This window comes from Grampus griseus, assembly GCF_964374135.1.
Source record: "Grampus griseus genome assembly, chromosome: 15".
Taxonomy (NCBI): domain Eukaryota; kingdom Metazoa; phylum Chordata; class Mammalia; order Artiodactyla; family Delphinidae; genus Grampus; species Grampus griseus.
Genome location: NC_139009.1, coordinates 30,578,917 through 30,867,274, shown reverse-complemented (window position 1 = coordinate 30,867,274; position 288,358 = coordinate 30,578,917). Strand labels below are relative to the sequence as shown.

The following is a 288,358-nucleotide window of genomic DNA, read 5'->3' as shown; positions in this document are numbered from 1 at the left end:
AGTTTGGGTCCTGATGGGTGTTTTTGAAGCAGTGCGCCTCACTCGTCTTCCCACTCACTAGACATCACCTGGATCATCTTCTGGCTCTTAGGGGAAAGACTAATCACACTGAAAGAGCTCCTCCTCGTAACCAAAGATCTCTAGCACTTTTGACTATTCAAGATAGCTGGTGCCATTGTCTTTCCACATTTCCCCTCTTTCTCTTTTAACTGCAAAGACATCCAACCAGAGGTGACTATGGCTTTGCCACTTATAGGTCATGACCTTTGATAATCAGTGTCTTCAACTCTAAAATGAGAATTTTAACACCTGAAGTTGTTAAAAGTATTAACTGAAACAATTATGTTAATATACTTTGTAACATAAAGAGCTATGTAAATACCAATTATTATTTTTAATACCTTCTAGAACTTTTGAATACATTTACTTCTACAGTTAATATGTAATCCCTTGAAATAAATCTACAGAGTTTTTTAAAATACCGTAGTTGCCATGTTCCCTCCCAAAGAAGTGTGAGAACTCATCCTATTCAACGGCTCCTGTCTTCCATTTGGTGGCTCTTGCATTTCCAACATGAAAGGATCTTACCTTCCAGCAAACAAAAATGTCAAGTTTTTCTTTGTATACAATTTAGTTTATTGGCACTATTTTAAATGTCTGCTTATTGCCTAGCAAACACTACCAAGTACTAGGAAGAAACAGAAGTAAAGCCCTCAGTGGAATATGTAGCCACCAAGAAGAATCAGCTTAATGGGATTTAACCAGAAAGGCACAAATGAAAATCTCACCAGAAAACCTAAAGACACCAACACCAGCATCATGAAATAATCTGACCACAACTCCAAGAGATTTCCTAAAGAGTTGGAATCATCAGAGATAGGAGAGTTGGCTGGGGATGTACAACTAAATTTTGAAGAAAAAGCACTTTAGGTATGGGAATACACAAAACAAATTTAATATTGTGTTTTGTTAAACAGCCCAGGATGGTTAGTTATAGGAAACTCAACTAGAGAAAAAGCAAGAGATCCAGGCTAGAGACACGAATCTTAATTTAATCTCTGTATTCTAGCAACTGAAGTTGTATAAACAATTTTTATTCCTGAGGCAGTGAGGAAGTGCCGTGAACGAGAAGGAAAGTCAGGCCTAATCTTTGAGAAATACTTGCACTGAGAGGAAAAAGGACAGGAGGGAGAATTGTCAGAGGCACCAGGCAGAGGAAGAATCAGTATTCGTCACTGGTCCGGCAGCAGTCCCCATCTGAAGATCTCCTTTCCACCATTCCTCCCGTCCTCTTTCCTAATTATCCTCCTGTCTAGCCACACCCCTACTTTTCTTGGATTTGAATCCCTATCCTATGTCTTCAGTTTCTTCCTTTACCAAATATCCATCACTCCACTCTACTCTGGCAAAGACAGGCTCCATTATCCAATTAACTTCCTCCTGGATTTGCTAATCTCCTACTACCAGTACCTGTAATTTTCAGGTCAGAGAAAAACATCCTGAATTTAATTTTCTCTAATATAAGAACCCCCTGTAAAACACCAGCACTATCTTATATAAACTAAATTTGGAAGTAGTCTTAGATTGGATTCAAATAGATCTATAAGATATATTTGTTTTAAAGACTGACATCTCATTGGATGTCATACACTCTGTTATTTCTTCAGTGTAATCCCCTTTAGGGGGGAAAAAAAAACCCTCACCAAAATTGACTCCATCAATGTTCCCTCTAAATCATGGGTTTTTAGCCATGAGTTGGCTTCAAGGGATCCATTGGAAGTCCCCTCCTCCGTTCCCAAATCCAGATTGCAAGTGTAACCGAGGGCTATTATTGCCTCAAACTCCAGAGAGCTTTGCTGGGTTAATACCTGGACAGCTCACAGTACCTCTAATCTAGGGCAAAGGACCTCTTCCCCTTTGCCCTGCTACTTACCAGCTTGCCTTTCCCTGCATCTCGAGCTCTTTATGACTTGAAATAGGGCAAAACCATGACTAATTCCACCTTACAGGCTGACTGGCCTAGAAGAGATAAAAATCCCTTCCTCATTCTGTCTTAAATAGTTAACATTTAGAAATGCATCTAGGTTCCAAAATAACCCCACTGAGAAGCTATTAGGGAGATAAAGTACCAGTTAGAATTTTTGTGTGAATTTGTTTAAAGGAATAGCTTTCACAAGAGCTGTTTGTCATCAGAATGTTGAGAAAATAGAGGTGTGGGCTAAGGTAGGTGGGACTGTCGGGTGGCTGGAAGGCAACATGAGGGCAAGGGGTCTTTCTTTAGGGATTGGGAGTGAAGGGCAACACAAGGGGTGAGAAATGGAGGTGGAAATATGCCTACCACAAACTGTGTCCGCTTTGAAACTTTATCAGTGCCATCTCTGGACATCATTTCTTACAAAGAACATGCATCAAAGCAGCATGCGGAGGTGGACATACCTTGGGTTCTAGAGCCAGATCTGCTACTAACTACATTGTTTTGAAGTGTTCCCTTCTCTCTCTGGCTGTAATAAGGAGTAGTCAAGCTCAGTGTTTTTAAGGATCCCTCCGGCTAAGATATTTTGTGAAGTGACATGGACAAAAGGCTGTCATCTATCTCTTGTCTTTTTCCTGTGTCCTCTTCCACTCTGCTTTTCTCAGGTCTGTGGACAGAGTAATGGCCTAGCTAAGGATCACACTCTATCTGCTTCACAAAGAAAGAACTCATCCTGTGTCCTTCCACTTTCCTGATCTACTCTGGGGTCTCCTTTCTCCCTTCTGTCTGCTGCGGAGAGCTAGCTCCTTATAGGCAAATGCAAAGTCCTGGGGGTGCACTTGCTTTGCAGGAGCCCGGCTTTCGTTTTGTAAGCAAACCAAAGATATCTGAGGTATTAGATGGTTTATGTTATTCAGCACTGAGCTTGGGTTTTGTTTTGTTTCGCCTTGGAAAGCACTTCAAACTCCTTGTTGCCATAGATGATGGCAACACCATAAATAGATGAGCTGGACGCCACTCTGAATTGGAAGAATACCATTCTTGCCCATAAGTGCACAACATGCCCTTTGATCAATAACATCGACAAAGAAGACTACACATGGCTGAGAGAATAGCTGTTAAGCACAAGTGAAATTGAAACTTCAATTTTCAAATTGCACAATTCCTAAGGATTAAAGTAAATCCTTGGCCAGGATCCCAAGAAGACTCCATCTAGCAGCATTGCCAGGGGATTTTCCGGCACTCTCAGTATGTAAAATCCCAGAACATGATTTACAGTACTTTTATTTTACCTCAACTTGCTAACCACATTACCTTATCTTGCACAAATTTACAACGTGTTTTTTGTTGGTTTTTTTTTTTAATTTTTCAGAATTTTTAAACCCATAAGGGAGTGGTAATAACCAATGCAGTTGAATATTTTAAGAAATTTGACAGGATCAAAGCTAGAGAGAAGCATTAAATAATGATAGAAATCTCAAGCCTTATGTAGTATAAAGGAAAGAAATATTTTAAATCAATATTCAGAATATAATGCAGCGATCATATGTTGATATACAAATCATTGACGAATTATGGGGGCAAATTATGGCTTTTTCGATTCATCCTTAATTTCACCAATTTATGCATTTACACATGTGTATTATTACTTCTTTTCTGTTGGCTTTTATGTTCTTGATAGATTAACTGGTCCAAGGGAATTAAATTACAGTCAGCTCTTATCGGATGTCAGGCATCGTACTGGATGCTTTATATCAATATAAATACTCCCTAATATACTCTACCAAACACCATAGGAAGTAGGTATTGTTAGCCACATTTTACAAGAAATCTCAGGTTCAAATACGTAGCCAGAAAGTAGCAGAGCCAGAAGGTAGCGATCTAAAAACTTCAGAAAACTTCCACCAAACTTTTCACTTATTTTTGCATTTAAAGGTGGTAAGTGTTTAAAGGTCTGAAGCTAACCCTAACCGTAGCCCTAACCCTAACTCTAACCCTAACCCTAACCCTAACCCTTGTTTTGGGGCATTTTCAATTTTTGCTGCATTCTTATATCCTGATATTTGTAATTTCCCTAAGGCCAACCTTAACTAAAATAACTATGTAAAAACACTGTGTCCTTACCTAAATAGCTAGTCCCAAACTATAACAGGGTGTTTGGTCTCTTTGCCAGTAGATCTCATCACATTTGTAAACGAAGGCATCTGCATATTCTTCTTCTGTATATGCAGGGTCTAGCTCTCACCAAAGTGATGGTACTGAAATTATCATGAAACGTGAGCAGTCTGAACACTACATAAAAAGGTATAATTTAAAACAGAGTCCTTTGTGAGATTACACCAATCTTCTGATTTTTACAGATAAGGAAGCCAGAACCTTGAAAAAGGTAAAGGACCCAAAGAAATATCAAACATAGATTAAATATGTGGTCAAAACTTTGTTTTATTTAACTACTTGTGTCTCTTCATTGCCTTATTTGATCATGGATTTGAGGCAGTTTCTATTTATAATAATTATAAAATAAAATGAGAGAATAATTTCCTAAAGCAAGAATGATGAAATGTTCTAAAATTAGAAAGTGGTGATGGTTGCACAGGCCATGAAAATACTGAATGACACCGAATTGTGTACCTAAAGAGTAAATTTTATGGTATATGAGTCATATATCAGTAAAACTTACTTTTTTCAAAAGAGCAAGACTTTATTTCTTTTAATAGGTTAGAGGATAAAACAAAGGATGGGTGACTTTTAAATTTTTATTTATTTTTATTATTTACAGTCTCTCTTCTCTATTCCATATTAGAATATCACCAGTGCATTGGCCCATCATACTAGCTTAATGAATCAAGAACATTGATCTATTGCCACTAATTCTCAGTTGTGGAGTATTAGGCCAGGTTTCAGAGTTTCTACTGGCGTTGAAAAATTGTTTTTGAACAAGATTCTGGAATATATTTCCAAAGAGAATGCATTTTTCCCATGAGAAATCTCTGAGTAAATTAAAAGCCATAAACTAAGGGGTCTTGTTGATTTCTATTAAGAAATAGAAAGTTAAATCTGTTGCCCTTATTATACAGGCATACATTTGTATACAAGCATACATTTCAAACAAAATCTTTTAAGATTAGTACGCAGAAATTGATCTAGGAATCCTCCTTCAAAATTTTTTTTGAATATTTTTTAACATCTTTATTGGAGTATAATTGCTTTACCATGGTGTGTTAGTTTCTGCTTTATAACAAAGTGAATCAGCTATACATATACATATATCTCCATATCTCCTCCCTCTTGCGTCTCCCTGTCCTTCTTCAAATTTATCATAGAATATAACGAGCTCAGAGAAAGACTTGAAAACAGAGATATTCATCCTAGCATTATCATTATTCGTAGTAACGAAAAAGCTAAAACAAATCTAAATGTCCAACAACAGGAGAATTTTAGGTATAGTGGAATATTGTACAGTCCTTTAAAATGGTGTTTTTATGTATTTTAAAATCTATATTAATTTTCTGATTACAGAGATAATAACAATATACATATTATTTTAAAAATTTAAACTGCCAAACATTTCCACACAACTCCTTCTCTTAAGACATAAACAAAATTAAATGCTTGGTGAATATTTTATATGACTATCCTATAATACTGCTTTGCAACTTGCTTTGTTCACTTCATAATGAATCTTTGCACATCACTTTCTGCACATCTCCCTCACTAGCTTGTTTTTGTTTTTGTTTTAACATTGTTAAAAATTATTCAGGACTCAGGGAGATGTTCATGATATAATGTTAAGCGAAAGAAAAAGCAGACTATAAAACATTAAATATGGTATGGTCCTAAATTGGGTAGGAGGGGGAGTGACAAAGATTATACACAAATTCATATAAAGACTGAAAGAAATACAACAAATTGTTAATTATGGTTAATTCTAAGTGGTAGAATTGTGAGCAACTTTATTTTCTTCTATCTAATATTTTATATTTTCCAAATTATCTATGATGAGCATGTTAAAAATAGCACTGGCTTTTTCTGTTTCCAAAAATAATTTTGGTTTCTTGTAGGCAATCTGGAAAACGCAGATAAACCCAAATAAGAAAATAAGTCACTCACAATCCAACTGCCCTGAGATAATAATCGTTGTCTTTTAGATACATTTTTTTAAATTGGGCTCTACAATGTTGTGTTAGTTTATGCTATACAACAAAGTGAATCAGCTATATGTATACATATATCCCCTCCCTCTTGGACCTCCCTCACACCCCCCATCTTACCCCTCTAGGTCATCACAGAGCACCAAGCTGAGCTCCCTGTGCTATACAGCAGGTTCCCACCAGCTATCTGTTTTACACATTAAGTAGTGTATATATGTCAATCCCGATCTCCCAATTAATCCACCCCCCGCAAACAACTTTGTGTGTGTTTGTATTTTACAAAGGTAAAATTACGCTGGCCATAATTTTTGTAACTGACCTTTGTCCCTTTGTCACTTAAATGTAGTGTGAACGTTTAAAAAATTTCACTAAACAATCTTCTACAAAATGTTCTTTTGGCTCCACAGGACCATAATTTATACATAGGATTCAGTTATTACCATTTTTGCTTTTATAATTGATGTAGTGAACACTTGTATGAATAGATCTTTGTGCATATATGCTGTACAATATTTTCACCTGGATAAATAGCTAGAAATGGAATTGCTGAGTCAGATGGTCTGCAAAATTTTAATACTTCTGATACTTATTGCCAAGACATTCTTCAGAAAAGATTTAGCAAGTTTTCCTCCCAACAGTGGAATGAAAAAGTGGTCATTTTCCACACCTTCAGCACTGCCAGGTGTTAGTAATCTGGAAACTGACTTTTATTATTTTTTCTCTTAGAAGGAAAATGATAAATTTTTTTTACAGAAAACTTAGAATGTACAAATAAGCGAAGAAAATAAAAATCATAAGGATATCATCAACCACTGATTCTTCCTCTGTCTATATATATGTGTGTATATGCACATATGCATATGTACTTTTTTTTTTGGCGGTACTCGGGCCTCTCACTGTTGTGGCCTCTCCTGTTGCGGAGCACAGGCTCCGGACGCGCAGGCTCAGCGGCCATGGCTCATGGGCCCAGCCGCTCCACGGCATGTGGGATCTTCCCAGACCGGGACACGAACCCGTGTCCCCTGCATCGGCAGGCGGACTCTCAACCACTGCGCCACCAGGGAAGCCCCATATTTACTTCTTAATAAAAGTAAATCATGTAATAAATGGCAGCTAATACTTATTAAGCATTAACTATTAGACTCTGTGCTATGTGTTTAAAGTGAATTATCTCATTGACTCCTTATGCCTTTATATAAGAGTACTTTTAGTAGTTAATATGTCTATATTTTAAAAAGGAAATCTGAGTAGAGGGATTAAGAAACTTGTCTTAGGTTATATGGTTAATATGTGGCAGAGCTGAGATTAAACTTTTAGTTTTTTTAAAGTTTCCTTGTTCTTATGTCCATTATGAACCCCTAAAAGGTTTCATATTCCCTGTCATGGGGGATGGCCAACTTTGCTAAAAGCATAAGTACTGACCTAACCCTTTTACTGAAATAAGAGTATTTATTATTTTGAATTTAAAAGATGCTTGTGTATAAATGAGTGGATGAACAAAAAAACAAATAAGGAGGGAGGTACGTAGATACTGTACCCTCCAAGAGATGGAGCTCAGTTCCCCTCCCCTTGAGTGTAGGTTGCACTTAGTGACTCTGTTCCAAAGAATAGAGCATGAAAAGGGAACATATAGTGACTTCAGAGAAAAGGGACCTGGCAGAGCCCACCTACCCGTGTGATCCATGTTTACATCACCAGGGATCAGTCTTCATGGTGATGACATGGACCCCCTGATCTGGTGCAAAGAGAAGGGTCCTTCCCCTCTGGTATTCTTCCTGCAACCCCAGTAGAGTCATGAGAAAAAAACATCAGAGAAACCCAAACTGAGGGACAGTCTACAAAATACCTGACCTATACTCCTCAGAACTGTCATAGTCGTGAGAGACAAAAACTAAGAAATTGTCTCAGATCAGAGGAGACCAAGGAGATATGACAACCAAATGCAATGTGGGATACCAGACGGGATACTGGAACAGAAAAAGGACATTTGTGGAAAAACTAGTGAAATCCAAATAAAACCTGGAATTTAATTTAGAGTAATGTACCAATGTTGGTTTCTGAGTTTTCACAAATGTAATATGGTAATGTAAGTGTTAACATTAGGGGAAACATCAGCCGTATCTCTGCAACTCTTCGTAAATCTAGAATTATTCCAAAATAAAAATTTTTTTTTTTTAAGGAATGGATGCTTGTTTCAATACAAACACCACTTGTGCGTAGCAGAAATAAGATTCCAGCTCTGGCAGGCTGTTCAAACTATCAGGGTCTGAACCAGTCTCCTCTCTTTCTTTTTTTTTTAAAAATTATTATTATTATTACTATTTTGGCTGCACCACGCAGCATGTGGAATCTTAGTTCCCTACCAGGGATCAAGCCCATGCCCCCTGCAGTGGAAGCATGGAGTCTTAACCACTGGACCTCCACAAAAGTCCCAGTCTCCTCTTTTTCTGTTCTTTCTTCCCAGTTAAGGATCCAGTGTCCAGCCAGAGTGTGACCAAAAGGAAAAACTCAGATGAGGCAGGGCAGGCTGATCTCTAGGGCTTGCTCCCAGGGACACAACTAGTTTTCCTGTTAGGGTTTTTTTTTTTTTTAATATTTAAGAATTTATTTATTTATTTGGCTGTGCTGGGTCTTAGTTGCGGCATGCGGGATCTTTAGTTGCAGCATGTGAACTCTTAGTTGCAGCATGAAGGATCTAGTTCCCTGACCAGGGATCAAACCTGGGCCCCCTGCATTGGGAGCTCAGAGTCTTAGCCACTGGACAGCCAGGGAGGTCCCAGGGTTGTTTTTTTTAGTTTCTGCAGAACTGAAAGGCCTCTGGTCACTCTTATTGATTAGTCCATTTCTCTGATATATTTCTAACTCAATTATTAGTGAGCAAAAGGAGGTGGTGGTGAGGTCCACTCCTGGGTTGACTTCAAGCAGCAGGGGCTGGGGTACTCCTACTTCAGTGCTGGCTGACATCACAAATGAGCATGGAAAAGAAAACTGTGTTAAGATTATCAAGCAGTTCCAACCTGGTCTCAGCAAAATGGCTCCCACAGAGAAGGGTGGAGAGGATAAGAAGGGCTGTTCTGCCATTAACAAGGTGGTGACCAGAGAATACACCATCAATGTTCACAGGTACATCGTGGGGTGGGCTTCAAGAAGAGTGCCCCTCAGACACTCCAAGAGATTAGGAAATTGCCTCGAAAGAGGTGGGAAATCCAGGTGTGCACATTGACACCAGGCTCAGCAAAGCTGTCTGGACCAAAGGAATAAGAAATGTTCCATACGGTATCTGTGTTTGGTTGTCCAGAAAATGTAATGAGGATGAAGATACACCAAACAAGCTCTATATGGTGGTTACCTGTGTACCTGTCACCACTTTCAAAAACCTACAGACAACATGGATGAGAACCAATTGCTGATTGTCAAAATCATAAAACTGGGAAAAAAGAGAGAGAGATCACCAAGTACCCAGAGGACAATATAACCCTGTTTGTTATCTTTAGCTGGACTATCTCTCCAATATTTCTTTAGATCATGAACCAGGGCTGTTTCCCTGGTAACAAAGGCCAACTCAGTAGGACAAAGGGCACAATGGTTGTGTTATTCCAGGAATTTGTAATGGCAAATGCCAAGCTTTCACGTGAATATGTGTATGTGTCCTGAGCATTCGGAAGAGACTATTTGTAGACTTGTAGATTACTACAGCTCTCAACCACTTTGTAAACTGCTGCCTTATTTTTTCCCCTTAATAAATCATGAACATCTGTTCATGTTATTAGATGTTCTTCTACAAATCTTCCACAAATGTGATCTTCTCAAAATGACTAAATAAATTAAGAGGTGCACATCAAAGGAATACTCTGCGTATTTGAAAGAATGAGGTAGTTCTCCATGTGCTAATATTGAACAATCATATTCAAGAATTAAGTATAAAAAGCCAAGGGCAGAGCAGTGTGGATAGTAAGCTACCATAAAAGAAAAAATGTATATGCATATATATTATTATATGTAATGTATATATGGAAGACTGTCTCTGGAAGGATTGAAAGGGAAACTGATATCAGTTGCCTTCAAGAAGGAAACTCAGTGGCTAGAAGACATGGGTGGAAAAAGGTTAATTTTTTTTTTTTACTGTATAGCCTTATATATCTTTTTAAAAAATTTTGTAAGACACTCATGAATTATTTAAAGGACTAATTTTTAAAAATTACAACGTTATAGTTAGTGCCTGCCTAGTACATACATTAGGTTATTTCCAATTATCACTATTATATATAACGCTTCATGCCACACACCTTAGTAGCTAAATCTTTGCCTATATTCTAATTTCCTTCCAATAAATTACTGTAAGTGAACTTGCTGAGTCCAAAGGTGGGAACAGTTTTAGGCTTTTGGATATGTTTTGCTAAACTCTCCAGAAATGAGTGAACTTACATATTTTATTTTGCTACACCCTCACACTAACAAGAAAAAGGTTCTATTTCTTTTTACCTTGATAGGATAAAATATAATATAGATGTGTATATTTATTTATTCCATTATATTTTATACTATATATATATATACACACACACATATATGTATAATTATATGGTTTGTTTTGCTTCGTAAGGAGCGCATGGATGGTAAGATTTAAGTGCTTTCATATGGGAGTACATCTTCATAGTTTTTATCAATTATAGATTCTAGAGTCAGAATAATTTCCTCTCACAACTGTGAAGACAGGGCTCCATTACCTTGCTGGTCTTAAGTCTGACACTGTCTGACTTGGACCCTTTGTAAGTTACCAGATTTCTTTCTTCCCCTCTGGAAGCTTTTAGAGTTTGGGCTTCATATTAATCGGCTTTCACTAGATTAGGCTGCATGACAACCTCAAAATCTTAGTAGCTGACAACACCAAATATTTATTTCCTGCTCCTGTTCCTGGTCCGTGGCTGCAGTGTGGCTGCCGCAGCTCTTCTCCAGGTGGTGGATTGAGAATGGGCTCGTGTGTCTTCTCGTTCAGGGATCGAGGCTAAAGGAGTGGCTCCCATAGGGACTATGCCCTTCTCATGGCTGAGAGCCCAGGAACAAAACGCCTGGGGGAAACTTGCAGTGCCTCTAGAATCTTCTGCTCAGAAATGGTACAGGTCACGTGTGCTCACCATGTGATGCTTAAGGCAGATCTCTGAGCCAAGCAAATCACAGGAAAGGGGGTGGTGAATAAGCCTTCTCCTTGGAATTCTCAGGTTTCTTCTAGGAAGTGTCCAGACATAAGTTCAGCTCCTTAAGTTTTGCAAAACTTTGACTCATCTAAAGCAATTTGTGGGTAATAGTCTTTACTAAGCATTGGAAGAAAATGAGAAGGCAGAGGTGGGGTATTTATAGCAGTGGCACAAAAAAGAAGTTCAAATTTGAATCTGGACATTCACGGGCATAAAAGTCCTTTGACTCCCCTCCCGCAAAGGTCTTTTTTCTCCCACTCACCCCATGCAGCAACCGTACATCTTGCTCTCCCCTCTGTCCTCCTATCTCTCCTCCTCACCCCCGCCCTCTCTTCAGTTCTTGGAATTTGGGGATTGATATTCTGGAACTTGAGCAGGAAGCAGGTGACCTGACAGAGGAAGATTAAATGTGTCTGTCTCAGTTATCTTTTGCTGCCTAACAAACCACCCCAAAACTTAGTGGCTGAAAACAACCCTTTTATTATCTCCCAATTCTGTGGGTAAGCTGGAGCCCCGCAGGATGGTGATTTCCGCTGGTCTCAAGTGGGGTTCTGATGCTGCTGCAGTCAGATAGCTGTGGGGCTGGAACCTCCAAATGGCTCCACTCACATGTCTGGCTGGGAGGCTGGGCCCAGGTGGGCCTCTCTCTCCTGGTGATCTCTCCACAGAACGCCTCCAGCAGGGCAGCAGGCCTTCTACACGTTTCTCAGGCCTCCAAAATATGCAAGAGCAGAAGCTACCAGGCCTGCCTAAAGCCTAGGCCCAGAACAGGTAGGCTGTCACTTCTGCCACTTTCTGCTGGTTAAAGTGAGTCCCAGGGCCAGCCCAGGTTCAGGGTGGCAGGGAAAGCACAGAAGCATGGCTGGGGGCCACCTGTGGAGAAGAACACCACAACGCCTGAACACAGCAGCTAATAGGATTCATGCCCTTGTTAAGTGTGCTTATAAAGTAGTAATAAAAGTTAATAGCATCTGGCATTATTAAATATTAAAGTATTGATATTAAGCTGAATATTATTACTTTGTTTTTGTTTGTTGACTGAAGATTTTGATCCCTTTTATCCCTCATTTCCACCATCCTTCCCTTCCAAATAGATACAACACGATTTAGTTCCTCTGCTGGATACCTTCATACCTTTAATTGATTTTTTTAATCAATCAACTACACTCAGTTCATAAGGTGAGAGATGTTTATTGCAACATCATCTCGCCTCTCTTTACCTAACTTCTGTCTGCTGTAATTTGTAACGTTGAGGTTGATAACATTTACCATGTTCTGCAATCAGACTTGTTTTCCATGCCTCTCTGTAGACTGATTCTAAAAGTTCAAAAACAGTAGGCAGTCAGGGCAGGTCTTGGGGACCACTGCCAGAACTCGTACTTGGACTTTGGGATGAGGAATCCTTCAAGTCCTCTTCTGCTGTGTCCTCAGCCCTGACTCTGCTGGCCACCTGCAGTCAATGTTTTCTAAATGAAAGAAAGGAGGGGAAGGAAAGATGGGGGGGGAAGGGGGGAAATCTGTGGCAATTTTAATCCACCACACCTGCTGCGGAGAGGGTGGGAGTTCAAGGTGGGGCGATCTGACCAGGAGTACCATGGAGGACCATACCGTACTGCTCACTGTACATCTGAATAGAATGGTATGACTACATTTCCTTTTTCCCTAAGTGTTGCATGCAAAAAAAAAAAATAAAAGAGTTTTACTTTCATTTGATTAATAGCTAAGTATGCATAGGATTCTGTATTAGAAATACCTTCCCCCATAACTTTATAGGCATTGTTTCATAGTATTCTAGCATCCAGTCATGCTGACAAATTGATCAATTTGATTTTCACTTCTCTACAGATTACCTGTTTTTGCTTTTGTTTGTGAGTCTGTTTCCTCTGTTTTCTCCAAGTTTTTAGTGCTCCTCTCTTTACCTTTAGTCTTCAGAATTTTTACAATGCTGAATCTAGGTGCAGACTTGTATCCTCCCCTCCTCCCTTTCTCCCCTCCCTCCCTCCCTCCCTCCCTCCCTTCCTTCCTTGTTCTTTCATGTCTTTCCATATGTGGGCAAAGCGTGTTGATTGACAGGTTTCCTTGAAGGCGAGCAGCTGAGGAACAGGCTGGAGTTCCTAAATGCCGACATGCGGGGCTTTGTTCCATTGCATTAGAGGGACCCCCTGTGCTTTGTGTCAGGGTTGGGTGGGAGTGATAAACGCTTGTTGCCAGGTGTTTCTGCGAGGCTTCAGGGAGGCAGGTGGGCGGGGCTGGCTGCCCCACGTGCAGACGGGAATGAATACCAGTCTCTCCGGTTCCCCATCTTGCTGCCTCTTTGTACCTGGCATTTCCAAGCCACTTTGCCTAGGTTCTTCAAGGCATATCCGCTTTCTCCAGAGCTGCATCCCTTCGTCCATACTCCACGCTGTAACTCTTTCCACATTTCATCATTTAGCCTCTCCTTATACGTTAGCCATCTTCTGTAGACCTGTTGAAATCTCTCATCTGCTGTGGCTTCCCCTCCAGTTCTCTTTGTTATTTCAGGTTTCTTTGAAGCTACTCAAGCAGAAAGCCTGAAGTCTATCAGTTTCTCTGCTTCGAAAGCACAATGTCATATAAAAGATAAAAGGGGGACAATATCCACTATTCAAGAAACCTTTTTCTTTCTCTCCCTGTGTTCCTTTCTTGATCCCTCAAATAGCATCTATGATCTTTTGAGAGAGTGGAGGATGAGCCTGCACCTTTTCTTCCACCTTAGCTCACCCACTCTTTCTAAAGAGGAGTAATCGTCTGATGGGTGAGGTCAAGAAAAGGGTCTTGCGGCTGGACCCCTTCTCGTCTTTCTAGGGTCAGCCTGTCCTCAGCAGACCTGAATTCTCTCTCTTTAGGCTATTCTGTCAATAAGTCCAATGTTAACGGAGAGCAGTGAAACAGCCCTGGGGTTTGTCTCCTGAGGTGTTTTCTCCATCTAGAAAAGAAAGTGATATCATTACCCATTTCTGATGGCATTACCCTTCAATTTTTATTAAACCTGTATTAAAATATTATTAAATATTTTTTATCCATTCAGAACTTAAGTGCAGAGTGCTTACAAGGAGTGTATTAGAATGATGGATGGATTTCTTGGTTTGGGGTGGGCTTGAGCCAAAAGAAGTGTGATAACTTACAAAAAAACAGAACACAAGAGTTATGCAGAGTTATCTCCAAGTGGCTCTGGGTATATTTTATTATCCACAAAATGGAAATAAATATTTTCTGAATTCAGAAAAAGCAAAATGTCAAAACACAGTGTAACAAGGTAACTTGATGTGAGATGAACCTCAGAATGTTTTGAACTCTTAGGGGAGAGAGACTGGAAAAGAATAGATGGAACTTGGTTTAGGCTAACAAGGGCTTTTGGTGCCTCAGTGTAATTTATGACTAAATAACTCAGACATTGAGAAATATGCTGACATCACATTTATTTGCCATTGGCTTTTGCTCTCTGTTTGGGGGGGAAGAAGATTTCCCATAGAGGAAATTGATATTCCACTATTGACCATCTTTACATCAGATAAAGAAAGGCCCAAAGTGCTTTCATTATAGGGTGGAGCCATAGAAGGGGTAAAGCAGGCCAGCAATAAAGCAAAGCAAAGTGGGCCTGGTATGGGCACTGCAGACTTATCTGCTAGGCTGCTGCCTCAGAGCAATTTCCTTCCTTTGTCCCCAGATTGTAATGTTTCATTAAAGATTGTAGCGTGGTATTGATGTACAGTGAAAAATTAGAGAACTTTCATATAGATGTGATGGAGCAGCTAAGGAAAGAACAGTCAAGGGACAATAGCCAAAGTGACTGTACTGGAGTAAAAACCTAACATCTGTAAAGAGAGACTCCAAAATCCAGTGGTTCAAACTACATTTAAGTTGACCTCTCTGTCACATAACAGTCCAAGGTGGCAGTTCCAGATTAGCGGACATCTCTGCTCCACACAGACACTCAGGGACCCGTGTTGGTGGGGGCTCTGCCATCCTTTACATGTAGCTTTCAAGGTCAGTCTAGTCATCACCAATTAAGCCAAAAGGAATGGTGAGAAGGGAAAGTCCAGTGCCAGGAATTTCCTCCTAAGTAAGGGAGATGGAACTTCCCCACATCACCCTTACTCTTGTTCTATTGGTTGGAGCTTTGTCAGCACACCTAGGAGCAAGGGAGGCTGGGCAGTGTGCTCTCTGGGCAGGGATGTCCAGGCTACATCTCTTTTCTGTGGAAAAGAGGGTACTTAGATCTTGATGGGCAACCAGCGTGCTCTGCTACTGTGGTCACAGCAGAGACCAGATGATGCCTGTGGAGTAATGAGCTCAGCAAGGGGGCTGTGATGCCAAAGGGGCAGGGTGGTTGCTTGAAGATTTGACTAGAGCAGAAGACGACAAGAGAAACCTATTCAGGTACTTGCCTGAGGCAGTAAGAGCTGGGAAACACTTTAAAGGGGGTTAATTTCATGCAACGAAGTTGGTAGGGATTCATCATCCTCATTGGAATGACAAATGATTTTTTTTTCCTTTGCTTTTATTGAGAGGCAATGTGAGAGAGTGGAAGGAACAAGGGGCTTGGGATCAGAGGCTGGGCTTAAACCTTAGTTCTACCTGCCACTTAGCAACTTCGAGGTTCGAAGTTGCTCATTTTCAGTTTCCTCATCTGCCAACTGATAAGACCCTTCCTCCTTAGCTTGCAAGATTGTTGGGAGAGTCAAGTGAAACAGGATTTTAAAGTCCTTTGTAAACAATAAAATATCATGCAAACATAAAAGGGCTTATAATAGTAACAAACTTAGTTGGTTTATCCTGCTGTGAAATGACATAATGCAAGAATCTAAGCATCAAAACCCATAGACCTTTGGCAAACTCTACTCCGCAAGTGAGTGTCCTGGATTGAATTTAGTAGTTAGTAGTTTTCATGCTGCCTCAGACCCATTTTGGAATGAGGCAAGGTTTATATAAAAATATTAACCAAGGATCATAAATCTGAAGGAACTGAGCGATAAGCCTTTTTGCTTCCCATTTTTTGCCATTTGGATATGTGACCAGAAGGTACCCAATATCTAGCAGCATTGTCTTGAGCCTACCAGAGTTTTCCTTTCGCAGGTCTTGGGTAAGGAAGGAACTTTAGAAGTGATAGCTTCACCGTTCATCTTCAGCTTCTAGTGGTCATCTCTAAGAAACAGAACCTCTCTGTATATTCAATAAAAAAAAGGCAAAAGAAAGAAGGCTCCCAAATAAACCCCAAACCAAAATGCCAGCCATAAAGAGTGAAAGAAAGAGATCAAACATTTTTCTTGAGGGGAGTTTTTCTTCAAGGGACTCTAACATCTTGAACCTGTCCCCTCAGGGACTCAAATCCTTATCAGAGGCAGCCATCAGTAAACTGTGAGAAAGGCCATTTGCCTCTGTCTCTAGACCTTTTGCACACAGTCAGGTTCGCACTCATAAGGCAGGGGCCCATGGCATTTTGCTTTCCCATTTACCCTAATGAAATCCTGTTCCCAGGAAAGGAGCCGAAGCAGTCATTCTTCTTGGGATGTCACTGATTAGTAAAGCATATATTTTACTTCTTTTTAATGTTTAACAAGGCAAAACTTTAAGCCGAAGGAACAGATCTCTACTTGTGAAATTTCAGGCATCCGGCAGGTGAGTGCATATGTCCATTTCCCAAAAGTCTCAAAAACACTTGTTATAAATTTGTATCTTTACCAATTTGTTAAATGAAAAATGATATCCTATGTTTTTTGAAAATATTTATTTATTTTGGCTGTGCCGGGTCTTAGTTGCGGCACTCAGGATCTTCATAGTTGCGGCACTCAGGATCTTCACTGCGGCATGCAGACTTCTTAGTTGTGGCATGCATGCAGGATCTAGTTCCCCGTCCAGGGATCGAAACCGGACCCCCTGCATTGGGAGTGTGAAGTCTTACCCGCTGGACCACCAGGGAAGTCCCGATATCTTATGTTTTTAATGTGTATTTCCTTTAATTATGAGCTTTTCATATATGTTATTGCCACTTGTGTGTCTTCCTTTGAATGTTGCTCATTCCTGTCCTTTGGTAGCTGGGTGGGAAGAGTACAGGGCAGGGAGCCAAAACACCAGGGAGTCAGCCCCAAACCACACACCTCAGACCTCAGTTTCTTCAGCTGTAAAATGTGGAAGACTGTCCAGGTGACCATGATGTTCTTGAAGAGCTCTAAAATGCACAACTTACCACAGAATGACCAGTTTCTATAATTTTTGCTTAACAATAACCAATCTCATAGACAAACGTAAAACCAGAGCCAAAATCTTCTATTGCCTTTCCAGGTTTAATAAACAAATAGGGATGATTCACCTGGAGTCTGTATTTGCATCAACCAAGCCAATTTGCATCAGCCACTCAGGCCTACACCTCTTGTGGCTAATTTCAAGGTGAGTTTTTACCTGAGGCCTTTATTTGTTTGAGTTATGTTTATAGAAATTAGCTTAATAATTGCCTTTCTTAGGACTTCCCTGGTGGCGCAGTGGTTAGGAATCCGCCTGCCAATACAGGGGACACGGGTTCGATCCCTGGTCTGGGAAGATCCCACATGCCGCGGAGCAACTAAGCCCGCGCGCCACAACTACTGAGCCTGCGCTCTAGAGCACACGAGCCACAACTACTGAGCCTGCATGCCACAACTACTGAAGCCCGTGTGCCTAGAGCCCGTGCTCTGCAACAAGAGAAGCCACCACAGTAAGCCCACACAACGCAACAAAGAGGAGTCCCCGCTTGCTCCGCAACTAGAGAAAGCCCGTGCTCAGCAAAGACCCAAAGCAGCCAAAAATTAAATAAATAAATAAATTTATTTTTTAATTGCTTTTCTTAGACATTATCTACTACATTTTCCTTAACCGTGAGAATAAGGCTACACTAGATTGTATCTGCGTTGTTTAAATACTATATACAACCTTAACAGGCACAATGTGGTTCAGATGATGAATTGTTAAAATAAAACAAGTACCTGCCACTCACCTGATTCAATCCAGACACATTAATAGAAATAAGTGGTGGCTAAAATACCACAATTCTGGTTAAAAACATAATTACCTAAAGTCCTACTTTCTTTTCTTTTCCATTGTGGTTTATTACAGGATATTGAATATAGTTCCCTGTGCTATATACAGTAGGACCTTGTTGTTTATCCATCCTATATATAATAGTTTGCATCTGCTAGTCAGTCCCAAACTCCCAATCCATCTCTCCCCTGCCTACCTCCTCCTTGGCAACCACAAGTCTGTTCTCTATGTTTCTGTTTCGTAGATATGTTCATTTGTGTCATATTTTAGATTCCACATATAAGCAATATCATATTTGTCTTTCTCTTCCTGACTTACTTCACTCAGTATGATAATCTCTAGGTCCATTCCTGTAGCTGCAAATGACATTATTTCATTCTTTTTTACAGTTGAGTAATATTCCATTTTATATATATATATATATATATATATATATATATATATATATATGCCACACATCTTCTTTATTCATTCATCTGTCAATGGACATTTAGGTTGTTTCCATGTGGCTATTGTAAATAGTGCTGCTGTGAACATAAGTGTGCATGTACCTTTCCGACTTATAGTTTTGTCCAGATATATGCCCAAGCGTAGGATTGCTGGATCATAAGGCAACTGTAGTTTTTTGAGGAACCTCCATGCTGTTTTCCATAGTGGCTGCCCCAATTTACATTCCCACCAACAGTGTAGGAGGGTTCCCTCTAAAATCCTACTTTGGAGACAGGCAAATAGAAGTTCTGCACCTACATTGAGATTTTCCTAGTGTAGATTCTACCTGGTAAAGAAGTAGAGATGAAATTCTAGATGCAAAGGTCCAAAAACTCTAGACTTTTTCCAATAAACCCACACATACATAGGCATATACTATTCTCGACAGATTTTTTGCTTCCTGATTTTTGTTGTTTCTTTTGAAAGATTGCTGGAAAAATATATTACACTTGCCTGTTTTCCACAGCCTAGTCCAGAATATAACAGCCAGAGTTAGGAATGACATTAAAAATAAGGAAGTTAAATGATAATTAAAGCTCTCCAGAGCTGTGCTGTCCAGTAAAGTAGCCATAATGTGAGCCCTTGAGATGTGGCTGGTTCTAACTGAAAGGTACATAAGTGTAAAATATGCTCTGGATTTCAAATACGGTATGAAAAAAGAGAATGTAAATATCTCATGATTAATTTTTGATCAATTGCATGTTAAAATAGTATTTTGGATATATTGGGTTAAAAAAAGTTTTAACATGTACTCCTAATATACATATACATATATACCAACTTTTAATAATACACATATAAACACCAAGCTAAATCATGTGCATTAGAAAATATTTATTTTAGTTATTATTGGTAGAAAAATTTTGCTCTTATGAAAAATATCATTATTAGTGATAACAATATAATTAATACGAGCAATATAATTGAATATGCCACAATTTTTTTTTTTTTTTTCAGTACGCGGGCCTCTCACTGTTGTGGCCTCTCCCGTTGCAGAGCACAGGCTCCGGACGCACAGACTCAGTGGCCATGGGGTCATGGGCCTAGGCGCTCCGCGGCATGTGGAATCGTCCCGGACCGGGGCACGAACCTGCGTCCCCTGCATCGGCAGGCGGACTCTCAACCACTGCGCCACCAGGGAAGCCCGTAATTTTTTTTTAAATTTATTTTATTATTTATTTTTGGCTGCGTTGGGTCTTTGTTGCTGTGCATGGGCTTTCTTTAGTTGCGATGAGCAGGGGGCTACTCTTCGTTGTGGTGTGTGGGCTTCTCGTTGCAGTGGTTTCACTTGTTGCAGAGCACTGGCTCTAGGAGCACGGGCTTCAGTAGTTGTGGCACATGGGCTCATTAGTTGTGGCTCGTGGGCTCTAGAGCGCAGGCTCAGTAGTTGTGGCGCACGGGCTTAGTTGCTCTGCGGCCTGTGGGATCTTCCCAGACCAGGGCTCGAACCTGTGTCCCCTGCATCGGCAGGCGGACTCTCAACTACTGTGCCACCAGGGAAGCCCACAATTGTAATTTTTGATTTAGGACTTTGCAATGAAACAGTCAGAGGTCTGGTTCTCTGTTCAGTTTTTTTAAGTTTACTTAAATTCTGTCAAAGCTAAAAAAATACTTCAAAACAATATGTAGAAATATATTATTGGCTAAGTTTACTAAATCATAATACTTATTTTTCAACCCTGTATAATAATTATATAAATGTTTTATTGAAATTTGGTTAAGAAAGTTTTCCATTTTCCCTAAGGTCAATCAGTTATTCTTAGAAATTAATTGGATATTGTCAAATTCTTATTTTTCACAAGTAAGTTAAAAAACCTATTGAAACTCTTCCTTTTTAAGATTTTTAAACATGTTAGAAAATTATGTTTCCAATTTTTCCATGTGTGTACATATGCAGGTTTTTATTTAAAGGTATAATATTGTTTGAGGTATTTAAAAAGCCATAAAATGACTGGGACCCACTTAAATGAGGTACCTATAATAGACAAATTAATACAGAAGGTAGAATAGTGGTTACCAGAGGCTGGGGGAGAGGGGAATAGGGAGTTATTATTTAATGGGTACAGAGTTTCAGCTTGGGATGTTGAACAAGTTCTGGAAATAGAGAGTGGTGATGGTTGCACCACACTGTGAATGTACTTAGTGCCACTGAATTGCACGCTTAAAAATGCTTAAATGGTAAATTTTATCTTTTACCACAATAAAAAACAAAAAAGGAACAAACTACTGATACGTGAACAACGCAAACAAGAGACTTGTCATCTCAATGACATTATACATTATGTTGAGCAAAAGAATCCAGACACAGAAAGGAAAGTGCATATTGCACGATTCCATTTACATAGGTTCAAAACAAGTCTACCTATCTAACCTATGGTAATAGAAATCCTAACAGTGGTTACTTGGAGTTAGGCTGGGGTGAGTAAGATTGATTGGAAAGAGGCACAAAGGAACTTTCCAGAGGGATGAAAATGCTCTATACCTTAATTGGGTTTACACAGGTGTCAACTTAAAAACAACACACAACCAAAAAGTTGAGAGTTATGTTTTATTATTTGGGGACATTACTGAGGACTATATAGCCTGAGAATCAGCCTCTCAGATAGTTCTGAGGAACTGTTCCAAAGAGGTAAGGGAGGAGCCAGGCTATATAGGAGTTTTTGCTGGAAAAAACAAAAGGAATGTGTAGTAGTCCAACATCAAAAGATTACTGCTAATCACAAAAAACAGACATCTCAAGTTAATGATTTTAGTGTTTTTCTATGTATAGAAAGATGCAAGAGTCTGGGCTGTCAATTATTCCTTTGATATGCATCTCAACTATCTAGAGCCCGTGTTCAGTTTATCTCCATCCTGAAATCCCCTCAGGATTCTGATTGGGGGGGTGGGGGGGTTGGGGGGCCTGCAGTGGCTGATGGCTTGATGGAGGGCATAATTCATTGTTTACCTGAATGGCAGGCAACAGTCTTTGTTTACTGAAATGACAGACAGCATTACTTGTCCACACAGGTGTATGCAATTGTCAAAACTCATGGAACTGCGCATCTAGTATTCATGCATTGCGTTCTATGAAACAATATGACGAAATAAAATAAAACCAAATTAAAATGTTTTAAACTGAAAATTTTAAAAATTTTAAAAATTTAAAAATAGGGTCTTCCCTGGTGGCGCAGTGGTTGAGAGTCCGCCTGCCGATGCAGGGGACACGGGTTCGTGCCCCGTCTGGGAAGATCCCACATGCCGCGGAGCGGCTGAGCCCGTGAGCCATGGCTGCTGAGCCTGCGTGTCCGGAGCCTGTGCTCCGCAACAGGAGAGGCCACAACAGTGAGAGGCCTGCGTAATGCAAAAAAAAAAAAAAATTTTAAAAATAGAGTTGTGAGACATTACAAAATAAAATGGTACTGAAACAGGAGGGAAGGGGGCAGGGCACAACCTTTAAAAGAATGACATTGCCCAAGGACATGACATAAACTGATTAGAACCAAATAGGTCCATGATGGCAGACAAGTCGACTTAAGCCTCAGGATACATTCATTGTAACACACCAGCATGATAAATGACACACCCACCTGCACCATGACAGTTCCAGGGCCGACCATAAATGTCAAAAAGTGGGCAGTGGCCCAATTCCTGAAAATCCCCACCCCTTCCCCAAAATAGCTGGAATACTCCTCTTACTCATTAGCCTATGAAATTACCCACCTCTATAAACACTGACATCCCCATACCCTGGAGCCGCTCTCTCCTCCTGAGATGGCCCACTCTGTGTCCGTGGAGTGTTTCTCTCTAAATAAATCCACTTCTTACCTATCACTTTGTCCCTCACTGAATTCTTTCTGTGATGAGACATCAAGAACCTGAGCTTCATTAAGTCCTGAGACCATGTGTGTGATCTCAGTTAAAAGACCATGGGTTCATGTTCCAATCTGGGTTTTGGCCAGGCTCAAGTCCTGGCCTGTGGGTTCAAGCCCCAGTCTGAGATGCATGGTTTCAGTACAATAAAATAACTGCTTCAAGAATTTAGGTTTTTTTAAGTAGCTAGAGCTCATCTCAGTGCTCAGGGGATGTCAACATGAAAAATCCAGAGATCTCAAGAAGAACTTAAAATATTTTCCATTGTTCTTTGTTTGTTTGCTTTAGGTATTGAGATGACTTAACATTCATCAGGAAAAAACTGAAGTAGTAGAGAATGTTAATCTCAACTCCAGAGTACGGTATTCCCCCATTATCCACGGTTTTGCTTTCTGAGGTTTGTCCCCAGAGGTCAACAGTGATCTGAAAATATGAAATGGAAAATCCCAGAAATAAACAATTCATAGGTTTTAAATTGTCGGCTATTCTGAGTAGTGGGATGAAATCTCGTGCCCACCTGCTCCATCCCATCCAGGACATGAATCATCCCTTTGTCCAGTCTATCCCTGCCTGTTAGTAGCCATCTTGGTTATCAGATTGGCTGTGCGGCATCACAGTGCTTGAGTTCAAGTCACCCTTATTTTACTTAGTAATGGCCTCAAAGCACAAGAGTAGTGATGCTGGCAATTTGGATATACCATAGAGAAGCTGTGGAGTGCTTTCTTTAAGTGAAAAGATGAAAGTTCTCCAAATAATAAGGAAAGAAAAAAAAAAACTTATCCTGGTGTTTCTAAGATCTGCAGTAAGAACTAATCTTCTATCCGTGAAATTGTGAAAAAAGAAAAGGAAAAAGGAATTCGTGCTAGTTTTGCTGTCGCACCTCAGACTTGCAAAAGTTATGGCCACAGTGCATGGTAAGTGTTTAGTTAAGAAGGAAAAGGCATTAAATTTGTACAATAAGATATTTTGAGAGAGAGACCACATTCACCTAACTTTTATTACAATGTATTATTATAATTGTTCTTTTATTATTACTTATTGTTGTTCCTCTCTTACTGTGCCTAATTTATAAATTAAACTTTATCATAGGTGTGTATGTATAGGCAAAAACATAGTCTATTTAGGGTTCTGTACTACCGCAGTTTCAGGCGTCCATTGGGGGTCTTGGAACATATCCCCCACAGTTAAGGGGGGGCTACTGTATTGCTTTCCCAAGTTATCTCCCTTATGGTCCATGGATTCTTGAGAATTTTCTGATTTTAGAAAAATACTCCCTTACACACTAGTTTTACTCTGTGGCATTCTATTTAGTGGAGTTTTAATTTCAAGAAAAAGAAATTTAGTCAGAAAAATATCCTGCTTGGGTTTCTCCTGAAAAAGGCCTAAAGGATAGATTAACTCATCAATGCAAACTAAAATGTAAATCCCAAGCAAACCTTCTGGGAACCACACCCAACTTCCTGGGTAGCAGGGCAGAGCCTGGGGAAATGGGGCAGCCAGGACTGCAGGGGGTAGGAAAAGAGAAGGGGGAAGGGGATCGCATTTGTTGAACCCTTTTTCAGGACATACAGTATTTTAGGAACTTTACTGTAATTGTGTCATTTAAAGAATATAGACAAGAGTATGGAAAAGGGATTCAAAAAGAGGTTAAAAAAAAAAATTCCTTGGCTATCTTTACCTACCAAGTAGAGTCATATCTTAGCAGAAGCCAACAATGACAGATTCCAGGAAGGACTGGGTGGAAGTGGTTGCCAAGAAGAGTCACCTGCTAGGAACTCTAGCACCTCCTCACCATGCCCCACCCTCACCCCTCCAAACAGGGGGCTGAGCTTTTGCAAGACTTGTCTAAACAGCCAATAAAAGAAAATGTGTGTTTAATTTTGGAGAAAAGGCCTGCTGTTTTACACGATTATTTTTAATTAGCTATTTTCTGGAGGTTGATTAAATTTGGAAATAATTGAATCTTGGGAACTATTGAAGAACCTCAGATTGTAAACCCAGGGCTGCCTCGGGAATCTGGGATGCATTGTCACCCTGTGACCAATTGCCAGTCGTGAAAACAAGCATCTTTTGTCTACAGAAGAGATGGTGGTCATGCAAATTTTTCTAGTTCTTCTCCGCTTAGAAAGAGAATCCCATCTGGCTGACTTCTCTTTTTTCTCCGGTTCTCCTGTATGAAATATGCAAAACACAAATGCCTGAGCTACCAGAGCAGCAGATTACGTCGCCTGTATATTGAAGATAAAATTGAAACATGGCAAAAATTTAAAACCTGCCCTTGGGAGAAGCATGTAAAAGATACTTTATTTGCATAATGATATAAAAATTTTAGTAAGTCCAGGATAGAAATAATTACGGAGAAGAGAAGAAAATTATCAGTTTGAAAAATTCAGTCATAACTATAAGAGAAATAGTTGAAGAATCTAGAATATTTAAAACTGGGATGTGAACTCATTTTAAATTTTAAAAAGTTAAGATTTTTTTATATTATATATCTAATCCAATTTTCAAAGCATTTTCATGCCTAATAATTTTCATATTATCTAGACTTATTTTATAGATGAAGAAACTGAAGCTCAGAACAGTTTTGCCCAAGGTTATACCTGAGTTGTAGTTGGAACCTACATGCAGGTCTTGACATTCAAAATCCCTGGGCCCTTGTCACAGTATCCCACTGCTTCTGTTGTCTTCCTAAAAATATTATGAAACTAAATAATAAGTTAATCATAGAGCAAGCTCTTTAGTTAATTATAACAGCAACAACAACAAAAATCCCATCTACACGGGCAGAGGAACTGAATAGACATTTTCCCAAAGAAGACATACAAATATCCAACAAGTACAAGATGAAATGCTGAACATCACTAATCATCGGGGAAATGCAAAACAAAAACCACAGTGAGCTATCACCTCACACCTGTTAGAGTGGCTATCATCAAAAAGACAAGAAGTAAGTGCTGGTGAGGATGTGGGGAAAATGGAACTTTTGTGCACTGTTCATGGGAATGTAAATTGGTGCAGCCATTATGACAAACTGTGAAAGTTCTTCAAAAAATTAAAAACAGAACTACCATATGATCCGGCAATTCCACATCTGGGTATATATTTGAAAGAAATGAAAACAGGATATCAAAAAGATATTTGTGCTCCCATGTTTATTGCATCATTGTTCACAACAGCCAAGGTATGAAAACAACCTAAGTGTCTATCAATGGATGAATGGATAAAGAAGATGTGGTATATACACAAATGAAATATTATTCAGCCATGAGAAAGAAGGAAATCCTGCCATTTGTGACAACATGTAAAGACCCTGAAGGAATTATGCTAAGTGACATAAGTCAGAGAAAGACAAATACTATATGATATCATTATATTTGGAATCGAAAAATGCTGAACTTGTACAAACAGAGTAGAATGGTAGTTATGAGGTGCTGGGAGTGGGCGAATTGGGGAGATGTTGGTCAAAGGGTACAAACTTGCAGTTAGAAGATACGTTCTGAAGATCTGATGTACAGCATTATGACTATAGTCAACAACACTGTGTTATATACTTCAAAGCTTCTAAGAGACTATACCTTAAATGTTCTTACCACAAACAAGAAATAATTATGTGACCTGATGGAGATGTTAGCTAACACTATATTGCAATATTAAGTGTATCTAATCATATTGCAATGTATCAGATCAACATGTTGTATACCGTACATTTATACAATGTTATTTGTCAATTATATCTCAATAAAAAAAGAAGAAGAATGCCAGCTAATAAATGTTCAATAGATGATGGAAATTTACCATATTGCAACCCCAGTGTTATAATTCATCCAAGCAGGGATTATCTAAATCAGTTCTCAAATGTCACTGTGCTGCAGAATCACCTAGACACTTGTTAAAACACAGATTACTGGATGCCATCCCCAGAATTTAGAAGGTCTCGGGTGGGGCCCAAGAACTGGTTTTTCTATCAAGCTCTCAAGTGATGCTGGTTCCAGAAATATACTTTGAGAACTACTGATGTAAACGATTGGGGGATGGGTTGTTGAGAAACAGGTTATTCACACAAACAAGGGTTATTTAAAACAGAAAACACTTAAAAGGGAAAAAAAAAGAAATGAATCAGAGTGGGAGAAATTACCAACATCTTTTTCTGACTAAATTCAGATACTGTTCACGTTATCTGATCCTGGAATCTCGAGATCTGAAGAGGGCAGGCCTTCCCTAAAAAGCCAGGCAAGATCACATCTAAACTTTAAGAGCTTTTTAGGACCAAGGATTCTATTTCTATTTCCACTATTAACAGACTTGTTTGACCTTGGGCAAGAACTTGGCTTTTCTTTAGGCTCTATCTAGTTTAGTTACAAAATTAGGATCTTGAACTAAGTGTTTTCCGTGGGCTTACTGGCAGAGTGTTACAAAGCCTGAAGAAATTAGGCTGGAAAAAATGACTGCATCCTGCAGCTCTGAAATCAGAAAATAGCAATAGAGAGACACCATCTCTAGTGAAAATTATTTTTATAACATTGCATCAGGGATTTCTTTTTCTAAGAAAGATGCTTATCTTAGCATCTTAGCAATATAGATTTTAAAGGAATGTGAACAAGAAATATTGTTAGACAAGTTTTAAAAATCAATGTTGCTGCAGCCAGTCTGCATTATATAGGAGGTTAGAAATCACTTTACTCTGCAGAAATAAATAAGTAAATAAATAAATTGCCACTTTCTTGCTAGATGTAAAACCATAAACCACTCTTGTAAAGTTTTGTGCAGTAGTGAGGTAGCTTAAGGGAGACCTGATCAGGAAACAAATATGTTTCTTTGCTACCAACTCTCTGTAAAAAGCAGCTCATTTATAATCATTGCAGTTTAGACAGGTCCCAGGTTTATCTCCTTTATAGACTCTCCATTCCAGTCTTGAGGCCATTCTGAGGAATAAATGGAGTTGGAGCTACGATGGGCATCATTTGAAGGGTCCTCAAAGACCATCTTCTCTTGACCACAACAAGGAAAACACCTCAAGGACCACCAGAAATACACAGTGACGCACAGTTCCCATCCCTGAAGTGTAGTGCCAAGCGTGTAGACAGCTGGAAATACTGAGACTTGGTAAGGCTGACTATCTCAGATTTGCTGTGCTCATTGTGGACTGCATGTGAATCACAGCTTCTGTATAAGAAGGTTATAGCTATTAAGTGTTGATGTGAAACTTGAAAGCAGCTCTGCTGGATTTCTATCAGAATCCTGCAGAAAGTCAGCCACCTGGGTTCTAATCTGCTGTAAAAGATGAAGATTTAGTTGACCTTAATAAACCTGTCCTGTGTCCCATCCATGAGGAACGCTCCTAGTGGGCTGTGGCTGTTTCAGACTTCTGGAACACGCTGCTCTCAAAAGAGCTGATGTGTTCAGATAATCTGTGTAGGGCTATGATTTATCATTTAAACTTTCAGTTGTATTCTGAGGTAACCACAAATTAAATTCAACCAAACTCGGGTCCACCAAGTGGGAAAAGGGGTGGAGGAGGGAATAATCTTGTTTCTTTTAGTAATTTTTTATTTGGGTTGTGGTTTTTTTCTGTGTTCCATATTAAGGCCTTTTTTTTTTTTTGCTTTGACTTGGAATAACTTCTCAGAGCATATTGCTTGGTTAAGTAACTTGAAATAGACATTAGAATTGCAAAGTGTCTCATGAATTTGCCAATCCCTAGATCCTAGAGTGGAACCAAATAGCCTTAATGTAAAGGGCAGTGAATGCATGGGGCTCTACTTAGGAACTGCTAAAGCCTCCTCTAAATCAGGTCTAAATTGTGTAGAAAACTGCGGTGGAAAGAGTATGGTTTCTGCTCAGGCCAAGGGATTCACTGACCTGTCCTTACAAAGTCAAAGCAATGTGAGCAGAACCTCAACTAAAACCCACTTACGTTTCATGGGTCTTGCATGATCTTTGACAAGAATTCCAGACACACTTGTGCCCAAATGTTTAAGGTATTAGACATTCTGTAGACGCAGTGATTGACTAGCGTAGCTCTCTAACCAACCCTCTGGTGTGTCTTTATGTTGTTCATTTGGAGAGTCAGGGGCAAAAGAAACAGATGTAGCACTTCTGTTTTTAATAATTACACCTTAAACTATCCAGTAATTTTTAGTCCTGAAAAGGCACATGAGGAAGCTATCCAGAATTACTGAAAAGTCTTTGCATTATAATGAGAGAGTCTGGTAATTTCCTAGTTTTGTATCTTTGGTTCAACAAAAATATTTCAAAGTGGCATGGGACCACTTCATGCAGAGTCTGGGTTTCTCTATAATAAATTCTTTTGCCAAATGTAGGAGTTGCAGGCTTGCTCCTGGCAAGAGTGAAGCAAACGGGTGAGTCGAACTATCCTGATGTGGGAACATTTTCCTCTAGGAGTTCAGTCTTGATAAAAGTGTCAGTGCAGGAATCACACTCCTTGGGAGGGTTACAGTATCACCTGACAGGACCTGCCAACCATATCTGGGCAACAGTGTTGGCATTATTTGAAGTGGCAGGCAGGATGCCTACATCCTGATGTGTTTGTGTGAGTAGCTGAGCCAGCCAAGGAGAGGTCGGATGATTGAGAAACAAGGGATTCTTGGTTAAACAGAAGACTTCATTTGGGAACCAAAAATCTTAATAAATAATCTTTTGGACCTTGAGCCATATATTTCCCCTGAAAAGTATGCATTTTTTTTCTGCAAAATTTTCTTGAGGGTTATGTTATTGAGGGATGAACTGAGAAGAATATGTGGAACTGTTATTTCATGGCATACTGTCCTAGAAATCTGAAGACCTGCAGGAGATTTAAAAATTCCAACCCTTGTTATAACTTTTTAAAAGATTGAAATTATCAAAATGCACATGAGTCAAGTTTTAATATACTGTATAATGGGTGGATGAGGCTGTCCATTGTACCATTTTTTTCTTTGAATTCTCAGGCATGGTTTGGCAGTGCAAGAACTCTGTAACATTTACAAATTCAATAAAAAGTAAATATATGGGAAAAAAATACCATCATCTCTCTAACTCCTAGGTTTTTACAGGAATTTCATCAATAAAGATACTTTCAGCCAGGAAAGGGCAGCTCATCTTGATGAACATGCAATGGGGGAACGGTGGTTCCCAAAGGAAAACTTTCACCGGAAGAAGCTGGGAAAGAGACTGGACAGGCAAAAGTAAGATTGCATGGTTCAGTGAAATTAGAGTCTCTGAGGAAACAGGAGTTTGGAGTTAGGCCGTAAGGCACTTGGGAAGTAAGACTTGGGTAAGGAATAGGGAGGTAGATCATGGAGAAAGCCAGAGTGGAGTGAAGTTATGGGCAGCTTGAAGGCAGAGCCTGTCTGTAGGATGACCCAGAGAAACTGGGCTTGCTTTCATTTTTCCTTATGTTGCAAGTGGATTATAAATATCACTTTCAGAAAAGCTGATAAGGCCGAAATGATGCAGTTCTGGGAAACACTTTTGTGAATTTTTACCACATGTTCCATGAATTTTTACCACAAACAATTTCATGAATTTTTACTTCCACCTTCCGCTACTTCACACTCTTCTACCCCAGCAAGATACCCTTTTGTCACCCTCTGTCATAGCCATATGTTATAGAGCTAGGAAAGGAGGGCAAAGGAAAGCCCTCAACTGTAGACCCTCTTCTCGGTCTGCAGTATCCTTAGCTTTCATCTCTAAGGGGCCTTGGAATTTCCAAAGTCTAGTTGGGCTGCTGCCTTTGAAATAAAAGCTCGGACCAGATGTGCCCGATTGAGAGCCCAGGGGGAGAAGTGTGTCTAGTTTTTGGCTCACCTGCATTCCATGATAATTATATTACAACAGAAACACATAATTACAGACATTCCAGAGTGCACTGACACATACACATTTATTTCTTTGATTTTAAGAGAATGTCCTAATATTTCAAAATCGAAAAGATTTGTAAAATTGTAGAAGACAGCGTTTTTTTCCTCCTTCTGATGGTGTTATACCATGCTAAATTGACTTAGCACGGCTCTCATTGTTGTGAGACTCAGTGCTGGTCTCATTTTTTAGAGCATATAAGGTGCCCCAGTACAGAGTGGTACCTGCATAAATCACAAACATGGAAATGTGGTGTTGGTTTCATGAACTTAGGCCAAGGATCCATTTTTCTAGTACTGAGTTTTAAAGGTAGGAGTTGAATTGTGACTAATGATCCTATTTACCGCCCACAAACAAAATGCTGAAGAACAAGAATGGGATTGAGCAAGGGGACCTCTTCAAGTCAGAGCCTGCCGGCAGCCCAGCTGGACCTGACAACAGCCTTTCACACCAGTGTCCTTCGGAAGATTAAAGAATTAAGCTATTGGAACTTTCGCTTCTTGAACAGTCTCATTTTTCAGAAAGATAAATCTGAAACAGCAGTGTACACCCAGTCCTTGGCATGAGGAAACCGGGACGGAGTGAAACAAGTATTGACCTTGGAGTCAGCTGACCACTTTGCACTGGGTGATGGAGAGGAGTGCACTCACGCTAGCTAAGCCTCAGTTTTCTCCTCAGAAAAGTGGGGATACTAACACCCACTTCATAAGCTAAAATATAAGTAAGAAAGCTAGGAAGTTGGAAATGCTCTAAAAGTGTTAGTTTCCTTTTGCCTTAGCCAAACCAGTTCTTTAAGAGTGGAAGCTCAGGGTGATAGAGCATGGTCTGAACATTCAGAATGAAGGAGAAGGATATAGCAGAATGAAGGAGCTCCAGGTTGATGGTTTTGATTTTCTTAATAAAAGTCAAAATTAAGAGCAAAAGGGAAGTGGAAATGGGTGAGGGAAATAAGGTATAAGAAAAGAGGGAAAGGTGTAAGTTAGGTGTTCTGCAGATCGATGTATAGAGTTTACCAGAGATTTGGTAGACTTCCCAGTGACAGTGAATGCCCTTTGGAGGCTTGTGATCCTGAAATTAAGGTGACGCCTGCTATACAATTGTATGGTTCTGTAGCACAGCTCAAGTGCACATGTGCAGACACAAACTAGTGGATGCTTGGGGTTATCTGAAGCCAGACTTTTTGCAAGGCAAGGTAAAAGGAGAGAGGCAAGACAATGCAGAGTATTTTCAAGGGAGTAATCATAGTGGTAATCATGGAATTTAAGCTAAATAAGGAGAGAAGGAAAGACAGTAGGAGACTTCCCTGAAAATGCAATGGAGCAGTATGGATATTTATTCCACTTCTGGTATGAATTATGTTGCCTTTACCCTTAGAAGGCCAATTTTATTTTAAAATAATTTTTTTAAATCTCCCTCACATTAGCAAACTAAATCCGGAAGTTTATTAACAGAATAATACAACATGAGCAAGAACCGTTTATTCTAGGAATATGTGAGTACTTAAATATTACATCAACAAATGAAAGAAAAATAACCAAATGACCACATCATTAGATATGGTATCAGTTATCTACTGCTGTGTAACAAACCACCCCAAACTTTGTAGCATGAAACCATTTTGTTACACTCATGGATTCTAAGGGTCAATAATCAGGACAGAGCACAGCAGGGACCATTTATCTCTGCTCCACAATGTCCAGGCCCTGACTGGGGAGGCTCAAAGCCTGAGATCACTTGATGACCGAGGGACAGAATCATCTGGAGGTGTCCTTACTTGTTTGGCACTTGATGCTGGCTGTTGGCTGGGACCTCAGCTGGGCTGTCAGGTGGAAAATTTACATGCCTCTCTGGGTACTTTCTCCATGGATTAATCAGCTTTCTCATAGCATGGCTGATGGGTTCCAAAAGTGAGCATCCCAAGAGAAGAATATAGAAGCATGGAATTTTTGTGATCCAGTTTCAAAAGTAACATAGTATCACTTCTTCCATACTCTATTTGTCCACGCAATCACAAAGATCTTTCCAGGTTCAAGGAGAGATGATATAAACCCGACAACTCAATGGAAAAAGTGTCAAGCATGTGGGATGGGAGATAATGTGTGACATCTTAAAAAACATAATCTGCTACAGATATTAAAAAATTGTTTTCTCAAATTCAGCATCCCTTGCCTTTTTAAAGCTCTTATCAAAGGAAATAGAAGGATGGTTCTATATCCAAAATAATTGAAAGAAGGATCTCAAAAAAGATATTTCCACACCCTTGTTCATAGTAGCATTATTCATGATAGCCAACAGTTAGAAGGAACCCAAGTGTCCACTGACAGATGAATAAACAAAATGCAGTATATACATACAAAGGAATACTATTCAGCTTTAAAAAGGAAGGAACTTCTGACACGCTACAATACGGATGAACCTTGAATTCACTGTGCTACGTGAAATAAGCCAGTCACAAAAAGACAAATACTGTATGATTCCACTTCTATAACATGACTAGAGAAGTCAACCTCATAGAAACAGAAAGTAGAATGATGGTTGCCAGGGGCTGAGGGAAAGGGGAAATGGAGAGCAGTTATTTAATGGGTACAGAGTTTCTGTTTTGCAAAATGAAGACTTGTGGACATTGATTTCACAATAATGTGAAGATACTTAACACTACTGAACTGTACACTTAAAAATGTAAATTTTATGTATGTGTATTTTATCACAATTAAAAAAAAAGAACTAGAAGGGGACTTTCTGGCTATGCTAAAGAATACTGTGGGAGATATTGCATACTGGTACGCTCTAGGATGAGTGCACAGATGGAAGATAAACAGCTGTTTCCCAGGCGCTCTTGTGGTGAGGGCTCAAGATGTGATTTGGGTCCCATCAAACAGAAGCACTCACGTGAGGCTTTGGTTTGGAACTGAGTCCTCTGTGGAGAAAGGTGGTGTGCAGAGCATCTGCTTTGTTGGTGTTGACTGCAGTAGAGGTGGCAAGGGTCTGGGGCCAGCTGCTATAGCAGGAGCTTATTAATTTGGCAGACAACTTCTTGATTCAGCAGCTTTCAACATTGGTGGTGGAAGCATTCCCAATTTTGGTCAAAGCAGAGTGGTTATGGGGTCCAGGAGTTGCCTGGATCCTGTTCCTCCCACCTTTATGAAAAGCCTGGAGGCAAAATCATCATGGTTTGCCTATAAAATGATTGTAAACAGAATGAAAGACACTGAGTTAAAAAGAAAAGTATTGGAACTAATGAAAGAGTTTAAATAAGGTAGCCAGATTGAAGTCAACTATATTAAAAAGAAAAAACAGCTTTTTCTTTAACTCAGCAATAATCAAGTAGAAATGTAATGTTAAAATCCCATTCCAAATGGCAATAAAAGTTAACAAGAACAAGGAATAGACGTACAAGAAATGCGCTAGATCTGTTCAGGACATGGGTTCCATTTTGGTCCTTTTTTCTCTGTTTCACCTTCAGAATATGTTCCACATTCTCCTAACTAAAATTAATAAACAACTAAAGGAATATTATAACAAAATACTTCATGAGGACTGTTCCCCCTGAAGTCTCAGTCATAAGAAAACCTATTTTTCCATGATCAGCTGAGCAAATTAAAATTCAATTCTTCTTTAGTTGTTATTGTTGTTTCCTATCCCTAGGTTTTATTGCTTTGTTTTAACTTCTACGTTAGAGTTAAGAAAACAAAAACTATACACACCGTAAATCAAGGCTAACTTTTTCATGTTTAGACAAGGGAGGTTAAGAGGAAAACAGTTCTGAAGCAGCAGTGCTTCTGCCTCAGGGAGAGAAAGTTTTAATATAATCCTTATGAACCTGTGGTCCTGGCATTCTCTTCATAAGTCATGCATGTATAAGTAATTTTCAAAGATTTAGGGAAATCAACCGTTGCACAAAGGATGATGGGATGTGTTATTTTGTTTTTGTGTTTTTTTTCCTCTTTCTTTTTTCAGAGTTGCTCGTAGTTTATTGGACAAAAAAATGAAGAGATTTTTCTCGTTATTTCTTCTCTGTCAGAAGCAGTCAAAGAAGAAGGATAGATCTGAGGAAGTTTGGAAACTTTAGCTATATTTTTCAAAAACTCTGTTTAAGGAACAAAATTAGGGTAAACTGCAAGCTCTTAGAGATTCAGATTTCTGCACATATTATGAGAAATAAATCAGTTTTGAAAATTATTGATGTATTTCTAAAATCAGTGAATTTCAACAGCTTCTATGGATGCATCATGATTTAAGATATCAGTTGATGTCCTGCAAAACAACTTCATATACAAATGTATCAGTTGGGTCTGCTGGGAAGCAGAAACTGAGATGATGTTAAGAGTGCAGGAGGCTTATTGAGAAGTAACATCTGTGAAAGGAAAAAGAAGGAAGCTGGACTGGGCAGAGACGCCATCAGACCACAATACAGATCTGCCAACAACTCATCCATTGCAATGGGGAGCGCCAGAGCAAAGACTGCCCATTAGAGGAGTTCTGCCTTGGGTGGAAATTGCCAGTCTTTTGTTCCACTATCTTGCTGTGTCATTGATTGGGGCCACCTCAAGCAGAGTAAGACCTTGGCCTAAAAGCTGAAGGAGACTTGAAGGAGTTAACTGCTAGATGCTGTCAGCTAACTGCACAGTCCTTAAAGATGGACAAGGAGTCCTTTATTTATTTATTTATTTTTGGCCACACCATAGGGCATGTGAGATCTTAGTTCCCTGACCAGAGGTTGAACCTGCATCCCCTGGAGTGGAAGCACGGAGCTTTAACCACTGGACCACCAGGGAAGTCCAAAGGAGTCCTTTCTTGAAGGGACATCTGAGCTACACAACATCTCCATGTCTGCCACAACAAGTTAGCATCAGTGTTACATACAAAACAAATTAGGTGCTGCATCCTTACAATTTTTTTTTTTTGCGGTATGCGGGCCTCTCACTGTTGTGGCCTCTCCCGTTGCGGAGCACAGGCTCCGGACGCACAGGCTCAGCGGCCATGGCTCACAGGCCCAGCCGCTCCGCGGCATGTGGGATCTTCCCGGACCAGGGCACGAACCCGTGTCCCCTGCATCGGTAGGCGGACTCTCAACCACTGCGCCACCAGGGAAGCCCCAATTTTTTATTTTTAAAAAATGATATGGATGTAAAACCTATAAACAACATCAGTTTTTAAGAAATGCCAACTGACCAATTGACCTGATTTATTCTAACATTTGCTTTATACACATTCTTGGAAGAAAACAGGGCTTTTGTAGGTCATGTGTGTTTAATAAAATCTAGGGTAACTCCACTAGTATGGCAGATCATTAAGCTCTCAATGGGGTAACAACCCTGATATACAGAGAATTGACAGCAGATTTATTTGTGCAATAAATTTATCTGTTGTAATTAAACTACATGCTTTACAAAATGAACATGGAATAAGACAATAGTATTTTAAAAATCACTTGTCTTATATAGTTCATAAGGCACTACCACCTCAAGGCATGAGGTATGACTTCAGAGAAACTCAAAACATTGATTCATAGTCCTTATAGATATTAATATAATAGGAATAGTCACTATTAGGTAACTAACTAAAATTTTTTCCTTTGTCTTATTATTACTATACCACTCCTAATGAGCACCCCTAAAGACATTAAGAACATTAAATAATTAGCCCTCTAGTTTGTCAATAGTTATCAAAATTGCAAAATACTTTCCCATTGGCCCAGCAGTCCTTCTTCAGGGAATTTATCCTCAGATATACTTGAATACAAGCAAAATAATTTTACTTATTCCATCACTGTTTATAATCAAAGGTTAGGGAAAAAAACCCAGATGTCCCTCAGAAGAAAATTAATAAAATAAATTATTGTATATCCATTTAATAGAATTATATACTATAAAAACATGAGAGTGTTCTCATGTATGGATTTGGAGAAATTTTTAAGATAAATCATTAAGTGTAGAAAAAAGGTGCAAAAAAGTGTTTGCTACAATTTGTTAATAAAATGGGAATATAAGAGTGTATACTTTTAGAGATAATAAATGAGTTTAGCAGTGTTGCAAGATATAAGATAAATTTTAAAAAATCAGTTGTATTTCTATATACTACCAATAAACAATCTGACAATAATATAAGAAAACAACCATTTACAATAGGATCACAGAGAATAAAATATTTAGGAATACATTTAACAAAAGAAGTACAAAACTTGTACTGCGAAAACTGCAAAACATTACTGAAAGAAATTTAAAATTGTACAAATGGAAAGCCCATGTTCATGAATCAGGAGAGTCAATATATTTTTAAAATTAATTATATATTTATTTAGGCTGCGCCGGGTCTTAGTTTCGGCACACAGGATCTTCGTTGCAGCATCAGGTCTTAGTTGAGGCATGCATGTGGAATCTAGTTCCCCGACCAGGGTCGAATCCGGGCCCCCTGCATTGGGAGCATGGAGTCTTACCCACTGGACCACCAGGGAAGTCCCTCAATAGTAAGATGGCAATACTTGCCGAATTGATCTGTAGATTCAACGCAATCTCTATCAATATCCAAGCTCTCTTTTTTGCAGAAATTGACAAGCTGATCATAAAATTCATATAGAATTACAAGGAACCCAGAATAGCCAAAGCAATCTTGAAAAAGAACAAAGTTGAAGGACTCACACTTCCTTATTTCAAAACTTACTACAAAGTACAGTAATCAAGACACGGTAGCACTGGCATAAGCTTAGATAAATAGATTGATGGAGTAGAATTCAGAGTCCAAAAATGAACCCTGACATTTATGTCAATTAATTTTCAGTAATGCCATCAAGACAGTTCAATGGGAAAAGAATAGTCTTTTCAGCGAATGGTGGTGGGGAAACCAGATACCCATCTGCAAAAGAATGAAACTGGACCCCTTCTTCACACCATACACAAAAATTTACTCAAAATGGATCATAAACCTAAATCTAAGAGCTGAAGCTATAAGACTCAGGAGAAATTATAGGGATAAATCTTCACGACCTTGGGTTAGGCAAAGCCTTTTTAGCTATTTCACCAAAAATCACAAGCAGCAACAACAAAAATAGATAAATTAGTCTTAATCAAATTAAAAACTTTTGTTCTTCAAAGGACACATCAATAAAGTAAAAAGACAAACCATAGAACGGGAGAAAATATTTGCAAATCATGTATCTGTTAAGAGACTTGTATCCAGAATATATAGAGAACACAACTCAATAAAAACAGACAAATAATCCAATTAAAGAATAAGCAGAGGCTCTGAATAGACATCTCTCCAAAGAAGGTATACAAAAGGTGAATAAGTACATGAAAAGATACTCAACATCATTAGCCATCAGGGAAATGGAAATCAAAAGAAAAATGACATACCACTTCATATCTACTAGGATGCTTATAGTAAAAAAGATATACAATAACAAGGTGCTGGTAAGGATATGGAGAAATTGTAATCTTCATACATTACTGGTTGAAATGTAAAATGATGTAACCACTTTGAAAAACAGTCTGGCAGTTCTTCAAAAGATTAAACATAGGGGTACCATATGCCCCAGCAATTCTATTCCTAGATACAAACCCAGGAGAAATGAAAACATATGTTTGTACAAAAACTTGTACACGAATGTTTGTAATAACATTACAACCAAAAAGTATAGTATAACCAAAAAGTATAGCCAAAAAGTGGAAATAACCCAAATGTACATCAACTGATGAATGGATAAATAAAATGTGGTATAGCCATACCATGGAATGTTATTCAATACTAAAAAGAAATGAAATACTGATATATGCTGTAACATGAAGGAACCTTGATATTATGCTAAGTAAAAGAAGCCAATCACAAAAGACCACACTTTGTATGATTACATTTATTTGAACTCTATGGAATGGGCAAATCTATGGAGGCTGAAAGTAGATTATTGGTTGCCTGGAGCTGTGGGAGTTTGGAGAGAAATGGGGAATGACCGCTAGTGGATATGAAGTTTCTCTTGAGGTGATAAAAATATTCCAGAATTGATTGTGGTAATGGCTGAATAAATTTGTGTCTATATAAAAAAAGCATCGATTTGAATGCTTTCAATTGTGAATTGTATAGTATGTGAATTATATCTCAATAAAGCTGTTTTTAAAAATAACTTATGTTTGTACAAGTTAGTACTATTACAAAGAGTGAAAATAACTTTATATTGGAGAAACTTGGTTGACTCCCCCTTAACCAAGTAATCAAAATTAGCATCACTACTGACGGGATAAACTGTCATCATGTCCCCCGTGATGTGATGCACTCAGGATACCATACATTTGCTATTCGTATCCAAAATACAAAAACCTGAATCTTATCATTGGAGAATTTCAAACAAACCCAAATTGAGGGACATTATAAGAAAAAATGGCCTGTCATCTTAAAAAAATGGCAATACCATGAAAGACGAAGAAAGTCTGAGGCACTGTTCCAGATTAGAGGAAACTAAAGAGACACAAAAACTAAATGCAGTATATGATCCTGCACTGGATCCTAGACCAGAAAAAGCAATCTCTGTAAAGAACATTGTAGGGACAATTAGTGAAATTTCAATAAGGTCTGTAGATCGGATGATAGTATTGTATCCATGTTAGCTTTCTGAATTTAATAACTGTATTCCAGTTAGGTAAATATAAGTCCTTGTTTTTAGGAAATGCACACTGACTCACTGAAATGCTTGGGGTAGAGAGGGATGATGTGTGCAAATTGGTCTCAAATGATTCTGAAGAAATATTAGACACACACATTTATGTATGTGTGTATATATGTATGTGCGTATGTATGTATGTATTCATGAAGAGACAAGGACAGAGATAGAGACAGAGACAGAGGAAATGATATAGCAAATGGGGTAAAATATTAAAAATTGGTAAGTCTGCATGAAAGTTATATGGGAAACTTTGTCCTGTTTTTTTTTTTTAAAATAAATTTATTTATTTATTTTTGGCTGTGTTGGGTCTTCGTTGCTGTGCGCGGGCTTTCTCTAGTTGCGGCAAGTGGGGGCTACTGTTCGGTGTGGTGCACGGGCTTCTCCTTGCGGTGGCTTCTCTTATTGTGGAGCACGGGCTCTAGGCGTGTGGGCTTCAGTAGTTGTGGAGCGCGGGCTCAGTAGTTGTGGTGCACGGGTTTAGTTGCTCCGTGTCATGTGGGATATTCCCGGACCAGGGCTCGAACCCATGTCCCCTGCATTGGCAGGTGGATTTCTAACCACTGTGCCACCAGGGAAATCCCTCTGTCCTGTTTTTGAAACTTTTCTGTTAAAATATTATATTTGTGTTTGCAGCAACAAACTCTGGAGGAATATATAAGAAACTAACAAAAAATGGTTACCTGCTAGGGAATTGGAGGGAAGCACTATAGCTGATGGGCAGGGTGAAAAAGACACTTCATGAATCACGTGGATGTATTACTTACTTGAATTTTTAAATGCCAAGTTATTTTTTAAAATTAACCTTTGAATATCTTTGAATTACATACCATGGTTACTCATATTCAGATATTGAACTCCTTATACAGTGGGTGCTTACCTGATGAGGTTACTTCCTCTGGACTCACATTATGCAAGTTGTTTTAATAGATATTAAGTAACTTGCTTAAGGCAACAAAGAGCAATAAAGGACTTGAGTTGGTTGACCTGAGTTCAAACCAAAATGTAGCCCTTATTCTCACTCTTCAGTTGCCTTTCCAACCCTTAGTATCTGAGACTGAGAATCTTTGGAGATGTTAGCCTTTTGCTGCTGCGGAGAGGAGGAGAAAAGAGAAACTGGCAGTCAGTACAGATGCTTCATGTGATTTGTCCTTAAACTACTGCCTACTTGTGTCTACTTCTAGCCTCTTCCAACTCTGATCTATAATTAACAGAAGGTAGATTTTATTTCTTAAGTGCATTACTGAGATTGTAACAGTCAATTCAGAATTGGCTATGAAGCCACTGTGCTCTCTCTCTATTGGCCCGTTGTAGCCATCACCCCCCCTCCTCTGTGTGTAGTGTGTGTTTGTAACATATTATGCATACAACAAAGAGTGTATGTGTTTAAATTTTAAAATAATAAGATGAACAGTTGTGTACCTACTACTCAGGTTAGTAATAGACCATTACCAGTATCTCATTAGAACCTTGTATAAAACCTCCCCAGTTGCGAACACTTTCTACACTATTTTTTTCCTACAATTTACAATATATCTTAAAGATCTCTCCATATGCATACAACCTTCACAACCACCATTATGAATTCAGTATTATTTTAATGTTTTGTTATAATTTGACTGCTTATGTATGTATCCGTAAAAATATTAGTTTTCTAATGTTGCATAACCCATTACCCCAAAACTTAGTGGCTTAAAACAACACACATTTATTATCTCATAGTTTCTGAGAGTTAAAGATTTTGAAATGGATCATCTGAGTACTTCTGGCTCAGAATCCCTAAAAAAGTTGCAGTCAAAATATTAACCAGATTTCAATTATCTGAAGCCTTTACTGGAGCTGAGGGATCTATTTCCAAGACTGTCAGTGAGGGCTTCCCCTAGAGGGTTGCTTGGGTGTCCTCAGAAAATGGCAGTGATTTCTCCCAGAATGAGAGATGAGAGAGAGAGACAGTAAAGTGACCATGTCTTTTAAGACTTAGGCTCAGAAGCCACATACATAACTTCTGCAAAATCCTATTTTTGCAGGTGAGTATTGCCTAGGATTGTCTATTCAACATGGGAGTGTTATCTATACTGGGGAAGGAATACCAGGAAGTAAGGCTCATAGGGCCATCTTAGAGGTTGAGTATCACAATAAATAACATACAACTCAGTTCTACTTTTTTTTTTTTTGCACCTTATACAGTGAATCATATAGTGTGTAGTTTCCTGTGTGTCTTGCTTAGTGGTTTTTTTGTTTGTTTTCTCTTTTTTCCTTTGGAGGTTCACAGGCACATTTATATATTATCAGTGTTATTTTTAAAGGGTTTACCTATGTTGATGTGTGTCTTAGGTCTTTTGGGCTGTTATAACAAAATACCATAGACTGAGTACCTTATAAACAATAGAAATTTATTTTTCACAGTTTTTGAGGCTGGGAAGTCCAAGATCAAGACACCTTCAGATTCAGTGTCTGGTGAAAGCCTACTTCCTGGTTCATAGATAACAGTCTTCTCTCTTGTCCTTACATGGTGGAAGGGGAGAGGCTCTCTCTGCAGTCTCTTTTATGTTGGTACTAACCTCATTCATGAGGGCGCCACCTGCATGTCCTTACCACTTCCCCAAACCCAATCTCCACATACCTTCACATTGGAGATTGGGATTCAACATATGAATTTTGGAGGGAACGTAAACATAAACTGTGATTCATCCATTTTTGCTGCTCTATAGTATTCCACAATTTATTTACCCATTCTACTATTTATGCTATAACAAACAATGCAGTGAGGAATTTTCCTTGGGATATATATGCTATGGGAATAAATCTATGCCAGTTTGTATAGGACATGCCCATATTCATATTTCAAGAAAAGAAATAGTTATCTAAAGTGGTTTTAATCATTTACATTCCCATGGCAGTGGATGAGAATTTTAATAGCTTTACATCCTTGCCAAAGCTTAGCATTGTTCAACTTCTAAGTTTTTGCTAATTCAATGGGCAAGAAATAATATCTCATTGTGATTTTAACTTGCTTTTCCCTGATTACTAGTGAGGTGAACATCTAACCATCATTATCTCCTTTAAAGTAAACCACCTGGGGACTTCCTTGGTGGCACAGTGGTTAAGAATCCACCTGCCAATGCAGGGGACATGGGTTCGTAGCCCTGGTCCAGGAAGATCCCATCCCACATGCCGTGGAGCAACTAAGCCCGAGCACCACAACTACTGAGCCTGCGCTCTAGAGCCTGTGAGACACAACTACTGAGCCTGCATGCCGCAACTACTGAAGCCCGTGTGCCTAGAGCCTGTGCTCCTCAACAAGAGAAGCCACCGCAATGAGAAGCCCGTGCACAGGAACAAAGAGTAGCCCCCACTCGCCGCAACTAGAGAAAGCCTGTGTGCAGCAACGAAGACCCAATGCAGCCAAAAATCAATCAATCAATCAATTAATTAATTAATTAATTAAAAATAAAGTAAACCACTTGTCCTGGATACTAATTCTTTTTCGGTTGAGTTGCAACTACTTTCTCCTACTTAATGGCTTGTGCTTTCACTTTTTGTATGCCTTATTTTGATTTACAGAGGTTCTTAGTTTTAATAAAATCAAATTTATCAATCTTTCCCTTTATGGTTTGTGTTTTTTTGTGTATTATTTGAGAAATATTTTCCTACTTTGAGCTCATAAAGATATTCTCTTTTTTTCTTCTTTTTTTTTTCTTTTTTTTTTTCTTTTTGCGGTACGCGGGCCTCTCACTGCTGTGGCCTCTCCCTTTGCGGAGCACAGGCTCCGGACGCGCAGGCTCAGCGGCCATGGCTCACAGGCCCAGCCACTCCGCGGCATGTGGGATCTTCCCGGACTGGGGCACGAACCCGTGTCCCCTGCATTGGCAGGCAGACTCTCAACCACTGCGCCACCAGGGAAGCCTCATAAAGATATTCTTTATTTTCCTTTCACAATTTTATAATTTTGTTTTTTACATTTAAGTCTTTTATCCACATGCGGTTGTTTTGTGTCAGGTGTGAGTTAGGGATGTAATTTCACTTTTCTATATGTATTTATCAACTGTGCATATTTCATTTATTGAGCACTATACCCGTTCCTCACTCATCTGCAATGCTTGCTGTGTCATGAATTGTTTCTGTGTATTTGGTCCTCCACAACAAGAGAAGCCACCGCAATGAGATGGGTCCACTGGTATGTCTGTCTGTTCCTTTTCTGATACCACGTTGTTTTAATTACTCTAGCTGTGTAATGTCTTCATATCTGGCAAGTCAAGTTCCCCTACCTTGCTCTTTAACAGAAGAACTTTTTTTTTTAATTCCATATACATTTTAGAACCAGTTTATCAAGTTCCATGACAAACTTGGGAATTCAATGAAAGTTGAATTGGATTGGGGTGCAATCAGTTTGAGGAGCCATTACCACTTGAATCAACTGGAAAAAGACTTTTGCCAAAAACTGGACTCTGCCGGGATCCTGAAAAAAAAAAATTCCAGGAATAGTCCTAAATATCTTGGAGAGCTTTTGATCATGTCTTCTAATTGTACCTACCTTGCTCCCCACCATCTTTGCCCGAGAGAGAGAGAGAGAGAGAGAGAGAGAAAGAGAAGGGAGGATCAAAGTATTAACTAAAGGTGATAAAGGATGGCTATCCAGTGGTTTTATCAGCCACTGTTTTCTCTGGTGTATTTTTCTGGGGACATAATTGGAGAAATGGAATTGAAAGTGGGGATTGGGAAGAAAGGGTGAGGGGAAGCATTGAGAGGATATGCTGCTGGTAGAGAAGACCTTAACTTTATTGATGGCTGAAACCGCTGTTTCTTATGCCTATTGGACTCTAAAGTTTAAGGGGAGGAATCCTAAATGCGGGCTGAAAAAGACTTCAGAAAGAAGGCGGCATATGTGCTGGCGGCGACAGCGTGGATAAGAGTTTCACGGTGAGCGTGTATATGGGAGGTGGGGTGAAGCTGTGGAGGGATTGGAGGAAGATGATGAAGGGCATTCTAGGCAGATGGAACAGAATAGGCAAGAAACAAGAGACAGAAATAATGGGTTTATAGGAGGCAATAGTAGTTCATTTTGAGTGAGTGATATAGCTGGAAAGATAAGTAGTGGCCCCATTGTACAAGGCCATGAATACAAAACTAAGGACTTTGGACTTTATTCTGGTATGACAGTGGAGACTCGAACTGGAGAGTAACTGCATCTGAAGTTTGCTTCAGGAAGATCGTTGCGGCTGCACCCAGGCAGGGAACCCTGTGACTGCGTCCGGTTGCGGCGCGAGGCAAAGCGCTTAGTGCTGCACTCCCACCTGCAGGGGGCGCGCCGCCAGCCCAAAAGTCCTCCCCGCCTCCTTTCCCGCTGCCCGTGTTCTGACTCGACGCGCTCAGAACTCGGCTAGCCTGCCTGGACGCTCCCCCTTCGGGCCTCGGCTAGCCTGCCTGGACGCGCCCCCGTGCGTCACGTCCGCTCAGGCTCCTGGCTCTTTAGAGTCGAAGGTGGGGCGCGAAAGGAACCTCTGCGCCTGCGCCGCGGCGCCACAGTCCGCGGTTGCAGCTGAGGGGTCACAGGGCTTTCATGTCTCCACTAGCAAGTTTCTGAGTCCGCCACGGTCGTTTTCTCTCGCAGCACGCCCATAGATTTTGATTTGGCTCAAGAGATACAAGCGAACGATGTAGAGGCGCTCGATTGCTCCCTGACCTTAGCGACGCCGAACCCAACACCACTCCCCTTAGGTCTCTCAGCTGCGAAGAGCCGAGTCTCTTCTCTGCAGTTTCCCTCCAGCTGCTTGCTGTCAGTCTGCAGCTAAAACGTTCATACTAGTGAAAACCTGCCGCGGCCGCTAAGCATGCCCAGCCGGGCTTTAATACATGTTTCTAGGGCTTGTTTACCTCTGCAGTCAAATCAGAGACTCGGAGTTGAAGGGGACCTTGGAGGTCATCAAGTCCCACCTCTTAACCCTCCCCGTCGTCCCGAGAGAGCGAATGTACGGTTTTTACTTGAACACCCCAGAAGATCACCCGTTTCTTAGGACAACTCTGATTACGTAGTCTTCCTGAAAGTTTCCGCCATTCAACTTTTATACCTTCAACAGTATTTATTGAGAACCTACTATGTGCCAAGTGCTGTAGTTCCTGGGGATAAAATGATGAGCTAGAGTGAACACATAAGATTGTTGATCTTGGAGTTTACATTCCAGATGGTGGGAGCGGCGGGGGGTGGGGGAGACCAACAACGAAAAATAATTAAAGGCCGTGGTTTATGCTTGCGAAGAAAGAAGCCAAAGCTTATGGGAGAAAAGTTTAGGTGGAAACTACTTAGCGTGATCACCGAAGGCCTCTTGGAGGCGGTGACGTTTATAACCAGCCAAGTGAACAGGAGCAGAATGAGTTACAGGCTCAGAGAAGAGCAAAGCCCTTGAGGCAGGAAAGAGGATGGTGTTTTCTAGGAATAGACAGAAGGCCAGTGTGACTGGAATGTGGTGAGCCAACGTTGAGAATGGTGAGAAAAAGTTGAGAATGTAAACAGTAGCTAGATGCATGTTTTGTGGGTCATGGTAGGAAGTTTGAAAAGTATTCTAAGAGCAGTAGGAAGCCCAGGAATAATTTGGGGCAGAGGCTTGATCTTAATTAAATCGTTTAGAATCACACAAAACCCTATCACATATATATTTTTTTCATATCATTACTTTAGAGATTTGAAAATGGCTGTCATATTTTCCTCTGAGACCCCTTCTCCTACCCCCAACCCCTCTCTAAGCTATGGTTACTTTACCTCTTTTTACCCAGAGGATTTATGGATGATTTTCAAAATGTCATTCTGAACACTTTGAAAGTGTGGAGAACTTTTAAATGTAAATCATATGTGTACATCTTTAAAGGAAAGGAACCAAGACTTTTATGAGATTCTCAAAGAGGTCCCGTAGAGATTAAGAACCGCTGCTTAAACATTTCTCATCTATGTGATTCTGGTTATTGTTCTCTGAAATAGCAGGGTACAGTATCAATTTCAACTCAGGCTGGTTCTTTAAACTGTGATGTAAAAACAATAGGATTGCTCCGAGGATTAAATGAGATTATGCTCAAAAAGTGGTAATGGTAAACCATGAGGCGCCAGCCACCCATTGCTACTGTTAAGCAAACACCTGCATCCCTGGGATGGAGGAACAATTTACAGATAATGCTCCTTTAGCATTCCACAAACATTCACTAAGTGCCTATTCTGTGTAGAGCCCCTAACCCTGGTGAAAAAGATCTACCTTCCAGGAGTTTGTTATCTAGTTGAACGAGCCTTGTAGAGATACAAAAACACGTTAAGCTAAATGCCCGGAGAGGGGACTGAGTAAAGTGTTCCTGGGATCTGCAGGAGAGGTGTCAATTTCCACTGGAGGTAAGTGGTTATTGGAGTTCATATTTGAAACGGGTTTCAAAGATGAACATATTGCATTTAAAAACACACAAAATCAACGTTACGCGTACACATTTTATTCTTGGTGATGTGGAAAGACCGTTTGGAGACATTGCAATCACTTCTATTATGCTGTAGGTTTCGTGAGAAAGGCACCTATCTTTTGTCCAGCCTGTTTACTATACATTGCATGCTCTGGGCAGTCCTTATCTTCACGCTCGGGAACAAAGTACACAGACACACACCCCTTTCCGAAACGAAAGGCCCAGGGACTCCGAGAGAGGGGTGGGATCCTTCTCGGCCCAACCACACAATGGGGGCCGCTTCACCGTAGCTCGCACCGCACCCCGCACCGCACCCCGCAGGCCCCACTCGGCCGGGGGTTCGACCGCTCGGGGCCCTGTCGCTCCTCCCCCTGCAGCCCTCGGGGGCGCAGCCACAGCCCGGCGGGGAGCCCTCCCTCGCTCTCTCGCGCTTCCCTCCTCCTTGGCTGGGGAGCCGGAAAACCCGGAGCGAACCGGCCCGGCCCGGCGACGCATGCTCAGTAGCAGGCAGGTTCAGTTCGCTAGTAGGAAGCTCTAGCGCTACACCGGCGTCGGCGGCGGCCGCGGCGGCACCTCAGGCAGCCGGATTCCCCAACAACGACCTCGGGCCTTTCCCCTCCCCCGGTACACCCCGCGCCCAGCTCCGCCCCACCCCGGGTCCCTCGCGTTTCGGGGTCCCTGCCGAGCGGGCGCCGCGGCCGGAGTGTCGGTCCACACGCCCTCCCCCAGCCGCCGGCTCCGCCGCGGGGCCAGGCCGGGCCCGGGAGCGCAGCCCCGGCGGGAGGGCGGGCGGCGACCGCGGCGGAGGGCAACCCGGGGCGGCGCCAGCGGGCCGGGGAGGAGTGGGGGCCCGGCCCCGGGGCGGTGGTGCGGGATGCCACCGCCGCCGCCTCCGGGCTGCGTTCGCTCTTCGCGGCTGGTGTCCGTGTCGGGTGGGTGGCCGGGCGCGGGCTTCGCCACCCAGCTCCCTCTCCGGGGCTAGCCCGGCCGCTCGGCGCCCCGAGGGGGCCGGGCCGTCCGGTGGGGCCGCGGCCCTGTTCCGCGCTAAGAGATCGCCCTCTCGCGGCTCCCCGGCCCGGCCGCCGCCGCCCCTCTCCCAACCCGGAGGCGCCCCGGGGGCACCATGCAGGCGCAGCAGCTGCCGTACGAGTTTTTCAGCGAGGAGAACGCGCCCAAGTGGCGGGGGCTGCTGGTGCCTGCGCTGAAAAAGGTGAGGAGCGCGCTTCCCGGCTGCGAGGGCGCCGGGCCGGGGCTGGGGAAGGGCTGGGAGGCGGGGCGCGCGCGGAGTCGTCTTTCTTCCCGGTCTCACCGCCTCCCAGAAAGGACGGCGCACACCGAGAGGTTCCCTCACACCCGCTGGCTCTCCGTGTTGACATTAACCCGGTGTGGTGTGTGGGAAGGCCGCAGGGAGCCTGAGAGAGTTTGTCCGAAGAATCCAACCGCTGAGAGCTTATTGCCCCTGCCCCTGGTTCAGAGACGAGAGTTGGAGGAGCCTCCGTTTTCAGTGGAGGTCAAAGCAGGCCACTTTTCCGCCTTCTCGGTCCTCTCCCCGAGCTGCTGTCAGCCTCCGGTTTTAGGTGTCCAGTCTGCTCGTCTAAGTGGGCTCCAGAATGCTCTGGCCATAATGCTTGCTCTAAGTAATTGCAGAGCTCGCCTGCCAGCAGGAACAGGGCCTGCTTTGCTCGCCCTCTGTAATCACTCTTCATTCCCCTGAATTCCCCGACTCCTCCGATTCACAGGGGCGGGTGCACATGCCACTGGCCTGCCTTCCTTCCTTCCTTGCTTTCCTTCCTTCCCTTCCCTTTCTCTCTTTCTCTCTCTTTTTCTCTCCCTCCCCGCCCCCCACGTCTCTCTTTCTCTCTCAAAATCTTGGTACTGTCATTCGGTTTGTTGATTAGAAATTTTAACATTTCTGTGTTTCTTCGAGTTTGCCACATTGTTATCTAAACTTATATACCCCGTGATCTGTACTTTTACACGTTTTAGTATAATTAGGAAGTGTAGTTACATTTTCAGAGCTTCTGAAGCAACGTTGTGACTTAATAATACGCTAAAACATCAGCAACTGATCTCTGAATGAATATTAAAAACTATCAGATTATTTTGTTTTCCTTTTACCTCTTATAAATATAGGGATAGCTTTACTCTTTTAATAGTGTTTCTAAAGCCCCATTTCTTGTTGCTCGAAGAATGTTTCATGTTATCTGATTTTAAAATATTTTTATTCCTCACTGAGAGTTGAGATTATAGTGTACCTTTTCTTTTAAACATTTATACTTTAAAAAAACTGTGTTTTAAGAGGTATCTGATATTTCTCAAAGGCCAGCAACTTTTACTTTCCCTTTTGCGATGTTCTCCCTCTCCCCCTCTTGGTAGCTCACAATGGAACCTATTCGGTTTGTTAGTAGAAATTGCTCATATATTTCAAATATAAGTTACTGACTTTTTTGCTCAGGTATCTGACTAGTCACAGATATCTCTGTGATAATTGTTTCCTAAGAAAACCAAATCTTTGCCATATGCCTTACCTGCTTTATTCATTAGAAATCCTGTCAGGCTCTCTGTTTACTTTTGCTTTACCTGCTAGCTTGCCATCTTAGGTTGTAATAGAAGGGGAGTAGGAAGTCTCAATGATGCTAGAGGCAGGTATCCTGACCAGGGTGGGGAAGAGACAAAAATTATTGACAATATATAAAAGAACTAATAAAGCCCTATCAGTTTGGGGCTGTTTTGCTTGGAAGCAAGCAGTTCCTATCCCATGGGAGTCACCATGAAACCCTGTCAGTTGAGGCTCCTATGAGGTAGTGAAAAGAGCACTGGAGGATTTAGCAGACCAGATCTAACTCTGCCACACTGGTGGCCCATGCTGAAATCTGTCCACAAAAGCATTTTTTTTGGCTGGCATAGTGTTGTTTTATTTTTAATGTAATCAGATGCCAGTATTTTCAAATGGGAGATATTACATAAAATCTGAATTTTGAGCTTTTCTTGGAGAATAGGAAGATCTTTCCACATTGGGCCAGCATTCAAGCAAGGCAGTAAGCTGCTGGAGCTGAGTAAATGGCTGCCTTCTTTAGACAAGGCATCTGTCTAAGATTTTCCACAGTCCCCACCAGTCCTCTTTGCTTATTTATATAAACCCGGTTTGACTTTAAGCAGAGATACCCTTGCTTGACAGTAGAAGTGATGGGAGAAGGTGGAAGTGTACACAGTCTCGCTGATGTGTGAGATTCTCCCAATTCGTATATAAAATACGCACTAAAGATGATTTTAAGCCACCAAAAACAGGTTGAAAATATATTTGGTAGCTCAAAACCTGCATTTTCATCTGCTTGTTAGACATTTCCTGTGGATATCTCCATATCTTCTTTTCGACTTATTGTACTGTTTGCAGATGCATCAGCTTGTGTTATCTAACCTGAGGCTCTTTGAACATCCAGGTTTTCTTCACCTGCACGGCCTTTTGCCTGGCCTAACACCACTCATCTTCTGGACTCTCTAGACCTCAGATCTTTTCTCAGATCCTCAGGCCTGAGTTGGATAGTCTTTCTTTCAATCTAAATATTCTTTTAGCACCCTAGCCTAGCACTTAACAATGAATTTTAAGTTCCTATTTTTTTCCTGTTTACGTTCCCCACCCCAACCAGATTGGATGGTCTTTGGGAACAGGGACAGTATTTTACCCTCGTTTTATCCTCCATGTATACAGTGCCTGACGCCTGGTTGGCACTTAAATTTGAATGAAAGGGTAGGGAAAACCCAAACAAAACGATCAGCTCCCTCCCTTTCACCTATTAAAAAAGAATTCTTCTTGATCTATTAGCTGTATTATTTTATTTGACTGGTTCAAAACTTTGGAGTCATCTCTGATGACTTAGTACTGCCCACACCCAGTCAGAGCCTGTAGCTTCATTCCCCTTGACATGTTCTTTTAATCTATTCCCCCTACTCCCACTGCTCTTGAGTCCCCTTTCCCAGACTACTGCTGTAGCCTCTTTACTGAGTTCACTGCCTCTCACCTCTCCTTTATCTATTTTTCAAATTTCAGAAGTTATGGGACACTTCTGAATGTGTCACACTCTTGTTCAGAACCGTTGATGTCTTTTGAGGGCATAGAATGAAGTGTGTATTCTTTGGAATAAACTTGATAGTGATCTGTGGTCTGGCTTCATCCTGCTTTTCTGGATGGATTGCTTACCGTAGTCTTTCATATACTTTATGCTTCAGCCAGACTGGACTACTACTTTTCCTGAAAATCCCCAGAAGGTCTCAATATATGTGTTAGTCTAAGTCCTACCTTATCTATTGCATAAGCATATTGTGCCTACTGCAGACCAAGTATTGCTCTCAGCACTAAGGATTAAAAGGTAATTGACATCATCCAGAAATGACTAAGTTCGAATATGATGGGAAGTGGCAGAAGATGAGTTTGGAGAGGAAACTGATTTATAGAGAACTTTTTGTATTTTAAGCTAAGGAGTATGAATTTTATCTTGAGGGGATAGATGGCATTGAGGAATTTTAAATAGGGGAGTAACATAAAATTTCAATTTTAGAAAATCCACTTTGGCCATAGAATAGAAAATGGATTGGAGAATAATGAGACCCAAGGTAAGGAGAAAAGTTAGAAGAAGGCTAGGGTTAATAGTCCAGCCAAGAGATGATATGCATTTGAATTAGGATGGAAGTGTGGAGATGGATTTTACTTGAGAGATGTTTAAAATGCAGAATTGACAGGATCTAGTAACTCACTGATTGATTGGGGGAAATGGTAAGAGTAGGAGGATTCTTAAGTTTCTGGTTTGAGTGCCTGTAGTCAGGATAGAGAATGTAGGAGGAGAACTGCTGGGGTGGAAAGAGTGGCATTATAAGATGAGTTTTGAACTTGTTGATTTAAAAGTCATTTTGGGTTATCCAGGTGGACTTGTCAAACTGGCAACTGGTTGTTGGTATCTGGTGAAACAGATTTGGGACTTCCAGGTGTGTGAGTAGAGCCATGAGAATAGACAAAGCTTATATCCTATGAAAGACTTACACATGAATGTTCATGGCAGTTCTGTTCAGCAGAAAATTGGAAACAACCCAAATGTCCATCAGCAGGTGAATTAATAAACAAATTATTAATAATTTGTGATATAGTGATACACACTATATTTGTGATATAGTCATACATTGGAATACTTCTCAGCAGTAAAAAGGAATGAACTATTGATATACAAGACAACGTTGCTTAATCTCAAAATAAGCTGAATGAAAGAAGCCGAAGAAACTGCCCCCTGCCCCCTCAGAAAACACCACAGTATATACTATAAATTTCTAGAAAATGCATCCACAGTGACAAAAAGCAAGTCAGTAGTTATTTTGGGGGGCAGGCTTTTATGTTCATTTGTCTTGATTGTATCAGTAGTTTCAGGAGAGTATACATATATTAAAATTTAACGGATTATACAGCTCAGATATGTGCAATTTATTGTATGTTAATTGTACCTCAAAGAAGGTGTTAAAGTAGGTGAGGCCACCCACTGAAAATGATTAGAGATAAGAATGAAATAAGGCTGGCATCAGAACTGGGGAAATAGAATGGACAGTAGGGTGTAGGGGAAGAGCAGAGGGAAAGGCATGAGTAAAGGAGATTAAGAAGGAAAGAGTCAGGTAGAAAGAATGGGACCCTAGTGTCTGAGAAGCTGAGAATGGAAGGAGTTTCAAGAAAAGTGTCATTAACTGTATCAGGCTATAGAAAAGTCAAATAAGGGGCCTGAAAAGTGTTAGTTAGATTTGACAGCTTAGGGGTCACTTATGTCCAAGCAGTTTCGGTGTGAGAATAGAAGATGGAAGAGCATAGAAAAAGAATAGCAAGAACAGATGAGTTTCTTCAGATTTTTTTTTCCCCCTAGAAGCTTGGAAATGAAGGGAAAAGAGATACTTCTGTGACAAGAAGGGGGTTCAAGTTGGGGAAGACACTTGTTTTTTATTTGAAGGTGATGGAAACTTGTTTATGTTAGGAGGCTTTGGGGAAGGAGCTGATAGAGAATGCTAGTGAAGATACTGAACAAGATGAGCTCAGGAACACAGCAGTGGGATTTGCCTTGAATTATTTGCCAGGTACTATTTTAAGTGCCTTGCATGTGTTCTCTTATTCTCACAGTATACTGTTATTGTCTCTATTTTATAAGAGAGAAAACTGAGGTTTGGAAAGTATAACTTGGTTACAGAGTCTGCATTTTTAAGCAGTACTGATGATGATCCGCTACCTCTGGCAGGAGTGATGACATCCTTTCTTCTGAGGTGGGAGGAGGTGAGATAAAATGGGTTTGTAGGTTGGGGAGCAGGTAGTTCATGCTCGGTAGCCACTATGTTCATGATGGAATGAAAGGCAAGATCCTTTACATAGAGTGAGGAAAGAGAAATGAGTAAGGAGTTTAAGAAGCATAATCCAGTTTTGGAATTGCTGCTGTGGAGTCTGGAGAAGTAGCCAACCAGTGAATTAGAAAGGAATTGCTCAGCAGTGCTGAGTGTGGAAGTTATAAATTTGGAGTAGCATTCATTGGTCTAGTGGTTGTGAGATTTTCCTCGGGCAGCACTCATCAGTTTAGGTAAATGGGTAGAGAAGGGTAGTTGGTTGCAGGTGGCTGCAGTAGAGACGAAGAGAATAGAGATATTACAGATGATTGGAAGTGAAGCTATAAGAGACATAATGGAGGTGTAAATGAGAGCTCCATGGATTAGAAATCTCAATGAGTTAGAAAAGGGTAATGGGAGCAGGTAAGGAATTATTTTACAGTTTACACCTGGATTTTATAATTTACATTTTACTGTTTGCTTTATCACATGCCTATTCATCCACCAATACAACTTACGTTTTGATGGATTTCAAAGTAAGTTGTGGACATCGGTACACTTTACCCCTAAATACTTCAGCATGTATGTCATTAACTTAGAGTTCAGTATTTGTTTGCAGTTCTTTTTGTTTTTTAGGTAAAATTTACATATAATGGAATACACAAATGTTAATTGTACCATTTAATGAATTTTGGCAAATCAGTACAACCTAAGCCTCTACCAAGATATCGAACATTACTATCACTCCTGAAATTTCCCTCATGTGCCTTCTCAGTCAGTTCCTGCTCCCAACCTCCAGAAGCAACTGCTCTTCTGATCTTCTATCATCCTACCATAGGTTAATATTATCTGTTCTAGGATATCATATAAATAGAATCGTACAGTATATATTTTTGGAAAGGCTTTTGAGATTGTGTTTATGAAGAATTCATTCCTTTTTTCTCTCATATGAACATGTCAAAAGTTTATCAAGTGGATGTATATCAGGGACGTTTCCAGTTTGGGGCCATTATGAATAAAGCTGCCATGAATGTTCTTATACAGGTTGTGTTGTAGAAATGTTTTCATTTCTCTAGGGTAAATATCAGGAGAAATGGCTCATAGAGTAAGTGTCCGCTAGTTTTATAAGAAACTCCCAGACCTTTTCTCAAAGTGGTTGTACCGTTTTATGTTCCCACCAACAATGTATGAGAGTTCCAGTTGCTCTACATCCTTGCCAGTACTCAGTATTATTAGTCTTTAATTGTAGTCGTTGTGGTGGGTGTGTAGTGGTATCTCATTGTGGGTTTTTTTTTTTTTTTGCGGTACGCGGGCCTCTCACTGTTGTGGCCTCTCCCGTTGCGGAGCACAGGCTCCAGACGCGCAGGCTCAGTAGTTGTGGCTCATGGGCCTAGCCGCTCCGCGGCATGTGGGATCTTCCTGGACCGGGGCACGAACCCGTGTCCCCTGCATCAGCAGGCAGATTCTCAACCACTGCGCCACCAGGGAAGTCCTCATTGTGGTTTTAATTTGCTATATCCTGATGACTAATATTGAGCACTCTTTCTTGTTCTTGTAGGTTATTTGTATATCTTCTTTTGGGCAGTGTCTGTGTAAATCTGCTGCCCATTTAAAAAATTGAGCTGTTTTTCTTTACAGTATTGAGTTGTGGGAGTTCTTTGTATATCCTGGTTAACTGTCCTTTATCAGATATATGTTTCATGAATATTTTCTTCTAGCCCGTGGCTTGTCTATTCATTTTCCTAATGGTGTTTTTTGATGAACCCGAGTTTTTAATATTGATGGAGTCAAATTTATCAGGTTTTTTTTCTTTTAAGGTTATTGTGCCCTGTCCCAGAACCCCTTGCCTGCCACCAAGTCATGAAGACATGGTCCTAATGCTATTTTCTAAAAGCTTTATAGTTTTAGCTTTTACATAATCTGTGGTCCATTTCAAATTAATTGTGTATGATACGAGGTAAGAATTGAGATTCATTTTTTTTATGCTTGTATCTAGTTATTTTAGAACTATTTGTCAAAGGGACTTTCCTTTCCCTGTTGGATTCTGTTGTTGTTTTTGTGAAAATTAATGAATATATATTATATATTAATGTAAATGTATATTTAAATATGTAATATATATAAAATATATATATATTTTTAGACTCTCCATTCTGTTCCATTGATGTTTTGTTTATCTTTACCCGAATACCACACTATTGATTACTGTAGATTTATGGTAAGTCTTAAAGTTAGGTAGTGTAAGTCCTCCTTCTTTTAAAATATTATTTTATTGTTTCTAGGTTTTGCATTTCAATATAAATTTTGAACCATTCTGTCAATTTCTACCAAAAAATCTTGGTGAGATTTTAATTGTAATTGCATTGAATCTGTAGATAACTAGGGAGGATTGACATCTTAACAATAGCAAATCTTTGGATTCATGAATGTAGTATAGGTCTCCATTTATTTAGACTTTTAAATTTCTCTCAGAAACACTTTAAGTGTAGAAGTCTTACATGTCTTTGGTTATGTTTAATCTGAAATATTTTGCTTTTTGATGCTATTGTAAATTGTTTCAAAATTTTATTTTCCAGTTGTTTGCTACAAGTATATAAACAATAGGTGAAAATTTGGAGAGCAATAAAGAGAAGTTGCAGGGTAACACATGTGCCCAGGCCTAGAGAGAATTTAGTCCAAATGGGAGATGAAGGAGAGAGACTTCTAAGGGGAAAGAGAGAGGGAATTGCAGAAATTTTATATTGCTATCATTTGGAAGTCCTTAAATATGCATCGAGTCCTTCAGTATGCCGAAAATGCATGAAAAAGAAAGGCATTATGAAACTCAAAAAAGTTGTTTAATAAAGATGATATATCTGAATAAAAAACAAAAGCATGTAGCTGACTTTTGTATATTGATTTGTATCCTTTGACCTTGCTCGTAGTTGTTTTGTAGACTTTATAGAATTTTCTACATAATTATGTCATATGCAAATAGAGTCTTATATTTATTTCTTTTTCTTATTTTACTGACTAGGACTTCCATTACAGTGTTGAATCAAAGTAGGGAGAGTGCTCATCCTGCCTTGTTCTCATTCTTAAGGGAAAAGCATGTCTTATTTCACCATTAAGGATGATGTTAGTTTTCATTGATGCTCTTTATCAGATTGAGGATTTCCCCTTCCACTTGTAGTTTTCTGAGAGTTTTGGGGTTTTCTAAAATCACAAATGGATACTGAAGTTTGTCAAATGATTTTTCTGTGTCTCTTAAAATAATCATAAGGTTTTTCTTCTTTATTCTGTCAGTATTATGGTAAATCACCTTAATTGATTTTGAATGTTAACCTACATTTCCTGGATAAGCCATAGCAGATAGTATTTTATTGATTTCCTGCTTTGTGTCAGTATTCTAGGCACTATGCTTGGTACTTTACATACTTATCTCTGTTCTACCCATTGACTTCTCAAGGTGGTGATTTTTACAGCTGAGTTTTACAGATGAGGAAATGGATCCTCAGGCAAATGGCTCAATGATCTTGTGACTAAGTAGAATCAAGATTTGAACTTATGTCTGTTTAGCTTCAGAGACAACTCTTTCCACTGTACTGTGTTTCTTCCTTTGAGTAGGCAGTATAATACAGACAATGGTGTTCTAAGTGTCCTGCACCTTAGGTTTTAGGGAAGCAGTGTCTTAGGAGGGAAGGAGGCTGAATGAAGAGGGTTTTGAAACTCCTTGAGTTAGGCTGAGAAGCTTAACTCTTCTACATATTGGGGCTCTGTGTAGAATTGCATTTGACAAAAGGATTCTGCTGTATAAAAAAGTAATAATTTTAAAGGTGGTAGTTAATGAAAAGACAGCATAGACCATAAAGGAAAGGGCTGAGAAGTAATGGTCTTGGGATGGCAATAGGAAGCTAGGAGACTATCCTTGTATGTTTATATTTGGGAGTGAAGGAAGTGACATTTTAGTGGAAGTGGGAGTTAGCCAGGTGAGGATGAGGAGGAAGTGTGTTCCAAGGGTTTGTGGTCCAAAGAGTCTTTGGAGTCCAAGAGGAGCTCAGCATCTTAGGAATTCTGAGTAGCTGGAGTCTGGAGCGTGGGGACAGGCCTTGTGAACCAAATTGTTTCATTTTATCTTGTGAGCAGTGAGGAACCACTGAAAGGTTTTAAGCAGGATATTGATAATAAGATATGAATTTTGAAGGATCACTGTCTGCTCTGAGGAGCCTGGATTAAATGGCAGCAGAACTGTAGGCAGGAAGGTAGGTTAGGGGACTTTTGCAGCAATTCATGGAAGGGATGATGGTGGTCTTGACTAGGGCAGTAGCTGTGGGGATAAAGAAAAGTGGACATATTTTATTTTTATTTATTTATTTTTGGCTGCATTGGGTCTTCGTTGCTGCGCGTGGGCTTTCTCTAGTTGTGGTGAGCGGGGGCTACTCTTCGTTGCAGTGCACGGGCTTCTCATTGCGGTGGCTTCTCTTGTTGTGGAGCGCGGACTCTAGGCGCATGGGCTTCAGTAGTTGTGGCATGCGGGCTCAGTAGTTGTGGTTTGCGGGCTCTAGAGCGCAGGCTCAGTAGTTGTGGCTCACGGGCTTAGTTGCTCCGCGGACTGTGGGATCTTCCCCAACCAGGGCTCGAACCTGTGTCCCCTGCACTGGCAGGTGGATTCTTAGCCACTGCACCACCAGGGAAGTAGTGGACAGAGTTTAGATTTAGAGGTAGCTTGGTAGTTGAATGACAGGGTAGTGAGAGGAGTCAAAGCTGATTCCCAGGATTCTGGCATAGGAGTCTAAGTGGTAATGGTGATGAAAGGGGGGATACTGGGAGAGGAACACCTTTGGAGGGGAACTAGGAAACCATCAGTACTCTGGGAATGAGAAGGTGTGAGGGAATTGTGATAGGAGGAATTTACACATTGTGGGTAGTCAAGCGTGCAAGCATGGAAGGGATCTTTGTTGGATTGTCCTTATTAATTACAGGCAGGTACAACCTGAAGGCCCTGATGATATCTTTCAATGTACATTTCAAATACCATCTCTACAAAGGCTTTCTACTACAATTCCATCCCCTAAATAGAAAGAATCTCTTAATTTCTTTAGTACTTTATACTTCAATTTTAGTACTTAATGATAATCTGCCCTTTAAAGTTTGTTTGTATCTGTGGCTTCTCTCCTCCACTATATTGGGAGCTATTTGAGAGCACGATAGGATCCTACTCACCTTTGTATTCCCTGTAATGCTTAGCATATTTCTCATGTATAGCAGGTGCTCAGTACATATGTTGAATTGTATGAAGTTCTGATCTTGTCCCCTCAAGAATATACTTACTAAGGAGTTAGCTGAGATCTTTACCAGTCAAAAGGCATTGGAATTGTCATGTTTGGTGTATCCTATTTTAGCAAATAGGGAAACAAGTAATTCATTTGAAATGGCAAAATAGAAAAAAACAGTCTAATGCTGCAAGGGAGAAGCAGATGCCAAGATGGGATTAAGCATGCAAGAAATTTATTAGGAGAAGTACTTGTGAGAGAAAATGAGGACAGAGGCAAGGAGAGTTGTCAGACTGATGTAAGTCTGACTCCAAGTGAAGGAGAGAGGTAAGGAAGGAAGTCTGGGTGAAAGTGTCGTAGTTCTAAGGAAGTTCACCAAGACCTCAGAAGTCCTTGAGCCAAAGTTGCCTATCACAAAAATTCCTCATCTCCCAGGACTAGGGCTGCCTTAGTATGCCTATGGTGCTCTTTGCCTGGCAGCAGCCAGTTGAGAAGTGTGGCCTCCATGCACAGTGATGGATTTCAGAGTGCAGCAGCTGGGGCCCACAGTCAAGTATTTCCCCTGGAGTCAGAGATCTGAGAGGCTCATTCTCATAGCCAGCCAGGGTCATGTCTGTGGCTATAAATTGCCTGATTTGGGAGAATTTAATTACAGTATTCCCTCAGTTAAAGTGGTAATTTGTTCCCCCCAAACCCCTTATGCTTTAAGAAAAATATACCTTAGGATGAGTTCTAAAAGTCAAAACTTAATTGTCATTGATATTAATAGTACACAGTTTGCTTTAGTAGTTATCAAATAAAGTTTGCATTTCATATTCAAGTTTATTTCATAATTAAACCTTTAATGTATCAAACCACAAACAAAGCAGTAAAGATGAAAGAAAACAATGCAAACGATACCTGTATTATTACTGTATGAACTAGTGAGCCAGGAGCACCTCAGGCACTTCAGCAGTACCTTGAGTAGTCCAGCCGTCCAGTTATGAAGATGAGTGCTTGTTGACTTTCCTTTCTACACTGAGCTGCCTCCGGCAGACAAACACAAATCAGTAAAAGAAATTACTCATAAAGTCAGATTCTGGAAATCTCCCATTGGAGTTGGGGAAGGGAGCATACACTGGAGAAAAGAGGTAATTTAAAGGTTTGGTTTTATGGACCCTGAATTACTCATATTATTTTTAAAGTAGGTATTTTAAAATTGTAATGGGAAGATGATTTTGAAAAGAGTTTTCAAAATTTTCCTGCTGATTTTGACTGGTTTGGTTTTATTCACCAAATTTGTTGAGTATTTATTGTATGGCAAACATTATGGACAATTAAAAAATGAAACATAATTGTTGCTTTTATGAAACTTGTATATGGTGGTAAAAAGAAAATCTGTAATCTTCCCATATGTGTTAAAACACTCCAGTCCTAGTGTACAGAAAGTTTGGTTCAGGGTTAAAAATAAAAATTTAAAAAATAGATAAAAAATAAATAAGTCTTGGAATTAAAAAAAAGTTGAGTTTTAAATTAGAGACTTTTTGTAATAAGCTAACTTAAATTCCAGTTATTCTTTTATAATTCCTGAAACAAACTTTTCCCTTTCTATATAGACAAGTCCCATTTTCTATTTTACTTACAATCTAAACCATTTGCAAGTAAATTGATTTCTGTGTATGGCTCAGTAGTTTGTAATGGAATGCACTTACTGATAATTGCATTCACAGCTGTTTTGTTTAAGGACTTTGATAGGATTCTGATTTCTGTCCATATGTTTAATAACTTTTTCTCTTATTTATTGTGGTAAAAAAATATATGTAAAAAAATTAATCATTTTAACCATTTCTAAGTGTAAATTCAGTGCCAAAAACTGCATGCATAAGGTTGTGCAACCATCACCACTATCTATTTCCAAAACTTTTCATCACCTCAAACAGAAACTCTGTACATATTAAGCAATAACTCCTAACTTCCCCCTCCCCCAGCCCCTGGTAACCTCTAATCTACTTTCTGATTTTATGAATTTGCCTATTCCAGATATTTCATGTAAGTGGAATCATACAATATTTGTCCTTTTGTGTATGATTTATTTTAGTTAGAATAATGTCTCATCCATATTGTATCAGAATTTAATTCCTTTTTAAGGCTGAATAATATTTCATTGCGTGTGTATACCACATTTTGTTTATTCATTCCTCTGTTCATGGACACTTGGGTTGTTTCTACCTTTTGGCTATTGTGAGTAATGCTACAGTGAACATTGGTATACAAGTATTTGTTTGAGTTCCCGTTTTCAATTCTTTTGGGTATATACCTGGCAGTGGAATTGCTGGGTCACTTGGTAATGCTATGTTTAAGTTTTTGAGGCACTGTCATACTGCTTTCTACAGCAGTCACATGATTTTACATTCCTACCAGCAATGTACAAAGGTTCCAGTTTCTCCACGTCGTCACTTATATGTTATTTTCTGTTTTTTTTTTTGTTTTTAATTGCCATCCTAGTTGATGTGAAATGATACCTCATTGTGTTTTGGTTTGTATTTCCCTAATGACTAATAATGTTGAGCATCTTTTCATGTTCTTAACGGCGGTTTGTATATCTTCCATGGAGAAATGTCTGTTCAAGTCCATTGCCTATTTTAAAAATTAGGTTGTTTGTGTTTTTGTTGTTAAGTGTTAGGGCATCGTTGTATATTCTTGATATTAGACCCTTATCCGCTATATGATTTGTAAATATTTTCTCCCATTAAAACACAACCAAAAAACTGTCTTTTCAGTTTCTTGATAATGTCCTTTGCACAAAAGTTTTAAATTTTGATGAAATTCAGTTTATCTATTTTTTTCTTTCATTGTTTGTGCTTTTGGTGTCATATCTGAGAATCCTTTGCAAAATCCAAGATCATGAAGATTTACCCCTAAGTTTTCTTCTAAGAAATTTATGTTTTAGCTCTTATATTTAGGTCATTGATCCTTTTGGGGTTAAATTTTGTATTTGGTGTGAGTTAGGTGGAACTCACACCGAATACATGTGGAAATCTGTGGAAAATTCATTTCCACAGATGTGGAAATGAATTCATCCTTTTGCATATAGAAATCTGGTTGTTCCAGCACCATTTGTGGAAGAGATTGATCTTTTCCCACTGAATAGACTTGGCATCATTGTCAAAAATCAATTGACCGTAGATGTATAGATTTATTTCTGGACTCTCTCTTCTATTCCATTGGTCTATGAGTCTGTGTTTATGGCAGTACCACACTGTTTTGATTACTGTAGCATAGCATAGTAAGTTTTGAAATTAAGAAGTGGAGTCCTACAACTTCGTTTTTCTTTTTTATGATTGTTTTGGCTATTCAGCAATTCCGTATGAATTTGAGAATTGGCATTTCCATTTCTGCAAAAAAGGCTATTGGAGTTTGATAGAAGTTGCATTGAATCTGTCGATTATTTTGGTTAGTATTGGCATCTTAATATAAAGTCTTCCTACCCATGAACACAGGATGTCTCTCCATTTATTTAGGTCTTCTTTAATTTTCTTCAGCAATATATTGTAGTTTTCAGGGTAAAATACTTCCACCTCTTTGGGTAAATCCATTCCTAGGTATTTTATTCTTTTAGATGCTATTATTCTTTTAGTTGCTAAATGGAATTACAGTCCTAATTTCCTTTTCAGATTGTACCTTGTAGGTGTAAAACACAACAGCTTTTTGTGTGTTGATTTTTGTTCTGCAACTTTGCTAAATTAATTTACTAGCTCTGGTAACTTTCTTATGGATTCTTCAGGACTTTTCTACATATAGGATAATGTCATCTGCAAATAAAAATAGTTTTCTTCCTTTCCATTTGGATGCCTTTTATTTCTTTTTCTTGTTTGATTGCTCTGGCTAGAACATCTAGTACAGTTTTGAATAGCAGTGGTAAAGTGGGCATCCTAGTCTTATTCCTGATCTTGGGGTGAAAGCTTTCAGTTTAGCTGTGGGTTTTTCATAGATGCCCTTTGTCATGTTGAGGAAGTTCCCATCTATTTCTAGTTTTAGGAGTGTTTTTATCATGAAAGGATGTTGGGTTTTGTCAAATGCCTTTTCTGAGTTAATTGAGTGATCATGTGTGTTCTCCTTTATCCTATTAATGTCTATTATATTGATTTTTTTTAAAATGTTGAATTGCTTCTGCATTCTTGGGATAAATCCCAGTTGGTCAAGGTGCTGTTTTAATATGCTGTTGGATTCAATTTGCTAGTATTCTGTTAAGAATTTTTGCATCTATACTCATAAAGCATATCGGTCTGTAATTTTCTCATGATGTCTTTATCTGCCTTTGGTATTAAGGTAATGCTGGCTTCACAGAATGAGTTAAGAACTGTTCCTTCTTCTGTTTTTTTGGAATTCTTCACATGTTGGGTAAAATTCACCAGTGCTGCTGTCTGGTCCTGCATCTTTCCTTGTTGGAAGGTTTTGATTACTGAATCAGGTTTTGATTACTGATTTCTTGTTATATGTCGAGATTTTAAATTTCTTCTTGAGTCAGTTTAGGTTAATTTGTGTGTTTCTAGGAATCTGTCCATTTATTCTATATTATCTAGTTTTTCAGTGTGTAATTGTTCATAGTATTTTCTTACGATCTGTTTTATTTCTGTGAGGGCAGTGGTAATAATGTCCCCACTTTCATTTCTGATTTTAGTTATTTTTGTCTTTTCTTTTTCTTAGATGGTCTATAAAAGGTTTGTCAATTTTGCTGGTTTTTTCCAAAGAGCAGCTTTTGGTTTCATTGATTCTGTCTATTGTTTTTCTGTTCTCTGTTTCATTTATCTCTAATTTTTATTATTTCCTAGCTTTGAGTTTAATTTCTTTTCTAGTACCCCGACATTAAAAGTTAGGTTATTGATATCTTTTTTCTTTTTTAACATAGACATTTATAGTCATAAATATCCATCCAAGTGCTGCTTTTGCTGTATCCTTTAAGTTTTGGTATGTTGTGTTTTCCCTAAGTATTTTCTAATTTCCCTTAGGATTTCTTCTTTGAACCTTTGGATGTTTAAGAATGTGTTGTTTAACTTCTACATATTTGTGAGTTTTCCAGTTTTCCCGCAGTTGTTGATTTCTATCTTTATTCTTAGTCAGAAGAGGTTCTGTCTGATTTCAGTCTTTTTAAATTTATTGAGTCTTTGTTTTGTGGCCTAACATATGGCTTATCCTGGAGAATGTTCCATACGTACCTGAGAAGAATGTGTATTCTACTGTTACTGGGTAAAGTGTTCTCCATATGTCTGTTAGGATTATAGTGTTCAAGTCCTCTACTTCCTTATTGACCTTCTATCTAGATGTTCTGTTATTGAAATTGGTGTATTGAACTAATATTTCTCCCTTCAATTTGGTCAGTGTTTACTTCATATCTTTTGGGGGTCTGTTGTTTGTGCGTATATATTTCTTTATTTGTTTTAAAAAAAATTTTTATTGAAGTATAGTTGATTTATAATGTGTTAGTTTCAGGTGTACAGCACAGTGGTTCAGTTGTGTGTGTGTGTGTGTGTGTGTGTGTATGTATTCTTTTTCAGATTCTTTTCCCTTATAGGTTGTTACAAGATATTGACTGTAGTTCTGGGTGCTATACAGTAGGTACTTGTTGGTTATCTATTTTATATATAGTGGTGTGTATATGTTAACATATATGTTTACAATTGTTTTATCTTCTTGATGAATTGACGCTTTTTTCAAAATAAAATGTCCTTCTTTGTCTCTTGTAACAGTTTTTGATCTAATGCCTATTTCATTTGATATTAGAATAACCACACTAATACTCTTTTTTTTCTGTTTTCATGGAATGTCTTTTTCCATCCTTTCACTTTGAAACTATTTATACTTTTGTGTATAAAGTGAGTCTCTATAGGCAGCATATAGTTGGATCATGTTTTTTAATCCATCCTGCCAATCTCTGGCTTTGATTGGAAAGTTTAACCCAATTAAATTTAAAGTTAATGGCTGATAAGGAAGGACCTCTGCCATCATTTTGCCTTTTTGTTGTGAAATTTTATACCTTTTTGTGGCTCATTTCCTCCATTACATACTGCCTTCTTGTTTTTTTTTTCTAATTAGTTTATTGTAGTGAACCATTCTCATTTCCTTCTCATTTTCTTTTGTGTGTATTTTTTAAAAATATTTATTTGGCCACTCTGAGTCGTAGTTACGGCATGTGGGATCTTTAGTTGTGGCATGTTGGTTCTTAGTTATGGCATGGGGGATCTAGTTCCCTGACCAGAGATAGAACCTGGCAGAGTCTTAACTACTGGACCACCAGGGACATCGCTTGTGTGTATTTTTTAGATATTTTCTTTGTGGTGAATTACATTTAATGTCCTAAATTTATAACAGTTTAGTTTGCATTGATGTGAACTTAACTTCAGTAACATACAGCTCAGTCTTACCCCGTTATGTTGCTGTTGTCACAAATTACATCTTTATAGATTGTGTATCCAGTATCATGGACTCATAGTTATTTTTTATGCATTTGTCTTTGAAATCCTATAGGAAATACAGCAAAGTTAGAAACCAAATATACAGTAATACTCGTTTTTATATTTGCCAGTGTATTTACCTTTACTAGAGACCTTTATTTCATATGACTTTGAGTTGCTGTTTAGTGGCCTTTCATTTCAGCTTGAAGGACTATCTTTAGCACTTCTTGTAGGGCAGGTCTGATGGTAGTGAACACCCTCAGTTTTTGTTTATCTGGCAACATCTTAATTTGTACCTCATTTTTTTTTTTTTTTGCGGTACGTGGGCCTCTCACCGCCGTGACCTCTCCCGTTGCGGAGCACAGGCTTCGGACGCGCAGGCTCAGCGGCCATGGCTCACGGGCCCAGCCCACCCCACAGCATGTGGGATCTTCCCAGACCGGGGCACAAATCCGTGTCCCCGGCATCAGCAGGCGGACTCTCAACCACTGCGCCACCAGGGAAGCCCTGTACCTCATTTTGAAGGACAGTTTTGCCAGATATAGAATTCTTGGTTGACATTTTTTTTCTTTCCACACTTAAATATGCCATCCTACTGTATTTGGGCCTCCACGGTTTCTGATAAGAAATAAGCTACTGATCTTATTGAGGACCCCTCATACGTGAAGAGTTGCTTCTCCTGCTGCTTTTAGGGTTTTGTCTTTGTTTTTGACAGTTGGATTATAATGTGCCTTGGTGTGTGTTTCTTGGAATTTATCCTACTTAGATTTTATTGAACTTTTTGAATTTGTAGATTAATGTATTTCATCAGATTTGGGGTGTTTTCAGCCATTATTTCCTCAAATGTTATTTCTGTCCCTTTCTCTCTTCTCCTTCTGGGACTCCCATAATGCATGTTCTGGTCTACTTGTTATCCCACAGGTCCCTTAGGTTTTGTTTACTATTTTTTAAAAAAGCATTTTGAGCATATTTAAGTCAGTTGTCTGAAAGTTTTTGCCTAGGTAGTCTGATGTCTGGGCTTCCTTAGCCAGTTTCTCTCAGTTAATTTTGTTCCTTTGAACATGCCATACTTTCCTGTTTTTTTGTATGCTATGTGATTTTTTTTCTGTTTTTAAAACTGGGCATTTGAATACTATAATATGGTAACTATTGAAATCAGATTCTTCCCTTTCGCCAGGGCTTGCTGTTTTATTGTTTGTTTTTATTTGGTTTTGTTTTTGATTGTTGAAGGTTATCAATATGTTTGTTTAATGACTTTCATAAGTGATTTTTTTTTTCAAACACAGTATTCCTTGGTGTGTATAATCACTGAAGTCTCTGTCACTTAGCCTGTGTTTCCATAGTATTTTGACAGAGATTTCTTTGAGCTCCAGGAGCTAAAAAAAATCAACCAACCAAACAACAACAGAAACCTCTCCCAGTCTGTACAGATTGGCTCTGTGCTGGTGCACTCTTGTAACACCTTGTGAATTGCCAGTGGGACATAGCACTAATAATTAGAGTAAAATTCAGATCTGTACCCTGAGATTTGTCCATTGTGCTATGTAAGATAAAGTTTTCTGCTTTTCACAAGAAAATAATTTATATTTGGTTTAAATTAGTTGTGTCCTAGTATTTGGTTTTTAAAATTCTTAGTTCTTGACTTAACAAGCAGAAGGTACTTTCAGAACCCTTGTTACTCTGTTCCACTGGAGAACCCAATTAAATTCAAGAAATATTTGAGGAGCTTCTGTATGCAAAATCTTGTGATTGGCTTCATAGGGTAGTAAAAGGATAACCAAGATTTTGCATTGAAGTATTTATAATATAGTGAATGATAAGATAGTTCCAAATATAGATATCATTTAAAGACCTAATATAGTATCTTCAAAAAAATAATGCAGCACAAATGTGTAAATCTTTTTAATCATTGGATAAATGGTTGAATTAACTATGTTCTAGATATATACGCATACATAACATAACTTTGAGGAGCTAAGGCTAGGGTAAGAAGTACTCCTGAATAGATATAGGCTACTTCATTATTTCTTAAACATCTTCGTTTTTTAAAGTAGTAGTCTGTGAAATTCTATCAATTGTACTTTCATTTAAATTAACAAATATACTTTTTTATAAAATCACAAATACAGTTGACCCTTGAACAACACAGGTTTGAACTGTATGGGTACACTTATACATGGATATTTTTCAGTAGTAAATGCTACAGTACAACACTTGGTGGTTAGTTGAATCTGCAGATGCAGTGGAACCGTGGATATGGAAGGCCTGCTCTTAAGCTACATGTGGATTAAACCCCGAGTTGAATGGCCAACTGTACCTTTAGGAAAATTTAAGCTACATGTTGTTCACATTAGTTTATTTAGAGTGCCTTTCTCAATATCTGTAACTGAAATCACACCTGTTCATGAGAGATTGAGAGTCTTAGTGGGTGGAAAGGGAGACAGTGGGTTATTTAAGCACATTCAGTGTATTTTGGAGGGTGGCAAGGCTTTGGGCATTTAGGACAGCATTGGCAGGTGGATTCTTAACCACTGCACCACCAGGGAAGTCCCACTACAGTGTTCTTAATTGTGTTGCTACTTTACATTTTTACGCTTACATGTTTGCTATTGAACTCATCAACATTTAATAATCCATAGTAGCAAATTCTTGAAAATACAATTAATTTATAAACTCATCTTAGTCCTTGGTAATTTTTTCAAATGTTTTTCATATTTACATTTTTATATAGTTAATATACTTTTCAATGTTGAACATGACAAATATAAAAAGTATCCTATTTCATTTTTAAATTAAAAACTATAATGCTTTATAAAAGTTATTTTAACTTATAGAACACAATCACAAAATTCAAAGCTCAAAAGATTATACAGTGAAAATCTTCCATCTCACTCCTCTGCTCCACTGTTCTTGCATTCTACGCAGGGGCAACCAATTTACAAGTTTCTTGTGTAGAGATTTTTCCATGATAAGCTTGTGTATGTGTATATATGTGTGTGGTGTATGTGTGTGTGTGTTTGGTACACCTTTTTTTAGTACCTTTGTTTTTTCCCCCCTTTTCAGTATATTTTGGAGAGCATAGCAGTTAAGATTATCACCTTTATTCTTTTCTATGGCTACATACTATTATTTAGTTGTACTATAATTTAACTAGTCTCTTTTTTTTTTAAATTAGGTCATTGTCTTTTATTAACTAGTGTACAATTACTTGTCTTCTGGTTTGTTTAAACAATAGGTAAGACAACATTTGCCACAATACTGTGTGTCAAAGTGGTTCACCATAAAAACTCCAGCACCACGTTCATCTGAAGGGCACTTCCGATGAAGGTGACTGATTTTGCCATTCTCCTCCACCTTATAGTATTTTAGGACAGCCAGCTTAACCTTCTTTCTCTAATGCTTGTTCTTCTTGAGAGTGGTGTAAGACTTCTTCCTTTTCTTAGCACCACCATGAAGTCTCAACATTAAGATGAAGAGTGGACTCCTTTTGAACGTTGTAGTCAAAGTACGTCCATCTTCCACTTGCTTGCCAGCAAAGATCAGTCTTTGCTGGTCAGGAGGAATTCCTTCCTTATCCTGGATCTTGGCCTTTACATTTTCTGTTGTATCTGAGGGTTCAACTTCAAGAGTGATGGTCATCCCTGGAAGGTCTTCATGAAAATCTGCACCTTGGCGGCAGTTCTGCCGCAGATGGCAGATCCAAAAGCTAACTAGTCCCTTATTGAGAAACATTGAGGTCACTTTCTTTTTGTATTATAAACACTTGTAGCAAAAACTATATATATGTCCTATCACGTATGAGTGAAATGTATCTTCATGTCTCTTGCCCATTTTCTAATTGTTTGCTCTTTTACTGTTGAGTTTTGAGAGGTCTTTATATATTTTGGATACTAATACTTTGTTGGGCCTGTGGCTTGGAAATGTTTTGTCCCACTACTTACCTTGTCTTTTTATCCACTTTCCAGGGGCTTTCTCAGAGCAAAAGATTTAAATTTTGGTGAAGTCTAATTTATCAGTATTTTACTTGTTAAAAAATATTTATTTATTTATTTATTTTGACTGCGCTGGGTCTTAGTTGTGGCACACGGGATCTTTGTTGCAGCATGCAGGACCATTTTAGTTGCAGCATGTGAGCTCCTTAGTTGTGGCATACGGACTCTTAGCTGCAGCATGCACGCGGGATCTAGTTCCCCAACCAGGGGTCAAACCCGGGCCGCCTGCATTGAGAGCGTGGAATCTTACCCACTAGACCACGAGGGAAGTCCCTATCAGTATTTTTCTTTTATGGGTTGGTGTCAAGTCTTAAGTACTCTTTGAATATCCATGGATCCTGAAATTTTTTTCGTGTATTTTTTCCTAAAAGCTTTATAGTATTACATTTCACATTTAAGTCCATGATACATTTTGTGTTACTTTTGCATAAGGTATGAGACTTAAGTTGAAGTGCATTTTTTGGCCTATGGATGTCCATTTGCCCCAGCACCATTTGTTGGAAAGGCAGTCCCTCCTTCATTGAATTGCTTTTGTACTTTTGTCAAAAATTGGGCGTATTTTTATGCGTCTATTTCTAGGTTCTCTCTTCTGTTCCATGTGTTTCTCTCTATCTGCCAATGCTACACAGTATTTTATTACTATAGCTGTAAAATAGGTCTTGAAATTGGGTAGGATGGTTCCTTTCATTTTATTCTTTTCCCAAATTAGAATTTTAGTAATTCTAGTTACTTTCCCTTTTCATATAAATTTTCGAATAATCTTGTCAATATGTACACGAAATCTTTCTTGGGATATTGGTAGGAGTTGTGTTAAACCCATGTATTAATATGAGGGAGTGGGAGAATTGACATCCTTACTATGTTGAGTCTCCCATTCCATGAACATTGAATGTCTCTTCATTTATATTTAGATTGGTTTCCTTCATCAATATTTTGCCATTTTTAGCATACAAATCTTGTGCTTGTTTTGTTAGATTTGTACTTAATATTTTGGGTTTGTGAGGGTTTTTTTATTATAATATTTTATTTTGTATGTCCATGTGTTCATTGCAAATAGAGTTGATATTTTTACATGTTTATCTTGTATCTTATGACCTTACTGAATTCACTTGTTTGTTCTAGGTTTTTATTTTTTTGCTTTTGTAGATTCTTTGTAGTTTCTACCCAATCATGTAGCTGACAAATAGGGATGGTTTTATTTTTTCCTTTCAAATTTGTGTTTTTTATATCCTTTTCTTGTTTTATTGCACTGGCAAGAACTTTCAGCACTATGTTCAATGAGTATGTTGAGAGTGGACATTATGTCTTTTTCCCCAGTTTTAAGGGGAAAGTATTCAGTCTTTCACTCTTAAGTGTATGTTAAGTATACGTTTCTGTAGATGCTCTTTATCAAGTTGAAGAAATTCCCTCTTATTCCTCTTTCTCTGAGAGGTTTTTTTTCCTGCATGAATGGGTACTGAGTTTTGTCAAATACTCTTTTTTTATTTACCTCAATTGAGATGAATTATGTGGTTTTTTTCTTTAGCTTTCTAATGTGGTGGATTACATTGATTGGTTTTAGAATATTGGTCTAGACCTGCATCCCTGGAATAAACTCTGCTTGGTCATAGTGTATGATTCTTTTTGTATATTGCCAAATTTGATTTGCTAATATTTTGTTAAGGATCTGTAATTATGAAGGATGTTGGTCTGTAGTTTTCCTTTTTTGTTCTGTGTTTATCTGTTTTTTGTGTTTTTTTTAAATCAGGGTAATACTAGCTTAATAAAATGAATTTGAAAGTATTCCCTTCAATTCTGTTTTCTAGAAGAGATGGTGGAAAATTGGTGTTAATTCTTTAAAAGTTTGCTATAATTTTCAGTGAAACCATCTGAACCTGGAGAGGTTTTTGGATGTTTTGAAATTACCAATTCATTTTATTTATTTAATAGGTATAGGACTCTCCAAATTATTATTACTATTTTTGCGGTACATGGGGCTCTCACTGTTGTGGCCTCTCCCGTTGCGGAGCACAGGCTCCGGACGTGCAGGGTCAGCGGCCATGGCTCACGGGCCTAGCCACTCCGTGGCATGTGGGATCTTCCCGGACCAGGGCACGAACCCGTGTCCCCTGCATCGGCAGGCGGACTCTCAACCACTGTGCCACCAGGGAAGCCCTATCCAAATTATTTACTTCATATTGGGTAAGTTGTGGTAGTTTTTTGTTTTGTTTCGTTTTGTGAGAAATTGGTTCATTTCTTCTAAATCATCATTATATGTTGGTGACGAGTTGTTAGGATTAGAAAAGCTCCCCTAGACACCCGAACAGTATAAGGATGAAACATTCTTCATGGCTTTATGATGAAAATTATAATCTTTTAGCTATTATAGCTCTCTGAAGAAAATGTTCAATCAAAAGATTAAATCATACAAAGCATTTAACATTTTTAAACAGTTGCCTAATAACAAACTTTTAAAAGAGATTATTCATAGCACTAAATTATGTTTGTCAAATATTTGAGTAGTGTTTCCTACTCTCCTTTTGTAGTTGCAGGGTGTGTAGAGATGTTCATGTTTCATTCCTGACTTATTCCTTATGTTGGTAATTTGTGTCTTCACTTTTTTTCCTTTGTCAGTCTTGCTAGATGTTTGTTGATTTTTTTTTTAATTAATTTTTATTGGAGTAGAGTTGCTTTACAATGTTGTGTTAGCTTCTGCTGTATAGCAAACTGAATCAGTTATACGTATACATATATCCACTCTTTTTTAGATTTCCTTCCCATTTAGGTCACCACAGATCATTGAGTGGAGTTCCCTGTGCTATGCGGTAGGTTCTCATTAGTTATCTATTTTATACATAGTAGTGTATATATGTCAGTCCCAATCTCCCAGTTCATCCCACCTCCCCCTTTCCCCCATGGTAACTGTTTGTTCTCTACATCTGTGACTCTATTTCTGCTTTGTAGATAAGTTCATCTGTACCACTTTTCTAGATTCCACATATAAGCAATTTTATACAATATTTGTTTTTCTCTTTCTGACTTACTTCACTTTGTATGACAATTTCTACGTCCATCCACATCTCTGCAAATGGCACTATTTTGTTCCTTTTTATGGCTGAGTAATATTCCATGGTATATATGAACCACATCTTCTTTATCCATTCTTCTATCAGTGGTCATTTAGGTTGCTTCTATGTTCTGGCTGTTATAACTAGTGCTGCAGTGAACATTGGGGTGCATGCATCCTTTTGGTTGGTTGTCAGTTTTTGATCTCTTAAAAGAACCAACCAGGGCTTCCCTGGTGGCGCAGTGGTTGCGAGTCCACCTGCCGATGCAGGGGACGTGGGTTCGTGCCCCGGTCCGGGAAGATCCCACATGCCGCGGAGCGGCTGGGCCCGTGAGCCATGGCCGCTGAGCCTGCGCGTCCGGAGCCTGTGCTCCGCAGCGGGGGAGGCCACAACAGTGAGAGGCCCGCGTACAGCAAAAAAAAAAAAAAAAAAAAGAACCAACCGTTTCACTGATTTTTCTCTGTTTTTCTGTTTTTAGTTTTATTGATTTCTACTGTATCTTTATTATTTCCTTCCTTTCTCTTGCTTTGCTTCTAGTTTGCTCTTCTTTTTTTGAGATTCTTGAGGTGGAAACTTAGGTTATTGACTTGTGGCTTTTCCTTTTGATTTGAGGCTTTTCCTTTTTTTGAATTTCTTTCTCAGCACTGTTTTACCTATGTCTCACAAATTTTGCTATGCTGTATTTTCATTTTCCTTTAGTTCTGTTATATGTATTTTTAAATTTCCCCTGATAATTCCTCTTTGATCCATAGATTGTTTATATAAAGTGTGTTGTTTAGAGAGCTGAGTGGCAGCCGTGGATACTCTGGGCGCCTGCTGTGCGTGTGTGTGGCCACCTGGTGTACACAGGCTCTGGCAGCAGCCACGGGCTGGCCAGACTGAGGCAATTTTCTGGATGACAAACAATGGCTCAGCACGGTGTCTCAGTACAACCAGGAGGCTGGACAGTGGATCCAATTCTGAGATGCCTGTTGTCAGGCCTGAGCTCCTGTGGTGGGAGTGCCAAGTCCAAACCACTGGACTAACAGAGAACCTCAGACTCCAGGGAATATTAATCGGTGTGAGCTCTCCCGGAGGTCCTCATCTTGGCACCAAGACCTGGCTCCACCCAACTGCCTGCCACCTCCAGTGCTGGATGCCTCAGACCAAACAACTAGCAAGACAGGAGCACAGCCCCACCCATCAAGAAAAATGAGATGACAAAAAAATATGGTACAGACAAAGGAACAAGGTAAAAACTTACAAGACCAAATAAATGAAGAGAAAGTAAGCAACCTATCTGAAAAAGAATTCAGAGTAATGATGATAGTAAAGGTGATCTTAAATCTAGGAAATAGAATGGAGGCCTGGATCAAGAAAATACAAGAAATGTTTAACAAGGACGTAGAAGAACTGAAGAACAAACAAACAGTGATGAACAGCACAGTAATTGAAATGAAAAATACACTAGAAGGACTCAGTAGAACAATTGAAGCAGAAAAATAAGTGAGCTGGAAGATAGAATGGTGGAAATAACTGCTGAGGGGCAGAATAAAGAAAAAAGAATGAAAAGAAATGAGCACAGTCTCAGAGACGTCTGGGACAACATTAAATGCACCAACATTCAAATTATAGGAGTCCCAGAAGAGGAAGAGAAAGAGAAAGAGTCTGAGAAAATATTTGAAGAGGTTATAGTCGAAAACTTCCCTAACATGGAAAAGGAAATAGTCAGCCAAGTCCAGGAAGCACAGCGTTCCATACAGGATAAACCCAAGGAGAAACATGCCGAGACACATATTAATCAAACTAACAAAAGTTAAATTCAAAGAAAAAATATTAAAAGCAGCAAGGTGAAAAGCAACAAATAACATACAAGGGAATCCCCATAAGGTTGTCAGCTGATTTTTCAGCAGAAACAATGCAGGCCAGAAGGGAGTGGCAGGATATATTAAAAGTAATGAAAGGGAAAAACTTAAAACCAAGATTAGTCTACTCAGTAAGGATCTCACTCAGGTTCGACGGAGAAATCAAAAGCTTTACAGGCAAGCAAAAGCTAAGAGAATTCAGCACCTCCAAACCAGCTTTACAACAAATGATAACAGAACTTCTCTAGGAGGGAATCACAAGAGAAGAAAAAGACCCACACACAAAAAAATCCAAAACAATTAAGAAAATGGTAATAGGAACATACATATCAATAATTACCTTGAATGTAAATGGATTAAATGTTTCAACCAAAAGACACAGGCTGGCTGAATGGATACAAAAATAAGACCTGTATATGCACTGTCTACAATAGACCCACTTCAGACCTAGGGACACATACAGACTGAAAGTGAGGGGATGGAAAAAGATATTTCATGCAAATGGAAATCAGAAGAAAGCTGGAGTAGCAATACTCATATCAGTTAGAATAGACTTTAAAATAAAGACTGTTAAGCTGTGACAAAGTGAGAGAGTGGCATGGACATATATACACTACCAAACGTAAAATAGATAGCTAGTGGGAAGCAGCTGCATAGCACAGGGAGATCAGCTCGGTGCTTTTTGACCACCTAGAGGTGTGGGATAGGGAGGGTGGGAGGGAGGGAGACGTAAGAGGGAAGAGATATGGGAACATATGTAAATGTATAACTGATTCACTTTGTTATAAAGCAGAAACTAACACACCATTGAAAAGCAATTATACTCCAATAAAGATGTTTAAAAAAATAAAAAAATAAGATAATGACTGTTACAAGAGACAAGGAAGGACACTACATAATGATCAAGGGATCAATCGAAGCAGAAGGTATATAACAACTGTAAATATTTATGCACCCAACATAGGAGCACCTCAATACATAAGGCGAATGTTAACCTAAAAGGGGAAATTGACAGTAACACAATAATAGTGGGGGTTTTTAACAGCCCACTTACACCAATGGACAGATCATCCAGACAGAAAATAAATAAGGAAACACAAGCTTTAAATGGCACAATAGACCGGATAGACTTAGTTGATGCTTAAAGAACATACCACCCGAAAGTGGCAGAATACACTTTCTTCTCAACTGCACACCAGACATTCTCCAGGATAGATCACACCTTGGGTCACAAATCAAGCCTCGGTAAATTTAAGAAAATTGAAATCATATCAAGCATCTTTCTGACCACAATGCTATGAGATTAGAAATCAGTTACAGGAAACAAAACTATAAAAAACACAAACACATGGAGGCTAAACAATACACTACTAAGTAACCAAGAGGTCACTGAAGAAATCAAAAAGGAAGTCAAAAAATACATAGAAACAAACTACAACAAAAACACGACAGCCCAACACCTATGAGACACAGCAAAAGCAGCTCTAAAAGGGCAGTTTATAGCAATTCAATCTCACCTCAAGAAACAAGAAAAATCTCAAACAATCTAACCTTACACCTAAAGCAAGTAGTGAAAGAAGAAGAAGAGGAGGAGGAGGAGGAAGAAAAAGAAGAAAAACTCTAACGTTAGTAGAAGGAAAGAAAGATTAGAGCAGAAATAAACGAAATAGAAATGAGGAAGACAGCAACAAAGATCAATAAAACTAAAAGCTGGTTCTCTGAGAAGATAAACAAAACTGATAAGCCTTTAGCCAGACTGATCAAGGAAAAAAGGGAGAGGTTTCAAATCAATAAAATTAGAAATGAAAAAGGTAAAATTTCAACTGACACTGAAGAAATACAAAGGATCATAAGAGACTACTATAAACAACTATATGCCAATAAAACGGACAACCTGGAAGAAATGGACACATTCTTAGAAAGGTACAACCTTCCAAGACTGAACCAGGAAGAAATGGAAAATATAAACAGACCAATCACAAGTAATGAAATTGAAACAGTAATTTAAAATCTTCCAGCAGGGGCTTCCCTCATGGCACAGTGGTTAAGAATCCACCTGTCAATGCAGGGGACATGGGTTCCATCTCTGGTATGGGAAGGTCCCACATGCTGTGGAGCAACTAAGCCTGGGTAGCACAACTACTGAGCCTGCACTCTAGAGCCCAAGAGCCACAACTACTGAAGCCTGTGTTCCTAGAGCCTGTGCTCTGCAACAAGAGAAGCTACCACAATGAGAAGCCCACGCACCACAACAAAGAGTAGCCCCTGCTTGCCACAACTAGAGAAAGCCTGCACGCAGCAATGAAGACCCAACGCAGCCAAAAATAAATAAGTAAATTAAAACAAAAAATCTTCCAACAAAGAGAAGTTCAGGACCAGATGGCTTCACAGGCAAATATTATTAAACATTTAGAGAAGAGCTGACACCTATCTTACTCAAGCTCTTCCAAAAAATTGCAGAGGGAGGAACACTCCCAAAACTCTTTCTGCAAACCACTATCACCCTGATACCAAAACCAGACAAAGATATCACAAATAAAGAAAATTACAGGCCAGTATCACTGATGAACATAGATGTAAAAATCCTCAACAATATGCTAGGAAACAGAATCCAACAACATATTAAAAGGATCATACACCATGATCAAGTGGGATTTATCCCAGGGATGCAAGGATTCTTCAATATATGCAAATCAATGTGATACACCATATTAAGAAATTAAAGAATAAAACCATATGATCATCTCAATAGATGCAGAGAAAGCTTTTGACAAAATTCAACACCCATAAGTGTGCATAGAGGGAACCTACCTCAACATAATAAAGGCCATATATGACAAACTCACAGCCAACGTCATTCTCAGTGGTGAAAAACTGAAACCATTTCCACTAAGATCAGGAACAAGACAAGGTTGCCCACTCTTGCCACTCTTATTCAACATAGTTTTGGAAGTCCTAGCCATGGCAATCAGAGAAGGAAAAGAAATAAAGGGAATCCAAATTGGAAAAGAAGAAGTAAAACTCTCACTGTTTGCAGATGACATGATACTATGCATAGAAACTCCTAAAGATGCCACCAGAAAACTACTAGAGCTAATCAATGAATTTGGTGAAGTTGCAGGATACAAAATTAGTGCACAGAAATCTCTTGTATTCCTATACACTAATGATGAGGGACTTCCCTGGTGGTCCAGTGGCTAAGACTCCGCACTCTCAAGGCAAGGGGCACTGGTTCAATCCCTGGTCAGGGAACTAGGTCCCACATGCTGCAACTAAGAGTTCGCACGCTGCCACTAACGATCCCGCGTGCTGCAACAAAGATCCCGCATGAAACAACTAGGACGCGATGCAGCCAAATCAATCAATATTTTAAAATTAAATAAATAAAAGATAAAGTTTGCCTATACACTAACAACAAAAGTTCAGAAGGAGAAATTAAGGAAACAATCCCATTTACTATTTCAACAAAAAGGATAAAATACCTAGCAATAAACCTAGCTAAGGAGACAGAAGACCTGTATGCAGAAAACTATAAGACACTGATGAAAGAAATCAAAGATGACACAAACAGATGGAGAGATACACCATGTTCTTGGATTGGAAGCATCAATATTGTGAAAATGACTGTACTTCCCAAAGCAATCTACAGAGTCACTGCAATCCCTATCAAACTACCAATGGTATTTTTCACAGAACTTGAACAGAAAATTTTACAATTTTTATGGAAACACAAAAGACCCTGAATAGCCAAAGCAATGTTGAGAAAGAAAAATGGAGCTGGAAGAGTCAGGCTTCCCAACTTCAGACTACACTACAAAGCTACAGTAATCAAGACAGTATGGTACTGGCACAAAAACAGAATATAGATCAATGGTACAGGATAGAAAGCCCAACGATAAACCCACGCACTTATGGTCACCTAATCTATGACAAAGGAGGCAAGAATATATAATGGAGAAAAGACAGTCTCTTCTATAAGTGGTGCTGGGAAAACTGGACAACTACATGTAAAAGAATGAAATTAGAACACTCCCTAACACCATACACAAAAATAAACTCAAAATGGATTAAAGACCTAAATGTAAGACTGGACACTACAAAAGCTTTAGAGGAAAACATAGGAAAAACACTCTTTGTTATAAATCACAGCAAGATCTTTCTTGAACCACCTCCTGGAGTAATTAAACTAAAAACAAAATAAACAAATGGGACCTAATTAAAGTTAAAAGCTTCTGCATAGCAAAGGAAACCATAAACAAGATGAAAAGACAACCCTCAGAATGGCAGAAAATATTTGCAAATGAAGCAATTGACAAGGGCTTAATCTCCAAAATATACAAAACAGCTCATGCAACTCAATATCAAAACAACAAACAACCCAATCCAAAAATGCGTGGAAGACCTAAATAAACATTTCTCCAAAGAAGACATACGGATGGCCAAGAGGCACATGAAAAGATGCTCACATCACTAATTATTCAAGAAATGCAAATCAAAACTACAATGAGGTATCACCTCATACTCGTCAGAATGGCCATCATCAAAAATCTACAAAGGATAAGTGTTGGAGAGGGTTTAGAGAAAAGGAACCCTCTTGCACTGTTGGTGGGAATGTAAATTGATACAGCCACTATGGAGAATGGTATGGAGGTTCCTTAAAAAACTAAAATAGAACTACCATATGACCCAACAACCCCACTCCTGGGTGTATACCCTGAGAAAACCATAGTGCAAAAAGACACATGGATCCCAGCGTTTATTTACAGTAGCCAGGACATGGAAGCAACTTAAATGTCCATCAACAGAGGAATGGATAAAGAAGGTGTGGTACACATATACAATGGAATGTACTCAGCCATAAAAAGGAATGAAGTTGGGTCATTTGTAGAGATGTGGATGGACCTAGAGTCTGTCATACAGAGTGAAGTTAGTCAACAAGAGAAAAACTAATATCATATATTAACGCATATGTGTGGAATCTAGAATAATTGTACAGGTGAACCTATTTGCAGGGCAGGAATAGAGAGGCAGATGTAGAGAACGGACATGTGGACACCAGGGGAAGGGGAGGGTGGGATGAACTGGGAGATTAGGATTGACATATATACACTACCTTGTGTAAAATAGTGGGAACCTGCTGTATACCACAGGGACTTCACCTCGGTGCTCTGTGATGACCTAGATGGGTGGGTTGAGGGAGGTGCGTGGGAGAGAGGTCCAAGAGGGTGGGGATATATGTATACCTATAACTGATTAACTTTGTTGTACAGCAGAAACTAACACAACATTGTAAAGCAAGTATACTGAAATGAAATGAAATGGGTTGTTTAGTTTCCAAGTGTTTTGAGATTTTCCTGTTAACATTCTGTTATTGATTTCTAGTTTGTTTCTATTGTGGTCAGAGAACATATTCTTTCTGATTTCAGTTCTTTTAAATTTGTTCAGATTTGTTTTGTAGTCCAAAATATATTCTATCTTACTTTGTGTTGCTTGGGCACTTGATAAGAATGTGGTTTCCTCTGTTGTTGTATGGAGTGTTTTATGAATGTTGAATAATTCTTGTTGGCTGATGGTGTTGTTGAGTTCTTTCAAATTCTTGGTGATTTTCTATCTAGTTGTACTGATTGTTCAGATAGGGTGTTGAATTGTTCAGCTGTAGCTGTTGATTTGTCTCTATATCCTCCTTTCAGTTCTATCAGTTTTTGCTTCACATTTTAGAGATGTGTTGTTTGGTGGATACACATTTGGGAATGCTATGTCTTCTTTTTTTTTTTTTTGCATAAAGTAAAGCCTTCTTTTTTTGTTTGTTTTTACTTTATTTATTTATTTATTTATGGCTGCATTGGGTCTTGGTTGCTGCACATGGGCTTTCTCTAGTTGAGGTGAGCGGGGGCTCCTCTTTGTTGCGGTGCGCGGGCTTCTCATTGCAGTGGCTTCTCTTGTTGCGGAGCATGGGCTCTAGGCGTGTGGGCTTCAGCAGTTGTGACTCACGGGCTCAGTAGGTGTTACTTGTGAGCTCAGTAGTTGTGGCTCACGGGCTCTAGAGTGCAGGCTCAGTAGCCGTGGCGCACGGGCTTAGTTGCTCCGCAGCATGTGGAATCTTCCTGGACCAGGGCTTGAATCCGTGTCCCCTGTATTGGCAGGCAGATTCTTAACCACTGTGCCACCAGGGAGGCCCATGGGAATGCTGTATCTTCTTGATAGGTTGACTTTTTCATCATTGTGTAATGTCCCTTTCTGTCCAATAAATTTCCTTGGTTTTGAAGTCTACTTTATCTGATATTAATATTGCCACTTCTGCTTTCCTTTGATTAATGCTTGCATGATATATATCTTTTTCTGTTCCTTTACTTTTATCCTATTTATATCACTGTATTTGAAGGGACTATCATGTAGATGGTACATGGTTAGGTCATGTTTTTTAATCCACACTGTAATCTCTGCTTTTAATTGTTATGACCATTTTCATGCAGTGTAATTATTGCTGTGTTATGGCTTAGCCTGTGGGGGTTTTTTCTATTTTTTATTTAATGGAAGTATAGTTGATTTACAGTGTTGTGTCAATTTCTGTTGTACAGCAAAGCGACTCAGTTATACACATATATACATTATTTTTTTATATTCTTTTCTGTTATGGTGTATCACAGCATATTGAATATAGTTCCCTGTGCTATACATTAGGACCTTGTTGTTTATCCATTCTAAATTTGATAGTTTGCATCTACCAACCCCAAACTCCCAGTTCATCCCTCTTCTTCCCCCGACCCTTGGCAACTACAAGTCTGTTCTCTTATGTCTATGAGTCTGTTTCTGTTTTATAGATAGGTTCATTTGTGCCATATTTTAGATTCCACATATAAGTGATATCATATGGTATTTGCCTTTCTCTTTCTGACTTACTTCACTGAATATGATAATCTCTAAGTTGCATCCGTGTTGCAAATAGCATTATTTCCTTCTTTTTTATGGCTGAGTAATATTCCATTGTATATATGTACCACATCTTTTTTATCCAGTCATGTCGGTGGACATTTAGGTTGTTTCCATGTTTTTAGCCTGCCATTTTAGATGCTATTTTCTGTTTGTTCAGCTTTTCATTTCTGTTTTCTTTTTCCTGCCTTACTGTGGGTTACTTGAACATCTGTTAGAATTCCATTTTGATTCCTTTATTGTGTTTTTGAGTATTTCTTTGTATCACTTTTTGTGTGGCTGCTCTGAGTATTACATGATGTATACAGTCAACCCCTGAACAAGGCAGGGGTTAATTTGTGCATAACTTATTGTTACCCCCCAGTATCTGCTGTTGCTCCGAGTCTCCAGGTTCAATCAACCGTGGACCGTGAAGTATTTACTATTGAAAGATATCCCCCTATAACCATGGAGAACCATGCAGATCAAATCCACATTGTTCAAGGGTAAACTGTGCATAACTCATTACAGCTTATTGGTATCATTTTATCAGTTTGATTGAAGCATAGAGAAACTTTATCTCCCTCCCTTTATGCGATTCTCTTTATAGGATGATTGCCTTAGTATAGAACCACATGAGACAGTGTTATAATTTTGCTTCAACAATCAAACATAATTAGAAACGTGAAGAAGAGAAGGAAAGCCTATTGGATTTACCTATATATTTTCTTATGTTGTTCTTCCTTCCTGGTGTTCTGAAATTCCTTCCTTTGGTTGTTTGCATTCTGTTTAGGTAACTTCTTTTAGCCATTCTTTTAGGGTAGGTCTGCTGGCAACAAATTTTCTTAATTTTGTTTCATTTGAGAATGTTTTGATTTCCTCTTCATTCCAGAACAGTATTTTCACTGGGTATAGGATTCTGGGTTGATAGCTCTTTTCATTTAGCACCTAAAAAATATTATTTGACTTCTTTCTGACCTCCCAGGTTTTAGATGAGAAATCTTCTGTTATTTTAATTGTTTTTCTAATGTAGGTAAGGTGGTGTTTTCCTCCGGCTGCATTCAAGCCAGTCTATTTAGGAAATCTACTCTTGCATGTGTGTATGATTTTTTTGTGTGAAAAAAAATTTTTTTCCCAGCTGAAGTTGTATTATGTTGCTCTAAAATAGAAATGACTTAGAAAGTTTAGTAAAATTATTTCATAAAGTACTACTTTTTAGATGGTAATGATAGTTCTACTTAATTTTTCATAGCAGCTATAGCTACATAAACTAACTCTTAAAAAGAAGGTCTCCAGTGAAGTAAAAAAAAAATTACATTTATCTATTACCCACCCCACCCCTTTCTAAGCCAGGGTACTTTATATTTTCAGATTCTATTAGCAAAGGTAATTTTTCATTCCACTGACCCTATTTGAAATTTGGAATCAAATATTTCAGTCTTTAATATATGTACTGTAAAATTACCAAGGCTTGAAAGTAGTGAAATCTCTTTATGACTATATTTAAGTTATCTGTGTTATATTAGCATTTTACCTGAGGTAGTTTAAAACTTTGCCCGGTGGGAAAAGTATAAGTAACCATTTCTGGTTCTTATTTTCAGATCTATATAATAAATCAATTCTAGTTTGCTTTTGCTTTCTTGGATTTTTGTCTTCTATTCAGTATTCAGGTTGAACAGTTACGAAGTTGGTAAAAACATAACTTAATGCTCTTATTTATACCTTACTAACAGTTGTATGTGGAGTGAATTCTACCTTTTAGAATGATTAAAGTGTTAAAGGACTCAACTTTTTACAGAATTTACTTTGTTGTTCTACCATTAAGTAACTCTTAATTTTTTCACATAGTCACCACTGTGGAACAAAAATATCATGCATAAATGAAAACATTTCTTCTGTGGTTTCTTTTTTAGAGTTTGAGTATGTGATGACTTTTAGCAATTCATAGTACTAAGCTGTTTTAGTCTGGATACTTTGGTTACAGCAAAAATACAAGTTTAAAAATAAAAGTATTTTAAAATACAAGTATTTTTTAAAAATAAAAGTTTTAAATGGTTTACATTTAATAGCCGATATGTTGGTAACTATGGGCATCTTCATATTGGTTTTATAACCTTCTTAAAAATAAAAAAAGAACTTAAAAGATTGAGATCTTCCTGTGACTCACTTTGTGGGATCTTGTTCCCTTTTAAATAGTAATAATCGTTCAGTATTCAAATTCAGATTAAAATAAAACAGATGCATTTGAAATAAAAGTGAAAATCTCTTCCTCTTCTTTCCCTTCCTCTATCCCACCAGGCTTACTCCCCAGAATCTACATAGCCTAATATTTTATACTTTAAAATCCTTGTTCTTTCCTCTCAGTAATGAGCTCTTCTCCCTTTTAAAAAATAGAAGCAAACAACAACAAAAAACAAACAAGATCTTAAAGAAAAATTCAGTATATTACAGATCACAAAGAAAGTTTTTCTTTTTTTCAGAGGCAATGTGTAGAATTATGCCTCACCTTTACCTGGTGGTACTTGGAGAAGCCCTGGGGAAGCACTCAGTTCTGTGCTCATAATTTGAAAACTCCTGCTCCCTTTGTGCTTCTGGTAATTAAAAGCAAGAAATTAGTTGAACATTTTATGAATGTTTTTAAACATTCTGGTTTTTAAAAACATGTATTTAAAAAGTAGCCTTATATTTGTAATGTAAATGTTGCTTTGTCAGAAGTGTCAATATTTGGAACAAACTTTGGTAATTAATTTTTAAATAAGATATAATTCAAACCAGGCTTAGTTAGGATGGGTGTCCAGAATGCTGTCAGAATTCATATAATGCTACATATAAAGTTATTTTCTATATTATCTAATCAGTTGTTTTAGGCATACTGCTGAAACTACTCCTATAATGAAAATATATGTTTTTCTTTAAATTTTCTTGATTCTTTTCATTCTTTCTTTTCTTTCTCTCTTTTTTTGGGTAAGAGCTTTACTGAGATATAATTTGTATATTATACAGTCCACCATTTAAAGTATATAATTCAGTGGTTTTTAGTATATTCACAGAGTTGTACAACCATCACTACATTCAATTATTACTCCTTTTCATCACCTCAAAAAGAAACATTGTATCCTTCAGCTGTCACCCCCCGCCCCCAGCCCCAGGCAGCCATTAAGCTACTTTCTGTCTCTATAAATTTGCCTAGTCTGGACATTTCATATAAATGGAATCATATAATACGTGTGTTCTGTGACTGGCTTCTTTCACTTAGCAGAATGTTTTAGGCTCGTCCATGTTGTAGTATGTATCAGTATTTCATTCCTTTTTATAGCCAAATAATAGTCCATTGTATGGATATACTATGGCTATATTTTATTTATCTATCCATCAATAGATGGACATTTGACTTATTTACATCTTTTGGCTGTTAAAAATAATGTTGCTATAAACATTTGTTTAAAAGTTTTTGTGTGGATGTAATATTTTCAGTTCTCAGAGTGGAATTGCTGGGGCATGTGGTAAACTTCATGTTTACCTGTTTGAGGAGCTGCTATACTGTTTCCTAAGTGGCTGTACCAGTTTGTACTCCCACCGGCAGTGTGTAAGGGGTCTGATTCCTCTCCAGTCTCGCTAACACTTAATTATCTTTTTGATTCTAGCCATCCTAGTGGGTATGAAGTGATATGTCATTGTGGTTTTTATATGCATTTTCCTATCAAATAATAATGTTAGACATCTTTCATGTGCATATTGGTCATTTGTATATCTTCTTTGGAGAAATACCTATTCAGATTCTTTTCCCATTTAATTGGGTTCTCTGTCTTTTTCTTGTTGATTTGTGAGTGTTCTTTGTATATTCTGAATACAAGTTCCTTATCAGATATATGAATTGCAAAATATTCTTCCCATTATGTGAAACAGAGCATTCTTATAACATTGTGATTAATACAGAAAAATTAATTTAAAGCTTATATAAATATTTAATTTTCAGTAAGTGAAAATGTTTAGCACTTGAGCTCTTCTAATCATGGGTTCATCATTAATGTTTCAGGAGTTTACTTCAAGCTTGTGCCTTAGGTCAGTTGTTCTCAAACTTTATTAAGCATTAGAATCTCTTAGGGGGTTTGTTTTAGTACTTTGCTGGGACCCACTCCCAGAATTTCCTAGATTCAAGAAGGTCTTGTGTAGGATCCAAGGTTTTACATTTCTAACAAGTGATGCTGATGCTCTTGGTTCCTGAACCTCTGCTTTAATGATCTCTATGAGCCATCATAAGATATTAGAGAAATGCTGATAAGTAGCAATTTCTGCTTGTCTACTAGATAAAATTTAGATTTACCCTCCGTATTTGCACATATAATTTGTATATATTTGCATATACATAGTTTCTTATACTATTTAACTATGGTTAATTATTTAACCATAGGTAGTGGCTGAATTATTTAGTTTCTTTCAAAATTCCTGCATACATAAAGTATACTTTTCTTCCTAGGGTTGTCTCCCTACAGATCCTCACAAATTTCCTTGAACTTAAGAAAATATCTAATAATCAAAGAATGTTAGAACTTAAAGGAATTTTAATCATCCAATTAATCCCTTCTCTCCTTGCCTCAGGTAGAGATTAATTAACTCACTTGATCCAAGATTACATAGCTAATTAATGGTGCGTATAGGTAGTTCTTAGTGAATTTATTTCCAATAATTCTTTTTTGTTTGAAGAAAAGTACAAATTTATATCAGCTCATATATTTTTAGTGATTTTCAAATACAGATCTCCTTGGTAACATTTCTTTAGATATTAATAATAAAAAGCTTAATATTTTTGAAATGACTTAAAACTTGAATCTGTGCTAAATGGTATTTTATTGCTTTACTATATACCAAAAAAACCCATGAATTTAGCCTGACAGATAATTAGGTTTTAAAAGGTATTTCATAGGTTTTTTTTTTTTTTTGCGCGGTACACAGGCCTCTCACTGTTGTGGCCTCTCCCGTTGCGGAGCACAGGCTCCGGATGCGCAGGCTCAGCGGCCATGGCTCACGGGCCCAGCCGCTCCGCGGCATGTGGGATCTTCCCGGACCGGGGCACGAACCCATGTCCCCTGCATTGGCAGGCGGACTCTCAACCACTGCGCCACCAGGGAAGCCCCTATAGGTGTTTTTGTTTTTTCTTTTTCTCCCAGCTTTATTAAGGTATAACTGGCAAAAACTGTATATATTTAAGGTGTACAATGTGATGTTTTGATATACATTTACATTGTAAGTGATTACCACAATCAAGCTAATTAACATATCCACCAACTCACATAATCATCCTTTTTTGGGTTGTGAGAACATTTAAGATGTACTCTGTTAGCAAATTTCAAGAATACAATATAGTATTATTGACTATAGTCACTGTGCTGTATGTTAAATCTCCAGAACTTATTCATCCTTCATTACTGAAATTTTGTACCCTTTGTATAAGGGGTACATTTCCCCTTATAAGTGTCTTTTCTCTTCTGATTTTAAACAAAGGAAGCATATGAGGAGGAAGATAGATGTTAAAAAATGTGTGCTAATGAAATGTGGGACAGATTTCCATGAATAAACTCATGTAAAACAATACAGTGAGCAGGTTATTTATTTCCTGGAGACATGTTACACCTATTAGAAAATTCAGAGGAGTGATGAGAAAAAGACATGTAATAGAAAAAGTATAAAGCTGCCTGCCCTATGCCCTCTCCCCCCTCTCCTCCCAGCAGCCCCCTGTCCCAAAAATCTCCCTGGCCAAGTCTGCTTAAGGGAAAAGACAGTCTTGCTTTCGCCAGTCTAGGTTATAGGCTAGTAAATACTCACTTTAATAATTACAGAAATACTAAAATCTTTTTTTCATTTAGCCCTTCACCTTAATAGTTAAGTTTGGGGGGGTACCCCCAAATTAGTTAATCTGCATTGTTTCTTTTTTTTGAGTTTTTTTTAAAAAAATATTTATTTATTTATTTATTTTTGGCTGTGTTTGGTCTTTGTTGCTGCGTGCAGGCTTTCTCTAGTTGTGGTGAGCGGGGACTACTCTTCGTTGTGGTCCGTGGGCTTTTCATTGCAGCGGCTTCTCATGTTGTGGAGCACAGGCTCTAGGCACGTGGGCTTCAGTAGTTGTGGCACGCAGGCTCAATAGTTGTGGCTCACGGGCTCTAGAGCACAGGCTCAGTAGTTGTGGCATGTGGGCTTAGTTGCTCTGCGGCGTGTGAAATCTTCTCGGACCAGGGCTCGAACCAGTGTCTCCTGCATTGGCAGGCAGATTCTTAACCACTGCACCACCAGGGAAGTCCCTGCATTGTTTCTTTCATAGGAGTTTGAGTAGCCAAATAGGCAGCTTCATATAAACATCTAGTTTTTTTAGACACCAACTGTAAAATGCATAGAAAACACTACTAAACAGTAAAAATAGATTGTGAAAGCACTGCTGACTGACTTATTGCCCTTGGTCAGCTCCTGCATAGACTTCTACACAGCCAGTAGCCTATTCCAACCATGCTGTAATGTTGCTAAAATAATTTTTCTGCTTCCCTGATAAAACTCTTAATGACTTCTGTCTTCTTTGAACAGTGACACAGCCCTTTCCTATGTTAATCTCAGATTATGTGGAACTGGAATAATTTTTGTCTTGGAAGCAAATATTCAAATATTCTTGGTGCGTTTTTCACCAAGGGAACTTACTAAAGTAGGAAATGTACTTCTTTCCCAGATTCAAGAATAGAGAGTTATTTCACTGTTTCAGATACAGACTTTTGAATGTAGCCTGCAGAACTCAGCTACTTGAGAGCCACGTACTGCCTGGCTGTTAGTTCTCCTTATAATCTAGGAAACGTGCCTCATCCTAGCCCTTCCTAACTGAGCTAAGACTTTTCTGCTTGCCTAATCATAGTGTCTCTTTCTCCAGGAAGCCTTTTCAGATTAACTCTGCTCATCCACCAGTCCTCAAGTAGTTTCTCAAGAATCCTTAGACACTCTCATGGGTCTGAGAGTTGTTTATGGGATTTAACCAATTCTGTAGTTCTCTATAGGTATAGATACTAATACTATACATCTAGTGTCTACTGGTGGGTGAAGTTGAAAATGATCATTTTGAAACAATGACAGAACCTTTCTGAAACTTTTTTAAGTAGCACATTTGAGCAGTGGTTTAAAATAAAGATTTTTTGAAACTGTGTTTTGTGTGATTCTAGGAAGTACCTTAGGGGGACCTTCATGGTAACTGAGGGGATGGATGAACTAGAGGTAGGAGACACCACCCTCTCTTTAACCAGGGCAGCTTTACTTTTATTTGTGTTATATATTGTGGTTCAGTGGAGATTTCTTTTGGGAGCTCCCCTCTCCCTGCTAAAAGTTTTGAAAATCACTGGACTAGCAGGTTTATGATGTGGGGTTTTGGAGGGGAAACACCGATGATGTGTGTGGCTGACTGAATTACTTGTAAATAGACTTTCTGTAGTTAGCCTGACGAGAAGTCCTCCGAAGTTATTAATGGTGATTAGGGAATGCTACTCCAGGACATCTTTGATTAATAGATCAATAGTTCTCAAGTTTTTGATCTCATGACCCCTTTACACTCTTAAATAATTATTGAGGCTCTCAAAGAGCAACTTGTATATGAGTTATACCCATGAATTTATATTTTTTAAAATAAAACATTTAAATTTATTTTAAAATACTAAACTCGGGCTTCCCTGGGGGTGTAGTGGTTAAGAATCCGCCTGCCAATGCAGGGGACACAGGTTCAAGCCCTGGTCCAGGAGGATTCCCCATGCCGCAGAGCAACTAGGCCCGTGCGCCACAACTCCTGAGCCTACGCTCTAGAGTCCTCAAGCCACAACTACTGAGCCCACGTGCCGCAACTGCTGAAGCCTGTGTGCCTAGAGCCCATGCTCTGCAAATGGGAGGGGCCACCGCAATGAGAAGCCTGCACAGCGCAACAAAGAGTAGCCACTGCTCGCCATAACTAGAGAAAAGCCCGCGCACAGCAACGAAGACCCAACGCAGCCAAATAAATAGATTAATTAATTAATTTTAAAAAATAGTAAACTCATTACATATTAACAACAATAAATTTTTAATTAAAATAACGATGTTTTCCAAACAAAAAAATTTAGTGTCATTGTTTTACATTTTTGCAAATCTCTTTACCATCTGGCTTAATAGAAGAAACACAGAGGGACTTCCCTGGTGGTCCAGTGGTTAAGACTCTGCACTTCCACTGCAGGGGGCACAGGTTCGATCCCTGATCGAGGAGCTAAGATCCCGCATGCTACATGGCTCAGCCAAAAATAAAAATAAATTTTAAAAAATAAATTAAAAAAAAAAAGAAGAAACACAGATTCTCATATCTCCCTCTGCATCCAGTCTGTTGTGGTATGCTGTTTTAGTTGAACTACATGAAGAAAATATAGCCTCATGCATATAAATAGTTGGGAAGGGAAAAGGTTTTTCAGATGATATGAATATTTTTCTTTGACATCAGACCCCGTTAAGTTGTAGTTTCTTATTTGCAATGTGGAATCTGAAACCATAGCAATGGACTTTTTGTTTCCTGAACTTAGAGTAGCAATGTACTCTTGTAGAAAGGCTCTAAAGGCTCATCGTTGCTGCTCTATCACCCTCAAAGTCCTTAAGTGATCTGGCCTCCTACTACCTCTTTGATCTCATCTCCAAACCCTCTGCTGACTCTGCTTTAGTCTCACTGCACTCCGTGCTGTTTGTTTCTCTAAACAGTATCCTGTGTTGGCTTTTGTGCTGCTGTTCCCTCTGACTTCTTAGCAAATAAATTAGATATTGTGTTAAATGATCTTAATTTAGTAAAAACCTACTGGCAAAACGTATTTCTGGTTTTGAATGTGAAAAGAGGAATCTCTGAGTTGAATTACTTATACTTGGCTTGACATTGGCATTGCAGTCAGAAACATTTACTCACCACCTTTATGTCATACTCTGACTTGGTCCTGTGTTGGTGGAAATGAAAGTGGTGACAAGTCATTTTGATTACTAATACTTTGCTATAGAGTACATAAATGTGCCTCCCCTTTGCAAAACACTAAAGATTGTCTTTACTATTATAGTTTACTAGAACCTAACCACATAGGCAATCAGTCATTTTAGGGAAATATAACAGAAAATGAAAGTCACTATTCTACATGTTTAGGGCAGATTTGATTTAAATCTAGGTGATTGAAACAATTAAACCTACTGGTCAGGAACATTCAACATTTTTCTTCCAAAGTACATTTTTATTGCTTGATATACTTAATATTCTTCACTTAAAAGGTATTGTAGACTACACATTTTCAGGAAGTTACATTTCTATATATTTGATGCTTCACTGAATTCACCAATTTATTGAGTGGTAGTCCAAGGAAAAAGGGGTTAAAAAGATGCATCTCTTACAGAATTGCTATGGTGTTATATAGTATGATTAGGAGCCCCAAGTAAACAAAGACAAATTCTCACTAACTTTTTAGGAAAAGTCCTCTCTCTGATTTAACAGGTTAAAGATGTATATTTGAGGATTTTTTTTTCTATTATGTGTTACGAGTTCAGTGGATACTGAAATATTTAATTATATAACTTTATTCTGGATATATTTTTAATACTTTAAAAATTAAATTTTAAGGAAATAATTATTGTTGTACCTTAACGTTTAGACATTTTGTTTAATATTGTACTTAAAACCTACAAAAGTCAGATGTCAGCATGAAAAAGAAACACATCTACCTTCCTTATCTAGTTTATTTCCAGATTTTCCCCTTTCTGTTTCCCATTAGTGTACAGTTGGAGTTCTTAGTTGCAAATAAAAGGACTTGGTTTTAAAAAGAAATTTGTTGGAAGGTGCTGCTTAGAGGGTCATGGAAGGGGAGAGTAGCCCTGATAGAGAAACTATCAGAGCCAAGGGAGCTCTGTTCAGGGCCTCAGGGTTCATGGCAGCAGGCTTTGAAGTGGAAAAGACGTGCTAGATCTCTGCTTCTGCTGCGACTGACCCCTAGTCAGTCTTTCCTTCCTTGGGTTACCTGCTTATGTTTTAGGGAAGAGTGTCTGTGCCCATCCCCTGGCTATGCTAGAACTGGAAGAGGTAGTGTTTAGCCCTTTTGGCTTCTATGTTGGGAAGTGGTCACCAGAAATTCCTCTTTTACCAACATTGCACAGAGAGGGAGAGCTCATTCCTCAAAAGAAAGTCAGAGTCCTGTTAGGAAGATGCCCAGAAACGACAGATATTCACTACAGTTAGTTGAAGGGAGAACTATCTTTATAAATCCACAGAAGAAACAAGTTAGTTAAAACTGTATTGCAGCCTCAATTGAAAGAAAAAAATAGATTGCAGTTTAATAACACTTTTAGTACAGAAGTACAAAAACACCTGGATTAGTAGTACAGAAGCACCTGCATTAGTAATTTCTGAAATAAATATACTTAAGTCATCACTTAACTGATACAGTATTCTTGAAAGTCTGTATGTGTTGTGTGTGTGTGTGTTGTGTATGTGATACAAATTATAATGAAAGGACTTCCTTAGCACTTCACCGATAGTGATGTTACTTACAATTTTATGGGCACATACACACACACATAATAATAATCCCTTAAAGTTATATAGCATATTTGCATTCATTATTTAATATTTGTTATAACATTATATTGTAGATATTGGCCCCAATTTATGGAGTAGGAAGACTGAAAAGTTACATGTCTTGTCCAGAGTCATACTGCTGTTAAGTTAGAGTCAAGATTTTAATTCAGGTCCTACTTATTCACACATATTAAGAATGGCCTGGATAACCCTTAATTGTCGTACAATAAAACCATGCCTATCTTGCAAGATGGTTGAAGATTAGAGATAAAGTACAGGAAGTTTCCTGTTATTGTAAGAGTTAACAAATATTTAACATTTAGTTAAATGTTCATTTTTAAAATGCATTTTTTAAAAAAAATAAAGTATTTCTATAGTAATTGATTTTGGGGGATCTTTGGTTAATTTGTAGAGTCACTTTTTTGGAGTCACATTTTACAAAGGAAGTAATATTGCCTCATAAGAATTCTGAAATTATAACATAGCACTTTGATTTAGAAGTAAATTGTCATTTTCATTTTAAACTTTAATTGGGAAATTTGAGTGGTTATGTATGAAGTTTTTCTTGAATGCCTAGTTTGAAGAGACTTTTTTACAACTAATTAAGAGCTTCCAAGTGGATTTAAATTTGTCTTGATTTTGAAGAGATTCTGTTTGAAATTTCTAATCTTTTCTGTTGAAGCATACTTTGATTAATTTTTTAAAAATTTATTTCAAGTTCTAAAATACCCTATGCTCTTGGATTGGAAGAATTAATATTGGTAAAATGGCCATACTACCCAAAGCAATCTACAGATTTAATGTGATCTCTACCCATGACATCTTTCACAGAACTAGAACAAATGATACTAAAATTTGTATGGAAACATAAAAGACCCAGAATTGCTAAAGCAATTCTGAGGAAAAAGAACAAAGTAGGAGGCATAACCCTCCCAGACTTAAGATAATACTACAAAGCTATAGTAATCAAAACAATTGTGGTATTAGCACAAAAACAGATATATGGATCAATGGAACAGAATAGAGAGCCCAGAAATAAACCCACATACCTACGGTCAATTAATCTTCCACAAAGGAGGCAAGAATATACAATGGGGAAAAGACAGTCTCTTCAGCAAGTGGCGTTGGGAAAGTTGGACAGCCACATGTCATGAAGTTAGAATACACCCTCACACCATACACAAAAATAAACTCAAAATGGCTTAAAGACTTAAAATATGAGACATGACACTATAAAACTCCTAGAAGAGAGCATAGGTAAAACATTCTCTGACATAAATCGTAGCAATATTTTCTTAGGTCAGTCTCTCAAGGCAATAGAAATAAAAGCAAAAATAAACAAATGGGATCGAATCAAATGTGTAAGTTTTTGCACAGCAAAGGAAACCATAAACAAAACAAAAAGACAACCTACGGACTGGGAGAAAATATTTGCAAATGATGCAACTAACAAGGGATTAATTTCCAAAATATGCAAACAACTCAGTAACAGAAAAAAAAAAAAAATCATAAAAAAATGGGCAGGGCTTCCCTGGTGGTGCAGTGGTTGAGAGTCCGCCTGCCGATGCAGGGGACACAGGTTCGTGCCCCGGTCCGGGAAGATCCCACATGCTGCGGAGCAGCCGGGCCCGTGAGCCATGGCCGCTGAGCCCGCGCGTCCGGAGCCTGTGCTCCGCAACGGGAGAAGCCACAATAGTGAGAGGCCCGCGTACCACAAAAAAAGAAAAAAAATGGGCAGAAGACCTAAATAGATATTTCTCCAAAGAAGACATACAGATGGCCAATAGGCACATGAAAAGATGCTCAACGTCACTAATTATTAGAGAAATGCAACTCAAAAGTACTGTCAGGTACCTACCTCCTCATACCAATCAGGATGGCCATCATTAAAAAGTCTACAAATAGACTTTGGTTGCTGGGGAGAGTGGGGGTCAGGGTAGGATTGAATTGGGAGTTTGGGACTAGCAGATGCAAACTATTATATATAGAACAGATAAACAACAAGGTCCTATTGTATAGCAGAGGGATGTATATTCAATATCCTGTAATAAACCATAATGGAAAATATATGTACAACTGAATCACTTTGCTGTACACCAGAAACCAACACAACATTGTAAATCAACTACAATTTTAAAAATTTATTTCAAGTTTTAAGTATATCATGTACCTTTCTTGCCTTAAAAAGATGTGATTTCTTTGTCAGTAGATATGTAAGGTGTAAATATATGAATTTGCTATTTTTAAAAGTTGAGATTTAAGTACAATGTGAATGCATGTTGTGAAAACACAAGGAATATTGTAAGAGAATATATATAAATGGTAGAGAGGAAAAGGTCTGCTGGGTTAGGTTGGAGAGTTACGAAGTGTTGGAGATTTTATTTTTATCCAAGAAAATTTGTAGTGGGGCACGGAATCCAGGTACGTGTGGTAGACTGTGAAGAGGTGGGGAAAGGTGTACTTTAGATCAGTGGTTCTCAACCAGTAGTGATTTTGCCCCCCAAGGTAACATTTGGCAATGTCTAGAGACATTTTTGTTTGTCACAACTTGGGTGGGTGAGTTGCTGCTAATGCCATCTAGTGGTTAGTGTCCAAGTTATGCTGCTGAACTTGGTATACAGGTCAGCCCCCATGAAAGAGAATTAGATGGCTTAAGATGTCAGGAGTGCTGAGGTTGAAAACTCCTGCTTTAGATCCAGATGGTGGATCCAAAATGAAGGAATAGAGCTGATAAAGTCATCTTAAATTAGAAAAGGCAAAAAAGGATGCTTAGTCTTTGATTTATTTTTTTTAAAAAATATAAGTTGGCTGTTTAAGTTCACTTCAAGTTTTTCCCCCCTCTGTTTTCTCATATGCAGCTTTAATCTGGTGCTGCAGTGACCACATTCAAAATATCCAGTGACTGGTATTAGTAATCTGACTGGTGTGAATAGGCACCCTACTGTGTCAGGTGTTAACCCTTCAGCTAGTGGAAAGTGAGGAGATTCCAAAATTTCAGGTTAAGGGCCCAAATGGCAGGAAGTGTCTGTTGAGAGAGAAGGGATATTTGCAGTCTTTGGGCAACAGCTCAGCATTAGACCTGGTGGTTAGTTTCCAGGCCAGTGCTGCAAAAGCACATTTAACTCTCATATAGAAGAAAATCTGAATATTTACAGAATAGGAAAATGGTAGAAAATAATACTAGTAATTAAATTAGAAGTTTAAATAAGGATAGTTTTCTTTTTTTCAGCTTAACATTGGTAGTACTTCAGAAAATTGATTTAATCATTGAAGGATATAGAAGCAGATACTTTGTATTCAGAGTCTGAAGGGAACTTTCTGATGCTTACAAGGAGTTTTTAGAGACTAATGGCAATGGTTTTGTAGTAAGTCTAATTCACATCAAACTTGGATTTCTTTTAATTTCTTAAAAATTTGAATTGACTTTAATTATAAATATATTTAGTGGTTTTTGTTTCTTAATCATTCATTTATTCATTCAACCAACCAACAAAATGACAAGAGGTACTCTAGATACCACAGAGATAGAAAGTGATGAGACAAAGTCGCTATTTACATGAACCTTAAATTCTGGTAGGAGAAAGCAAACAAATAAATGGACAAAGAACTATTGTGGTTTCAGAAAAGAGTAAGTGTAATAAACAAAATGAAGCAGGTTGGGATAAAGAGGGTCTGAGAGGTAAGAAGGGAAGGTGTTCTTTTAAATGTGGTGGTCAAGGAAGGCCTCTGGAGGAGGTGACATTTGAGAAGAGACAAGAATGTTCAGAAGGAGCCAGCCATGCAAAAATCTGGTGAAGGAGCATCCTAAAAGAGGGGTTAGCTAAAGACCTTGAAGCAGGACAAACTTGGTATGTGTAAGAAAGATCAGGACAACCAGTATGACTAGAGTGTTACATTTGTGAGGAAGAATTATAAGAGATAAGCTGGGAAAAGTAGAAAGGGACTACTTCATCTAGAAACTTACATGCTTAATGATGGTTAAACCATTAGAAAATTTTGAGCAAAGGACAAAGTCAAATTTAGGTTTAAAAAAAAAAAAGATGATTCTGGGCACTCTGAAGGAAAAAAGATTATTGATGGGCAAGAATGAACCAAAGTGACCAGTTTGGAGGCAAGAGGTGATGGTCATGTGGACTAGTAGTTTAGGTGGTAAGAAGGTGTCAGAATTGGGGTATATTTTGGGTAAAACAAATAGATTTGTTGAATGTGTAGGGAAGAATGAAAAGAGGAATCAAGGTTGACTGCTGTATTTTTGGCCCATGCTGACTGAAAGGAGGTGCCATTTACTGAGATGAGAAAAATGTGAGGAGGAGTAGTTTGAGGGTGGAGTCAGACCTAAGAATTCAGTTTGGGTTGTGGTAAGTTTGAGGGAATTATTAGACATTCAAGTGGAGATGTATAGAGTGTAGATATCCCAGATCAGGGGAAAGGTTAAGTTTGGGGATAAAAATGGGGGAATTATGAGTGAATAGTTGGTAAAGCCATGGACTGGGTCACTTAGAGTACACTGGATGAAGAAGAGAAAAGTGCCAAGGACTGAGCTTTGGAGGACTCCAGCATTTCAGAGATGGAGAGAAGACTAAGAGTGTCCATTGAAATGGACCATTAGGAGAGCATGGTGCCTTGGAAGTCAAATGAAGAAGGGGTTTCAACTGTGGGTCAACTATGTCATGCTGCCAAGAGGCCAAGTGAGATGAGGTCAGGGATTTAGCCCTGGCCACTTTGCAGAATGGCAGTCCTTGGTGACCCTGATAGACCTAAGTGGAGAAGAGCCTGGGGGGTGGGTAGAGAAAATTACTATGGAGACTTGAGGAGTATATCTCTGAAAGGCAACAGAAAATGAGTGGAAGGCTAGGTTACCTGAGGGCAAGGAAAGCTTTTTTTTGTTGTTCTGAGCATTTTTGTATACCAGTGGGAATGATCTAGTTGTGATTAAGTTCAGTTTTGTTGTTCATGAATGAAGTTAGGATTTTGTGAAGTAGAAGAGAATTGGAAAGGAACTAATGGACTTATGGAGCAGCGGTCCCCAACCTTTTTGGCACCAGAGACTGGTTTCATGGAAGACAGTTTTTCCACAGACCAGGGGGAGGGGGCGGTTTCAGGATGTTTCAAGTGCATTACATTTATTGTGCACTTTATTGCTATTATTACATTGTAATACACAATGAAATAATTATACAACTCACCATAATGCAGAATCAGTGAGAGCCCTGAGCTTGTTTTCATTTGCCACTCACTGATAGGATTTTGATGAGAGTCTGCAAGCAGTTGATTTATTATGGTCTCTGTGCAGTCAAACCTCTCTGCTAATGATAATCTGTATTTGCAGCTGCTCCCCTCAGATCCACCTAGATCATCACGCATTAGATTCTCATAAGGAGTGTATAACCTAGATCCCTCGCATGCGCAGTTCACAGTAGGGTTCCTGCTCCTATGAGGATCTGATGCCGCCGCTGATCTGACAGGAGGCAGAGCTCAGGCAGTAATGTGAGCGAAGGGGAGCGGCTGTAAATACGGATGAAGCTTCGCTTGCTCACCTGCTGCTCACCTCCTGCTGTGCAGCCTGGTTCCTAACAGGCTAGTACTGGTCCGTGGCTCAGGGGTTGGGGACCCCTGTTACAGAGGATTATTTGTACTTATGGGAAAGTTGGAATTCCTAATTTGGTGTTATAGATGAAACATCAAGGGAGTTGAATACATTGTATATATAATTTTACTCATTCAAAGTGTTGTACTTGAGCTCCTGCTGAAGTACCAGAAACTACAATATAAAGGTAAGAAATGGTCCCTCCCCTCAAGGAGATAAAAATTTAGCAAAATAGACAGATGTATGTATCCTTGTGCAAAGTACAGTCCTTAGACCAGCAGCATTGATAGAACTACCAAATGCCCACCCTAGACCTACTAAATCATAATCTGTATTTTAAACAAGATATTTAGGTGACATATATGCATGTTAAAAGTCTGAGAAGCACTGTTCTACACAAACTAAACATAATGTAATAAGAACTATAGATTCTTATAAATAAAATACAGTATCAAATCAATTACTACCCTCATCTCTCCAGAAGAAGAAAAATGGTCATTGAGAAGAAAAATTAAATCAGACATTTTCGTGGATTGGCATATTAAAAGGTGCTCAGTGGGGCTTCCCTGGTGGCGCAGTGGTTGAGAGTCCGCCTGCCGATGCAGGGGACACGGGTTCGTGCCCTGGTCTGGGAGGATCCCGCGTGCCGCGGAGCAGCTGGGCCTGTGAACCATGGCTGCTAAGCCTGCACGTCTGGAGCCTGTGCTCCGCGACGGGAGAGGCCACAACAGTGAGAGTCCCGCATACAGCAAAAAAAAAAAAAAAAAAGTGCTCAGTGGAGTTTGTTGAACTGAACTGACACCAGGCACTGCTTTTTTGGAATATGTTTTTGCTATTTAGTAGTCTACATTTAGTGTTTATGCACAGAATTTTTGTAAATAGATTGTTTCAATAAAAAGAATGAAACTCAGATCACAGAGAAAACGGGGAAAATGAAAGCCAAGATTACATAAGTTGTTTGCAGTTTATTGAATATTCGCTAGCGCCAGGCACATGGGAAGTGCTAAGATATAAAGATAAGGGAGACAGTCACTGCCCTCTTGTAGGAAACTCATGGATATTTATTTTATTCTTTGGGTTATAATACAATACTATTTTGTTGTTGTTGTTTTACGGTACGCGGGCCTCTCACTGTTGTGGCCTCTCCCGTTGCGGAGCACAGGCTCCGGACGCGCAGGCTCAGCGGCCATGGCTCACGGGCCCAACCGCTCCGCGGCATGTGGGATCTTCCCAGACCGGGGCACGAACCCGTGTCCCCTGCATTGGCAGGCGGACTCTCAACCACTGCGCCACCAGGGAAGCCCCAATACTATTTCTTAATTAAAGTATAGTTGATTATGTTAGTTTATACTTATAATATTAGGCATATAACATAGTGATTCTATATTTTTATAAATTATATTCATTTAAAGTTATTATAAAATATTGGCTATATTCCCTGTGGTGCACATTGTATCCTTGTATCTTATTTATTTTATACATAGTAGTTTGTACCTCTTAATTTCCTACCCCTATCTTGCTTCTGCCCCCAGTACAGTACTATTGTTACTTATTTTATTGCTTAGTTGTTCCAGCTTTGGTCATTAGGAGCTCTTTCAAGTTGGCTTCTGTTGAAAACTGCTTTCTGATTCAACTTTTTCCTCAGTTCTTCCCTTTTTTGAGGGATGCCTAATATAGGATCACTGTTTTATGAAAAGTGGGGTCTTCTGATTAGCCACCGATATCAGAATCATCAAGGGTGTTTAAAAAAAACAAAACCACATTTAACATCACTAATCATTAGGGAAATGAAATTGAGTACTACAATGAGATACCACTTCACACCCATTAGGATAGCTATTATCAAAAAATCAGAAAACAATGTGTTGGCAGGATTTGGAGAAATTGGACCCCTCTTGCATTACTTATGGGAATGTAAAATGGTACAGCTGCTGCAGAAAACATGGTGGTTCCTCAAAAAACTAAACATAGAATTACCATATATTCCAGCAATTCTACTTCTAGGTGCAAGCATACCTTGGTTCTAGATCATTGCAATAAAGCAAATATTGCAGTAAAGCTAGTCACATGAATTTTTTGGTTTCCCAGTGCTTATAAAAGTTATGTTTCTATTACACTGTGTTCTGTTAAGTATGCAATAGCATTATGTCTTTAAAAATATACATATATTAATTAAAAAATAATGCTGTTGGGAAAATGGTGTTAATAGACTTGCTCCACACAGGGTTGCCACAGACCTTCAGTCTGTTAAAAAAACAAAAAACAAACACAGTATCTGCTAAGCATGATAAAGTGAGGTATGCCTGTATATACCCCAAAGAGTTGACAGCAGGGACTTAAACAGACATTTGTACACCAGTGTTCATAGAAGCATTATTCACAATAGCCAAAGGTAGAAACAACCCAAATAGTCATTGCTGGATGAATAAATGGATAAACATAATGTGCTATGTACATACAATGGAATATTATTCAGCCTTAAAAAGAAATGAATGAAAATTAATGTAACCTCTCACATCGCTAGGCTAAAGAAGAAAAAAATCACATGGTGATATCAGTAGAGGCAAAAAAAAGTATTTGACAAAATCCAACTCTCATTCATGATAAAAACTTAGTAAACTAGGGATACAGGGGAACTTCCTCAACTAGATAAAGAATAGGTACAAAAAAAGCTACGGGCTTCCTTGGTGGTGCAGTGGTTGAGAGTCTGCCTGCCAATGCAGGGGACACGGGTTTGTGCCCCGGTCCAGGAAGATCCCACATGCCGGGGAGTGGCTAGGCCCGTGAGCCATGGCCGCTCAGCCTGCGCATCCGGAGCCTGTGCTCCACAACGGGAGAGGCCACAGCAGTGAGAGGCTCGCATACCGCAAAAAAACCCCAAAAAAACCCTACAACTAACATCATACTTAATGTTGAGAAAGTCAAAGCATTTCCACTAAGATCAGGAACAATGCCAAGATGTGCCCTCTTAACACTGCTTTTCAGCATCATACTGGAAGTCCTAGCTAATGCAATTAAACAAGAAAAGGAAATAAATGGAATGCAGGTTTGGAGAGAAGAAATAAAACCATCATTGCTTGCAAATGACATGATTGTTTATGTAGAAAATCTGAAAGAATGGACAAAAAAAAAAAAAACAACTCCTGAGAATGGACAAAAAAACTCCTGGAACTAATAAGTGATTCTAACAAGGTTGCAAGATATAAGGTTAAATTACAAAAGTAAGTCACTTTCCTGTATATCGACAATGAAAAAGTATAATTTAAATTACATAGAATGTAGAACGTATAAAACCAAGAGTGAACTCTAAGGATTTTAGGTGGTAATGATATGTCAGTATAGATTCATCAGTTGTAACAAATGTACCACTCTGATAGGGGAATGTTGATAACAGAGGAAGCTATGCATGTATGCGGGCAGAGGGTATATGGGAAATCTCTCTACTTTCTGCTCAGTTTTGTTGTGAAACTAAAATTGCTCTAAAAAATAGTCTTTTGATTATTAGGAGTTATCAGTTTAAAAAAGAATGAAATCTGGGGCTTCCCTGGTGGCGCAGTGGTTAAGAATCTGCCTGCCAATGCAGGGGACATGGGTTCGAGCCCTGGTCTGGGAAGATCCCACATGCCACGGAGTGGCTAGGCCCGTGTGTCACAACTACTGAGCCTGCGCGTCTGGAGCCTGTGCTCCCCAACGGGAGAGGCCGTGACAGTGAGAGGCCTGTGCACCGCGATGAAGAGTGGCCCCCACTCGCCGCAACTGGAGAAAGCCCTCACACAGAAACAAAGACCCAACACAGCCATAAATAAATAAATAAATAAACTTATTTTTTTTTTTAAGAATGAAATCTGATATATGCTGCAATGTGGATGAACCTTGAAAAGATTTTGTGAAGCAAAAGAAGCCAGGCACAAAAGGATAAATTTGTATAATCCCAATCATATGAGGTACCTACAACAGTCAAATTCATAGAGACAAGTGGTTACCAGCGACTGAGGAGAGGAAGGAATGGGGAATTATTGTTTAATGGCTACAGAATTCCATTCTGGGATGATGAAAAAGTTCTGGAGATGGATAGTGGTAATGGTTGCAGAACAGTGAATGTGCTTAATGCCATTAAATTGTGTACTTAAGAATGGTTAAATGGTAAATTTTGTGTGTATTTTACCACAATTTAAAAAAAGCAAAACACTTCAGGTAATTGTTAAGCATGGTTTCGGTTAGAGCCACTGATATATGGGATTATATAATGCAAAGTAGGATAAACTGTATTTTGTTGGTACTATATCTAAAGAGAAATTTGTCAAATTGATGAGTTCAAGTACATACAATCTTCATCTGTTTTTAATGTTCAGCTGCTGTAATTTGTACCTCACTGCATGTGGTAATGTGAATAGTGACTACTTACAATTATTTAGCATTCTATCATTTAAAGTACTTTCAGTTATATGACTTCATTTGATCAAGTGTCTCTGGAGATGGGTAATGATATTGCCTTTTTCAGGTGAGAAACTTGAGATTTAGGAGATATGATTTACCTAAGACAACAAATACATACATACATACTGGTAAAGTCAGACCTCCAAGATAGATCTTCTGACAGCAACTCTCATTATTTCCCCCATTGGCGGTCTCCAAGAAAATAGGAGGTCTTGTTTAAGTTATTAGAAAGATCCCATGGATTTAATTGTTTTGTGAACTGAAAAAATGAAATTTTTAAATGAATCATAAGACTTAATACTTTATTTTGCAGACTATCATTTGACAGCTCTATTGTTCTTGCCATATTGCTTAATATTTACAAAATCAAGATACACTGATTCTATATAAGGAAGTATTTTTATGAAGCATAAACATGTGATACTTTATAATAAATACTAATTAATGCTAGTTATCAGGAAATCTGAAGCATATCTATTATTGTGTGGAGCTGTTTTCTTCTCTTGCATTGAACTAATCTCTGTACCCAACCATTTGTGTATACTATGCTTTTCATTATTCTTTTAGAGCTTCTCTGTGAAGAACGTATTCAACACATTGGAGCCCAAGAGTCAGTAGGTTCCCTTCTTTGCCAGGGACATTTGGCCATGCTCTAGAATAGTAGAAAGATGTAGGGAAAAGCCACTTCTGATATTCTAGTTTAATACTCATACCCCCATAGCCTTCCTAGCTACCATCGTGGAATTGGTGTGGTAAGGGAACTGTGGGCTACAGTTTTCAAAGCATTAAAAAAAATGCCTCTAGGGGGCTTCCCTGGTTGCGCAGTGGTTGAGAGTCTGCCTGCGGATGCAGGGGACACAGGTTCGTGCCCTGGTCCGGGAAGATCCCACATGCTGTGGAGCGGCTGGGCCCGTGAGCCATGGCCACTGAGCCTGCGCGTCCAGAGCCTGTGCTCCACAACGGGAGAGGCCACAACAGTGAGAGGCCTGCGTACCACAGAAAAAATAAAAATAAAAATAAATAAATAAATGCCTCTGATTTCTGCTGGATAGTATGGGATCTGTAGGAGGAAAAAAAGTTTTATTGTTTTTTTGTGACATTTTTGTTTTAACAGTGATCTGATATCTACTTCTTGCTATTTTCATAGGAGCACAGTGTGATAAACTTATTAAAAATAAAATTCCAGGCTTGTTTACCCATATATTAAACTGATTGTTTGTTAGTGTCATATCTCAAAGATATCTCAAGCATAATGAAGTCCAGATCATCCAGATCATCATATAATCATCTCAACAGATGGAGAAAAGTGTTTGACAAAATTCACTCTCCATTTATGGTAAAAACTCTCAACAAAATTGGTATAGAAGGAGTGTCTCTCAATATAATAAAGTCTATATATGACAAGCCCAGAGCTTACATCATACTCAACAGGGAAAAGCTAAAAGCTTTTTCCTTAAGATCAGGAACAAGACAAGGTTGTTCACTTTTGCCACTGGTATTGGCACTGGAAGTCCAAAGCAGTGAGATAAGAAAAATAAATAAAAGGCATCCAATTTGGAAAGGAAGAAGTAAAACTCACTATTAGTGGACGGCATGATTTTATATTTAGAAAACCCTAAAGACTCCACCAAAAAAAAAAAAACTGTTAGAACTAATAAATCAATAAAGTTGAAAGGTACAAAATCAATATACAAAAATCTATTGCATTTTTATACACTAACAGTGAACTATCAGAGAAATTAATAGAGTAATCCCATTTACCGTTGCATCAGAAAGAATAAAATAGCTAGGAATAAATTTAACCAAGGAGGTGGAAGGACCTGCACACTGACAATTATAAGACATTGACAAAAGAAATTGAAGAAGACACATGTAAATGGAAAAACATCCTGTGCTCATAGATTGGAACAATTTTTAACATATTGTTAAAATATCTATATTACCCAAAGCAATCTATAGATTCATTGCAATCCCTATCAATTCCAGTGGCATTTTTCACAGAAATAGAGCAAACAATCCTAAAATTTTTATGGAAGGAACCACAAAAGATCCCAGATAGTCAAAGCAATCATGAGAAAGAGCAAAGCTGGAGACATCACATCACGCTCCCTGGTTTCAAAATTATATTACAAAGCTATCATAATCAAGACAGTATGGTATCAACATAAAAGCCATGTAGATCAATGGAACAGAATAGAGAGTTCAGAAATAAACCCACATATAGATGGTATATTAATTTGCAACAAAGGAGGCAAGAATATGCAATGGGCAAAGGACAGTCTCTTTAATAAATAGTGATTGGAAAACTGGACTACTAACTTATACACAAAATTTAACTCAAAATGGATTAAAGACTTGAATTTAAGACCAGAAACCATAAAACTCCTAGAAGAAAAACATAGGCAGTAAGTTCCTTGACATTGCTCTTGGAAATATATTTTTGGATCTGACTCCAAAGGCAATGGCAACAAAAGCAAAAATTAAAAAATGAGCTACATCAGGGTACCCAATCCCCAGGCCACGGACCGGTATCAGTCCGTGGCCTGTTAGGAACCAGGCCGCACAGCAGGAGGTGAGCAGCGGGCGAGAGAGTGAAGCTTCATCTGTATTTACAGCCGTTCCCCATTGCTCGCATTACCACCTGAGCTCTGCCTCCTGTCAGCATTACGGTGAGTTGTATAATTATTTCATTACATATTACAATATAATAATAATAGAAATAAAGTGCACAATGAATACAATGTGCTTGAATATACCACTCCAGCATCCCCGGTCCATGGAAAAATTGTCTTCCACAAAACTGGCCCCTGGTGCCAAAAAGTTTGGGGACTGCTGAGCTACATCACACTGAAAAGCATATGCACAGGAAACCATTAATAAAAAGCAACCTACTGGATGGTAGAAGATATTTGCAAATCATATACCTGATAAGGACTTAATATACAACATATGTAAGGAACTCATACAACTCAATAACAAATAAAACAGCAATCTTATTAAAAAGTGGGTAGAGGGTCTGAATAGACATTTTTCCAAAGAAGATACACAGATGACCAACCATGCATATTAAAAGATGCTCAACATCACTAATCATCAGCGAAATGCAAATCAGAACCATAGTGTGACACACCTTATACCTGTAAGAATGACTATAATCAAAAGGACAAGAAATAACAAGTGTTGGTGAGGATATAGAGAATAGGGAACCTTTGTGCACTGTTGGTGGAAATGTAAATTGGTGCAGCCACTATGGAAAACAGTATGGAGGTTCCTCAAAAAATTAAAGATAGAACTACCATATCATTCAGCAGTTCCACTTCTGGGTATTTATCTGAAGAAAATGAGAACGCTAATTTGAAAAGATTCATGCACGCTTATGTTCACTGCAACCAAGATACGGAAACAACCAAAGTGTCTATTAGTGAATGAGTGGATAAATAAGGTGTAGGATGTGTGTGTGTATCCACACACAGAATGGAATACAATAGCCAAGATATGGAAACAACCGAAGTGTCTATCAGTGAATGAGCGGATAAATAAGATGTGGGACGTGTGTGTGTATACACACAATGGAATACTAATCAGCCATAAAATGAATGAAATTTTACCATTTGCAGCAACGTGGATGGACGTTGAGGGTTTTATGCTAAGTGAAATAAGTCAGAGAAAGACAATTACCATATGATTTTACTTATGTGGAATTTTAAAAAGAAAACAAATGGACAAACAAAATAAAACGGAATTCATAGATACAGAGAATGAATCTGGTTGCCAGAGGGGAGGGGGGTTGAGGGGTGGGCAAAATGGGTGAAGGGGATCAAAAGGTACAAACTTCCAGTTATGAAATAAAGTCACAGGGATGTGATGTACAGCATGGTGGCTATAGTCAGTAATGTTGCATTACAAATTTGAAAGTTGCTAAGAAAAATTTTAAAAGTTATTATTACAAAAAAAAAGGTTTATAACTTTGTATGTGACATATGGTAACTAGCCTTATTGTGGTGATAATTTCACAATGTATACAAGTGTTGAATCAATATGTTGCACACCTGAAACTAATATAATGTATGTTGATTATACTTTTAAAAAGAAGATATCAAGCATAATGAACTAAACTGTTAATCTCCTTGTCCTCCCATTTACTAAAAAATCTGCTTCTTACAGTTTTCCTCATCTTAGTAAATGCATCTGCATCTGGTGCATCTGGCCAGTGATTTGGGCCCTACGTAACCCTCTCTAATTTCATTTCCTTCACTCTCCCCTTCATGTCTGTACACGCTGTTCCATTTGCCTAGAATATCATTCCTCTCACTTCGCCAATCCACTTTTTACCTAAATTCTACTCACCCTTCAGATATCAGCTTTAATCTTCATTTCCAGAACTACCCGGTTAATTTAGGCCCCTTTTGTAGCTTCATGACATCCTTTAATAAGAATAACAGTAATAGCTGCAGCTAACATTTAGTAAACCTTGACTGTGTACTGGTACATGATATTGTCAGAAGGATTAAGTAATTTTTTAGGGTTACACCCTGATAATTTGAAGAACTGAGTTTGAATTTAGACAGTTTACCCCACACTTAACCTCTTCACTGCTCTGCCTCTTACTGTGTAGTTACTTTTGTGATTACTTGTCTTGTTCCCCTCTTGTACTTCTAAGCTCTGTGAAGGCAGAGACTATGTCTATCTTATATTCCTAGTATCTAGTTGAACATATGCATAAGTGCATTGTCGTATTTGAGATGTAGCCTCATTTACTCAGAAAGTTTGAAAATGGATAAAATTTACAAGAATGTCACCTGGGATTCACAGATGACATTGACCATTTTACCTTCTAGAAATGAAAGTATAAATGTGTAGAAATCTATTTAGTTCATCTCGTAAATCAATTTACTGTTAGTGATTATACATCAAGGAACCCGATCTATTTGGAGAAGATTGAATTTGAAAAAAAATTTCCCCCTGCCTTTGATTCACTAGATTTTAGAATCTAATGCTTAGAGGTTATGGGCAGTCAATTGGTGAGTTTTATTAGATATTTTAGTCACAAACTGCCATCTGTTGCTATTTTGGGGAAAACTGTCAAAGAATAGACAATAGACACACATGTGTTATGACTTCCAGCTTTAAAGAAGCCTCTTAGGGCTTCCCTGGTGGCACAGTGGTTGAGAGTCCGCCTGCTGATGCATGGGACATGGGTTCGTGTCCCGGTCCGGGAAGATCCCACATGCCGCGGAGCGGCTGGGCCCGTGAGCCATGGCTGCTGAGCCTGTATGTCCGGAACCTGTGCTCTGCAACGGGAGAGGCCACGACAGTGAGAGGCCCGCGTACCGCAAAAAAAAAAAAAAAAAAAAAAAGATGCCTCTTAGACGGAGATCAAAACTTAAAGTAGAATAGAATGAGTGGGAGCACTAGGGTAAAAAAGATGGGAATATTATAAAGAGCTCCTGCCTGTGTCAGGACATCACTGATAAGGGATTTCTCTTACTTTTGGAAGATTCTTGGGTATGAAGATTAAGAAAATGCTTTGAAGAAGAACTAAAACTCCATCAGAGATTCTTTTCTTGAGTCAGTTCTTTGTTTTATTGATGGGAACTCTGTTATCACAGAAAGTAATAAAAAAATTGTCTAGGAAGGCCATACTCATTGTTTTTAAAGCAAAATAAATGAAAGATGATGTAAACTTGGCACTTGACACGTGGTTGGAATTTGATGTGCATAGTTATTTTCTGTGGGAAAGGACTTTGAATGTTGTCTTTCCCATCGCTGATGTACACACAGCAGAAAAGCAATCATGAAATTTTTTATTTAAATGAAAAAATTTAAATCTACATTTTATATTTACATAAAGTTACAAAAGTGCATAAATATGACACTTATTTTCAGTACAGGTTTTTTTTGGTTTTTTTTTTTGAGAGGGAGGGGGGAGTTTGTTCATTCTTCCCCCTTTTTTCTTCCCTTTCATCCACATTCCTGCCCTGCCAGGTCCTTCTAACCCATATTAATAACCTAGGTTATATTATTCCATATTTTTCTCCATGTTGTCATGTTCATGTACAGATGTATATAATACATTATACATACATACAAGTGTGTATGTGTTTGTATTGTGTGTTTGTCGTTTTTTGAGTGTTCCTGTACTTTAAAGTTTTCTGTCTTACTCAAGAATACCTTATGGAAATCTGTTACATGGCAAAGCTCTGATTTATTCTTTTTAACAACTACAAAGTTGTATTAGTTGACCAGGGCTACCATATCAAAGTACCACACACTGGGTGGCTTAAACAACAGAAATTTATTTTATTACAATTCTAGAGGCTAGAAGTCCAAGATCCAGGTGCTGCCAGGGTGGATTTCTTCTGAGGCCTCTCTTCTTGGCTTATGGATAGCTATCTTCTCCCTGTGTCTTCTCCACAGCCCCCAAAATAAAATATAATAAAACTCTAAAAATCACTTCATAAAAAACAATTTCAACTTTGTTTCCTTAGATATAGTACAAGAACCTTAAACTAAGGTGTTAAACTTGAATTTCTTACCTTTCTGAAAAATATTACCCTCTTCTAGTATTTCCTATCCTAGTGAAATTAGTGGTTCTCCCTCATTGCTGTTCTCACTACCCCCAAAATAATTATCCAAACTTACCTCCTCACCTCTTTTACATCTCCCACTGCTTCTACATTGTTTCAGGCCTTCATTGTATCTTTTTACACAGCCTGCAGCATCCTTCCAACTAGTTTTGCTTTCTTCACTTTGATCTTTGTTTTAACCCATCCTTTATACTGACACCAGAGAGATTCTTCAGCAAATAGATCTAATTATGTCAATGTCTATTTGAAACCCTTCTATCATTTTCTCCTGGCCTGATCACTTCTCAACTTCTTAGCATGACACACAAGCCTGCCCTTTCCAGTCTTAGCTTTTCCCAGGTGCAGTCTTTGATTCAACTCTTACAGTTTCCCCAATACATCATTTTATCTCGGCCTCTATGCCTCTTTATATGTTACCTCTTTTAGTAAAAGCCCTACTTCCTTATCTGCTTCCCTGTTACACCTTATTCATCCTTTATAATCCAGTTCAAGTGTGTTTTACTTGTGAAGACTTCTGATACTCCTCACACACCATCAGCAAGGATCATTCTTTTTTTGGTTATCATTGTACCGTAAATATAACTCCATTGTAACCTCATAACGCTGTGTTAAGTCACTTGTTGACATGTCTAGCTCCTCTGTGAGCTGAACTCTTTGAGGGCAGATGTCATGTTCTCATTCATCTTCGTGTCCCCAGCAATGAGAGGAAATCAGGGGGGGAAAAAAAATGTTACATACATGGGCCTAAAGGCTAATTAACAAGCCCTAAGAAATGCGAAAATATTTTCAGTCAATTTTGTTTTTGGAAAAAATTTGTTCTCTGATTTGTTTTATTATTGTTGCTTTTAATTTTTTTTAAACAAAGGCTTTTTTGCTTTGATTTTTAAATAAACCTCAAAATGAGGAGAAATAAGAACCTAAAACATCATACATTGACTAATTGTAACAATGAGAAATTGATTTAACAGTCCAAATCTTTATTATTTGCTATGGTAAAGGTTTTGAGCATACCAGTTTTATTTCAAATTCTGTTATGTGTTTAAATAAAAGTAGCAGATCTGGGCTCAAGATGTGACAAAGTACAATCCAGAAGTTTTCTAATTCTTCAGAGAGCCATTAGCTAGAAAAGGCTATGAAAGATTCATCAGAATTCAACTTAGTGTTTTCTAGCAGTTTACCCAAGGGGTTCCTGAATACAGTTAGAGGACTCATGGATCAAACAGCTAGGAATTGTTATAGATCTAATCCCTTTGCTATTCCAGATTCCATAAATCTGACAATAATAGCCACAAAGTTGCTTCTGAATTTGTTAGAAATTACTAGAGACAAAATGAACTGTCAAGACAGAAGCCGGCAGTCCTTAAGAAATGTTTAAAATTCAGTGGGTGGCATCTTTAACTGAATATGATGATTATTCCTTAATCGAATATGATGATTATACCTCAAAAGAATTACAGTCATGATCATATAAAATTCTTATTAATGGCTATCATTCATTTTTTAGTGAAGTTTTTGCATTTACTTTACTCAAATTACCTAAGATAAGTGCATTTAAAGAAGCATATGAAGTTTTCTATGTCAGTAAACCTAAGTATAAAACATAATGTTTTTGAAAACTGCATGTAAAGGAAAACCCCCATCAACTTTAAACCCAAGTCTAAATGCATATTATAATTGCTCTCATACACACACCCTTAGTGAATGTTAGTTGTAGATAGCTTCTAAAGGCTGTCATCAAATTTGGCAGTGTAACCTATTCTGTATAGTCTTGAATACTTTGGATCATTTGATCTATTAAATATCTTTGAGTACCATTTAGATGGAATGGAACACTTTAGGTGTTACACTATCTTATAGAAGAGAAGTGTTTTTTTATCCTATATGTATAAGGAAATGGAATGCTTCTTCTGTCTGCTCATTAAAGAAATCTCTTAACAGCATCTTCCTTGAAAGAATAAAGAGCAAAGTCTGTATTTCAGGAATTGGTGTTCTGCTTGTCTTTAAGCATTTACCATTGTACATGTTTTTCAGTCAGAGATTTTGAAGTATTGTTTTTAGAGAATTAAAATAATTTATTAGTCTCATATGAATGAACCTTACGATTCTAATTTGACAGATTTAAGATGTGATAAAGGTTAATCTCCAGAAATTTAGGTGAACAGTTGGCATCATGCATTATTTTCTATTTAAGCCTAATTCTTTGTTTGATTTATTTACCTAATAGGTTTTATTTGGCTATTAGTAACCATCAACGAATAAAACTGTTTGAATTTGAATTTCTAAAATTTCATGTATCATACAAGGTGTCAAGCTTAACATTTTAACTATAAGTGATAAGCAGTATCACGGTTTTTGGTTTGTTTTTTTAAACCATAGCATTTCACCACTGTATTTATATACAGTTCATTTGATTCTACGTAATAAACATTGATTTTAGTTCTGACTGCCTTTATATGTTGATGGTTTCTGCCATAAGGATTTATTCTCCTGAAATCAACCAGACTTCTAGCATTACCACCACCCCTTTTAACTCTTAATTCTGAGAAAGATATTTTCTTCCTTTCTCCTGTATAACACAGAGGCTTTGAGTATTCCCTGAATGTCAGGGGTTTAGAGTGAAAAGCAAAGAGAAAATGATTCTATAAGTAGATAAACAAGGCCTTGCGTAATGGGAGCATCAATAGAGGAAATAGACAAGGGAACATGTAATTATAACTCAGTAGGACAAACCCAATAACAAAAATGTGATACCTAGTACAAGGATTAGCACAGAGCAGAGTATAAGACCCATAGAGCAGGGGCTGTTTTTTATTAATCTCTATATATCCAGTATTTAATAGATTCAATAAATCAGTTAAATGAATGAGATTAATTCTGCTTTAGAAAGAGACAACAAGCAAGAAAGTCTACCCAAATGACACGAGATCTGGGGTTTGAAAGTCAGGCGAAATGGGAAGAGAATGAATGATAGCCATGGAGAACAGTGTGAGTGAAAACTGCATGCCATGTTTCACAAACTGTGAATAGTATGAATTGCTTCAGCATAAAGTGTAAATTGAAGAGCAGTTAAAGATGGAGCTATATTAGTGAAGAATTATACAGTTTCTATGGGTTTCTTTGAAAAACAGAGAACATTTAAAAAATATAATCTGATCAATTTACATTTTCTTGAACACTTTCTAAAATGTGTTTTGAGGTACCTAAACCACTTCCTCAAAAGGCTTGATATTTTTTAAAGTTAATTAGAATTATTATTGATTAAATATTTTCATCCTTTTTTTATATATAAATATCTTTATTTTTTGGCTATGCTGGGTTTTCGTTGCTGGGCGTGGGCTTCCTCTAGTTGTGGCGAGCGGGGGCCACTCTTCGCTGTGGTGTGCGGGCTTCTCATTGTGGTGGCTTCTCTTGTGGTGGAGCATGGGCTCTAGGCGCACAGGCTTCAGTAGTTGTGGCACACAGGCTCAGTAGTTGTGGCTCGCCTGCTCTAGAGCATAGGCTCAGTAGTTGTGATGCATGGGCTTAGTTGCTCCGCGGCATGTGGGATCTTCCTGGACCAGGGCTCCAACCCATGTCCCCTGCATTGGCAGGGAGATTCTTAACCACTGCGCCACCAGGGAAGTCCCTAAATATTTTCATCTTAATATTTATTATCTCTAGCAGTTTAGTTTTATGTCACATTTTTAGTATATTTACAATTTTATGTAATACATGGGATCGTTTGTGTAATCAATGATCACTTTACCCATTTTGAATGATTTTACCTTTTCAGATGATAAGATTTATAGTGCTGCATTTACATTTATGACATGCTGATGTTTCTTAAAGTATGACCGCATACTTCAAGCCAAGCTTTAGGGACTTCCCTGGTGATCCAGTGGTTAAGACTCCACACTTCCACTGCAGGAGGTGTGGGCTCGATCCCTGGTTGAGGAACTAAGATCCCATATGCTGCGTGGTGCAGCCAAGAGAAAAAAAAGCGAAGTTTTATATAGAAGCCCACTATATAAATAGATACAGTTCATGGACATTCTACTCCTTATGCTGAAGGAGCTACTAGGACTCCTCCAAGTTGACAGTCAGGGGTTTAGTGGAAAGAGCTTTGGCCTAAATACCAGGAGGCCCAGGTTCAGCATTACTAGTTAGCTACAGGATTGTGGGTGTGTCCTTTTTATTATCTGCTAAACAAAGGGACTGAGCGAAATGACTTCTAAAGTCTCTTTTACTTATAAAATTATGTTGTTTTATAAATCTGTAGCTGTATTTTATGTGATGCTGGAGCCTTGAATAGGAAAGTAACCCCAATTATAGCTACATTTTCCGGGACTACATCTTGGTGAAGCCAGGGGCTGTCTGTACTGTTTTTCATTTGTGAGATATAGTTTCTCTTGTTCAACATTTATAATAAGTTCCTCCCCACTTCCCCCCCCCAGCCCATGTATAGTTGAGATTTTGGTAGGATAGGTGGAGATATCTAGCAAGTATTTTGATATATGGGTCTAAAAGTCAGGAGAAAAGTCAGGACTACAGGTAGATTTGGAGTCATCCATGCAGGTGATAAAAATGTGGAAGTAAATGAGATTAGTTGGCAGAGAGAACAGAAGAAGGGAGCAGACAGACAAGGAGGGACTCCACATTTGAAGGGTGAAGGAAGATATGGAACTCTGTAAGGAAAAAGAAACAAAGAAATAAGAGAAGCAGAAATAAGAGAAGCAGATAATAAGAAAAGAGAGTTTAAAAAAGTCGAGAGCCCTCCACCAAAAAAAAAAAAAAAAAAAACCCACCATGAAGTGTTAGGATTCAGTTGTCAAGGAAGATAAGCCAACCATGAAGTTAAAGGGTATCTAAGAAAACAGTTTAAGCCAATGAGGGCATGCAATTCAATGTATAAAAATAAAACTGTTCTCAAAAGTTCCAGGGTTTTTTTGGTTTCATTTTTAAAAGTTCTTTTTAATCATGCTTAGTGTTGAAGAGGAGTCTGTTTACAAACAAGTTTTGTTACCTACACAGATTAGTCAGAATGTGATGGCCTGGTGAATAGAAAGCTCAGAAACATGAATTCTGGGTTCTAGTCCATACTCCATCCATTATTTTAACTGCACAACCATTCAGTCATCTAATAGGGTGAGAGATTTGTAAGCAGATCAGTTACAATCAGGTTGGTAATAGCTATACCAAAAATGACAAAAAGTACTTGGGCAGATGATTTAAGCCTTTTGGGGCTCAGTTTCTTCACCTGTAAAATAATAGTAAATTGTTTCAAACGTCATAATTAATGTAGCACCCCTCACACAGTTCTGAATTGTCATAATGTTATTTGCCTCTAAAATACTTTTCTTTAAAAAGTATTATAAGTGCATATATATGTTTATATGCATGTCTATGTACTTTTAATATATATTTTAAAATTCATTATATGGTATACTTTATAATAAAATTTCTCCATACATTGAGGCTGTCAAACCCTCAGCTAATGAGGTGTATGTAGTAGGACAGACCATACTAAATGCTCTTGGCTAGTGAGTACTGTGTACTTTCATCCAATGAGAGCTCTGAGAGCTCTACCGTCCTTTAGAGAGTTGAGCATATTTTGAAACATGTATTGTTTGTCTCCTGAAACTGATTTTTCTGCCCTTTTCTAAAGTAGGGAACAGTTTTGACCCATAGTGAGTGACAAAGGGATGCAAGTAAAGACTATCATGCTGGTTATTAAAATGTAAATTTTACAAAAACCGGTGGCCTAAGATGCCTCCAAAGAAATGGTTGAGGAAAATGAAGGTAAAGATTATTGGGCATTTATGAATGAGTGACCATCAAGTTACCTTCCTGAAGCATAGACAGTCTCACATTGTCAAAAGTGCCCATTTTGTGTCCTTTGATGTCGGGTGACTTTGTTCAACAGACATTTATCAAGCTTGTATTATGTGCCATGTACAGCGCTAGATGCTGGGATTACTTTGATGAATAAGATATATCCCAGTTACTTTGGTGAATAAGATATATCCCTCTTGGATTTTATCATTGGGTAGGAAAGATAGAGTTAAACAAGGGACCCATAGGAGGTCAATTTTTCCCAAGCACTGTGTTGACTAAGTGTTCTAACTACCACTGGTTCTTGGCAAAAACCATATAAACTGCATCTTTTATCCCCAGCTCAGCCTCTCCCTCCCTCTCTATATTCCCACACTCCAGGATAACCATGGTTTAAGAAAAAAAAAGGAAATTATGCAATTAAGTATCTGAATCTCTAGAAACATGTTAATAAGCATGTATGGTGCACGTGGCTGGGAAAAAGGTTAAGAATTCCAAACTTGGGTCATAACATTCAAATCTGTATTTGCAAGCCAGACCATGTTCTTGAATACAAACCCACACTTAAAAAAACAAAATTATGGGCTTCCCTGGTGGCGCAGTGGTTGAGAGTCCGCCTGCCGATGCAGGGGACATGGGTTCGTGCCCCGGTCAGGGAAGATCCCACATGCCGCAGAGCGGCTGGGCCCGTGAGCCATGGCCGCTGAGCCTGCGCGTCCGGAGCTTGTGCTCCACAACGGGAGAGGCCACAACAGTGAGAGGCCCGCATACCGCAAAAAAACCCCCAAAAAACAAAATTATTTGTTTCATTTGTCTAATTAGATGAAACAAGCCTACATTTTAATTACTTTGCTTTTTGTTTATAGGTTCAGGGGCAAGTTCATCCTACTCTTGAGTCTAGTGATGATGCTCTTCAGTATGTTGAAGAATTAATTTTGCAGTTACTAAATATGCTATGCCAAGCTCAGCCCCGAAGTGCTTCAGATGTAGAGGTATGATAAATTTTGCCTTGTGTCTAATATGTGTGTTTATTGTAATGTCAGTGAAGGGGGAAAGAGTTTGCTTTTCAGTTCCACAAAATATATATATGGTATTTTAAAATAATGACTGGATTTATTTTAACTTTGTATTGAGTATATGATAGCTTGTATATGTTTTTGCTGTCAAACTATTCCATTATTTGCTTTTAATCTAAAATGAACTTTTATTGGCCTCTAAACACTGCTTCTTGATGCTAGAATGACAAATACACCTTTAAGAGTGGAATTTGTCAAGTGTTTTTATTTGTTTGTTTTTTAAAGCCAGCTGTCATTTCAAAAACATTTCAATTAATCCTTTGATCTTCAGTTGCTAGGTGTATTTTAGATAGAAGTGAACCACTTTCCACCAATTGGAAGGGAGGGAAACATCTAAAAATCTAGGAAGGAAGTTCTGTAATCTACAAAGATGACATGGCTCCTGTCTTTTTAGGGCTTATAGATTAGTGGAGATACAGGTAGGTATATGGGCGATAACATAATGTGATGTACTATGAGAAAAGGGTATGTGGGAAACGAAAAAATGGGTAAACTAATAACACAGACTTTGGGGCTTAAGGTGAGCTTCTCAGAACAAGGACCATCTAAATGGAGTTCTTGAGGAGTCAAGATTGAGAGGAGAAGAAAGGAGGTTTGAGTACCAACTATAGAAAACGGGAGATAGAGCTGGAAATACAAAAGGAGTTTTCTGGCAATGATGAAGGATCATTTGACTTTAAAGACCTTGAATGTATAGTATACAAATCTTTGCATTTCTGTGACATTTCTTCTGCAGTACTCGTTTGGGCACAAAAAGGATGGTTGAGTTGAATGGCATTTCACCATGGATATATAATGGCAGAACAGTAGGGCAAGAGAATTGTGGAAATTGGTAGCAGCAGTGCTTTACAACCCTTTTCAGGACACAACACACTAGAATGTAATCATGATTTTGCGGTACACAGTGACTGGGGAGGAGGTGTATCTCTGTCTACCCCAGGCCCTGCTCTGTTCCCCTGAGGGGTGAGGGATTGATATATAGTTATATTCAGTAGGAAGCTCAGCTGAAAAGAGCATCAGAAAATCAAATTGGATAAGGAAAAAAAGTGAAATTTACAAACAGCTGATATTTGAGTGCTTGCTATAGTATCATACACTGGTTTAAACACTTCTATGTTTATGTTTCATTTAAAGTTTTTAATAACCCCATGAAGATGTTGCTGTCTTTTCCTTTAATAAGATATAAGGTCCAGAATATAAGGTCTTGTTCACTACCAAATCCCCAGCACCTAGAATATTGTCTGGCACTAAGAAGGCACTCAGAAAGTATGTGTTGAATGAATTAATGTGGAAACTGAAGCACAGAGAGGTTAAATAAGTTGCCCATGGTTACAGCTAGTAAGTAGTGAAGCCAAGACTCTAACCCAGAAAGCCTAAGCTTTCTGGGCATAAATTCTACTAAACTATTCTGCCAGGTAGGAGAGGGGAAGGTAGATTGGCAAAACATGGAGGGAACAGTATAGAATTTCCCAATAAGATCAGAGAGCTGATAACACTAGAATACCTGAGTGATAGAAATAGAAGAATAGATTGAGATCAGAGACAGAGTTGTTAGAATTTAGGATTTCTAAAGTAACATAGTTACAAAAGCAGGATGTGGCCATGTGGTGGTAGCTGGACTAGACATGAAGGTCCCTATAATGAAGTGTTCAAGGAGTTAAGAGGTCAGAGTATTTTATGTGTCCTTAATTTAAACAATAAAGTCACACAGGATGATGGCAGGACTTTACATGAGAGTGGAAGAGTGATATTCCAGAATCAGCTTGGGGAGTGGAAAAGATGCTAAATCCACCTTCATGTGGGTTTTGGGACAAGGGCATTTCCTGCTCTAGATGTCTTTAGGGGAGATCCAGATTTCAACTGAGGCAAAGAAATATTAAGCAACACTAAGTTACAGAGGTTGTGGATGTAGAAAAGATTGTGTACTATGGAATAGTAATTCATTTTGATTTTTAAAGTAATTCAAAGTAGGTTTATATATTTTTATCCCATTTTTCCATTGAATTATAAGTAAAATACCTTTTATTCATAATTTCCTTTAGGCACTTATTAACATTGGGTTTTCAGAGTAGATCTTGAATAGAAATGGTTGCCTGACTCTCCTTGTTAACAACTCCGTTTGATCTTTTGGACCCTGATTAGGTTCTCCCACAGTGTTCATAAAATGTAGCATCCAATCCTATACCTAGTGTATTAGAATGGGGTTACAGATCGCATCATCATTCTGATGTTGGTATATTCCAGGTATTTGCTAGTTTGAAAACACTACAAACTCAAATTCAGCTCTTTCCAAATAATGTTGTGCTGTACCTATGTTTATCTAATTTTCTCCTTTTCATTAATATAAAAACTAACAATTTTCCAGTATTGAAGGAGATCTCCATGAATTCTCAAAAATTACTAATGAGTCTCTCAATCTTCCACTTGCACAGATTTAATCATTATGTAGGTACTCACGATTCTAGATAATAAGGGATATTTCATGGCTTTTTAATACTCAGAAAACTTCTGAGATATTGAAGATATTTACCCTCTGCCCTGTTGTGTTATTTTTAAGCAAGTAACTTGGACATTTAAAATAGATGTAGCCATGGGATATTCCAGTGAGCTGATGTTGTGGTTGGGAATGGACTTTTTGAAAGAGAATATATGACAGTAATAGAGTTAGCAATCAGTTGTGTAATAGGCTTCGTAATTTCAAAGTACTGTTATAGACATTTCTGTGCCCTTCCAACAATCCTGTGGAGTAGTTATTGTTCTCCTTGTTTTATATATTAGACAGTTAACCCGCAGAATGGTAGAACGGATTTTTTTAAAAAGATGGAAATCTAGTTCTTTTCCAATCAATAGTCAAATACCCTTCTTTGTGTACCGTTCCTGGAAGGGTATTTATTTAAGAATATGGAGATTGGAGATATTTAGATGAATATAATAGTGTCTTTAGATTCTTTTATCAGGAAATAATTTTCTTTAATTTCTTTAATGCATTTATGGAGCTTTCTTTTAAAATAATAAGGGCCATGACTTTAGCAAGCCCTTCAAATAAATTTTGAGGTAAGGGATAATTCATAAAAAAAATTAATTTGAAGGCCGTATAAAAAATGTGCTTTAAGAAATAGAGCAGTCTTATTTAGTGGAATATGTGAATTTTACTTCTGAAGAATACATTTTGATTACTTTAAAGTATAAGCATAATTCAAAGTAGGGTGGCAATTCTTGCTTAATATTCGGCCCCTAGGGGATTTGTTTCAATGAAAAACTAAAAGTGATTTTTAGTTGCCCTATAGTTTTAGGAAAATAGATACTTCAGAAGTGCTTGAAAACTAATGGGTTACATACGTATCTATAATCTTGCTTATGCTAATTTAAAAGTTTTGATAAATTGTGCTACAGGTTATTACAGACTATGAACTATCGTAGTTCAAATGAATGGGATTTTGTTTTGTTGATGTAGCTAATGTTCACTAATCCATGGCACCAATATTTTAGTATCCACTATTTGTCAGGCAGTGTTCCAGATGAATAAGGTAGTATATATAAACTCCCTGGGAATGCAGAGAAGGGGTATATGTTATTTGGTCCTGTCTTTTTAAAATTATGTTTTAAAAGATAGTGTATAAAAATTCCTCCAATCTGGTTTGCTCTCCCTCTCCTCATTTTGTATATTTAGTCGTTTTAAAAGTAGAAGTAAAACCAGTAGTATTTTTTCTGATATATCCCTGATAAAGTATATATTTATTTATTTAAAAATTTTTATTTTATTGAAGTATAATTGAGTTACAATATTGTCTTAATTTCTCCTGTACAGCAGTGATTCAATCATACATATATTGTTTTTCATATTCTTTTCCATTATGGTTTATTATAGTATATTGAATATAATAGTTCCCTGTGCTATACAGTAGGACCTTGTTGTTTATCCATAAGTATATTCTTTTTTTTAAAAATTAATTAATTAATTTATTTTTGGCTGCGTTGGGTCTTCAGTGCTGCTTGTGGGCTTTCTCTAGTTGCGGTGAGCGGGGGCTACTCTTCGTTGCGGTGTGCGGGCTTGTCATTGCAGTGGCTTCCCTTGTTGCAGAGCATGGGCTCTAGGTGTGCGGGCTCCGTTGTGGCACTCGGGCTCAGTAGTTGTGGCTCGTGGGCTTTAGAGCACAGACTCAGTAGTTGTGGCGCGTGGGCTTAGTTGCTCTGTGTCATGTGGGATCTTCCCGGGCCAGGGCTCGAACCCATGTCCCCTGCACTGGCAGGCAGATTCCTAATCACTGTGCCTCCAGGGAAGTCCCCCATAAGTATATTCTTTTAAATTTCTTAAGTCTTGTTCTTTCATAATTGTACTTGTTTTTATTTTTCTCTGGTTGACTAGACTGATTTCCATTTGTAATATCTTTTTTTCCTGTTTCCCTTTCTCGCCTGTGTGTCCTGTATTTAACCAACTTTAATTTCTTAGGACACTGATAGATTTTTCCTCTCATTTAACTCAGGCTTTCTTGGACTCTTTTTTTTTTTTCATATATATATATATATATATGTGTGTGTGTGTGTGTGTGTGTGTATATATATTCTCTTTCAGATTCTTTTCCCTTATAGGTTATTGCATAATACTGAGTATAGTTCCCTGTGCTATACAGTAGATCCTTGTTGGTTGGTTATCTATTTTTTTTAACATCTTTATTAGAGTATAATTGCATTACAGTGGTGTGTTAGTTTCTGCTTTATAACAAAGGGAATCAGCTATATGTATACATATATCCCCATATTTCTTCCCTCTTGCATCTTGGTTATCTGTTTTATACACAGTAGTTTGTATGTTTACCCCGGCCTGTTAATTTATCCCCATTCCCACCCCGTTTCCCCTTTGGTAACCGTAAGTTTGTTTTCTGTGTCTGTGAGTCTCTTTCTGTTTTGGAAGTAAGTTTATTTATGTCTTTTTTTCTTTCTTTTAGATCCCACATATAAGCGATATCATATAATTGTAATTGTCTTTCTCACTTAGTAGGATAATCTCTGGGTCCATCCATATTGCTGCAAATGGAATAATTTCATTCTTTTTTATGGCTGAGTAATATTCCATTGTATATATATATCACATCTTCTATATCCATTCATTTGTTGATGGACAATTAGGTTGATTCCATGTCTTGGCTATTGTAAATAGTGCTGCAGTGAACATTGGGGTGCATGTATCTTTTTGAATTAAGGTTTTCTCTGGATGTATCCCCAGGAGAGAGATTGCAGGATCATATGGTAGCTCTATTTTTAGTTTTTTGAGGAACTTCCATACTGTTCTCCATAGTGGCTGCACCAATTTACATTCCCACCAACAGTGTAGGAAGGTTCCTTTTTTCCATACCTTCTTCAGCATTTATTATTTGTAGACTTTTTGATGATGGCCATTCTAACCGGTGTGAGGTGGTACCTCATTGTAGTTTTGATTTGCATTTCTCTAATAATTAGCGATGTTGAGCATCTTTTCATGTGCCTTTTGCCCATCTGTATGTCTTCTTTGGAATAATGTCTATTTAGGTCTTCTGCCCTTTTTTTGATTGGGTTGTTTGTTTTTTTTGATATGGAGCTGTATGAGCTGTTTGTATATTTTGTAAATTAATCCCTTGTGAGTCTCATCATTTGCAAATGTTTTCTCTCCCATTCTATACGTTGTCTTTTCATTTTGTTTATGGTTTCCTTTGCTGTACAAAAGCTTTTTAAGTTTTATTAGGTCCCATTTGTTTATTTTTGTTTTTATTTCCATTTCTCTAGGAGGGGGATCCAAAGAGATATTGCTGCGATTTATGTCAGAGAGTGTCTTGTCTATGTTTTCCTCTAGGAGTTTTATAGTATCCGATCTTAAATTTAGGTCTTTAATCCATTTTGAGTTTATTTTTGTGTATGGTATTAGAAAACGTTCTAGTTTTATTCTTTTACATGTAGCTGTCCAGTTTTCCCAGCGCCACTTATTGAAGAGACTGTTATTTCTCCATTGTATATTTCTGCCTCCTTTGTCATAGATTAATTGACTATAGGTAAGTGGGTTTATTTCTGGGCTGTCTTGTTCCATTGATCTATATTTCTGTTTTTGTGCATGTACCATACTGTTGTGATGACTGTAGCTTTGTAGTATAGTCTGAAGTCAGGGAGCCTGATTCCTCCAGATTTGTTTTTCTTAAGATTGCTTTGGCTATTCAGGGTCTTTTGTGTTTCCATACAAATTTTAAAAAATCTTGTTATAGTGCTTTGAAAAATGCCATTGGTAATTTGATAGAGATTGCATTGAATGCTGTAGATTGCCTTGGGTAGTATGGTCATTTTGACAATATTGATTCATCCAGTCCAAGAACACAGTATATCTTTCCATCTGTTTGTGTCTTCTTTGATTTCTTTCATCAGTGTCTTATAATTTTTGAAGTACAGGTCTTTTGCCTCCTTAGGTAGGTTTATTCCTAGGTATTTTACTCTTTTTGATGTGATGGTAAATGGAACTGTTTCCTTAATTTCTCTTTCTGATCTTTCATTGTTGGTGTATAGAAATGCAACAGATTTCTGCATATTAATTTTGCATCCTGCAACTTTCCTGAATTCATTGGTGAGCTCTAGTTGTTTTCTGTTAGTGTCTTTAGGATTTTCTATGTAGAGCATGATGTCATCTGCAAACAGTGACAGTTTTAGTTCTTTTATTCCAATTTGGATCCCTTTTATTTCTCTTTCCTTTTATCTTAGACTTTTTTCCCCGTGAGCTGAATTCTTAAATTTTAAAAGTTTGCATTTCCTTTCCCATTCATTTTTTCTTTAACTTTCTTTTCCTTCACATCCTAAAGAATCTTTGTAATTTCTAATAAGTTTGCCATTCACATTTTGATTTCCCAAGTGATTTCACAGTATTTTCTACCTTTCTAGACAGAAAAAAAAAATTCTTCTACACATTCTAAGCCTTTATTACTATTAATAGCACTTCAAAAGTACCTCCAGGTCTGAATATTTACACTGAAGTGCATGTGTAGGAATTTTTATAGATCCTAGAATGTTTCTATTGGAATTGATCATCAAGATTATCTATTTAGACACCTTTATTATGTAAAGGAAAAGACAAGGTTCTGCTAATAAGAGACAGAGCTGAATTGCAAACCTAGCTCTCTATCTTTTATTTTTCCCAAAGCCACTAAATATCAATCAAGGTGGAATTTCTCAATTTAAAACAAAACTATTAATCTTGAAAGTGGCATCTTGAAAGAGTATCTTGAAAGAGTAGTAGACTTTATTTAATTCATGAATCTTTCATTGATCATTTCTCCTTGGGCTTCTTTACCTTAAATTATATAAGATAATTATAAAAATAAATTTTATTTTGCTCTAAAATTGTAATTAAATTTGCCACTACAAGATACAAAGTATTTCTTTCAGTCTGGCCTTTCCACATTCAAGGCATCTATTTTGACCCTATTAATCTTTCCCATGACCTTTGGTATTACCTCATAAATATACAGTCCAGTAATACACAAGTAAGTTTAAAATGTTTTCTTCATCATTATTATTTTCCCTTTCTTGCCTTCTCTTTTAGCATTCCTGACTTTCCTTCCCCTTCTTTCTCAAAACAATAGATAAACTCAGAATTAGGTTGATAAAATTGAGATGGGCAAGGATTGCTGTTCTGTTTTCTTTCTCTTCTACCTCAACCCCTGCCTACAGTTTGCCTTGTAATTCTACTGATGATTTTTCTTCAAAGATGTATGTTAAATGTATTTAGAATTATTAGATTGAGTTCACCTTCTGTTCTGTTCTCCTGCTTTCTATCACCACTACACAGCAGTGCTTTTTAGATTCTAGGTCATCACCCCTTATGCCCAACTAACATTTTTATAAATGAATAGGAAAAATCAGTACATTGCCTATAGTAAAAGAAGGTTTTGTTTTATGAAACTTTGTTCCAGTGTACTATGTATGTGATATACAAGAATGTAATGTAAAATGTATTAAGATTTCTTACTATGCATTGAGGTCCCCCCCACCAAAAAAATGTTAGCCATAGGGCTATACTATTATAAGGTCTGTAATCATTTATTCAGTTAACCATGGGTTAAACCCATCAGTATGAAATTTTTAATTGGGAATCATGGTAAAGTTAGTCCTAAATCTCTTGTCATTTTTGGATTATCAAGTCTATAGTATTGATTTGGAAAAAAGGAAAAGAATTCTTGTTTTGGACATTCTTTTCCACCCTTTTCCTTCTTCCTTTGTTAGTCCTTTTTCACCTGCCGAACTCCCCCAGTATTTTGGACCTTTGTATTGCCTTTACTATATGAGGGTGTAGCATCCTAGCAAATGGCTTTTCAACTAGACATTTGAAAATGTCTGTAAACTCCATTTTTAACTACAATAATTTCTGTGATTAGATTTAAAATGATCACTTCTTTTTTTTTTTTTTTTTTGCGGTACACGGACCTGTCACTGCTGTGGCCTCTCCCGTTGCAGAGCACAGGCTCCGGACGCGCAGGCCCAGCAGCCATGGCCCACGGGCCCAGCCGCTTTGCGGCATGTGGGATCCTCCTGGACCGGGGCAGGAACCCGTGTCCCCTGCATCGGCAGATGGACTCCCAACCACTGTGCCACCAGGGAAGCCCTAAAATGATCACTTCTTATATTTAGAAGCTGACTTATCCTTGAACATAGATGAAGAGAAAATTTCTTAAATTTGAATGGGTTAAACTATTTTCAGTTTATAAATTTGTTATTAACATGTCCTGGAATCAATGTTTCCTTTCCCTCCACAGAATATCACATAGCAATCTTTTTCATTTTCCATCTTAGTAGCAATTGACAAAACTTTTAATTTACACTTACAATCAGGAGTGATGTTAAACAGTTTTTATATATTACTAACTAAATACGGAGCAATTTAAAATACATGTTAAAATTGTGTAATAGCGACCTCTACTGGTTTTAATTATGGTATACTGAAAGTGGATTTTAAAAACTTCAGAGCATGAAAGTAGTACCTTTTGTTTGAAGTGAATTATATTAGTTTATTAAAGTCGGGAAATTCAGCTTTTACATGAGTCCTTTCACTTTCAATGGAAATTCTAACCGGATAACTGCTGGATTAAAATGAAATATCTTGATAAAAATTAATAACCTGTGGAAGATTCAAACTCTAATGATAAGCTACAGTGTATTAAAGTTGCTGTTACTAATGTAAACCCTTGATTTCCATGATTTATAAATAGTTTTGAAGTCAAGTACCTTTACATGATGGATAAAGGAAAAAATTCTTAGAAGTTTCAAGTAGAAAATGCTATTTTAGTTTGTAATTGGTGTTGAAATAAAGGGCAAATGAGAACTGGATTTAGATATTTTCTTTTTAAGCTTAGGTCTTGTTCCTTGCAATTTTATATAAGTAATGTTTTAAATAGCATCTACTCATTCTTGTCATTAGCTTTACCACAGTGAAGTTGAAATTCAGAATGTGATTTTTCCCCTAGTTAATAGAAGGAACATTTAGTCTCTTAATTGCGTAATTAAGAAACTAGTACATTGGCAGTTAGTTTTCTCTTAGCTTAGGTATGTTTGTAGTATAAATTATACTACATGTGAAAGCCTGCTTTTGGTATTCTTTGATTTTAAAAGTAAATTGTAAGTGAAGAGCACTATTTAATATATTTGTTGCTTAGTTGTTATTTTCCTATTTTCCAAGGAACGTGTTCAAAAAAGTTTCCCTCATCCAATTGATAAGTGGGCAATAGCTGATGCCCAGTCGGCTATTGAAAAGAGGAAGCGAAGAAACCCTTTATCTCTCCCAGTAGAAAAAATTCATCCTTTGTTAAAGGTAAAACTGAAATACTGCCTTCTTGCCTTTTAAAAGCAAAATAAAACCCATGATTTTCAAACACAAAGAGTATGTTTTACGGATAATAGAGTCAACTGAAGAGTGACATTCTCTCGTTTTAATTTTTCCAGGAATTTATGTCATGGGGAGGGATGATATAATAGGAAACTATAAGTTGGACAACATGACTTAAAGTAATTTCATACCAACAGTAATAATCAAGCAAATTGAAAGCACTAAGAAAAGTTATAATTGTGGATTTTGTTCATCTCAGATGTTAATAGAACCTCAAAGAGAACTTGTAAAACTCCTTTTTTTGTTGGCTAGACCTAAGTGTCCCTATAAATCCTTCACATAGTTAGACGTGTAGGGACCTCTGTGAGACTGCCATAGGGCTATGTGTAATCTCTGAATAAAAATTCCATAAAGATCACCTATACTATTTAGTCCTATTTGTCATTTATATTAGTCAGTCAGTTGAATCTCTCCAGAACTAATAGAAAAAATAACTGCTGGGAACTCTAATAATGTGATTTCTTTTTTATTTAATACAATGAACAAACTATTGATTAACTCTCACATCAAAAATATAGGTATGATAATAATTAAAACCTTAATAATACTTCTCTGATATCAATAATTTTATGTGTACTATAATACAAGTAAAATGCTAATGCTTGCATACATTATCTGTAGGTTTTATTATTCAACAGAGTTAATTATTATCATCCCCACTTTGTAGATGAGATAACTGAGGCAGAAGGTGATTAAGCAACTTTTAGTTCACAGGACTCTAAGTGAATAGCATTAGGAAATCCACGTCAGTTTGATCTTGTACAAGATTTAAGACTGAACACTTGGGTGATTAAGACTATCAAAAGGTTACGTTTTGTCCTTTGTTGTTTGAATAGAAATATCTACCTGTATCTTACTAACTGGTCTGAGGAAGTAAGTTCAAGTTATAGAAAATTACTAAGCTGTTAGTCATTGCACTTCTTTATAATTCTCTTTTCATGATTTTTATAGCCATACTTTGAATTATATTCTAAGAGAATTAACAAGTTGAGGTATGTGCATGCTGTATTAATGATTCTAAATGTTGCATTTTAGGGTCTAATTGTGGGTATCATTTCAATTTATTAATATATCCATATCACTATAAACAGTTAATAGTTTTTACATATTCTTAAAGGTAAATGCAACCTGTTCCCAACTTATAAGTAAACTTTTTTTTTTAAGTATAGTTGATCTACAATGTTATATTAGTTTTAGGTGAACAACATAGTGATTCAATATTTTTAGAGATTATACTCCATTTAAAGTTGTTATAAAATATATAAGTAAACTTATTATTTTGAAGGTTTTTTTCTTAATTGGATTGTTTACAAAATAGAATTTATTTTCCTATAGGAATTGGTCAGCCCCACAAAAGCCCATACTCTCTTTGAAGTCTAATAATAGGACTATTTAATGTGCCCTTAATAACCACTGTTGTTCAGCAAGACATAGCATGAATTTTTTTCCATAGAAACAGCCCAGATACCAGGAATGAATGTACCACTAGGGTTTTTAGGAAGCCCAGGTTCCTTTGGAAAGAAGGATAGAGGTATAAGGATGGTAGATATTCCCAGATACCAATAACATATTAACTCTTGTTCTGCATAAAGGAAAAAACCCTCATTTGTCATTCTTAATTCCAGGTATTCTGAATTAGGTAACAATGAACATTTTTCCCCTCCCCCAAACTTGGGCTTCCATTCCTAGTTTAGGGATTATCTATTTACTTACCTGTACTTCTTAAGTATTTTACATGATCATAGGTAATTTTGCCTTACCTTTTCTTAGTTTACATTTTCAAATAGCAATATGTATATTATTCATAGATGAACTACTTAAAATTAAATGCTGTTGATAATCACACGCCTCAGTAAAAGTTAAGCTAAACTGTATACACTTTTTAAAAACTCAGTGTGTCAAATTTGTAGTAAATAATTTTAAACATGCTTTTCTTTTAATTTTTCAGGAGGTCCTAGGTTATAAAATTGACCACCAGGTTTCTGTTTACATAGTAGCAGTATTAGAATACATTTCTGCAGACATTTTAAAGCTGGTGGGGAATTATGTGCGAAATATACGGCATTATGAAATTACAAAACAAGATATTAAAGTGGCAATGTGTGCTGATAAGGTAGGATACAGATCTATATGTTTTGTTCTTAAATTTTTATTCATGACTTACTGGGTGCTAACATGCTACTTAGACTGAATAAAATTGTATATTGTTTGTTAGGACATACTTTTAGTACTCTAATGGCAAGAACTCCAGATATCACTTTATGTAAATAAAGTATTATATATATAGTATTTAAATGTGTTTAAGTATGTCATGTAGCTTTTCTTTTATGTGTTGCTGCATGTAGGGTTAATAACAGTAATAATCTCTTATTAGCGAATTTCTTAAATTTTTATTTGCATTGGAAGACTTAGAAGATTATGGATTTACTTGAAAAGAATATTCAAAAATGTAAAAATACTGGGTTGGCCAAAAGGTTCATTCGTAAGATGGCTCTCTAGTAGCGCTTAGTTGTCTTTAACTTCATTTGAAACAGTTTTGTTAGATTGTATTGTGACAGCTGTCATTTCAGTATGCATTTAAAAAAGACTTATCAAAATTGGTGAATTTTTGTGTAGCCATTTTAATATTGAAGATGTAAGAAAAACAACATTTTCGGCATATTATGCTGTATTATTTCAAGAAAGGTAAAAATGCAACTGAAACACAAAAAAAGATTTGTGCAGTGTATGGAGAAGGTGCTGTGACTGATCAAACGTGTCAAAAGTGGTTTGGGATATTTCGAGCTAGAGACTTCTCTCTGGATGATGCTCAACAGTCAGGTAGACCATTTGAAGTTGATAGCGAGCATATGGAGACATTAAATGAGAACAGTCAACGTTATACCACGTGGGAGATAGCTGACATACTGAAAATATCCAAATCAAGCACTGAAAATCATTTGCACCAGCTTGGTTATGTTAATCGCTTTGATGTTTGGGTTCCACATAAGTTAAGTGAAAAAAATCCTTGACCATATTTCCGCCTGCAATTCTCTGCTGAAATGTAATTAAAACATTCCATTTTTTAAACAAATTGTGATGGGCGATGAAAAGTGGATACTGTACAACAGTGTGGAACGGAAGAGATCGTGGGGCAAGTGGGACAAGATCCCACCAACCACACCAAAGGCCGGTCTTCATCCAAAGAAGGTGATGTTGTGTATATGGTGGGATTGGAAGGGAGTCCTCTATTATGAGCTCTTCTGGAATACCAAATGATTAATTCCAGTAAGTACTGCTCCCAACTAGACCAACTGAAAGCAGCACTCGACGATAAAGCATCCAGAATTAGTCAACAGAAAATGCATCATCTTCCATCAGAATACCGCAAGACCACATGTTTCTTTGATGACCAGGCAAAAACTGTTACAGCTTGGCTGGGAAGTTCTGATTCATCCGCCGTATTCACCAGACATTGCACCTTCGAATTTCCATTTATTTCAGTCTTTACAAAATTCTCTTAATGGAAAAAATTTCAATTCCCTGGATGACTGTAAAAGACACCTGGAACAGTTCTCTGCTCAAAAAGCTAAAAAGTTTTGGGAAGGTGGAATTATGAAGTTGCCTGAAAAATGGCAGAAGGTAGTGGAACAAAATGGGTGAATACGTTGTTCAATAAATTTCTTGGTGAAAATGTATCTTTTATTTTTACTTAAAAACGAAGGAACTTTTTGGCCAACCCAATACTAAATTCTTGAGAGTTTAATTTCTTTGCCTAGCTTTCTTTATGTTTTTTTTTCCTAGCTTTCTTTAGATACTACTTGTATGGTTTTACTATGATTATGTTAAGAGCAAACATTTATTGAAAGTTAAGCATATATGCGACTTATCTCATTTGGTCCTTATGATATCCCTCTAAGGTAGATGCTCTTATCTACATTTTATAAAAGGGAAACTGAAGTTCAGAGAGATAAAGAAATTGGTCTAGAATTTTCTGAGAAGTTTCAAAGCCTAGACGTGCACTCCAGATCTGAGTCTAAGTCATTGCGCTGTACTGTCTCAGTAATTTTATTTTATAAAAATGAGTTTTCAGAAAAGAAAATATTTTCTGATGAAGCATTTCACTCCCTTTTTTCCAACTATTATTGATTCGGAATATTCTTTCTGATTGCTGAATCCACTTAAATATATTTTAGTATATTTGTTCTTTCAGAATGTAAAAATCACCTCATCTGAAGGATTTCAGATGCTTTTATTTTTTAATGAATGAGTATTTGATTTTAAAATAGTTATTTTTCAATGAATATAAAATATTTGATACTTTTAAGTGAATTGATAAAATATTTTTGAGTATGTAGTACGTGCTCACACAGAGAAGAGATGCAAGAGAAATATAGAACGAGAATGTAAATTTGATGAAAGGGTACTTACATTTGTGAAACAAGCAGAAAGTAATACAAGATAAAATATTTTATTATGTTATAGGGATAATGATGTTGAAGTTCACAGGAGGGAAAAGATAAGGTTTAGCAAGAGTAGTAATAGTAGACTTCTTGGATAATGATGTTGAAGTTCACAGGAGGGAAAAGATAAGGTTTAGCAAGAGTAGTAATAGTAGACTTCTTGGAAAAAAACAGGACTTATTTTGATCAATCACCAACAAACGTAGGAATTATTCAAATATGAATTATGTGAGGCCCTGGAATGAAGTGGTGATGTCAAGGTTATGAAACAGAGGAAACTAAGAGAGAAATCCAAGACAAGATTTGGAAACAAATTAGAAGTAATACACGGTTAACAAGAGAGACAGACAGACAGATACTTGTATTGACAGAGAACTTGGAAGAGGCAGTTTGTGATACCTGATGTAGAATTTTTGTCTTAGAGAAGCTGTGGAGGGGGAAATGACATTATATCCGAGAAGAGGTAATTGTGTGTCTGCTTATTATCATTTAAGAACTGTATTCAAATAATAGCTTAGGGTGCTTCACTTCAAGTTGAACTACAGATTCATATTTTATTATACTTTTTTCTATCTCTGACTGTAGGTATTGATGGATATGTTTCATCAAGATGTAGAAGATATAAATATATTATCTTTAACTGATGAAGAGCCTTCCACCTCAGGAGAGCAAACTTATTATGATTTGGTAAAAGCATTTATGGCAGAAATTCGACAATACATAAGGGAACTTAATTTAATTATAAAAGTTTTTAGAGAGCCCTTTGTCTCCAATTCAAAATTGTTTTCAGCTAACGTAAGTATCATTGAATAAATGTATATCATTGCATCTGTTGTTAATTTTACATGACCACTCAAATTTGAATTTGTATAGTTCATGATTGCTAATTGGTCCACTTTTTAAAAGTAGTGGGATTTAATTCATCATGACTGTGATCAAAAATAAAGTTGCTACAACAGTTTTGATAAATTAAACATCAGAAATTAAAAGACAAAATCTAAACTAGACTGATTGTGTAAGTACAAATGAATTCACAGACTCTTCCATGTACTCCAAAGAATAAAACGTCTTGTTTAGGTGGAAGGTTTCTATGTTTAATTTGACTCATTTGTATCATTGAACCAACACTTCATCAGGGCTGCCTATATTTTGATGCCATACTTGGCAATGGGGATTCAAAGATGAATAAAAAACCGTTCTTCTGTCAAGTTTAGTCCAGTCAAGACAGAAATGTAAACTTTAAATTAAGTTGCAATACAATGTGGTAATTACCATAAACAGAAGTATGACAACAGTATTTTGGGGAGCACAAAGGAAGGTGCCAATAACTGAAAATTAGAGAAGGGACTGCTGATCTTATAGTAGTAATTAGACCAACCTTATTGGGTCCTGGAGAAATGCTAAATGGGAACAGTTGAGATTGTCTAAGGGAGTTGCAGTCTAGTAATTTCTAGAACTGTAGCTACATAGTCACAGGTGACTTTTGGAGAAGTGGTGCTCACAACAGAGGCTGAGACTGGTATTCACTCACTGTTATGGCAATGAGCAGACATTAAAAAATAAAGGAGTGGATTTTGAGTCACACAAATCTGTAAATATAGTAAAAAAACATTGAATTGTTCACTTTAGGATGAATTGCATGGTATGTAAATTATATTTTAATAAAGTTGTTTAAAAACAAAGTGGTAAAGAATAGGCAAAGATTTCTTAGGACACAAAAATCAAGAACCATAAAATTAAAAATTAATGAATTAGACTTCATTAAAATGAAAAAAACTTTTGCTCTTTGAAAAGCATTGTCAGAAAAATTAAAATGTAAGCCACAGATTGTAGGAACCTGTTTGAATTACATATATCTAACAAAGGGTTTGTATTCAGAATATATAAAGAACTTTTGCAGTTCTCAATAATAAGAAAAACAGCCTGATATTTTAGGTGGGCAAAAAATTTGAACACTTCATAAAAGAAGGTATGCCAGTGACCAAAAAGCACATCAAAAGATGCTCAACATTAATAGTCATAAGGAAAATGCAAATTAAGACCATAATGAGACACTACTACACACTCATTAGAAAAGCTAAAATTAAAAAGACTGACAATACTGAATGTTGAAAAGCATGTGGAGCAACTGCTTTTGGGAATGTAAAATTCCCACATTGCTTCTGAGAATGTAATCTGGTATAAATATTTAGGAAAAGAATTTGGTAATTTCATATAATATTAACCATAAGGTAGCCATACAACCTAGCAATTCCACTACAAAATCACAGTTGGGTAAAACATCCCTTCAAAGTTCAAAATAGACCAGTGGATTTTAATGTGCAAAATTTATATAGTTTCAGATTCTACGTTGCAACTAACCTTTAAGAAGCTACCATTTATTGACTTGTATAATACCATAAAAAGATATTCACTCCATATATATGAGATTTCCAGAATAGGCAAATCCATAGAGATAGAAAGTGGATTAGTAGTTGCCAGAGACTGGGGATGGGTGTGTCGGGGAAGAATGGAGAGGGCTACTACTGGATACAGCCTTTCTTTTTGAGGTGATGAAGATGTTCTAGAATTTGATGGTAGTGACGATTGAACAGGCTGTGAATATGTGAAAGTACACTTTAAAAGGGTGGATTTTATGGTACGTGACATATCTCAGTGAAGAAACTATGCAGAAAAAGAAAAGGGTATCCACAGTTATTTGAATAGACTCCTCCATTTTCCAACTACATGTCTTTGTAAAGCTAGATTTTCTTCATATGCTTTAACCAAAGCAACATATCACAACAGATTGAATGCAGAAATATACATGAAAAGCCAGCTATCTTCTATTAAACTAGGTGTTAGAGATTTGCAAAAATGTAAAACAGTGCCATTCTCCTCACTAAGATTTTTAGTTGTTCTAGAAAAATATAGTTACTTTTCATAAAAGAACTCTTTATTGTTATTTTTAAATGAATTAAATGTTTTATAATTTTCTTGGTTTTAATTTCTAATATAGTAAATGTTGATAGTAAATAATTTCTAATATAGTAAGCAAAAGCTCTTTGGAGTTTTCAGTAATTTTTAAGAGTGTGAAGGAGTCCTGAGAACCAAAAGTTTGAGAACCAGTGACCTAGAGAAATGTTTTTTGCAAACTGTACTTCATTGCCAAAGGAATTCTTTGTCTTTTACTTATATTTGTAAGTTGTTAAAATTTCTCACTGTATCTGCCATGTTAAATTTCATGATTATAAAATGACTTACTGGCTCAAAATTTGTTTTATTATACCACCTAACTGAATTCATGTGTTTTTCATCCCAACAGGATGTAGAAAATATATTTAGCCGTATAGTGGATATACATGAACTTAGTGTAAAGTTACTGGGCCATATAGAAGATACTGTAGAAATGACAGATGAAGGCAGTCCCCATCCATTAGTAGGAAGTTGCTTTGAAGACTTAGCAGAGGTAAGTAATTATACACCAAAAAAGTCTGCATCTAGAAGGCCCGACATTTGAATTAAAATTGGAATCTGAATTCTTGTTTCCAGCTAACATATACATTAACTGCTGACTACTCAACTATATTGCCTCTTCCTCAAAGGGTCATTGTCAGCATTTGTTTCCATTATCTCACGAAACTTAGAAAAAGTAGTTTCTCATCATTATAAAAAACAGATCCCACAGCTGACACTTAATTGGCTATCTTATCAATGAAGAGGCCACAGAACTTGGACCTGAGGTCAAACTACTTGTGTTCCAGTCTAAAATCTGCTACTTAGTAGTTGTATGTGTCCGTGGGCAATTTACTTCACATCTCTAAACCTCTCTAGCTATATTTGTAAAAGAAAGATAATAATAGGACTCAGGATTTTTTGAAAGTTAAATAACTTTCCTGAAATATTTAGCTAACCAGCTTCATACAGCTACTTAATATATGGTAACTGTGCATAATTATTTAGAATAGGAGGGATAAAGTGAATAGGGAAATCAAGTCCAGGACCTAGATGATTCAGATATCATAGGGGGAGAAAAATGATAACCTTCTCCTTGATATGTCAAGTGCTAAAATACTGAGTTAGCCCTTACAAGTTAGCATTGATAGTCATTCTGAAATTTCTAGCTCTTTGTTCTCATTTCGAAATCAACTATATCTTTTTTTTTTTTGCGGTACGCGGGCCTCTCACTGTTGTGGCCTCTTCCGTTGCGGAGCACAGGCTCCGGACGCGCAGGCTTAGCGGCCATGGCTCACAGGCCCAGCCGCTCTGCGGCATGTGGGATCTTCCCGGACCGGGACACGAACCCGTGTACCCTGCATCGGCAGGCGGACTCTCAACCACTGCGCCACCAGGGGAGCCCTGAATATTTTTTTTATAAATTTGTTTATCTTATTTATTTTTGGCTGCTTCGGGTCTTCATTGCTGTGCACAGGCTTTCCTCTAATTGCGGAGAGCGGGAGCTACTCTTCATTGCGGTGCACAGGCTTCTCATTGTGGTGGCTTCTCTTGTTGCAGAGCCAGGCTCTAGGTGCGTGAGCTTCAGTAGTTGTGGCACACAGGCTCAGTAGTTGTGGCTTGCAGGCTCTAGAGCACAGGCTCAGTAGTTGTGGTGCACAGGCTTAGTTGTTCTGCGGCATGTAGGATATTCCCGGACCAGGGCTCGAACCCGTGTCTCCTGCATTGGCAGGCAGATTCTTAACTGCTGTGCTCCCAGGGAGGCCCAAGCTACTGAATATTTTAAAAACCAAACTGTTTTTTTTCTTAATTTAAAAGGGAAGGTAAACTAAACTTCTCAGCACATAAAATGGGCTTGTATTCAGAAGATAAGAAAAACTAAACAACTGTAAACTCTCTTTAAAATTTAGAAAAATTTATAGATAATAACAAACTTTGATTTTAAAACATTTAGGAAAATCACCAAAAGAATAGAAATACTACCTATATCTTACAATGTACAAGAACTGTAGGAACACTTTTTAATCTTTTCCACTGATAATAGGAAAGAATAATGAAGTAAAGAAAAAGTAAAGTAACCTCATTTAAAATGGCATAGTACAGTTGGCCTTCTGTATCACCAGATGTGGAACCCACAGATACAGAGGGCTGACTGTAATATGATACAAATAAATCCAACTACATTATACTACTATGTTAGTAACTCAGTATATGTAAACTGATGAAACTCGCCTATTTAAAGAAAGTACTTATTTTTTATTTTTAAAAGTCCATTTCTTGCAGCTTGTAGAGACACACCCAAAACAGAACCACAGAAATATTTAAAATAAAGGGATTGGGCTTCCCTGGTGGCGCAGTGGTTGAGAGTCCGCCTGCCAATGCAGAGGATACGGGTTCGTGCCCTGGTCCGGGAAGATCCCACATCCCATGGAGCGGCTATGCCCATGAGCCATGGCCACTGAGCCTGCGCGTCTGGAGCCTGTGCTCTGCAACGGGAGAGGCCACAACGGTGAGAGGCCCGCATACTGCAAAAAATAAAATAAAATAAAGTAAAGGGATTGAAAAGTCAACATATGAAAACAAATAAAGGGAAGCTAGTATATAAATATCAATTGATATAATTAGGAAAAGTAAGCTTGGTGGGGAGGACATTAGAGAGGAACACTACCTAAATAGGAAAAGGGACAACGTCATGAAGATACAACAATCATGAATGTATGTGTACCTGATTATAAAGCCTCAAAATATAAGAAATAGAAACTGACAATTACGAGAAATGGAAAAAAATTTACTATCATGATAGGAAATTGTAGCACATCTCTATCACAAACAGAAAAAAGATTAAGGCTATAGAAGTTAAAATAAGAAAATGAACAGGTTTGATTATGTATATATGGATGATTCTAGATTCATTTCAAGATACCAGTTATATTTACAAAAAGTGGTTACAGTATTAGATAAAAAAGGAAGTCTCAAATATTACATAATAGCATATAAACCATCTTTTCTGACTATGAAATTAAATTAGAAATCACAATAAAAAGTTATTAAAATACTAGGAAGTCTTAAAAATGAATTTCTAAATATCTCATGGATTAAAGAGGCAGTGACAATGAAAATTACAAAATACTTGAAATTGAGCAAAAGTGAAAGTACTATATACAAAACCCTGTAAGATGCAACTAAAGCAATGCATAAAGAAAAACTTACAGTTTTAGACAAATATTTTAAAAAGTAGATATAACTAAAAATAAATGAGTAAAGGTTTCAATCCAAGAAACAGGAAAGATAATGTAAATTTGAGAGTTGATAATAATAGAAACAACATAAAGGAAGTAATAGAAGAACAGAATTAATGAACTAGAAAGCACACAACAGATAGAACAAAACCTCTAATAATGTTGATCAAGGGAGAAAAAAGGAAAAGCATAAATATTAAGAAGAAAAAGTTATAACTAACTACAGATTGCACCTTTTAAAATCATTCAGGAATGCTGAGATCCATTTGAAAATTTTTGAGAACTGGGATGGAGTGGTTAACTTTTTAAAAAATATAAAATAGGAAAATTGACTTAAGAAATAGATATCCTAAAAAAAAAATAGATATCCTAATTAACTTAAAAACCATTAAAAATTGAATAATCAAATCTATGTGTCAACAAATGACATGAGGCATACACTAAGTATTAGGAGTTTTACCAGTCTTCAAGAAACAGTTAACCTTACTCTTTTGAAAGTTGTCCACTGCTCCATTCAGTTTAGAAATAGTACCATAAGGTATTCAGAAGTAAACCCAATAAACATATGCAAGATTTTTGTTAAGAAAACCACAAAATAGATTCATAAGGAAGATAAAAAATAGGGACACAAAGGGCAACTCAATTTTTTAGAATTATATATCAATACATATATTATCAAAACTGGATAAGAGTAATACAAGAAAGAAATATGAACCACTCTCACATACTGACACAACTGGCAAAGAAAAGTAATCAGTTTATAATTAAATAAAAACTGTGGCCAGTATGATATATCTTAGGAAGTTTACTCTTAAGTGGTTTGAAATTTTTTAAAAGTTAATGTAATATTTCACATTAACATTAAAATCTCAACAAATAAGAAAAAGCATAGAAAAACATTCATTCAGGAATTTCTTTAAAATGTTGAGCAAAGTAGGAATAGAAGGGACCTTTCTTAATCTAATAAAGGATATCTATCAAAAACCTATAAAAGATATATTTAATGACTAAGCTGTAGGAGAATGCCACTCACTACTTCTTTTCAGCACTCTAATAGAGATACTAGCCAAAAGACAGAAAAAGAATAGAAAAGACAAAATTGTCCTATTTGTAGTCAACATAATTGTCTACACAGCAAATCCAAGAAAATATATATAGTGTTGTAACTATTAGGCAAGTTCAGTATAGTTGCTAGATAAAAGACCAACATAAAAATTGCTAGCATTACTATACTCAGTTCCAACCAAGTGAATGTATAATATTAAAGGAAAAAGGCTCCATTCTCTATAGTAACAAAACTATAAGGTATTCAGAAATAAACCCAATAAACATATATATGCAAGACTTTTGTTAAGAAAATCATAAAATAATGATATTCATAAGGAAAATCTGAAGAAATGGAAATACCATGTTCATGGAAAGACTCAATATTGTATTGATGCAGTTGTCCCCGAATAATCTATAAATCAGCAAGCTGATCGTAAAATTCATGTGGAAGAATGAAGGGACAAAAATAACAATTTTGAGGAAGAACAAGTTGAGGGGACTTGTCCTATCAGATTTTAAGATTTATTACAAAGCCACAGTAAATACGATTTATTACAAAGCCACATTATTAGTTGTAGATATAGACAATTAGTGAAACAGAATAGAGCACCCTGAAAAAGAATACACATACACACGATATGTGACCGAGATTACATTTTAATCAGTAGAGAAATAACAAACTAATTAATAAATGATGCTGGGTCAAAACTGGTTTTCCATGTGGAAAGAAAATATTCCTTCCTTAGCTCACATCATACAGGAAAAACTCTCAGTAGTTTAAATAAAATCTAAAAATGAAAAGCAAAACTTTAGAAGTTCAGAAGAAAATACAGGAGAACATATTTATCACTTTGAAGTAGGAAGGGTTTCTTAACACATAGAAAGTACAAACCATAAAAGAAGAGATTAAAATTTTTAAACTTTTGTTCACACACAAAAAACCATAAAGTTACGAGAAGCACAAAAGAATGAAATTGAACTCCTTACCTCACACCATATATAAACATAAGTTCAAAATGGATCAGAGACTTAATATAAGAACTAAAATTATCAAACTCTTAGGAAAAGCATGGCTAAGTCTTCATGACCTTGACTTTGCAAAGGATTCTTAAATATTACACCAAAAGCATGAGTGAGAAAAGAAAAAAATACATAATTTAGACTTAAAATGTAAAACTTTCGTGCTTCAAAGAGTACCATCAAAAGTGAAAGGACAGCACACAGAATGGGAGAAGATATTTGCAAATCATATGTCTGATAATATCTGATATATTCAGTGTATATAAAGAACTCTTACAAAAAAGACAAACAACTCAGTTTTTAAATGGTCAAAGGATTTGAATAGGAATTTCTCCAAAGAATATATAAAAATGGCCAACAAGCACATGAGAAGATGTTTAGCATCATTAGTCATAAGTAAAATGCAAATCAAAACCATTATGAAATACCACTTCACACTCACTAAGACGGCTAGAATTAAATTTTTAAAATGAAAGGAAAATACCAAGTGTTGGAGAGGATGTGGAGAAATTAGAACCTTCAAACTTTGCTGGTGGGAATGTAAATAAAATGGTACAATTGCTATGGAAAACAGTTCTTCAAAAAATTAAAGAATTACTGTATGATCCAGCAATTCCAAAAGGTTGCATACTGTGTAATTCCTTTTATATGACTTTCTTGAAATGAAAAAACTATTGAGGTGCAGAATAGATCAGTGGTTGCTGGGGGCTAAAGAGGCTATGATGGGAAGGAGGAAGGTGTGGCTATAAAAGGGTGGCAACAAGAGCCATCCTTGTGGTGATGGAAATATTTTATACTTTACTACATCAATGTCAATGGCCAGGTTGTGATATTGCACTATATTGTACTATTCTAAGAGGTTACCACTGGGGAAAACTGGGTAGTGTGCAGACAGACAGAATCTTTCCGTATTATTTCTTACAACTACATGTGAATCTAAATTATCTCAGAGTAAAAAATTTACCTAAAAAAAGATATATTTATACAGTGGAATATTATACAGAGTTTGAAATAAATGAACTGTAAGGAACTATATGAATCATATTGGATAAATCATTAAAACAACTGAATATAAAAACCAAATTGCAGAAGAATTTATTGTTACTATGTACATTACAATATTTATATAAAATTTGAAAACATTGCCTTGTTTCTTGATACATATGTAATTATGATATAAAAATATACTTGGAAATAATCAAATTCAGGATAGTGATTTCCTCTGGGGATTAGCAGGAGAGGAAATTACCTTCTGAAAGGGAGCTCAGGAGGATCAATTACATCTCTACTGTTTTATTTCTTTAAAAAAAAAAAAACATGAAGTGTTATAAAATGTTGAGCTCTTTTTGAGCTAGATGGTGAATATGGTTGTTAAACTGTTTTCTGTACTTTTCTGTATGTTTAGAATAGTCTATATTTTTAACTGTTAATACACAGTTGTGTGTATCAATAATTAAATTTTTAAATGAATCTTATAAGTATTGCATTTAACCAGTAAACTGATCATAATATCATCTATTAATTTATACGAGGATGCTTAGAAGTGCTTGCCATTCTATAAATTTATCCTCAAGAATAAAACTATGTGATAAGAGCTTGGATTTCCAGTTAGTTGTCAATTTTTTTCTCTCTTGAAATTAGCTATTTTAGAATGATAATACTAGATACCATTTATTCACCGCTAAATATGTGCATACGCTATTGCAAGCACTTTGTGTGTATCTCATTTAATTACTAAAACAACTCCTTGAAGTAGATATCATCTACATTTTCCAATGAGGAAGCTTGGCTTAGAGAGAGTAAATGTTGATAGTTTGTGAGAGGTCACACAGCTAGTAAGTAGTACAATAAGAAGTGGAACCTGAGTCTCTCTGATGCTAGAGTCATGCTTTTAAGCCACTACACTGTCTGTATAGTCTTTAATTTATATGTGTAATTGTCATAAAAATTCTATAATAAATTAGAGTTTATTGAAAGGGGAGGGGGACAAACATTATCTGCTCTATATAAGTTCATGAATTCAAGAGACCCAAGATAAAAGCATCCAATCACATTTTTATTCCTCTCTCCCATCCAGTCTATTCATAACCTGACTCCCTCCTGCTGTTATTGTTGAAAACCTACTATCCATTCCTGTAAGATCTGCAATGGACTGCAATTTCCATTGTTATATTATTACAGAAATTTTCAGTTGAGAAGACAGTTGAAGGAATTGAAATGGCTCAAGGAATTTAGGATGACTTGGAACTTTATATCTCATATTGCATTTAACAGAGAACAGAACTGGGGTCTTCTGATTTCTGATCTTGTGTTGTTATTATTGAATCTTTCTTAAAGAAAACAGTCTGAGAAACAACATAAAGGGTAATTTAAAAATAAACATTTGTTCTGTCATTCACTCCTAACTTCATTCTTCTGCAGTCCTCCACTAGATGTCCTCTTCCTCTTTCTAGAATTACCCTTCATAGAAATGAGCTCTTGCTAGAATCTATAACACCATCTTCATAATAGTTTGGGCTTTTTGGCTTTTTATTTTTACCTGGAATAGAGCACAGGATGGCGGAGAGTAGAAATCCTACCTCCTGATAAAATCACAATAACTACTCTTTTTTTCCTCAGGAATCAGCAAAACCAGTAGATTCTAACCTTTAGAATTGTTTAGTTTATTAATCATTGGTGATGGTAAAATTTTTGGGCAATTTGGATTAAATTTTTATTTAATTGTTTTGTGAAAAATGTGCCAATGAATTTTAGATGATATAAACAATTACCTCTGGCTTGCAGAATGTGTAAGTAAGTCTATGAACAAGAAATAACCGTGAGAAAATAAATGTCTGGCACCAATATTCTAAATGTTTATACTTTACCTGGTTGTGGATATCTATATTCTTTATTATTCAGGCTACACTTAGTTTTCCAGATCTAAAAATCCCCCCATTCTTTTGACTATGTTTGTTGATAATACTCTACTAGAACCCTTTCATGAGAGGTGTCATAACATATAAGAATCCCATTACTCATCAGAAAGAATTGATTTACTTTCTTAATTGAGAATATTAGGTTTATTCTGTTAAAATTAATAGCAATGTAATTTTGTTTAGAGGCTTTAAAAGAAATATATAATTGTGCAGGCATAGGTGTGCCCATAATTTAATCTTTTTGTGTTTATGGTGGTAGGTCATTTATACTTTACCTTGGAGAAAGATTATTTATGTTTTGCCTTCTTTATTTTCTAAGGAACTGGCATTTGATCCATATGAATCATATGCTCGAGATATTTTACGACCTGGTTTTCATGATCGTTTCCTTAGTCAGTTATCAAAGCCTGGAGCGGCACTCTATTTGCAGGTATAGTAGTTTTTAGATCAAGATATATGATGTCTGAAAAGTAAACTTAAAAATTAAATCACTTTGTTTTCTAGTCAATAGGCGAAGGTTTCAAAGAAGCTGTTCAGTATGTTTTACCCAGGCTACTTCTAGCCCCTGTTTACCACTGTCTACATTACTTTGAACTTCTGAAGGTAAGAAAACTTTCTTCTACTTATAAAATATTCAAGTGTGTTACAGTCTTTTACCAGTTCATTTGTGTGTGAATCATTATGTGAGCGCTCATGAACATGTCTGTATCTATTTTCTTTTTCTAGTTAAGAAGCAAATGTAAATGAATCTACGGAAGAGTGGCATGTTTTCTCCAGTTTCAATAGGGAATTTTAAAGCAATCATCAGATACTTTTATCTTGTGCCCTTACTTTTTGTTTACATGGTCGGATGTTTGGAAACAACCTTGTATTTATGCATCCAAGTCTCCGTTTTGGGACCTCAGCAGCTTCAGATTCCTTAGATAAGGAACCTGTGTGGGGATAATGCCAAAGTAATGGAGAAGATTAATCACCTAATTTTCGTAGCTTAAGTTTGCAACTGTGTCTGTAGAACTGCTTACTATTACTCTAGAAGCAGTGAACTATAGTAATCCTAGTAAAAAATTCCCATTTGATTAAAATACTCAATTTAAAAAGCACCAAAAAGAAAAGGTTGTGTTTTTTTCCCTCTTTTCCTATTATGCACTGAAATTAACTAGGGAAAAGGGAACCTTAGTCTGTATAAATTATAATTCAGTAGTGTAGCTCCAGGTGATATAAATATCTTATGTATCTAATGATGTCTGCTTTGGATTATGGATAATATGTCCTAAAAAAACATCAAATTGTTTTCAAAAATTTTAAATAATGAGATAATAAAGATATTCTATTTAATGAACTAACCCCATAAATACAAAATAAGACATGCATTAATACTATTATTATTTCTTTAGTTTTTAAAAGAATGTTTTATTAAAGAAAAATTCTATTATCATGATTTTGTTATGAAGCATGTATTATTAGAAATCAGATTTATAGTTTGCAGGGGTACATGAAGGCTCTCTATAATGAATCAATGAATGAATAGAAAGCCTGAATTTAGTAAACTGGAGGAACTCAGATTCTTACATTTTCCTTCCATTTTCCCAGGTCTCTCTACATTGTAGTAATTTGGAGTTCAGTTAGATTTGTTGAGTAGGAATGTTTGAAGTAGGAAAGGACTAAGGAAGTTAAAGGACTTGATCACCAGGCAGAATTATGGAGCTCTTAGCTCTCTGTTCTGGGATGCAAACGGAATACCATTTATCGTCTGCGGTAATATAGGATGATTATTTTAAGAGGATAATCAAGAGGAAGCATTTGGTGTGTAAAATCATTCTTTATAAAAATTCATTATGACAAATCATAACCTCAGAATGGGACATTTGCAAACAAGTTTATTATATAGATCCCTTCCTCATAATGGAATCTGTAATAATGAGATTTTTACCTGAGACTACAATGAAATTCTGATGGATTAAAGGCCATATGAAACCTTGAAGCAGTCATTAATTAATAAGTAAGAACAAGAAGCTTTGATGAAGTTTCAGAAGGCTATGAAACCTAACCATCTTAATAGTATAAGAGAAATTAATTATTTACTCCCCCAAGTATAGGCAATTAAATTTTTTAAAATTATAAGTTATGGTAATAAAACTTTTTTAAATTAAATTAATTAATTTATTTTTGGCTGTGTTAGGTCTTCATTGCTGTGCACAGGCTTTCTCTAGTTGTGGCGAGTGGGGGCTACTCTTTGTTGCTGTGTGCAGGCTTCTCATTGCGGTGGCTCCTCTTGTTCAGAGCATGGGTTCTAGGTGCATGGGCTTCAGTAGTTGCAGCACGTGGGCTCAGTAGTTGTGTCTCATGGGCTCTAGAGCACAGGCTCAGTAGTTGTGGCACTCGAGCTTAGTTGCTCCACGGCATGTGGGATCTTCCCAGACCAGGGCTTGAACCCATGTCCCCTGCATTGGCAGGCGGATTCTTAACTACTGCACCACCAGCAAAGTCCCCCAAATTTTTATTTTATAATTGCGTCAATCAGCAATTTAAAAGATTTCTACTGGTAAGCACATGTATTCCTAGTTCATATTACTGCCTAAATTTCATTGCAAAATTAAACAGTATATTGAACAGGAAACTTTGCCCAATTAATTCTACAAATTGTCATCCCTCCTTTTTATTCTGCATTCCCTCAGCACTAATGTACTGTTTGTGTTTATTATTTTTAATTTGTATTTGTTGGTATGTTGCTTAAATAGTTTTATTGAGCAGTATTTCAAAGTGTATTCTATAGAATGCTAGTCCCATAAGATACTCTAAATCAAAAGTTTGGGGGAAGGAATTCCCTGGCGGTCCAATGGTTAGGACTTCATGCTCTCACTGCCGAGGGCCTGGCTTCAGTCCCTGGCCGGGGAACTAAGATCCCACAAGCCATGCAGTGCAGCCAAAAAGAAAAATATGTTTGGGAGAAATGTTCAGTGGTCAGATACGTTTGGGGAACACTGTATCCTTAATTATACTCCTAGAAATTTTCAGTGTACATTAGAATATTAAAGTCTTTGTGAAATTGTGCAATAAAGCAATCTAAAGCAATTAATTCCCAAATTAATTAAACCATGGAACCCTTTGAAACTATAATGTATTTCTGGAGGTTACTTTGGGAACCTATCATAGAATTCCTCCATCAGAAGAACTGAAGGACCTTCTAACACTTAATGGTCTAAGACTTTTTCCAGTAACGTGATTCTCACTAACTCTAAATTTTTTTCCTCTGGATATTGTCATAACTTCAAGTGCCAGTGTGGACTAGGTGATTCTGGACTCAACAGTGATTAAATAAAATCAGCTCAGTGGGAAGCAGCAAAATGCTAAGACGTGAATAACAATTGGAAACTAACCATAATTTATCTATGGTATGGAGTGGCTTTTGAAAGACTAGATAGGACTCTGATTTTTTTTTTCTGACTCTAGCCTGGTAGCCTACTAGCTGAGTAGCCTGTAACAAGTCACCTCACCTTTTGAGCTCTGGTTTTCTTATCTGTGAAATGCTCTTATCTCACTGGGTTTTTCTGTCAACCAAGAGAACGTATGTAAAAGTACTTCATATGCAGTAAAAAATATAAATACTGAGTATTGTCATTACTAGAAAATTTTCTTCTTGTCTTGCAGATATCTTAAACTAACATTTTACTACCTTCATCTTTCACCACTTCCCCACTTCTCCTGCCTGCCCAAATTTGTATTCCATTTCTTTGTTGATCAGCTCAGATCCCTTCACCAGAAGCCTCAGTACCATCTTTGATTCTTCTTAGTCCCTTATTAGCAGAGCATCATGATTTGATTCCAGAAATGATTCTGGAATCCAGTCTATTCTCCCATTCCACTGACACTGCCTTAGTCCAGACCCTCAGTATGTCTCTCCTGGGTTACTGTAGCGGTTTCCTATATGGTCTTTGTGTCTCATGGAACTCCCAGTTTGAAAAGTGCAGTTGGTGCCCTGTGAAGTGGGACACAAAGTCTAAATTCTTTAGCCTCTCTCCAGCCTCATCTCTCAATACTTGATGTTACTTTCCTTATGCTTTAGCAATAAAAAATTTCCGAGCAGCTCTGGATATGTCAAATCTGTTCAGGATTCCATATCTTTCTTTTTTTCTATTTTCCTGGAATTTTGCTTCTATTTCTACCTTCCCATTTCATCTGAAAAATTCCTGCTTGTCAAAGAGTTTGTTCAAATGTTGGTTCTCCATCAAGTTTCCCTTGGTTTCCTAGGCTGATCCTTTGCCTAAGCTCCTTTATTCTCTTCATATCTCTTTATAGAACATGTCCCATTTTTACTGTCTACCTTGTCATTAGACTGTATACTCCATAAAGAATGGAACTGAGCCCTATGTATCTTTGAATTCTCATGCCTCGTAGTGTTTGGCACTTAGACATTCCATAAATGCTTGTTAAAAAATGAATCGCGGGCTTCCCTGGTGGCGCAGTGGTTGAGAGTCCGCCTGCCGATGCAGAGGACGTGGGTTCGTGCCCCGGTCTGGGAGGATCCCACATGCCGCGGAGCGGCTGGGCCTGTGAGCCATGGCCGCTGAGCCTGCGCATCTGGAGCCTGTGCTCCACAACGGGAGAGGTCACAACAGCGAGAGGCCCGCGTAACACACACACACAAAAAAAAAAGAATCGCAAAAGTAAAGTAAGTTTTCCTTACAATTCTTATAAATGTTTTATATTTGTAGGAATAGTTTAACTGTAAATATAATTACATATATGTATATAATTACATATATATTGCATATATATACATAATATGTATATAATTACATTTACTTTGGAAACTTAGAATGCCTTCAACTTTATAAATTCAGAAAATAAAAGTTTAGTTATTAATAGCATGACTTTAATGCCACTGAAACTGGAAAAAAGAAATACTTCCCCCCCCCTTCCCCTGCCCCCCACCAGCAAGTTAGTTTGCAGTCAAGTCTTTGGAACCTTTGATTAATTTTTTTCACATTAAAGTTAATTTTTATGAAGTTAAAAAAAAACAAAAAAACTTCCTTTGTGTCCTTTTGAAAACCTCATTGTTCCAGTAATTTGATTTTCCTATGTGAAGTTTAATTTGCTTTATTAAACCAATTTAGAGTTGTTTCTTGGGGCTAAGTAAATATGTTGACCAGTATTTTGAAGGTTACCAAATCAGTACATTGTTCAGTTCATCAAAAATGTTAACTTTTTCTTTGTTCTTTAGATATATTATTTTATCCTCTTATGGTATACTCAGACAAATGTTAGAAAAAAATCATCCAGGGTGATTTTGAGCCAATCAGTTCCCTAGAAAATTACCTGTTCTCTTTCCAGTATGCTGGGTACATATAACCTAGGGGAAAGTAAGTCTCCCTCAATTTAAAAAATCAGGTTCAAATCTATATTGTTATTTGTGCATTAGTGTGTTAGTTTCCGAGGGCTGCTAGAGCAAAGCACCACAGACTGAGTGGCTTAAAAACAACAGAAATTTATTCTTTCACAGTTCTGGAGACAAAAAGTCCAAAATTAGGGTGTTGGCAGGGCCATACTCTTTATAAAAAAGTCTCTAGGGAAGAACCCTTACTGCCTTTTCTTGGCCTTTGGTGTATCCCAGCAATCCTTGACATCCCTTGGCTTATAAATGCCTTCACTTCAATCTTTGCCTCCATCTTCACATCACTTTCTTCATATCTTCACATTCTTCTCTGTTACCTTTGCATCCAAATCTCTTTCCTTTCTTGTAAAATGCCAAGTCAGTGGATGTAGGACCCACCCTAATCCAATGTGACCTCATCTCAACTTGATTATATCTGCAAAGACCCAATGTTCTTTTCTTTTTTAATTTATTTAATTTATTTTTGGCTGCGTTGGATCTTCGTTGCTGCGCACGGGCTTTCTCCAGTTGCGGCAAGTGGGGGCTACTCTTTGTTGTGGTGCGCGGACTTCTCATTGTGGTGGCTTCTCTTGTTGCGGAGCACGGGCTCTAGGCACATGGGCTTCAGTAGTTGTGGCTCGCGGGCTCAGTAGTCGGGCTCAGTAGTTGTGGCTCGCGGGCTCTAGAGCACAGGCTCAGTAGCTGTGGTGCATGGGCTTAGGTGCTCCGCGGCATGTGGGATCCTCCCGGACCAGGGCTCAAACCCGTGTCCCCTGCATTGGCAGGCAGACTCTTAACCACTGCACCACCAGGGAAACCCAAGACCCAATTTTCAAATAAGATTATGTTCACAGGTACCATGTGTAGAACTTTTGGGGGGAACACAACTCAACCCATTACAGTTAATTTTTGGTATACTATAAAAATTAAATTCATTTTTGTTTTTCTGATTCTCCAGTGTATATTGGCTTTCTTAAACCCATAAAAATATATTTTTTGCATGGGCCAATTAATCATTTCCTCCTGATCTTAGATTTTAACATTTAATTTCAGTCCAGCAAAAATCTAATGAAAAGCCAACAATTGCAGTATTTTTCAAATAGATGGATTATAAGCAGCTAAAAACTCATGGGAATTCAAAATTACTAACAATCTTCTGAATAAGACTAAATGTACATAACTGAGGTTGGGGTTATCATGTATGCTTTCCCTTAAATGAAAAAATAATAGAAAATTTAACACTTAAAACCTCCATACCTGTCTTAGGTTTCATTGATAATAAAAAGTACAAGATTAGGAAAATAATTGAGAGAAACATGTCCAGGTTTAATTTTAACACATCACAATAACCCTCAGTTTTTAGGTAAGATTATTAAATTAAGAACCAATGGAATAGTAAATATTTTAGTGGATGTTAATTCGTTATAACAGTGCAGTGCTTGTCTTGATCACAAGCTTTACTTTAGAAAATAAGAGACACTAAAGACTTTAATCTGAATGTTCACATGGTTAGACACTTGCTATATGTTAAAATTTAACATTAAATTTTCTAATATTCCTACATTTTTGTGTACTGACTGACTCGAAGAATAGTCCTTAACATTTCCCCTTAGCATCATAAATATTGCCAAAATTGTAGCCCCAAATGCTTAAGTACAGAACTGTGGGAAAGGGTTACAGATAAGAACTTAGAACTGAATGGTGCAGTGAGTGGGAAGCTTAGGCTCAAGAACTGAGAAATGTTAAAAGTAGGAGACATTTTTCCTCCCAGAGTAGTTTTTTTTTTTCAGTATATAAAACAAATTGGAAAAGGCAAACATAAATTGTGCTACATCATTCACTTTAAACACCCACTAATGGCCTTCACATAGTGCACCAGAAACTCTTGTAAAGAAATATGCTCTGCAGACCCCTACTACAGGTATCTTGTATGCATTTGTTAATGGCTTTGGTTTGTTGCTTTTTCAGTTTGGGAGCTGGACAAGTATCAGACATCTTCTACTCTAGATAATGTTTTATCTACTTTTTTCATGTTCTGCATCTGGTTTAATTGCTGTATGCTTCAGACCATTTTTTTATACTGCCCATGAGCTGATGCTTAATACCAGCAATAAGAGGAGATTTAGAAAACATAGCTTCTCTCTGAGTATCATAAAAATAAGTCCAGAAGAGGTCTGTCTAGCTTCCATTCCTTTGAACTAGCTTTCTAAATTTAGAAATTCTTTTCCAGAAACCATGGGCTCAAAGCAGTGAGCTAAGTAGTATCATATCTGACCACAGATGTTGAATGCCTAAAGTTAAACACAGAATAGTATAATTCAGGAGCCATTATAAACGAATAGCTGACTAATATATTACTCCAGCGTTAAAATTTTAAATCAACTAAAGTGCTTTGAGGAACATTCATAGTTTTGGTGATTTTTTTTCTCTGATAAGAAAAGAGAGATGGTTTTGAAAGGTATTTTATTCCATAAATGAGATTATCCTAACATTTTTTTAGGGTTGATTTCCTGTTTAAAGTTTCAAACTCATTTCACCTTTCAGATTTTAACTTGCTTTTACATTACTGCATTTTCTGCCATTTTTCTCTCATTTCTTCTTTCTGGAACTCCAATTACATGTATGTAGAACTACTTTATGTTGTCCCACAGATCTCTGAGACTGTTCATTTTTCTTAAATCTTTGTTCTTCAGAGTGGTAATTTCTATTGATCTGTCAATAGAATTGTTAGTTACTATACTTACTCTAGAATTTCCATTTAGATTTTGTTTTATAGTTTCCAGAGACTCCCTATCTGTCCACTCAGTAAGACCATGTTTTCCTTTGATTTTTTGAATATGATCACAAAAGCTACTTTGAAGTCTTCCTAAACCCCCCATCTGGGCCGCTTGGGGTCAGTTTCTATTAACTGGGTTTTTTCCCTCGAATATGGGTCACATTTTCCCAGTTTTTTTGCTAGTTAACAACTCTGGATTCTGTTATGTTGAGGATTTCTGGGGTTCCCTTTGTGGGTTTTGGTTTTCGTTTTGTTTTGGATTGTTGAGTTTTTATTCTAGTAGTAGACAGTTAACTTTTCTGGACTCAACTGCAAATTTGTCTCTTCTGTGTTGTGCAGCAGCTAATATCTCTGTATCACTTTTTAGGATTTCCATACGCTGCTTTTTTAGCTTGACTCTTTACCGTCTTCCTTACACATGTATGATTTGACAGACTAAATGTTTGGGCAGAGATAGTGTTCAAATTTGGGGGCACAGTATCTGGTTCCCTTACACCTGGAGATTCCCCCTTAATTTCCAGCCACTCTGCCAGCCTCAGACTCTATTCCCTGGCACCTTAAACCAGTAAGTCTTCAGCTTTCTGCTCTCTGAGCTATGTACAGTTGGGGAATAAGCTCAGTTTAAGAAAAGCAGAACCTATCCATTATAGCTCTGTCTTTCAATAGAGATTCCTCTTTGGTCTCTGCCTACTTTTTTTCTAGACTCCCTGGGGTCTTTTCATGCATGCAGAGTTTAGGAGTCAACCAGGCGTTTAGGTAGAGTTTATTCTCAGATTTTGTGTCTCAACCCTTCTGCAATTCATTCACTTCCAGATTTCCCCCTTCAGTTTCCTTTTAAATTCTGCTCTCTTTCATCTCTAGTGTGTGAAGCTCCTCTTCTCCTCTGCTTCTTCCTCACTGTCATCATGGGAGGTTGGAGAAAGCCCTAATCCCACAAGTGTACACTTTCTAGTTGCAGCTTTTCAAGAGCAATAGTATTTCTGGCTTATGCTTTCTTTCAGATTTTTTCCAGTGCCTATAAATATTTTTAATCTCTTGTTTAGATTGAATAATTGTTATCTACAGAGGGTTTTCAAGACTTCTTCACTTCACCACCATTACTGGAAGTTCTTGCATTTTTATAGCTCTTTTTTTTTTTTATTATTTTAGCGGTACTCGGGGCCTCTCACTGCCGCGGCCCCTCCCGTTGCGGAGCACAGGCTCCGGACACACAGGCCCAGGGGCCATGGCCCACGGGTCCAGCTGCTCCGAGGCATGTGGGATCCTCCTGGACCGGGGCACAAACCCGTGTCCACTGCACCACCAGGGAAGCCCTATAGCTCTTCTTCAGTATTTGTTAAGGCTTTGCTGTCTGTAACAATAGGAAGGGGGTACAGTGAAGGGCTGCAACTCATATTCCACAAGTAGGCAAGAGAGCTGCTAATGTTAGAAAATGTATTCTAATAGATTTAAAGATATGAGTAGCTGGATCCTGTTTAAAATACAGTTTGAATATTGGGCATGTTTAAAAATCGGTTGCATTGATTATTTTTTTAATTGCTTTATTTGTTCTTAGATCATCCTTTATCTTTTTCCTCACCTAGATGACATGCTTGAGCTTAAAATATTCCCATACAGAAACAGTACACAAATTTAATCCAATTAGCAGGAACTCTAAAAACGTTTTACAATTATCTAGGATTGTTACAATCTGAAAACATAATAGTGATACTTAGAAACATAGTTCCCTGTTTTACTTTTTTTGCTGTTGTGTTATGACTTCTTCATCAAATAAACATTGTGGTATTCAATTTTTTTTCCCCTTTTTTAGCTGGAAATTCACCAAACTCTCTCCTTTTCTTTAAAAAGCTAAAAATAAATTTGGCCTTACTGTAAAAAAGTGATTCTAAGTCACAATGAAAGGAGCTTGGTAACGTTATTCACCAGAATTTTGGCCTTCCAGTTATAGCGCAGTTTCTTTCTTCTTTTTTTAAGGTGTAAGATCTTTTCTTTCATTAAGTACTTCTCTATTTTAAAAAGTTTTCAGGGACTTCCCTGGTGGTCCAGTGGTTAAGACTTTGCCTTCCACTGCAGGGGGTGCAGGTTCGATCCCAGTCAGGGAGCTAAGATCCCACATGCCTCGCAGCCAAAAAAACAAAACAAAACAGAAGCAATACTATAACAAATTCAATAAAGACTTTAAAAAATGGTCCATATTTTTAAAAATCTTAAAAAAATAAAAGTTTTCAGAATTTCTAATACTCTAATATTTAACTGGTAATAGATAATAGTAAATAATACTTTTATCATTATCTGTCTCTATCATTGTTTTTTTTCATAAATTTATTTATTTATTATTTTATTTTTGGCTGCATTGGGTCTTCGTTGCCGTGTGTGGGCTTTCTCTATTTGCGGCGAGCGGGGGCTACTCTTCATTGCGGTGCACGGGCTTCTCACTGCGGTGGCTACTCTTGTTGCGGAGTACGGGCTCTAGGCGCACGGGCTTCAGTAGTTGTGGCGCGCAGGCTCAGTAGTTGTGGCTTGTGGGATATTCCCAGACCAGGGCTCAAACCCATGTCCCCTGCATTGGCAGGCAGATTCTTAACCACTGCACCACCAGGGAAGCCCCTGTCTCTATCATTCTTTTGATCATATATACTGAAAAACTTTTTCATAGACAGTTTTAATTCCTATTATATATATTTAAATGTTTATATTAATTGCAATTTTCCACCTGTCTGGATAGCAAAGAAAGACAAAAGAGATTAAATCCAATTTAGCAAAATCTTAAAAACTGCCAAATATGGATGAAGTATATGAGTATTCATCATTTTATTCTCTCTACTTTTAAGTATTTTGTCAATTTTTATAATAAAAATTATAAATACCCATTTTAATTAATTTAAGAAACCCCAAATAAAACTATATAAAATAACTATAAACTTCAGCTAGTATTAAAAAAAATTTTTTTTAATTACAAACTTTAAACTCACTGAATCAACAGTCAGTATTTTTTGTTTTCCCTTCTCTTGGTCAAATATTTTTAAAATTAATATTTGAAATCTCAATAGATAAAGTATGATGCCATTTACTTTTTAAAACCATAAAATCTTGTCATATGATTTCTTTGGTAATTGCACATTTCAGACTAGAAATTGAACTTACCATCAGTCTGATTGCTAAAACCATTAAAAGCCCATTTTAAGAGAGAAGATAGGTACAGTATACAGAAAGTTGAAGAGCAGATATTTAGCTAAAAGAATTAAATTATTACTTTTTTTAAAAAAACAGCTTTATTGAGCTATAATTTACATGCCGCAGTGTTCTCTATTAAAATATGCTTTGTTTGTTTGTTTGTTTTCAAATTATTTCCGCTCCCAAGTACCTGTAGGGGAGAAAGTTTTTTCCTCAACCCTCTTAGAGTCTCTGGCTGGGTCTGAAAAGGAAACTGACAAAAATTAACAGGAGAAAAGCATACAGATTTATTTAATGTAAGTTTTATATGACACGGGAACCTTGGTATATTGAGTATTTTAAACTGAAGGAACTTGACAAAACAGAACCAGGGAGGTCACTGACCTTCTCCCTCCCTCCTGCTGTTCTCAAACTCCTTCAACTTAAAATATTCAGTATGCCAAGGTGCCAAATTGGGGAGTAGTGTGTCCTGAACCCTATCACACCCTTCTCCCCCACTCCCGTCCTATCATTTACTCATGAAGTTTATCTAGAAAAGCAGTGACCCCTTTGCTATCAGGTAAGAAACCTGTCACACCCAAGGTTACTTTTAGCAGCATGAAGAAAATCAGGAATTTTGCTGGTCTCAATAGGATTAAAGAGATTCAATGAAGAGAGGGGTATGAAAAAGGAAATGGGGAAATGTAGACTGTTTATTGTCCAACTATCTTTTGAACTACTCTGCTTCTTTATTGTGTAAACAAACCAAGTTCACTTTCTTGAAAACTCCTTATCTTTCCCAGCAAAACTATTCTTTCTGCACTCATTCACTCAGTGAAGTGGTCCTACTATCCATCTGGTTACTCAGAATAGAAACCTGGAAGTCCTCAACTCTTCTCTGTCATTCTCCACATCACATCCACTTCGTCACCAAGTAAGTCCTTTTCATTCGTGAAAAGGATCTTCTTTTGGATTCATCTTCTGTTCATTTCCTCTCAGTACTCTATGAGGGCCATGATCATCTCATCTCCCTTCAGCCTTGCCTTTCCCATCCTCACCCCCCACATTTGCTGTTTCCTAGGTAACCAAACCAAAGCCATTTTTCTAAAATGCAAATTTGATCACATTAGTCATTAGCTTAAAACCCTTAATGGCTCCGCATTGACCCAGGTTAATGTTCAAGTTCCTAATAAGGCTTGCAGCCCTGACTTGGTCCCGGTTGACTTCTCCAACATCTTAACTCCTCACCTCTCCCCACCCCAATCCTTCCCAGCCACCAGGTTCTACTCTTCTGCCAGTTTCTCTCAGCCTTGGTCCTGAATAACTCTTTGATTACACATGCTATTTCTTCTTCCTAATACATTTTTTGTACCTCTGTTTCCCCATAGCTAAACCATTCTTATCCTTCGAACCTTATAGTCATTTCCTTCTGGAAGCCTTCCTTGCTATCATCTCTCCCTTTATTAAGTCAGGGGCCCTTGCTGTGTATTTCCAGAGTGCCCTGTATTTTCCCCATTATAGCACTTTGTCATTCATCTTCTCTTTTACACTCTAAGCTCTAACAGCAGTGACCAGATTTGGCTTGCTCACTGTCATATTTTCATTACTTATAAATAATGGATGGTTAATTAAATGTTTGTTAAATTAATTCTGATTGGAACTTCACTGGCTTCCTCTGTAGATCTGCCCTTTTGAGTTTCATTCAGCTACTATTAATATTCTAAATAGTTTCTAAAAGTGTACAAAAGACCATTTAATTATCTCAATAAAACTTATGACTTTCCTCAAAAACTTAGAGAATTTTGCTTTAATTTCCTAATAGTGAACTGTAAGTCAGGTTATAATTTATATTTTAAGATTTCACTTTTATATTTTCAGCCATTGGCTAATTTAATAAAGATATTGTTTCATTTAAATTACAATTATGGATTATTTGTAGTGTTACACTATTTATTTCATGTATTATATACCACCTTGGCAATGGTCATCTCCTTGCTTGTCTTGGGGGGAAAATAAGGGTTAAGTAAAAGAAGATCGAATTCTGTTAATATCATTAACATCACATACTGGTTGAAATTTTATATATTTTAGGAGAATTATCTGCATATATGAAATCACTTTAACTCAAAAAATAACATTTGGGGGAAAGGAAGGAACTAGTTATGAAATTTACTTCATGATTCCTATCTTTGCTTGTGTTCTCACATTTTGTGATGAACTCATATATGTACACAATATTTAAGATAAAGATAAATCTTTAGCTTTATGTTCCAAATCTTAGACAATTATAGTGTATATTTCTTTAAAACAAATTTTTTTATTGAAGTCAGTTGATTTACAATATTGTGTAACTTTCAGGTGTTCAACACAGCAATTTAGTTACACTATGTTTCTTGATTATATATTTTGTCATCCTTGTGCATTGCAATTTACCTATTTGAATGGAATAGGTTTTATTTGGTGAATATTTTCTAAACAAGTATTTCAAGTCATTTCAGTTCTTTGGGTAGTATATTGAAAAGGACTGAGAGTTGGAAATCCTGGGTTCTGGTCCTGCCTGCCTCCATCATCAAGTATGGCAGTTCCTTTATTCTATAGTATTTCTTGTTGGAGAAAACTAATTTCTAGAAATAAAAACATATAGATTCAAGTTTGTTTTTAAAGAGACACAAACATTATATGTTTGTGAATTAGTTGAACTTATATACATTGCATCAGGTACAGCACTTTATTTTTTTATGTGTAAACCAATCTTGAGTTTTATTTGTCTCCTATCTTTTTCCAGTTTAAAGCTTCTTAAATTTAATACTATTTATCTCTCAGGGTTTCCTTTGGGCATGCGATATACCATATTGACTACTGCCCCTTCTACTTATTTCGAAAGGACCCCCCCCAAAAAAAAACAAAAAATTACTGGTAAAAGTGGCTCCTTTCTTTTGAAAACATGTATTTTATCATCTCTGTAGATCGTATGATTTACCATTGTGCTTTAGAATATGATGCTCTGGGTAAGTTTAAATACATTCTCATATATGGCAATGTAATATCACGACTTGATAATTTTTTAAACTATTTAGTAAACAGCATTTGTAAAATTAAATTGTTGCTGTTACATAGTGTTATTAAATAGGCACCCATGAAAAGCATGGTATTGAATATCACTTTGGTAACAAGAGGATGCTGCTTTGTGGAGTCTCATTTACATACTAATTGCCATTGCTTTGTTTCTGTAGCAACAATAAGCCACCCCTTTGATGGTGGTTAGCTTGAATTATTCTGCACCAATGCCCTGTTTAAATCAGCTATGTTAAGTAAAAGAAGCAAAGAATGCTTATAAGGAAGGTCATTTATTACATTGAAATTTGTTTTAGATGCTTGACTAATGCTGTGAAGGTAAATATTACATTTAAAAATTATTTCATCAGTAAAGTTTTATGGTTTTTAAAACAGACTTTGGATTTGTGCTTTTAAAATATATTAAAAATATTTTTGAGATACCAGTATATTCTGTATGTGAAATGCTATAGTTAATGATAGATAAATGACCCAGAAACTTGAAACATCTTTAGAATAGAAAATCAAATGCATGTCTAAATGGATTTGTTACTTTCAGAGTTCTTTTTATGTGTTAGAATTGTGTTTTGTATGACTTTAGGTATGTTTGCCTGAATTAATAATATTAAAAATATCAAAGGATAGAATGTAAAGGACTCAATAATATTCTGTTGTTAGTGTCAACTCTTTTTTTTTTTGCTTTGTATCATATTGACTTAAATATTGAGTGATTAAATTCTGAAACAACTCAGTGAAGTAGTTTACTCTTTAGTGGTACTTTTATTAAACCATCTAGAATTTTGCCCTTTCTTACTGAATATTGCTTTCAGTGTTAGATTGTCTGCTGCCTTTGAAGCCTAAGCTTGATAAAGTTTATGGTAATATTTTATTTGTCTCCAAAAATTCTGCCATATGAGAGGTAAATAGTTTAGAATCATAGAGATGGAAGATACTTTTAGAGATTACCCAGAGTCCAGCCTTCAGCCTACCGTTAACATCCATTAACTAAAAACCTAGTTTCTTTCTTTATGAACACTTGGCCATTGGCTTTCTTTAATCTGGCTGGCCATGGTGAAGAGAAATACTATGAGTAAAAGGTATTTGCATACTTTTTGTAAGGTAGCTGTTTTTAAGTCTCTTATCCTTTAGCAACTGTCTCCCTCCCCCAACCCTTTTTTGTTGGAAATTATGTGAATAGATTTTTGTTTTATTTAATACAAATGAGACTGAATATTTTTCTAAAGAGTACAGATTATGCCTCAGTGAGTTTTAAATAATGGATAGAAGAAATCTGAATAATAAAACCTGATTGTTAAATAGATATTACAATATATTTATTACTTCTGGAATATTTGAGCATTAAGATATTTTAAGCAAATTATTTTTATAAAAATTGTCTGGAGCATTGAGTAAGAATATGTTTACTTTTCATTCATCAGTACACACATGTGTGTGCGTGTATGTGTGTGCGTGTGTGTGTATAACCTGTATCAGTTGAAGCAAAAAAGGAATTGATCATTACTCTTTAAGAGATACCTCTCCAAGAACAAAGTTCTTAAAGTACTAATGGATAATGAAGCTCTTTGAAAAGTAAACCTTTGTAAATTACTATTTTTTATGGTTTTATTTCTCAAGTCTTTTTCCTTTATGACCGAGAGTAAGTGTTCTTAAATGTTGCATGAAAGCTCTATTAATAAACGTCATTTCTTAACTTTTCCTTTTTGGTGGCCACAAAGAGATTTATAAGGTTACTGAATTATTGTCACTTACTGTCACTCATACCTCAGTTAACTGCTTGCTTGAATTACCGCCACCTAGTTGCATTGATGATTAGTAGTTATTGATGACTCAGTTCTTATTAAGTACAGACTTTCTGTCTGGCACATGTGGCATCTTTAGCCACTAATTGAAAATGTGCTTGAGTTTCACTAACATGTATATTCCTAGTTTTACTCAAAATCTTAACATGTGAATACTGACAAAGTTCTTCATGATACCAATGTTAATTCTGTAGTAGAACTACAAAGGAAAGCAACTTGCACCTATATTGTATGTTACCATTTACAAAGTGCTTTCATTTTTAATAACAATCCCATAAAATAGGCAAAACAGGCGTTTTATAAGCCTCATTTGACAGATAGGAAAAGGGGGGCTCATAAGTCAAGTAATTTGCCCCAAGGTCACACAGAAAGTAGAGTCAAATTTTGATCTTAGGTTTTGTGTCTTCAACTTCCTCTCCACTATATTGCATCCTTCTCTGTATATTTATCTTCCTCGGCATTCCATTGCTTACAACCGTAATGTGGGAATCAGAAATCTAAGACCAAATTACACACTTCAAAAAAAATCTCATCTGTGTGTCTACTGTGGTGCCAAGACCTATGATAGTAAAAAGATAATTTATGTCCCTCATTTCCTTTCAGTAATATTTATCTGAGAAGCTGCACATTACTGCCTGTCAGAAGGTGTGATATCTGTTAACACTGTTTCTACATTTTTTGTTTTTTTTAATGTAGAAAACTTGGTTGCATGTTGATATGGATAGTAATATAAAGGAAGAAAAAGACTTCTAAAAAGAATAATAGGGGCTTCCCTGGCGGTCCAGTGGTTAAGTCTCCACGCTCCCAATGCAGGGGGCCTGGGTTTGATCCCTGGTCGGGGGACTAAGATCCCGCATGCACGCCTGGCACAGCCAAATAAATAAATAAAATATATTTTATGACAGGTTTAAAATTTTTATTTATTGTGGTAGAAAGAGTTAATCAATGTTATCTTTATCCTTAAATAAAAATGGGATTATTATTTTTTGGGGCCAGAACTGTTCTGCTAATTCAGATTTGTCACTTTTTACTTTGCAGCAGTTAGAAGAAAAGAGTGAAGATCAAGAAGACAAGGAATGTTTGAAACAAGCAATAACAGCTTTGCTTAATGTTCAGAGTGGTATGGAAAAAATATGCTCTAAAAGTCTTGCAAAACGAAGACTGAGGTGAATATTTTCACTTTTTTTATAATCCTCCTTTTCACCCTGAATATTGTGGTATAAATTCAGGGATCCCAGTTCCCTCCTCAAGTAAACAATGAAGAAAATACTTTTAGTGACAAGCTTGGTCTTTCAGAGGAAGTGACATCAAAGCCAAGAGAATTTGTTATTGTTTGAAAAACCTTTCATATTTGTGCATTTTCCTTGCATACTCCCAGACAAGACCTCCTGAGAGTCAACTGGTAAGCTAAAGGAGAGATAGAGCAAAATGTATTGGGTAGATTTATGTCAACATCATTGTTCTGTCAAAGTAAAATTAGTAGTGACTTTTATTTTAGGGATTATGTAACTCAAGGCATTAATTCAGATAATATGCTTCCAGTTTCCTAATTATAATATATACGTGGTTTTTAACTTTAGGTATTATCTACTTAAGCATTTCTAGATAAATTTTTTAATCTTTCTTTTCTTTCACTATATTGGGCTACTTTTTAATACTTGTCATTCTAAATATTTCATAGCCATGGTAGAAATAATCATTCTGTAGCTAAATTTATAGGGTAGAATTTTGTCAATAGTCAGTTGTTCTTTTTAGAGCACTAAAAAAATGTCTCCACTGTGTTGCTTTAGTTTCCAAAACTGTGCAATTTTGTAACACTAATATATTTGGAGAAATAGTGAAAACCTTCTCAGTGCAACTTTTTAAAATATACTTTTGCACTGTCATTTATTTACATGAATTGTAGATTTCCTGTCATCTTTGTACTAACCATGTTTTTTCCTTTATCCTAGTGAATCTGCATGTCGGTTTTATAGTCAGCAAATGAAGGGGAAACAACTAGCAATCAAGAAAATGAACGAGATTCAGAAGAATATTGATGGTTGGGAGGGAAAAGACATTGGACAGTGTTGCAATGAGTTTATAATGGAAGGAACTCTTACACGTGTAGGAGCCAAACATGAGAGACACATATTTCTCTTTGATGGCTTAATGATTTGCTGTAAATCAAATCATGGGCAGCCAAGACTTCCTGGTGCTAGCAATGCAGAGTATCGTCTTAAAGAAAAGTTTTTTATGAGAAAGGTACAAATTAATGACAAAGATGACACCAATGAGTACAAGCATGCTTTTGAGATAATTTTAAAAGATGAAAATAGCGTTATATTTTCTGCCAAGTCAGCTGAAGAGAAAAACAATTGGATGGCAGCATTGATATCTTTACAGTACCGGAGTACACTGGAAAGGATGCTTGATGTGACAATGCTACAGGAAGAAAAGGAGGAGCAGATGAGGCTCCCTAGTGCTGATGTTTATAGATTTGCAGAGCCAGACTCTGAAGAAAATATCATATTTGAAGAAAACGTGCAGCCCAAAGCTGGAATTCCAATTATCAAAGCAGGAACTGTTATTAAACTTATAGAGAGGCTCACATACCATATGTACGCAGGTAAGAAGCATGAACTTGCCTGTCACTTTTATTCTGCTTCAAGCTGATTTTTCTTTGCTGCACAGGTCATTATGCCTAAAATAGAAAGCAAACTGACAGCAAAAGACCTCCGCATTATCAGAGTTGATTTTCCTTTGACTAAAAATACCGTCACTTTATATTTCTTTGAAATTTTATAATCTTTCTACCACATTTACATATGTTACTTTTAACTTTGCAACCAGAGTTATAAATAAAGTTACTGGGCTAAATTTAGACAGTGGCAGAAACAAGACTAAAAGTAGTGATAAATCAATCATCATTAGGGTCTAAAAATCTTTTTACTCCTTTACCTCTTTTTTTTCTTTCTTTTTCATTTCTGAGATTATAAAATCAGTAAAAATTCTAATTGATATCCATTACCAAAATTGTGCTGGTAGTACATTATATATACAGCATTGCTTTTTCTTAATTTCCATTCCTAAAATTTATTAAATTTAGCAATCCTGGGAGTCATTTAAGTTTTCAGTATTTTTTGCTTTTTACAACTGATGTTATTTAGAGAACAGTTTCACCTTAGCGCAATTTTTAGAGACAAACATAGGTGTTTGGAGGATTCCTAGGGGGTTGAGACATGTTTGTCTTTAAATGGGCTGCATCAGATATCGTGTTTGAGAGTAAGGAACAAATATAATGATCGATTTTTTTAAAGTAATTTTATTTCTTCTAATAAAGTAACATGATAATCCAGTGTTCTTCAACTTCCCTACATAGTAGGAAATTTGACGATTGTAAAATACTGTGGAAAGAGCACTCACTGTTAGATTCACACCTTCACTCTATCACAGTTCCTTAAGGTTTTAGAACCTTAGTTTTCATCTCAAAAATCAACATCACAACAGCTGTCTTAGAATATTGTTGGAAAGAATAAATGAAATATGTGAAAGCTCTTGATAAATATAAACTTATTTTCAAAGAATGCTTTTATTACAAAGACATATAAAATCAAACACAGCTCTTATAAGTGCTATTCTTAAATAGTTGAATGTGTAAGTTAACTTCCATCCCCAAACTTTTTGCTTAAATATATTTCTATCTCTAGGATATGTGTGTTTCTGGGGAAATTTCTCCAGTTTTGAAAGTCCTTCAAATGGGTTCTCAGTTTTCTCTGGAAACTATTCTGGCACCAGTTGAATCTGGTAGTTCTTTTGCTAGTCTTTTCCATAGTGAAATAATAGTGTTTTCCGTAGGCTAATTTTAAAAGCAGTTTGGGCCCTTTAAGTGTATATCATTTGGTAGTAGCAGGCAGTAACTGAAACATGTTGAATATAATGAAAGAAGACTCTGGGATTCCAATTTTACTATTGATTTTTCACCTAGAAACTTCTGTAGTCAGTATATTCATTTTACTGACCGAAAAATAAAAAACAGATCAAAGCACAGAAAATTTAAATAAGCTGCCGAGGATTCTACATGAAAAATAGATTATTCTGTCATCTTTTTTTACATATGAAACTTATTTTGAGAGGTACAATTTTCCGTAATTAATATGACCTGTTTATTTAGTTGATGACCATCAGCTTCTTTAAGATCTAGAATACAGCTTAAAAAAATGTTTTTATTCATTACCTGAAATTTGTAGTTGCAAAATTGTTATTTCTTTGCTACTTCTGCAGGAATTTTTAAGGTTATAAAGGTTCAGGTTATTCTTCTTGCCACATTATTCTGATTTTTGTGTCTTGGAAGATTCACAGAACTTTTTATCATAAACATTCTAAACTATTCATCGTTTTAAGTACCTTTGTTTTGGGTTCTTAGACTATTTAGAGTAGAATTAGTCCTTAGATTCTTATCTATGTGAGGCAGAAGTTGTTTTTTTTTTCTTTCTGTAGAGCAATACAAGTGGCAGGTGCTAAAGAAGACTTGCTAGTGTTTACTATCACAAGTCAGTGGTATTTGATTTGGAAAATATTTTCAAATTTCAAAATTTTTAATATAATTGTTTCTTTAAAGCTCCTATTGTTAATGATAAAAATTTTCTTTACTGCTTGCTTTATTTCACAGAACTGACTTATGATTATTAATAAGCAGTTATAGAACTACAAGTAAATATTTTTTTTTCAGGGGACTGTGCCTTTTATTTTTTGAATGAGGAAACTTCAAAACAAGCAAAACTAGAACAAGCATAGCTTGATAGTTTTTCTTTAGTCTTGGCAGTCTTTTCTCCTTAACGTACACAATGCTAGCTAAGTCTGTAGACACAGTACTTTTGCTATGGTGTTTTATTAGTTACTTTTGATAGTTGCTCTCATTTACATTAATTTTTAGCTTTTGAATAGAATAACTTAAATGGTTTTATTTCTAGTTAATATAAAACACTTAATTTATAGAACTTTGCAAAGTTAGGTGTATTCAAATTTAAATTGACAAGATTTTTTACTTTTTTAAAATGTTAAAGTTTTTTTAAAAATTCCTTTCATTAATTTCTTGAGGAATAAAAAGCCACTGTTGGGTTCAGAAGTGTTGTAGCTAAGCTTTTTGACATTTTTCTTTCCTATCTTATTTTGAAGCTTAATTGAATATTTTAATTTATGTCATAAATATATTACTAGTGTAACTAAAACCCGTAAGCAGCTTTCATGAATTGTGATTTACCGTACACACGGTACGGTAAATAATTAATAAGTATTAATTATTAGCTTATTTGACTTCTGTAAGGTCTGTGACTGAATGTATTACTGGCAATATAGAATGTGTTTTTAATAGACCATGTATGAACTTGTAAAACATGAAAGCAGCTATTTTTTTAAGGTCTTTTCCAGCTCAGATGGACTCTTGGTCCTCACTACAATGATAATAGATCAGCTATTTGTTTAAAGAACTGTTGGTCTGCTCTATTTAATTTTGGTTCAGTTGGTTGATAGGTATTTTATCAGAGAACATACAGTGCAAGTTGTGGCTTACACTGAAACAAAAACTAAAATTTAACTTGCATATTTTTATTACATTGTATAGAATTATAATAAGAGACATTGGCTGTAATAAATGAGAAAAATCCAATAACTAATAAGCACTACTTTCAGACATTATCATAAAAGAAAACTTGTTTAACCTTACTTAATTCAGACTTCATTGTGGCTTCAACCAGCTTGATCACTCAAGTGTTTTAACAGTAATTTATGAAACAGAGCTATAGATCTTAGATGATCAATCCTTCACTTTATAGACCAAAACCCAAGGCCCCTGCAGTTTGTGATTTGCCAGAAATCATACCAGTTAATTGCAGAAAGAGGACTAGAAATTAGGTTTCTTGACTCTTGAAATAGAGTATACTTGATACCATGTTACACTGACTCATGAATTTTTTCATTTTTAGAATATAATTTTTATTATGTATATTGAATAGTAAAAATAAAGAGAATTACTTGCTTGGTTTGAATTGCTAGTAATATAAACAGTTTGTTCACTTCTGGGCAAACACAGGTCTACTATGAAGATATAGTCAGAGTACTGTTATTTTTCTTACTGAAATAGGTAATAAATTCTGACTATAGATAACTTCTATTTTAATGCATAGATTTTAGTTTGTATTTAGATGTTGGTCATTATAATTTTAGTTTTTAACAAAATCCAGTCAGTCTATTGGTGGTGTTTGCTCTGTAAATGTAGGTGAATTAGAAGGTGCTTAACTGTTGCTCAAAAGAATTGCAACAGGGTTTTATGTGGGATCTAATTTATAGTGCCTCAGGTCCAGTGTTTCTAGACATACAATAATTAGTTAACTACATCAGAACTTCAGAATTCATCTGAAATGGTGTGGGGGGAAATTGTCTAGTCAAGTGGATCATTCTGCATCTGGTAAGGATGTGAAGAGACTTTTACCTACAGTAAGAAAGCACAAAGCAATATACATAAAAAGCAGAAGATGAAAGTAGGAATTTCACTTCTGTTACAGAGTTATAGGAAATAATTTAGTACAAATTAATTATTGAGACTTTAAAACAACATGGGTGAAGAAATATGGTATGTCTGGTTTTGATAGTCTCTCTTAGAGAAATGAGATGACTTTGTGGTAGGGGTCTTTCAGAACTGACATTATATGGAAATAAAAGCTTTTCATACTGAATTGTGGGGAAAAGGTGTTTCCCATGCATGGTGAATTTCTCTTTTAAAGAAAATGGTATTGAAAAAATTTAAGCCAGTTGATATTTTTCTTTAAAGTATTTACTGCTATTTTATGCCCTCATATAGAAAATTTGCAAAAATCTGCGTTAGATTTCTTTGGAGTTTGTGTCCTGTATAAGCTCAGTTCGGGTGTTTTAACTTTTAAAAAAATCTTTTGAACGAATTTTTGATCTATAGGGCAGTGCTGTTCTATTTTTAAACTCTCTGATTTTTTTTTTAAGTGTGTGTGCGTCAGCATAGCGTCTGTTTCCTTTTTTAAGGAATTCAAGAGTGATTGTTTATAAATCCTTGTTGAGGAGCTTATTGTTTCTTGTAGCGTTTTAAATGGCTGTATTAAAGGGAGAATTATCACATGAACAGACATCCTGATTAACGGTGTTTCACTATGGTGGTTGGGGGAGGGGTATTTACATAAATAACTCTATGTAACAAATATTTCATAAATTTATTGACCTTGCCAATAAAAATGTGTTAAAAAAGGATTAAATTTATCACCTCGAATCTAGTATGCTGTATTCTGAACATTAATGTAAATATACTCTGATTTCCTAAGATTTTGAAGAATTGTACAATAAAATATTATCAAAGAAAATAGCTTTAGAATGAGGGAGACAGGCAGCTAGAAGGCCAGCAGAAAATAGAAAACACGGCTCATATTTGAAATAGCCTGGGCCGAGACCAGGGACTTGATGGTAGAGTTGGCAGGTACTTGTACACACAGAGAGGTTGGGTAGACGGAGGCGGAGCAGCTAGTGAACATGGTGGACATCTGAGTCCAGGGCTTTGAGGGTAGAAAAGAGTGTTACCTAAAATGGTGAAGAAGAAAAACCACAGAGGATGTTTTTGCCATTGCTCGTATTGAAATCCATTAGGGGTTGTGTTTGAGAAAGAGGTTTGTGGAATTACATCCACTAGCAATAAACAGAAAGAGGAGAATATCGAAATAGTTGATTTTCAATTTCTCCACAAATATTTGTGCTTATGTTTTAAAACCAAATCAGCCTGGCTTTTATATTTTTAACGCATTTGCCTTCCATCTGTCTCTGAAACATCACTTTATAATACAGGTAGATAAGAGGCAGTGTAAAACTTAGCTATTATCATTGTCTGATAAATGTAAGTAGGTACTTTGTTTTCCTATAAAATTATATAACCTGTCCTTATTGACGGATACTTTTAAAATATCTAAGTATTTTAGTCCTTTGTATCATCAATAAGATAAAGGTTTCCAGTGATTAGTGTGACATATGTGTCACTATCACTGAAATGGAGAAATCAATAGAAATAAAAATAGCTTCTGGAATATGGAATTTTGTGCAAAATTTCAAATACAGATGTTATGTCCTCTCTTAATGTAAGTTTTTCATTCATGAGCAATTTCCCACTGCTTTAGAAACTAGAAACAGAGCCTAAATTAATACAAGCCTGGGAATATATGCAGCCTTTAAGATGTTTTTTGAAAGTACTTAAACTCTTGCCAATTTTTCTTGGTTTATTTTTAGCTTCTGCTGGTTTTTTCTGTTGGCAAGACTGCTCTAATTTCTAATCAAGCTAAAAACAACTTAAACTTGAGTCACTTTAGAAGTTAATACAACAGTGATGATTGTGGGAGTGTTTATTGCACCGCCAGCTTCAGAAACTCCTCTTCTGAATAGTGTACAGGAAGGTACAGCTGCTACTTCCTAAAATCTGGAAGAAGGCTTAACAAGAATTACAGAATCACAATTAGACTGCTAATTTCTCAATGACTTTAGTGCCTTTAACCAAGATTAGCAGTTTACAGCTTCATTCTGAATTAATCATTTATGTGAATTTCTACAGTGATTATGTAACTCATGGATTCATTCTTTATATTTAGCTCTCACAGCTTTGGAAACCTTAACAGATCCTTTAATCCAGGGAGGTCAGGTGATATGGCAGAAAAAAGCAGTAAATCAGAAATCACACGATCTAGATTCTGGTTCCATCTCTTTCACTCTATTGTGTGACTTTAGATAACTCTTAGTTACTTCTGTCATATGTAGAAAGGGAAAAACAGCAGCCGCCCTGCTCACTTCACAGAAATCATACGGAATGAATTATGTGAATGCTCTTTGAATTCATTACGTAACAGACATCAGGAATTGATGTGATCCCTTTTGACTGATGTGGCACTGAGGCACATCATGACTTTCCCAGCATTGTCATCAGTTAGTAAAGCACTGAAATGGCCAGAAGTTTTGGTATAAGATGAAAAGGCTGTTTTAAAATAGTTTGCCTTTAAAAATAGCCAGTTTTCTTAAAACATACTTTAATTCACTTAGAACTTGCTTTTATTGTTTTTCAACTTAAAAGTATCTTTGATATCCCACAACTTTTTAGCCTGACTTAGGTGGCAGTTGAGAAGAAATGGATCTGGATATTGATTTTAGACTTTTAGACTAAAATAAACTTTTCTTTTAAAAAAGGGAGAGGTTACCCTTAATTTTGGAACACAGCTCAGGGATATTTGGAGCACTCTGTACTAAGGGTCTGGCCTCTCCAACAGTGACAGCTCAGCATCTCTACAGTGGCCACTGCTTTTGCTTCCTAAGTACATGATGTTTGAGTAGCCTCACCTTTACATATAGATTTGCAGAACAGGAAGAAGATTCTTGAAAGGGAGGATTGTGATGAAACCGATATAAATCTCTGTTTTAAAATCTTGTACAGCCTTCTGTTTTAAAATCTTTTCTTCTGGTTGAGACATTAGTCTTTAACGTTTGAGGAACTCTGTAACTGAAGACAAACAATAAAATACCAACAAAGAGGAAATTACTAAAGGATTGTATCTATTTAAATCACTTTTATCAGTAACCCACTCTAGCCTCAGAAGGTATGAAGCTAAAGGAGAAGAGGGCCATTTAAAACCAATATATTTTTATTATGTAAATTTTTCTTTAACTTAAAAATTTATTATAATCTTAAATTCAAGGTTGTCTGATATTTAAATCAATTCATTATCTTGATGACCACATATACCAATAGATTGGAAAGAGATTTCTATTTTATGATAAATCCATGAATTTGATTTTGGCGGGCGGGGGGGAAGTTAACATAGTTATTTTATTTTAAGGCTCAATTTAGGGTGATTCTTAGACAGAATCAGACTAAATAGAGATTTTCCATGCAAATGAATTTGATTCTTGCTAAATCCTATGCTAATAACAGACATTGTATTTCTTATAAAGAATCCATAGTGTGTAGCCTAACAAAAATAAAGGTAGTTGCTACTCTCAATAAATTTATCATTAAATTATAGCTTACCATTCCTTAGTGATGTGAAGCAGGAAAAGGATACTCCCAATAAAAACACTCAAGTTAATGAATTCTCCCCTCATCCTTTTTAAAGACTCTTACAACTAAATGTGGACCTTGATGAAATTTGAGTTACAGTGAGTGGTGAGTGTTTTTTTTATTCCCCATTATGGGAAGATGTCTCCCGCCACCCCCAACTCCCTTTATGCAGATGATAGCCCAGGTCTCTTGTGCTGATGACAGCAGCCTTTCTCCACAACTCTGGGAGAATACTGTCAAGGAGAGACTCAAGTAGGCAGGCCTGGAGAGGTGATCACACTCAGTCAGCTTCCTGCTTTACTTCATGAAGTATGAATGAAAAGCAAATCCTTTCATGGAAGGAGTTGAAGACTCCCGCTCTTATGATTGAACTCTCATTGCGTCTACTTGCAATGAAAGTAATTAAAAGTTGTGAATAGAGCCAAATCAACATATTCTTACACATTTAATAGTTTTAATAACATAGGTATTTATAAGCATCTTTTAGCAGTTTTAATTAAGACTTTTAGCACATAAAACCATTTAGAAACTATTTAACTTAATCTACAACATTATGAGATCCAATTTCCAGTCCTATGCTCTATTAACATGATTTAAAGAAATCCAGATAACTAATCCAGATAAACTAGTCTGAAGAGCAGGAAAAGTAATGGGTTATTGCTGTGGCCTTTCTGTTTACAAGGGAGATAAACCAACTGGTGATGTTCTGAGATCCACATAGCACATGGAAGCTTGCTTTTATGCTCTGCCTTTCTTCCCTTTGTATTCCTGTGGCCAATAATGAGTTTAATATCAGCTAGTCAGAGTGTGCAGAGGTCAAGAAATAAGTTGATGTAAAATTTTAGTATCAATGATTTTGCCACTAATTTAGGAAGAAACTAAAGTTAGCAGTTGATTTCAAAGTCCAAAGCATTCTGTGTGGTCAAAACATTTTGGGACTTTTAAAATTGACTATTTAATCTCTTTTGAAAATGTAAATAATAGTTTTAATCATTCTGAATAAAAGATTTTAATAAGATATTTTTCCTTTTTCTTCATAGATCCCAATTTTGTTCGGACATTTCTTACAACATATAGATCCTTTTGTAAACCTCAAGAACTACTGAGTCTTATAATAGAAAGGTCTGTCAATTTAAAATGTTTAAATTCTTTGTTCTTTTTTTTAATGAGATTGAGCTAAGATATGGAAATATATTGAATGAGCTTTAAGTTGTCGTTCATGAATACCTTAAGAAGAAAATCTCTTGGATGACCATTTATTTTATAATATGTTAGCTTTGATTATTTAAATACAAAAATAGGCAGACTTTTTTACATGGAAACTCAGTATGTGAAATTTCAAATTTACAGAATTAATCAAGTTAAAGACTATAAAAATGTAGAATTTAGGCTCTGGAAATTCAAATTTTAATGATTTAAATGTTCTAAACAGAATTTTTCAAATACACCACATGTTGAGGAAAATAGAGTGAACAAGTACTGTAATCAAGAAAAGTGTTTCATGTACCCAAAGAGCAGTCAGCTTTTCAGATCTTACCCTTAAAAAGTTTTATGTTGGCTGATTTAGAGTAATTACACAAGCCAAAAATGAATATCATTCCCTTAACTTTATAATCACACTTATTTTTAGACTTTGCATGTGTTCTTTATTATGTTTCTAGTTGGTTTTATTTATATTGGCAAGTATTAATTTCCTCTTAAAAAATTAAATCATTAGTCTTTACATTATAGAATCCTCACTTGTTTTCACTGATGTGTATATCCTTAGTATTTTTTCCAGTGCTCTCGATTGTGCTGACTAGTGAAAAGATTTGTAGTTTTCTGTTTGCATAATTTGATATCATTGATCTTTTCATTAGTTTGTTCTGTTTTATGTTAGGTTTGAAATTCCAGAGCCTGAGCCAACAGAAGCTGATCGCATAGCTATAGAGAATGGAGATCAGCCCTTGAGTGCAGAACTAAAAAGGTTTAGAAAAGAATATATACAGCCTGTACAACTGCGGTAAGCATTAAATAAGTAACTGAAGTAAATAAGCTTTTGTTGAATTTTTGTTTCAGAGTTAAATAAGGATGTTTCCCAAGCAAGGAGGAAGTAACATGTAAAATGAATGAAGTAAAGAGGAGTTATCAGAAATTACTGTATAAGTCTTAATTAACATAGAATTTTGAAAGTGGTAGGCCACTTATAAGATTAAAGTTGACCCTTGAACAACGTGGGGGTTAAGGACACTGACCCTTGGCACAGTAGAAAATCCACAGTCAGCCCTCTGAATCTGTGGTTCTGCATCCACAGATTGAACCACCTGCCTAGGGTATAGTACTGTGGTATAGATTTAGTGGGAAAAAAAAAAATCGAAGTATAAGTGGAGCCGTGCAGTTCAAACCCTGTTATTCAAGGGTCAGCTGTATTTAATTTGGTAAGAGTTACTCTGTTTTCATTTATACCACTCATTGTGATAAATGTTTATGTCCGAGTTCCCATGTAATTTGATTCTTCTTCTGTGTTAATGCCATAGAGTATTAAATGTATGTCGGCACTGGGTAGAGCACCACTTCTACGATTTTGAAAGAGATGCAGATCTTTTGCAGCGAATGGAGGAATTTATTGGAACAGTAAGAGGTATTTTTTTTTTAAGTGCCTTAGTTTTATGTGTAATAAAAGTACCAATATGGTAACTATCAACTGACATCAGTACTGCTCAGTGTAGTTAAGAGGTATTTGTAATAATGCCAGCATAACCAACTGGAAAAGTTAAAATTTTTTGCCAGTTTTGACCTACAAATTGTTTAATAATCATCCTGTTGATCCAGTGAATTTTCATTTAGTAAATCAACTTACTGATATTTTGGAATTGGATAGAAAAAGGTCTCAATTTATGCTGTCTTAACACATCTGAAAATATGTGTACCAAAGGACAATTAGGAACTGTTGTGCCATTATAACACCACGATGGAGGTTGACTGGGACACAATTAGGTGAATAGTGCATAACATATCAGAGAGGCAGCAGAGCATACTGAACCTGAGAGCCGAGAAACAAGAGTTCTCTTCCAAACACTGCCACTCACTAGATAAATGACTCTGGCAAAATCATTTTGATTCTTTAGACTTCAGTTTCCTTTTCAGTAACATGAGGAGCTAGGCTTGATGATCTCCAGTTCCCCTTCTAGTTTTAAAGATACTTTGATTGTATAGGTCTAAGGATGTCCTAGACAAACTTGTTTCTATTTCCATCATACACTTTAAATGAGAATCAAAATATAAAGTGTTAAATAATAGTACTTTCATGCATAGTACAGAACGAAGCCACATCGAAAGCTCACACAAAATGAAGGAGTCCTCTGCACTGTTTGGTTTATAAAATGCAAAGTTTGTTAGATTAACAGCTAATGTTGTATGTTCTATCATTATAAATCTTATTTGTGCAAGATATATCTTTTTTGGAGAGGATTATAAAATAATATTTTGAACTGAAGTTTAGAACAATAGAGGTGAAAAGTTTCTACAAATAAATTACTTTCTCTTATTTAAAAAGGATATGAAAGAATATATACCAAACTATTAACAGTGGTTATCCACTTGAAGAAAACTGAGATTGGGATAGGGAATAGGGAAACGGTAAAAAGGGAACTTCATTTTTTAATTTTGATCATTTGAACTTTTTATAGCAAAGATATATTCAAGTATCACTTATACGATTTTAAACTATTTTTTTTAAAATAAAATATTGACTAAAATGTTTAAACGTTATTTTTAATGTAATGTTATTTCAGGTAAAGCGATGAAAAAGTGGGTTGAATCCATCACTAAAATAATCCAAAGGAAAAAAATTGCAAGAGACAATGGACCAGGTCATAATATTACATTTCAGAGTTCACCCCCTACAGTTGAGTGGCATATAAGCAGACCTGGGCACATAGAGACTTTTGACCTGCTCACCTTACACCCAATAGAAATTGCTCGACAACTCACTTTACTTGAATCAGATCTATATCGGTATGTAATTTGATGTTCAAGCTGAAAAATCCTTTCAAATGAGTTAACTTTTAAAATGAAATGCTGATCCCTGCCATGTAGGATTGTTATAAGACATAAATGAGATAGTACATGAAGTCTTGTAATAAGGCCTGATGTATGGAAGGCTCCTCTTTCACTCCCTCATCCTCTTTTCTCTATCTGGATTTACAGCGTCTCTCTTTCTGCAGTCACCCCTAGTTGGTAAAGTTAAGTTCAGATCCTGGCTTTACCAATTGTTGGCTTGGTATCCTTGGGCAACTTTAACCTTCTGGTGTAACTTTTATCCCTCTGCTGCTTAGTTTCCTCAAGAGTAAAATGGGGCTAATGATGGTACCTACTCCTGGAGCTGTTGTGCAAGGTTTAAAATAGTCCATATATTTACAGCATGTAGCACATTGCCCAGCACAGAGTAAGGGCTCAATGAGTTAGCTACTGCCATTGTCATTGAGAACTTAAGTAATTGCCATTTAGCCTTTTATAGTTTTCCTACATTGATATAATTACTATCTCAAAAAAATGTCTGTTTCTAGTTTTAAATTTGGACTATTTAGATTTCAAACTATTTAATTTTGTAAAAACTAAATGAAAAAAGGAACTAAATTTATAGATCTCCCACCAAAAACCATCACTGTTTCCAAAATCAGTGTTAGAATGTATTTTATTTCTTTCCCAGTACCCTTCCCAGGAGGGTTTTTTTCCCCCTCCTTTAGGAGGGGAAAAAAAAAAAAAAGATTTATGAATGCAGTGATTACTATACCCTCATTGGACTGATTATTATAACATTATCATTTATTTAAAAGAATTATCCCAAACTACTTTCTCACCCTAATTTGTTAGATAATATTTATAAGTGCTGGGAAAGATACTATGAAGAAATCCCAACCTTGCCCAAAGCAAAATGGTACTATAAAGCAGTAAAAAAAAAAGTACACAGGTACATGCATACAAAGTTTTTTTAAATCTATAGAAAACAATGCAAAATTATAATGTTTTTGTTCTTGTTTTCATAAACCTTTTACCTCATTTACTTAATAAAACAGTATACTAGAGGGAAAAGTATCACATAGAATTATGTCTTGATGATTTTAGAGCTGTACAGCCATCAGAATTAGTTGGAAGTGTGTGGACAAAGGAAGACAAAGAAATTAATTCTCCTAATCTTCTGAAAATGATCCGGCATACCACTAATCTCACTCTGTGGTTTGAGAAGTAAGTATTACTGATCTTCTTACATTTCATAGCAGTTATGTTATAAATTTCACTGCAATTCTATTTGTCTCATGTCTTTTTTGTTGTTCCTCTGTTCCTCCTTTTTTTTGCACTGAGTGAATAATTTTCTAATGCAGCATTTTAAGTTACTTTATTAATGATTATTTTTAGGTTTGCCACATACATCATAACAGAATTAGCTTCAGATTTATACCAGAATTCTAGTGATATGTAGAAATGTTACTCCTCTGTGGCTCTATTCACTCCCTCCCTTTTGTGGTATTATAATATATATTACATATAATTAATGATGTAGATCTAACAATACGCTGTTATAATTATTGCTTTACTACCATTTGCCATTATTTTCTTAGCCTGTTACAGCTTTGCTCTCACCCACTCTTTGTGTAGTTATTGGCAATGTATTTCACATACATTACATTTCTCTATGTTATAGGCCCAACAATACATTACATACACATTATTTTATACAATTGCTTTTTAAATCAGTTAAGAAAAGCAATAAGGAAAAAAATAGGTATTTATAATGTTTTTTATAATCATATAATTACCTTTACCAGTGCTCTTTGTGTGGATTCATATTACCATCTGGGGTCACTTGCTTTCAGCTTGAAGAACTTGCAGTACAATTTCTTATATGGTGGGTCTGCTAGCAACAAATTCTCTTAGTTTTTGTTTATATGGGAAGGTCTTTACTTTGCCTTCATTTTTTAAACAATACTTCTCTCTTCAAGTTTAACTATTTTTTTCTTCTGTCAGTTCAAATGGACTATTGAGTCCCTCTAGTAAAATTTTTATTTTAACTATTGTACTTTTCAAATCCAGAGTTTCCGTTTGGTTTCTTTTATAATTCCTGTGTCTTTTAGGATACTCCCTATTGGTGCACATTGTAATCATACCCCCCCCTTTACTTTTTAAATACACTTTCCTTTAGTTCTGTGAACAAATTCAGAATGGCTACTTTGAAATCTTTTTTTGTTAAATCTGACATATCAGGTCTGTCTTGCAGGCAGTTTACTGTTGCCTGTGTTTTCCCCCAGTGAAGCCTGACATTTTAGAGGTCAGAGGGGTAGGGAGCCCTGTGTTCTTGGCTGTCTGGGCTAACTGCCCCCCACCCTACCAACCCTGCAAGGTTCTCTGAGGAATGAGGGTAGAGGAAGTCTTGGTTCAGATACTACAAACTCTTGCCTCTCTTACTGAATTGTTGTACATTTCCCTGAATAGATGTTTCTCTGTCTTTTTTAAAATTAATTAATTTATTTGTTTGTTCGTTTATTTATTTATTTATTTTTGGCTGCATTGGGTCTTCATTGCTGCACGCAGACTTTCTCTAGCTGCAGCGAATGGGGGCTACTCTTCATTGCGGTGGCTTCTCTTGTTGCGGAACATGGGCTCTAGGCACGCAAGCTTCATTAGTTGTGGCACGTGGGCTCAGTAGTTGTGGCTCACGGGCTCTAGAGCACAGGCTCAGTAGCTGTGGTGCACGGGCTTAGTTGCTCTGCGGCATGTGGGATCTTCCCGGACCAGGGATCGAACCCATTTTTCCCTGCATTGGCAGGCAGATTCTTAACCGATGCACCACCAGAGAAGTCCGAGTAGATGTTTCTTTATTTGCCATTTGCTCTTAGGGCCATTTCCAGAGACTGCCAGAACTTTATATATGTAATTATATGTATAATTTTCACCAGTTTCCCTGAGGAGTAAGTAAACAGAACTTCTTACACTGTCATGTCAAAAGTCCAGAATCTCAATACAATTTTATAATTGGAGCCAGATATTAGAGTTATATGTATTGGCCATATTTTTTATGATCTTGACCCATATTTTATAAGGGTGATATGAAGTTGCCACAGATCATATTGGCATTATCAGAACACAAGACCAGTGACATAAAGGAATGACTGGAATGTGAGCTAGAGTGTGGATAAAGACCAGAAAGTAATTCCTAACGAGAAATAAGTCATCTGAAAGTTAGGACTTCCTTCTATTTATGTTATTACTTCGTAGCCTCTAAAAAGTAAAACTTTGGAATTTGCCCGCTAACTGTTGCTTCCTGATTTCTTCTTTATCAAGTCAAATAACTACACTTCAGTTGCAGAAGCACTTTGCCATCATAATAATTAAAAGTTATGTCTATAAAGAGGAAACATAACTCATAAGACATACAGACCATTTTCATTTCTGTCCTATTTTTTAATAGATTACTGAGAAGGCAGCCATTTCCTGATCTTTTTCCTTTCTCTTTTTGCTTTTTTTAATTGTGGTAAGATTTTTTTCATGTACAAATACAGTATTATTATCTATAGGCATAATGTGCAGCAGATCTCTAGAATTTATTTATCTTGTGTAAATAAGTGCTAATCAACGTGAACATTTATACATGTTGATTAGCAACTCCCCATTTCCCCCTCCCCCAGCCCCTGGCAACCATCATTTTGTTCTTTGCTTCTATGAGTCTATTTTAGATACCTCATATATGTAGAATCATGCAGTATTTGTCCATCTATGACTGGCTTATTTCACTTAGCAAAATGTCCTCACTGTTCATCCATGTTGTCATATATTGCAAGATTTCCTTCTTTTTTGACTGAATAATATTCCATGATACATGTATTTCTCATTTTCTTTATCCTTTCATTTGTAGATGGACATTTAGGTTGTTTCCACATTTGACTATTGTGAATAGTGCTGCAATGAACATGGGAGTGCTAATATCTCTTTGAGATTACAGTACTTTTGGATAAATACCTAGAAGTAGGATTGCTGATCATATGATAGTTCTATTTTTAATGTTTTTGAGGAGCCTCCATACTGTTTTCCATAGTGGCTACATCATTTTGCATTCTCACCATTAACATTGTACAAGGGTTCCAGTTTCTGCCTTTTCAGTGGAAGAGGTTCTTGTTCATTTGCCACAGTGGTTTTTTAGCCATAGATGTGCATTAGAATTGAAGTCACTTCTGGATAAATCATCCCAGACTTACCTGGTTTTTATAAAAGCTCCACAGGTGATCTCATTGTGTATACCTAGTTAATATCAACTGAGTTTAAAAAAAAAATGTAAACATATTATACTTGTATCATACCTTTTAAAATGTCTAGATAATTAGTTAGCTGGTATATGATTTGTAGACATCTGACGCTTTAATGCATAAACATGTTATGTTTAATTTGATAAGGCAAATTTATTTTGATAGTTTTGCAGTGGTTGTTTTTTCAGTGTTAGATCAGCCTCACCAGAGAATAGTGTAATCCACAACTTTACATTTTTGTTAATGTTTAATATTGATTTATATTTTCCATACGTGTATTTTATTTTTTCTTAGATTGAGTTGTTTACTATCACGTTATTGAAAACCAAGTTTAAAATATTTTCTTTATTGATAAGTGATTAGTAAATAAAAATTTTTCTCAAATACTAGAAATAGAGAGTAAATGCTCACTGAGGAATTCTTTTTTGAGCATAGCTTACTTTTAGCTATTTACTTGGATATATATGTACTTTCCAAGGATTCTTGGTATTTAAATGTAAAGAGCTTTTGTTTTCATTGACTTTTTTATTCTTTCTAAGTAATTAAAATTTTTTTATTCTGAATGGTGGTAAAACACTTTCATTCACTTTTTAACATTATAGTGCTTATCTAAAGAGCTGTTCTTAGAAATGTAGGTAATTATTTCTGTATGTCAAAGAAAGAAATTAAGCATTAATCACTAAAATCTTACAATTAGATGAAGAATAAGAGGCAGAGAATTCTTAAATTTGAGAATAATTTCCCTAGAACACACCCACATCCTAAAGACCAGCATACATTCAACAAGATGATAGACTGATCAGAGAACTCCAATACTGAGAGAGAATGCACCAAATATAATAGGAAGAATGACTGACCGGTTGACTGTATCAGTCTGGAAAACAGTGACAAGCAGCATGCCTGACCGAAGGCATTGCCTTCTCTTCCATTCACCTACTATTTACCTGCCATTCTGAATACGTATTCTCTACTGTTACACTACAGCTGCCCTCCATTCCATTTTGTTTGCTAAATTCTTTATATCATATCTTCGTTGGGAAAACTCCAGATTTTTTAATTCACTTTTTGTCTTTGATTCCCAGATGTATTGTAGAAACTGAAAACTTAGAAGAAAGAGTAGCTGTGGTGAGTCGAATAATTGAGATTCTGCAAGTCTTTCAAGAGCTGAACAACTTCAATGGTGTCCTTGAGGTTGTCAGTGCTATGAACTCATCACCTGTATACAGACTAGACCACACGTTTGAGGTAGGTTTGCTTATCTAAAGGTGTTTTTTCCATTCCCTGTTCCTAGGAATCAGGATGTTAACAATTATGACCTTTAATTTTTACATGCCTCATCTATCTTTTCAGTAACAGCTGAAATGATGGAATTACCTAAATTTTGTATTGAATTGGTTGCTCTTTGTAAATTAGGCAGTCTCATTAAAATGTATTCACAGGTCCTAGCCTAAGTTAGAAGAATAAAAAGATTTCAACACCTTATTTGTAATATAATGTACAACTAAATGCTCACATACTTGTTTGAGGAATGGCAAGATAAGATAGATTTCTCACACACACACACTTTTTCTTTACGTTTGTACTAGGGTCTATGAAGATAGTCTCTTTGAAGCAGTATTATCATTCTTAGAATCAAACTGATACTGTTGTGTTTGGGCTTTACTCTAAGCCTGGCATTTTTTGGCAAAACCTGTGATTCCCTTTGTAAACCTATATTCCCTAAACATTATTTTTTTTATTGTAGCAAATACCAAGTCGCCAAAAGAAAATTTTAGAAGAAGCTCATGAACTAAGTGAAGATCACTATAAGAAATATTTGGCAAAACTCAGGTCTATTAATCCACCATGTGTGCCTTTCTTTGGTGAGCATTTCTTCTTAAATCTTTATCATGTTTCTGGATAAAACAACAGTTATTTCATTAAATGACTGAGTAAACACATGTCTAATATACCAGCAGAAAGTACTTAACAAATATTTAGCACCTGAATCCCCTTAGAATTTTTCTCTATGAGGACTTTTTTAAGATGAAGCCCAATATGTACATTCCACTTTTTATTTCCATATTGTTCAGCCATTCAATATTGTATAATGCTTACTTCTGTTTTAATATTCATAGAAATCTTTTTATTGACTTTTAGTAAACCAAACACTCTACAGAAGAGGCATGGCCATATTTACCCATACTTGATAATCATGCTGCTTATAAACAGTCTCACATGGCTAAAAACCATAGTGCACGTGCCTCTGGGCCCACACCTTCTATGCATCAAAATTTTACCTATTCTTTTTTCCTTCCCTTCTGCACCAGAGTAAGGTAGTGCCTTTTCTTTCTTCTAAGACTGAAACCTACCATCTGAATCTTCTCCCTTTCTGTAGGTTCCTCTATCTTATTCCATCATTTATTTCCTGTATTTTATTTATTTAACATCTTTATTGGAGTATAATTGCTTTACAGTGATGTGTTAGTTTCTGCTTTATAACAAAGTGAATCAGCTCTACATACACATATATCCCCATATTCCCTCCCTCTTGCATCTCCCTCCCTCCCACCCTCCCTATCCCACCCCTCTAGGTGGTCACAGAGCACCGAGCTGATCTCCCTGTGCTATGTGGCTGCTTCCCACTAGCTATCTGGGTAGTATTTGGTAGTATATATAAGTCCATGCCACCCTCTCACTTCGTCCCAGCTTATTTCCTGTTATTTTATATCTTCAATATCTCTTTCACACTGGTTTCTTTTCTCTGCTGGTATATATGCTCTCATGATTCTTCCTCTAAATACTTAAAAAAATTATGACCTCAATTACACATCTGGTGTTTAGTCTTTTTAGTATGTGGTGTATTTTCTTCTAGCCTTTTCCTCATCTCTATTTATATATTTTCTATATAGCTTTAAGTTATACTGCATGTAACATTGTTATGTCCTGATATTTTTTCAATTGACATTTTTGTTCAGGCTTTATAACCAACCAGTTTTGTACATATACATATTGTATATAGTTGTAATTGTGTGACAGGTACACATTGTTCACTTTTTTCACTTACCATATCCTAGATATATTGTTGTGTTTTATTAGTCTTCATAATTACCATTTCTAATGGCTACATGATATTCTTTAAAGTTGGTATGACAGTTTATTTAACTGTTACCCTATGACCTGACGCATATGTTGTTTCCAGCTTTTTTGCTTTCCTAAATAATGTTATAATGAATATCTTCATATTTATACCTTTCTTATGTATTTGAGAATATTTTCTTGAGCAGGCTAGCCAATCTAACTAGATAATTTATATCTAGCTGGATATTTCTTGAGCTAGATATTTTACCAGTCTGCCTTTTAGTTGTTATTCTTTGAAATACAGTAATTTTAAAATTCTATAATCTGTCCATTTTTCCCATTATGATTTCTATTGTTTCTGACTGTAGAAAGTTCTTCCAGTCTAGTAACTTAACATTCAGTCATATTTTCTCCTAGCTTTATGATTTAACTTTTAAAATTATATTTAACTCTTCAGTCAAATTGAAGTCTCTTTTAGATATCATATGAAATATTCAAATTTGTTTCTCCACCAGATTGTTTATATGTTGACCCATGTTTATTGAATAAGTCTTCTTCATCCCCATTTATATATGGTACCTCCTTCTTTAAAAAGTATTGTTTCCCATTAACTTCTTTTTATTTTATTTTATTATATTTTAATTTTATTGGAGTACAGTTGATTTACAATGTTATATTAGTTTCAGGTGTACAGCAAAGTGATTCAGTTATACCTATACATATATTAATTCTTTTTTAGATTCTTTTCTCATATAGGTTATCACAGAATACTGAGTAGAGTTCCCTATGCTATACAGTAGGTCCTTATTGGTTATCTGTCATATATAGTAGTGTGTGTGTGTTTATCTCAAGCTTCTGATTTATCCCTCCCCCCAACATTTCCCCTTTGGTAACCATAAGTTTGTTTGCGATTTCTGTAAATCTGTTTCTGTTTTGTAAATAAGTTCATTTGTATCTTTTTTTAAATTAGATTCCACATGTGAGTGATATCATATATTTGTCTTTCTCTGTCTAACTTCACTTAGTATGATAATCTCTAGGTTCATCCCATTAACTTCTTATGCTAGTGCCCCAGTCTTAATGATTGGCACTTTATAATCAGTGATTCTCAACCAGGGCGATTTTTGTCCCCCAAGGAACATTCAGCAATGTCTAGAGGCATTTTTTGTTGTTCGAGTTGGGGGGTGCTAGAGGCCTCTAGTCAGTAGGGGACAGGAATATTGCTAACAGCCTGCAGTGCACAGGACAGCCCGCACAACAAAGAAATATCCAGTTTAAGAGGTCAGTAGTGCCAAGGGTAAGAAATCCTGCTTTAGGGACTTCCCTGGCGGTCTAGTGGTTAGGACTCGGCACTTTCACGGCCGTGGGCCGGGGTTCGATCCCTGGTCGGGGAGCTAAGATCTCACAAGCCACATAGCTCAGCCACAAAAAAAAGAAGAAAGAAAGAAAGAAAGGAAGGAAGGAAGGAAGGAAGAGAGAGAGAGAGAGAGAGGGAGGGAGGGAGGGAGGAAGGAAGGAAGGAAGGAAGGAAGGAAGGAGGGAAGGAAGGGAGGAAAGAAATCCTGCTTTATATTTATAATATTTTCATATATAATAAGATTGGTTTGTTGATGTTTCTTCAGTATTTTCTTTGCCAATTTTGTCTCTTTATTTTTCCAAATGAACTGGGGAGGGGGAGTGATTCCCCAAAATACAGTTGGAATGATCTATCAATTAATTTGGAAAGAACATTTATGATAATTAGCTTTTTCCTAGGTATTTTTGATCATGAATGGTATTCATTTTTTAATAGTCAATTTCCCTTAATTCCAAGAATTATTAATTTCCTGGGATTTTCTAGATATTTAATCATGTCTACCGATAACAATGGTGTCTCTTCTTTTGATTTTATTTCTGTGTTAGGCCTTACAGCATTAGTCACAACTTCCCAAACAAAGGTTAAACAGTGGGCTTCCCTGGTGGCGCAGTGGTTGAGAGTCCGCCTGCCGATGCAGGGGACAACGGGTTCGTGCCCCAGTCTGGGAAGATCCCACATGCCACGGAGCGGCTGGGCCCGTGAGCCATGGCCGCTGAGCCTGCGTGTCCGGAGCCTGTGCTCCGCAACGGGAGAGGCCACAACAGTGAGAGGCCCACGTACCGCAAAAAAAAAAAAAAGGTTAAACAGTAATAAAAAGAAGTTCTGTTTTCATCTCTGTTTCAGCAGGGATAGGTATAATTTTGCTATTTGCTTGATTCGATGCTATTTATTATGTTAAGACAATTTCTTTGCATAGTTATCTTCTGTGTTTTTGTTGGCAGTATACATTTACCTTTATAGTTTGCTGTCTTAGTGAGAGCAAAATGATTTTTCTTATTTAGCAAATTAAAATTATAGGTTTGCTAATACTGAACCTTTCTGTTAACCAACATTAAGTCTTTTATATTCATGGTGGATTAGTCTTTTAAATATACAAATGAATTCTATTCATTATCATTTTATTCAGGATTTTTGCATCCATCTTTATAAGTGAGATTGGTTTGTGGTTTTTCTTCTTGTCCTATATTTATCAGCTTTTGTTATTATGGTTATATTTACTTTATAACATGAGTTAAGCAGCTTTCCATCTTAATCTATTCCAGAATATCATGAAATGATCTAGCCTTTAAACTTTGAAATATTCCAACAGAAAAACCATCTGGGCCTAGAATCTTTTGTAGTATGTAATTCTATAATAACATTTTCATTTCTTCCTTAATTTTTTTTCTATTTCAGTTTTGTTTGCTACACAGTTGTCTCATTTCAGTATTCTAAAAGTACTAGCATTCACTCTATAAAAATGCTACTTTTAAAACTGCTCTTATTTGCAATGTTTTTGTTTCTATTTTTACTTGTTTGTTTTACTGTGTTTTTCTTCCAAACAATAAAAGTTGAAACAGTTATTCTCTCTGATTTTATAGTTTTTATGTCATGTATTACTTTTTATCATTGTTAATTTATTCCGTTTTCTGAGGATTTTTCCCCCTAAATTCTTGATAAAACTGTTGAGTTCATTTCTCTTTCTGATAAAACATTGAAGTCTATGCATTTACTTTTAAGTGTGGTAACTATGGTGCCAGTTCATACAAGGGAGCCTGGGAAGGACCTCAGTCTGATGTTCATTTCATTCAACCTGTCAACAAATATTTCTTGAGTACCACTAAGTATCAGGGCTATGTCAGGTGCTTAGAAAAAAGCGAAATATCTTAGTCACTCAGTACACTCACTGAACTTATAGTCATGCTACTCATGATATCCTATGGCCCCTGTTACACAGAGGTGAAATGAAACCACAGGGCCGGTTCACTGGACTCATGTTTGGCCCCTGCTACTCCATTATATCACCTGATTGGTGGACATTTATTCATACAGACAAACTGTATTCTCTTTCAGATCTCTATGAACTAACGTAATCGACTTTTGTTAACATGTTGTTAAGAGAAAAAAGGAAATTTCAGACCTGTATTTAGAGTAGTATTCCATTGTGTTTTAAAGTGAGCCATATGATTTAGTGAGTCATTGCAAACATGTAGGTGGTTTGATAGGTGTAGACAGCCTGCCTACCAGCCTTCCTACCCGTATCTGCTTATCTTCCTGATTATTAAGTCTCTGGTCAGTTCTGCTGCTCTAGGAGATTTTTGCTATTTCCAAGCTAAAGGTTAGCCAGGTAGCCTTTCATGGTTCTGACCCAGTAGGTAGATATTATTGCTGCTGCTTAGTTCCATTTCATCTATATGATCAATTGTAGAAACTTCTTCTAGATTCTTATCCTTAATTCTGGATACTGGATTTTTTTCTCCTCTATAGGAGGCCCAGGGGTAGTATCTGACACTTCTATTTTCTCTATCATCTTAGCAGAATTCTTACTCAGATTTTTTTGCTGGCACTGCACTATTTACAGAATAATAAAAGTCAGGCAATTTCTCCTTCCAAGGCTATGCCAGGCTACTGGTCTATTTCTCAATTTTTCTCCATACACTACAAGGTTCTACTCATAGGTAGAATGAATATGTATAGGCAAACTAACATTTCCTCTCAGGTAAAAGGATGTAGATTTCTACCTCAACCAAGTCTCACCTCTCTGCACAAAACTCCAAGCCTGTAACATCAGCTTTGCTCTTTTCCTTTCACACTGCTCTAATTTTGTGTTCTCCTTCTGTTTCTTGTCAGTTTGTTCCATCTCCACTCTTGCTTTCCTGCCATTTTAGAATTGACCGTATGTCTCTTGTATCCCGGTCTAGTCTGCAAATGCTTTCTTTTCTATTCTGAAATAGTGTGCTGCTTTTATTCATTCAGAAATATCTGTCGAATGCCTGTATGTGTCAGGCCCAGGGCTAGGTGTTGAGAATAGAGAGACAAGTAAAACATAGTGTTATCCTCAATAAGCTCCCTTGAAAGAGCAGAAAAATAAATTATAGTGCTATGTAGTAAATATAACACTGTATTGTAGAAACGTGTAAATCAAAGTATGAACAGAGTGCTCTGTGAACCCTGAGCAGCCACTTTTTCCCGAAAAGCTTGGGAAGGGTGTCAGCCAAGAGGTGAAACCTCACCCCTCTTCATCATTTGTCATAATGCTCTGCTTTTCCTCTGCCTAGAACAGCTGTCCCTAGAGCAGGGTATGTAAAATGACCTTTTTAAAAAAAATTAAATCTATGTACATCTATGTACATATTTGCACTACATTTTTTATTATACATATACACAGAGAGAGAGAGAGAGGGCATGCTTAAACATTTTTTTACTGATGTAGTTTATGATCAACAAAGTTTGAACACCACCTCTTTAATTATTTGTTCTCCTTTTAACTAGCCGTTAATTTGTCATAAAATAATTCCAAATTTTATCCTGAACTCTCCCAAAATGCTACTTGTAAGCATTTTCACAACTTCTTTCAAGTATACTTTTAACACCTACAATATCCCACAATTTATTATCCCCATGTTCCCCAGGTCAGTCATTAATACACCACCACCCAGTCAGTCCCTCAAGCACAAAGGTGAGAGTCTTCCTTCCCGCTGTGCCTACCCTCTGCCTAAACCACTTAATCAGTTCTTGTGGCATTTACCTCTTAGATATTTATGCACTCCACTCTATCCCCATGGGCCCTAAGGTAGCCCTCATCATCTCACCAAGATGACTTTTACTCTGTTAACTGAGCTTCCTGCTTCTAGTCTTAACTCCTTCTAACCCATCTAGCGTCACAGTACAACCAGAATAATCATTCTAGAATGGAAAGATGCTGATAGTCTCCTAATTACCTACTGGATAAAAGCTAAGCTCTTTTAAAAAGGCTCTTTGTGACCCTGTACGGGTGCTACTACCCACAAACTCTTCATAGTTGGGCCATCAATTTGTGGCCAATATGGAAGGTTAATTTTGGCTCCCATTAAATATGTGTACTGTCACGGACGTTTGTCAGACTGAACATTGAACTAAGTGGGTCATGCAACTTAGTGTAGAGGAGAATATAACCGACTGCAAGTAAAAAAGCCAGTGACAGGCAGATGTGGAAAATAAAAGAGCCTGTGCTTACTAGAACACATGGTCAATTTGTCTTATGAATATATAATCAAGAGTAGCCTAGGTGCTGAGAAATAGCCAAGTAACTAATACACTGAATAACTGGATGCTTTCTAGAACCAAACAGGCATTGATGTCTATCATGTTTCATTATTGCTAACTGTTCACTATTGATTTTGAGTTATTTAATCTTGCCAAGAACGTAGCCAAATATTCTCGTATTTAAAAGTTTGCGTCGGGAATTCCCTGGCGGTCCAGTGGTTGGGACTTGGCACTCTCACCTCCGAGGGCCTGGGTTTGATCCCTGGTCAGGGAACTGAAATCCCACAAAGTGCAGTGCAGCCAAAAAAAACCAAACGTTTGCCTCTACCACAAAACCATTTAGAACCACTAATCTGTGATTAGAACTGAAGTGCCTGTTGCTTTGTTCATCCCTCTCCTCATCCAGTGGCTAACCTGCAGTGATGGAGAAGGGATTAGAACTACTGATTCCTTGCCTCTGCCTATCCTCATTTCCTGCCACTCTTCCTCCACCCCACAGACCAAACCCGTAAAGGCTAGCCATTTCTGAGTATGCCTCCAAGCTTCACAAAAACCAGTGCCTTCAAACACGTGGCTGCTTTGCTTAGAATGCCCCTCTATCTTATTCTGCTTATTAAACTTCTGTTCATTTTTTGAGACTTACTTTAAGCATATTTTAATCTGTGATGCTTCTGCTACTCCCAACAGCTCAAGGCAGAGTTAGGCACATCTTGTTTGTGCTCTCATAGCATCTTATGCATTAGTACTAATTAATATAGCACTTACCAAATGGTACTGTAGTAGCCCACATTCAACACTCTGAACTCCTTGAAGTCAGGAACTGTGTGTCTTGTTCATCTTTGTATCTGCAGTACCTAATGCAGTGCTTGGCGTACAGCAGAGACTCAGCAAATGTGTACTGAGCAGATGAACTCAGATATTCACACTTTTTTTTTTCCCAAAGCATCATAGTCAGTACTTCAGAGGAAAAGGCAGAAATAGGATAGGGCAAGAATAGCAACAACAGTATCAACAATCCCAACCACAGCTAATTAAGCATCTACTTTTGTCAGGCCCCATTCTAAGCCTGTACATAAATTTACTCATTTATTTCTCACAGCAACCCTGCTGTCCTCATTTTAGAGATGAGCAAACCAAGGCTAAGCAACTTGCACAAGATCACAAGAGGAGAAAGCAGCAGAGCTGGCTCCAGAACCTTTATGCTAGAACAGAAAGGAACTAAAATGCCTGCTATTTTGTTCATTCTCCTCCTCATCCAGTGCACAAACTGCAGTGGTGGGGAAACAGGAGCTCCCTTACCAGGTTGACATAATTCTAGAAGTACTGAAGACCAGAATATACATAAATCACATGCAGTCCTGTGTTTGATAGGCTTGCACATCCGCCCACATTTTCGCGAGTCAGCCTATCCAAACAGTACTACCTCTGATTACAAAGCCTAACGACCTCTTGGGGGCCTCAGGAGCTGAGTAAGCAGAAAATATGATCCTCTAAATTTGATGTTTTCCTGTTTTGCCAAAAATATGTGTTAATAGTGATGGGTTATTCTTAAAGTTCCTTTAACAAAACCATGACTTAATGTTAAATAACATATGCGTGTGGGGGGTGGGAAATTGGTTATTGCTCCTGAAAATCTATTAATTTTGTTAAACTTGGTCTCCCTTTTTCCTGGGTATTTATAGAACTTAAATCACAGAAGAATTTGATACTTATAAAAATCTTTCTTTGATATTTACTTAGCTTGTTGTTTTTCATAGAATGGAAATTTGTGCCTTAATTCTTTGGTTATGATGGTTGAGATGGTACAGTGTAATATACCTATAATTACTGAGAAAGAAAAAAACTAGCCTTTTCCATTTTTATCCTTGAAATAATTTATTATCTCTTCTAGGAATTTATCTAACTAATATCTTGAAAACAGAAGAAGGCAACCCTGAGGTCCTAAAAAGGCATGGAAAAGAGCTTATAAACTTTAGCAAAAGGAGGAAAGTAGCAGAAATAACAGGCGAGATCCAGCAGTACCAAAATCAGCCTTATTGTTTACGAGTAGAATCAGATATCAAAGTAAGTTGAATTATTTGAGAACACATATTTCTGATTAAGTTTATAACCACCTGATAAGAGGCAGGTTTATTGCGGAGGAAAAGGAAAATAAAACTTAAATAATTCCAATTTTCTTACGTTAAATGTTTTCTTAAATTATTTTCATGAACTTTAAACTGAACTTAAATTATTTAATATTAATAATTGTTTTTCTTGGCATCTATTTTAGAGGTTCTTTGAAAACTTGAATCCAATGGGAAATAGTATGGAAAAAGAATTTACAGATTATCTTTTCAACAAATCCCTAGAAATAGAACCACGAAACCCTAAGCCTCTCCCAAGATTTGTAAGCATTCATACATTTATATTTCTTTTACATTTATGTATTTTTTACAGTTGTCATCTATATCTGGTGGTTTATAGTTTTCTATAAAGGCATTTAGAGATGACGTGCACATGTAATGGATAAAAATAGTGAATAAATGCTTAATAAATATGCTCAGGATTATTCCACTTAGTTCCAGGTAAATGGGCACTAATATTAATGTGAATAAATCCTAACATGATAGATGAAGAAGTTGGGCAAATATGGCCAACTTAACAAAAAATGTTATGCGGTATTTATGTTAAGGGCAGGAAATCTGATAATTTATACTAATTCACTTATAATAAATATATGTACTTATATAAGTACTTTTTATGAGAACTTTTAACCTTGAATCATTAGCCATAAAAATAACAGGCTTGGCTAAAGATACTTTTTTGGGGGTGAAATAAAGTTTCCATTCTTTCTTATTACTAGTAACTGCCTGGCCAAGTTTATGTACAGTATCATCATCTCACTGTTCTGAATATAATCTCTCTTATTCATAAGAAAGTCAAGAATCAAGAAGTAAACATAAATGGCTTCTAAGTAACCAAGATAAATCTCATAATGTCTGTGAACCAAAGCTTATGAAATTACGTCACAAGAAAATTTCTCAAGGCCTAAAACAGTTTTTTAAAAGATGGATTAAAAACAGCAAATTGGAAATAGCTATATAGTCTGCTCCAATGAGACACACTGATATCATTGAGAAATGATCACACTGTAAGAAAAAAAATGCCATAAAACTAACATAAACAGATGAAAACTCAAGCAGTTTAATGCATTTGTAAATAGCTCAAATGATCCTGATGGCATCCCTAATAACTTAGATAGCCAAGGCTTTATGGAAATGGGGTGTTAACTCTTCAACTTGGACACTTTGATTTGAATCATTATGTCACTTCTTTATTAGTGCTTTGTGGTTTTCCTAGATACTAATCAAATTTTACCAAGCATTTATAGAAGAACCTTCTTTTCCATTATGGTGTTGTAAGTGTTGTGTTTCTTTTGATATGTCTACAGCCAAAAAAATATAGCTATCCCCTAAAATCTCCTGGTGTTCGTCCATCAAACCCAAGACCAGGTACTATGAGACATCCCACACCTCTGCAGCAAGAGCCAAGGAAAATTAGTTATAGTAGGATCCCTGAAAGTGAAACAGAAAGTACAGCATCTGCACCAAATTCTCCAAGAACACCGTTAACACCTCCTCCTGCTTCTGGTGCTTCTAGTACCACAGATGTTTGCAGCGTATTTGATTCTGATCATTCAAGCCCTTTTCACTCAAGTAGGTGCTCAAGTTTTAAGTGCTTTAAGTAATTGTTAGTGTTATATGTGCTAGAGGTAAAAAGGAATCTGTATATATATATTTTTTGTAAATTTGTAGGTAAATCAAATACCATTTCAAAAGCTATTATTATAGAAATGTAAAATAAACTCTAAACTCCAGCAGTTTATCTGTTAGAACAACCCTCTTTAAATGTATTATACTTTACAGATAGGCCTGATGATGAAATTGGTAATTGAAATCTCATTTGAGCATTTGTTTTCAATTGGTGAATTTAAAATGCATCTCTAACTTCTGGAGGAAACAAAGATAACTCCTAAAGTCTGCATGGAATGTCAATCTGATTGCTGCCTCCAAAATTATATTTGAATACTGCTCAGTACCTGGTTCCTTTCCAACCAAACTCTGTAGTTTCTAATTTTGCAATGTATCAAATTCAAACTCCTACTTAACCCTTTTTCAGTCTACACCATCCAGCAGGTGGTATATAGTGCCGGCTAATACACTCCTATGCTTTCAAGCCCAGCCGTACAAATCTCACAGCCTGCATACTGTTGCTCATCCCTTTCCTAGTTCTAAATCAGTGCTGTCCAATAGAAATATAATGTGAACCACATGTGTAACTTTAAATGATCTTTAGCCACATTTTAAAAAAGCAAAAAGAATTAGGTGAAATTAATTTTAGTAATATATTTTATTTAACTCAGCATATGCAGAATGTTGTCATTTCAATATGAAATCAGTATAAAAATTTACTGAGACACTGTACAATCTCTTTTTTGGTTCTAAATCTTCAAAATGCAGTATACGTTTTACACTTACAGCACATCTCAATTTGGACTAGCCACATTCAAATGCTTAATAACCACATGTGGCTAATGGGTGCCAAACTGTACATCCCAGCCCTAGCCCTTTGAAGAGGCTGCCTTTTATATCTAGAGCACCATGCTTCCATTAATTTTTTTAATCAATTTCATGTGGAGCTTTCAATCTCTACTAAGAACCCACAACCTTTTTTCATTTGTTCATTATCAAATCAGAGTTTGAATTCAGTCGGCTTTAACCCTCTCACAACCATTTCCACATGCTCTTCCCATTGGCTGTCCTAGCTCAGTGTACAGTTCAAGTTCTGCCCTAATATTTGATGTTACAGAATCCAATAGTGAGAGGCAGCATGACATTATTATTCGGGAGGAGGTTGAGAAGCACTGACGTAGGAGTTAGGAATCCTAGTTTGTCATCCCAGTCTGCTAGTGAGCTTTCTGATTTTCGATAAAATACTTTTTCTGTGCCTTCTGGGGATTAATCTAGATTTTTAAGATTTCTTCCAACTCAGAGAATCTAACTTTAAAAAAAATTATTTTTTGGAGGTATATTATTTTGAGATTTGGTCCAGAATCCCGTTTATTTATTCCCGTGTTGTATATATATTTGTAGTTACCCAGCAGTTTGTCTCATCTTTTTACCACCTAAAGTGTATTTGTTTTAAGAATTGCCACAACTTGGCCTTGTTTGGCTACTGAGGATTATGAAGTCATGTTATGCACACAGTAGGCTATCAGATATTTTTTATAAGTTCAAATAAACACCAGGTTAAAAAAATTCCCATTTATTTTCCCCAATTCGCCAACCTCCTAAATTAGGTAATAAAATAAAAGCAGCACTTTTCACAGTATACCTGACTTAAAATCCTTGTTTATTATGACCCATTTAACTGTTTGAAGGGTGTTTTTCCAAGAGCAGTTGGCTGTGATCTATATTATAAAGATTCCCATGAGTGAATTATTGAAATCACATGAAGGCCATCAATTGCAAATTCTATTTCTCTTAGTTTAAGTAGCTAAAAATGGGAGATGTAGAAAAACAGGAGATAAGCCTACTACATTCCCTACTAGTGCTAAATCTTTAAATTATTAGTCAAACAGGGAAAAGGGAATCATTTTGGAATGCAGCGCTCTGGATCAGTGCTTTGTCATATGTGACAGTGGAAGAATATTAACTAAAAATAGCTAGACAAGTGGAGAAACCTTAGGCTTTGTAATCTTAGCCCTGAAGATTTTTTCCATTTCTCTTCCTTTGTGAAAAAGAAAGCCCCTATTACTACTCCCTCTGTTCTTAGTAAAAACTGAAAATAACTGATTTTGAAATTAAGTAAGCCAGTATAATATAAAACCATCTGTATGCTCAGTTAGTCCCTTACTTAACGTTCATTAGTGGTCTGTGTATATTAAAGGTCCTCATCTGCTTTTGACCCCACTCTGCTTAACAGATCTGCTAGTGTTATGGAGGGGGCCGGGTGGATCACCAGCACGTCCAGACTGGTACTCACTGTGTTGCCACTAGAGTGAATACCTACTTCCTTGCTTCCCTCAGGGCCTGGCAGGAAAGAGCTGCTGTACCTACATTCTTAAGTCATCTGAACATATTCCACTCCATACAATGAGGCAAAAAGTTCCATTGCTTTTTTAAAAGGCAGAGTTTGACTAGAATTTTTGATCAGTTATAATAGTTTTTTTTGCTTCCTATAGTTTTTTTTCCAAAAATAACTTACTTTAAAAACAAAGATTAATTTTTTCAGCCAGTATCTGTTGCATATCTCATTTCTTGCTAAGCAGTGACACACCTTCTCTGTTAGGGCTTGCAATCTTACTGAGATGTTAAAAAAAATAATCATAGTACAAAGAAAATCATAGTTACATGCTTAACCATTGTTAAGTGCTTGATTCTGTTTGTACCATGATTTTTTTCATCTCTCAGTAAGATTGCAGGCTTCACCAGAGAAGATGTATAAGTGCTAATTTATTAGCAAAATGCTAAATGAGTGGCAAAGACATTAATGCTGTAGAAGTTTACACAAAGATGACCACAGAGTAGGCAAGAATGGTCACGGAAAGCTTTGTGGTGAAGACAGAGAGGGAAGGAAACTGGCCACCTACCTACTGCTGCTACATACATTCTCACGTTCAGAACCCTGCTCCACACCTTATCCTGACCAGGTCCACCTCTGAGGTGATGATGACAGTGGCCGGGAAAAGGGGAGAGACCACCCAGCTTTGCATCTCTGGCTATAGCATGGAGCGAGGAGGATGAAGTGCTCTTGGTACTTTCCTATTTGAAGGTTGCCTGGTCATAAAAGGAAGCCATAGGTCTGGCCTGGTCTGTGGGCTGCAGATGAGCTTTAGCCCCATCCCTTAGTAGGGAAAGCTTTAACAAGAAAAAATGTATTCCAAGCATTTGAAGCTGGAATGCAAGGCTTTTCTTCATAGAAGATTATTATAAGTGATTAATTTCTGATTTCATACACTTGCATTTAACAGGCTATTGTACGTTTAAGAAGTTATTCATGATTTATATAATTTTTTTCTATAGGAAAATGCTTATTCCTATTCCAAGAATGACTCAATTATAAATTGGAGATTATCTTCAACAGTGGTTTCAACCCTGGTTGGACATACAGTCCCCCTGGGGAGCTTTAAAAAATACCTATATGCCCAGCCCACGCTTGAGTTAGACTGGCATTGGCACGTGGGCATCAGTATTTTTTAAAAGCTCCCTAGCAGGGTCTAATGGGCAGCCACGATGGAGAACCACTGATCTGTTGTCTGGGATTTGTATTTAACAAATTGATACTACTTTTTGATGAACTGGGTTTCACTCCTAAGTCATTATCAATAAATTTGTTCGGTACCTAGCTGACAAGAATTCCTAGTATATATTTCTTGATATATATAATGTTTAATTCTGAGAGTTTTTAAATAGCATTTTCCAGGCAGTAAGACCAAGCAATTAGTTTGAAGTGACAAATCAGAAAAGTGCCCCAAGTTTACACATGAATCTAAGCCTGTGCTATATATAAATATGATCAAAGCCAAGTCTGCGTCTGCGTGCACAATTGTGTATGCATAGGTGTAATCATTCTTTCTAAAAGCCTGCAGTTGGTAACTGTCATGAGCTTTGTCTTTTGATTTTACTCCTGTATTGTACTGAGTATACGACCATGTTCTTGAGGCTTATCTCCAGAAGGCATATTTATTTCCTTTCCAAGAAAACTGGAGAATACATAAGTAGTAAACACTAAAGCAGATAACCCCCTTTAACCCCTATTATGTTAGTGAAGAGAATCTGATTTTTAGTAAACAGAATCTTTGACACAGTAGCAGAATTATTTAATATCAAAGTGTAAAAATGAATTTTAATCTTTTGAGAGCTAACTTATTAGAATTAGCTGGATTGCTACCCTTAGTAACCAGAGCCTCCAAATAAATATCAGTACATATGGAAAGGAGGTAATAGGATAGATTATTTGAAATTGGAGCTGTCTGGGAAATAAGAACACTGTATCTGTATAAGCAATCAAATTAATAATTCCGCCCACTGAACCTAGGACGTTAAATTATCCTCATTCTGAGCAAAGAAGCTAGAAAAACAACAGCCCTAATTATTTGAGTGATTGCCTATTGTGCAAAAATGAGCGAAACCTGAAGTTTTAAAAATCAGCTCAGTCTAGTGCTATAGGTATTGCTTTAGTCTCTTGGATATTATCTGTTCGATATGTTGGTAATATGAGGCAGTGTAACCTAAACACCTGTATCGATTTAGAAGCAGTATAGATCTTCTAGCCTTTGTCTCAGTTTTTCTACTTTAATGCTCTTGGGGCTAGTGTTGTTGAAATTAGACATTCAAAAATTATCAGAGTTTCCTATATAAAATCTGTCTAAGCACCAAAACTGTTTAATTTTTTTTAAGTGTTTAAAAATATAGAAGGAAAAAAAGCTATATCACTTTGAAGCTTGTTTGTAATATCCAAAGCCGTGGTTATTTTGTGATGAACATATGCCCCAAGAACATTTCCAAAACTTTATAATAATTATAGTAGTAAGAAATTTCCTTTTATGTTTCAATTTTTATAACATAAATTTATTATTTACTACTTACTTTCACAAGTTTGGTTTTTCAAAATAATCCTTAGTAAATGACATATTTCTGTAGGTCCAGCTGAATTCTTTGCTCACATTGGGTTTATACATTTTTTGAAAGTCTTCCTCTAATATACAGGATATTGTATATAGTTTTCTTATGAATGCTTTTCATTTAATTATTATGGCATCAAGTAGTGAATCTAAAAGGAATCTGGAAAATTCCCAATATTAATGCAGTTTAGTTCTTTATCTTTCTCAAAAGTAAGTAGTAATGAGCTTTTGCTAAACTGTTCTACCATTCTTTAAAACTAGAATGACAAAAATAACATTTCTATCATAAATAAATTTTTACAGATGAGTTTGAATATATCAGTGAAAGAAAAAATATATACTTTTTCTTGTTTCCTTTCACAGGCAGCGATACCGTCTTTATCCAAGTTACACTGCCCCATGGCCCAAGTTAGTATATTTGGTTTAAGACTCATAATTTTCGCTTTGGCTTTAAAGATTAAACCAAATGTAACCTTTCCTGCTAAAACTCGTCTTGGGTCTGGCAGTATTGGTACCTTGCTTTGCAGCATCTTAGAAGTGAGGCCTTCACTTGTGCTATCTTTTGACCATAAATGATTTGCTTAAACTTACATATTTTTCATGCTTTTTGTAAAATCTTTTTTTCTCTTTTGAAAGAACATTATTATATGGGTGGCTTCCACATTTAACCACTTCTCATTTCCAACTCTGGAGTTCTAAACATATTTTAATGCTCAACTTTTAAAAAAAAAGCAAGAGCATGCATGCGCATATGAGAATGTTGGCAGCTACGTGCAGTGTCTAAGTCACTTAGCCTGGGAACAGCACAGATTGTAGGCAAATGACTATTATTTGACTTTAGAACAGCTATCTTATCATTGTACCTATCTGTATTATATAATCTAAATATTCATCACTGATAAGCAAAATAAAGTTCCAATGTAGGTATCTGCTTTTAATTTTAAAGTAAACTAGCAATTCACCAAACTATTTCATAAATTTTAAGCTAATAGATCGTTTTTTGTTGTTGTTCTTCATACAAATGATTTCAGAATGTGTACAATGGAAAATATTCTTAAAGCTAAATTAACTTACATAGTCTCTTAAGAAAAAAGGTAGGTGATCAAAATGTTGTTCATTTAAATAATATCAATACACAAATTACTCTTTCTAAGTTCTATATTGTTATAACATTTAATTGGCAAAATAAAAACTGTCAATGTTTAAAGGAGAAAAAGAACCTGCCAAATATAATTTTGAACGACCATTTAAGTGTTTTTTCATGTCTTTTTCATTGTGCTGACAAACTAGTTAACAACTTACATAAATGTTTTTCAAAGTGTAATTATTTATATGCTTATATTAAGTCCATGTCATTATAAATGTCTGTAAGATGTGTTACAGTTAGAGGCTTTACTTAACTTTTTGGTGCCAGTTTATCAACTTACTCCTAAATCAGGTTCACCAGATTCTAGTGTAATTTCTGTTTTTATTATCAGCACACTGCCTCAGTCATCTTAAATACCTCCATCACAATGAAAATTTTTAGATTAGAGTATGATGAACCTGACTTTGCTTCCCTGCCAAGGAGAACAATATCTAAGCACACTGAGGAGAGACCCCTCCCCCAGGCACTAGATTCTCTCCCTGGCATCCTTTGAGGGGATTGCCGGGAGAGACATTGGAGAGAGTGGTTAAGATCAGAAACTATCCCCAAGGACTATCCAGTGAAGGCAAGAAAATTCTGTACTAATAAAGTCAGAGGAAAAAATGAGCCCATCAAAAAAGCTTAACAGAAATTACCATTCCAAAGGTTTTTAATAGTTTGCTGTCTCTTCCAGAAATCTGAGACTCAGATCCAAATAAAAAATTCCAGTAATAGGTTAACAGTGGGAATGTTATTTTGTTCAAGAAACATAATAACAGAATATCTTAGGCAGCTTTTTTTCTGAAAATTCTGCTAAGAAATTTCTGCATGCTTTTATAGCAGTTTGCTTTAATAAAGGAAATACTATTGGTTGTTGATTTATTGAACTGCTTTTGATACTTCTGTACATTTCTTTTAATAAATATAAGCAGTTTCCAAGTCTTTTCAGGATTGATAGATGAAATAAAATTCCTGTGAACTTTTCAAAAAATTTAACATCCTACAGGATCTGCTTCAGTATCATCTATAAGTTTAACCAAGAGCACTGATGAAGTGCCTGTCCCCCCTCCTGTTCCTCCACGAAGACGACCAGAATCTGCCCCAGCGGAATCTTCGCCATCTAAGGTAAAGTAGAAAACCTTGTTATCTGGAAACTGGAATCATTACAGTTACAGTATAATCAATTGCTTGTGTCTGGTTTAGTTCTAACTGAATTAGGTTAATACTCAGAGTATTTGGGCTTAATAGAGTTTAAACAAGGATTAAGTATGGATTTACGATGCAGTAATGTTTATTTCCTTTCTTCTGAAAGTTTTTTGGTAGGTTTTCAAAACCCTTGTAAATCTAAATTATGGGTACTGTCAAGAAAAAAGTTTAACCTATAATGTAAGAGTAATGCAGTCTCAAACAGTTCTTTAAAAGATACAAGAGAGAGAGAAGGAAAGAGGTCTGAAGCTTTATATGAAAGCACATTTTAAATGAAATGGTATCTTAGTGCTAAATATTACCTATCTGAACCTTTCATAGGTGAATGTGGCATGCTTTTAAGTGGGATTTTCATGAAAATTCTGGGTCAGAAGAGACCTTAAAGGCTCATAATAGCTATTTTTTCTACCTCTTGGAATTTCTTTCTTTGCCAGTTGTTAACATGATTCAGTGTTCTCAGTGTCCAGAGAGCAGAGCACCTGGGCAAGTCAAGACACTCTTTGCAGAATATCATGAAATGTTAATATAGTAAGTTTAAAATTGTAAAGTTGACAGGTAATTTATGTTAAATGGAAATGATCTTATATTAGATTCAATAATAGGTAAGCAGTAGCAAATAACAAAATTTTGAGAAAAATAAAAACTTAACACTGAGGGAAAAATAATTTTAATGAATGAACTGCCATAACCTCCAATTTTTAAAACATGGCAAAACGACCTGATCCACATCTAGGGTTCTTCCAATAGCATATTTGAAAACCCCAGCTTAATTCTTAATATATTCATGGTGCTACATAAATTATTAATAAATGTCTTTTTTTTTCCCGTTTATGTTAGATCATGTCTAAGCATTTGGACAGCCCCCCAGCAATTCCTCCTAGGCAACCCACATCAAAAGCCTATTCACCACGATATTCAGTATCAGACCGGACCTCTATATCAGATCCTCCTGAAAGCCCTCCCTTATTACCTCCACGAGAACCCGTGAGGACACCTGATGTTTTCTCAAGCTCACCACTACATCTCCAACCTCCCCCTTTGGGCAAAAAAAGTGACCATAGTAATGCCTTCTTCCCAAACAGCCCTTCCCCCTTTACACCACCTCCTCCTCAAACACCTTCTCCTCACGGCACAAGAAGGCATCTGCCATCACCACCATTGACACAAGAAGTGGACCTTCATTCCATTGCTGGGCCGCCTGTTCCTCCACGACAAAGCACTTCTCAACATATCCCTAAACTCCCTCCAAAAACTTACAAAAGGGAGCATACACACCCATCCATGCACAGAGATGGACCACCACTGTTGGAGAATGCTCATTCTTCCTGAGTTCCTCTATACCAGGATGTACATTTTCCTGGCCCCAAATCCATTGCTGGCGATGGATGCACTGAACGTGCCAGCACTGAGGAGTTAAAATGAGAACTCCAAACACTAACGACTCTACTTCAAGATGCAGTATAAGACAATGAATTTTAACCTAGATGTAATTATAAAGTGAAAATGGTGTTCGTTTAGAATATGGAAAGACTGATCTAGAGGAAGTGGACAACTGATTGCACCTGAAAATCAAGTAAAGGGAACTTTCTCCAGCCAGTAGGCAGGAGTCCTCTTTTTGTGAAGTGATCTTTATCATTAAAGGGATGAAAAACACAGTCTAGTGTCCAGCAGGCCCACATGATGACAGTTTTTGTAATTCAAAATATTATGCACTTTTTAAAAAGAAATCTTAAACAGGGATCTTCAAATCCTCCTTTGTTTTCCTTTGCTTTTGTTTGTCCTACTTTAGAATATTTTCTTAAAAATCATTCAGAGGACTGTGAGGAAAGGCTGTGGTACCTGACCTTGTTGGAATCAAGGCCCAGCACTGTACTACAGTCCTGTTTACAGATTATTACAGTGAATTGAATGGGTACCGAGGCTTCACCAAAGAGGTACTTTTTTTTTTTTTTTTAAGAATAATTATACCGATTTTAAGAGCATTCCCCTACCCACCCTCCCTACACAAACAAAATGTGGTGGTGTTGCCTTCAAACAAGAGAAGTTTTGTGTCATTAACAATGACAGAAGAACTTTTAAAACAATGTAACTGTCAAGTATATGATTTACATTTAGGAGACTGTTAATCTATGCTAGATTGTCATTTTCCCCCCTTTTCCCACAAAAGTTTACTGGTAATCCATGTCATGGCTTGTAGCTGTCCCTCTAACCATACTATGGAAATGCAGTCACCCAGTGTGAAAGGAGTACTTGCTGGGCATCGCTGACACCGTTCATGTTTTACTAATAGTTGAGTGATCAGCATATCTAGAATTACCTTGCATTGCCTAAATCATGTGTATATAGTGAATGTTATATAATATACCTGGCAGGTCTGTTTTAATTTAATTGAATAAAGATACAAATACTTTGTTTGGCTGGCATATATTAAATTATTATATGAGAAAATGGTTGATTCTTATTTCTTTCAGTTGAAACACACAAACACTAAGCATAAAAGCACGTATTGTGGTACGCCTTGGTTTCTAGTTCTGGATGTATGTATTCATCTTAAAGAATGATCTAAAGTTGCAGTTTGGCATGTAGGAAAATATTTGGTTAGAATAGGATGGGTATCTTTTAAGCAGAGCTTTGTAAGGTTTTTAATTTCCTAGGTAACATGTATAAAGTCTGTTAAAGTTTATATTAAACATTCTACCTTGCTTGAGGTCTTTGCTCTTTCAGAACTATTCGTAATAGAACATCTACCTACATCATTAATATCATAATATGGATTATTCATTAAGCCTATGTACTGATCTTCTGAGTCTAACAAATACTGTGATTGAAATGCATGCAACTTGTTGAAGAGAAAAAGTGTTATTAATCTCCACTATAGTATCTGTGAAGTGTGCAGTATTCCATCCTTAGAGAGTCATCAGTTTATCAGTATATGCATGTGTCCTCTGAATAATGAAGCAACATTTCAGCAATTCTGTTAACGATGCCATTAGAGACATTTTTAGAAGTGCTGCATCATGGTGGAAACCTAGTACTTTAATAATTTTCTGTGATATTTATTAGAGCATTAAATGTACATCACAGTAGTACAATATATAGTCCTTTAAGACTAGAGTGTTGGTTGCATCATCATTTAGCAGTCCATCCTGTCATATACTTTATTTATTTGTTAAAGTTGAATCATTTTTTTCTAATATTTGTACCATTCCTATTATGGTAGCCACTTTTCTCTTTGTAAAATGTCTCCTTTTAAAAGTCTCCCCCCAAATTAATTTCAAATCTCCTCTTGTACGCAGAGTGTCCATAAGACCATTCATTCAACAAGTATTTATCTAAGCCTACTTACTAGTGCTGCTACAATTAATCATAATACACATTCCAGAATTTCCATGACTTTTTATTAGACCAGCCACATCGTCCCTAGGATTTCCCTTTATATGTCTTACGCACACTTCTCTTTAATTACCCCACCCCCACTCCAAATGAGAACCTGAGAAAAGTCCCATTGGAGCCCATTCAGTATCTCTCTGGCCAGTGTGTTAGCCTTCAACAAGGTAATGACCTCTTTTCAACCTGCCTGATTGTATAAAGAAAAAAAACTCAGATTTGAAGTTCTAATCATACTTCTCCCAAAGGGAAGCACTCTTCTACCCTCGTGGTTCTAGGCGACCGCTTCACTGTGCATCAGCTTTACATGCATTGTGGATAGAGGATATTTTTATTCTGAAGTGTAAAATTTGGGTAAAAATATTTTCTGCAGTGGTAACTGATTAGAAAAATTCCAGTTGGATGCCCTTCAATGGAGTTGAGAAAACTGTATCCTTGCCTTCTTCACATGTGAAACATTAACTAGCTGGCAAACTTATTCTTTGTAGTAACTAAAATTTCCAGGGACAGGAAGTGGCTGAGAAGACAAATGCATCACCACAAAATTCTGCTTTTGAATTCAGGACATTACAAGACAGTCAATGCAGCGTGACTTTTCCTAAATCACCTTCCAAAATATGGAACGTTTCTTTTAGAAATGTAAGTGCTCTTAGATGTTTCATTTTCTTTGGATCACAAAATCAAGAAAATATTTCAAGGTTGAATTTACCTAAATGGGCTGATAACCAATATAATAGAAAGGGAGACTTTTCACATCTAAGTACTTTTAAAAACAGGAAAAGATAAATATATGTTTCTAAATTTATTGAAAGACAGGTTAATTACTCTTCCCAGATCTCCAAATGTGTTTTAAGACTACAAATTATGAGGAAATGTACAAAGGTCAAAAGTTTGCTTAATTAAAGGTTGTTGGGTATCAAATTATGTGTTTAGTAGGTTACTGTGCTCTAACAACTCAAGAATGTTTTAATGTATCTGAATTTAGCAAGGAGCATGCCACGCTAATTATACTCCAATTAACAGAACAGTGTAGTGAACTAGTACTATTTCAGTTGGAGGCTATATTATGGTTCTAAATTCCTTAATGTGTTTTTTCCGTACATCAAAAATTAGGCAAACCAAAAATTAGTTGGTATCTATGATCACAATCTTGTCTTAATTCTCAAATTTAGCTCACATTAGTCATGTACCTCATCATTTGTCTTTTCATGACAGCTTAAATTCAGAGTTTTAAGTGGCTCAGCAAAACAGATAATGGAAATGGGGGGAGGTGTCTCAATTTATTAGTGTTATACATATTGAGGAAAACCTTTTTTTTTCCCTCCAGATTCAGAAAGAAAAATTTAACCATTTATTTCTCGGTATTCTGCTGCTATAGGTAGGTTCACTTATTCTTTTAACCTATATTGTATGACTGTCGTACAAGTGTAGGTCCTGTTGTGTTGCACATAAATCTTTACCAGTAAAGTAAGCATCACAGGGTTAATACCAGTTTGTCTGAAAGAATTATGCAGTAAAATTATTTATAAGGGAAAGTGATGACTTAGTTTATTTATTCAGTATTTTTCTTTTGAAACATCTCATTACTTTTAAAATCATTTCAAAATTCCTTATACATGAGCCAGTGAAATATTTTGAGCGCTAGTTAAGAAAAGCATGAAGTCTATGATAAATCTAAACAAAAGCACTTGTAACTTGTTTTGTAAATTTCATGCCTTATTTTCCATTTTTGACACCATAAAGTGCATTTTCTGTCAACTGTGAGCAAACTTCCCTTTTGCCTTTAATGAAAATAGTGCATTAAGTAGCCAATTGCTGCAAAATTATAAAGCAAATTAGCTAAAGGTGGATCACATTGGACTACCACTCAAACAAGATGCATAGTGGATGGAAGTCACATGTGGTGTGGCTTTATAGGGAGAGTGCACCTGTGCCAGATGCATGCCACTTTCCGTAGCTGCCAAATGTGCCTTTAATTAAGAACATCTCTGATTTTTTTCTTCAGATCAAGTCAGCATTTGGGGGCGGGATCAGGGCAGGGGACTTTGGGGTGCAAATATCTGGTGAAACCCACCAGAGAAGAAGCCTTTGTTTGTCAAAGTGACACGAATAACTTCAGTTGAAACGTGTTTATGTATATATATGTGTATTTGCCTTTGTTTAGTAGCACGGTTATTTGCTAAAATAATTGTCCAAAAAATTGCTCTGTCAGTCTTACTCTGATGTAAAAACAAAGTTTGGTCTATACATCTAATATGGCCTTTGTACCTAACCATGTTCGTAGGTAATCTTTGTACTCTGTGTGCAGCAGTATTTGGTTTGCATTTAAAGTGAAAATAACGGCTGTTATTTTTCTGGCATTACTAAGATAAACCGAAAAATAATAAAAAAAAAATGCCTTACATAGCCCACAAGTGTATTATTTTTGCATGTATTTATTTTAGAAGGCAGTATTTTAATGCCATTAGTGATTCTCATTTTAGCTCATACTTTCCATAGAAATAGTTTGCTCTTAATCATGGTCTTGCTTTGGAGGCGCTTTTTCCTGTATCACAGTATTATAAAAGAAGTTGAATACTTCCTTCTGTATCAAGCTCTATGATTGTAGTGAGTGGGAGGCCCTTGGGATGAAAATTAGTACTTTAGTGACCTTGGGTGTCACCTGGATGAAGCTGCAGGGGAGGGCTGAGGCATTTGTATTCCATAAAAGAAGTTTTAAGATACCACAGTCCCTCAAAAGGCAGGTTTTGCTGAGACCTGCTGGAACATGGCAGCCTGACATTCAGCAGTTCTTTCTGGGCTTGGCATAAAAAGATACAGCTTACAGTTGTACACTGTAAAGAATTATGCAAATATGAGGTCATTCATGGTGAACTACAGAATGTGAAAACTAATGAATCCTTAAGAGATCTAATACCCTTATTTTAAAATTGAAGTAAGTGACATGACTTAGCCAACATCATGTGACAGTCAGTGATTGAGACCACTGACTCAACTTTGATTCCTGGTATTTGGAGGACTGCTTTCAGGACTAGTCAAAATTCATTGTTTTGTTTTTTTTTTCACCCCTGGTTTAAAGACACAAAATCATCAGTTTGTACAAATTCCATTTGTAGGCCACTGTGAAATCCAAGTATGTATTATTGAGTATATTCTAGAAAATCAATTTAAAAGCTATAGGAAAATAACAATATTGATTAGTCAGACCTGATTCCAAATTTGCTCTTAAAACATCACTTCTTTTCAATTTTAACCAGGTGGTTTGTTTTTTTACTTATTTTAGTCACTAGCTCATCACAGATTCAGGGCACTTAAGACTCTAGGGTTCGGCCACCAGCAGAGCCTACCTTTTTGCAGATAGATGCATGTAGCAAGGAGGGCTTTGATAGAGTACAATTCCAAAAAAGCAGTTTATAGTCATTCTACTATTTTAGGGCTCTTGATTCTTATTGGAGGCAAGAAGAAAACTACAGCCCATTTTTAGAAGCTGGTTTCTGTACCTTCATGACTCATCTAGAAAAGGAAAAATTGTGGTGGTGGAGTACAACAAGCAAGTGCTTTGGAATCAAATCTCTGTGTTCACATTCTGGCCCATGACTTACTAGATGTGTGACTTCGGAGAAGTTATTTAAATAATCTGAGTCTGTGTTTCTTCATCAATATTTGAGGTCAATAGATCTACTCTTTGGGACTGTTGTGAGGTTTAAAGGGTAGTATGTATAAAACCCAGTGCCTTTCACAGAGTGAGTACTTAATAGTAACAAGATATGAGGGATATGTTTTCAGAGTTTGCCTGCTTTTAGATATCTTTTAAGAGGTTGATGGTTCATCCTGAAGTTCCCATAATTTGATTCTTTACCATACAGCTTCCTTTGATGTTTACACTTAAATTGGTTTTGAGTGACCTTAGTTATAAGCATTTGTTAAGGGCCTATCTGACTATTCAACAAATATTTATTGTTTCAAGTACAGTTTTGATGTTAGGAATATAGCAATGAACAAAACAGACAAAAATCCATATCGTGGGATTAATAATCTAGTGAGGAAATGTAGACAATAAGTAATAAGAACAAATAGATATATGTTAGAATGTTGTAACTGCTATGAACAAAAAAGCAGGCAGGACAAGGTGACTGGGAATGTAGGGGCAGGGGAAGTGAAACCTAACCAGGATGGTGAGAGCCAGCCTCACGGAGAAGGGGACATACGAGTAAAGACTTGAAGGAGGTGCAGGAATGAGACATGCAAGTATCTAGGGAAAAAAATATGTGAAGTCACAGGGAACAGTCAATTCAAAAGCCCAGAGGCAGGAGCATATACTTAATATATCTGAGGAATAGCGAAGCTACTGGTCTGGAGAGGAATGACTGAGTGAGCAGGCGGTGCCGTCAGAGGTTTAATGGGTCCAGATCACTTCTAATGACTTTAGCTTCTGTTTGAGAGAAATAGAGCCCTTAGAGGGTTTGAGCAGAGAAGTGACGTGATCTGATTTACATTTTAACATGATCACTCTGGCTGCAGTGTTCAGAATAATTAGGGGTTAAGAGTGGGACTAGGGAAGCTGGTCCAATAGAAGGCAGATCGGCCAGGGTGACAGCAGAGGAGGTGGTGAGAAGAGGTCACCGATAGCCTGAATGTTGGGTTTCACAGAATTGTCAAGGATAACTTCCAGATTAGCGGCCTGAGCAACTGGAAGGACAAAGTTACCATTAACGGAGGTGGGGAAGATTTGGTTGAAGCAAGCTTGGACATGATAAGTTCAATAAATATATAAGACACCTGAGAGGTGCCAAGGAGGCAGCTGGAGATGTGAGTCTGGAGTTTGGGGGAGAGTTAGGGGTTCAAGATACAAAATTGGGAGTCACTTTTGTAAAGATCATATTTTAAAGCCAGCAGTCCAGATAAGATCACCAAAGAAATGAGTACAGCCTGGAAAAAAAAGAGATCTAAGCAAAGAGCCCTGGGGCTTTGTAACCTTAAAAGGAGGAGAGAGCCGCCTCACTCCCGAACAAGTAGACCAGGAAGGAATGAAGGAGAAAACCAGCAGCCTGTTGCATCCTTGAGGCCTAGTGAAGAAATTACTGATATTTCCGAAGAAGGAAGTGATCAGTGCCTCAAATGCTATTTGATGGGGGAGTAAAACAACTAAGAATGGACCATTCATTTAGCAAGGGTGAAAATCACCGATGATGCCCTTGACAAGAGTAGTAAGGGGAGTGCTGTGGGTGGAGTGAGTTTAATGAGGAATGGGAGGAGAGACGCGGAGCAGTTTGGTCTTTCAGGTTTTACATAAAAGGAAGCCGTGAACTGCGACAGAGTTAGAACCTTCAAGAGAAGGTTTCTTTTGCTTAAAATGAAAGAAATAAGAGCCTGTTTGTATGCTGAAGGGTTTGCACCAGTTTAAAAGGAAAATGTGATGATGAGAAGAGGGGATGCGATCTAGTGTGAAGTGGAAACAACACACTTAGAAACACAGATGGGATCCACAGCAGTCCTTCACATAGATCCCACAATCTTCAGATGAACAGGTTTACGTACATGAGGAAGAAACACAACACATTCAGTCTTCTTGCTAAGAATCAGAGCACTGAATGCTGCTATCTCTGGAGGCAATGAGGCAAGAAGAAGGAATAAAAACATCTCTATAGATATTTAATAAGTTTGATAACATTAAAGATTGTATACTAAGCTCTTTGAAAGCAACAATAAATTTTGGAAAATAAGTTATTTGGTTTAGGTACAAAAATATTGACTATTTTGAATGTGACAATTTTCCAAAACAATATTTTCTGCACTGCTTACAGCACATCCTTATGTTCTTGTGTTTAAAACTTAGTGTCACACATCAATTTCTAATTTTTTCCCTTAAAATATAGAGGTGTCTCTCCATCAATTTTCTCAACCTTTTTTTAACCTGTTTCCCTTTTTGAAAAACTCTTTCTCACCCGTTTTTCTGTCAACCTCTCCCTACCATGTGAGATCCACTGGCCTCTCTGCATAGATATTCGGATGCTCACAGGCTGAGTGGGGCATGCACATCTTTAACTTAAATCAGCTCTCAGGATATGAGAGTCCCAAGTGTTCCCAGAGCACTACTGTTTTAGGCTCAGGAAGAAAGTTATTTATGGTGATATTTCAAGAGAAAGTCTAGTCTGAAAACTAGACTTAATCTTATTATACAACTTAATGTTAAGACATTCATTTTATCATGTTTCTAAGTGCATGCAATTGATTATGTAGAATATATAGTCAATTTTACTACTTTATTATAAAAAACACTGATCATGTATATATGTATATTTTTAATCAAAATCTTACTATATATAATAGTAAAGGTCACAGATGGTAAATTAAATAATTCAAAAAGAATCATTTGGGTTTTCATGAACTATCAGTTTTCTGTAACCCAAGGTAAGTATAATCCTTTATTCTGTCCTAAAATTCAATCTATGTTTAGAATCAGTGCTGTGGTTTATATACTAAATCATTCAATTTATTGGTCTAAGAAGTAGTGGCTTTAAAATTTCAGTGGGCCGGGCTTCCCTGGTGGCGCAGTGGTTGAGAGTCCGCCTGCCGATGCAGGGGACACGGGTTCGTGCCCCGGTCCGGGAAGATTCCACATGCCGCAGAGCAGCTAGGCCCGTGAGCCATGGCCGCTGAGCCTGCGCGTCTGGAGCCTGTGCTCCGCAACAGGAGAGGCCACAACAGTGAGAGGCCCGCGTACCGCAAAACAAAACAAAACAAAACAAAAAATTCAGTGGGCCAAAGAATCACCTGAGTGCATTTAAAATGCAGATTCATGGGCCCCGCTCTGAAATATTCCAGTAGAGTGGGACTGAAATAGTACCCAGGAATCTGCATTTTCACAAGTGCCCTCATAGGAAAGATAGTATATTAGTACAGACTTGAAGGAGGTGAGAGAATATGACAGACACGAGGTGCTATAGAAACACTGTTCAAAGGGTTTTCCCTGAGCAAGAAAGAGGCTTTGTAATTTCAAGCAAACTATGTCATATGATGAAATACCCCACCACATGGAACCCCAGAGTGTTCGTCCGTAAATCCCCAGCTCTCCAAGGTCCCAGTTCTGGCATCAGAAAAGCAGGACAATCCTTGCTTGGAGTTCCATACAGACCCCACAGGAACACAGAAGGGACCTGTGGCCACTGCCAGCCTGTGCAGAAATAGCCACTTCATTTTTTGGTGGAATGCTTCTCTCTGCTTACTCACTCAAACACTTCCAGGAGCTGTCTGTGCTCTCCTTCTCTGGAAGGACTGGAGGCAACAGATTTTATATCAATTGCCAAAAGTTCTTTCCCACCCTGACTTCATCCCTAGTGCAACATTACATTAAATATCATTAAATATCCTAGCTCCTCTGTCAATTTACAGTACTACCTAGAAAGATTATGAAATGGGTCAGTACAGCACAGAAAAGAGTAGCAAACTTTTTTATTTTTAATGGAGAGATGTTTTCTAATGCTAGATGCTGTGACAGTGGCAGTGGTGCCTTTACCGGCTTCTGAAGACAACTGTATTTTATTTCCTTTGCGATTGATAGTTTTCTTTAAAAAAAAAAGAAAAATGAAAGGCAGGAAAGTAAAGTGACAACCCTGAAACTCTTTGGCAAATTATGAGTAGAAATTAATTTCTGTGGCCTCTATATTTTAGAGCACCAACATTAATGTTGGCATCAACTGCTTACTAAGCACCTAGAATTCTAGAGGTGGAAAGAATTTCAAAAGATACGGTACAGCTCCTGCCCTTGCAGAGACTTACATTGTTGTTGGGAAGACAAGACACACAGATCAAAAGATAGACAAGTTACACCACTAGAGGCCACGGAAAGACGAGGAGGCTTAAACTGGGTCTTGAACATTAGCAGAGAGGAAGGAGGCCAGAGTAAAGACATGAAGCAAGAGTGAGCCTGAGCGAGGTGCGTGGCTTGCCAGGAAACAGTAACAGCCCAGCTTAGCTGAGGTACAGTAGTTCAGTAGCACTGCAAAGAGGGAGCTGGTAGCCAGAGAGAAAACCTGGAGCTGCACTGGAGAGAGAGAGCCTTGAATGTCAAGTCAAAGAGTTTGGAATTTGACTACAGACAAATAAGAACAGTCAAAGAGTTTAACACAAAGCAATATTTGGGAATATTCACATGTTAAGAGATGTGTGGGATTGATGGGGGCAGTTAGAAAGCTACCAGAAAAAAATCCAGATATCAGATGATAGAGACCCAGAGAGTAGCAGCATTAATTATTACTAGTTTTATAGGCTACTTTCCTAAAATATTACTAAATTGAGTTGTGCTACAGATGTAGCATCAAGATTTTTCAAAGGGTGTTATCAAAATGAAACTTTGGGATGTATGTGAATATTTTTGAAACCATCCCAGTAATCATTTTTATGATAAACAATATGAAGGGGAAAGAAATTTTGTTTTTTACATTTTATTTAAGAGGTTATGTCTCCTGTTTCACTTTTCATGTCCAGTCAATTTCACACTATGCTTTTAAGCACTGTCCCCCAAAACATCTTTGGCCTGATAATAGAAAGAAATCTAATTTCAGAGGAGTTCATTAATTTGAAAAGCTTGGCTTCAAATATTATTGGAAACTCCAAAAAGTTGGCAGTGATCCTGTAACTGTTCCAGACTCCTACTGTTCCAAATGCTAATAGATGGGTTCCTAATTAGTCGTCAGACAAGGAGAAGAAAACTTGTAACACAAGTGAAACTTCCCCTATTTTATCAAACAGTAGTCACTAGAGGAACAGCCTCTGGAGAAGTCAGCTGGAGCACCAAGATTCTGAATGAATAGTAACCTATGCCCCTAATTAGAACTGCTGAGAAATAGAGACAGAGTGTTTCAACCTAATTTTTTTCTGTTACGATTCTGATGTTTGGGGCATGTCAAGGATGTGGGCCATCTTGGGCATACCTATGTGGAAAGAGAGTACATTTTATTGACCCCATAGCCAGGCAAGCCTCATTGCAATGATTTCTCTGCCTGCACTATAAGACCTTTCTTTACAACTTACTTCTGGAAAATAGAATAAGGTAACGCTAGCGCTGACTTTTCATTCCGACTTGGTGTTTGTAGCAACCACTGTGTATAAGCCATTGAAGTACTGATGTTGGTGACAAAATCAGTGCTTTTTCCCAGTCCATATGGTCATGAGTGTGTGTGACACTCAGGATCACTGGTGGATCTTTGAATCCTCAGTACTCAGTAAAACACCGACTCTGGATTCGTTCCCATCTGCAGCACAACCCACGTGAGGGAAAATGTTTCTTTGGCCTCCCAGTTTCTAGAAAAATCACTGTTCCCTGCACTGATTTTCATAACCATAGAACAAGAGGAATACTACTCTTAAGGTTCTTTTCCTATTTGGAGATTAATATGTCTTTAAGCTTTGAACCTTCTGTGTCATGGTTTAAGCACAAATTTTCCACAAAATTCATATTTGCAACATGTAAAGTACAATTCTATTAACTGATCCTTTGCCTTAAGGGATGTTAGGTGTTTGCCTTGGGGTTTTTGAAAGACATATGGCAAGACAGAACTGGCCCCTAACATAGTGTATATTAGTCTGAGAACACTGGGATGAATTAATACGCTAAATGCCTAGGAAGCATAAAATTCACATCCATGTTAAATATGAACATGCTCAATATTATACTGGGGGAATGACCTCAAGGTGGAAGTTTCTGTTCTTACAAACGTTTATTTTCCTCCAAATTTATTGTGTTTTTCTGTAATGCTGTGAAAAGTCTTCATTTCCCTTTTCCCAGGTGTTGTTCAAAAAGCAAGCTCTCAAGCACAGACTAATCTTCATCTTTTCAATGTCTTGTCTGTTGATATAGTTTCATATGTAAGTATTTATATTAGTTTTCCTCAGGGATTTATACATCAATATATATATATATATATATATATATATATTCCTACACAGATATATACAAGCTTTTTATCCTCATCTTACCACTTGACAATACAACTGTAAGTATGTTTTACACAGCTGTTCCTTGGTCAAGGTCATTTGCAAGAGCAAGTCGGTTTCTGAAGAAATCTTGTTTGGTGGGTGAAGGATCCATTGAGGGGTTCTCATTAGTTTTTTCCCTGTATTCTGATCCACTGGACCTAAAATCTCAGCACACAGATAAAGTACAGGTTGATTTGGTTTTAATTGTTTTCAAATATTTTATCTATCCAAATTGTTTTGCAATTGTAAAACAGTTGCCTCCTAGATCTGGAATAATTTTTAACTTCCCCTGAATTTCATGACTCAGGACATGTGTAACTAAGATTTGCAGTGAACATAAAGAATTTACCTTTCTAATGCTTTATGGGAACAGTTGTGACAATTGTGTATGTCAGTGTAAGAAACTGTGTAATAACATTGTAAAAGGGGAATAAAGGCTTAGAAAATTCAATAAATCCTATTTTGATTCGATCAAGTAACTACTCCACAAATTAGCAAGGCCCTTAAATTTTAAGGGATGGAATTCATTGTTCTCAACCAAGGTTATCAAGGGCCTTTACTTAATTTGGGCGTTACATTACAAACTCTTGCTTTTGCTTGTTTTCATTTTAAAATGAAAAATTTATTGAAGCCAACCACACATATATGCTACATTTGGTAGAATGCAGAAATTAGTACAGTAATCAGATTAGGGAGATTCTATTATCTCAGCCACCACATAGGAGACCAAGCCCAATCAAGAGGCAACAACTCAAAACAGTCCAATTGAGTCCCCAGTCGAGGGTGTATTCTTCCTTTCTCTTGGTTAAGCCAGTTGGGTAATCCATTCCAGCTCTGCACCTTCTCCAGTTTGTTCATGTCAGAAGTCCCTAGAGGGAGGAGGCTTTCTGGAAATAACCTCTGATAAACTAGGCTGGGGCCCTTTGGCTAGCTTAAACCCTGAGCTAAAATGAGTAAAACTAGCCCAGTGACTTAAGAACCAATATCAAAAGACCTCATGCAAGGTGTAGGACAGTGACATTAGACATGAAGTTCTTTGTCCAAAGCTCCTGCACAACTGAGCACGTTCTCCATATGCCAAGGCAGAGTCAGGCATGCTTCCACTATCCACAAAAGAAAGATAAGTTCTTTCACTATCACTGATACGCTTTGGGTGTCCTCATTGTTGCTATTAGATAAGTTAATTACGACTATCATTTACTGAATTAATGGGGCAGAGTTCAAACTCCTTTACATTATTCAAGGGAAGAAGTTGGAGCCACACAAAGGCTAAAACCCTGATGTCTGGAAGCCTGATGACTGATTGGATTTTTTTACTTTTGGCCCTGATATTTGGTATCACAGATGAAACCCTAGCTGCCTACCACACTCTCTACATCTGGTCAGTAAGGGGCACTTTTCCGTTTATCCCAGTGCATATTATCTATCCAACCCGAGTACATCTGGGTATTCATTCAATAAGATGACAGCCGAGTGGGGTGAAAGTCCTCTTCCTTTTCAGCGCAGAAGACCCCCTGGAACTCTCCCTTGAGACCACCTCCACAGGTCCCGCCCTGAAGCTCCAGGCCTTCTCTCAGAACTCCCAGCTACCTCCAGTTCAGATCTTCCCTGGTTAGTACACTGCACCCAAAATGTTAGGAAGATAGATTTTTGACCATGTCCTTCTTTCCCCATATCTTCTGTTATCCAGAAGACTAAGAACGCCTAAAGTTTGGGGGGCAGGAAGTAGGAAGCAAGATTTGAATCTGGCTGGTGTTTCTTAATTGTTTTCCCAAATGACAGTTTCTCATCAGAAGGTCATTGCTCAAAACTTAAAATCTTTACCTTCCATTTCCCCTCTTAGCTATATCTGATCTCTCCAAAACCCAACATGTCATACTTTGATGGTTCCAACATGCAACTGTTTCATGTTTACCTGGAAATGGGAAAGCTTTGATGTCACCACCAGCCCCAAGGACCACAGAAATCTTCACCAGTTGCGTTCCCATTTCTGAAACAAATGCCAAAATCGCCCTGTCTAGTTTTCAAGGTCCACAAACTCAGCTTAGTTTTTTCTTTAACTGCTCTTCTCACAAACCACCTTCTCTATGTCTGCAGGTGTGTGAATGGCTCCACAGGTCTTGATATTAACTAACAATTAACTAATGACTAACTTGTTAATCATTTTCAAAATCCAGCATTCTACTGTAGCTATGACTAAAAGCTCATTTTTATCCTTTTAAAGATATTTTTAACTGGTTTCTTTCTAATGAAATATGGCCACCTAAACTCATGGACTCCTCCAAAGGTGTGGCTCTCGAGTAATGCATACCTAAATTACTGAGACATAAGCTGCAGAATCTAGGAGAAAGAGCTAGTGTATTTGCTTTTATCCCCTTTCTCGATAAAACAGAAATGGCTTTTGAGTTCCTGGGGCCATTTTGGCTGACTGCAGGGCAGAACTGGGAACACATAAAGGGCTAGGAAGGCAAACGCTTGCTGGGTAAGGGTAGGACAGCACCTAGTACATTCCGACACAGCCATCCAAATAATTGACGGGAAAGAACGGACCTGTCACTAACTTTCCTTCCACTCAACTGACAGGGATGAAGACAAATCACAAGTTGGGTGGGTCATACAAGTAGCAGTTTGCTATGGTAAGCCTTAAAGTTTGTTTGGAGCGGGGGAAGGGAGGAGGGCTGGAATTAGTGCTGCAGGACCCTCTGACTTAAGAAGGGTTGGTTTTCTGATGGAAAGACTCCGCCTTGAAAGCTTTAGGAACATGCAGATGGAGAAGTAAGGGAGCAGGGGAACACCCATCCTGTCAGCCAAATCAGTTGGCCCAGGTAATCAACAGGGTGACAAATGAATGTTCATTTAAAGTATATCTGTAGAGGGGTTACTATGTTCTAGGTACTAAACCTTGTAGCTAGGTTACTCTTACATTTGGATCGTAAGCTCCTAATGACAGTACCTAGAACACTGAAGATCCTTAACTTAGTGACTGATTTCCAGTGACCTACTGAGTAACATCTGTAATCAGGTTTAAGTAAATGTTATCCTTTCAGCCATCTCCTTCAGTTTTCAAGTTGTATAAGGAAGTGAAATGGTAAATGAGAGAGAACCCCAAAGTGGGTAAGAATGGAGAAAGAACTTGAGATAGGCTCTAAGGAGGCAGAGAAGAAGGTGAGGGTAAAGTTATCAATTGATTCTTTAGTAGTCCTTTCTATTGCATGGTCTGTTCCATAGCCAAGGCTGAGTAGATGCAAAGACAGCTGACAGGACACGAAGTGGATTCACTGACAATCATATGAGGCCCTGCAGAAGTGCTCTCTCTGCAGTGTGTGGTTAAGAAAATAAGAGATTCTGATGCGACTGGTAGAGGGAGGGTGCTGACTGGGAAGGAGACACTCTGAGGCATGTGAGTTACAAAGTGCTAAAGAGGAAGAAATGGGTGAGGAAACAGAATTAATCATTTGGAAGCCATACTCTTTGTCTTCCACTCCCCCCAGAGTTGAGGATAAAAAGAGAAAGCATCTACATTCCCTGCCCCTAAGCTGTTTTACGTAACCCTTCTTCCCCCATGCACACCCCCAACCAAGACTACTTATTAGCTTAAGTGCAAGATTTATGTATAAAGATGAAGTAGCATCTGTCTCAGGCTTCAGGACAGTCTAGATTTAAGTTTTTGAAAGCCTCCAGATAGATCCTTGCAGAATGGGATAGTCTGCCTACCGTCCTGCTCAAAGGCAGGGGGACAAGGATTCAGTCCAGCATCAGTCTATCACATTAGGTCTGTTCCTGTCTTCTAAGAATCGTCATTGAAAATTTTTTAAATCATTTAACATTTTCCAACTTTAAGATATGCAGTCTTTATTCTGACCAATTCTGGGCAGCTCTCAGGGACACATGACCTGGCATCTACCCAGGACAAATGTGCCCGAGATAGAAACAATCAGAGCGTCATCCTTTTCCCCAAATATCTTGGGCATTTTTCAGGATTTTTTTTGTTTTATGATGTCAGCTTGACTCTCCCTTTTGAATTCTTGTGGGTAGGAGCATTCGGCCCTCCCAGCCTCAGAGGGAAGAGAACCCTTTCTCAGGTTTTCTGTTGCATCTGGCTCCATGCCTAGCTTCGTCCCGAAGCAGCATTCTGGGTGGGTGGGCCCACCAGCCAAACAAGCCCCTATGGATACAAAACGTGTGTCAGTGCAGACGGGAGTGAGCCTCCAGAGGGCCGTGGGAGAGGCAGGCAGCGAGCCCCTGATGTGACACACATGGCTTTTCTGGCACTGGTCCCTTTTGGGCCTCTGAGGCCAGCCTCTGACGTGACTCCAGTACCCGGGATGAACCACGTCTTGAAGTCCCAGAGCTTGCTGCCAGCCTGACCTCCCAACACATGGGAGGAGAATGGGCTGATTCTCCTTCTTTCTGGTTCCTCCCTGTACCTGTCCGCCCCTGTACCTGTCCGCATGCCTGGCTTCAGGGTGCAAGTTCCTACTAACAGCTGTGACCAACCAAGCCACTCACAATTCCTAGACAAGCATCTTGCACAGCACGTGCATATAATAAAGGATGTTCCATTAATGAGAAGAATCGAGGGTTCTCATCTGAGTTAAGAGCCACTGACCTTTCTGTGCTACACTGGGGCCTCCCTGCCCTTCGTCTCTACTTCAGCATAATGGAACAAACTTTCCATGGTTCTTGGATGAAAATACTCAGGAAAAGCTACTGGAGCTGCTCCTTTATCCCATGCCAAGTCCCCAAAGTGCCCACCGCAGCACCCTGGACACGAGGCGATAAGCAAGCATCACATGATGGTGCTCACAGTTCTACACAAGATCTAAAAAGCCAGGAAAGCCTGCCAGAGGGAGCAGCCATCTGTGTGGCGCCACCTTTACTTCCATCCGTGTAACACTTCAAATCTGAAATACAAAGGCAGTACCAGGATTGGTGGCAGCAGTTGGATTGATGCAGGAGGCACTCATCTATGAAAAAGGATAAGAGGACTCTGGCCCTCTAAAAAGGATCCCAAAAAGCTGCAAGAGGGCTGAAAGCAGTTAACCAACATGAAAATTTGGAGAGTCCACAGCACGTGCTCAGCACTGAACCAAGGGGTGGGGGAGGCTACAGAAAGACAACATCTGGTCTTCTACATGGTGAGTCTTTAAAATTAGAGGTCCCAGGCCACATTAATTTCTTGTTTCAGGTGTTAAAAAGAGGTGATCACCCAGACTGATCTACAACAAAGTCAAACTACAGATAAAGCAAATCTCAGGACTAGAAAGCACTCAAGTGACAATGATCTCCCACCCAGTGTGGCAATCCCTTTCACAGCATCCCTGACCAGGGTCATCTAGCTTCTCCTTAAGAGAACCCACTCCCTCGTGAGGCAGCCAGCTCCAGTTCCAGGCAGCTGCATTTTTAGAAAGTTCTTCCTCTTACCCATTGCTCCTAGATACAGAGAGGACAAGCCCACTGGACACAGAGAGGAAAAGCCCACTCCCTCTGCCTCAGGTAACTGGCAGAGTGTTTTCTTGCATCCCTGAAAAACGGGCATTTGTAAAGGAGCCATGGTGGATCCATTACTCATTGCTTTCTAACAGACAGCACCCAGTCACTATAAATGGCACTGGGCAAAAAGTGGCTGTTTTCCTGGGAAGTACTGTGGCTTAAAAATAAGTAAAAATAAAAAGATAGGCTCAGGGCTTCCCTGGTGGCACAGTGGTTAAGAATGCGCCTGCCAGTCCAGGGGACACGGGTTCGAGCCCTGGTCCGGGAAGATCCCACATGCCGTGGAGCAACTAAGCCCATGTGCCACAACTACTGAGCCTGTGCTCTAGAGCCCGCGAGCCACAACTACTGAGCCCGTGCGCCATAACTACTGAAGCCCACGCACCTAGAGCCCGTGCTCCACAGCAAGAGAAACCACTGCAATGAGAAGCCCGCGCACCACAACCAAGAAGAGCCCCCGCTCGCCGCAACTAGAGAGAAAGTCTGTGGGCAGCAATAAAGACCCAACGCAGCCAAAACTAAATAAATAAATAGATAGATAAAATAAAATAAAATAAAATAAAATAAAAAGATAGGCTCAAGCAGTGTCCTTAGGAGTTTGGAGCCCTCAGAAGATTTCAGAAGCCTAAATCCCAGGGTCAGGCTGGAGAGCTGTCTGCCTCCAGTTCTCTCCACCCTGTCAAACCTGTCAGTAGGGGGCTCTCCCTCCCAATGCTGGCGGCCCAGGTTCGATCCCTAGTCAGGGAACCAGATCCCACGTGCACACTGCAACTAAAGACCCGGAGCAGCCAAAATAAATATTTTTTTTTTAAAAAACCTGACAATAGGTACTGGGTCAGGAAAGATCTAAATCTATGATCCTAGAGAGAGGGGAACAATTCTCAGCTCATTACCCCCAGAATAAAGCGGATCTAGCAATAGTCATGCACGCACGGGGCTACTTTAGCAAAACTGTAAGGGGACTCATGGAGTGGGGCTGTCTCACTGCAGTAGTTTCTCCCCCTTTCCTTCTTCTTCCTGTCACAACAGGTGGGCCCAACAATCAGAGACCTACTAATCTCAGTACTACCCTCCCTATCAGAGAGGAATTAGACAAACCATCAAAAAAAGTTCTCACTCCAGGCCTGCCCCCAATTCTTCCATCAAGACCATTACCTAAATCAGGAGAAAGTGATTTCCCTGTGCTTCGTCACTTATCAGCAGCTCTGTAAAGTCAGCCATAGTGTCTTTAACTTTTCCATCCACTAAAATGGGAAGATTTACTGTTTAAAACTCACTTCAAGAACCTCCTCTTCCAAGAGAAACTAAGTAGCAGGCGAAATCTCTCTAAGGGAGAGGGAACAGGCCTGAGGACCAGTGGAGAGAGAGACAGCCATCTTCCAGGCACGCGATGGCTGGACTGGAGACCCCCCCCCCCACCATCAAATGCTAACGCTCAGCTCTTTCTTCTTACATTTCATGCTGGGGTTTGGCCATGGTCTCCCAGTCTGCGAGACAGTGCTAATAAGTGCTGACCGAAATGACAGGTGGGTGATTCCACACAGCAAGGACCGAGAATCTTAGAAGGATCACAGGAGGGAGAGGCCTTGTTTTTGCCTCCTATGGAGTATGGAAACTCCATTAAAGTGATTTTTTTAACTAGGACCCAAGCCAAATCCATTCAATCATTTCTGCTAAGGAAAACACTGGCAGAAGTCCCCAGAAATATGCACTAGCAACCAGGATGACTATAGGCCCCTACAGGCAGAAGCGCTGTGATGCCTTAGAAAACTTTCCACAGGTGGGGAGATCCTGCTGGCGCACCCATTACACCCAACTCCAATGGTGGATCCCACTCCTCCCAGCCAAAGGGGATTTCCTAGGGGACCTCCTCTGCTCACTCCTCTCAGAACACACGACTTTGGGAACAAGGAAGTAGGGCTAAAAGACAGAAGCAGCAGAGGACAGAGCTGAGTTTGCTTTTACTCTACGAGATCACAATGAGAAACATCTTCACCTGGCAGGAATCGTGGCTACTGGGTGCAGGCACTGAGCTTGAAGCAGTTGTGTGAAACCAGGCTACTTGATACTTATTACTGTTAAAACCTCAAGACTTAGCCCACAGGGAAATGAGTTACAATGCTGTCTTGTCTAAGGGCTACTCACTTCTTTTTAAAGAGCTTGCGGAAGGAGCTGCGAAAGCCCCCTTTCTGGTCTTGCCTGGGGTTTTGATCGCTGAAAGATGTTTGTTCACTTTCTCTTTCTTCCTTTGGACAGAATCTCGTGGCGTCTTCTAAATGCATCTCCTGAAAACATAAAAGAGGGGTGTATTTTTACTCTTTTCAAAAGTTAATATTGATCCTGACTATGGGACAATTTTTTTAACTTGTCACTTTCCTCTCCCACTCCAAAAGGCTAATGGCGGGCACCCTATTCCAACCAAAGCAAACCTAGGCTAATTAAGAAACCAGTCGTTGAAAAGAGGATAATTTTCTGCTGAGTGTAGAAGTATTTTCTACATATCAAGGCAAATAGTCTAGAGTAGGGTTATGATATAACAATAATTAAAGATCAGGAAATAAAGGAAGATTAACTTCTTCTGGCAACAATATTGTCTTGCTGGAAAACCAGCAGTAGTCCCCTCATATCCCTGGCTATGTTTCTCTTTCTACAAAATAAAAAAGTTTCTTGATTTTCATACTAGTTTAAATTCGTGTTCCTAATTCTCCACTTTAGACATTAATGATGGAAGGAGTTTTTGAGAGGTCGGATCTATTTAGAAATTAATGTCAACTCCTATTTCCAACCTGCACGCATGCCTTTTACAATTCTTAATCCATGCTATTTACAGTGTAAAGTTAAAATAAATTAAAAGCAAGCCTCTATCTTTTGTGAACTCTCTAGTTTCTTTTTAAAAAGCAACCTAAAATAGCTACTTAACTTTGAACCAAAAAGAGAAGCCGAGAAGTCAAAGCAAAAACCATCGTGAAACGTTCATGAATTGGATCGGTGAATGCTTGCTGATAGAGAGCAAACAGTGGGGACAAATTTTTTTCAGGAAACATATGGGTTTGACTTTGAGACCTTAACTCAGGGTTGTAGTAGCAGATCTAGAGAGTCTCTGAGATTCTATGAAGATTCATAACTAAACCACGGAGATCAACACCTTAATGGCTTAGTGTAGCGTTCTGAAAGTGTGGTCCTGGGGCTACAGGATCAACTGGGGCCTTTATTTAAATGTAAACTCCTGAGCCCCAAGCCAGACTATCTGAACCAGAATCTCTGAAGTTAGGCCTAGAAAATCTTTTTGCACACTTAGATTTTGAAAACCAGCAGTTTAAGGTATGTGCCAACCCACCTGCACCTAATGTTTGTATGAATCACCTGGGAATCTTGATAAAATGCAGATTCTGATTAAGTTGGTCACGGGTGGAGCCCAAATCCTGCATTTATAACAAGCTCCCAAGTAATACATTTACTACTAGCCCAAGGACCATATTTTGAGAAGTGGGCTTTTAGGGACTTTTTAGGACTAAATCTATTAATAGTTTTAGGAAAATCTTTCTGTGGAATCATCTTGATAATATCTTGCATTTGTACAGCATTCCATACTTTACGAAGCATATTCACAAACTTTATCTTATTTGGCCTTATCCTCACACAACCCTGTGAGGTAGGTATAGATTGTCTTATTTCACAGATGAGAAAACTGGAGGCACAGAGCAGCCAAATGACTTGTCCAAAAGCACACAGCTCTCTGGCAGCAGAGTCAGGACTAGAACCGGGATCTCCTGACACCCCAGTCAGGTGCTCTTTCCTCTAAAACATAGTGTCTTCTTTCTTGACTCTTAGAAACAGAACACTAAAGACTAGGGTTTGGTTGGCTCTGAGGGCAGGGGTGGACGATACACAGAGTATATTTGAGGAGTTGGAACCCTAGGAACTTTGCACATCTCAGCAGGAAAGAGCTGATATCTTTAAAGATGGGGCTTTTGAAGGGTTAATCTTTTGCAACTAAAACCCCATCTCGCTCTGATTAATGGTTTTTGCCTAGCAATTGTTGAGCTTCCAATTTTTCACACATCAGCTAGGGAAAAAAAGACATTTTTATGAACATATGAAATAAAAGCATTCTTTGCAGCTTAGACTATACTAGTTATAAGATTTTGTATGTATATCTCTGCCCATCCCAAGTCTCTTTGAATTGGCACTATTATTTCCTTTCTACTTCCCTTGTTAATGAACTTTTAAACTTTGACACACACCTAACTTTGATTTGTCTAAGAAATTTTACCTAATAGAATTTTATAAAGTTTAGAGTTGAAAATCAGAGGCAGAAGGAAATCTGAGAATCCTGGGGAAACTCAGCAACCTTAGCTGGGCACACTAAGGCGTTTCTGCCCTCTCAGGAAGCAGACACAGACTTTGATTTCTGGAGTCCAGGTGGGCGGCAAGCTCCAAGGCTCTTCATGTTCCTCTGGCCTAATGTCCACCACTCCCACCTGGGACAATACTTACAAAGAAAAACTCACCCTGCCGTTTTTGTAAAAGGCCCATGAGCCTTTTTTCATATTTCCCTACCCCTCTCTTCACTTAGCCAACTTTTAAGCAGCTTTTAAAATTGAATTCAGACGTTCAAACTATCTAGGAGACTTCTCTGACCATCATCACCTTAGGAGGGTTTAATACCCTCCCATGTGCTTCCACCATTTATTATAATTCTGTGTTTATGCGTCTCCTTCCTGGGCTAAGCCAGTGGCCTTGGAGGGCAGAGACTGGATGCCGTTTATTTTTGAACCCTCAGCACTTCACACAGAGCCTGGTGCAAGGCAGGTGCTCAGTGTTTGCTGAAAAATGAATGAATGAAAGGAGTCAATGATCTTCGATCTCTTCCCATTCACTTGGAAATAGAAACAGGTGGAATGCAGGGCCCTCATTCCTGGGAGAAACCCTTTCTCACCTAGGCAAAGGATCCCTAGTGCTGGATGCAAGGGATACGTCGTGCAGGTAAAGGCAGTCCTGGACTGTCATTTTCAAGATGTATCAATCAATACAGAGTTGCCCTGTAAACCCTAACCACCACTTCTAAAATGTTTAACAGGAAGGATGGGGGCACAGGTCAAAGCTACACTGTTTACTCCGTTCAATCAGAAATTGCCTTTGTTCCAATCACGTGCAGAGAAATTATTTGCTCAGGAACTATTAGTCCTTTCATGGATGTGTATTTAAACACCTCTTTAAATCTCCCAAGGCTTGCAGACTCCAAGGTTAGACATCAAAATACCAAACATCGATATAGAGGCCAAAGAAGGTGTTTGTGAGTCAATGCTTCCTTGACTATTTTGTGTTGTCCTCGTCCCACTGGAGTCTGCCAAGTAAGGTGACACCGTTTTCCAGGCAAAAGGAAAGCAAGCGGTAATGAACTTTGCAGTCAATTTTGCAGGGAGTCCTCAGTGAGAGAGGGCAACTTGCCTCCTCCCTAGCTACAAACAAGGGTGCAGGTCTGGGAGTACAGTAGGCTGGCACACAGGGCTCGATATTTTGAACGTGTAAACAAGGGGTGCGCCTAACAGGCAAAGGAAGAAACAGACAGGCCTGGGACTTGCGTGCAGTGCCCCGCAAGTGAAGTGCAGCTGGGAGGTGCCACAGCTTAAGCAGCAAGGCAGAGAACACCTCTAACTCTTTCATTTGGCGGGGGTGGGGGGGTGGGGGTGGGGGGGGGGTGTTTTAATCAGGTCTACTAGGAGTCCTAGTCTTTCGGGCGTCCTACATATATAGGTAAGGCATACTCCTGTGTCCTAGCACTGCAGAGTGGGCGCTAACGCTCTCCTCCGAGGGCCACTGATAGTCAAGCCTTTAACCCAGGCTCTCCCTCAACATCCTCGCCCAGCCAGCCTGCTTCCCCTCCACGCTAGGTGAGCCCAGGCTGCACCCTGAAGACCTAGGCCCGGGGCTGCCAGCGCTGTGGGTTTGGGGTCGGTTTTACTTTACCCTCCTTACTTCCAAATAGGTCTGCTTTTCGCTTTGGGACCTCTGTTGGGGAAAGAAGGTTCTGGGCGCGCCACGGCCGGAGGAAGCCGAGCCGTGCGGCTGCGCAGCGCGCTCGGCCTTGAGCGGCGCGCGGCCGCCGCTGCTGCTGCGCGTGCTGTAGAGGCGCGGGGCCACGCCCTCGGGGGGCGGCGCGCGCGGGAACTCCTTGAGCGAGCGGCTCAGCGGCTTGGCCTTGCCGTGCGCATGCGTCGCCGCCTCCAGCTTGTAGGCGCTGCTGCTGCCCGCCGGAGACGTCGCGCTCTTGGGCAGGGGCTGCAGCGGGTGCTCGGGCCGTTCGGCCTCCACGGCGAAGCTGACGGGCCGCAGGAAGCAGATGTCCAGGCTGGACTCGGAAGAGGCGGGCGAGCAGTTCTCGAAGAGGGCCGGCGCCTGGAAGGGCTCCTCGTCGTAGGGCGCGGGCAGCGCGAAGATCTCGCCGCCGTATTCGAACTCGTCGTAGGCCGCGGGCACGTAGCCGCGGGCGTCGGGCAGGAGCTCGGCCGGGGCGCGCAGGGAGCGCTCCACGTTGCCCAGCTGCTCGGCCGGAGAGGGCTCGAAGTCCATCTCCGGGATGGCCTGCAGGGGCCCAGCGAGCGCCTTCACGTCCTGCTCGGCGGCACAGAACTGCCCCGGCGCCAGGAGGCTCTCAGGCCTCTCGTGCTTTCTGCCCTCTATCTCCCAGTCACTGGGCTTTCCGGGCTGCATGCTCTCCATCAAGCTTTGCTGTTGTTGGCTTTTCTTCACTGGGGGCATCAAATGTCTTTAAAGGGGAAAGAGAATACAAAACAAGTGTGCTTACGGTTTGTTAGTGCACGCCTCTCACCGAGCAGCGCAAGGCCGGGACCAACACACTGCCTGCCGGATACCGCTTAGGTGCAAACTGCCGACTCCCTCCTCTCCGTCCCTCCCAGCCGCCTACGTGTGTTACCTACCACGCGCCACAGGCTTCTCAGATTAAGGAGTCCCCACGAGCCCTGGTCCCCCAAGTGGGAGAGTGAAAATGACCATCTGTGAAGGGGATGCCGGAAGTACCCGTCTGAGCCCAGAGGCACTGCGCAGAGATGGCTGGTAGGCCAAGGATGCTCATCATTCCCCATGTGGAATCTCCGACCCTTCCCACCACTTGTCAAGGCCCCAAGGCACCTCTTTTCTCTCTTCTCTCCCTTTCTTGCCCTAGCAGAGTCATGTAAAATCATGGAAACAACTTGTGTTCAACTCGTGGATCTTAATGCTTAAGAATTAATTCCCAGATGAAGTAAGTGGAGTACAATCTTGATAACCGTTGAATCTGAATGTTGGTGTGTGGGGTTTAGTGTCCATTTTACTTTTCTGTATGTTTGAAATTTTCATAATAAACTAAAAATTCCTTGTGGCTATAAAGCATGCTATATAAGTCATCTCAAACTTCCACCCAAAAAAACATTACTGAAATGAAAAGGCTGTCACTTTGAATATGCCCAATTTCATGCAGGGTTTTTTTGGTTAATCATGGATAAAGAATAACATTGGATGCTTGGATAGAATACCCATCAGATTGGATGTGGTTTGCCAGTTCTGCTGGAATTAATTGCCAGACAGATGTGAGTGGACTACTACACACTGACCCAAACTGGTTGTGCTAGTTTATTTATTCATACTTAGTTCTACCACAGAAATGCATAAAGAATGCAGTTGTAAATGCTAACACTGAGTATCTTTCTCTGGTGGTCTTAAGATGAAAATTAGGTCTCACATTGACAGAGGTGAAAAAAATAGTAAAATGAAATATTGACTTGAATTCTCTTTTAACTTGGAAGACTCTTGTTGGGTTTTTTTCTGGTTATGTTTCTAGCACAGAGTGCAACGGCAGCCATCTTCTTCAGTCTGGATATAATCTCTAGGGATTTCTTTTTTTGGCTGTATTTGTCTCACTTCAAAGTAGAGAGTTCTGTCACTGTTCTAAGAGCTGAAGTGATCCACAAACTAAAATTCCACTTCCTGTCTCCCACTCCCCACTCAGGAAAGGTATTTTTTTCTGTAAGGAGTTCTCTCCTTATAGGACTTCCAGGATTTTCTCTATAGTAAGAAAATCATCCTGGGCTCTATTTATAGAAAAGTGAATGTCTCATAGGTTTTCAGAATGATGATAAAATTTCTCCCTTCTGCCTCCACATTTGCACTTCCATCTCTCACTGACAAATGTTCTCAATTTTAAGAGATAAGGGCAGAAAGCAAACAGGATTTATTTTGTGTTATTGATCAGTTGCTCCTTCCAGTGACTGTAATTAGCATTCTAAAAACTGTAGGGATTAAACATTGAAGTAATCTCAACTGCCTACCTCTCACTTCATTGTAGTTTTAGAAAAGTAGCTTCTTGCATGATTTCTAAATTTTCCTTCAGATAATAAAACCCAAAGTAGAAATTATAGTCTAAGGAATTAGTTTTATGAGAATTGTCTATATTTGGTAAATTGGGGGTTTGGAATTTTGAGTTTTGGTTTCCCTTATTCTTCCAGAAGTCCCAGTTTCAAAGGTGGCCAAGTTGACATCCTTCAGAGGTAAAATGAGTTCCAGATATGTAAATAGCCTAATCCTTACCCTAAAGATCATCAAGAAGTTGGCTGAATGAGAATCCAGCTTAGTGTGCGAGAGGGTTGTGTGCAGTGACTTTAAGAGACTGTCAAATCCATCCACTGCCCAGAACAGCTTTCAGAGAAGCTGTCATAAGAACAGAGGTCATGAAGTCCCTTTCTGAAGAAGCTTCAAGGAGAATTGGGAAGGGCTAAACAACCTTCTTTCTGTATCACCTCTGACCTATTTCTCATCCTCAGAGCCCAGACTTCCTCTGACCCCTGACTGGGAAACCTTTTTCTCCACTACATCTTTTGTAGACATTAAGTGGATTCCCACCTTTCTGTGGGGTTGTAAAATGCTTTCCTGTCATCTTACAGCACTCCCTTCCACTCTGTCATTGTCCAAACCCAGAGAGACTCATGCTGTAGGTGGAGGGTGGTTATGTGTGATAAAAGTGTTGGGAGTAACGTCCAGCCTCTAGGCCTGCTCTTTAACATAAGTACCGTCCTCTGGGATCCAAACTTTGGGTCAGCTGCTTGCCTGCCACATACGGACCTGATGGGGCAAGAGGGAGGAAGGAGTCCTGTAGGTCATACTCCTAATACAGGCTGGCCTGCTACCCCCACACAGGCCGCCTGGGAGGCGAGGGCATTGTCATTAACCTTTCCACAGCAACAGGTGCTTACGTGACAGCAGGGCCAGAACTGGGAGCAGGAGAGTAGGGTTGCAGCATCTCTTCGGAGTGGATCCCACTGTCACGGACAGCCTCGGGGCCTGCAGTGGGAGAAGCATCTTGCCCGGCATTTGCACACTGGGAAGCCAGCCCTTTGTACAGCTTCGCCATGGATGACCTAATGGAATGGAGGTAATTATTCTCAGGGTCTACAATGGGAAATCAGCTCTCTGAATACACACATTATACCAAGAAAGGCAGACTATTTCTCAGATGAAGCTCAGCTGTGAAGTTCTCGGTCTCTCCAGGGCTCTCTACAAACCAGGTTGCTTACATAATAGAGTGCAAGCTGGATGCTGGGTAGGAGTTGGGATGCTGATTAATTGGCTGAATTGAGTTTGGGGGTAAGGGGAGTATAAGGAGAAGTCATCCATTAGAGGAGCCCTGGTTTGGGACATAGCATGTTTCACTGGTGTAAAGCACGCACAGAAATGACTCTGTTTCCCTCATTGGATTGGGATGAGGTTGAAGGGATTCCAGGTTATTAGGAAGCTTTGTTATGAGTTGCTTCTGTTCCCTCATAAGCCTAGATTTTCCTTAATCAGTCCTTCCTGTTTCCTCTTAGTGTGAAATCCTTTCAACCACCACCCCCTCCCTTATTTGTTTTATTTTTATCCATAGCACTTAAACCATCTAACTTATTTATTAACTGGCTACCCAGGTCTAGAAAGCAAGCTCCACGTGGCAAAGATGTTTGTCTGTTTTGTTCTTTGCAGTATATTCAGTTTGCTGAACAGTGCCTGATATTCAATAAGTGCTCAGTAAATATTTCTTGAATTAATGAAAGAAATCACATTCTGGCCTTTAAACTGCAACTTTAAACCTGGCAAGTTTAGTGAAACAGCTATTTTTGAGGTGGTTAGCAACATGAGATAATAGAAGGTCTGCATAAGCATTAGAGTAAAAGTGCTTATTTTTCTAAATTAATTTCCACCAGGTAGTAAGTACCTCCCTCCTGTAGCCAACCTGGTCACCTCTCTTCCCTCCCCTGCTCTCTCTTCTCTTCCGCCTCCATCACTGCATTTCAGCCGCTTTACATTCAGTGTGGTTACTTGTGACAGACACTCACATTGACCGTCTGTATCCCTGTTCTCAGACACCTTTGATCAACCCTCTAGACTGCACCATCAGAACCTTACTTCTTGAGTTTTTTCCGTTTCTGAATAAGCAAATCCTCATTGCACTGAAACAGCAGGGTGTAGTGTGAGATAAATACTCGCAGGCGTTGAACACACACAAGAAGTAGGTAATAGTCAGGGTGTTCCTGCTCTGTGAACTTCAGGACGTTCTGGATGGAGGAAAAAAGGAAGCAGCATTGCATAGTTAGAATGAAAAGTTGTTTCGTCTCTTCTGTACCTTGCCTTGATCTGTTGTGAGAGTTTGGTAGCCATTTAATCAAAATGATGCAAATGGCCAATTTAATTACAAACTGAAAAGTCAAACTTGCTGTTCTCTTTGTCCATCACACCAAGGGAAAATAATAGTCACTATTGCTCCTGTTCGAGTTGAATTTGAACATAATTCCATCTGAAAAATTAGAAGGATCTACTAATTAGTTCTCTGAAGTAATGGAGCCATTCTAACAATTACTGTCTATAGGCAATGCCTTATAACCCAAAGGAGTCAGACCAATGGTGAGAAGGTCAGGCATCAAGGCTGGAAGTGAGGGGATGTTTATGATCAAGCCTGGCCTAGGGGCCCCTCCTGTTACATTGCCTGCTGTGCTATAGTGGAATGTGCATGCTGGCTGGATTTGGGAAAGCTAACAGTTATTGAGCGCTTCCTATTGCCAAGCACTAAGTCCTTTACATTATTTTCTCATTTAATTTTTACCATAACCCAGTTAGATATATGCCATTGTTACTCCAATTAACAAATAAGGAAATCAAGGCACAGTGAAGTTAAGTAATCTTCACTGGGTCACACATCTAATGTGTAGCAGAGTCAGGATTTGAACTCAAGTCAGACAGCAGAATCTGGGCTCTTATTTGCTTACTTACAACCTGCTTGCAAGACCTGGGTTTCAGGCCTATATTTTTTCACTGACCAGGTGTCTTAACTTGGACAAGTTACTTCTTTGGGTCTCCATTTCCTTATCTAAAAAAATGTTAATAATGATACCTATTTCATGGGATTGTTGAAAAGATTAAATTAGATAATTACTGTGAGAGAATGATTTTAAGATCTAAAGCCACATACAATTGAAAGTCTTTTTAATATTAATACTGGGCTACTTCTACCTGAGACAAATCCCAAGCATTTCTGAGATGCTTTCACTGAATTACTTAAGAAGATCAGTCAGCAATTAAACCAGAACAGGTGGGTGATGGGAAGAAGAGGGGCTGGTAGGGGTGTTGATGAGTCTCTTTCTCAATTCTACTGCCTCCAAGATGCTACAAACCCTGCGGGAGAATGGTGTGAAGAAGTCAGCTCATCAGCTTCTCCATGCTTCTCCTGTGACACAAGACATAAGCACAATGTATTGTAGACTCTTGGACGCAAGCCAAAAGAAAGTAGTAGTCAGGGGTGCATTTAGATGGCTGTAGAACCAAGGTGGAAGGGACTGAATAGGTATCCAGGGTCTGGCAGGAGCTGCCATAGAAAGATCCTGGATCAGCATAGGTGTGAATTGCTGGTCAATGAAGGTAGAACTTCATTTTTGGCGTCACAAGCCAAATAGTTTTAGAGAATGAGATTCTAGCTCATACCACAAGGTGGAGATGGGGTGAGCATAACAATCTAAATCATTTAAACACTTCTTAGAAATATTAATGATTCCTTGACCCTTCACAGTGTCTTTCATTGGAAGCCAAAAACACCTGTTTAGCATGAAAATCAGTTTAGTGGCTTGGCCAGCCATACCTACCTGCAGATGTATCAGATATTCAGGGATGCGCTGAACTATGTGAAAAAACAGTGTATAGATGTCAGACTTAATCTCTTCATCACCCTGAATGAAAGAAAGTTGGAGTCAGTCTTCAGCGTCCCCCCAGCTCTGGCTGTCAAACCCCAGAGTCGGTTCCCCCAGAGTAAGAAGGGTTTACTCTCTTCTCTGAAGAGAATTTTCTTCATCTAGAGTGTCAGGCAGCATTGATCTGTTGGGGGACATGCTCAAGGAGACAACTCTTCTCTAGCAGGGAGCATGTCATACACTTCTTTAGAATCCACCCAAGTTTCCCAACGACTCCCTCCTCTTCCCCACCCTCCAACACCATCTTAGCACAGTGGGCATTCAGTAAATTATATATGAGTTGATTAAATTCATTAAGGTTCTTCAGCCAGTAATCTTTACAGTGGTTTACGAATAGGCACTAAGGGTGGATTGGAGCCTCGTGAGAATGGGGAAGGGAGTATGATTAGAAACTGGTCAGCTGGCCTGGCAGCAGGAAACATGCTGGACTTTTTCCATGTCCCTTCCCCTCCTTTCCCTTACTCAAATATTTGCTGAGTGCTAACACGTGGTTGGTATTGTACTGGGTTGGGAGCAGTAGGGGGTTGAAGTAGAAAGTTAATGGAGCCTCTCACCTCTTGTGAAACTTGATTAACTCTTAACTTTAGAGCTCCTGATATGGTTCTTTTCTATTGACCTAAAATAACTTGAATTGTCTTATATTTATATGTGCTTATTGAGCACCTAATATATCATTGCAGAAGCGATACTTAAAGCAACATGACTAAAGCCATTTTATAATCTTATAAACTGACAGATACAGGATAACATGAATTTAATATTCAGTTCATATTGTCCGAGCCTGTAAAACCCAAAACCCCTCAAGGCTGCAAAGCTGCAGTCTGAAGATCTCTGCTTAGAATAGCTGTTTACTTTGTCTGTATTTCCAATGGAATGGAACAGAGGGTCAGCAAGGAACAGCAAAGACCAAAGCAATGGCACTGATCCTTGAGTGGGCTCCTTTAACCCCAGGGAGGAATGTCAGTGGCTCTGTTCAAGCCATTCCCCAGCCTGGAGAACAAGCTCAGAGTGCATGTGCTGTAGTTTCTGGGCAGATGAGCAACATCATATAGTTACACATGTAACCAAAGGACAGTGCACACATACCTCCTTCAGAACAACCACGTGAACCAAAGAGATGCATTCTGGCAGGTCCCTCAGGTAAGCAACATAATAATCCAAAAAATTATTCTTGAAAACAAGCAGAAAAAGGCATGGTAAGAACCTGGAGACAGGAATGATAACAACTAATATGTTTACAGAGTCATGCATATTAAATGGAGTACTTTGCAGAGATGATTTTAATCATTCATTTAATGTGTGTAGTAAGTTTTTTTTTAATTCACCTTAAAAATATTTTTGGTTTTAAGGAAAATATTCCTGTGGATTTGGAAAACAAAACTCAGTATCCCTGCTTTAACGAGAGAAAGTGAAATGATAAACCAAACCAGAGGGAAGGGGCCATGTAAGTTGAAAAATATTTTTAAAAGCTGTTCAGTGATAAAAATGCATATTTTGTTTTTTAATTACTTTCATTAATGATGAAATGCTTCAATCATCTACATCTAAATGAGGAACTTTGTCAAACTCACCTCATAGTTTCTAGACCAGGGTTTCTCGACTTTTTCCACTAATTGCATATTCACCTATGGAATATCCCCTCAGGAAAACAGTTCTCACCTTTCAAAGTTATACTCCCATAGATATAACAATTTTCAGCTCAAGAAAGCATACTGAATACAAATGAGTAAAAGTGATATTAGAGGGATAGTATTACATCCACTCTATACGAGTAAATAATTTGTAAATTTTGTATTATTAATCACAGCTGAGAATCATCGATATGCAGAGGTTAACTGCAGGCAAAATCTGGCTTGCAGACCAGTTTTAATTAGCCCACACAATATTTTTAAAATAAGAAAATTTCGTACAAAATTCTGGATTTCCAGCTTCACTTAAAATATCAGAAGTTCTGGTAACTCTAGTCCTTTTTTCCTGCATAACAACTGGATAAAGCTGAGTAGCTATTCTTTGTTGAAAGCATATGTGCTCCACTTAAGCTCACTTCCCCGCAGTCCACATTGTTTTACATTCAGCTCACTTCTCCTCACTAATGTCATTGTCTGGCCCTATAGGCATTTGAGTTTGCAACTTGTGGCCTAAATCATACTTTCTTTGAAGAACATTATAGAGATTTCAAACCTTAGCATCCTTTCTCCAGGGAAGTGAAAACAAAAAACATTCCAGACAAATAGCTGCCCATCACATTTTAAAAAATCTCTAGGAAATGAAATTGTGTGTGAAAGTATATACATATATACAGACTCTCATATATTTATGTTATATGTATGTATGGATATATATGTGCGTGTATATATACTTATACACATACATACACATACACGTGCATATTCAATGGGGGCAGTTATAGTACAGTGGAAAGTGATGATCTGGAAGTTAAAAGACTTGGATTCTAGCCACAGATCTACAGATATCTAGATAGCTGGGTGATTTCAGCCAAGGCTTTTAATTTCTTTGAACTTTATTTCATTATCTGTAGAATGAGGAGGTTAGACTAGATCTCAGGAGTTCCTCTAACTCTGAAATTCACTGGTTCTAGATGCTCTATTAAGAGAAACAGACAAGGGAGACACAGACACATATAATTCAAGTTTATAAAGGATTAAGAAAAAAACTTACCTCATCATTTGTTAACTTAAGGAATAAATCTCCAAGGACCCCTTGGCGTGGCCACTTCAAGACCCTTTCCTGCAGAGCATGAAGCAAATCCAGGTGCTGCTGGACAAGGTACCGTAAAGAGCCAGGGAAGAGGCTTGGAACAGAATAGACACACAAACCAGGTGTAGAGAAGAAAAGGCTCTACAAGAATACATGGAGCAGGTCCCATTTTCCCAGCCATTCAAAATATGTTGAGTCACAGGTCTGCCTTTAGTATTCAAAACAAAGTCTGTCATCGTCAACCTCACAGCAGATATCCTCAGACTATAGAAAGACCCCTTTACTGATGGCTCCTATACGAATGTATTGAACTAGTAAAGGGCACATCACTCGAATGGCCTTTTTAAAGCTTAACTGGTACACTCTTATTTATGTGACAGTGGAAATTTTAAGGGAAATCTTTTTCAACGTTTTAAAGTTATTCCCGCTTGATGTGCAAATTGTCTATTGTAATTAATGCTGCAGATGAGGACACTAAGGTGGCACTGGGTCATTCTTAGCTACTGGGTAGGAGACTGTACTTAGGTAAGGAGGAATTTTGTTTAAAGCTGGCAACTGAAAGCTCAGGGGATGAGGGCATAAAAGTGTTCCTTTTTCCCTTTCCTTCAGTTTCTAAGAAGAATCTGGGCAAGGATGGAGTCTTGCCGGGGGAGGCTACAAACTAGGCCTGGCCTGCTACTCCCAGGAGTTTTGCTGAGCCCCCTTCCTGCTCTCACATCCCCCCAGCCATCTCAGTGTGCCTCATTTTTTTCAGAGGAAATGAAGGAAAGAAGAGAGAAGTTAGAGGAGGATGGGGGGAGAGGAAAGACAAAGAGAATCATAGGAGGAAGAAGAAGGGGGATTGGATGGAGAAGGGAGGGAGCAGAGGCCTGTAGGAGCGAGGAAGGAAGAAACAGAAAGAGTGAAGTCTTACTGGGGCTACAGCAAGGATTTCAGCTCCAGCTTGGTAACTTAGGGAGATTGAAAATAGGTTACCCTGTGCTTTTAAGACCACAGGGTTTTGGGGGAGGGTTTGTTTGTTGTTTGTTTGGTTGGTTTTTTGTTTGTTTTTTCTTTTAGGTAAGAAGTAGATTTATTAATATCCTTTGTAAAGAGGTTGCAGGAAAATTGGGGTGCAAGAGAATGGTCATGTCCCAGGTCTCGGGCGGGTTCCTGGGACAGGCTGCCAAGTAAGCGTCCTTGGCTTCGCGCGCAAAGAATTCAAGGGCTAGCCGTAGTAAAGTGAAAGCAGAGATAACACATTCCATAGGCAGAATGCAGTCCGTCTCAAAAGGTGAGAGCGGCCAAGACCACAAGTTTAACAGAGAAGAAAGTGATGGCCTGCTTGTTGCTGAGAACCAAACTTATTTGGATATTTCCCCAGAGTCTGCTGAGAGTAAATTAGTGGACAGTTGGGGTGCTTTGCCAACAGCAAACAAGCAGACCTTTGCTGAGAACAGAAGGAAGGACGCCAGTTTGAAAGGAGGTGTTTTCAACCCATCTCCAGGCAAAGAAGACTCCCCCGTGATCGTAGCTCAGAGAAGACACACAAATGCCGGAATGGGATACCCATCCTCCTGTGAAAAGATACAAGGATTCCTTCCACCCCCATCTCGCCACCCTCTGTGCCTCCACACATGCAGAGCCAGCTGATCCATAAGCGTGGGAGGAGAGGCCTGTGCTAGGCTGGTGCAGTGGGCTCAGAAGATCTAAGTAATCCCTGTCCAGACCAAAGGGAATTTGGAGGAGTGGCTGGGAGACAGTCTTGACTGGGAGAAGACCATAAATCTGATGGAGGAAAGCACAACTGATCAAACTGAAAGAGTGAAACACTGCACCGGCAAAAGATCTAGATGTGAAAGATTTCTCCCCACCCAGAGGCTGACAGTGACTTTGGGTAACATTCCTGGTGTGACACTGAGAGATGTTAGGGCACCGTGGTGAGATATGACTTTGTGATGGGTTGTCACTGTAGGTTATATAATGTCTTGGGTTATCTCTTTTCTTTTTCTCTCCTTCCTTCCTTTCCTGTCCTGTCCTGTCCTGTCCTTTCTTTTTCTTTCTAGAAAGCTGCCTTCTGCTACACTGTGACCAGTGTACTTGCAGAGTTGACAGCTGGTAACTTGGTTGGAGTCCAGATGTCTCCTGGACTGTCCACTGGGCTAACAGAGTAAGGTTTCAGGATGAGGATCAGAAAAGGCTAAGGCTCCCATCAAGCATCATGGAAGCATGTAAGTTACATGAAGAGCAATGGTTTACAGTGGGTTCTGTACCAAATATTGAAAACAGGCTTTAAAATTTGTTTTTTAATTTAATAAGGTTAATATTTGAAATCAGGGAAGAGTGTGGACGAGGTAAGCCAGGAAGTGGAGAGCAGAGAGAGAAAGAAGCAAGAAGCACAGACACACTTAATCTATTTCACTATTTTGCCTGGAGCCAGACCTGACTCCCAGAAGCAAGTTTTTCATTAAGACAAAAGTATTACGTGCTCAACTTATTTTCTATCCCTTACCAGGGGTGAGATTATGGCAACATGAGTAGTTTATTCTTTCTAAAGCCTTCAAAGTAATTTCGTCTCCCGCAATACAGTACTCAAGCAACGAGAAAAATAAACTAAAAGCAATCAGTGAAAATCCAGTTACAGTTTCAAATTAATAACTTAGCTCTTAAGTCAAAACAGCTCCTGAGCTTCAGCTGCAAGGTGAGTCATCGATAATTAAAATATGTGCCACCTGGTGGTGATCTGCAGCACACAGCTCGCTGAGCTCTTGGTAGATGTGGCCCTGCAGTTTAGCTTCTAAGGCTAACTGGCAATCCTGTGGAGCTGGCTTTGTCCCTCCTGATAAGGGTTCAGACAGGACTGTTTGAGCCTGAGGTTGTGGCTCTGTGTGCGTGAATCACACCGGAAAAAGCCAAGAACTCCAACTTCTGTGATCCTCCTACAAATGGACAACAGCCTGCACGTCCCCCTCAGGCTTCAGCGGGCAGCCTTTGCCCCTGTAGCGTCAGGCCCTTTTAGCCAGGGGCAGGGCTGGCTTGAAACAGCCTGAGGAGACTCCTGAGTGCTTCACGTTTTTCTGCGGAAAACCTGAAGTTTTATTTTATAGGCTTGAGAAGACGTGGCAACCTCAGGTTTGAGTGTCAGGTAAGTAGTTGTAGTGGGTGTTGTTTTCACCCCCAGGTGACTTTTCAGTGAGGGTAGAAGATGCAGAAGGCTTGCAGTTTGTGATGGGAAAAATAGTAAATGTTAATAAATTAATTTTCATCTTTGCGTGGGAGGAACACTGCCAGTAGGGAAGAGGAATAATCTCATTCTGTTTTGTATTTCATTCAGCTGGTCTATTTAAATAAAGTACAGCTGGAGGCTTCAGAAAGCTAAAAAAAAAAAAGAAACAGTGAGTAAAGGAGGAGGATGAAGATCTAACCCCAGGTAGGAGAAGGGCAACATTGCAAACTTCAGAACCAGAGATTAGCACTAAGAATACTAAGTTGAAGCTTTTCTCTTCTTGGGTTGCTTAGCAGATAAAAAAAAGTTTGCTTATCAGATAACTAACATGAATAGCATTATCATGGATACGAGAAATAGCCATTGTCTTACTTTCATTGAGGATGGCATGATACTTTTAATTTTTTTTAATCTCAGGATTTTGGGGAAAGGCCCACTTCTTCCTCAGTAATGGGTCATGAAAAGTAGAAGTGAGGGCAAGTAGAAAAGAGCTTCCGTGAGCTAAGAATATATCCCTACCTGACAAGTCAGCTGAGATCTGAAGTAAGAACTTATGGGCGGTTAGGAGAGAAGCGTAAGTTGTGAAATAGGAGGAGACAGAGTCGGCTTCTGGCTGAGGCACTTGGCATATTGCTGTTAGTCAAGGTGGTATCTTTGCCATCACATGGTCCTTAGGGAAGCAGTGTGATGTCAAAAGGGCAGAAGACACAGGGTCAGACAGGCCTGGGCTTCAGTTCTGGCACCTGTTGGTGGCTTTAAACCTCTCTAGACCTGAGTTTCTTCATCTATAAGGTAGGATTCACAGGGTTCTTGTGACGATGTCATGAAGTTAATGTAAATGAAGTGCCAAGCGTGGGGCCTGGTTACTGTATTCCAGAGCAAACAGTCCTCCCTTACTCTCTCCTTGCTCCATCCCCACATTTCCAGAGCCTGGAAAGAGATGCTGCTGGCTTAGAATCTTAGGTGTGGAGGCAAAGCCCATCAAAAGGTACACTGGGTTTTAAATTGGTTTCGATGTAAACTGAGCAAGTCTTTGGCAACAGCAAGGTAGCTAGAGGCCGGAGAGGCTTCTCGGAGGGCAGAAGGGGCAATCTGGGAGGGTAGGACAAGCTCGACTGGGGTGAAGGAGGGGGAATCAAGTGGCCAGAAGGGAAAGGAAGGACCAGCAAGAATCTAGGTGGCTGCTGAGAGAAAGTAAAACCCAATCCAGAGCCTCTCTTGTTCACAGCTTTAAGTGTCACATTACCCTTTCTGCTCCTTGCTGCTTTCTGTTTTGTTTGCTTCATAATTCTTTTTTTTAACAATGAATATTCCTTTTTTTTAAGAAATTTATTCCTTTTTATTTATTTATTTTTTGTATTTTGGCCACACCATGCGGCATGTGGGACCTTAGTTCCCCAACTAGGGATCGAATCCGCGCCCCCTGCATTGGAAGCACGGAGTCTTAACCACTGGACCGCCAGGGAAGTCCCAGTGAAACAATTCTTGAAAATTGTTAAGCCACTGGTGGATTTGTCAGGGAATATTTTCTTACCTCAATCACCCAGATAGGGGGAGCATTGCGTTTTGGTGACTGGGTGTACTGCTGGCAGCTGCAAAGCCAAGTAAGATTGGGGGTGGGAGGGTGATAAGAATCAGGAAAACATAATTAGGGCATCCCACGGTTTATGAGCCAGCAGAGTGTATTACCCGACAGAATGCTTAAAGTCACGATGCTGTATTTGTCTCCAGTAGTCTGTCACCCAGACTTTTCATTTATTTGGATTGGCCTTTTCCTCAGTTGATCTGGATTATTACATCTTTATTACATTAGTCCTTTCCCACCAAATCATAGTTTCTCTTTCCTGCTTTCTCTCAACAGAGAGGCAAGCAGAGCAAATCTGAAGTTTGGAAACAGAGATAGATGGAGGAGTGTTGTACCCTTGGGGCTAGCAAGCTGTTGTAACCCATCACAGGCCCTCTGGAAGCACTGCACCACAACACAGGTGCACACACACACGACTCACACATCATCCAGGATCACGTGAACAAATAATGAAAAAGGTCCAAGTTCATAGCTATATCAGCCCTGTATCATTTATCTAATGGCCACTTCAGACCTCCATTGCATCCATTCCCTGTACTTTCATGAGAAGTGATTCCGGGGGGTCTTCCAGGATCCCAGTGGAACATGCAGATGGCAACAGACAGGAATGCCTCCCTCACTGTAGCATTTATTCCTCTTTTAGGTTCTTAACAGACAGGCCAGGGACACCGAAAGCCGCAGAGACTACACTCATTTTCGTATCTGCTCAGAATCTAAATTTGAGACTTGCCAAGGGTTACCTGCTGTCACTGATACTCTCTTTTCAAAGACTATATCTGGAACTCTTTACAGGTCCCAGAATTCCCAAAGTGGAAACAATAAACAACTTACCTTAAATTTTAATCTGAAAAGCAAAGGCAATGAATACATGGATACCTTCTCTCTTTGGCATTCCTCTTTCCATCTGACCCCTGGAATGTTGCCTTAATCTTCAGGATCAGAGAGATGTTAATGACATATTTTCTTTCTGATTCAAGCAGTTCCAAAGCCACAGTCTGTCTTTTAGCTTTAAAAACAAACCAAGGAGGGAATTTTAGTTAACCACTCTTCCCTGAAACATCATTAAATGTTAGAAAGCAATCGAGAGATATTGAAAGCAGTATAAAGAGAAACCAACAGGTTTTTGGAAGATGTAAAACAGAATGGATGCATGTTTATTAATTCAGCAGAGTAAAGGGCACAAAAGCCTTTACTTTGGTGTTTTCATCTGAGGACGGGAAATCGGCTGAGAAGCAGAAAGGCTCAAGGATTGGAGGCACCAAGGCACCACAGAACGTACAAATAAGGGGCAATGCTGTAAACAGGAGAAATAGTCCACATAAAGTGCAATTGATCCTCCAGCTCCCCATCCCCATGCCAGATGGCTTCCTCATTTCCACCCGATGGGAAATGAGAACAATTAAACTAGAGAAGCCTGAGTCTCTGGTATCTGAGCTAACATTAGACGTAGTAGAGGGCAGAGTTAAGATGCTTAAATGAAAACAAAGGGACTCAGAGAAGGCTTGCATAGGGAACAGTCAGACTCCTCTCAGCCTCTTGCGCTGCAGGTCCCAGAATGCCAGCAGCCAGACTTACACTGTCCAGGCAGGAGAGGGGAGAACCTTCCACTGGAGAAACTGAACTGCCCAAGTGAAAAAGATCTACAAACACTGACATAAAGAGGTCACCTATCAAAAAGGTAATTTGCCACCTGTTTAGCAGATAATGAAGCCCACTTATTGATAAGCTTAACCAACACAGAATTTTCAGGTTTTTTTAAATTTAGGGCCTTTTTCTTGGATATAAATAATTAGCTAAGAATCCTCAGACATTTAATCAATCTTACATCATAAAAGAAAGAGAAGGAAAAAGTATATACACATATTTTTAAAAGGAGGAGGGGGACTTCCCTGGTGGTCCAACGGTTAAGACTCTGTGCTCCCAATTCCTGGGGCCCGGGTTCGATCCCTGGTCAGGGAACTAGTTCCCGCATGCCACAACTAAGAGCCCACGTGCCGCAACTAAAGATCATGCATGCCACAACTAAAAAATCTTGCCAGCCACAATAAAGATCCCATGTGCTGCAACTAAGAGCTGGAACAGCCAAATAACAACAAAAAAATTTTGTAAAGGGACTTCCCTGGTGGTGCAGTGGTTAAGAATCTGCCTGCCAGTGCAGGGGACACGTGTCCAATCCCTGGTCCAGGAAGATCCCGCATGCCATGGAGCAACTAAGTCCGTGCACTGCAACTACTGAGCCTGCGCTCTAGAGCCCTTGAGCCACAACTACTGAGCCCATGTGCCACAACTCCTGCAGCCCTTGCACCTAGAGCTGGTGCTCCACAAAAGAGAAGCCACCGCAATGAGAAGCCTGCGCAGCGCAAAGAAGAGTAGCCCCCGCTCACCACAACCAGAGAAAGCCCATGTGCAGCAACGAAGACCCAATGCAACTAAGAATAAATAATAAATAAATAAATGTGTGCTTTAAAAAAAAAAGGAGGAACCGTAAATAAACAGAGACAATGCAGGAAACAAAAGAAACCTTTTAAAAAAAAATCTTATGGTTAATATCCTCAAAGAGTTACCAAAAAAGTTCTAGCCATTTAATAATGACAGTACCCTATTTTTTTAGAAAAGAACAATCCAAAAAAAGAAGAAACTTTTTAGCATTTTTAAAAACAGATAAAAGAGTAGAAGATAAATTCAAGGAAATCTGTCCACCCACCTCTGCTCTCCTCCCACCCCAAGAAAGAGACATACTGAAAAAGATGGTAACAGGGAAAATCAATCTAGGAGATCTAACATCAAATTAGTAGAAGTTTCAGAGTAAAGAAAGAAAATGAATGAGAAGACATTATCAAATTAAGAATAGAAAGAAAAAAAAAAAATACCAGGACATGTATTTCCAGAAGAAAGGGCCCATTGCACTCAGTATAATTAATGAAAAAGACTCATATCATTGTAAGGTGTACCACATCACTGTGAAACTTTAGCACACCAAAGATAAAGAGAAGATCCTAAAAGTTACCAGAGAGAAAAATCAGGTAATGTGCAAAGGACTGGGGATTAGAATGGTATTCGACTTTTCATTAGCAACATTAGAAGTTAGAAGACAATGGAACAATTGCTTCAAAATGGTAAAGGAAGATGATTTTATATTCAGCTAAATAAACTATCAACGAATTACATGGACGCTACCAGACTTTGTGTTCCATCAAAACAAGGAGTAAACCAAGAAACCAAGAAGGATATGCAGAAAACTCCACAAAACCCCAAATAGGAATCTAACATAGGAGAAATTTGAAGGAAATTCCCAGGAAGACTGAGAAGTCGCAGGAGCGCAGCAGTGCAATGAGGCAGCATGGAGTAGGATGACAGAGGTCTCTAGGGCAAACGTTTTTGTAAAAAATGTAAATGATAGATTTTCTGTTACACTGCTAAGAAAAATTAAAGAAGACCTATATAAAAGGAGATATATACCACGTTCCTCAACTGGAACATCAGTACTGTCAAGAGGTCAATTCTCTACTAATCGGAATAAAAAGAATATAGAGTCTAGACCCACCCGTATATGATCACTTGACTTTCCCTATTCAGTTCAATGTGGAAAGGAAGGTATTTTCAATAAATGGAGCTGAAGCAGCTGAATAGCCATATGGGAAAAAAATGAACCTACACTCGCACCACACGTCAAAATTTATTCAAGATAAGTCACAGACCTAAATGTGAAAGCTAAAACTATAAAGAGTGTATAAGAAAACATACTAGAATATCTTTGTAACCTTAGAATAGGCAAAAAATTTCTTGGAAGGACGCATAAGTCTCAAGCTATTTTAAAAGTTTAATATTGATAAATTGAACATCATTAAAATTAAAAACATCTGTTATCGAAAGACTTGAGAAAGGGAAAAGGTAAGCCAGAGAATGGTCTCAACATGTCTGTCTGACAGAGAACTCATATTCAAAATATATTAAGAAATCCTACTAATAGAGAATAAAAAGATAACCCAGTTTAAAAATTGGATAAAGGACTTAAATAGTACTTCATAAAAGAAATTATACAAATAGCCAATAAGCATATGAAAAGATGCTCAACATCATTAGTCCTCAGGTAAGTGCAAGTTAAAATTACAATATGGGGACTTCCCTGGTGGCTCAGTGGTTAAGAATCCACCTGCTAATGCAGGGGACACGGGTTCGAGCCCTGGTCTGGGAAGATCCCACATGCCACGGAGCAACTAAGCTCATGTGCCACAACTACTAAGCCTGCGCTCTAGAGCCCACGAGCCACAACTACTGAGCCCGCATGCTTCAACTACTGAAGCCTGCGCATCTAGAGCCCGTGCTTGGCAACAAGAGAAGCCACCGCAATGAGAAGCCCGCGCACCGCAGCGAAGAGTAACCCCCGCTCGCCGCAACCAGAGAAAGCCCATGTGCAGCAGTTAAGAGTCAGTGCAGCCAAAAAAATCTACAATATGATAGCAGGACACATCCACAAGCATGGTTCAAATTTAAAGGCTGGTCATACTGAATATTGAGAAGGATGTGAAGCAACTGGAACTTTCATTCATTGCTGCTAAGAGTATAAAATGTTCCAACCATTTTGGTGAACTGCTTGACAATTCCTTTTAAACTTAAACATAATCCTATTCTATAATCTAGATATTCCACCTGTACAGGAATATTCATGGCAGCTTGCTTTATAATAGCCCTAAACTGGAAACAATCCATATGTCCAGTATCAGGAGAATGGAAAAATTATGGTAAATTTATTCAATATGATTAATAAAAAGGAATAAACTATTGAATGAATTACACACAACACATTATGTTGAGAGGAAGAGGCCAGACACAAGACTATATATTGTAATATTCCATTTATATGGAGTCAAGAACAGACACAACTAATTTATGGTGACAGAAGTCAGAGTAGTTGTTCTGTGGGTGGATATTGCCTGGAAAGGTGCATGTGAGAACATTCTGGTGGTAATATTTCTATTATTAGAAATATTAATATATTTATTATACAGGTCTATATATCATGACCTGGGTAGTGATCACAAGGGGGACAGTGAGCTTAAGCTTAAGCTTTGTGAATTTTACTCCATGTAAATTAACCATCAATAAAGTATTGATAGAAAAATAGAAGCATGAACTCTTTTTAAAACATGGAAGCAAGCACCAGAAAAAACTGTCAAAAGAATTTAAAGTGGTTGTTATTGGTCTTCATAATAAACCTTTTAGTATTATTTAATTTTTCATGTATTTTATAATAAAAAAAATTTTTAATTACCTCCCATAAAACAGAGGGCTATGCCATTGTCAGACATATATCAATAGTAAGTGCTCAGTGATGATTTATGATTTGAAGGAAAGGAAAGAGGGAAAAAAGGAGGAAGGGAGAACAGACCTTATTGCAGTGCTTGGTGTTTTGGTGGTGGACTCCTGATACAAGATTCGTATATTGAACATTCCCTATCACTGAATAAATAGATCACAAAATTCTGCCCTCTTCTCCACTAACCTTACGCCATTTTTACAAAGCACTACATTACTAAATGTCGTGGATACCCAGAATCAAGGTGGTGGTCCCAGTCGGCCATGTGACCTCAGGTGAGTCCCTTCACCTCTCAAGACTTTAGTTTTTTCATCTCAAAAGTAGACCAGAGGCTGGGTGGTCTCACAGGTCCACTGCATCTAAATTGCCCCTTGGGGGCTTCCCTGGTGGCGCAGTGGTTGAGAGTTCGCCTGCCGATGCAGGGGACGTGGGTTCCTGCCCCAGTCAGGGAAGATCCCACAGGCCCCGGAGCGGCTGGGCCCGTGAGCCATGGCCGCTGAGCCTGCGCGTCCGGAGCCTGTGCTCCGCAGCGGGAGAGGCCACAACAGTTAAAGGCCCGCGTACCGCAAAAAAAAATATAATAAAAAATAAATTGCCCCTTGGGACTTACCAGCTAAAGAGGTTTCACATAAAATGTTTTCCAAGGAGCTGTGTCTGCCCTGGCCAGCTTCCTTGAGTTTATCTGGGTGGTCTTTCGTGACATATTCTTCACCCCATTCTTTACTATCCTTTGGCTGCCTCCACACACCAGGTGGAAGATGGCCCTTGTGTTGGATATCAGCCGAGAGGCAAGTCTTAAGGTTTTCTTCTGCTTCTGGAGTTGTTGGGTTCATTCCTGAAAAATAACATCTGCCATCAAGTTCTGATCGTTTAAAGATTATATTTGTTACGAACTCTTAAATATTATGCCTCTGCTGGAGTACAATTATCCCTTGAGGATTAAATATATCAATTAAGGATTAAAAGCCTCCACAATTGCAAAGCATCACCTTTTTCTGTTTGTGGTCTATGTTCTCACTCTTTGTACACAGTCTCTACTGAATAAGGACTTTTAAAAAATAAATTTATAAAATAATGTAACTAACTTATAATAGTATGTATTGACTCCTCATACCTGCTGCCTCTCAGGTGAGCACACCAGGGAAGAAAATACAGAAAGAGGAGGAAGAAGGGTGCCAAACACAATGTCTTATTTTGGAATTTGTCCTTCTTGGCCTTAATGATGGTAAGTTTCCCAAAGGCAGGAGGAAGGGAGGGAGGGAAGATGAAATAATTTATAAAATTCTGGTGAATTATCTCTTAAATAAACAACTTTTTAAATTACATAAACTATAAGGTGTGTGGTCCACAGAACACTTATGTCATGCTACCTACACCTGTGAGTTCTCAGCAAGTGTAAATTCATTGGTAACTAAAAGGAGACCAAAGGAACCAAGAATACTGGTTTTGTCTTAAACTTCTCTGCCCCTTCTCTCTCTTTGGGTTTCACTGAGTCACCAACCTAGTCCAGCACACGTCTTGGAATCTTAGTAACCATAGTGCTTTACCTCGCTTGGGTTCTTTCATGCCTGGTTTGGGACTTAGGGAGTAGAAACAGGGAAGGTAGAAGAAGGGAAAGGGGGGAATTGCTAGAAGAAAAGAGAACTCAGAGAAGAGCCACTCACCAGGACCCATCATGCCCTTCACATTGCTATCTGCTACATGCATGGATCTGGCCTCTTGAGCTGCGGAAGAAGGAAAGCTTTCAGTCAGTATTCATTTCACTATCATAGACTGGCACCTGCTATGAGCTAGGAACAGGGATAGACTCACAGAGCTTACCTTTGACTGGGGGAGCCAGAGCAGTTAAAAAAGAAAAAAGAGAATTACAATATAGTATGATAAGTACTATTTTCCCATTTGTAAAAAGATATAATAAGTGGTACTTAACGCATAGATAACCCTAAGAATTAAATCAGATAACATTTCTAAACTGCACACAGCAAGAGTTAATTATTGCCTAACTATGATGATGAGGATGGTAATGCTGAGCAGAGCCAAAACGATGCATTTAAAATGTAAGGCAGACCCTGTCGAGCCTCTGCTTAGCCCTCCAACAGCTTCCCATTTCAGTGCGAAGGCCCAAGATCTTAGATTGATCTTAAGGCCCTGAAATACCTGCCCCCTCCCCTGCCTGATATTTTTCTTTCTTTAAAAAAAACCCAAAAAACCCACATCTCCTATTGTCTCCCTGTTCATTCTGCTTTAGCCCCACTGGTCTTCTTGCTATTGCTTGGGCACATCAGTTATGTTCCTACCAGGACCTTGGGGCTGTTCCCTTCCCTCCACCTGATACCCATAAACTAACTTTCTCACTTCCTTCAGGTCTTTACCTGGCACCCTCTCTAAAATTACACCTCTGTTTCCTTATTTGTCATCACATCTAACATACTACGTATTTTATTTGTCTTGTTCATTGTCTGCTTCCTTCAGAACAAGAACTCCAAGAGGGAAGGACTTTTTGTTGTTTTGTTCACTATGAAATCCCACCACCTAAATCAGTGCCTGGGGTGGATGGATGGATAGAAGGAAGGGTAGTGGGACGGCTACACCTTGACTGCAACCTCATGAGAGACCTTGAGCCAGAGGCACCCAGCTAAGCTGTGCACAGATTCCTGACTCAGAAAAACTGACATAATGAATGTTTGCTATTTTAAGATACTGAATTTGGGGTCAGTAGTTAACAATGGCACCATTTTATAATTAACAGTGGGTAAGCCCACGCTTTCTAAAAGTTTGGTCCTTCGACCCTGAGTTTTAACATAACCTACCACCGATCGTATCCAGAATGTCTTACTACAGCACATTATCCCCAAATTTCTGTAGTAACTCAGTAGAATAAACTATATTATATAAGCCATACCCATATAACAAGGAAGAAAGGAGAATTTGCCACCAAACAGCGAGTTTAAATCCACCTGGGCACTTTGGAAATATAACTTTTTTTTTTTTTTTTGCAAATATAACTTTTAATCTTTTATCTTGTGAACATGTCCAGCTGCCCCAGGCTTGACATTGATCTGACCTCTACCTTCAAGTCCATTCTATATTCTTCCCTAACAAGATCATCCTTTTATGTCATGCTCTCTATGACACGGAGCAAAGAAAGTAGGACGACCTGTGATGAACCCACTCCCCAGATGGATCAAATGAGTTTTCCCAGGCTGTACCTATTGAGTCTCTAAAATAAACTACTCGAATGGGTAAAAACTAAAAATAAAAAAACAAATCTGTACTTTAAAGTTAATACCTATTAAAAGCCACTTGATTAGGAGTTTGAAATTCAGTTATCCAAAGCACATTTATTGTCTTTGAATATATGAGCCACATTGTTTCTTAAGCCATAAGGGTAGAAAACCACCAGTGCTGCCCTTGAGGAGCTTACAATTGATCTAGAAGTCACTGAGCCTCTTTTGGAGACTTTCGACATGAGACCAGAATAAGAGGAAAATTCACCCAATGTTAATATCTACATTCATACTCCTTCGTATAAGGTGCTTGCTAGACATTGTTGAGGATACAAAGATGTAGCAAACATGTAATCAAACATGGTTAACGACATCGCTTGGAAAGCCAGTCTCTTCAGTACTGCCACATGCAATTATTTGCTAACATCTGTTCCATCATCCCAGATCAGGGATGTGCCTGTGGCTGTTTCAGCCCACAAACAACACCAGATCAGTTTTCCAGACAAAGGGGAGTACAGAGTTAGATTGTTGCTGACATCACTGTCTGCCAGTTAGAGCAGATATGAATTTCTCATATCCGTGAAAACTTGGCTGAAAAAAAAAGGAGAACACACAATTTTATGTCTATGCAGAGAGACAAGGATTGAGAATAATGTAGAAAAGAAAACAATTTATTAGAGTGAATAATTTAAAAATTTTTTCTCCTATGGCTGATATAGTATTATTGTGCAGTAAGTTATTTCCAATCCATTTGAAACTTAGAATACCCAGATTCGTATTTTCCCCCAAAAGAAAATCTTTTAAAATTGGGCAGACTCTGCCCATCTCTTAGATCCCCTGGATTCTTCTACATTCCAGTGACAAAAGGAAAAATTCTGAGCAATACACCATTTTCCTCTAATAAGGATGGATGATGTAAGCCTATTCTCAACGTTCCTTAAGCCCTAGGAACCAAGGAAGAACTACTTGGCTAATTCAGTATGGTGTGTGAACTGTACCTTTTTCATAGGCCTGAGAAGGCAAAAGGTTTGTAAAGTCTTCACCTGGAAGAACAGGTTCAGGGATGTTGATGGAACGGAAAGGACTTCCTTGTGCTTGAGCAGGTCCGGCCTGTGAGCCATGTTCTTCTTTTTGAGTTTTCCTAAGGAAGGAAAACAAAGGATCTTAATACATGATGGGGTAAGAAGAGAGCAAGTTCAGAATAGGTCAAGGAAACTTCTGAACCCTACAAAATTGCTGTTTTTGTAAGTTCAAAACAGTTAAATACTAGCAGTTTGCATGACTCATTACCAAAGCTGGAGGAAAAAAAATCAAACATCTACAAATCACCTTCTAATTGTAATATCTATATTCATATTTTTCTGTTACTGGCTTCCCTGTGGTCAAGACCTTCACAGAGTTTACAGCGGTGTCAGTTTGCTTGGGATGATTTACATTCTCTTCACAAACCAACACAAAGGTAGCAGGAAGGAGCAGGTCCTCAACTGAAAACAATGAACCATTCTCTAGGGTCACACACATATTATTTCTATTTTAAACCTGATAATATTAAAACATATAACAAAGAAGATTATGTCTGTTTATTGGTGAAGCTTTACTTGATTCAACCTGGTGGAGAGATTGTTTAACATAAATTTATTTTCAATGATCAAAGTCAAATAATAGTATTAGAGAAATTTCAGAAAACTAATAAAGAAAGAAAATCACTGGTGACCCCACTATCTTAACACAGTCGTAATTTAAATATATCTTTCTAGTTGTTATTTTACATGTTTTTACAGTTGAAATTAAATTCTACATGGCACTTTACATCCTTTTCATTTAACTTCCTATTGTATTAAGTGCGTTTTCTATTACCATTCATTTTTAGTATTAACCAACTTTTATGCTGCATAACCTCCATCACATGCTGGCCCATGGAGCCCAGTGGCCAGCTGTACACCAAGAGTGGGGAAGGTGTTCCTGGTGCCTTTGTACAAGCCGCTGCTTACGGGTTTGCCTTTGGTCAATTTTTTGGTCAGACACTCACTTGGCTTTAACTTTTCGAGATTCTCTTCGCTTCTCCTGTTGAAGCTGTTCAATTTTCTGTTGCATTTCTTCTTGTTTGGAAGTAATGGCCTGGATCATTGACATGGCATTACTCAACTCTTCCTAAAAAATAAGAATTGATATGTATTTAACCTGTTATATGAAGTAAAAGTATATAACATGGTATCTAGTACACAGTAAGCTTTTAATACATACTTGTTGAATCAGTGAATGAGAGATAACAATTTTACTTCTATTGTAGCTTCTAATTTTAACACAGAGATCCAAGAAAGTAAAAACATGATATAGATATTTTTCCATGAAAATTAGTGAATGGGTCAGAGGAATACTCTTGTATTTGGTTGCTAGGCAAAAAGGCAAGTTTTCTACTTCTGTTACTAAGACCAGGAATCTCTCTTCAGCAGGGAAATAGAGAGGGGCCCACCTTAAAATAGTTCAATGAATTCTTCATCTCAGTGACTTTTTCTTCCATGGAACATTTGCAGCTCTTAACCTTCTCTTCCAAAGCATATTCTCCATGCTGAATTCTTGACAGTTCTTGCATTGCTTCTGTGAAGCCAGTTTTGAGTTCAGAGGCTAGAGCCTGCAACTAAATAATACACAAAGAGTGAATTCAGTTTGCTATAAATTATTATAAATGGTATCACTGACACCTCGGACGTTTCTCTTGTTTGAGAAATCAGGCTCTTGAACATGTGCAGAACTCATTTACTAGAAGACTAAAATTTGGACAACTTAAGGAAACCTTGGCCCCATTCATCTAGGAAAAAGAGGATCTTCTTTATATCACACATGCTGAAGTTTGATAGTGACAGGAAAGCAAGCAATTTTAATTAAGTTGGCAAGTGCTTCTGCAAGCTACTATTTATTCTCACACTTTTGATTAAAAAGAGATTTACTTGAAAAGCAACATATGCGTGTGAAAGACAGTGTCGATCTGTAACTCTTCAAATTCCATGAAAGAAGGGATGTTGAAGAAATTCAGATATTTTTTCCTTAAAAAATGAAACGATAAAAAGAGTAATAATTAAGCATATCTGAATATTTCTTTGAAAGGGAATAAGTTGTTTTTTTTTTTAAATATTCTTGGATGATATCATGGAAAAGGAGATAATGGTATTTCCAGTGGCAGGAAATAGCTACAACAGTAGAAGTTCAGCACATTGATAGTGATGTGAATCATCTTCAGCCATCAAGCCCAGTTGTGTAGGAATGCACACTGGATTTTTATTGTCAACTTCCAACCATGAAAAGGGTGTCAATTTTGGAGTCAGACAGGGTATAAATCCTAGCATTCTCCTACAAGTACTAAAACCCCAGCCAAGCTGGTTAACCTCTTTGTAGCAGTTTCCTCATTCATAAAATAGCTGTGATAACATTTCACTAGGCTGTCTTGAGAATTAAATGAGTAAATGTAGGTAAGGTACCTGCCACAGCGTATGCTTGATACATAAAATGTGTTCAAGAAATTTTAATTATTTTCCCCCTTTAAGTAGCAAATCAGAAAGTTAAGCACAAACAGAAATGTAGAGAAAATGGAGCACTTCTAAAGTTCAGTTTTATTTATTTTTATTTATTTATTTTTTTTTTTTTTTTGCGGTACGAGGGCCTCTCACTGTTGTGGCCTCTCCCGTTGCAGAGCACAGGCTCCGGACGCGCAGGCTCAGCGGCCATGGCTCACGGGCCCAGCTGCTCCGCGGCATGTGGGATCTTCCCAGACCGGGGCGTGAACCCGTGTGCCCTGCATCGGCAGGCAGACTCTCAACCGCTGCGCCACCAGGGAAGCCCCAGTTTTATTTATTGAATAAATGAAAAAAGCATTTTCAACAGACAGAAAGTTAAGATAATAATAACAATAAGATAATAATAACATTACTTTCATAATATTTATGATCTTACACTCTGCTAAGCAGAGGAATGCTTAGCTCCAGATTGCTTTTTACAACAGAACTTTTTAGAAGGTTTATTCTACAATTAAAAGTATCCACCAAGTATGCTTATTTTAAAGGGATGGAAATTAAAGTCCAGTACCTTAACAAAATTTCTTCAAATGTATATATCTAAACACTTTTAGAACCTGGTTATCCAAATGGTTCCAACTTGCAGTGGCATCTCCAATTATAAGAAGACTTACTCTCCTACACCGTATTTTCAAAATATAGGGTTTTGTGGTTCACTGTGCTTCACAAAGTTTTCTTTCGAGGGCTAGGAGGAGGGGGAAATATGAGGAACCAAAGAGGTCATTCTGAGGGAAAAAGCACGCCCTGTCAAGTGTTTGGAGCTGAAAGATTGGGAAACAACGTGAGCAATCTGTTTTTCATTCCAGTCATTTTTAATTTTAATTAATCTCTGTGATGGATTTCGGCACATGTCCTAATTCAGTTGTCATGATGGATTAAATCACCAGATCAACTACATTTGATCTGGTAATTTTTATTATATAAATTCATCTTCTGTGAGCAAAATGAAATCGATGACCATATAAAATCAAAGCAAAACCTAGGCAAGTTTTAAAATTGAAGGAAGGAAGCCTGAGATTCACTCACATTTCCTGCTTGAAAAAAAAAAGGGAACCACTTTCCAACAGAAATAGGTTTCATTTTCACTGCTCCCTTAGGTGGATGTGTGGAGTTTTCCCCAGGAGGCAAAAGGAAGCAGCAGAGCCCTGGGGAAAGGATTTTCCTCACCTGTAGAACCCCAGTTCTCAAAAAATTAAGAATTATCAATACATTTCACTAACAGCCAGGTTGTATAGGGACTTTGGGAATTCTGAAACCATTTAGAGCTATGAGCCCATTTCCTTTCCATGTATTACTTTGAGCTCCCTAGATACCTGCCACTGAAGTAACACTACTGCTTTATTAACAGCTTCACAACCACTGATCAGCCAGGGAGCGGATGCCATAGTGAATACAATCACACACCTGAGACAACAGGTCATTTTTAAGGTGCTTGGGGCTCTTAAAATCTTTAGCTGCTACAGACTGGTTTTCTGGTACCAACTAGCCATTCATTTGTGAATAAAAAAATACTCTGAAGACATGGACTTGTCTTTTTCTGCTCTCTCTGCAGCTTTCTTATTTGACAGCCCGCAGCCCACCCCCAGGATTAGAAATGGGTGTCTACCTTGTTCTCCAGCGAGTTGAACACGTTCCTCATCTCGTTGATTTTTTCATGAAGCTGCTCTAGAGAGGTTATGATCCCTCCATCCTGCCGCTGGAGGCGGGCTCCCACTGGAGGCAGGTGCAGGGAAGACTTGTACTTCGAAGCCTACGGTCCACAGAGGGCATCTTAGGCTCAAAGAAATAGGGGAGGGGAGTCCGAATTCTTCCTATTTCATGCTCCTAATTTCTGTCTCTCAATTTCTTTTACTTTCTTGGCTTCTTAACTCTTCTCAAGATGAATTTTAGTCAATGTCTTCCCATTTTTTTTCCACCAAAGATCCCTCAAACTAAATTTTCATGAATTATGTAAGTTGTTCCACCTTGTTTTTTACACAGACTTCTCTCTCCTTCCTTTCTGTCCCATTATTAAGGTCAGAAGGCTGCTATGAAGCAAATTCAGGGACTGTGCCTGTGCCTTGAGAACTCTGCAAAGTCATAAATGTCAAGATTTGAGAAATCTCCACAAGATATGCCAAATTCTTGCAACTCCTGTCTAAAGGCTCTACAGGAGCAAAAGCCCAGGTATTTTGAAGTAGCACATGATGGCAAGGATGGCAAGGTAACTGCTTTGGCTTCCCCCTAAATTGTGGCTTCTACAGAAGGAACAGGTTCTTTCTGCCAGCTGCCACTTCCTAATTGTAGGCCTCTGTTAATCCAATGCAACAAACTAATCCATTGCAATTAATTTAATGCAGTGATTTAAAACACAAAGTAGGTGAGTCATTTGATCAGTCAAGAGTAAATTTCCCAAACCTACTCGTCTACACTCCCTGCAGAGGTTGATCCTTAAAGCATTCTCACAGGGCACTATTGAGGCTGCTGTGAAGCCCATTGGGCTGGAAATTTATCTTATCCATCCTTGGATGCACCACAGGTCTAGCAGAGTTAACCTCTCTGGAGTTAGAAGGACATTCCTCAATGCTGAAAAGAGACTGAGGCTCAAACAGGGCTTACAAATCCTAGAAAATGTTCAGTGGCAGTTTTGATGATGAAACCTATTACTGCAGGACTGGTTCCCATAGTTTTTCAGTTAGAGTTTCTTTGGGTACATAACTCATTTTCTTAAATTATTTTCATTACAGAGAAAAATAAAGAAGAAAAAAGAGAGTCACCCCAAATCTCATTAATATAACCATTAACATTTTGGCATATTTCCTTGTAATTTGTGCTGTGAATATAAATGCAGATATTTATATTGTTGAAATCACACTAAAGATATATTTTGATTCTGCCCTCCTCTTTTTTTTTCTTCTGGCTAACATTCTTATAAGCCCTTTCCCTTAGCCTTCAAATTTTTATCTAAGTAGGTATTTTTAATGGCTATATAATATTCCATCCTACAGATGCGCCAGAGTTTACCTACCCATTCACCCTTGTTGGAAATTTTTGTTGTTTGTAATTTTTTTTTTTTTTTTTTTTGGTGATACGTGGGCCTCTCACTGTTGTGGCCTCTCCTCTCCCATTGCGGAGCACAGGCTCCGGTTGCGCAGGCTCAGCGGCCATGGCTCACAGGCCCAGCCGCTCCGCAGCATGTGGGATCTTCCCAGAGCGGGACACAAACCCACGTCCCCTGCATCGGCAGGCGGACTCTCAACCACTGCGCCACCAGGGAAGCCCTGTTTGTAATTTTTCAATATAAAATAATGCATTGGAATAGAATGTTTTTTATTTTTTTTAATTATTTATTATTTATTTATTTATTTATTTTGCGGTATGTGGGCCTCTCACTGTTGTGGCCTCTCCTGTTGCGGAGCACAGGCTCCGGACGCGCAGGCTCAGCAGCCATGGCTCACGGGCCCAGCCACTCTGCGGCATGTGGGATCTTCCCGGACCGGGGCACGAACCCATGTCCCTTGCATCGGCAGGCGGACTCTCAACCACTGAGCCACCAGGGAAGCCCCTAGAATGCTTTTTATTTAAAGATTTGTATGTATTTCAGGTTATTTCCTTAGGATAAATTCCTAAATATGAAATTACTGTGAGTCAAAGGATGTTAGGTTGTATTGACCCAAACAAAGGGCAATCTACCGTATTAGAAGGAGACAACGTATTTAATTAATTAATAATTATACAAAATGTATTTGACCAGAGGGTTTGAAAAGTTATAACATTATGGTTGTATATTCTTAGAAACATGCTGTATGATGTGCAATGTCCTAAATTAGCGTATTCGGAGAAACATGTCTCAGACAAGATGTATGAAACATAGGTAGTATAATTGGTGGAAGCTGAAGAGTCTACACTGCTAAGGCTACAAGTGAGGCAAAAACACAGCTGGAGTTCAAATCATTAGTGTGAGGGTTGAGCTATAAGTAAATAGCGCAGTTGCCACATCTGTTGCCTTAATTGGGGACACCCGACCCCCACTTCTTATGTTAATGGAATCATAATTTTAGAATACATATTCAAAATGAAGTAATCAAGGCTGAAGCAACACAGTGTGACTCTGGAGAAGATATTGGGGTGGACTTTGAGAGGGCCTTGTGCAGTGGACCAAGGACAGGAAGGAAAGGGGACAGACTTGCATTCAAATAAAAGGAAGTATACTAAGCTAAGGAGCAGTCAGCGTGTCCCCGCTGATTCACCTGGTCCACAGTAATTCTACCTGGAATGAACTGGGAGATGGTAGTACTCATTCTCCTGATCCCTTCTGTGACCCGATTTAGGTCATGGTACCTTACTGTTACCAAGGAGGTCACGTCCATTGAATGAACAGGGAACCAATTTGGGGTACAAACATTTTAACACTTTTTCTGCATTTTAACTATTAATTTTCATAAAAGGTTCCACCAATTTACACACACACTCATCAGATATAAATACTATTAATTACTGTATTTTATAATTTGCTAATTAGGTAGTCAAAAACTAATACTCCTTGTTTTAATCATTGTTTCTTTGAGCTTCAACCTTTTCTTCCATTTGTTAGCCATCTGTAGTCTTACTTTGGGAAATTACGTTCTTTGCCCGTATTCTACCGGGGTTTCAGAAGTTTCCTTTTTATTAATTCTATGAACTATTTATACATCATTAAACCTCTGTAATATTTTGGTAGGAATTTTTCCAATTTTGTTATTTATCTCTGAATTTGATGAAAATATTTACATTGGGAAAATTTTTAATTGTGATGTGATGAACTCTCTAACCTTTCCCTTGTGATTTCTTCCAGTGCTTTTTTACTTAAAAAGACATTTCACATCCAGAGACAATAAATATTCACTAATTCTAAACTTTTATGGTTTTTAAAAATATTTAATCCTTTCATCCACTTTTGAGTTTATTTTGATTAGAGTATGAATTGAGAATCACTTCTTTCTTTTGCAAAGAACCAGACAATTTTCCAAATACCATTTGGCACCAGCCTACATGACTGCATCAGACCTCTTGGCTCAAAGCAATATATACATCTCACGATATTCATTCATTCATTCAACTAATATTTATTGAATATGTGTTGTGTTCCAGGCACTATACTTTATTCTGAGAGTTCCACAGAGAGCAAAATGTACTAATCCCTGCCCTTGGAGCTTACATTCTAGAGAAGGAGACAGACAGTTAAAAAATAAATAAGCAAGTTAATATTTACTATAATTTCAGGTAGGGATGGGGGAGTCTATTGAGAAAATAAAATAAGGAGATAGAAAATGGCTGAAATGTCATATGTTGCTTCAACTTTCGATGTCACAGGTTTTTTTTGTTTTTTAATATTTATTTATTTTGGCTGCGCCGGGTCTTAGTTGCGGCATGCTGACTTCTTCATTGCAGCATGCATGTGGGATCTAGTTCCCCGATCAGGGATCGAACCCAGGCCTCCCACATTGGGAGCGCAGTCTTACCCACTGGACCACCAGGAATTCCCGACACTTCAACTTTCATATTTTGCTCTCCCTTTTTGGTATAGATTGTATCTATTATAGTTAATTTCTCCCTGCATCCCTCCTTCCTCTTCCTCTTCTTCTTTCTTTACTTCTCCTCCTTCATCTTCTTTTGGTTAAATGTTGCTTGGAGTAAACAGACTGGGGCTTAGGAGACATTCTTTTAAAACAAGAATGGGGTTGTAATCACAGCATCACAGAGGTCATATAGGCCAACTTCACTTCTACTGCTTCACTTGTTCCTCTGTGAACAGATGTACTTGGATTTGTGATGCAATAAGAGAATGAGGCCACCCCCACTGCAGCTATATTTAGCCAACATTCAGGGAGTGACCTACATTAAATCTATAATAGACTTTAAATCATACCTGAGTTTAAAGAGGTAGTCACACTCATTCAAATGCCATACAAAGGTCAGATGTTAACAGAGGGGAGGTGGGCGGGGAAGGCTTTTGGAGGTCTTGGACAAGTAAAGCATCAAATCAGCACTGAGTGAAGACTCACTCTGGTTTCCAGACCTTTGTTCAGGCTAGTCCCTCTGCCTGAAATACCCTCCCACATATCCACTTACCAATGATCAACTCGTCCTTAAATGCCTGCTCCAAATCCTTCAGTCAATATTAATTCATCCCTTGTCCAAATTCCATAGAATTTTATCAATACCTCTGTTGTAATTCTTCCAACAGCCTACCTTGTATGAGCTATTTATTGTATGGACACTTAAAAATCAATGAGAATGTCTGTTTCATCTGTTTCATCTCCCGTTAGGCCAAGCAGAAGACTTTGCACGTAGTAACTGCTCAATAAATATGCATTAAGTTGAAATGAGGCTGTTTCCTTCACCCCTTCTCATTGCTGGTCTGGTTCTAGGAGCAACATGATTAAAATGTTTTCATAATCTTGTGCTGGCTTGCCCTAGTTGGGTCCACAGCAATGATCTCTTGCATGATATTTTTGGGAACTAGTTGTTATTTTCACTTTACTGTTACTTAAACTCAACAAATCTAAATTACATTTCCCCCAAACTACCTGCTCCTCTGGATTCCTATATCTCTATTTGGGAGACCACTCTTTTTCCTAGTTACCAGGGCTTAAAACCTTAGAGCCAACTTTGATATCACCTTTTCTCCCAACCCCCATCAAATCCTGTCAATTCTTTCTTCCTTCTCATGTATTCCAGATAACAATGTCTTAAGTCTAGAGAGGAGCATGGGTTTCCCTAACCCAAGCTCCTTTTACATTACAAATTATGTCAGAATAATCTCTATGATTTTTAAGGACAGAAATTTACTTTAAATCACATGCGGAAGATAGAAGCCAAAGAAATGCTATGTAGAGAGCCAAAGCAGCCCAACGTGACTCTTGTTGCAAACATATTACATAAAATTTTGCAGAACATTTATCTCCCTTGTAAATCAAATTATTCCCATTGTTTAAAAAGAGATTAAAATTTTTTCTATTATCGTATTTGAACACTTGCAATATTAACCCCCTTTTATTTTCAGTTCTCCCTGCTAAAATAAGAAACTAAGAAAAGTAGATCTCTCACTCCTGACTGAAATGTTATCGCACAGTGTAATGCCAGGTTGATGGAGGCAACAGGAAGAAAAGCAGCGTTGATGTGGGAGTGGTGGTGCTGTAATTTATAAACTGGATAAGTTGTCCTTCAGTCATCAGTTTTCTCAAAAGTACAATGTGAATGGTACTCTCGTCCCTGCCTATCCCACAACCTTAAGTGAAGAAATACAATGATATATGTAGAAGCTTTTATGAGTGCCAAAAAAATTTGTACATAAAGGACAGTCATCACTGTGACACATAGGAGAGCTCAAAACAATCTGTGTCTTTACCTGGTAAATCTGTGTGGAAGGATTATTCATCGGCTTATGTTCATTCTCTCCTGTAGGGAGAAAGAGCTTTGTTTAATCAACACAATTCATTCTGTCCCTATTCTCTTCAGACACATGCAGGGAATAAGGGGACTTATAGGATCCTAAATCTGTGCCTGCACGACAGGAAGCCAATGATTCAACCAGAACAGAAGATAAATTGGTGTAGGTGATTTTATATTACATCCTAATGACCAAACCATATCTACCTGATGTAACTCTTATAGCAGAAAACCATGCTTTACCTTGGTGGGGAAGTTTCTCAATCAAACTGAATGACGAGTAATCATTAAATAGTCAGAAGGGAATGCCCATGAAGGGTCTCTCTCTGATTTTGGGGGCTGACTGAGGTTTACTTGAGGGGATAGTTCCACAGTCAGGAAGGCATCTATTCAGTTGTCACTTTATTGTTCTCAGGAGGCCTCTATAAAATATCCCTTACTTCTCCTGCCTCTGATCTTTGCTAAACCTCTGAACTTTGCCCTTCTGTCACTGCCCAGATCAACTAAGGGAACCTTGCCATCCTCCTGGACAAGAAGGTTGATAGAAGGGAATTGTCAATGCAAAGGGTCTGGGAATGATGCAGGCAGAAAGAAAACAATACTGTTAACACCAGAGACTGTGAACCACAGGTCAAACACAAAGGAAGTAGTAGGTTATAAATACCATTTATACCTAGGGAGGAAAAAAGGTTGGCCTAGAATGTACCTTTTAGAATCACATTGGTTGGCTCTGAAGATGAGGCAATCCATGTAAAACATGCAGCCCACATGAAGCCCTTTACTCATCCACTTAGCTACATCTCCTTTGTATGAATTGTATGAATTGAATCACATTGTATGAATCAAGCAGTTTATAGATGAAACCCCTGGTTGCAAATATTTGGTTGTATGAATGTGTATATTGTTCTCCTAAGACATGCAGGTATAGTGAACCCTTCCTTAGAGGAACCAGCCTCGGTATGTTAAGTTCATAATACGTAACCTCAGCCCAGAATTTATACACACTGAGGGCTGTCCCTATAAAATCCAGATGGTTAGAGATTACCAAAATTCCCCACACAAGCTTGAGTAAAGATTACTTAGCCCATTTTATGCTATGTCCCAACAGCCTGGTATAATGTCAAGAACCAGAACTTGGGAACAGAGACCAGGCTTCCGAATCAAATGTTGATAGGTCGTGGTTTGTAGCCTGACTTCTCTATGACTGTTTCTTCACCTGTCTATTGGAGATGATAATAGAACCTACTTTTATATGGTTGATTCTATATGGTAAAGATTAAAAGAGAAAGCCCTATGTTTCTAGGCCAGCCTAGGAGGTGTTGGATGTCTGTTAGTTGAATATGTATCTTGGCCTTATTCAGCAGGTCGTTCTGAGGCAGTCCCAAAGTTATTACTAAGAAAAGTAACATAACTACTCAAATTGTATGTATACATGTTGCATTTCCTGTTTCCCCAGCACCAAGTCTATGCTCTTCGTGGTCATTCTACTATGATAAGGCAATGAGAATAGTCAGGTTAACATATTATCATGTTTTGAGACAAGGGCAAGACAAGCCCACAACCTACATTTCTTAAATCCTGAACCTTAAAGCAAGACGTAGGAGAAATCTAACCTTGCTTTGTTTTGGTTTTTTCCATGGTGCCTGTTGCTTCTCTCCTCCAGCTTACTCTTCAACATTGCATCTTCATTGTCCCTGTATCAGGCCATCCCTTCTTCCCCGGACCTGTCAGTTGAAATCAAGAGTAAGGGAACAAGTGAAGTGACTGGATTTACTTTATGTGTTAACTTTAAAAAACTGAAATGAACACAGCTATTAGAAGCAACAGGCATTGTGTGCAGTTTCAGAAGAGTGAAAATATTGTTGAGTAAATATTTAGCTTGAAACTCAAAGGTAGGGCTTCCCTGGTGGTGCAGTGGTTAAGAATCCACCTGCCAATGCAGGGGACATGGGTTCGAGCCCTGGTCTGGGAAGATCCCACATACCGCAGAGCAACTAAGCCTATGTGCCACAACTACTAAACCTGTGCTCTAGCGCCCACGAGCCACAACACCCATGTGCCACAACTACTAGAGCCTATGCTCCACAACAAGAGAAGCCCCCACAATGAGAAGCCTGAGCGTAGCAACGAAGACCCAACGCAGCCAAAAATAAACAAACAAAGCAAATAAATAAATAAATTTATATTTAAAAAACTCAAAGGTAAATATCTTGTGGACAAGTATGAAATTCATTACTTAAAATTATGGTAGTCTTTAAGATACTATTTTGGGGATCAAATAAATTAATTTAAACCCATTGATTTTATTAGCAGGGTATAGTTTAAGGAAATTAACTTGAGCAGGCATAAAGGCTAATATATCTGTTTCTGTTTAATTAAATAGTAAGTTCCTTGATGGCCTTATCCCCACTTTCTGCATCTGGTAGACTTTTTTACACCAGGAGATGCTTGTCAAATGTAGCCTGGCCGCTGTGACCATTAGACATGAAACTGCCAGTTCAGCATGAAATCTAACAAGCAAAAATAGTGTTGTGGACATTGGCCCTCTTTTTATCCATCTAGAATTTCCAATGATTGGGGAATTCCCCAACCTTATGAGGCTTGATCAGAGGCCTCCCATTAGATAGAGGCTGAAAGTGCCAGGTTCTCCTAGCCTCCCTTGCAGCTAAGGTATGACGGGCACATGGTACCACTTTGATACACCCACCCCAACTGGCAGTTGCAGAAGAATTTCCTAAGGCAGATATACTTGATATACTTTCTACTTTCTTAGAAATAGAAAGAATTCTTAAGACAGCAGCAGCAGCAGCAGCAGCAAGGAGGGTGGTGGTGACCATGATCTGGTACAGACAGTTTAGGTAACTCAAGCTGCTGCTGTTCTTGGTCCTTTCCTCACCAGAACAGCTGTACTACATGATTTGGGGCACTGCTGTTGGCCGCATATCCCAAACTTGGTTCCCCAGTCTCCTAGCAATTCTATGAGCTGTCCATATCCTTTCAACAAATTCCTTTGCTGCATAAATTAGCCAGAGCTATTTTTTACTGCTTTGCAACTAAGAAACCTAACTGAAACAATAAAAATATATTAACACTATCCAAGATTGAGAAGACACAAGTTAAGACTTTGCTCATTGCTCTAGAAAAGACAAATCTAATCCACAGTGATAAAATGCAGATCAGTAGTTGCCTAGGGCAAGAGGTGGGAGTTTAACTGGGAAAAGGCACAGTGAACTTTTTAGAGTGATAAAAATATTCTGTTGCTTAATTGTGGTAGTGGTTATACAGATGCATAAATTTGTCAAAACTCATCAAAATGTATATTTTGACTGGGTGCATTTTATCCTGTATAATTTATACCTCAAAGTAGAATTGGTGTTTCATTCATATATTGAGGTCTGTGAAGCAAAATGATAAATTGACAGTCTGGAAGGTTCACATGGATGAAAACCTGGTCAATAGCTACACAGTTATAAATGAGGGATCTAAAGGAAGGCCCAAAGTGAAGGCCATATGCCGTTTGGAATCTTGTACATTTTTCATGTGAGCATGGAAGTTATGTCAAGGTAAGGCATCTTCCCTAGCTATCTGAATCTCTTTCATAGCTTATATAAGCATTACTAAGATGAAATGTTTCTGCTCCTTAGCAATTGATTTGATATTTAATGAATTCCATGATGAATATAATTAAATCACAGAATGTTAGAGCCAAAAAGGCACTGAGAAAACTATTTGATCCTTCTTCTTCATTTATAGGAGAAGCAACTGAGGCCTGGAGAGGAGAGGAGAAGTGACCTGCTCAAAGCCACACAGCTTTGAAAATAATTGTTAGAAGTGATTTCTGTTACTATTTGGGGGAAAAAATCTTGAAATATGTGAAGCCATATTTTAATGGGATTTTATGGATAATTAATTCCAGCAGATTTATTGATCTAATCTACAACTAATTAAAAACAAACCCCAAAACCTCCATCTATCTGAGATAAAATGTAAATTTTTGCATTTTCAGAGGTAAGACATCATCAAGCTCACAAATGTACAAATAGTTGCTGATTTCAAGAAGTAATCAAAGGTACGTGGTTACTAGAAAATAAATTAGAAATTTTATTTTATTTATTTAATTACGAAAGCAACCAAACCACATTGTAAAAAATTTTTTAAATTTAGAGGGACAAAACCAACTATAATGCCTCTACTTAATGATCACAGTCATTTGATTGTATTGCCAGTCAATCATTTTGCTCTTGAATGTTTTACCTGATTGTTAATGGAGCCTACCTATAATTTTTAATCTACTTTTCCACCTACATTATAACATAAGCCTGTTACTTTCTTTTACAAATTGGACCATTATTATTCATGTTGTTTTTATTGTGGTCATTTGGGTAGAGGGTACAAGTGTTCCTCCTTAGTCCCAGTCAGTGTTAACAATCTGCTGGAATTCTTCCATCCCTTTCTCCATCCTCATAGAACCACATTCAAACATATATACGGAATATACATATATGGGGTGGAGCTGTCATTGTAGTTCATACTGTACCTCTCTGCATCATCTCTCTCACTTAATACATCGTAGCAATCTTTCCAAGTTAATTGGTAGAGATCTAAAAATCACTTTTAATGGCTGCATAATATCCATGGTAGGAATGACCTGTGTTAATCATTCCTGTATTGATGGGCATTCCCCTTATTTCCATTATTTTGTCGCTGAAACAATGCTGTGACAAACATCTTGGTACATAGAGCCATATATATTGGTGCTTTTATGTATGTAGGGGTTTAATAGATATGACTAGGTTGCTTTCCAAAAAGACTATCTTCTCATTTCCTCCAAGAATACTGCATGAGTACCTTTTCTCCTGCATCCCAGCCAATAGTGGATGTTAATGCTTTTTAGTTCTTGCTAGTCAGATGGATGACAAGTGATATTTCATCTTACTTTTACTAATTTCTAGTGCTACTAAGCATATCTACATATACTTACTGGACATTTAGATTTACTCTTTTGTGATTATCTATTCCTCTGCTTTGCATATTTTTCTATAGGGTCATCTGCCTTTTCCTTATCAATTAATGAGGGCTTTTATATAATATAGATTAAATATTTATTTGTCACATGATTTATGAATATCCCATCTATCTTTTTGTCTTTTGACTTTGTGGACACTTTTGCTATTGACACTTTTTTTTAATTTATGAAGTCAAATAAAATTTTTCCTTAATTGCTTCTTGGTTTCTTGAGTTGGTTTTAAAAGCTCTCCTCAGCCCCAGAGTTTTATATATACATTTTTCCTAAATTTTCTTCTAAGGTTTTTATTATTGTTAAGTATTTAATTCATCTGGAATTTGTTTTTATATATGGGGTGAGAGAGTGTTCACTTTCCTTATTTTCCAGATAGCTAGCCACTTGTAGCTACACCAGTTATTACATAAATCATCATTTTCCTCCATGGAATTGAAATACCATTTCTCATGTACACTGAGATCTATTATTTTTCTATGGACTCTCTATTCCATCCTGATCTATCTAACTATTCCTATTCCAAAATCACAAATTATATGGCTCTTCAGTATTTTAAAAATATTTGATGAGGCAAGTCATCTATTATTCTTTTTATAATTTGCTTTTCCTGACATTTATTTTTCCATATGAATAAATGTACTACATGATGATTTTACCCATTACAAAAAAATGTTGACATTTTCATTGGAATTGCATAGATTTATATATTAATGTGAGAGAATTGGCATTTTTCTTACATCAAAACTTGTCATCCAAGAGCAATATAGTTCTCATTTGTCTGAATCTTGTTTTAGGTTTTTCAATCAGATTTTTTAGTTTTCTCTTAAAGTTCCTGTACTTTTATTGTTAAATTTATTCTTAAATAATTTATAATTTTTATTGCTACTGTGAATGGCATTTTTTCCATTTCCAATTCTCTGTTGCTGGTTTTCGTATTCTCTCTCTCTCTCTTTTTTTTTAATATTTACTTTATACGTAGCCACATTACTAAATTGTTTTATTAATTGTGGAAGATTTTTAAAATAAGTATTTCTAGGTGACTTTTATCCTTATTTTCAAATTTTATACTGGTTATTTCATTGTTGTATTTTATTATATTTGCTAGAGCTTCTAGAATAATGTTTACTAATAATAGTGACAGTGGATATCATTATCCATCTTCTTATTTTAATGTAAATGGCTTTAAAGTCACTTAGAATCATATTTATTTTCTACCTTTGGTAAATAATGTATATCATATTTAAGTAATTTCTTTTTAGTCTTATTTTATTAAAATTCCTTATTAGGAATTTATCAGTCCTTTTAGCAGCTATTGATAGAATTGCCTTTTTCTCCTTTAATTTATTATTATAATGAATTATACCGATTCCCTGATGTTGAATCATCCTTACATTCCTGGGATATTTGCTTGGTCATAGGATATAGTTTTGTTGATTCTCTGCTGGATTCTATTTGTTAATATTTAGACATTTTTGCATCTATATTCATGAGTGATTTTGATCTGTGGAGGATTTATTGCTCTTTGTTTTTTATTCTATGGGGGGGAATTAATGTTATCCTAGCTTATTAAAGTGAATCAAAGAGTTTTTAAATCTTTTTCTATAATCTAGAAATTTTAAAATTAAATTGCAATTATCTGTTCATTGAGAGTAGAGCGTAGCTATGAAAACATTTGGTCTTAGTGCCTTTTTTAAAAAATAGATCCTCTAGAGACTGTCATACAGAGTAAAGTAAGTCAGAAAGAGAAAAACAAATATCGTATATTAATGCATATATGTGGAACCTAGAAAAATGGTACAGATGAACCAGTTTGCAGGGCAGAAATTGAGACACAGATGTAGGGAACAAACATACGGACAGCAAGGGGGGAAAGTGGTGGGGGTTGGGGGTGGGGGTGGGATGAATTGGGAGATTGGGATTGACATGTATGCACTGATGTGTATAAAATGGATGACTAATAAGAACCTGCTGTATAAAAAATAAGTAAAATTCAAAAAAAGTAGATCCTTAAACCCTATTCAATTTCTTCAAAAGTAATTGGTCTTTTCGACTTTTTAACTTGATTTTATAATTTATATTTTCCTAGGAAATAGTTTCCTTAAGTTTGTCAACAAATCTGTTGATAGAGAATAAGCATCTAACTTTTATTGAACAGCTGCTGTGTGCCAAGCACTATGCTTCATGTTTTATTTATATTGTCACCTCTAACTGAATCCTCATATTGGTCCTGTTTAGTTTGGATCATTATCTTCATTTTTTTTTTTTTGTGGTACGCCGGCCTCTCACTGTTGTGGCCTCTCCCATTGCGGAGCACAGGCTCCGGACGCACAGGCTCAGCGGCCATGGCTCACGGGCCCAGCTGCTCCGCGGCATGTGGGATCTTCCCGGACAGGGGCACGAACCCGTGTCCCCTGCATCAGCAGGCGGACTCTCAACCACTGTGCCACCAGGGAAGCCCTATCTTCATTTTTGAGATGAGCATATTGAGGCTTGGGAAAATGAGGTAATGATGTACCCAGGATCACAGATAAGAAATGGCAGAGGGAGACAGAATTGGAACTCAGGTCTCTGTGATTTCAGAACTGGTGGATTCAACTCCTAAATTTCTCCAAATAGTTTCACAATCATTATATTTAATTACTGAAAAATACTCGTTTGAGAAATTATATCATTGTTTTCTTTCCCTCTCCCCATTATTGAATATTAGGCTCATTCTCTATTTTTCATTATAATTAATGAATATAAAAAAGAATATAGCTTTTTCCCCCTTATTTAAGACCTTTTTTAGGCTAAGTTTACAGAAGAGAATTACTAGTTTGAAGAGGATGATCATATTATTGAGTAATATATTTTGAAAAGTACATCTTAAAAGGGAAAATAACAGGATTACATGGACAAGTACTATGACTTTTTCTGGAAAGAGCTATACTACATTATGCAATTCCCTTTGAGATCTTACTTGTAGCCTGCTTCATTGCCTATGGGCATCCCTCACTCTCTGGGCCCAGTAATTCTTTACTCTGCCCTTCATAGTCCTTGAATCACTGCCTGCCTTTGAATAAATCAGATACTGCCACGTTATTTTCACCAAGTTATCATGCTTCTACTCCTCCCCAGCCTTCCTCCTTTCTTTCCATCTCTACAGTAACAATTCTAGCCTCTAATAACATCCATCTGGGCCTTGGCAGACTCTTGAAAAAATACTGGTAAGTTTTTTTAAAAAAAGCCTGTTTGTCTCTAAACCATGTCTGATCATTATATAGAGCAATGGTTTTTAGTCTGTTCTTTGAAGCCCTCAGTTTTTTTTTGAGCCTGCCTTGGGAGGAGAGAGAAAGCCACCAAGCTGGTGGAGTCTTGGGCCCCCCTTCCCATCCCCTTCAACCAGAGTCTCTCTGTTCTCATCTAATTCACATACTATAGCTTTGGGGAAGAATTTTCTTTTAAAATGGGTTCCTGATGTTTTAAAAAGGCTCTAAAATGATCACAATAGAGAAATAAGAATGTTGAAACATTAACCTAAAAAGTTATAACCAGATTTTTATGAAATTCAAGTAATAAAATTAGTAATATTAATAAAGTTAATAGAAGCCTAAGAATACTGAAAAATCTCCTGAACCTCCCCCAGACTGACCTAGAATGTATACTCCACACACAAAAGCAGGCATAAGACCACAAAAACTTAGGATTGTCTATTACTTTCCAATTACTGCTGTGACAGAAAAGGAAAGTTTGGCACTTTGGGGAATTGAAATTAATTGAAAACAGACTTGAGTTAATTTCCATTCCAGTGTCCTTTATTGAATGGGTCTTTAGTGCACATTTCTAATTTAGTAGAATGAGAACTTTTTGTGTTAGGGGGAGGGTGATGAGGAAATATTTTCCCCTGAACTAAAATAATTCATCAGGGCAAATCTTGCAAATGGTTTCAAAGAGGAAAGTCTACATGATCTTTGTGATATAGAAAAGTACTTTGAAAAAATTTATGAAAGGGGTTGTTTGTTTTTTCCATACAGCCTCAAAGCAACATATGTTTCATGAAATGATATATTTCATGACCTTGCTTGAACCTGCATCATAGTTTCCAAAGCACTCCCATACATTATCTCACCTGGTGATTGTAGCAGTGCTGTGCAGTGGGCAGCACACTTTACCATCCATTTTATACAAAGGGAAACAGTAGCTCTGAACAATTAAGGAAGTAGCTCCAAGTAGAACCATTATTCTATTAGTTTCTATCTTTAAATAAACCTCTTCATGTCACAGGATTCCAAAGCACTAGTATCAAAAGCCACTTTTACTGTCATTATAAACGTATCAGTTCCTATGTGTGGTCTGATAGCTATTTGAAAAAACAGATTGAAAAAATTGTAAAATGAGGAAAGTGTTGACAAATCTAATGACATATAAGGAGATTGAGAGAAAGAAAGAATACAAAGTAGAACAAAAAAATAGGATGTAACCACCGATTCAGAGGCTATGAAATATTGTTATTAAAATTCTATGTGCAGGGATTCCCTAGTGGCGCAGTGGTTGAGAGTCCGTCTGCCGATGCAGGGGACATGGGTTCGTGCCCCGGTCCGGGAGGATCCCACATGCCGCGGAGCGGCTGGGCCCGTGAGCCATGGCCGCTGAGCCTGCGCGTCCGGAGCCTGTGCTCCGCAACGGAAGAGGCCACAACAGTGAGAGGCCCACGTACCGCAAAAAAAAAAAAAAAAAAAAAAAATTTATGTGCATTTTATTGCCAATAACTTTTAAAGTGAAATGAAATGGACAATTGTTTAGGAAAACATAGGCTGTTGAACTTTGTTTTAAAAACTATAAAGTCAATTACAACTCTCTATAGAAGATATTGAAAGGGGGAGGTCAAATATCTACCACCAAATAAGAAATAACCCAGGATAATATAACAGGAAATTTCTATAGATAACAATGACTGTGTTATTTAATCCAGACCCCAAAATAAGATATATATGTCACTAAATCCATTCTATGAGGTTCTGATACCAAATCTACTCTAGGATAGCCTAAATAAATATACAAATATTCTAAACAAAAATACAACACTATGATCAGTGGTTTGTTCTAGGTTATAAAAAGGTCTTGATGCTTAGAAATCTATTAATATAATTCATTAATCAATATAATGCAAAAAACAAAACAAAAGCAAAGAGCACAGTGTGACCCTGAGAAGCAAAATGATGAGATAAGACAAATTTCACAATACGTAAGTGTACATGCAGGTGTTTAAAATGAGGATGCCTCAGTGATAATGTAACTTTTTATACCCACTTCCCCCAAATATATATAATAAAATCATCCTTGAATACATAGCAATTTATGATGGCAAAGGCAATAAATTAAAGAGTTAAAATAGGGATCTCACCAGATGACTCAAACAATAAATAGTCTTATTTTGAAAATACTTCTTGGTCCTCAAGTCAGCCTCTTACTTGACCTTTTCTCAAATATAAGTGTTGCTAGAAACAAGATGGCCCCTGCCACTGAATCAGGTCACAAGGCCATTGTCACATCCTTGGTTAACTGCCTGAATGCTAGTTCCCTTACCAGACTGTAAGCAGAGGGTGTGTTTTATTCATCTTTGTATCCCCTGCTCCTTGCCCCATTCTGAGCTTGTGCTCAACAAATGCTTATGGAAGTGAGTTGAATTCTCATCTAATAGCCTACAGGGAAACGTGATTTTTACCATGCGTGCTTCACATAAGCAAAAAATAATCAGTGGTAAATACAGAAAGAGTTTAGCCTAGAGGTGATTTTTGTTAGGAAAAAAATTGTTTTATTTTATCAAGCAAAGTTTCACTAGCAGAAATATATCCCCCGCGCCCACCGTTGGGCTTGACAAACCAAGAGAGAATAAATAGAATTTCCTAACAAATGGTCCAGCACCAAAACTGTAACTGATACTCCATGGTTGCCAGCAACCTCAAAGTGCCCAGAGCCAATGAGAAGAGGGGCAAAGCACAGAGAGTGGGCAATTCTGTAGCTCATAAAGCACATAGAGGTTCTTTACATCTGAATATGGAATAGCAGAGGTCCTCTCACCTCCACTCCACAGGCACGTTAATTTTTTTTGTTTTGTCTACCAAATATCAGGCAAGATATTTGCTTGAGTTGCTGCGTGTCAACTCAATCAGAAAAAAAAAGAAAAAGAAAAAGAAATGCCAGCATGCTATTACACATACAAAAAAATCCAATGGCCAGAGATTATTATTTTAAGTTTAAGAATGCCTCATTTAAAACATCAAAGCTTATCAAAAGTTTCAGACCGTATTACTTCCAGAAGCTCTTCTGACTCATTAAGTGGCATACATAAAGGTGTTAGAACCTGATTTTGCAAGCTGGACACTTCAGGGGCTACGGGTCTGGTGAGGAAGATGTGCACTATCTCTTTTCTTATCCTGGTTTGACTCACTTTAATTTCAACCTTTTAAACAGGTTCTCTCCCTGGATTATCTGAGTAGAAGTTAAGAGCCTCCCAGCACTCTGTTCAAGAGGCAGAGGGCACAGTGTTACCTGAATACAAGGTAAATACCTACTTCAAAAGAAAATTGACTGTTGCTGTATTTTCACTAGGTCAGTCCTGCTTGGAAGAGAGGGAAGATGGTGAAGGGCAAGAGAGGCTCCTGGGAGAATTTTGCAGGGAAGGAGCCCTGAGCCCCAGAGAAAGCTCCCTCCAGCCCTAGGGTTGACCCTAATTTTCAGAGGGTAAACCCTTAACTAGTCCTCAGGAAGTATTCTTCCGGCTGAAGCACAGGCAGTGGCAGGACTCACAAGATCTGAATCACATAGCTGAGTTAGTAGTACTTTGTGAAATAGAGCATCAGTTACCACTAACAGCCTATTTTAGGTGAGAGGGGAAACAAGGTTACTGCTGACACTCCTGGGAGCATAATTTTCATAGTTCAGATGAAATGACATCCAGTTTGGATCTGCCTTTAGCACTTTTATAACTGCTAAAAAGGAAACTAGAGTAAAATACAATCTTCATTAATGGCTAATTTCTTACCACCTCCCAGTGAACTCCAGGACTTGGAAATCATAGACAAATCCTGCAAATCTATGACCTCAGTTAGAATAGCCCACAGCCCGTGCACCGTTTACAGGGGTCAGCAATGTTCTCTTGAAACTACAGCATCCTCCCTGCAGAACTAGTCCCCCCACAGGCCTTACGTATTCCTCCCTGAGGATCTCCCTGAGGAGTCCCCACAGTTCCCCTGCCTAAAACCCTCTGCCCTCTGCCACCCCAAGTCCTGCTCACCCTTCAAAGGGCAGATCATGACTCATACCCTTCATAAGCCTTGACTTGGCCATTCTCCTCAACTGTCATCTGTCTTCACTAGGGCAAGGATCATCTAATAACCCATTATTATTAGAGTCAAACAGCGTAGTAACCTAGATATAAGAAATAGTCAACATTTTTACTGATTGATAACAAATGTAAATCCATCATTTGTTTGATAATTTCTTTTTTAATTTATCCTATTACACACATGTCCTCCTTAGAGCTAAGGTATACTGAATCCAATCAGTGGGTAATTTCGTACCACATCTGGTAAGTTTGGCACAAGGATAAAAGGCCTAGGGAATTCCCTGGCGGACCAGTGGTTAGGACTCTGTGCTTTCACTGCTGAGGGTGCGGGTTCAATCCCTGGTCAGGGAACTAAGATTCTGCAAGCTGCTCAGCAGCACGGGCAAAAAAGAAAAGAAAAGGCCTAAAAACATTCCATAAAGAGACCAGAACACATTGGGCACACTGGGTCTGGTTTTGCTAAGAAGCTATATTCTGATTCCTAAATCTCATGTTGCACTATTTCAATTTCCTTTTTGGAAAAAGTTGGGACAGGAATAAGGAAATAAAATATAGAAAGAAGTACTCCATCCTCCTGCCTCCAAACTGAATTACATACTTCTCCCATCCCAGATAGTTGGATAGCAATCCTAGTCTTCAGAACCTTTAAAAATACGTATGGAAAGACACTGAACAACCTCACTTGAAATCTATCTAGGGCTGCTTAAATGTACTATAGCAAATCATTCCCTGTGTAGATCGTGCCCATTTCAACTTGTTCTGATATCATTTGAAAATGGCTCCCTTAACTGAAGGCAAGCTGATCTAACAGGGCACACACATGCTGCCCCACATCATTTCTTGCCTTTGTTGCTATGTACTTAGCGCTCTTGTTAGGCCATCCATTTTGCTTTCTGATGACGCAATCTGTGAACATTTTCCTCAGGCTTCCTACCATAGAACTATGTAAAAATGTTCCCTAAAGAGTCAGGAAGGTAGTGCACCTCATGACTAGCAGTATTGGGGAAAGGAAGGAATACTGGACTGAGATCCAACCCTGACTTCTCACTCACTGTGGGGCTGTGGGAAAGCCAGGCACCCTCTCCAGGCTTCCATTTCCTCATATCTGGTATGCAGAGTCTCTCAAAGTCCTTGCAGCCCTGAAATGCTGAGGCTAAAACCCTAGCAGGGCATCTCCAAATATTACTCAGCAATATGGTGATATGGCAACCAATGGCTTTCCTTCCCAGCCCTCAGTCCAGAGCCTTCTATAACTGTCCCTTTGTTCAATTTAAAAAACAAAAACCAGGGACTTCCCTGGTGGTCCAGTGGCTAAGACTCTGAGCTCCCAACGCAGGGGGCCTGGGTTCAATCCCTGGTCAGGGAACTAGATCCCACATGCCGCAGCTAAGAGTTCTCATGCCACAACTAAAGATCCCTCATGTCACAACTAAGACCTGGCACAGCCAAAATAAATAAATAAATGTTAAAAAAAAAAAAAAGACCCACTGTACCCCAAACCAAAATGATGCTAAACAGTTCACAATTTTGTAATCCCTATTTTTTCTGCTATGTCATTTTAGCTATCTTTTTAGTATTTAGGTCTTTATTTTGAGAGAAGGAAACGAAACTGTCTGTTCTTCTGATCTTTTTCTTCTGCTAAATGAATATCCCTTGTTGGACTTATATTTCTTTCCAATGAAGATTTTTTTTAACATCTTTATTTTAGTATAATTGCTTTACAATGGTAAGTTAGTTTCTGCTTTATAACAAAGTGAATCAGCTATACATATACATATATCCCCATATCTCCTCCCTCTTGGGTTTCCCTCCCACTCTCCCTATCCCACCACTCTAGGTGGTCACAAAGCACCGAGCTGATCTCACTGTGCTATGTGGCTGCTTCCCACTAGCTATCTACCTTACGTTTGGTAGTGTATGTATGTCCATGCCACTCTCTCACTCCAATGAAGATTTTCACTTGGCTGTTCCATGGTCACCTCAAATTCAACCTGTTTAAATCACATCGGTCACCTTCACCCTATCCAGGTACCCCCTTCAGATTTCATTTCCCAGGCTCTGTCACTAACAGCACTATTGACCCAGACTTAAGACCTTGGAATGATTTTCCTCTCATCCTATGAGACACCACCATTAGTGAAATCCTTCTGAGTCTTCCTTTATATGGTTTCTTACATTTTCTCCTTCCTTTTTATTTAAAAAAATTTTTTTTTGGCTGCATTGGGTCTTCATTGCTGCTCACAGGCTTTCTCTAGTTGCATCGAGCGGGGGCTACTCTTCGTTGTGGTGCGCAGGCTTCTCATTGTGGTGGCTTCTCTTGTTGCGGAGCACAGGCTCTAGAGCGCAGGCTCAGTAGGTGTGGCGCACGGGCTTAGTTGCTCTGCAGCACGTGGGATCTTCCTGGACCAGGGATCAAACCCGTGTCCCCTACATTGGCAGGCGGATTCTTAACCACTGCGCCACCAGGGAAGTCCCTCTCCTTCATTTTCATTGTCACTTCTTTGGATCAACCTGACTGCTTTGTTCCTAAACATCTATAGGAACATCCTAATTAGTTTATCAACACTCTATGCTGCTACAGAACTAGATTATTTTCCTTTAAATATCACTTTTATCATCTTTTGCCCTTGTTCATGCTCTTGAATAGCTCTCTCCTTATTAAAATATACAACAAACCCCAAGGTCCTCCACAATGTCCCTGACCTTCGTCTCCAACCTTGTTTGGGATATTTAGGAGGTATTCCAGCCCCCTAACTCTTATTCACCACTTGCATTCCTACCTTATCTCTCCCCTTCCCTGCAGCCTAGTCTGCCCTCCTCACCCTACTCCAATTGTCAAATCCTTACTCACTCCCCAAAGTCTAACTCAGGTTCCATCCCTGTCTGGGACTTTTACCTTCAGTCCAATAGGAAATTATCCCTGTCGTGGAATATCTGTAGAACTCAATTGGAACCAAAACCATGATTTTCTGCTGTATGTATCTTATGTTATAGTCTCATTTTCTAAATAGACTTCTTGAGAAAAGAGGCTATTTTTTCCAACTCCTCATATTCTTGGTGCCTGTTTTATATTCTTACATAGAATAGAAGCTCAATAAAAATTTGTTGACTGAGGTGATAAACCTGCTAAACATTGTCAATAATAACTATGTAGCACATAATCCTCCCCTAATTAATTAGGTGTTAATTCCTTACTAATAATTACTTGTTAAGTGTTCTCTTACCTAACAATCTGGCAATCAACAGTCGTGGACGTAGAGACAGAGGGAGAAAGAATTTGGCTGCAGGAAATCCAGGCCGGGAGAGTAGAACAAAGGGGTTTAATGCTCTATCTCAGTCCTAAAGGGCATTTTCAGAGTGACAGGGTCTAAAATAAGATGATCTGCGATGGCTTAGCCTTTGTTATATATATTAGGTTCTAATGTTTTGGATTTAGAGACAAAGTCAATCCTTTTCTTCTCCACCTATTTTGGAACGCACCTTAGAAACCTCACTGCCTGGGGTTTGCCCACTTCTTTTCTCTTAACGCTCAGGGACCTGCCTTTGGCCTGTAACATCTACCACTCATCTTCTTGGGGATCCATGCTCCTAGTCTCCAAGACAAATATGAGATAGGCAGTAAATGAGCCTGTAGGCACAAGATCTAGGAATCCAGGAAAAACAAAAACAAAAACGAAACCACACCCACCCCTTTGAAAGCAGTATTTTCAGCCTGCTCCTGGAATCTTTAACTCCTTCCCACACATTCCTAAACTTAGGTTCTTCCTCTAGCCTGTCGCTTGTGAAGCTGAGGAGAGAAATACTGTAAATCTGGATGCAAAGTTTACATGCAAATCAAAACCCTGCTTCTTAAAATCCTGTAAATTCAGTTTTCATAGCCTTTTGAATTTACTGTTAATAGCCATAATCCCCATTGGCAAAAATTATATAAATAAGTAGATTCAGTACATTTGAAAAGTCATTAAAATGTTAATATAGAATATTTAGAATCACAGAAGCAAGAAAAGCTCATTTGTGAAAATCCTGGGACCCACAGGATGTGAGGGGAAAAAGCGAGGTTGAAACTCAAACTCTTACGCACCTTCACCAGGGCCCATTTTGCTCCTATCTCCTGACAACTTCGAAGTCTTGTCAAATTTACAATATCCCACAATCATACATTAAGGATAAAAAAAGTTCTAAGGCTCCTGGTCTCTTTAAATGTCACCTCATTAAAAGGGCCTTCCCTGACCACGGACGTGAGAGCAGGACTCAGCTTTCACTGCCTGTCTCCTTTCCATTGCTTTAGTTTTCCCTACAGCATTTTCTACCAAATGACAATGGTCTGTTTATTTGTTTATTGATCATCTTGGCCCATCATCTCCACTTCATGAGGGTTTGGATGTTTTTATTCACTCTGCATTCCCCGAGGTCTGAAAGAGGGTCTCCCGCACAGAATAGACCCCAAATAAATAGGTATGAAGTAAATGAATGAAACAGTATCAATATCATGGTTTGGAAAGACCAAACCAAACCACACCTAACCAGAACAACTTGCAATATAAACTAAGAATTCAGCATATGTGGTAAAAAGGATCAGAGCTGAAAAATGACACAGAGATCAGCCAGCCAGACCCTGTCACTTCAAAATAAAGAAAATGAGGTCCATGGTTAAGTGACTTGACAAGTCATAAGCTCTTGTTTTGACAGAAATAATAAAATGGTTCACTACAGAGTTCCAATTTCTTGTACAAATATGGTAATTATGGAATTTGATAATACCATTTTAATCTCAGTGAGGTGGGCCTCATAAATCAGTGGAATAAAAAGGCTGTCAGGTCAGGCCCTTTGCCCAAATAAACCAACCTCACTGTCACCAACACTATGACTTTATTCCTTTGGACCTTGAGAGATTTTTTTAAAACATACTTTACTTACTCTGTTGTCAGCTAACACTTTAACTAGTTGAGAGCAACACGGAGAGCCAAGCTAGGTAGGGGGTGGGAATGGGGAATCTGAGCTTTGAAGTATGGAGCGTCTAGACTCCGGTCCTAGCTGTATGATTTAAATAGTTGATTGACCCTGGGAAAGTTACTTAATCTCTCTGAGAGTCTGATTAGCTCCGTCTGTGGTATGATTATATGTCTCTGGTAGTGATTATTACTATCCTTTGCAGTTTTGCCTAGCACAAAGCTGGAAGCTCTAGCCTAAGATCGACAGAGGTGAAAGAAAAAGCAAACTTTGGATCCTCCCGAGGAGTCTAGATTCAATGGTCTTTAAAGGTAGGAACCATATGTTAAGCTTTGTCTGTGGTCTCGAGCACTTAGCTCACAGGTAAGCACTGTGCAGGTGCCAGTTACCACTTCAGGAGCCAGAATCGAGAGCTTGCGTCCAAGGCAGCAGCCTCAGCCCAGCTGTGGGGAGGGAGGGAGCCCCCCCAGCCATCAACTGCTTGGCAACCTTGGGCCTGAAAACGGGGCTAGAGATAGATTATGGAGCTGTGCATGCACCTGTCTTTCAGAGGTGCTGAAAGGGCCTGGAAATGTGAGAGGGAGAAAACCATACTTATCAGGAATTCTCTCAAGGAAAGTATCTTGTGTGATCGAAAGGAATGCTTCGATAAGCATCTTGAGGGTGTGTATGTATATGTGTGTGTTTGGGGTGGGTGATGGGATACCCTAGATGCAGGCTTGAATAGCAACAGATGGTTGCCAGAAAGCCTTCTTAGAAGGGTGAGTCTGGTTTCCTTGTAGGATTTTTGTTTTGCTGAGTGGTGCAGCCAGTGTGAGGCCAGAGCTGAGCCGCTCTTGATCCTGCACAGGAGACTGAGTACTGCCCTTGGGAGTCCTCCTTTTCCGCTCTACCTCCGTGGAGGAATCAGCCTCTTTTCTATTCAAATGTTGAATAATGAAAGAAAATCTGTTTGAATGAGTGTCAGATTTTAAGCCTGCCTCACGTCTCTTGATCAAGCTCTGCCTATGGGACCTTAATTTTATGCCTGAGTGTGGCTCCCGATATATCCCTGTAGCCACTTAGACATTAGTTGATATGATTTTGCTACTTGTAACAGCTAATGACTGGACTGGCTGAACTTACTTCATTTGTTTCTCTGTTTCATAGTATTTCAAATAAAACTTCATAGCAGTTAGTATATATGATACAGATGTGTAGATAGATAATCACAGTTCATGCATTTCATCAAATCCTTGCCTGTATACCTTTGTTCCTTCCATCCTCTATGCCTCAAATATCTTTCCCTACCTAATGACTATTTCTTATCCGTCAAGGCTCAATTTAAGCCCCTCCTTCTCTATGAAGCCTGCCCTGGTCCTCCAAGTCATCATTAGTTGATCCCTCTTCTAATACATTCTCATACCATATTATTAGTGTCTCTCTCTGTTGGGATTTATAGGCAACAGGCCCTGTCTGTGTCCCACACGACACTGTAAGCTGCACCAGGACAGGGACTATTCATATTCATATCCATTGCACCTGGTGAGCATCTGGTTCTTATCAAACTAGACTGCTAGACTTTAAGCCTCAGGATAAACATAGATTATCTCTTTATAATAGCAATTTTACTCAATGGTAGGCAATTTTAAAAAGTATTATATATTTTATCTTATTTTATTTTTTAAATTAATTTATTTTATTTATTTTTGGCTGTGTTGGGTCTTCGTTGCTGCACACGGGCTTTCTCTAGTTACGGCAAGTGGGGGCTACTCTTTGTTGCGGTCCACAGGCTTCTCATCGCGGTGGCTTCTCTTGTTGTGGAGCACGGGCTCTAGACACGCGGGCTTCAGTAGTTGTGGCTCGCAGGCTCTAGAGCGCAGGCTCAGTAGTTGTGGCGCATGGGCTTAGTTGCTCCGCGGCATGTGGGATCTTCCCGGACTAGGGCTCGAACCCGTGTCCCCTGCATTGGCAGGTGGATTACCTAACCAGTGCGCCACCAGGGAAGCCCAGTATTATATATTTTAAATGTTCAGATAGTTCATAGAGAGGCATGCAAAATTAGCTTGAGTTTTAAAGGTAAATACATTTATATCGTTTGTTCACATTCCTCTGATATGAAAAGTTTGAGAACTTTTTGTGGTGGGCACTCAACACAAATTTCAGTTGAATTTATTTAAATTCCAGAGGATGTTTATACTTAATGATTTCTTTCCCTAAAGAAAAAATACAGAGAGGCTGGTAAAAGGGTACAAACTCTCAGTTATAAGAAGAATAAGGTCTGAGGATCTAATGTATAACATGGTGACTATAAGTTGTTAAGATTGAATTGTAAATATAATTGAAATTTGCTAAAAGAGTAGAACTTAAATGTCCCCACCAAAAAAGGGGGGGGGGGCAAATCCTTTCACAATGAATACATATATCAAATCATCACATTGCACACTTTAAATATCTTATAACTTTATTTGTCAATTATACCTCAATAAATCTGGGGAAAAAAGAAAACAACGTGGAATCTTATTTATTTTTATTAATAGCAAGGAGATGCATTTTTTAAAAAATAATGAGCTAGAAAGGCAAGCTGGAAAAATCAATGCTGTATCACCTAAACTGTAAATTTTTTATTAACAAAAGTTCACTATCTATACATGTAGACTGAGAAATCTTTCAGAGCACTACCCTTCGGCAAAGACCAAATGCTTCTTGTATTTTAAAAAGTTCTTATAATACATCATACACACAAAATAGCATATATAATATATGTACAAGTTTAGTCTTCACAGCCTTTGTAGCATCTGATAAGTAAAATTTTTATTGAACAATAAATATTTATCAAGGGAAATATCTTTGAGACTTTATAGTCTTACCTCATTTATGAAGTCACTGCCGAGAATAGGAGGTGAGACTAATATTGCATTTTTAGGTAGGTATATCAGGTGAAGTACAGACAAATAGAAATGAACTAGCTATGACATTATTTGTAAGCCTGGCTTTATACCACATTACTTTAAAACAAAATTAGAAAAATAACTATAAAAGCAATACATGCTCAGTGTAAACAACTTGATAACCTTACCCGTTTTACCCTCTTTCTCTTTTCCTACTCTTTGCAAAGTCAATAGGAAACCAAATGGTCCATCAGGAGTTACTGTAGGACAGTGGAAGGCAAGATGGTGTGGCAGACCAGGAGTGATACAGACCCCGAGGGACTGACACTAGCTTGACTGTGCATGGGACTCACTGCAGTGAGGGGGCAGATGTACTGCCCAAATTTTGAGCTTTATCTTACAAATACAATCTCAGAGCTTCAGTCTCCCAATCTCCTTTGTGAAAGCAGTGACCTTCCACTCAATTCCATTTGATTTTAGCAATGTATCTTTTTAATAGCATATTATTTCATCAATGATCCCCCAACAAATCTGAATCAAATGGTCTTATCTCCTTTTTATATCTTATTCTATCATCCACATTAGTATTCCCATGATAATTTATTTAGTCATGCATTAATTGTAGACTTCTTACCTACCAATGAAAATCTTGATCAAAATCCTTCAGTGACTCCTAAAGTTCAAACATCCTATCACAATGGACAAAACCCTTCATGATCTGGCCTCTACCTAGCTCTGCAAACTCTTTAGTCACTTTCATATACATGCTGGGCTCCTAACACAAAGACAGTCTTGTGGGTCCCTGTCCTTTCTAGCCTCTAGGATTTATAAATGTTGTTTCCTCAGTGGACATCCTTCCCCTACCCTGGGCTAGCTGTCAAACTCCTTGTGTTCTTCAAGATTTCTGTGCAAGTATCACTCTTCCCTTTCTTGACATGTCTCAGTAAAGTCCTTGCTTTTCTGTGCCATAGCATCTTGTGCACACTTCTATTATAGTATTTATGTTAAATTACTAATTTAAAAATCTTACTTCTACAAGATCAGGCGTCCGTATACTCTCAGAGTCTCCATGAATCCCCTGAATTATAGCCAGAATTTTATACAGATTTATTTTCTTCTGGGGAGAAGGTTCAGAGCTCACATCAGAGTCTCAAAAGAGTCCATATTTACTCTCTTAAAACCAAATTAAGAACCACTGCACTAGATTATGAGTCCCTAGGAAAGAAAGAGTGAATTCTATTCTTTGAGTCTCGATAGTTAGATGCCTAATGTTAGCTGAATGAGCTTTTCAGTTATTATTTAAAGATAGATATTTATACTAGTACAGATATATGGTAAATTCAACCTCCTCTATTCATTGATGTTTTTAAGTAGGCAGGAAGTGTGATGTAATGAAAAGCGTATTGGACAAAAGGAAAGATATGGAAGGGTTTATACCAAACTACTAACAGTGGTTATGCTTGAAAAGAGGGATGGGGTAGGGGAGGGATGGGCTTAAACATTTTACTTACACTCTTCTGTCTTGAACAAGTGTTTGTTTTATAATGTGCACTTTTTAGATTTGAAATTTTAAAATATTGCTTTGAACTATGGGACTTTTCTCTTAAGTGCATTAAACATCTAGCTTCAAATTCCAGCTCTGTGACTTATTTAGTTTTGTGAGCCTGGAACCTTACTTAATCTTCATAAACCTACTTCAACTGTAAAACGAGGGTAAGACTTACAAATCGCACATAGTTATTATGTCGCAAAGCCTAGTATAAGTAGGAACTCAGTAAATATTAGTTGAATGTGAAGTAAATGTTTTCATTTACTCATTTAAAGGTTTTTTTGCAATCCCCAAAGACATCTAAAAATAGAACTCAAAACATGGTCATTATTGTCTCAATACTGTGAGTAAACATAAATGCGGTAAAAGTTTGATGTAACATGGCTGGTTTATTAGGTGGCTGTTAGCTCTGACTATAACTAATAAAGGAATCCCACAGTATGTCCATTTGTTTTTGTTTTTAAACAAAGAAGGGTTATAAAATTCTTCAAAACAATTTGTAATATTTGTACTTCAAGAATGAAGTACAGTTATAAAGCAGAAACTAACACACCATTGTAAAGCAATTATACTCCAATAAAGATGTTAAAAAAAAAAAGAATCAAGTACAAGTTTAAACTAAGTAAAGTACAAGTACATTGTTTTAAAGTAGGCTCTCAGTTTATGTATTCTTACTAGTAATAAGTTCTTTGCAATTTTCACTCACCTCATGGCCTGTTTCCACCTGTAGACATCACACCATGTTTTGTGAAGCTTTCCTGATTTCTTTAGAGGTTCTATAAAAAATAAAATGCCATTGATAATGACAGGTACCTTGTAATGTATACCATACTTTTTTTCCTATCATTTCATAACTAAAAGTTTTTATTATATATGCAATTGATGGTTTAAAATTTCTAATAGTTAAAATACATAATGTAAAATGTAAAAGTTCTTGTTTCTCTTAGTCTTTTAGTTTTTAAGTCACTTGGTGCTGAGTAGGCACAATGATTTGTATCTTTGGAGTGACTAATAAAAATAAATTCTTATGTATTTAGAAGCATAGCTGGAATACTCTAACATGGCTTAGGGGGCTTTGCTGAATCAGAAGAATTCAAAGCAGTTCATCTGACCTGAAAATAATGAAAGCCAAAAATCTAGAGGTTTTCCTAAGTATCCCACATTAAATGAAATCACCTACATCAAGTGACAAGTGAAGTAGGTTTATAAGAGGTTTTTCTGTAGGGGCTAATTGAGATGATTCACAATCAAAAGTAAGTACAAATCCTTTTGGAGAACACTCTATGAATTATATGGTTTTGTGAGCAGTACAGCGGTTTCCAAGCCAGCTGTGTGTTTTATTTATTTTTTCATTATCTGAAGCCTCTTGGGCAGTTTGGCCAAGTCTCTGAATCTCTGGGCTTTCAGTTTCTTGATCTATATAATAGGCACAGTAGTAATAATAGGCACCTCACAGTGCAGAAGTGAGGATTAAGGGAGATGAAAGCTGAGGGTCAGGGGCCAGATGCAGGAGTGGACAGTGGGGGGACCAAAGGCTTACTCAGTCACCTTTGTCATTTTGTCACGTCCCTGTCCTTTATCCTAAGTGAATCTGTGTTTATTCCCAGCTTGGCTTGCTCTTTTTTTCCCCTTAACTTTACAGAAAATTTGTCTTAAAACATTCTTTTTTGTGCAAATGCTGTTCTTTGTCCTAAAGGAATATGAGAATCAATGGATGGCCTTACTGACTCTGTCAGTCACTGCCAGTTGCCACCCAATATCCATTTTCCCTGTTTCTTATAGTAACCCAGTTAAAAAACTATATTCCCCCTTCTCCTTCACAGGTAGGTGTAACCATGGAGATAGATTCTACCCACGAGTTACAAGTAGAAATAGTGTGAGTGACTTTTGGGAAGTTTCCTTAAAAGAGGAAACACATCTTTTTCTTCCCTTTCCTCCTTCCTGCTGGCTGAACACCAGTGAGATAGGTGGAGTCCTAGCAACCTTCTTGGACCAAGAGGTGAGACACCAAGGATGGCAGAAGAGCAAGGTAGAAGGAACCTTGGTCTCTCACACCAAGGAACTGCTTGAATAGCTCTAGATTGGCTACAGAGTTTTTTTTTTAAAATGAAAGAAAGAAATAACCTTCTAGCTTATGTAAGCCACTATTATTTTGGTTTTTCCAACATATACAAATGAGCCCAACCTTAATGATATGCTGGTCCTCTAGGAAGTTGTCTTGAACAAAGAACCATTTTTAATTCTTAGAAGTGTTCTTACACTTCCCTTGATCCTCCGTGTGCTTTCTACATATCAACAGTAGATTTTCTACTCTTCAAAAGCCTCTAGTGTAGCCCTCCAGTCTTTGTTTTTACCTTTTCTCTCTTGCATCACCCATATTTTAGATATTATACACTCATTTGAGCTCCTCAGATAGGAACTTGGAAAATGGGGCCACTCTCTTGGGGAAGAAAGAGGGAATTTTGGCTAAAATTAAGTTTTTAGTTTTTTTGTGGATTATAGGAAAAGCAGAGTTCATCTGTACTCAGCAGACATTTATTAAGCACATACCATGTAAAAGGCATTGTGCCGGGTCCTGGGAGGAAATATAAAGATGACGTTGTTCTGGCTTCCAGGAGCTTACAGTCTAGTAGGAAAGATGAGACACACAAATAACTACAGCATATGATGGATTGAGAAAAAATGCAATAAGAAAAGTATAAAGTGCCTAAAACTTTCAGAGGAGAAAAGATGAGTTCCACTTGTGGGGATTAGAGAAAATGTCATGAAGAAGATAGGATTTGAGCTGGGCTTTGAACAGTATGTAGAAATGGTAAAACAAACAAACAACAACAACAAAAAAAAACAAAGGGGGGGTGGGGAGCTCAGGAAAGGATCAGAGGTAGACAGTTACAATGCATCAGTGGATTTAGGGATCCCAGGCAGCATCAAGGATAGAGTAGAAGGTAAAGCTAGACAGGTGGATTAGAGACAGATAAAGGGTGGTGAATATCTTCTTGGGAGCCTGCTCCAAAGTGGAGAGAATAAGGAGTCGCTGAAAGATTTTAAGCAAGGGAATAACCAGACCACATGTCTTCAGTCAGAAGATGACTCTTGTGAGTGTAGAGGAAAGACCAGCTGCAGAGAGGCTGGGAGTGGGCACCTTTAATAATCCAGGTAAAATGTAATGATGGCCTGAATTAGGGAAGCGACCATTAGAAAGGAAAGGAGGGCACAGATAGAAGCAATATTTCAGAGGTTACTACATGAGCTAAATGTATGCTTTGCCCAGGAAAAAGAGTCGGACTGTAATTCCCTGATCCAGAAGTAGAAACTCTATCCATAAAAGAATTTTTAAAATTACTCTACAGTTACATAAACTAGAAAACTAAAAGAAGGCTGAATATGCTGTAATAATGGATTTATTGGTTCTAAAATTTTAGCAGAGCCTTAACATTTATTTTCCTGAGACATCAATTGGGGGTACACTGACTGACCCTGCTAGGAGATGGGGAAAGAATATTGAAAAGCATCTCAGGAAAGAAAGGCAACCATCACTTCTATCCCATTGTTCATCCTTTGCTCAGGTGTTATGGTAAATAGCAGGTAGCAGGATATTTTACAAGGTAAGGTTCTTTCACTTCTCCTTAGTTATCATCCCTTTACCCACCCTTATGCACCATCTCTACTCACCCTTCCCCCCCACACACACACTCCATAAGGAATCCAGTGAAAATTTAAGAGAAGGAGGTGGCTTTCTAAAGAGCATAAGAATTTTCTAATATTTGCCTCTTCATCGCTCACTAAAACCATGCCAGCATAGCCCCCTGCAAAATGGAAAGGGCTGGCATAGACTCATATAAGGGCATTGTGTTCTCAAATAGCTTTCAGATAAATAACACCCCCCTCCCCCAAGTCCTAAATAGCTACTTCCTCATTCTCAGGGGATACAGTCTAGAGATTTCCTCCAATGGACAAATTTGAGCATCTAATCAGCTGCCACTTTGTCTTTTTATTTTTCTGATTATTGAGGCAGATTTAAATAGGTGTTCATACCCAATAATCTCTCTTTTCTCAATAAGGGCAGGAGCTGACAACAAAATAATCATGAACCTATGAATCAGAACAGTGTCCTGTGTAATATTTTGCAAGTTATGGTTTAGTTCATGTTATGTGGGGCACTGAGAGCAATACATGAAATAAAGTAATGAGGATTTTTTTCTTCCGTGATTCCCAAGGTGATTCCTGGCACTCTTGAAAGCAGAAGTGATTAATCAAGTCACTGGAGACAAACAGCAGAAATGTGATTGTCAAAACTATGGATATCGGTTAAACTGTGTTTCACTCATGTAAGTTGCGTGTGTGTGTGTGTGTGTGTGTGTGTGTGTGTTGGGAGCTGGTCAGTGGGAGAATCAGCATCTTCGACATTGTCTCTGAGAGAAGATTAGCAGGGATTATTAATTTAAAAGATTCTTACATTTAATAAAAACTCAAAAGCTAAGAAAAATATTGAGCAACCTATACTCCAGTCCTAACATTCAAAATCAAATTCCTTAACCTGGGGTCCACAGTCAGACCATCTGTAAATCTCCTGAAATGATATGCAAAATTTGGTGTAATTTTACATTTTTTTGCAGAGAGGGTGGGCTGGTTTCTAAAAATTCTTAGAGTGACCCTTGACCCTCAAAAAGGTGAGCTCCAGTCATTAAAGAAAAGCAGAGGGAGGAAGAGGGAGAGAGAGAAAGAGAGGAAAGAGGGGAATAAAGAGAATCCAGGAGTCTCATCAACTCTGTCCCCAATCAAATCAATCAAATGTATGTGAAATCTGTACAAGGCACTTATCTATTAACCTTTATATTTATATTAAAAATTAACAACAGTATGATCATCTTCCTTTCAAAAGCCTCTGAGGTTTCGAGCTGGTTTAGATTGCATTTCAGAGCCCATGATATTAGCAAAAACATAGATATTAATTAAATTCATGGAAACTAGAAGAAACGTGTGTCAAAAAAGTTATTTCTTTAGTATGAACTTCTGATTGTTTATGCTAAATCCTTCAGAAGTGCCTTTAGTTAAATGGCTATACCATTTGCAACAAATATAATTTTATATTAAAAGGAGCTACAAAAAGGACAAAAGGGTTATACAAAGGCAAATTTCTATATTTTTCAGAATACTATTGTTTCAGCATATAAAATACTAATTATAGTGGATTCCTATTCTCACTTAAGAATAGAAAGCTTTCAAGTGAAACCTAATTCTTCTCATCATGCTCCCAAAACCCCTGCAAAGGATTTAGAATTCTCACTAATGTTCCTATGTAACTAATTAGCACGTATTTTTCTGTACATAGAGGAGTAAACTCTGATAGAATTCTCTATCCCTTTTCTGTGTTACAAAAGTCATAAATTAACCTCCTTCCATTCCTAATCTTTTCCATTCTTTATTCTTAATCCCGAAGAGGCATACACATATTGGATTTATCTGCCATGTAAAACAAGCATTCAGTCGTCCTTTCTTTAAGATTACTCTCAAATTTTAATTCAGCTTCAACTAAATATGTAAATAGGCAAAACTCTTCAGTCTAAATGTTTCATTAGTTAACAACCTTTAAAGACAGATTATGACATCATACAAAAATTAAGCAAGAAAATGAATGAATATTTTACAAATTGTTTTAACTTTGAATAAAAAGTAATTTCTTTAAATGACTTCCTTAAATAAAAGTTAGCATATATTGAATCTAAATTAGTAAGGATTTATGGGATTTCTTCTCTTATGAAAATATTTGCCCTCTCAATGCCTCTCAAAGTACATAAGAGCACATACTTACCCCATGTTGCTTGCTGTGGTTATATCGTCCTCAGATCAAGGCTTATCTGGATTCTGAATTAACTTAAATGTTATAAAAAGAAGCAGTAGAGGTTTGACTTCCCCGGAAACGAGACTGTCATATGCTAACTAGGCTTTTAAATGAGGAAAACTAGTGTCTCGTCTAATTATATAAGCTCCAGGTCAAATTCTAGCATCAACTAATCAAATAACTGAACTGCATTTAGTTTCAAGGAGTAAAAGAAAGAAAACTGTTTAAGAGGAATGACTTTAGTATCTTAGAAAACTGGAGACTTGAGCATTGAAAAGTTACTTATATGTCAATAAAAGTTAAATAGTTTAAAAGCAAAGTATATATCTTGCTACCTTAAATAATTTGAAGAAAAATATTGGGGAAAATTTAGTTTTCAGTAAAGCAGATATTTCTATATTTTCCAGAAGTTTTGAATTTGCATTATATGTCCTGGTCTCTGAAAACATCCTCTCACCTTACCTTAACTTGCCCAGTATTTATCTCCTTATAAATTCCAGTACAATAAAAGTATTTAATTCTAAAGCCATACCAGTTAATACTAAGCAACATATCCAAAATGTCTAATTGTTAAAATGTATCTTTGAACACTTATAAATAGGGTCTTTTGAAATTAAATACAAAGTTATTATCATGAGAAGCTATAAAAAATACTATTTTAATCTCAACATTTTAAAAGACATCTCAACCCAAATTTATAGTAGTACAACAAAAAATAAAAAAGGATTTAGCAATGATATATTGAGAAATACAAATTTTCACAAGATTTTGAGGGAAGAAATATTATATAATATGGAAGTTATCTATTACATGCACCATCTTGCGGGGGGTCAGTTTTGGAGAAATAGTTTCAGTAAAAACACTAGGGTCTTTATTGTAATTTTAATATGTGGCTGTCATGTACTGCTTTGGTAATTTCAAAATTATGTTATCTAAAAGGTAAAGAAGCTTTTTAGGCATAGAATATATGAGCACACACTGATATACTTTTTAAAAATTGAGGTATAACTCACCTATGTCAGAGAGAAATTTTCCTCTACCCTTCTAGATTCTTCTGGCTGGTCTAAGAATTACAATGAATTTGACATGAGACAGATTAACAGGAGAAAATCAAACAAAAGTTTAATAATGTGAGAGGGAATCAGGAAAACTGAACAGCTCACTAAAATGGCCAAAGCCCTCCCTTAAAAACCATATCAGCTAAAGACAAAAGAGGATGTTGAGGGTAGTGGTTTGGGACTTCAAAGGAGGGCAGTTCAAGTGGAGATGGAAACGCAAATGCAAACGCTTGGTAAACAATTGTTTGTTGGGCCCTACAGAGTGGACTCTGATCTCTAGGCCCTGCTCAGCTTCCCCGGCCACACCTAGCCTAAATTGTTTGCAGATACCTCTATTCTGGGAAGAGGTCCTTTATCTAAACTCTTTAGGCAGCTCAGGGGGGAGGTAAAAAGAAAGACTTCAGGAGTCTTCTGTTTCTTAAAAATAATCTCCCTAAATTAATCCTCATGCCAGAGAGACATATTTTGGGGTGGCAAATTTTGCTCCCCTACACATAACATACATAAAATTTGCCCTTTTAATATGAACAATGCAGAGGTTTTTCATGTTCACAAGTTGTGCAACCACTAATTCTAGAACGTTTGCATCACCCCAAAGAGAAGTCCCATGCCTCTGAACTCCTCCTCCCTGGCAACCACTAATCTACTTCCTGTCTCTATGGATTTGCCTATTCCGGACATTTCACAGAAAAGGCCGTATAATATGTGGCCTTTTGTGACTGGCTTCTTTCACTTAGTACAATGTTTTCAAGGTTGATTTGTGTTAGAGCATGTGTCAATACTTCATTCCTTTTTATGGCTGAATAACATTCCATTGTACAGATATATCACATTTTATTTATCCATTCATCAGTCGATGGACATCTGGGTTTTCAGTATTGGGCTGGTATGAATAGTGCTGTTATAAATATTTGTATACAAGTCAATTTTCTTGGGTGCATACTTAGGAATTGCTGGGACATATGGTAATTTTATGTCAATTTTTTTTTTCTTTAAAGATTTATTTATTCATTTTATATTTTATTATTGCTGCGTTGGGTCTTTGTTGCTGCACACGGGCTTTCTCTGGTTGCGGTGAGCGGGGGCTACTCTTCGTTGCAGCGTGTGGGCTTCACATCGTGGTGGCTTCTCTTGTTGCAGAGCACGGGCTCTCGGCACGCAGGCTTCAGTAGTTGTGGCACGCGGGCTTCAGTAGTTGTGGCTCGCAGGCTCTAGAGCGCAGGCTCAGTAGTTGTGGTGCCCGGGCTTTGTTGCTCCACGGCATGTGGGATCTTCCCGGACCAGGGCTTGAACCTGTGTCCGCTGCATTGGCAGGCAGATTCTTAACCACTGCGCCACCAGGGAAGTCCTATGTCAACTTTTTGAGAAACTGTTTTCCTCAGCAGCTGTACCATTTTTCATTCCCACCAGAAATATTTGGGGTTTCCAATTTCTCCACATCCTTGCCAATCTCTGTTATTATGTCTTTTTAAATATAGCCATCCTAGAGATTGGGAAGTGGTATTTTTTTTTAATATTTATTTATTTGGTTGTGCCAGGTCTTAGTTGTGGCAGGCAGGCTCCTTAGTTGTGGCACATGGGCTCCTTAGTTGTGGTAGGCAGGCTCCTTTGTTGTGCCATGTGCACTCTTAGTTGCAGCATGCACATGGGATCTAGTTCTCTGACCAGGGATCGAACCCAAGCCCCCTGCATTCGCAGCACAGAGTCTTAACCACTACGCCACCAGGGAAGTCCTGGGAAGTGGTATCTTATTGTGGGTTTAATTTGCATTTCCCTAAAGAGTAATAATGTTGAACATCTTTCGTTTGCTTATCAGACATTTGTATATCTTCTCTGAAGAAATGTCTATGCAAATCCTTTGTCCATATTTAAACTGGGTTGTCTTTTTATTTATATATATTTATATATGAGTTCTGTATACTGAAAACTAAACCTTTACCAGATATATGATTTGCAAATGTTTTCTCCTATTCTGTGGATTGTTCTTTCATTTTCTTGATAGTTTCCTTTAACACACAGATATACTTTTTTTTTTTTTTTTTTTTTTGCGGTATGCGGGCCTCTCACTGTTGTGGCCTCTCCCGTTGTGGAGCACAGGCTCGGGATGAGCAGGCTCAGCGGCCATGGTTCACGGGCGTAGCCGCTCCATGGCATGTGGGATCTTCCTGGACCGGGGCACGAACCCGTGTCCCCTGCATCGGCAGGCGGACTCTCAACCACTGCACCACCAGGGAAGCCCTACTTTATATATATATATATATATATATATATATATATATATATATATATATATATATATATATATATACACACACACATTTATTTTATTTTTGGCTGCGTTGGGTCTTCATTGCTGCGCGTGGGCTTTCTCTGGTTGAGGAAGCGGGGGTTACTCTTCGTTGCGGTGCACGGGCTTCTCATCGCAGTGGCTTCTCTTGCTGCGGAGCACGGGCTCTAGGCGCGCGGGCTTCAGTAGTTGTGGCTCACGGGCTCTAGAGCACAGGCTCAGTAGTTGGGGTGCACGAGCTTAGCTGCTCCGCGGCATGTGGGATTTTCCCAGACCAGGGCTCAAACCCTTGTTCCTTGCGTTGGCAGGTGGATTCTTAACCACTGCACTACTAGGGAAGCCCAGATATACTTTTTAAAGATGACAAAACTCAGGCACAGGATTGGAAATTGACTTTGTCAAGATCTGCATAGTTTTTCTTAAAATAAGCAAACTCTCAATTGAATCACGTTAATTTCTTTTCTTTCTTTACCCCCCCCCCCTTTTTTGGCCACACCGTGTGGCATGCAGGATCTTAGTTCCCAGACCAGGTATTGAACCTGTGCCCCCTGCAGTGGAAGCACGGAGTCTTAACCACTGGACCGCCAAGGCAGTCCCTACATAATTTATTTTAAACTAATTATAAGATGATCAAAAGAAAGTTCAAAAAAGCATAAATGAGTGATGGTTTTATTGGCAAAATTACAATATATAGGTAGTGTATGAAGTTACTGCAGATGACATTTAGCTGTTTTCCTTACAACTAAAAGCTGCAATTACCACATTAAAACTTCAATGCAGAATATCTACATGTGGAGCTTTAGCCTCAGGCCTGGAGCAGCTGTGAAATGAAAGTTACCACACCATTCGAGTCCGTGGATATCAGTGTATTGTCCTTCACCTTCCACCCTGCAATAGTAAAAAATAAGTGTGTTCATTAACCAAGACCAAAACTTTATGGTCCAGATATGATTGTCCAGTATATTATATACTATGTCTGAAGAATTATATCTTTCCATTATCAAATTTTGTTCTAAAACCTGACATCCTGCTTTCACATCCTACAAACAAAAAAAGAAATTACTATTCCAAACAAATATTGTCATTATACAAATTTTGGTGTCTAAGATTTTAGGATTACATATGCTTAGTTTAGACCAAAACAGTCAAAAAAGTGAAAAGTTTATATTGGTTATCTGGCTTAATTAGTTCATTCATTTATTCAACCAATGTTTATTGACCTTCAACTATGTTTGAGGTGCTATGCTCTATGCTGGTGTTTTCTGGACTCTTCAGAGTGGTGAAAATGCACTTCACATAACCAAACAGACCTTTATCCCATGGGTTAGAGTTTTCTCCCTTTATTAACATCAGTGGGAAAAGTTTACATGTTGTCATCATAGACTTGGCATCAGAATAGGTGAACACTTTCTACCCTCCTCAATATGTATCAACCACTTCATAAAAATTAGGTTGCATTTTCAATTCTGGAAATAATAAAGGAGTAGTTATAAATGAACCATGAACCTCTGGATGACACGGCATGGTATTTGGTGTGAGGATTAAGCTTGGGAAGATACATGGTGGAGGGTAGGGGTAGGGATTTGGAGGAAGGTGGTCAAAAGGTACAAACTTCCAGTTACAAGATAAATAAAGTACTAGGGATGTGATGTACAACATGATAAATATAATTAACACTGCTGTATGTTATATGTAAAAGTTGTTAAGAGAGAAAATCCTTAGTTCTCATCACAAGGAAAAATATTTTTTTCTTTTTCTTTTATTTTGTGTCAATGTGAGATGATGAATGTTCACTAAATTTATTGTGGTAATCACTTCATGATGTATGTAAGTCGAATCATTATGCTGTATACCTTGAATTTGTACAGCGGTGTATGCCAATTATATCTCAAACTGGAAGAAAAAATAAAATTTAAAACTAAAAAAAAAAGTTTATCAAGATATTTCAAGTGAAAATAATTTTTGGCCTAAATATTCTCAATAATTGCAACAAGCTTTCCATTTCCAATATGACTGCAAAAAGTTCTATAGGAACAGAAGTCAAGAGGAAATAAATGAAAAGTCTAATAGATTATCACCAAGAACGATATTTTCTTTTGGAGGCTCATGATGGCCTTAGCCTCTCTTATAACATTTTTTTCCCCAACATATAACCCAAATTTTCCAAAATATATTATAAATATATTTTAACTAAATACATTACAAAAGAAATTTAGCATTAACTAAGTTTTTAAGCGAATGTGCCTGAAAAGACTTTTAGAACTACAATGACATTTTATTTTAAACTTACCTATTTTCATTGAAATTTCCAGTGTACTTTGCCCCAGTTGGGAATGTATAAGTCCCCAGTCCATGAAACATATTGTCCTTAAAGTTTCCTTCATATACTGCTCCTGAAAAATGCTCAAGTCTTCCAAAACCATTCATCTGTTTGTAACAAAGGAAATTACCTCAGTAACTAATCTTCAGTTCCCTAGAACATTTCAAAAATGTACACATATGTCTATCATCTACTTTGTTATTATTTAATCTATCATTGTATCATCCTTTATTTTCACAAAAATAAGATAACATTTTATCACAGTCCTTTGTATGTATCTTTCTGTGAAGCTCACCAAGTCAATGTTTCTGATCTGGGGCACTTGAACATCTTGGGGGTCCATGATGATAATAACAGGAGTCCTCAAGATACCTTGACTATATCAAAAAGCTTAAAGGACAACCAGTTTAGTTAGCCCAGAAATGGCACAAAGAAGTTGTTAAGAACAAAAATTTGTATTCAGGCAGACCTGAGAACACATTTTTGTTTCATCACTTACTAGCTGGGCAAGAAATCTGAGCCTGATTTCCCTCAATTGTAAAATAGGAACATTAATGGTATCTGACTCATGAGGCTGCTATGAGGATTCAATGAGAAAAGTATGTAATGAGTTCACTTTGCTCAATGAATAGGAAATAAGAAAGATGATGATAATTAGCTCTCTGCCTGAGTTTAATACTATTCTTATGTTCATATATGTTAAATATAATCATTTTTTATTTTTATTGCATGGTCTACTCGTATGTGTTTTTTGATTAATGGTGAAATGCCTGGAATCATTTAACCAATAGAGTTACTTATCCACTGCTCAAAACAACAATAATACCTTGTCATCTTTCCAGCTTCCTGTGTAGACAATCCCATTAGGAGTGGTATGAATACCTATGCCATTTCTCTCAAATATTCCAGAAGATGTTCTTGTACAATCCCCATCTAAACAAGAGAGAAATACTGAAGATTATAAAAGGGAACCCTGTTTGACTAAGTAATAAAATATTTATGTTCAGGTTTAATCAGAACTGCATCCCCTATGGGTCTCTTTGGCTTCCTAGCACTGAAATTGATGAGACCAGAGATGAGGAGCTCTGTGGACCAATGTCTTGTAATCATTGACACTCAAGGGCCCAGAAGATTGACATATGGCTATGGCCCTCCCATAGCTTTCCAAGGCACACTGTCTATACTTAACATTAGAGTTTAGATTTAAAATCTGTTCCTCCATTAGTATTTCTATGTTATTTTATTTAATGGAGTTAATATCTCAGTAGTAGTTTTATAAAGTGTAACAGTCTCAGTTTTGTACCCTTAATCTACTTAATTTTAGTCTGTATAGAAAAAAGTAATTGAAATGTATGCTTACCATACTTGTCTCCATTTGGAAATATAAAGTTTATCTTAAATACTTCTGGAGCTGTTTTAAAAGATTTCAGAAAAGTCACATAAGCTTAAATATTTTTACATCATAAGACCTATAACATATTTGCTTTAAGAGCTAACCAAATAGACTCACTTCATATGATCACAAGCATATCATGATTACATGGCATTTCCATAGTCTAGTGTAGGGTCCTGGGGAAATAAATGATTTTGTCTAGATGATCAATTTTTACTTGTTTATTATAACAGCTTTATTAATATATAATTCACATACCACCAAAGTTACCCTTTAAAAGTATACAAAATTCATTTTTTAGCATACTCAGAGTTGTGTAACTGTCACCACAATCTAATTTTTCAATATTTTAATCACCCCCAAAAGAAATCCTGTACATATTAGCAGTTACTCTCCATTACCCTAAAACTCACCCAACCCCTGGCAACCACTAATCTACTCTCTGTCTCTATGTACTGGTGTATTCTAGATAGTTCATAGAAATGGAATCATACAATATGTGGTCCTTTGTGATTAGCTTCTTTTACTTAGCTTCAAGGTTCATCCATGTTGTAGCATGTATCAGTATTTCACCACTTTTTATTGCCGAATAGTCCATGCTACAAAAATAACGCATTTTGTTTATCTATTCATCAGTTGATGGCCAGTTGGGTTGTTTCCAGTTTTGGCTGTTATGAATAATGCTATGAACATTCATGTATAATTTTTTGTGTGGACATATGTTTTTATTTCTCTTGGGTACATGATCTATTGATTGTCCCACAGAGGTAAGGTAGAGTGAGCAATCTCTGATTTGGCAGTGGAAGGAAATAGAAAATAAAGAAAGACAGTAAGTGAGAAGGGGTGGGGGAGGGAGTGGGGTCCAAACAGAATGAGATTGGAATGGAGACCAGGTGAAAAAGGGACAAAGACAACCGCAGGCCTGGGGGGTGGGGGAGGGGTGGAATCGATGCCTCAGGGCCCTGGGACATTTAGTGGACTAAAACATTAGCAACTAATTTTTGCCAATACTGAAGAAAACGTATGTGAAGATAAGTAAACTATAACTTCTAGGACAATAGTCTACTAGAATGTTACTCAAAGTGTGGCCATCCATTAGAATCATCTGGGATGCTTTACAAGTTCCTACGCCCTTCCACACTGCTGAATCAGAATCTCTGTGGATGGGACAAGAGAACTGATCTTTTTAATTGAAAAATTAATGAGTGCCAGTTGAGAAAGGCTGGAAGCTCATCCCCTCTGAGGAAACAGAGTTAATAACACAATAGGCAGAAGACTTAAACATCATCAGAGAGAAAGGGAGGGTATAGCAGCCTTGAGACAGGAGCAGATGCTTATGAAAAAATAATTAGCAATCTAGGAAATGAATAATGTAATTGTTG

At 37.8% G+C, this 288,358-nt stretch overlaps 3 protein-coding genes, 1 long non-coding RNA gene and 2 pseudogenes across 7 annotated transcripts; 3 read left to right on the top strand and 3 right to left on the bottom strand.

Moving 5' to 3' along the window:
* Positions 1-9,154: 9,154 nt before the first annotated feature.
* On the top strand, positions 9,155-9,533 carry LOC309834096 (large ribosomal subunit protein eL31-like; annotated as a pseudogene). Its single transcript has one exon. The product of its transcript is annotated as a large ribosomal subunit protein eL31-like (transcript).
* A 38,222-nt stretch (positions 9,534-47,755) lies between these two features.
* SOS1 (SOS Ras/Rac guanine nucleotide exchange factor 1) lies at positions 47,756-199,985 on the top strand. Of its 2 annotated transcripts, XM_082672080.1 has the most exons (23): positions 47,756-47,848; positions 114,323-114,448; positions 124,218-124,349; positions 126,373-126,537; positions 129,452-129,661; positions 132,171-132,314; positions 140,344-140,454; positions 140,529-140,627; positions 157,237-157,364; positions 158,151-158,806; positions 167,326-167,407; positions 168,165-168,287; positions 168,802-168,905; positions 170,059-170,281; positions 171,392-171,511; positions 175,647-175,809; positions 176,309-176,426; positions 185,097-185,269; positions 185,478-185,594; positions 186,639-186,903; positions 192,237-192,281; positions 194,006-194,124; positions 195,043-199,985. In XM_082672080.1, the coding sequence occupies exons 1-23, from the start codon at positions 47,762-47,764 to the stop codon at positions 195,532-195,534; spliced, it is 4,002 nt and encodes a 1,333-aa protein (XP_082528206.1). In that variant the 5' UTR covers positions 47,756-47,761; the 3' UTR covers positions 195,535-199,985. The 2 variants fall into 2 exon arrangements, with proteins under 2 accessions (XP_082528206.1, XP_082528207.1); XM_082672081.1 differs by lacking the exon at positions 192,237-192,281.
* LOC309833695 (ubiquitin-ribosomal protein eS31 fusion protein-like) lies at positions 67,865-108,272 on the bottom strand (annotated as a pseudogene). Its single transcript has 2 exons — positions 108,217-108,272; positions 67,865-68,341 (listed from the first exon to the last, which is right to left on the bottom strand). The product of its transcript is annotated as a ubiquitin-ribosomal protein eS31 fusion protein-like (transcript).
* A 7,613-nt stretch (positions 199,986-207,598) lies between the features above and the next one.
* ARHGEF33 (Rho guanine nucleotide exchange factor 33) lies at positions 207,599-253,998 on the bottom strand (the record flags this gene model as incomplete). Its single annotated transcript, XM_082672082.1, has 16 exons — positions 207,599-207,728; positions 215,209-215,348; positions 219,034-219,832; positions 222,312-222,476; positions 223,498-223,646; positions 225,225-225,308; positions 226,416-226,499; positions 228,009-228,141; positions 233,714-233,843; positions 238,765-238,989; positions 239,819-239,878; positions 242,380-242,522; positions 243,411-243,532; positions 243,855-244,019; positions 252,320-252,369; positions 253,974-253,998. The coding sequence occupies 16 exons, from the start codon at positions 253,996-253,998 to the stop codon at positions 207,599-207,601; spliced, it is 2,604 nt and encodes an 867-aa protein (XP_082528208.1).
* Positions 253,999-256,373: 2,375 nt separating this feature from the next.
* Positions 256,374-278,384, top strand: LOC309834233. Its single transcript, XR_014297850.1, has 4 exons — positions 256,374-256,429; positions 263,834-263,922; positions 269,863-269,968; positions 278,294-278,384. It is a non-coding gene; the product is annotated as an uncharacterized lncRNA (long non-coding RNA).
* Positions 278,385-283,931: 5,547 nt separating this feature from the next.
* MORN2 (MORN repeat containing 2) lies at positions 283,932-286,957 on the bottom strand. Its single transcript, XM_082672492.1, has 4 exons — positions 286,944-286,957; positions 286,410-286,516; positions 285,554-285,690; positions 283,932-284,151 (listed from the first exon to the last, which is right to left on the bottom strand). The coding sequence occupies exons 3-4, from the start codon at positions 285,688-285,690 to the stop codon at positions 284,049-284,051; spliced, it is 240 nt and encodes a 79-aa protein (XP_082528618.1). The 5' UTR covers positions 286,410-286,516; positions 286,944-286,957; the 3' UTR covers positions 283,932-284,048.
* Positions 286,958-288,358: the final 1,401 nt, after the last annotated feature.

Excerpts from the sequence above, each read along its gene's own strand:
- SOS1 (XM_082672080.1), top strand. The coding sequence starts at position 47,762 with ATGCAGGCGCAGCAGCTGCCGTACGAGTTTTTCAGCGAGGAGAACGCG. Across the intron at positions 129,662-132,170 it reads CAAAATTGTTTTCAGCTAAC|GATGTAGAAAATATATTTAG; the intron begins GTAAGTATCATT and ends TCATCCCAACAG. Across the intron at positions 176,427-185,096 it reads ACCATGTGTGCCTTTCTTTG|GAATTTATCTAACTAATATC; the intron begins GTGAGCATTTCT and ends TATCTCTTCTAG.
- MORN2 (XM_082672492.1), bottom strand. The coding sequence starts at position 285,690 with ATGAATGGTTTTGGAAGACTTGAGCATTTTTCAGGAGCAGTATATGAA. Across the intron at positions 284,152-285,553 it reads GGAAATTTCAATGAAAATAG|GGTGGAAGGTGAAGGACAAT; the intron begins GTAAGTTTAAAA and ends TTACTATTGCAG.